Raw genomic sequence first — 288,358 nt, forward strand, 5'->3', positions numbered from 1 at the left:
CTCTCAAAACCATAGACACTCCAACACCAATAAGTACATACCCCCCTCACAGAGTCTTAGGTCTAAACACCCATCCACTCACTCACCCGTACAATCACTCATACTTATGGTCACTCAGTAAAGGACTATCATATGCACTCATACACCTATATAGACACTCACACACCGCTTCTCATCCATAGAGGTACTCACACACGTACTCAGTCATGCAAATAATAATTCACACTGCCATGTACTCACCTATACAGTTATTCACACACTAGCTCAATTACTCATACAAATACTAGCACATTCTTATGGTCTTATACAATCAATGATACAAGCACACACTCATCCATACACACATTCACACTATCACACACTCTCAGTTATAGTCATTTCTGTACTCCAACAGAATTCACATATGTAGTAAATTACACATGTACTAATGAAATATATATTCACTCACTAACACAACCATACACATATTCACCCACCCATACAGTCCATCACAGACCTAGGTGTCGATTCCGATCCGGTAAAACCCGGGTACGAACCGTCGGACGGAGCGTTTTCTCCGTCCGACTCGTACCCGGAAAAACCACCTTACAAACCCGCAAGTACGATTCGTACAGAAACACCATTTCCGTACGAATCGTAAAAAACACCGACCGGCTAAAATATACCCACAATTCCGATCCATGACACCGCGTACGCGACATTCGCACGGAGTCAGGCAGCGTTTTACGGACCAGCAAGTACGATTCGTACCCACAGCACTTCGCACGGCAATATTTTTACGGGACCCAAAAAGTGCCGGAAAAGCTAAGTACGCCACGATGCACGGCGAAAAGGGGGCCCGGTACGCACCGTACCCCCATCCCTACACGCCCGCACCGTACCCCCAGCCCCCCCTGTATGCACCATACCCCAGCACCCATACCTGTACGCACCGTACCCCCACCCCCCGTATGTACGGTGCGTACCCCCCGTATGTACGGTACGTACCCCCACCCCCATATGTACGGTGCGTACCCCCCGTATGTACGGTGCATACCCCACCCCCGTATGTACGGTGCATACCCCCTGTATGTACAGTACGTACCCCCACCCCCGTATGTACGGTGCGTGCCCCCACCCCCTGTATGTACGGTGCGTACCCCCACCCCCGTATGTACGGTGCGTACCCCCCGTATGTACGGTGCGTTCCCTCACCCCCGTATGTACGGTGCGTACCCCCACCCCCGTATGTATGGTGCGTACCCCCAATGCTACGCGCTGGGGGTTCGCACCGTACATACGGGGGTGGGGTACGCACCGTACATACGGGGGGTGGGGGTACACACCATACATACGGGGGTGGGGGTACGCACCGTACATACGGGGGTATGCACTGTACATACGGGGGGTGGGGTACGGTGCGTACAGCTATGGGTGCTGGGGTACGGTGCATACATGGGGGGCTGGGGGTACGGTGCGGATGTACGCAGGAGGGGTGGGATGCTGGGGGGGCGTACAACTCGTACCCCTCGCCCAGGTGTGCCCGGGGTAGGGGTGGTACACAGTTCGCTCCGTACGGGACGTTTTACATGCGGTTGTATATTCGGATGGAGCGTTTTACATGCGTTTGTATATTCGGACGGACGGTACGGATCGTACTTGTGCGCTCGGACTTCAGTTTTACGAATCGTACGTACAACTGTCCGGGGACGTGTCGTAGACTTTTCCCGATGTCATTCGTATGTATTTTCCACGTACGAATCGTACTTGCCCGTTTGTACGGGACTTGTACGATTCGTACATAAAAAAATACAGATACGATTCGTACTGGATTTTTTTTTACCGGATCGGAATCGGCACCTTAGTGTTGAAACCATGCAACAAGTGAATCACCCACTGACACATCTATGCACAGAGTCACACACATCCCACCCACACAAACACTCAGGCACCCATACAGATACTCAGACAACCAATCAATAACTTATATAGACACTCATGTACCTATTCACAAAACCATGCATCCACTTACACATCAACAGACAGATGCATACAGACATTCACACAGTTTAGTCACTAACCCATGCATTCAGTAAGATACGTTTAATCACTCATTTATACAGTAAGTCACGCACCTACTAAATCCTCCATACAGACACTTATACACCCACTCATTCCCCAATACAGCTTGGCATATATATAAAACAAAATTAAACTTTACAGAAACACACAGACACTGAATGATGTCATCAGTGATGTCATTTGAGATGTCATCAGTGATGTCATCAGTGATGTCACTGACCATGTCATGAGTGATGTAATATGTGACGTCATCAGCAGTGCATTGCGGGGGCGCGAGTTATAGTTAGGTGAACTAACTATAATGGGGGAATTTCAATGGTTTTGTACGAGGGAAATGTCCAACTAACTATAACGCCCCTGAAACCTATGGTTTTTTGAGTGAATTTCAAAGGTTTTTTAAATGCTAATTCCTAACTATAACGTGCTTGAAAACTATGTTTTTTTCAGTGAATTTTAAAGGTTTTTTAAATGCTAATTCCTAACTATAACATACCTGAAACCTATGTTTTTTTAAGTGAATATATATATATATATATATATATTGAACAACTAAAACTTTTTTTTTTAAGTAATTAGATTTAATATACATTTTAACAAATATTTTAAACTAAATTTAAAAATGTTAAACACATATTTAATAATTAATATATATATATATAATTTAAAACAATCAAACTGATAATTTTAAAGTGTTTTATAATTTTAAAATATATAACAATTTAACAAATATATATATATATATGTATATATATATATATATATATATATATATATATATATATATATATATATATTATATGTATATATATATATATCCACAACAAAAGTTACCCATTTGAGGAGGCCACAACGGAGGACAACATTCTATCCACGAGGGTTCCACTGAAAAGGCATGTCACCATCCATCAACAGTACGCGGCTCCACGCGTTTCGGGTTTCCCCTTGCCCACAAGCCTGTCAGCAAAAACACACGGCACCTTTAAATGGGAAACACCTGCTTTATTAAGTAGTTGCCGCCCGGTTGGGCGTGTCAAAGCACCGTACTCGGTGTATGCATAAAATTGCATTCTGGTCTCAGCAGTACTATCAGTTCATTAAACCCCAGTGGGTGGTGTAGGTGTTCATGTTCAAATAGTCACTATTAAAATCCCAGTGGATGATGTAACGTAAAAGGAACCAGAGCAGTGGAATTGTCACCCCTTCATTTAGAACACCTCTGCTCCTTCTGGCAAGCGAAGTCCTTTGCCTGGATCCGCAACAGGATATACGGCGGGCCATCCTCGTGACTGGGAAAGGCGGCTAATTCATCCACAACAAAAGTTACCCATTTGAGGAGGCCACAACGGAGAATAACCTTCTATCCACGAGGGTTCCACTGAAAAGGCCTGTCACCATCCATCTACAGTACTCTACGCGTTTCGGGTTTCCCCTTGCTCACGAGCCAGTCAGCAAAAACACACAGCACCTTTAGATGGGAAACACCTGCTTTATTAAGTAGTTGCCGCCCGGTTGGGCGTGTCAAAGCGCCGTACTCGGCGTATGCAAAAACATGCATTCTGGTCCAGCAGTCCCATCAGTTCATTAAACTCCAGTGGGTGGTGTAGGTGTTAATGTTCAAATAGTCGCTATTAAAATTAACCCTGGGCGTAGTTTACGAAGTAGCGCTACGCGTAGCTACACAAAGTGCACTTCGCACTATGCGAGCTACGCGTAGCTTCGCAAACTGCGTAGTGCACTGTGCAAGATGCTGTTCGCACTGATTGCACAGTGCAGGATGCTTCTCCGCACTGTGCAATCAGTGCAAACTGCATCTTGCACAGTGCAAGCGGTCGTTTTCTGCCGCTCCAGTAGATTTCTACTCGAGCAGCAACTTTCTCAACGCGGACTGGTAGTTTCTCATCGCGAGCGGTCGAGAGCATACACAACCACTCGCAATGAGAAACCTGACCGCGTTGAGAAGCTCGCCGGAAGGTGTATTTTCCACGCTTGCGATTGGCAACTTGATGTTGCTGATCGCGAACGAGGAAAAAGTCTTGCCGGGATGTCATTTTGCTTGCTCGCTGTCACCAACTTGACATTGAGGACCGCGAGCAAGCAAAAAATGACCGCTGCACTATGCTACGATACACTACGCGTGTTTGCACTGTGCTACGTGCAATTCGCATAGTGCGACATAGCGCAAACAACGCGAGCGTAGCGTAGTGCTTTGCCCAGGCTTAATTAAAATCCCAGTGGGTGATGTAAGGTAAAAGGAACCACAGCAGGGGAATTGTCACCCCTTCATTTAGAACACCTGTGCTCCTTTTGGCAAGCAAAGTCCTTTGCCTGGATCCGCAACAGGATATGCGGCGGCCATCCTTGCGACCGGAAAAAGGCCGCTAATTCATCCACAACAAAAGTTACCCATTTGAGGAGGCCACAATGGAGGATAACCTTCTATCCACGAGGGTTCCTCTGAAAAGGCCTAACTGGACCATTCCCGATTGAGAGAGGCGTTAGACAGGGCTGTGTGCTTCCCCCGTCCCTGTTTTCCCTCTTCCTCAACGGGCTTATCGAAGATCTCCTTGCCATAAACGACATTGACTCCCCCAAATTGGCTGCCCAAAGATTTCCCGCACTAATGTTTGCGGATGACACGCTGCTGCTTTCTAAATCCCCAATGGGGATGCAGCGGGTGTTGAACCAGTTTTCCAAATTCTGTATTAAAAGGAACCTGGTGGTCAATATAAATAAGACTAAGTACATAGTTTTTAATGCCAATATTGTTAACTGCCCCCATCCAATGATGGAAGGCAGACCCCTCGAAAGGGTTCCAACTTTTGACTATTTGGGTTTAACTTTGAATGACAAAATGGGGTGGGGTCCTCAACTGGCCAAGGCCAATTTAAGACTAACCCAAGCAGCTGGGGGTATCCTAAAAGTGCAGAAGAATTGTACCCACAAAATATTAAGCGCCCCCTTGAAATCTTTAGAGTTCAAGCCAGGGCATCGTCCCTTTATGGGGCGGAACTCTGGGGACATATACCAGTAAGCGACCTATCTATAACTGAAAATAATTTTATAAGGCAACTATTGGATTTGCCAAAAAGCACTCCCTTAGCCCCGCTCAGATTGGATTTGAATATTCGCCCAATTGCAGACGCTATTGCTGTTCGGCCCCTACTTTATTGGAAGCGCCTGTGGAGCATCCCAGAGCTGGTGAACTACAAGGAGGAGCTCAAAGTAGTCATGGCTTTATTAGGATCTGGTAGGATCCCTTGGTTAAGATTTGTAAGATAGCCACTTACATTGACTGGGCTCGAGGAACTCTGGCTAAACCCCGAGGTCTCCTGCCCAGCCATTTCTAAGAAAACCATGACATGTGTTGTAAAAGACTTTAATCTAAGCAATCTCTTTCGCTCAACAAAAACTTCAAGCTTAAATGACATCTTTTTGGACGTTAAGTCCTTTTATAGCTTTGAGCCGGAGATTGATGTAATACAACCAACTTTAGCGAAGAAGCTCTACTTGCAATTTAGATATGGCACTTTGCCTTTTTACTCTAATATTGATAGGTGGTAAGGGGGTCCGGCACGTCCTTGCCCAGGTTGTCAAACTGAGGAAGAAACTACTGTACATGTTATCCTTTTTTGTCCAGCATATGCTAACATTAGGAGGAAAGGGATAATTCAGTTGTGCAAAAATCTGGGTGTAAAGCAATATTTGGTTTTCTTTAGGATTCTAAAAACTGATACCAACGCAGTGATTGTGTCTGCAGTAGCCAGATATTTGCTCTCTATGTGGACAATTCGAAGGAACCTGATAAATAACATTGCTATATATCTGCACTAAGTCTACTGGATAATGAGAGAAAAGATTGCACTTTATTTTTATAACGATCATTATTTTAACAATTTTAGAATTCTGGATAGTATTTAAATTTTTTAACCTTTTAAGAATACGTTTATAACCATCTAAACAATTGTGATTATATGCATGAATTGAACTGACTGACCCACTGTATTGATTGTTTTATTTTTATGTGCTTTTATGGTAAACCAAACCGCAATAAAGCTTGATTGAATTGAATTGAAAAGGTCTGTCACCATCCATCAACAGTACTCTTCGCGTTTCGGGTTTCCCCTTGCTCACGAGCCAGTCAGCAAAAACACACGGCACCTTTAGATGGTAAACACCTGCTTTATTAAGTAGTTGCCGACCGGTTGGGCGTGTCAAAGCGCCGTACTCGGCGTATGCAAAAAAATGCATTCTGGTCTCAGCAGTCCCATCAGTTCATTAAACCCCAGTGGGTGGTGTAGTTGTTAATGTTCAAATAGTAGCTATTAAATATATATATATATATATATATATATATCTATATATATGACACCAAGTTACTCGTTGATAATGACAAAAAGGATGTTCCAGCCCAGTTCCATACACGCAAAAAGATGTATTCCATTATGTCATGTAGCAAGTCAAATGCGTTTGACTTGCTGCATGCCATAATGGAATAAATCTTTTTGCGTGTATGGAATTGGGCTGGAGCATCCTTTTTGTCATTATCGACGAGAAACTTGGTGTCATTGTTGAGGATTCGCCCCCTTGCTCCAGCCCGCCACCATTAGTGGCAGAGAGACTCGCGAAAAAGGTATTGATATATATATATCCACACAACCAAGGCCCAGGATACCTCAACAGCCGCCTCAACTTCTACGCTCCCACACGCCAGCTTCGATCGACCGGACACGCCCTCGCCGCCATCCCCCGCTTCCGAAGAGCCACCAGAGGGGGAAGGTCCTTCTCCAACCTGGCCGCCAAGACCTGAAACTCCCTCCCGACCCACCTCCGCCTGACCCAGGACCATCTCGCCTTCAGGAAGCAGCTCAAGACCTGGCTGTTTAAGCAGTAGCGGACCGCCCCCCTCCCCTAGCGCCTTGAGACCCTCCGGGTGAGTAGTGTGCTATATAAATGCTTGATTGATTGATATATATATATACACCAATAACATAAAATCTATTTAAGAAAAATCTTTATTATAAATTAAAACATTAAACTATTTAAACATCTTTAAACTTACATTTCCCACTCCAGTCAGTGCAACAGTATGGAAAGTGTTGGATAGTGGAGGGGTAAAAACTACTATTCCCACTCCAATGAGTGTAACAGTAATGAAAGTGTTGGATAGCGGAGGGGTAAAAATTACTATTCCCACTCCAGTGAGTGCAACAGTAGGGAAAATTGTTGGATAGCGGCAGGTTAAAATTACTATTCGCACTCCAATGAGTGCAACACTAGGGAAACTGTTGGATAGCAGAGGGATACATTTTACTATTCCCACTCCAGTCAGTGCAACAGTAGGGAAAGTGTTGGATAGCGGAGGGGTAAAAACTACTATTCCCACTCCAATGAGTGTAACAGTAATGAAAGTGTTGGATAGCGGAGGGGTAAAAACTACTATTCCCACTCCAGTGAGTGCAACAGTAGGGAAAATTGTTGGATAGCGGAAGGTTAAAATTACTATTCGCACTCCAATGAGTGCAACAGTAGGGAAAGTTTTGGATAGGGGAGGGGTTAAAACTACTATTCCCACTCCAGGGAGTGCAACAGTAGGGAAAGTGTTGGATAGCGCAGGGATAAAATGTACTATTCTCACTCCAATCAGTGCATCTATAGGGAAAGTGTTGGATTGCCGGGGGTTAAAATTTACTATTCTCACTCCAGTCAAAATTCAAAAGAAACAAAACATCTTCAACAGAATAAAAATAATTTTTAAAAGAAAATGTAAAAAGAAATATAAATATGGTAAAAACAATTACCCTAATTATTTATAAATTAATTAACTAATATTCATTATCAACTAATTATTAATTAATTAAAAATAAATTACTACCCACCCTGTACCCCTAAAAATCCCCACAACTAAAATTAATTACACAATTTCCATATTTAATTGTCAATTAATTGAGTAATATTTATTATCAACAAATCAATAATTAATTAAAAATAAATGACTTCCCAACCTTAACCCCTATAAACCCCACAACCCGCACCTAAAATTAATTACACAATTACCATAATGAATTGTCAATTAATTAAGTAATATTAATTAACAACTAATTATTAATTAATTACAAATGAATTACTCCACATCCTTTACCCCATAAACCCCACAACCTGCACCTAAAATTTACCCCAAAAAATTCAAAACACAATTAAGATGATAAGATCTCAATTAAATAAATATTAATAAATAAAAAATATTCATTCATTTATTATAATTAAATTACTTCCCACCCTATTCCCCTATAAACCCACAACCCGCTACGGAACTAAAAAATACAAAGTTTAATTAAAACAAAATGAATAACTACTACAAATTTAACACATATATTAAACAACATGAACAATACTCATACAAAAAAATACATCACATACATTTAGAATATATACTAAAATACATGCCACTAATCAAACAATTGATATTTTAAACAACTCTATTTTTGCAAACAATATTTCTTTTTAAAACAATTTTTATTAACATGAAATGGACACCTTTTAGCAATTTTGCAAACAATATTAATGACTTTTATATATTTAAAATCGATATTTCTTACCTTAAAGTCGATATTCTTGACCACAATAATATAAAACTCAATATTAGTGTCAGATGGCATTTCCAACTCGATATTTTGACGGAATACCTTGCAATTCATGATGCTTTGTACTAACATAATTTTTCTATTATCAATTCTGTAACCTGATTGATACTTGACTAATGAATGAAGAGTCAGAGATTCTTAAATATTGATTTGAAAATAAATCTCTTTAAAACTACTCACAACTCTCATTATTGACCAAAATGTTTATTTGCATTTGATTAATTGCCAATTTTTATGTAGGAGCTCCCTAGTCAAAACTCGGTGGCCAAGATCCATTAACTTGAGCGGAAACAAGGGTGATGGTAACCAAAGGTGATGGTGCAACATTTCTTACATTTTCCAAAGAGAGATTACTGTGGGATTTCCACTCCATCACCTTCAGCGAGGGAGAAAAGGCACATAAAAAAAGGACATTCACCAGCTCCTTCTTGCAGGCCCTGGGGCTCTGCTCTAATAACTCTGCCATCCATGGTCTCAGAATCCAGATGGCAGGAGTGAGGCGGCAGGCAGCCATGATGGGTGAAGCAACTTGGAGATGATGACCTAAGTCGGAGTGATTGATGAGGAGAGAGAGAGAGTGAGAGTGAGAGAGAGAGAGAGAGAGAGAGAGAGAGAGAGAGAGAGATTGGCACAACGAGGGAAGAGAAGTACACTGCACTGGCACTTAGGAAAGGAAGAGTGGACTTGGGGTTGTCTCTGACGAAAAAAACTAAAAAGATAAGAAGGCTGGTACAGCTTCTGAATTCTTGCTTGACAAAGCTGTATTTTACATTGCCTTAAGACGGCGCTGTATTTATTCACTGGTGCTGTATCTGACCCCTGAGTAAGGAGAAGATACAGCTCCTGTTTGTGAACCTAGGGTGAGGAGATACCGATGCTGCCTAAGTCCTAGGTAAAGAAGACACTAAGGGGCATATTTACAAATGAATGGTGAAGCGTGGTGTTAAGCAAACATTGCTAACGCAATGTTCTGCCATTCTGAAAATGCAGAGATGCTCCGTATTTACAATGGTAAGTAACATCCCTGCGTTTTCACTAGAGCTGCCGCTAAACTCACCTGCCTAGTGCTAACGTAGGCACTCTTGCACTATAGTGAAAGGGTGCCAGCATTGAGGGAATTATTGTTTATGTGCAGGAAGGTGACCCGTCCTGCACATAAACAAGCCAGAATTGCAAATTATAACTTCTGTGTGTGCTGCATTGTGCAGCACACATAGGGCCCGATTCTGATCCGATTAGGTAATCTTCACGATTGAATCAGTTTGGAAATGGTTTCCGACCCACTCGTATTGGGAGAGTCTGACCGACCGAGTACGATGCATCCAGATACTTCCAGATACGATTTGGTAGGACTCCCTTTGACTTCAATGAGAGCCTATGTTTTTAACTGCATCGGAATCGGGCCCTCGTTGGGAAGACACATTCCCGATCCGATTCGGAAGGAGCAAATGCCATTAGGAGGCCTTCTTAACTGCATTGTAATCAGGCCCTAGGTGGGAATGCTTTCCTAACCGCATCGGAATCAGGCCCTTAGAAGTTGTAAATCGTCATTTTTTAAATGATTGTGTATGTGCAGGTAGGGACAACTTCCTGCACATGAACAATCATTCATGGTGAATTGCCTTTTTGTCTTAGTAGCTACTTCATGCACTCTTTATCCTTTTTCTTCTTCCACGCTCTTTGTCCCTCTTACTTTCCCTTCTCTGCACTCTCCCTCTGCAGTCCCTCACTCCCGTCTTTACACCGAGTGGCAGAACGTATGTCTCCTCTCTGTACTGACACCTTTGGCTTTACCATTATCATCTCTCTCTTTGCACCCTGATATAACTGAGTTGTGCCCCTTTCCTCCGCAGTGACGCCACCACTTCACCCCGATATCGCAGAGCTGCTCTCACTGCCCCTGTGTTGTCCACTTGTCTTTGCTCGCTGATGCTCCAGATTCCACTCCTTCTTTGAAACCTATCTCTGCTCAGGCCCTTATGATGTAGAGTTCCCTCGTGTTTCCTGTGTTGGCGTCTATGCATGTTCTGCACTCTGATATTACACATCTGCCTCCTTTCTGGCACCTGTCCCTGCTATGTGGCCTCCTTGCAGAGCGTGCCGGGCAGTGGTCATGTATTTCAGTTGTATTTGTGATTCTGTGCAAAATAATGACAGCTAAAGTAAGCTAAAGTAAATGAAAATTCAGTGCTCGTCATACCAAAGTCATACCAAAGTTTTTCGCCCCACTACTTTTTATTGTCACCAGCTGCCACTGATTATGGCAGAAGGAAGCATTATATGTTCACCTCATGTAGCTGAAACCTAATGGGATTTTTCTGAGCGAAATTACTGCCTGGAAAAATCGTGTCCTGTGTTCCCATACTATGTTAAACCGAGGCCTAAGGCAGGCAGTATGTGGAATGCTCACACATGCTAAAGGAATTAGGCAATGAGAAAAGGGAAAATGTGATGCCTTGTACTTGTACATGCCTTTGTGAACTAACTGGCCTCTAAACCCAAAATTGTCCAACTTGCTATGAGTAGAAGTGCAAATATGACACAGTCCTTTCTATTTGTAGTAATGCTATGGATATGAATATTCCAGTCATGGCTGCCGCATATATACAGTGGCGGGGCGGCAGTGGGGGGCAGGGGGTCGGTATTAAGAAATAAAATAAAAGAGACTTACATGTTGCTGCCGGGCGCCTCGTGCCTCAGTGCTCCTCTGCTCTACTGCTGCTCCTGGCAGTCTCTGGGACACCATCACATCACAAACTCATGCTATGAGAGCAGATCCGGGATTGGCCTGAGAGGGCTGGTTTGATGCTCGCTGAGGCACGGGGGTCTATGCCGTTTCTCCACCCGGCTATGGAACACGGCTGGGTTGAAGAAACCCAAGTGCGGATAGTGGTTTGGTCATCCTAAGACAGCTTGCGAAACAGACATTGCCACTTACAGTGCCCACCACTCCTCCTCCCTGCCATGGCCCGACCATGCCCCTCTCTATACACGAATGGCCCAGCCATGACTTAAAAAAATAAAAGGATAACATTTTTTTTATAATTTTATTTTTCAACTGCTGGCTTTGAGCAGTGGGGCGATGCTCCTCTGCCATTACAGAGGAGCCGCCGCTGGAATATTCCCTGAATTTTCTGGTTTTAGGTGTTTTGGGCAATTCACACAGGCATTTATAAGTACTACTTCACATACTCATAAGTGCCTTTGTGAATTGGCCCCAAAATATCCACCACTCAATAAGCAAAAGTGCAGAGATAGGGTACAGTCCTTTCTATTTGTAATAATGATACATGAATTTTTTTTGAATAGTCCAATTTTAGATTTTTTGGGGCCAATTCACAAAGGCATTTAAGAGAGTGTGAAGTAGGAGCACATGAGTACTAGTTCACATATTCTAAAAAGCCTTTGTGAATTGGGTCCAATGCGTTAGACTGTGGGTAGAATAAGAAGGCCATAAACAAAATTTATAAAACTGTAGACACAATACGTGGGGCTTTGGACGTTTATAGAAAAAAATCAGTACGACCATAAAAAACCTTTACAATTATGGATACAATTAGGATGGCTTGGAAAAAATCACAGAGACAATTAACACTATTCATACGAAAATGGTGACAATCGGTAGGCCCTTGGAAGCAGTCGGTAGGATCATACACAGGATATATATGATCACATACACAAAGTAGAGGATCATGGGCAGTAGGACCACATATATAGATATAAATCACGTTGAGCATGAGGAGAGAGACCAGGAACATCAAGTCATTGATGGACTAATAAGGGAACACCAGCCATAGAAAGATGGGGCAAGAAAATCTCCTAGGGGCAGATTTACAAGCCCCTTGCGCTGCCAGTGCATCACGTTGCATGACGCACCGGTGGCGCAGCCTGCTGAGTGATATTTACAAGCACAGGTAAAGTCACCCTGCGTGACTTAACCCGTACTTGTAAATATCGCCCCTGTTCACGCAACACTTTGCGTGTTTGGGGCGTGACATGGGTGTTGCTGTGGGTGTTCCCACACAACACCCATGTCCACTGATGCATTTCCAGATTTACGAGAAATTGTAAATCTGGAAATGCGTCAGAATGCTACGTCACCCTAGGGGTGGTGTAGTGAGGTGCAACGAGGAGAAGTGTTTTCATTTCTCCTCATTTCTTCCTCTTTCAATGTGTGCTGCATTCTGCAGCACACATTGGACGAGGAAATCATGTCAATTGATTGTTTTTGTGCAGGAAGGTGCCCCTTCCTTCACTAAAACAATCTCCCCACGACGCAGGCATCCTTGCACCATGGTGCAACGGTACCTGCGCCGGTGCATGGCAGCAGTTTGTGTGCCAATGCAGGGGGAAGCACAGAGATGCGACATATTGTTGTAAATATGTCGCATCCCTATGCTTCAAAACTAATGCAGCGTGGCACAGCAAAATAGCTTGCAGCACGGTGCTGCATTAGTTCCTTGTAGATCTGCCCCCTAGACTTTAACTCAACGACTCCTTACGGCTAACAAACTGTGGTTCACTGGTTGACTCAAGTCAATCTTCTGATGGAAGCTTGCTCAACCTTGCTTTGTGAAGATGGCCAGAGAGAAGCTTTGTCTCATCTCTGGAAGCAGTGAATGATAGGCCTGAACAGAGACTATAGAGACAGTAGAGGAACACATTTTATTTTCAGAAGACCAACTCAATGAAAAACAGCGAGAGGACAATATTTTTAATTCTAACTTTTTTTTTTTACAAGTCGCAACTGTTTATTCGTTTTTCTTACAAGTTAAATATTACACATAGCTGTGGCAAGGTATACAGAAGGCAGGCGCTGTGAATGGAGAAGAGGGCAGCGGCGGCACAATACTTCCTCAAGCAAAAGTAAATCAAGTATTGTGATGCAGAGTGAGAAGAAGAGGCTCATGTCACTATGATCTCCTGGGGAATTGATGCAGCATGGAGGACAAGGGGATGCTCTGTTTATGCAACAGTCTGCTTGGCACAAACCTGCACTACATTTAGTGAATCCATCCCTCATCGCCCAACTGATCCTCCGGACCAATTACATACAGGCATCTCTCTGCTGCAGGGCTTTACCTGTGCTGTGTGTCTGATTGAAATAGAAGCTGCGCATGCCCGTTCATTTGCATGTAGATCTGGATGGCCATTTTTAAAATCCGGCGAGCTGAAATGCCTTGAATAGCACTATGAGTAATTATTATACCATTCAGATCATTAAAAACTACTGGATTTACAGACATTGAAAATGAAACAATCTACGCTCTGTCGTGGCCTGAATCGACAGAGTGGTGCATTGGCATGACATGTAAAGTAGCTTGCCCTGCTACTTTCGATCTGCTTACACAGCCTTAGAAGAGAACAGCTGGTTCCCCATGAGGACTCTCCCATTAGTCTGCAGTAAGGCATCCATTTTGGAATTGCCTGATGTTTGGGGTTTCTAGAAAAGCACCCTGAAGCATGGCTCACTGCCCTTGATTGAAGCTAAAACTTTACGTCTAAAAATACCATGTTTGGGGTTTCCTTGGGAACCTATTTTTGCAGTTTTTGAAACACAATATTGCGAGAAACGAACGTTCACGCGCAAACATAATGCTTAGAGTACCACTAATCACCTTATCCATGTTAAATCTGCCTGGTTTAAACCTCTTGACACCCTCCCCGAGGAAGGCAGGAAGAGCCGCATTCCACTGGCCCATTGAATGTTACATATTAAAACAATAAATACCTGCCTAGAGCTCAGATCTGTTGTTGGTACAAGAGAAACCAAGGTCAGCTTTGGCCACTGAATCTAACGCTGAGCCACTGAGGTTGCAGAATATAGGCTACATGTAAATATTGCTAAGAGCATGGAATTGTAAGTGGCCCAGGAAACATCAAGGACGAGGTCTATTACTGCCCAGGGGACCGACGCTTATCAACCTTGCAAGGTGCAGGGAAAGAAAGACCACATTGTAACATTGACATGGTATTTGGTCTGAGCAGAAGCCACCATATTGTACCAATGACTTTGCTGGCGAGATCAAGGTCAGATTGTACCACAATGAAACCTCTGAAGCATGTGTAGCATGTGTGTTGTGGGTGTCATCCAGGTCATATTTCACCACTGCCTAAAGCTCCTACCCATTGATGGTTCAGGGCTCTGCAGTTCCTAACTTTATCGGCCCTTGGTGGTGCAAAGTCATAGTTTATCACAACCAACATATTTTTTTCTTAGTATGTTTAAACGCATTTTCATTAGAAGTGAAGGTGAGCTGTCACCCTCTTAATGAATACAATGACTATTGACTTCATTCAATGATGCCTCTCAACACCTAATCCCTCTTTTATTTGGGGTTAGAGCAACAGATTTAGTGGCATGCACGTCTTATCGATTTCTTATATATTGTAGGCTGATTAAGCAAGGCTAGATCTATGTCTGCTTGAAGCAAGCTGTGACCCTCCAATGAACCCGAGGAATGTGTGAAAGTCTGTCCGCTGCCACACTAGCAGGGGTGCTGTGATGCAGAGCACTGGTATGATCAACCTGCATGCCACCCAAGAGCATCGCTGACTCCGCTATGGCAGAAAAGTAGATTTGGAAAGCCCCGCTACCTTCCAAGACAAATAACAATACGCCACTCAGGCAGTGCAAGTGGAGCAGATTCTACTGCCAGTGAGTAAGATCTCTGGTGTACCGTGTATCTACAAACAGAGGTAAGACCAATCATACTTCTGCCTCAGCAAACCTCAGAACTAGCCCCGGAGCAGTATATCAGACACGTTTGACACACATGTTTACCAGTTGGGATCACTAACTACCCGTCGGAGCAGTAGAATGCAATCACGTATTTATTGCTGAACAGAGATACTTTGGATGTCACACCTTGTGACAAAGGGTGAAACCACTGCCAGAGATATGCCCGCAATTGGTTCTTGATGTGCAAGGATGAGGGATAAAGAAGCTTAGCGCAAACTAAGAGTGCCAGCCAGGACAGGCATTTGTCACTGACCAGATGCCTGGGGCAGAGGTCTCCTTTCAGTGGTAACTTTCCCTTTTGCACAAAATCCAAAAATACTCTCATCTTTTACTGTGGATTAGGGGCATTACCATGCACTTGTTTACATTGATATACTACATACTTAAATTGTTTACATCTTTAAGAGTTGTCTTCTTCATCATGTTAACATTTTCGTTTGAAGAACATCAAGTCCAACTCCCAGAGATGGTTGGTGGTGCTCATTTATCTTAGAAGCTGCGGAAAGATTAACCGCTCTTGGTGAGAAACTGTGAAATGCCTGCTGACAGTGAATGGGTGTGACGGCGATGCCCAGTGACGTCATCACTGTGATGAAGGAGTGGGCACTGCTAGTGGAGGCTCAATGGGAAGAAGAAAAGCCCTCGCAACCCACGCCTTTTGACCTCAGTCTGTCCGTGTTTAAAGCCTTGGAGGTAGTGCTGTTGCTACTGTCAGCACAGCATCCTACTCTGCTCCCAGTCTCTCGCTCCACATGTGAGACTGCAGTGCTCTATCCCACCAGGCCCTTTTCAGTGGTGCCTTAGCTGAGTTTTAGGCTCTGTCTGCACGCCTCTCTGTTTCTCTCGGAAGAGAGATTCCGCGATCTATGCTGCAGGTTGCACTCACTCACTCACTTGCACTCATTCATTCACTCACAAATGACATCTTTTTTCTCTACTTTTATTCTTGTCGCACATGGAAATCTTGGGGCAGATTTATGAGCCCCTTGCGCCACTTTTGCGTCACTTTTAACATGGGAAAAGTGACGCAAAAGTGGCGCAAGGGGCTCATAAATCTACCCCCTTATGTTTAATGTCTGTTTATACTGGCTGTCTCTTTCTCCTCATTATTTCACTCTGTTTTCCTCATGCATCTAGTTCCCCATATAGTTTAATACACACTCTTCCCACTACCTAGCCCCATCTCTCTTTGACTTCTCCCTACAAATCTCTCTATTTCCCACGGTCAGAATATTTGCCTTGCATCTTAATAAAGGAGCCCTTCTAACCCGTCTTTTTATCCCTAGATATTATTCATGTCTCCAATACGCCCACACCATTGATCAAATAGTGTAACTTTCTAAACCCATTCCTATTTATGTCCTATATCCCCACTTCAGTTGTTTACCCCCTCTGTCTATATCTCTTTTCTTCGGGTCCAAATCCCGTTCCCACTTTTTCTGTCCCCAGCTCTTGATATCTCTTCCCATACACCATCATTTATTTTCTAACCGTTCGCCCTTTCTTTGCACATTTTGTATTTTTGGTAGAAAGTAATGGTGATGTAATCAATTGTCTATTTTCGGTCACATTGTGTCCCATTTTCATCTCTATCGTAAATGCTCTGACACTGTCACAAATGCATAGATGCATCTCTGTCATTTTCACAGTTACATACATACATTTTTTACATGTTCACAGTTAAATATACAGACATGTATTTCACATGACTGGTGTTTGTTAACATTGCAGATATGTATGCTTGTAAACGTGAATATTTTAACATGAATGCATTCAATACTTTCATACATAAATGTATTAAAATAGTCACATTTCGATACATACATGTCTATCATGATCACAGCTACATGCACACTTGCATGTGCGGAATAATCACAGCTTCACACATGCATACATGGCTGACATGACCACATCAACTTATAAATATGGTTGGCATTATCATAGATACATACACATACATGAATTGGTCTCAGATACATGTGTCTTACATCTATACTCACATATGTTCATGTGAGCCATGATCAGTTACACACATAAACGTCTGACACGGTTTTCCTCTTACATTCATGTGTATGAGACTTGCTGGTTTCAGCTATATACTTAAACATTTGTCTGGCATTCACACAGTTACGTGCATACATGATTGCCATAGTTATAGTTACATATATCAATGTCTGACATGTTCATATCTAAGTGCACACACTAATGCCTGAAAAGATCATAGTGACCTACATGCATACATGAATGACATATTTATACCTACGTATATTCATTTCTGACTTGCACAGTTAAATTAAGAGTAAGTTTACTTGCCAAATATATGTTTCACAGTGGTATAATTACAGTGATACACGGACCACATAACCATAGTAGCCTATATCTATGCACGCCTGACAAATGACATGTAAATATAAATAGAAACACACACAGACTAACACATATATGTGCGTGTTTGCTTTCATTCAAAGTATTTGTACACACACACACATACACACATATATCATACGTCATTCATGGTCACAGTTACATGCAAATCTTGCAATACAATCTTATTAAATCTATTACAATCTCTAAATAAATATATATAGGACTTACCTGGATATTGCAACATACATGCAAACATGTTTAATATAGTAACACAAAATACGTAAATGCTGGTAATACTGTGCAATGTCATACTCACATGCATAACATAGCCATAGTTATCATAAAACATGCATATGTGAGGTAACAACACCATACATGCAGACACACATCTGTGTCTTATGTGTGTCACAGTAACATATACCCATCTGGCATGGTCACAGTTATACATATAATGTCTGGAATGGTTATGACCCATACATACATTTCTGACATGGTCACAGTTACATTCATGTCTGAGTTGGTTACAGTTACATACATTCACTTCTAGCACTGTCAAAGTCACATACATGTAAGTCATGGTCACAGATTTAGACACTCATGTCTGGGATGGTCACAGTTATTCAAGCATGCCTGACTCTGTCACTGTTACATAGTCACATCTGATGGAGGGTCACATTTACACACACACATGGCATGGCCAGAATTACATACCTGGATGTATACATTTCTGACATGATCACAGTTACATGCATGCCTGATTTTGTTACAATTATATACATTTTCTCATGGCATGGTTTAAGTTACTTACATACTCGCATGTCTGACATTGTCAGAGTTGCATACACTCTTCTGAGGTGGATACAGTTACATAAATGGTAAACATGTTCATAGTGTCACATATACCTCTGACCTGATTAAATGTAAATGTGTGTGTCATATGGTTACCGTAATATACATTGATTCATGTCAGAGATGGGCCCAGTAACATACGTGTGTGATGGGGTCACCATTATACACATGCATATAAGTCTGATATGGTCATGTTTAACATACATTCTTTTGTGACATGGTCATTGTCCCACATAGGCACATCAGTGAGATTGCCACTGTTATGTACATACAGCTCTTATGTGGTGTCAGTTACATACGTACATGCAACTCACACACATGGATTACATGACCTCAATTATGTGCATGCATGTCCAACACAGACACTGATACACCTATGCAATTCTGAGTGAGTCATAGCTACATACATGTTTGTGGTTACAGTGAATACCAGCATAGATGTCTCACATGATAACAACAACTTATTTACATGCCTGACATTGTCACAGCTACATAGATACCTGGCTTGGTTGCAGGCTGACATGGGCACAGTTAAATACATACACACCTGACATGCTACAGACATTTTTATATGTCTGATTGTCACACTTACACTAACATGGGCAACGTCACATATATATGTATTCCATGGTGACAGTTACATTCATACATCTGTGACATGGTAAGATGCACAAACCTGTTCCAGCTACATACGTGCACTCACGTATATGTTCGTCATTGTCTCAGTTACAACCACACATCTGACATCAGTTCTTTTAAATACATTCATTCCTGATACCCTCACAGGTAATTACAGAAGCATTCTCAAGGCCTGCCTGTTATACAGAACAGAGTGTATCTTCCCATGTAACAAGCCCTACTCATTCCCTGCACTCATTGAATTTCTAGGTAAATCTCTGCAGACTCAGCCTGGTGTAATATCTCAGTTTGTACTGGTCTGTAGGCGGGTTCCACATCTCTCACCAAAGCAGCCTCTTTAGCCACTTACCCTTCTTCGTTCCAAAGACAATCACATGGGGGTACACACAGATGGCCAGTGGAGTATTCCACAGCTATTACACGTTTAACATTATTAGGCAATGTATTAGCACATCACTCAGGAAAGGTTTGTCGCCTTCCAAGTACAAATGAGTCCAAAGTGAACCCTGAAGAAGGCATTATGAACTCTTGGCCAAGTAACAGTAATGCCTGGCGGGCAATAAACAAGCCCGTGCCATCACTCAAAATTCAGACCGGGCTAAATAATGCTATGAGGCCTGTCTATAACACAGTACAGTGGTAATCTGTTACAGTCACTGGGGCAGAGACAGGTTATACATAAAGGATGTTGCTGCAAGGAGCGAAATGGAGGACACATCTTTGGTCAATCTCATCCAACACCCTCTATCTCTATCTGAAACGTTATAGGAGGGAACCAGGACATATGCTTTCTTCTTATCTGCAGGCCACACTCTGGCCCTCATGGAACCAGGGCCTGGGTGATTCTCTGTGGAGCCTTATTTCTCAGCTTAGTTTGTGCTGTCTCCTCCCACCACAGCCTTTGACCAGGTAAAAGGTGAAAGACGCCCATGCATGCCTCGAATTACAGCGAGTCCTCTTTCCCTCACTAGTGGCCCGTGAGGCAGTTATACATATTTTTATGAGTGGATTAAAATGCCAAGGATTGCACCAGCAACCAGAAAGTCTATAAAAACAGACATGCAGCCGGTTGTCCTTCCTACTGCAGACGACACAGGGTGATGCTATTCCATTTGGTTTTCCAAGGATCAGCACTTACCGCCCTGCTCTCCTCAGCCAGTTAGTAGATTAAATCGTCCTTTTTCCTGAAGTCTTTCTTCTATGGAGAAATGAGTCATGATTGTTCTGGCCCCTTCACATTCTTATGCTTTTTATGTTGATCTAGATGAGACCGACTCAGTGTGTACTTTCGATCCCCAGAATATTTTGTGGCAAGGGTCGGTCCTTTTGAAGAGGTGAACCCAACACACTGAAACACTCTGCAAATTAACATTCAAGAACCTACGACCGCTAACATTATCTTTCTTGCATGGTTGCATGGACAGGACCTCAGCTCTGTAATAATTGCAAAAGACGCAGTGATTTTTCCAGATGGTGTGAAAGGCAAAGAAATCCCAAGAAAAAAATAAATCTAGTCTATCACTTTCAGCCTAAATAAAGGACAGTCTGTCCTCAGGAAACTATCTGAACCGAGCCCAAAGTTTCATGGCCACCAGTAGCACGTTCAAAAAAGTCCAGAGTTGAGGGGCAAGAGTAGAGTGGAGGCAGCAAGGATTCTCTGGATCCCGGGTTTGGGTAGAGTCCATGGAGTGATGTTTGCAGGGGTTCTCAGCCACAGTGAGGAAGAATGTGATCAGTTTCCTCGGTATGTTTGGTGATATGTTGATGGGTGTCCTGGTACCCTCTCCCTCCCCGAGGAGTGTAAGAGCCATGGAAGAGAAGAGGGAAGTCTTGCTGGTTCCTTCAAGGCGACTGGTGTTGGGCCTTCAAGGAGGCAGTCCTACTCCAGATAGATGTCCTCTGTGGGACATGCATACTCCAGGTGCTCCTGGAAATATTCCTGGAAGGCTCGGCTGGGAAAGAAAACAATGGTGTTACTTTTATCAACGCAGTTATAGGGACAGTCATAAGTACAGCTAATATTTGGTAACATAGTTAGTAGTGTGCATTTGGTCTGTTGGCCTGCAGTGCTCAGTCACCCACATTGTGCTACCAATAAAGTATTACATGTATTGGTTCATTTTTTATTGTCATGATGCAAGCCATGATTGGTAAAGACCCAGAGGAAGGTAAAAAATACAATTAATTTAGTTCCATAAACAAAGACCTACACTGGCCCAAGCCAGAATTCACTTTAAGTTGTTTTGCATGGTACACAGACTTACTAAAGCAAAGTCTACATAACCTATCAAACCTCCTAACTATCTCCCAAACTTCAAGAGGTCTGAAAAGTAGTTATACACCCCTCATGGAAAATCCCAAGTTGAAGAACTCCTTAGGTCACAAACAATCTTTCTCAGGGGCTGGCACCTCAGCATGGAACTCTCTGCCACCGGAATTGAGAAAGATAACCTCTCACACCACCTTCAAAAAGCATCTCAAAACCCACCTTTTAAAACATTTCACTATCCTATTCAATTGAATCTGCTCTCTCTGAATTAATTGTTTAAGCCAATTTTCTAATACACCAGTTAACTCTCCATAAACCTTTGCTTTGGCACCAGGGAGTATTGAGAGTTTTATAAACTTTATTCCCTGATCTGTGTGCCCCTTATGTAATGTGGAATGTTTCGAATATAACTACTCAGTTATCCAAATAAAATGTAGAGCGTCCTAATACAATGTGGCTTCTATGACCTATAAAAACAATTCAAATAAAAAAATAAAAGGTATAACTAATGCGTGCATTGAGATTAAAGTAATCTTAACCCATTTAACCCATCAAGAGGTGTATGGTAAAGATAAGATAGCCGGTATTGGCACATAATAGCAAAGTACCAGATTTAAGTTCCAAGAGAGAACAAGACGTTTGGAAAACCTCTAAACTGAGTATTTAATTAAGTATCTAGTAGTTTTGACTAATTTCTTTTTTCATGGCCCATAACAGCACATTCATCATAGACCCTTTTTGAAAACTTCATGACAGAGTTTCCCATGGAAACTTACTAGTTGAATTAGCAACAGGAAATTCATCCATACAACAAAAAGTCCATGCTGGTGACGTCAATAATTATCAAAGTGTACAAGACTCCATAGATGTGTAAGAAGACGATGCTGTGTCCAATTAACATTCATGTGTGTTGTTGACTCTACCCCACACGTGTCTCATGTTTGATTGAAAGTTAATTGGTACACAGCATCATCTTCTTACACATCTATGGAGTCTTGTACTTTGATAATTATTGACGTCACCAGCATGCACTTTTTAGGTATTTCAGCTTCAGTTTTCCTCGTGTTTGCTATCATGTATGTTAAAATATATTACGCTGTATGTATTAAGAGATACATCTCATTGTTCACAAATTCCTCTGAAGATGGGCTATTGTTTTAAGCCAGAAATGCATTGGGCTGAACATTTACTTCATGCAAGAAATCTGATTGCTTCGTTCATTTAATAAATACACTTGACGAGCTACATGTGAAGTTTGGTCTGTTCCTCTTGAAGACTGGATCACTGTGAATATGGACATTTAATATCATGTCAAATGCTGTTAATCTTATTGTATTTTTGATCAAAGCGAGGATTATATTGTGTTTACGCTCTTTGAGCGATCTCTAGTAGTGCACCAGCAGGCCAGGACATTGTCCTATGTTTCTCTTTTTTCGTTTGAATAAGGAGGGTGGGGCGGTCCCTCCTCTGAGGGTGCACACAGCATATGTTATTGTGGTTTACGTTGTTTAATCAGTACAATTTGTAACACATACGAGTGCATTAGGCTGTTCTCATTTACACTTTTTAAAAGTGGCATTTTCAGAATTGTAATTTAAAATCCGACTCCACCATAAGTTAGGATTTTAAATTTGCATTTCATGAGACATCAAACATGTAGTGGTTAACTGTTACCATTAGGAAAAATACACTTATAGCATATAATAAGTTTTAAATACATTACAACATGCCCTCTAGGCTGTGCAGAGCCTATACTAGAGGTGACTTATCTGTATTAAGAAGGAAGGTTTGTGCCTGGCAAAAGGTTTACTTTGCCAGGTCAAAATGGCAGTTTAAAACTTAACACACACGGGCTTCAGTGGCAGGCCTGAGACATGTTTAAAGTGCTATTTAAATGGGTGGCACATTTAGTGCTGTAGGCCCACTAATCACATTTAATTTACAGGCCCTGGGCACAGGTAGTGCAACTTTACTAGGGACTTACAAGTAAACTCAATATGCCAATTGGGTATAAACCAATCTAACATGGTTTAAGGAGAGAGCACATGCACTTAAGTGCTGGTTAGCAGTAGTAATGTGTGCAGAGTCCTAAGGCCAGCAAAAATCAAGTTAGCAAAAACAGGATGTCTGAAGGCAAAACATTAGGGAAAACCATGCCAAGGATGATAGGTCTAATTGTAAATTGTAAATGTATTTATATAGCGCTTACGACCCCTGATGAGGCATTGAAGCGAGCACACTACTCCGGAACCCACAATTAGAAGTAAGTAGGTTAGTACAAATTTCATTGGTTTTTTTTTTCTATGTGTTAGTTGTGTTAGGTTTGTACTTATGATTTCATGTGTGTTTAGTTGAGTTTGAGGTAAGGATAGAATGATAGGAATGGATTTAAAAAAGGGAATTTGGATTAGAGATAGAATGATAGGAATGGATTTGAAAGGGGAAGTAGTACATTTTTTGTAAGTAGTGCTTATTAGTTGGATGGCATCGCTAGGAAGAAAGGGTAAAAGTTTGAGATGAATGTTTGTGAGTTCACAGTAATCAGAAAGGTTTGGGATGAGAGGTAGGAGGGATGGGAAATTATTCATTTTTTCATGTTTTAATGTATTTATTTATTTTAGATAGCAAAATGAAATAATTTATACATACAGATGTGGGTCATGGATTTGTCATCTATCTAGAAAGGTAAGTGGGCCACTGCCCTTGACACTGAGATCACTTTTTCTTATTTCCAATTTGCTTGACCTTTCATCTTTGGTGTGGTTACCCCAACTGTTTGCCTTCAATCCTTCTGTTTTTGCTGACTTCATTTTTGCTGTGCTTGGGACTCTGCGCACTTTACCCCTGCTAACCAGTGCCAAAGTGCTTATGTTCTTTCCCTAAAACATGGTAACATTGGCTTAGACCCAATTATCATATTTAATTTACGTGTAAGTCCCTACTAAAGTGGTATTGCCTGTACCCAGGGCCTGTAAATCAAATGCTGCTTGTGGGTCTGCAGCTCTTATTATGCCACCCACCTAATAAGCCTTTCAAACATGTCCCAGGTCTGCCATTGCAGCTTGTGTGCGCAGGTTTTAAACTGCCATTTCAACCTGACAAAGTAAACCTTTTGCCAGGCCTAAACCTTCCCCCTTAATACATCTAAGTCACTCCCAGGGTAGGCCCAACAAAGTCCAGATAGCAGGGTGCCATGTATTGAAAAGCAGGGCATGTACGTTTAAGTTTTACATGTCATGGTAGTTAAAACCCCTTAAATTCGTTTTTCACTACTGCAAGGCCTACCTCTCCCATAGGTCTACCAGTCCCCCACCAACCTGCGGACTTGTGGATGGATATTTCTGGGCCATGCCCCCTGTGGGACTGGTGTCACATAGACTGCCAGATATCTATGGTTTAAATCTTTTATTGTTTTGAAAAGAGAAGAATAACAATAGCCGCCACCTACATCCACCGGCCGGTGAGGATCAAATGCATTTTATATTATGAATATAGTGAAAGAATCAAGAGAAAGGAAAGTAGGAGGGGGAGACATGCCTACTATAATCGGGGTGTGAACTGTGGGTCAAGCAGATACTGTGTGGGCATTTGGGGTTTCTGGATGGATACTTTCATTTTTCCTTTTGGGGAGGAGCTGAAGCACCTGTAGATATCTCGGGCATGTGAGTTCTGTGATTTCCATGGATAAAAATTCTATTGTGGTACCCCACATTTTGTCGAACTTAGGGAGAGAGCATGTGAAACTAGCTGTGATCTTCTCTATCCCCAACGTCTCCCAAAGTTTATATAACCAATCCAATCGGGACGGTACCTCCTCAGAGCCCCACCTAGCCAACAATGCTTGTTTGGCGCCTCCCAATGCCAGGGTGATCGCTCTGCCTCAACAGGATCCGAGCGGGTACATCAAGGCGTTGGGGAGTCTTAGCAATATGAAGGAGGGAAGTTTGGGTAGATCTGTGTGGTATATGGTGTCTATATCTTGGAGGATTGCATCCCAGTAACCCTGTATCTTCGGGCAGGACCAAAGGATATGTGTGAGGGTGCCCGGCCACCCACACCGCCACCAGCATAGCCCATTCTCTCCCAGTTTCCACCTATTGAGCCTCGCAGGCGTATAGGACCAGTAATATTCAATTTTTAAAAACATTTCTTTGCCGGCGGTACTGCACAAGGAGGCTCTGGCTCTATGTCATGCCATTCTTTTGGGGAAAATTCATACTCCATTTCCGCTTTCCACCTCAATGCGCAGGAGATTTACTTTGCTTTTTAGGGGCATTTAGAAAGGTATAAATGTCCTACAGTTTATTGGAGGTCCGTGTGATATACCACAGCTCAAACTTGGTCAGGGGGCGACCCATATGGGGGCAGACTTGTGGCTGGGTTACCCAGTGGCGAAGAGCCAGATATTGCCAGTACGCCTTCTGGGGGATCCCGAATCCTGTGGTAGGGATAGCGAATTCCAATACACACCCTTCTCATCAAAGAGGTCGCCAATACGTTTGCAGGTGGCCTCTTGCCAATGCAGGTAACCATTACCCACGCTTGCCGGGGGAAGTACGGGTTTTCTATAAAGGGGGTCAGGGGAGACATAGGGGTTGAAATGCAGCACGACTCCCGAACCATGTCCCACACTCCCAGAGTAGCTCTCAAGACAGGTGACACATACACCACACTGGGTCGATGCCACCTTGGAAGCCACGGTACCTTCCAGATGTGCATTTCCGCTATAGAGCGGTCGATGACGCACCAATGCTTCTTCGACTCCAGCTTGTACCATTGAAGCATATTTCTAAGTTGTGCCGGATGCAAGACCCCAAGCCCCCCTTCTTCCTGCTTCAAATACGTCAGGTGTTGGGCCAATCTCGCCCTCTTCCCTCCCCAAACAAAGTTTTCTATGAGGCGTTGTATCTGTGCTAGCATCTTGGGTGCCGGTCGCAGCGGAAGTGTTTGCATCACATATAGGATGCGCGGGAGAATGGTAATTTTAATGGCTGCCAATCTTCCCAGCCAGAACACGGTGTTCCTCCTCCAATTAGAAAGATCTCCCCTAACCTCCGCCAGGAGAATGGAAAAGTTCACTTGGGCTATCTTATCGAGTGTGGGGAAAATCTGCACGCCCAAGTATGGGACACCATCGGAAGCCCGCGTATTCTTTCCGCAAACGGCTCCATATATAGAGCGAAGAGCAGGGGCGATAAAGGACATCCCTGTCCTGTCCTTCTAATACAAAATGGTCGGGAGGTCACCCCGTTTACTCTAATCCAAGACTGCGGGTCCCTATATATGCAGTCCACCCATCTCAAAAATCGGTCCCCGGCCTCGAATCTGCGCAAGACCCATTTCAAGTATGGCCAGTGGACCCGGTCGAATGCCTTCTCGGCGTCAATCGAGAGAAGCGCGGCGGGTCGCTGAGGACGTTGGGTCTTGTCCTGAAAGTGGCACATCCGCCTCATCCCGTCACTGCAGCCACGTTCCGGGATAAACCCCAACTTGTCAGGGTCGACCAAACCTTGCATATGGGGTGCCAGTCGAGCGGCCAGGATGCTCGTAAAGAGATTCAGGTCAACATTTAATAAAGAGATAGGGCAGTATGATGCGCATTCCAGCTGATCTTTGCCGGCTTAGGGAGCACAACTACTTCGGCCATAGTCATGGTCGAAGATAAACTACCGGTGTCGCTAAAGGAATTGAATAGGTGGACCAGTGTGGGGGCCATATCGTGAGCAACAGTCTTATAAAAGTCTGTTGAAAATCCGTCCTCCCCAGGCGCTTTCCTGGATGTGAGTTCACGAATGGCTCTAAGAACCTCGTCCAGGTGGACATCGGCATCTAACTTTGTCGCCTCCAGTGGGGGAAGGGACGCCACGGGACATCCTGTACATAGTCCCTGTCGGCACTGTACAAGTCTGTATAAAAGGACTCGAACATGCCTGCTATATCGCGGTCCAAGAATAAAATTTTGCCCTGGGTATTCCTAATCCCTGCAATACGATGTGCGTTTGTCCTGGCCCGGAGCAGGTTTGCTGGAGTTTTCCGGTTTTGCTGCTCCCGCATAATACCGTTGCTTGGTCCGCAGGAGTGAGTATTCTGCCCAATCGTAGTGTAGGGCTTTCAGCTGCTGTCTAGCTGCGTAGAGTTACCTTGACTGGCAGATATTTAAAGCCCTCCGAGATGACCTGAGGGTCCTTTGCTCAATTCAAATCCTGGAGGAACTCCCCAGGTGGAAACACTAATGATTTAGCTTTATTCATGGGGAGCCCAGACAATCCTCCAAATATCTGTAGTATCTGCAACACCCTCGGAATCAAACCCTCTGGATTACCCAGTAACACCAGCACATCATCGGCATACAGTGATATTCTGTCTGCTACTCCTGGTGCCCACTCTAATTCCCTGACCTGGGTATCAATGCGATTCCAATGAGCAAGCAGTTCAATTGCCAAGGCAAATAACAGGGGGCTACAGCGGGAACACTGTTGCATGCCCCGCCGCACCAGCAATTCATCTGAGGTCACCCTGCTTACCCTGACCAGCGCTCTCAGATATGTGTTTTATGTGTTTGAGGATGAGTCACCACTTGCGATCTCCCTGAAATAAAATATTTGATCCGATTTAGTGCTGTACCGGTGATACCTTCTGGTTCCAGCGGGTTAAGCAGGATTTTGTGGTCAATGGTATCAAAAGTGTCTGACAAGCCTAAGAGGACTGGTATGCCAGTTTCTGCTTTATCAATGGGTAGGTGAAGATCTTTTAATGGTCAGTGAGACTAGCTGGTTGCAATGAGCGGGGAAAAAAAACACTTATTCGTCCATTAGGTTGTTAGTTTTGGCAAAGTCCTGAAGCTGATGCATGGCAACTTCTACAGAAGTTTGCCTATGTAAGTTAGCAAAGAAATAGGTCATGTCTCAGGATGAACGTCTCTGGCAGAGGTCTCATTATGGCTGCCTTCTAATGGTCTGGGAAAATGTCACGCTTTAAAGAGCTGTTAAAGACGGTCAGGAGAATGTTACTTGCGGTTCAAAGAGTGGCTTTAGATGCTGTGCTGGACAGGATCATCTGGAGATCCTGAGGGGCAAATGTTAGTTATGATCTCCAAGATATATTTGAATGGTGAAGCGGGTAGAGTAGTTGAATCATTACGGATGGAGTCCTAGGTAGTAGAAATCTTCTCAGAGGAAAAAAAGAGCAATATTGTTCGAAAGGACTTGTGATGGTGCTATTGCGATTTTATGGCTGCGGGCTGCTGAAGTTCAGAAACAATGCAAAAAGGTACTTTATAAAGGCTGGTGGAATTACGATCCTTTCAGAGAAAAAGGACATTTCTGAACTTCTAGTTTAAGGAAAGTGACTGGGCATCGCACCTTTCCACGAATTTCAGTGAGTGAGTGAAGTGAGTGAGCTAGACTAGTCTCCATGCAAGACCATTTAGAACATAATGGGGTCAGATAATGCATTTTACAGCATAGTTTTCAAATAAACTCACTAAAAACCACAGGGTTTTTCAGGTTCACCAAAATGTGGTCATCATCACCTTAAGATCCTTTGTTATTCCTTCCTGTGCATCTACATGCCCTACCTCCTCATATACTTTACATTATGTTGAGTGGTGTATGAGTATTTTCTTTGTACCCCTCAATCTCCTGTGCCTATAAGTCCATTTCAGCCCATTTTCTACAGCCTCTTATCTCGGAGTATTCTCATGCCCCTTAACCCTTTGCATCTCTGAGTTACACCATGTAGTTCGTGTACCAGACTCCCCTCAGTTTCTTTTTTTTAAAGTATAGATTTTTATTGGCATTTAACATCAGCAAGACAACAAAGTATCGCAGGTCAGCATGATGACAGAAGAGAAACATAGCAATGTACATTCAGCAACAAAATGGATCCCCACCCACTCAGAGCCACACAACCCAGTCACACTACAGCATAATGGGATATCAGACATGCCAGTTTTCCGAAACCAAGCCTGTCCACATCTCCCCTCAGTTTCTTTACCAACTTCATGAGCCTCTTAATGCCTTCTGGTCCCAAGCCTTAAGCTCTTTTGGCACTTTCAACTCTCTTTGGCCATGGTCATACCCCAGTGCACCTTATGTTACCTGAAACTCACCAATGTGTAGGTTATCTATGGAGTCCCTGGTGTAGCCCCTAGACTTGCATTGCCATCCCACTTTCACTCACTCTCACTTTCTCGCTGTCACTCTACCTGAGTCACTATCTCTCATTGAGTCCCTATCCCTCTCAGTCATTCTATCACCCTCAATCACTCTCTCTATGATTATATCTCTCTCTCACTCTCCCCTCTCTTTGTCATAGTCTCACTCACTCAGTCACTCTTTCAGTCAATCACCCTCTCAGTCACGCTCTCATACTCTCTGTCACTCAGTCTTTCAGACACTCACTCTCATAGTCAAACCCTGTCCTCCCTCAGTCACTCACCCTTTCTCACTCCTCACTCGCTCAATGTCGCAGGCACAAAGTCTTTCAGTGGCTCACTCTAAGTCACTCACTCACTCTGCCAGTCACTCACTCTCCGTCACTTATGCTCTAAGACACTCATTCTCTCAGGCATGCACACATGCGCACTATTTGACACTCATTTGTTTTTCATTTTACATGCCCTGAGCTGCTTGTCAGTGTGTCGCCTCAGGTGCTCCTCAGCTGCTGAAACTGAGTTTCTGGCTCATGGACCTGCTCCCTCCCTGTGATGTTCCTCCTTGTGAGGCATCTAGTCACATGTTGACCCTGCACTGTCAGTCATACCGAAAGTGTGACTTTGGGCTTTGCAAATGCGTAGATCAACAAGAGGCAGCACTCCATTAGAAAGGAGTGAAGCCTGCTTGAAGGTCCACCTCCATTCAAACTGATGCCTACCAGTCCGCACTGGGAAGGCACAGACTGTGCATGGCAGCCTACAGAAGATCCCCTTGTCAGCAAAGACATGCAGGGTCTCTGTATTTTGTAACACTGTCGGTCCAAGAGTGTGAAGCAGTTTCACACTCTCACACTGACAGAAGAAAAAGCTTACAAAATATGCACGTCTTGGCGGCCAGCAAGCAATCATCCAGGCTGTCACGCACACTTTGTATATGCTTTTTGTACTGTCGCTCTGAGAGCCTGAAGATGTGGTGCACAGCTTGAGATGCTCATGCTGACAAGGGGTAAAAAGCTGGTGGGGTAGAGGCACCGCAGGAATGACCCAATAAGAGAAACACCAGTAGTCATAACTTGATTATTACAACATGGTCTTGGCTCGAGCTCGTAAAAAACATTTGCAAAATTGAAGTGCCTACGAAATCCGGAAATAAGACAAAATCTCGTGCTACACAGTTCCAAATGTTGGGATGCCTCACTTCAAAGAAATCAGACCACATCTATCTGGCCTTTAGTGCTTGCCCTTCGTGGTTGTCCGTGTTGCGAAAGAATCTAATTTACACTTCTGTGTTCCACTTTCACACCTTGGGAGAGACTGGTTGACAACTCCAGGACCTGTTCACCCTACAGAATGTAATATTAAACAAGGTAAACTTGATTTTTCAGACCAAATTTTAAAGTATGATGAGAGGAAGAAAATTGATTTCGTTGTTGGGTGTGCAAATTTGGATTGTGATCTGCCCTTACATCAAGAACCTAACAGTGTTGAGGAATGTGAAATCATGCCTGTTCAAAGAGGCTTTTCCATCTTGCCAGATGTTCTCTTTACTACCCTCAATCAAGAAGAGACAGGGCCCCAGAGAGTGCAATATGCCCCCTTTTGAAACCTGTTACTGAAACAAACATTATAACTAGCTGTTGCTATAGTCTCAGGATAGCAAGTTACAGAACTAAATAAATGAGTAGGAAACGCAAACTAAGCATCGTCTTGCCTTTCTCCAAACTTTCAAAAATGTCATGGTCAGTCGAATTGCCCTGGTCGCATGTGGAATATATATGTACATAACCTCCCTCTCAACCACCCAGTCATGAAACATAGTTTAGTAATTATACATTCGTAAAGTTGAACAGTATGAACATTTCACATTTCTTTGTGGTAAGGATTGCTGTGCATGTTGAGATAGCACAGTGATGTTTTTGTATGTTAGGTGATCTTGAAAAGCCCACAAAAGGCACTGACAAGCGTAATGGCACCACATAGACACCACTGGGTCAAATCAGCAGGAAGGCCTCAAATTTGATAACAAGTCCTCCATAACCAGCAATAAACTAGTGAAGCACAGAGGCTACTGCTGGTGGTTCACCTTTACAATGCCCTAGGCATGAGGAAGGATCCTCTGCTGCATTCTATACAGAATAAGAGCGTATAGAGGAAAGAAGATTCAGTGGAAAGAAATTAGAAACCGCCTTCGTTCCCACTACTTACCCGACACATTCAGCCACGTGCCGCATGGAATCCTGGGACACAAACACATGGCAAGCAAAGCGATTCAACACTGGATGCTTGGTGATAAACCCAAAGTAACTGTGGAATAAGGAGAAGAAGCTGGTTAAATGATAAGAAGCTGGATGCACATTTGGACAGTTAGAGCATTCAAATGCTGAGGCTTGATGATAACAAATGAAAGGCTGTTTACTGGGGGTCATTGGAAAGGGAGCTGGGTTTGTCACTCAAGGTAGCTTTATTCTGAGAATTGAACCTAAAAGCAGTGGTCGTTTCTAGTGCTCGGCACTTAATTGTCAACACTGGCAAATGCGAGCAGTCTACCACATGGTGGTGCTGTTTTTCTGATTCAGAGATGAGCACAACAACAGTTGTTTACTATAGCCCGCCGAAGTGGAATATACTGCCCATTGAAGGCCCACTCCAGCTTGAAAGGCCTGAATCAAAGGCGAGGACCTTTAACAAGGGAGTGGGCCTTTAATGGCTGGTATAGTCCGACTACGGCCGGCTATACAGATATTAGAACATTCCGCTGCTAGAGGGCATAATATTCTAACAAATAAAAGAAAGGCATCACTGAGCCAGAGGGGATTTAAATACCCTCTGACTCACTGAGATCTTTGTTCACAGCAAAACCTGTGAACTACAAACATTGGAATGTTGGAGCTCTGGGTCTTTACCGGCCATTGGTAGCTGGGAGCACTCCATTGTTTTCAATGGAGCTCTCAACATTCAAATATTGTGATAATTCATTATGCACTTAAAATGACTAATACCTGCATTTAAACAGGAACAGGGGTGGGAGCACACTGCTACACCTCCCAGCAAGGTTCGCCCCTAGCATTATGGTAAATGCAGTCTCATGTTGTTGGCTTTGCTAGAATATTTACGAGTGTTTTGCCAGAGTTGGCGCAGATGGTGCTGATCTCTAGAAACGTGTTTCTGGTTCTTTAACCATCATCAGTAGAGATTACAGGCTTCAAATTTGGGGTTTGCTGAGTAGGCTGCCAAACATCACATCAGGTCAGGTACCTCTCACTGGCGCGTAGGTGCTTCTTCCACGAGCTCGTCAGCTCAGTGACTCACGGGAGTGTTTTTAAACAGGGGTGGGAGCACACCGCTACACCTCCCAGCAAGGTTCGCCCCTGGCATTATGGTAAATGCAGTCTCATGTTGTTTGCTTTGCTAGAATATTTACAAGTGTTTCGCCAGAGTTGGAGCAGATGGTGCTGATCTGCTAAGGGGTGAACTGTGCTGGGAGGTAAAGCAGTGTGCTCCCACCCCTTCCTGTTTTGAAAAGGCTCCCTTGAGCCATTGAGCTGATGAGCTTGTGGAGATGCACCTGTGTGCCTGTGAGAGATATTGAGACCTGTAAGGATTGTGACAGCCTTCTCAGCAACCCCATATGCAATTTGTTTTTATCTCTACTGTTGACGGATGAAATCCAGAAACACGCGCCCAGAGATGTACAGCACTAACCTGCACCAACTTTGGTGGAACACTCCAGTAAAATCTAAAGTAAGCATGTACTAAGAATTGCATTTACCATAATGCTAAGGGGCGAACTGTGCTGGGAGGTGAAGCCGTGTGCTCCCACCCCTTCCTGTTTTGAAAAGGCTCCCTTGAGCCATTGAGCTGATGAGCTTGTGGAGATGCACCTGTGAGCCTGTGAGAGGTATTGAGACCTGTAAAGATTGTGGCAGCCTTCTCAGCAACCCCATATAAAATTCGTCTTTATCTCTACTGATGATGTATGAAATCCAGAAACATGTGTCTAGAGATGTACAGCACTAACCTGCACCAACTTTGGTGGAACCCTCCAGTAAAATCTAAAGTAAGCATGTACTAAGAACTGCAATTGCCATAATGCTAAGGGGCGAACTGTGCTGAGAGGTGAAGCAGTGTGCTCCCACCCCTTCCTGTTTTGACTAATACCTGCAGTTCAAGTTATTCCTATAGCTTTGGGGGACTGGACTAGTCTGGATTGTCACACTTCTAGGAGGGTGAGGGTTAGCAGTTGAATTGTCATTGGCAGCTTAGGCAGGTGGAATTAATGGTGCAATCTGCAGTGGCCTCATGAGGAGGTCCCCAGGCACTTATTTTTTTTACAAACTAAGCACTGCCTAAAAGGAACGGATTATCACCCAGATAGACCAGTCAGTGAGCAGGAGGCTAATTCTGAGGTCGGGCCCCATAGAAGGAGTAGGTTATCCCTAATTTTAGCTCCGGGCTGAATTCTCTGAGTCAAATCATTGTTGTGTTTAACTATTCATGAGAGATTGTGTGTTGGAATGGGGGCCCAGAGAGATGGCTTTATCCCTCGGATCAAGCTGGCTCTACTCAGCAGAAACAATTATTTACTGCAATGGATTTGTAAGAGGGCATAAACATTCAGAAAGGGAGGGCCAATTTGTTCTGAAGTCTGACCCCATGAAAGTGGATGTTATTCATATATAAGGTACGCATGGGTGCTTGTTAAATACATTCATAGTAAGGGATGACTGCAGATGGATGAATGAAGTGAGAACAGGAGAGAAAGGGAGCCTGACATTAGGAGGGGAACACCAGGCAAGAGTGGTGAAAATGGGGATGAATCAAGAAAGCTAGAGAGGTGGCAACATATAGACCAAGGAGAGATGAGGAGGTAGAAGGAAAGAAATATGGTATAAAGTACACAAGTGGGGATCCTTACCAGCTGTTTCTTGGGTGGCAACCACAGAAAGAAATGTTCTTCATCTGAAAGAAGTGACTGCATCTCTCAAACTGTAAGAGAGTAAAAGAATAAGGAAATGTTCACACACACACACACAAGTCATACGCACACATGCACCACATATCACACATATGTAGTTTGGCTATATTTGTCCATTCTGCACTCTATAATTATTGATTAGGCTGTATTTGTTTTAAGGTTTTCTTTTTGAGTGCCAACATGAACAACTGTATGTGGTAGGCTTTTGAAATTTCAAGTCTTTAAGACCTACTGCTAGTTTCTGTTTGGCTTTTCAGAGGCTCATTTGAGATTGTGGAACATAGTGTTGGAAATTGTTGGAGTACTTACCTGTGACTTCAACGGCTTCTTCCGTAGTTCTTCAAGGACTAAGACCAAATTATCTCCACAAGGGAAGGAAAACCAGAGATGAGAAAGGGAGATTCAAAAATCATACTTGAAGTAGAAGTTGTCTGTGGTGTTCTTAGAATACTTACTTACAAGGTACCACATAAAAGGCAGGAGTACCAATATTCTTATACGGTCAATTGCTGGTAGTTCCCCTTCTCTGATGGGTGTATCTTGCTTCATGCAATTAATACTCTTCTACCCTTGGCCATAAATGAGATTGCAGAGAAGGATATCAACTGCCAAAAAACGCTTAATACTTAACATCAATATACCTCATAAGAGAGTATTGCACCCATTATAAAATAATACAGTTATTACTGACTAGAATTTGGCCACCGTCAAGGAGGAGAGCCAATGTTAAGTGCAGTCGAAGAGATGAGCACAGCAATAGTATACTGAGCCAGAGGGTTGAATGTGTGACAGGCATCGGAGACATGTCCTGATGCTGACATCACTGCCTGGAGCCAAAGGCCTACAGTGTGTGTGTGCAACATCACATCTACATGTGTTGTCGGCGAGCACTATTATGTCATGACAGCGACACATCAGAAGAGTGTTATGACACCGAGTACCCCCACATTGCTGTGCAGCTGGAAAGCTTCTGAAAGCTTCTCGGAGCATCAACGATGCCCAGCTTACAATGGGCACGCTGCTTTTCGGATGCTGAGGAACAACAGCGTGATACATTGTTTGAGGATTTTTGCTGCACTCAGCCTCTTTAATTCCGGGTGGGTGAGCTACTGAGGTAATGCTTTTATAGAAAAAGTATTATAACTAAAAGTTATGCTGAGATATTGATTACTGTTATGAAACTTCAGTTTGAGAAAATCTGAATCTTAAACATGGTAGCATACATTATTAATCTCCGTGATATGAAGTCTATCGCAATAAAGTTGAACACTAAGGAATGAAAGGAGTTTTAGCATCAAGTTCATTTTTAGCTCTTCTGGAGGAGCCAAAAAACATGAAGTTGCAAGACAAGCTTTTATTGATTGACAGGATGACACTGGACAAGGCAATCAATGCTGATGAATGATTCGGAGTACTGGAATGCTTCCTAGTGTGCAAAGGGTAAATGGTCAAATAGATGTTAATGTTGCAAACAGTGTAATTAATGAACCCCAGGAATCAATTCCAAATTAAATGTATGTTGTTTTTTGTGTGGGTGAAAAGTCATGTCACTTTAAGCAAGAGTAGTCCAGTTAGGGGACACATGTGCCAGAAGTAAAACGGCATTGGACATGCGTGTGACTGTAATGAATGACAGGACACCTAAGACACAAGCTTAATTAAGAAAAGTATGTGATACTGCCGTGTCTTAGGAGTTTGTACTTCATGTATATGAAGTCTGCCAAAAAAAGAATCATGGTCCATATTTTCAATATCCTAATTGGAAAAAAAAGGATATAGTATGACGGATTGTTGTGTGAGATACACCTTGATGGGGAACATTTACTGCAAATGTTTTATGGCATGGAATTGAAACCACTTGATATCTAGTTGATGTGGTATGGTAAGCCCATTGATTTTAGGTTACATCAACACCACTTTATAATTCAAGGGCATGACCATTCATGTGAAAGTATACACTGCCAAAGATGGTTCCTGTTGATTAGGTGACCTCGGCAAAGGAATCTTATGATGAAGTTGGACCCTAACCACCCCAGTAAGGTAATTGGGCATGAGGATATCATGGCAGTGTCTGGGAATGAACAGGATGAGGCATCCATGGTGGAACATTTATTTCCAAAGGTATCTAAAAGCTTTCTGAGATTCCCTTTGATTATTGAAGGGTTTTGTTCTTTGAATAGTACAGAAAGAAACAATTGTACCAAGAGTGCACAATGTGAGTTATGTACCATTATCCATGAGGAAAGATTTAAAAAGAGAGATTGAACATTTGGTGTGAGAGAAAGTTATTGAAGAAGCAGAATCTTCCAAATGGTTGTCCCCTTTTATGGTTGTCCGTAAGGAAAATGGCAAGATAAGATTATGTGTAGATTTAATTAAATTAAATTAAATTAAATAGTAGTGTGTGTAGTTCTAGAAGGTTTTATTAAGGACTGGAGCTATGAAGTGTTGAAGGGCTATAATTGGTTTTGAAGATTCTTTCACTTTCTTTTCTGTGCTTGATCCTGACAGCAAATCATTCTTTTGGTTGCATATTATTGGACGATAAGTAATAGTAAGGGAATACTCCACAAAAAACAGAGATCATCTTAATTGTTGAGCAGTTAAAGTCTTTGCTGATTTGAGGTATTGCAAGTAAAGATTATCTTTAGAAACAACTGTATCAAGGAAAGTTGATCACCAACAGCTATCAAGTATTGGGGAGATCCTGCGACTTTGAAGTAAGCTGCAGTGTTCATCACTCTGGATGTGTTGTCTGCTCAGCTCGCTTTTCACAAAGATTCAAGACTTTAACATCTTTTATTACTCTAGAAGGGGAGATTAGGTACAAACGTATGCCTTTTAGTTTGGTGTCTGCTTCTGCAGTTTTCAAGCATGGATGTACCAACATTTCAAGGGCATGATCGATATGGCATATTTTCAATATGACATTGTGATTCATGGTATTTCTTGTGAAGAACATAATAAGTCTTTGTTTTAGGTGTTAATAGTACTGGAAGAGTATAGCTTCACCATTTATCAGGGGCAAGTATAAAATGGCAAACACAGCATGGTCTATTTGGGGCATTGAATCAGTTGGGAGGGGGTAGCACTTAACCAAAAAAGTGTATGTGCCATTGTTGATACTCCCAGTTCTAAGGAAAAGGACCAGTTAAGGTCATTTCTGAGACTTGCTGTGTATCATTCAAACTTCTAAGAGTAAATTCATTTACATATGTGCCTTAACGCTTGCTTATATGCTATGAAAAGGCCTTCATGTGTCTTAAGGAGTGCTGTTCCATTTTATGAATCAAATGTTAATTCCTTTCTGTGCCAGTTTGAATGCCACTAAAGTCAGTAGTATCGAACACTTACACATATGTTAAACAGGTCTTTATCTAGTTATGCTATGTTGAACACTGCACATTTCTGCTGAACCATTCTAGTTAGCATTGCCTAGTTCTGAAGTTGGCACATCAAAATTAGGATATTAGGAAGTAGTGGAGTAAGCTGTTGCTGGCGATACTTGTATCTTTTCCATCAAGCTCTTCTCGCATTCTTCCCACGAGAAGAACCTGGTTGCTGCCCATTAGGTAGGTTTCCATTTACCACCTGTTCTCATTGCCATTCACATGCATTAGGAGAACATGTATAAATGGAGCCTCAAAATGTATAGATTTCGCATAACATGCTCTAACTGATTGAGGGCAAAGCTCTAGTCCATTCATTAGGCAATTGTTTTGCTTATTTTGAATGTTTGCTGGGTATTTTTTTATTAAACACTATGCTATCCTGAGTGCTTGCGTTTTCTTTTACAATTCATTCCGAGGATTGCTGAAAGGATAATGCAGATGAGACACCTCATGACATTATTTTAACCTTTTGAGTGGGATAATGGATGTGAAGGGACATTTGTGCAACTTAAAAAATAATTGTGAGTGCATCTGCAATAGTGCTGTATAATAAGAGATGTGTTCCTGTAATTGTTACTAATGCGAGAAATGTGGGTTTTGGGATCTTGTTAATATAGATAATATAGAATTGGGTAGGTAATTTAGAAACAGTGGCACCTGCTTTACAACTATTCAGAGAGGTGAAAGTGAAATAGTAAGTAAGGGGTGTGAGCTATTTTAGAACATGTGGGGTGGGCGTACCTTTCACAGTACACGCTGATCACGCATCTGGTGGATTTGTTCACAATGAAGGGTTGCACCAAGGTAACTCCCCAAATAGTGAAGTGGCAGTATTGGCTGTTGAAGTTGAACTTTAAAATGGAATATAGCCTGGGTAGCAGCAATGTTTTGGCAGATTGCTTTTCCAGAACCAGAATGACCAGATGACATGAAAGTTATACTAAAGATGATAGTGAAGTTACAGTCTCGGTGTCATCTGTGTGTAAAGAGTCTAGAGGGGGAATTTGGAAAGAGGAATGGTGTGAAGCTGATGTGGAGGATATGGTGTTGTGTCTTGTTGGCGAGTACTCAAGAATAGGGTGGCCAGACAAAAGTAGCTAAGTGGCGAAGTCCTAGCATATTAGGGCTTGAGGACTCAATTGTCACAGATGGATGGAATAGTGTAAATTAGCAGATGTGCCAGAAGGACCTTGGAAGAAATAGTTGCCTGACAATTGGGGTCCATACAAAGTGCTTGGTGGAATGCCAAAGTATGCAGTAGGTGTTGTTGATCATTTCTGACAGTGGCCAGAGAACACATTTGTTTCTCAGGTTATTACAGCGGAGTTGAACAAGTTTTTGAGTGAAGTGTTTAAAATGGAAGGTCTGCCTGATGCGTTAGTAACCAACAATGGTTTTCAGTCGGGTTCTCATAAAATGGAATGCTTCTTGAAATACTATGGAATTAAAGTTTCTCTGACATCTTTTTACTATCATCAAAGTAATAGTATTGTGGAAAGATGAGACCATGTACTTGAGGAGAGTTTAGAGAGTTTAAAGCTAGCACTGTCTGAAGGGAAGGATTGGGAAGCGAATGTGGAAAACAAGATGTGGGTATCACACTATCGCTTGTTTTAAAAGATGTGTGAAAGGAAGGCACGGACTGTATTACAATTGATCTGGACAAGGAAAAAAGGTACAAGTGCTAATTAATATAAGGTGCAAAAAGAGTTCAACAAACAAGACTTTGAGGTTGGTGAGACGGTGAGACTCAAACTGGGTAGGAAGCCACAAAAAGCATACTCACAATTTTCAGGTTTGCTGAAGTCCATGAGAGTGGGTATACAAACAGTTAAGCTGTCTGACATCAATTTGTGGAACAAGAATACATTGGTAAGAGTACTTGAATCACTATGAGAAGAAACCATTCTATTTTCTTTTGATAAGGAGGGCAGTGGGTCAAGAGTACAGGTACAAGGCAAGATGAATGTGTGCCCTCCACATTGAATGCACAATTATGTAATGCACTGATTTTGCACTGATTTTGCATCAAGGAAATACCTACTCCTTATTAGAGTACCTGACTTTATTTATACTTTTATTCTTGCTATAAGTTTGCCATAGTATTGTGCAAAGGGGTTTGTGGTGTTCTTAGAATGCTTTTGATAAGGGTTTATACAGAAGATGGGAATGTCAGTGTGCTTATGTTGACAGTTTCTAGCGGTTCCACTTCTCTGATGGATGTATCTTGTTTCCTGCAATAAATAAATTTCTATCCTTGCTCTGTCTGTCGTTTACACCTCAGAGCACTAGCATTGAGCCCGAAGGCTTCCGTCTCACCCATCCACAACATGTAGAAGGTTTCAGATGTTAAAGGAGCAGTCTGAGACTATCTTCTCGATGTCCAAGAACCATGCAGTTCATGTCACAGCTTCTGAAGCATCTATGCCACCAGCAGACCCTTCCTGAGCAGCACCAATGTTCCATGGGAAGCAACTTCCCTGATCTGTAGCATCCAACTATGTCTATGGATCAACCAAAAATACAGTGGAACATTTTCATTGCATCCTTCAGTCCCTGAAGTATGAATGCAAGCATGTCATTTTTATGTATTCTAAACCAAGATCAAATCTTCCAGAACACAGCACACATGGAACCACCTTCCGGATCAGCACAGCCAGACAATGCATCACAAATGAACTTCCTATTGTGTGGTATCACTACTTTGTGATACGGTAGTCTTATATCCTAACAATGATCCAAAGCCTACACAGATGGTAATATAAAAGCCACTAAGGTCACCAGAAAGATGTCAAAGCAGGGCATATTACAAGGCTTTGTAGCCCTTCAATTTGTCATTGCTTCCCTCTTACAAATCCTTACTTTTTTCCTCGGTTAGTAGAAGCAACCGAAAATAAGCAGAGAGAGTGACCATCACCGTTAATGAAGGGTAGCTAGGCGGGAAGTTTTAATTACCTTGTCCAAAGCTGCATTAGAATATGATTGACAGCAGAATCTGGACCATCAGAGGCTTCTTAGCTAATTCTAACACAGACATGTAAACAATATTTTCCTTAGGTAAAATGTCACAGTACTGATATGGACATAAAGTAAGCTCTCTCCACTGGTACCTTAATTTCCATTCTTTGTCAACTGCTTCTCGAAGTGACATATGCAGGTGTTTCCTCCAGTCGGATTCTACAATGCAGCCTTGGTCAGTACGGCTCATGAGGAGACCTGTTATGAAATGATCTGCCCATATGCCTGATAGTTCAGATCTCCCTGTGAGCTACATTAAATCTCATTTCACAGCAAATACATGTGAATTAGTCTCTACAGAGATGATCACTACTGTTGGTTGGCCCTATTCACATTCATTGGATTGTCTTATCAGTACATCAGCTGATGGCCTTTAAATAGACTGGATGCTTTCCAGATAGAGAAATCCTTGGATTTTTGAGCTGTTACTTAGTTGTAAACCTTTAACCACAGGTGCCAAAAACAAACTGTTCCACAGTTTTTATTCAATGCTACAAAGTAACTAGAAGGGACACAAAATTCCCATGTAAATAAATAAACAAATTATGCTACTACACAGCAATAGAAGGGTTGTAAATCTTGTACTCCATCAATTTAAAACAGTTGATAAGTAAACAACAAGTGTTGTAGCTTTGAACAAATGGTAAATCGCCAACAAATTTTATGGCGACGCTATCCTGAGGTTTAGTAGGTATTGGCATTGGCATGATCAACCAATGAGGCTTTTGATTATCTGCTTTAATCAGCGTGCAGGTGACACACTGTGCAATGCAAACTTCTACATCTCTTGTTAAACTTTTTGTTTTTTTAAACTTTATTTGTCATTTTATTAACACTGTGCAGTAAATAAGGACACACTTATATGCACTTACATCATCTCGTCACATTACCATCAATACTTGTGTGGCACAATTAACTCTCTTGTTAAAGTTGACCACAAGAATTGCCACTCAACAATGTCAATAGTGTTTTGTGATTCCTAAATGGCAAGGCAAAGGATGATCCTGTCACCATGACAGTGCTATAGATTGTAATTCCTTGGTTTACAAGTAAATTAAAGCTTTCTCATACGTAATTCTATTTTGAAAACTTCCTGTTTTCTTCTTTGCAATCCAGTTCATGATTTCTGTGATAGAATTTAATTCTTTAAGGTTTTCTTTAAGGACTGGTGCTATGAAGTGTTGAGGGGCTATAACTGTTTTTGAAGATTCTTTGACTTTCTCTTCTGTGCCTTATCCTGAGAGCAAATCAGCCTTTTGGTTGCATATTCTTGGATGATAAGTTATAGTAAAAGGATATTCTGCAAAAACAGAGACCATCTTAATTGTTGAGCAGTTGAAGTCTTTGCTGATTTGAGGTTTTGCAAGTTAAGATTATCTTTAGAAACAACTGTATCATGAGAAGTCCCAAACAAATTGTGTCTCAGTTCTAGGAAGACTTCCAAATAGCAAATAACTCATTGTCAGCTACAGTGTTGTTCTTCTCATATGGCCTTAATTTTTGAGAATGTAAAGCTGCACGATGTAACTACATTGCTTTGGGATGCTGTTGAGACGAGATTGCCTGCGTGTCCTAATTGGAAGCATCTGCCTTCACCACAAAAAGTAATTCTAGCTGTGGAGGACGAAGATAGGCGGCATGGTGAACACTCCTTTCTGAATTGTACAGACATTGGCGGCCCGGGGAGTCCACTTAAATGAAACCTCTTTCCACAGAGATAGGCGCTTCAATAGATGACAAATGTTTGATGAAGCACTCATAAAGATTAGGAAAACCTAATAAGACCTGTATGTTCTTCACAGATCTTCGAGTTGACCAGTCTCCCATGGCGCAAATCTTTTTTGGATCTTCTGAACTTCTAAAGAAGTCATAACAAGTCCCAAGACCTCCTCAGAAATGATATTAAACTAATATTTCGTAAACTTCACAATTCTCATAATTTTTCCAAGCCCAATTTTAGATGATGTCCATGTTCTTTTTCTGAGTCAGAACAGACAAGAAGGTCATCAATGTAAATGATTACGAAAAAATCAAGATATTCTTGAAATACCTCATTAACAAAAGATTTGATGGCTACTGGTGCATTGCAGAAGCCAAAGTGTCTGACCAAATACTCTTACAAGCCATATTGTCTTAAACATGGTCTTCCAATCATCTGCATCCTCTATCCTGTTCAGATTTTCCACTCCACTCAGATCTAATTTTGAATAAATTGTTGCAGTTTTCACCTGAACAAATAATACAGAATTGAGTGGGAGCTGTTAATGGTTCTTAATAGTAGACTTGTTCAAGGACTCAACCAACCATTGCCTTCCGGGACAAAATATAAAGAAGAGGCCGCTGGAGAACTCAGGGGTTGAATAAACCTATTAGCAAGATTTTCCTCTAAGCATTTTTTGAGGTGCTCATTTTCTATTGAAGGTAAAGCATACACCCTACTGCTAGGAATTTGGCCATCAGGAATTAAATCAATCCAAAAATCAAATGGCCTGTGGTGAGGCAGGGTCTCATCGGTTTTTGGTCAAATACATCTGTGAATGAAGAGTAACCTGTCAGGTAAATGCACTACGGGTTGCTTTGTAGCAGTAACTATGGGGCATATTATCAAGAAAGGGCGTTAAAATTATCGCGATAATGGGCTTGATAATATGCCCTTGAGAATTCCCATAGAAGCCCTTGTTCTGGTGTCAACATGGGCTTCTATGGGAATTCTCAAGTGGGCTAGCTGTTGTGAATGTCCTCCGTCGCCGGGGTCCTCTGTTGTATACCCACCCCCTCTGCTAAGTCTACTGTGGGCAGAAAGAGGATGCCTCAGGAGCTACACTGTCATAGTGTATGCTCTAATGTCCCCCTGCTGAAGAAGCCATCTGCGGACCCGAAAGACCTTAAGAACTTCAGACCTATCTCCCTGCTACCCGTACCCAGACAAGGTAATCGGGAAGGCCATCAACACCAACCACGTCCTGGACATCTCCCAATCCAGCTTCGGAAGCAACCACAGCACCAAGACCGCCCTCCTCGCTGCCACCGATGGCATCCGCTTTCTCCTTGACCAGGGCGAAACAGCAATCCTCATCCTACACCGTCTCCCACCACACCCTCATCACGAGACTTCATGATGCCGGCATCCGCAACATAGCCCTGGACTGGATCCACTCATTCCTCACCGGTTGAACACAGTGAGTCAGACTACCACCGTTCCTCTCAGAACCCACAGATATCAGCTGCAGAATGCCCCTGGGCTCCTCCCTGAGTCCCTCCCTCTTCAACATCTACATGACCCGACTCGCAGCCATCGTCAGGAACCACAGACTCAACATAGTCTCCTATACTGATGACACCCATCTGATCCTCTCCCTCACAAACAAACCCACAGCTGCCACAGACAACTTCCACAATGGGATGAAGGCCGTCGCCACCTGGATGAGAGACAACTGCCTCAAACTCAACTCAGACAAGACTGAAGTCCTCATCCTGGGACCCACCCCATCAGCTTGGTACGACTCCTGGTGGCCCGCTGCACTAGGAAACACCCCATACGCCCACGGACCACGCACTAAACCTTGACATCATACTCGACTCCTCGCTTACAATGAACTACCAGATCAATGCTGTTTCCTCATCTGCTTCCACACACTTCGCCTGTTCCGCAAGACCTTCAGAGGAATTCCCACTGAATCCAGAAAGACGTTCACTCACACACTCATCAGCAGCAGACTCTACTTCCTGTTAAGGGCAATCCTACCTCTTTTCTTTCACAATAGGTCATTTTGAATCTTGGAGGGATGAGGTTGTTTAAAATCACAGGTGATCCATCTTCCATACCTATTAACTATAAATACACATACATCTCTGCTACATATATGTGCTCACATCCACTTGGCTAGATTATGAATGCACTTCCTGACTACTAGTAGAAGCATACTCAATATCTTACACACACTCAAACGAAAATACCCACATGCAATCCCCCTGCATTCACACTTAGTACTGCTACATGCAAAAGACAACCAGGCTTTGAGTCTAAAAACACACACTATTAAAAGCAAACCAGCTATAGGCGCTTATCAACATATTGAGACCGAGGTTGGGTGAAATTGGAAAGGCTATTTATTCGTCGTCCTACATTCAAGTGTTAGAGGCATTCCAGTTTTTTAGTGGTGCACCAGAAACTCCGTTGCTTTTGAAGAACATTTTTGATTTTGGGTGAGATTGTTTAAGACCAGGCCATCACTTGGGTGAGAGTAGACCTAAAGGTGGTACGTTTGAAATATTATTAAGCTTGGCAATCAATTCCATGGAATAAGTTATTGTTGTGATTTTGTCCTTAGCATATATTTGGTAGAGTGAATTTTCGATTTGGCTGGTCATTTGAAAGCCAGTTTAAATAAGAATTGGATGGATTCTTAGCAATAACTATTTTTTGAATCAATAAGGCAATGTTCTAATTATAGAGATTTGAAGTCGTTTTTTTAAAAAATTTATTTTATTGACTGTCTTAGAACATACAGCAGTGAGACTCAGCATACCTAGAAAACACTGCATTGTACACTCACTTAACAGACATGAGACCGTAGGCATCAATTGAAGACACACCAGGTATACGGAGGACACGATAAAGCGTTGAGCTTACCCAGTAGCAATTCGCCACCCATGCTTAGCCATCCGCAGCGTTTACATGTTATGACGGTAACCGGCAACAGTTTGGGAAGTCCACATTAGAGATTTGAAGTAGTTTTGATAAGAATCTTTAAGTGATTTGTTCTTTTCTACGTGCCCCTATATCCGTTTCTACTTGGTTATTCGTGCACTTTCGACATGCACATTTTGCATTATGCTGGATTTTACACACACACACATACTCGCGTGATTCTTTCTGCACATATGTTTACCTCATTACATACAGGAACAATTACACGCATTCCACAATACCTTTTTTCGAGTCACATGCACACAAACATGGCGGAGCTCAGCTATACTAATGGCAATCAAGCAACTTTCCTGGCACTAAATAAACTTCACATTCAGACGAAAAGTTAGGCATATGCATTGCATGCGCCGTGCAAAGAGTCACACTGGTGTAAGATACCCCATTGCTCTCTTCCACCGTCCTCAAGTGTGGCTGCTGTTGCCCCAAGCCTGCCCTCTTACCTCCTCGTCTCGGCTGTACTCATTAACATTCAGGATGAGTTTGATCCCCTGCAGGCTGATCTCCAAGTCGCAGGTTGAAGGGGGTCGCAGATGAACTGTGAGCTTTCTGGTGGTGGCAATCTGAAACAGAAAAACAAAACAAACAAGGAGGGTCAGAGGTTAAAAAATCGAGGGCAGTCCTTGCACCAAAACACATGCGGTTAGCACCGCACTCACAGAGGCTTAGTTCATGCCAGAGGCAGGGAAAGAGCGAGGCTGTCGCCGCACGCTTAAAGTATGTGAGGGAGATGAAAAGTGCACTCATTTTGGAGCTGAGTAAGCTTAGCTACCCAATAGCACATTTTTCCTGCCATGAGAATATTCCCTTGTACATCCAACTCTGAATAATCGATTTATAAATGGGAGTACAAGCCTCTGGGGCACAAAGTCGATGTTGCTGTGTTCTTGCTTCTGTGTACTGGGACACTGATAACCAGGCCCCACTGCATGTGGCCTGACCCCTACAACATGTGGAAATTGGTTACCACCTAATTGGCCTATTTAACTTTCTTATAAGGCTACAGTATATGGTGCCCAAAATACATCTCTAGCATGTAAAGTTAACTGTCACCTACGGAAGACAGCAGTAGTGTGCCATCCACTAGTGTAACCAGGCAAGCATGACCCAGGCCCACCACTCCACCCTGGCAGCTGCAGTTTAAAACCTGCAGTAGGTCCCCTTTTGAGAGGAGAAAACCTCCCTTTTAAAAATTAATAAGTACCCCTAAATAGGCCACAGCTGAAAAAGAAGTGTATGGTATTTAAAAGTAGAACATGTAAAAATGTAGAGTCAACATGTCCTTACAGTGACTAGCAACCAAAAGCTATTTTCACTGTAGAAAGGCTGGCTGGCCCGGTGAGAAACAATGGGAAGCAGGATTAAAGGTTAATTATGCTCTCTCTGGAAAAGGACCAGCTGGTAATGTGACTAAACCACTCTTTTTAATATATGTTGAAAACACAACTTAATGGTGAAATCGGATTAATAATTAAGAATGCTCGTTTAAAGGTGCACCTTATTAAATGTAAAGGTCAAGTACCTTTTAGAAAGTTACCCTTTTCCTGTCTGAAGCTCCTGGAGGCTAATTTGCAATAGCTCTCCAAAAGTATCCCAGCGATTTAATAGTCTCTGATGAGGCGTTATTTACTTTAAAGGAGCCTTCTCTGTCAAAAGGAAATGTTAGGTGATACCTGAAAAGGCCCCAGCTTTTGTCCTTTCAGTCAGGCAGGCACCAACCCAGTGGGGGAGGGCTACACCTAGTACTGGTTTGAAATGACCAAGGATAAGGGCACAGCTTATTACCCTGGCCACTCCTCTGGGTGAAAAATGCAAAAAGGGTGGGTACACAGGTTCCGCACATGGGGAGAAGGGTTTCTCCATCTTGGATTTTGAGAGTAAGAAGCACTGTGGGATTGTTTGTAGTAGGACAAAATGAAACTGCTTCAAAAGTGGGTATTGTTACCCCATGGGACATTTACCTCATTGGTTAGGGAGGGGCCAGGAGACACACCCTCACTCACTAGCTAGTGCCATGCAGAATTATTGCATCACCAGGCACCCTCTTCAGAAACCTTTCTAGACCTGCAGAATAACAGAAGAGGAATGGACCTGCTGTGTGACCTGAGAAGCATGAAGAATTGGACCTGCTCCCTCTTGTAAGGTGAGCACCCTGAATATCACTCCAGAATATCAATAAAACACAAAATCGAGGACAAAATCTAGAAAAAAATATAGACAGGTAAGTCTAGATTTTCTATACCTAACTCCACATTTGGCACATATATCTTCATGGTATGTAGATGTGGAGTTAGGAATAGCAAATGTATAGTTCCCTATATGTACTTATCTTTCGATATTTTGTCCCTCAATACTCCGTTCTCGATATTCTTTTACCACGGTATTCTAGAGGTTGATATTCAGTAGTACAATCCTCTTGTATCCAGGATAAAGAAGTGGACTTCAAGGGTCAGTTGAGTAACTTCCTGTCTGGGTACAGGGCTACAAAAAGTTGGCTGCAAGAGGCATTTTACCGGAAGTTCCCAGCTGCCCAGTACAAACTGGGCTGGACCTGAATCCTGCTGGTGGCCTCTGCTGGAGTGAGTCTTGACCCCTAAGTGCTGTTCCTGTGGTCGTGGGACCCTTGGCTGTGTCTAACGGGCCTACTCTTACCCCCCCTGAAACCATTATGACATTTGTTTTGGGCTTACAGATCTGTGAAGGACAGGGAGAAACCTCCCCGGCCTATCTGACCAGGGTGCGACCTTACTGGGCTAAGTAAACAGGTTTATCCCAATGGGAGTTTCTTCACAGCAGCAAATTCATCTCACTGGACCCTCAGTGAGAACTTATCTGGCCTCGTGGAGCTCCTTGTCAGACACAGCCTGCAGCCTTGCCCTGCTGAAGGATTCCAAGTTTAAAAAAAGAGGCTAAGTATAAATGTGAAAGTCTTGAACAGGCGAAGCTTTCCCGCCAAAACTAATGACTGCAATGGGACCTCGTTCAGTGACTATCCAACTTTATGAGAACGTCCTCGGATACAGCCTGGTGCCTTGCTCCGCTGAAGGATTTTGGCTTCCAAAAGAGACTAAGTCCCAAGGTACAACCTTTCCCGTCGAACCTGTTTGATGTATCTGACTTGTTTTCCCTCACAGACAGCCTGAAATCGCACGTAGGTACCAGTGTCCTGTGACCATTGACTACCATAGACACTTTGTGTTTTTAGGTGCTGTTTTTCCTTAAATCTTTCAAAATTCATATCGCTGGTTCCCCTTTTGGATTTTTGGTCATTTTGCTGTCATCTTGTGAATTAAATGTAACTCTATTTTATAAACTGGAGTGGGATTTTTATTGTGTTATGTTTTTGACGCTTTATTTAACTGTTTCAGTAACTTACGCAGGTCTGCTCTGTGCTATAACCAGAGCTTGAGGTTAAACTAAAAATATGGTATGCTGTGGGAACACATTTTACTTAAGTTAGTGCCACAGTACATTCTGTAAAAAGAATGGTAGGCCGTCGGCTTGCTGGTATAATGATCATTTGAAAATCTTAAAACTGACCTGCCGAAAGGCTGAACGGAAATGGAGGAAGTCCTATTTGGATGAGGACAGGGCTTCTTGGAAGGCCACTATGGCAGAATATAAGAAGGAAATTATTCTGGCAAAATCTAAATATTTTGCCAACATCATTCTAAACTCCAAGAATGACTCTAGAGCAATCTTTAAAATAGTGAAGGATATGACTGTCCCGGAGTGTACTCAATCCAAAATGATGCCAACTCAAGCTCTGTGTGATAGTCTAGCGACCTTCTTTATGGAGAAAATTAGCAACATCATCGATGGACTGAATAAGAATAATTTTTCCCAGAATGAAGGAACCACTCTCAAATGCAATGAGACACAAGACTTAGGGTGGGATATTAGGGTAGAATCAGGTCAACTGTCCTCCCTGAGTTCTTTTGAGCTTCCCTCGGAGGAAGTATTTAATAAAATTGCCATGAGTGTATCCTCAGGGTCTCCTTTAGATCCTCTTCCTTCCAAGATTTGGAAGGAGCTGGGCCCTGAGCTCTTTGCTATTCTGCGTCAGATTTGCAACCGCTCTTTAACCTCTGGTCTGGTGCCAGCATGTTGGAAACAGGCAGTGGTTACACCACTCTTAAAAGAAACGACTTTGGATCCGGCATGTACGGGGAATTACAGACCAATTTCTCTCTTACCATACCCGATTAAAATCATTGAACGGCTGGCCAGTAATTCTTTGTCTCAGTTCCTGGAATCTAATTCTAGACTGGATGATGTTCAGTTTGGCTTTCGACCTGGCCATGGAACTGAGACTGCCTTAGTGACCGTGTTAGACGGCCTTCGACTGCGGGCAGACAGGGGACAATCGGGCATTCTTGTTTTGCTCGACCTGTCTGCTGCATTCGACATGGTGGATCACTGTATTCTGCTGACCAGGTTGGAAGAAGCTGGGGTATCAGGGACAGTTCTGGAGTGGTTTCGTTCCTATCTCTCTGACAGAAGTCAGGCAGTTTCCCTTCCTCCGTACCAGTCTAAATTTTCCAACATCCACCATGTCGTTCCTCAGGGATCGGCTATTGGCCCTATTCTCTTTAACATCTATATGAGACCCTTGATAGGAATTATGAAGGCGCATGGTGTGAGAGTGGTAAACTATGCCGATGACACCCAGCTCTTCTTTTCTTTGGAAGGAGACCAGTCGATCTCCTTAGCATCCTTTCATGACTGCATGCAGGATACTGCCCAATGGTTAAGAAATAACTCACTCCAATTTAATTCAGATAAGACGGAAGTCTTATACTGTGCTGTGGGGAAGGTCCCCCCCCCTTTTCCGCACAGCTTTTGGCCTCCCCCAGCTACGTCTGTTCAAATACCAGTCGGAACAGTACGTAATTTGGGAGTGATGTTTGACGTGAATCTGACCATGGAAATGCAGGTAAATAAGGTGGTGGGAAATTGTTTTTCCCTGATTAAAGCACTAAGGAAGATTCTTCCGCTGCTGCCAAAAACGACTAGGGCGCTGGTCGTTGGTAGCATCATCCTCAGTAGACTTGACTACTGCAATGCCCTATTATTAGAGGCCCCTAAATTTCTGATTGAGTGCCACCAAAGAGTCCAAACTGTGGCAGCCAAGTTGGCATTGATGAAACCTCGCCGCTCGTCTGGGTCATTAGCACTTGCAGAGCTTCATTGGCTACCCATACTGCAGTGGGTTCAGTTTAAGTCTCTGTGTTTGGTCTTCAAGGCCCTCCATGGCCTGGGACCTAGACCTCTTCAGGGGATCTTAACATGGTATACTCCATCAAGGTGCCTCCGGTCTGCCACCGCCTGCTTGGTGAAAGTCCCGAAAACCCAAAGAGCTAGATCAGGAGGAAGAGCGTTTAGCTCGGCTGCGGCCAAACTCTGGAACAGCATCCCTCTGGAATGTAGACAGATGCATGATCTGCTACAGTTTAGGAAAAAGATTAAAACATGGCTGTTTCCCAGAGTTTGATGAACTCGGGAGCCGCTCTGTCAGTCTGTGCTATTTCTCCCCCCCCCACCGCTTGATGAGGATTTACTTACTAGCGCCAAGATACCCGTTGGGTGATAGCTGCGCTCTATAAGTTCCTTATACAATACAATACAATACAATACAGTGAATTAATCACTGGCATTTTCGTATAATTTAAAAAAATATGATTTCTTTTTCTCACTGAGCTGCGTTATACCCTTCACTCTTGGTACTGGTACCTGGAGTGTGCATTAAGAAACATTAAAGTAAACATACGTGACAAAAGAAGGAAAGCAATCGCCGAACTTGTGCATACAACAAAATGAATGTGGCATCTAGAATCTTGCTTCAGTCTTCCATTTGGTTTGAGCAATGTGGCTGTTCTCCTTATTTACTCCACAGTCCACATGGGAGGTAGTCCTTTGGGTGGTTTCAAATAGAGGACAATTCTATGCTCTGTTTTTTAGATGGGTGTCCATAGCATTACTTAATGTATTTAAGATTAGATGACTCCTCCAAAAGAAAGTGTCGACCCATTACTGTGAGCCTCCTCAGGACTTTGGAAGAAGGAAGTTCTTGCTTGGCAAACATGGGTCGTCCGCTTGGGCACGACCTAGTTACTTCCGGGGGGGAAACTGCAGAGTGCGCTTTGAGGGAAGAATAGATCAAGCTAGAGGAAGAAGCGAAGGTCTTCATCTGCTATGGGGGCATGGGTGTGGCTGTCAGGGTTCCGAGTGGTGTAAGCCTACATCCGCTAGTGCAGATTGCTTTGGTCTGGAAGAGAATGGGGAAGCTGCAGGGTGCGCTGACACACGTAGTCGGGACGCAACGGAAGCCTTCGTTTGTTACTCCTTTTGATCCCAAAAGTCTTCCGTGTGTTGGGGTCGGGTCAGACGGCATGTGCAGGTCTGCTCCAGAGTGCCTGACCCGTACATGCCGTCTGATCTGGCCCCGCCATTCATTTTGTTGTATACACAAATTTTGCTTTCCTTCTTTTGTTACGTATGTTTACTTTGATGTTTCTTGATGATGTTTCTTAATGCACACTCCAGGTACCAGCACCAACAGTGAACAGTATTACGCCACCCAATGAACAAAATAAATCATGTTTTTTGTAATTGTATGAAGATACCAGTGATTAATTTGAGTATTCACTGTGGCACTAACGTATGTAAAATCTGTTCCCACAACATACCATATTTTCTGTTTAGCCCCATTTTCATGCCTAGGTATTGTAGAATCACTAGGGAAAACCATTAGATGTCGATACATATAACCAGAGCTTGAGCCCAGGTATAAATTACTGACTGGACATAACAACTTAGTGGAGTACCATCCACTTCAACTAATCAACTAATTATTCATTTTCTCACACCTAGCTCCAGTAAATTTTACTTTAGTATTTAAATTGTATGCAGGAAAAATTAGCTGGCATACTGGTACTACAAAATTAGAAAAAAAAGCATTGGAAGTCAAAATGAATATACATTGTAAAACAACTGAATGTATTTAAGTTAACTATGGGCTGGTATCTTCATGTACATTTGATGGTGTAGTGCCATAGTTTCAAAATGCCAGGACGTGCTTCATTTGAGGCTTGGGGAAAATAGTGTCGCCTGAGCTCAATAGCTTTTGAAGGTCTAGAATTCATTACAAATATCTATGGCCATAAATATATATCTCCATGGGCTGTACCAGACTATTTTAGTCGCCTTAGTTATGAGTCATGCTCCTGTGAGGAACTTCCATTCATGTATGTGGTGGTGTCATCTCTTCCCTGCCCTACCCCTAATAGACTCACTACAATGGGTGAGGGACAAGTGTGGACTTTCAGGGCTTGTCTCTAGAATGCGCCTTGAGACTCCTTACGCAAAGAACGAAACCTTCTTACATTCAAGAATAATCTGTAAAATCTATGTACTACAGTAACGCTACAGGACGTTCAAACCCAGACCAGCGCTTTGAGGCTGGCTTCATTTTGTAGTGCAGTATATACATATTTTCACTACGGATTGATATGCATTGAAGGATTGCTCTGAAACCAATGAGATCCATCCAAAGGCACATTTTTCATAAATCCACCGAATACTGTCGCTTTGATATTCCGAGAAACATTATGCTTCATTCATCAAGTGGTTAATGCCCATCTTGGATGTCTGGGCCCTGAGTAGACAAAAACATGTTTTCTCACATATGCCAACTCAAAATTATGCCTTCCTCTATTCTTAAATATCAGGGACTCTAGCTTTGACTGTGTGGTAAACTCATGTGTTTTTTCTGCAAAAAAATCCTGTGCTCAAGATTATTTTAGGGTACGATGTCAGATTGTTACACCTACCTTCTTCAAGGTAACTTGTATGGGAGCTGTTAGGGTACAACACTTACCCTATCCATATTTTCCAAAGGACATCACCATAATGGTCTACAGGGCAGGAGGGAGGATAGCATGGCCACTTGCTTGTTTGTACACAGGATGCCACATTGACCTTCTACATATTGGCCCATATTCTGCGATGATTCCAAACGATCCTTCTCTATGAATGTACGCAAGATGACATATTCACCTGTCATTGTCACAGAGTGCCAACTGCGGTGTCAGAACCTGTACTCTCTGAACATCCGTCTAAAGTAATTAATAGACCAATTCTGAGCAAAACCCACTAAAACAAACAGAAAATTCAAGAAATTAGCAACACAGTTGTTTTCAAGTAATTTTTGAGAACTTCTTCCTTGAAAATCAGTAAAAAAAACTGCACAAGCAGAAGTGAGCCTGATTCAGGGCACTAATCCCTTCGCATGCCAACTGCACCACTCTTTTCACCTGTGCTGGATGTGCTCCCATACAAGAAAGTTCTCAACCTTCATTGGTGTGTTGTACTGAATTTCCTCCGGCCCTGAAGCTCTCTGACTGTTGGATTCTCCATCTCCAAGTTCATCAATCAGTGTTGTCCTGCGCCAGCCTCTCTCCTGAATTTTCAAGACTCTCTCTTCCTCCCAGAGTTCTTGCCTTTCTCTCACTACCTGCTTGCTCCATTCTCTACCTGACATCTCAGTTGCTTATTACATACATTTCCGTGCTTTTCTCTAGTGTCCCCTGGCTGACGCAGTCTACGATTTCAATAGTCCGCTAACTTCTTTGCCTGCTGTTACCACTCTCCTCTGGCCAAGTTGCTTACCTTCTTTACTGGGTTACCAGACAGGTCAGCCACAGTAATCCATCATCCAGTTTTGGCAGTCCTGTTTCAGCACTGTCCGCCATGGTCTAGAGGCTCAGTAAATCTGCCTGTTACCCTTCGGGGGTTCACTCAGTCCAGAAGTGAGGGTTGTCGCACTCACCCTCTTTAGTTCTTGTCACTCAGTTTCTTCGTGGCTGCACATGGGATGGCATGTTTAGTTGCATAGCTACACATAGGTGCCACCGTTCGGAATGGTATGATCTGTTGCATAGATGCACACAGGGTGCGAGATCACCTTGTGCATGGCTGCACAAAGGGCAACATGCTCACCTTTTGCATAGGAGAACACAGGATAGTACTTTCATCTGTCTGGCTACAAACAAAAGGCCGAACTGTCATTTTACATGGCTCAACTCAGAATGCCACGCTCATCTTCTGTGTGGCTGTCACGTGGGAGAGCATATAATGCCAACATGTTTCAGCTAACAAGATGCTACACATATCTTCAAGACGGGGACACAAAAATTGCCATGTGGACCGAGCATGGCAACACAGAATATGCTATACCCATTCTGCATGGCTACACACCACACACTCTTTATAGTGAAGGACGCAAGAAGTGGAGTCCCCTTCTAAATAGCTGCACTCAGGGTGCACTATTTGCATTCTATATTGTAGCACAACTCGTGACACACTCACATTATGCCTGGCATCTCACAACACAACACACTCATCTTTTGCATGACTGGATAAGGGGACCCCACTACCTTCTTCACAGTAGGACAGAGCATGCCAATCTCACTTTGGAATGGCTGCACATGGGATTCCACATTCACCTTCATAGTTGGACAAAGGAAACCTTACTTAACCTTCTACATGGCAAGTCAGAAGAAGCCATACTCATGCACTCACGCTTGGCCTCAAACAGGATGCTGCACTTACCTCAAAGGCTGCCTCCAGGAAGTCACACAGATGGTGGCATAGAAACGCGTTCTCCTTTTGAATTTGGTGCCCCAAGTGTACCTCAGAATCTACATGGCTGCACACAGGGTGCTATGCTAGCAGGCACACAAGAAGCCACACTTTCCTCCCGTCTGCATCTCTAAACATAGAATGCCATATTGCTCTTCTGCATGGCATAACTCGAGATGGCAGATTCACCTCCTGCATGGCTGAAGACATCAGACAAACTTACTTCATGGCTGCACACAGGATGCTACTATTACCGTGTGCACAGCTGGACATAGGGGGCCACACTAACCTTCTGATGATTACACAAAGGATACTACTTCAATCCTTTCCACTGCTGCATTAAGACTGACAATCTCACTTTCTGCATGATGGCTTATGTCATTCCATAAAAAAGAAAGGGTGCTTCTCTCAAGCTCTTCATTGCTTTACATGCGATGACACCGTGCCTGCAGCATGGCGACGCACCTGCGGCACACTCACCTTCTGCATGGCTGCACATAAGATGCCATTGCCTTGATGACACGGGACTTCCACAGACCCCAGGAACTGCACAGTGAACCTCTCCATCCAGCAAGTGTTCCTCTTGAGTCCTGAAATAGAAATTACACAGTGAAGGTGGCGGCTGGGCTCTCTGTGACGGGTTCTGGAGGTTTCACTTGGTCAAGAATGTAAATTGTACTCAAATCCCTCTTAAAATGTCATAGACGTATTACAGACTGTCCACTGGTAGTGCCCAACTAACAAGCCACCACTTCAATAGCAGACGTTTTAAAGAGCAGTATCTTCTGGGTGGTATATTTTTGCAATGTAATAAACTAATTGTTAGACACTTGGGAAACAATTCTCAGCCTTTCTGTGGTGGATCCACATTAGCTGGAAAGTCAATGGACAATGAAAAGACCTATCCTACAATAAGTCATAACATCATCGAACAAAGATGAGCAAATGAAGGAAACACATTAGCACGTAAGCACTTGTGCAGTGGGAAGTATGGCTCACTGAAGGAGTGATAAAGGGCATTTTCAGTGGCAGAAATGTATTCAGCAATGCGCCACCCGAATATGTGGCAGATCGGATGATACGCAACATCGAAAGACTTTGTGTGGCATAGTATGTGAGCATAGGCAAGAGATCTAGCCCATTTTGTCACATTGTCATCTAACATGTGTTTACTAGGGATGGCCAAAGTGAAACCATACATGCTCAAAATTGGGCACAGTGAGGAATTTGTATTTTTAACCTATGGAAAGAAGGGCATAGTTTTATTTCACGTGACCTGTTCCTATCAGATGGATGACCTGCCCAACGAGAGTGGGATTCAGGCCGAAGGGATTTGTGTTTTTCTGCTGATGATCCGGACTGCTCTAGCCCCAAAGAACAAATGGGAAATACAAATTCCTAGACTCGCAAGCCACATTTACTTCTCTGCTGACATAAATCCCAAAGTAGGACTTCTGGTAAATGAAATGAAAGGTAAACCACACCATCGACAAACAGGCGTAGGAAAGCAGATAATAAGTTCTATCTAGCAGAGTCTTTGCCAATGCAGAATGAATGATAGTCCTAAACTTGCTTTGAAATGGAACAATCTTTTATTTGAAGTTATTGTGCCTGTGGAAATTCTTGCCTCATTAGAGACGATATTGGGTTCAGTACACTCCATAAACTTAAGACTACAAAACTTTTAAACGTTGTATCTGTTATGCTATACCTCTGACAGAATAACAAGGTGAGCTAAGAATGATAGTGGTGAAAAGACTAAATGCCCTAAATGTGGATTAGTGGCCGCAAATATGCTGCATATGTTTGTTTCTTGCCCAAAATTGGGGGCGTTCTGGGAAAAAGTGAATCAGGTTATCAGAATATGTCTTGGCTTTGATTTACAGTTTACTCAAAAGGAGATTATGCTTTGGTATGGGGCTGAAACAGACCTAGGATTAAAACAATTCTTATCCATCACTTTTGTTTCGGCCAGGTTGTGTATAGCTGGGGCATGAATCTCTCCGTTGCCTCCTAGGACAGCAGATAAAGTGGCATCAGGCATTGAATTGTTAGGACAAGAAAATGTCAACTTTGTAAAAGTGGCCTTTTCAGAATTGTCACTTAAAACCCAACTTTGCCATTAAAGAGGGTTTTAAATTCCAATTCATTTGAGTCCAAACTTGACATCACTATCTGTTCGCAATCAAAAGTTAGTACTTAAGTAATATCAATCTCAAAACATGGAAAGGAGATGCCTCTTACCAATGACCTCCTTCACAGGGCTGACCACTTCATGGGCATAGAATGCTGGGAATATCCCCCGCTCCCCCGTTCGCATGTTGTATCCTCTGTACCAGTAATCATCTTCTTCAATCTCCACCAGTATTGGATCATCAACATCAAGCTCCAACTCATCTTCATGGCGGGGGATGAATCTGAAGGGTAAAAGAGACAGAGACCAATGAAAAGGAGAGAAGGAGATATACAGGAAAAAGAGACCAATAGGATGAGAGAAACAGATACAGAGGAAAAAGAGACCAATGAGAGCGGAGAAAGAGTGAGAGGGAAGAGGGACCATTGGGAGCAAAGAACGAGATGTACAGGAAATAGAGACCAATGAGAAGAAAGAAAGACTGTGAGAGGCAAGAGAGACTAATGAGAGAAGAAATAGAGATGTACAGGAAAAAGAGACAAGTAAGGGGAGAGCAGGACTGTGAGAGGGAATGGGATCCATTAACAAGGTCAAAAGGAGATTGAGTCAGCTATCAATGAGAAGGAGGGAAAGAGACTAATAGTGGAGAGAGGCTACAGAGGGAATGATACATTTAATCGAGAAAGGCTGACAAATGAAAGAATGAGAACATGAGAGAACGACTGGGATACAGAAGGTAGGGATGCGTGTGTGTTTGAGAGAGAGGGAGAGAGAGATTAAAATGGACAATGAAAATGAGAATGAGAGATGAAATGAAGGAGAAAAGGTCACAAACAGAAAAGGGAGACATAGATACTGGGGGTAAAATAGATCAATGGCATGTAGGAACAATATCAAAAGGGAAGACGAGGCCAATGCAAGTGATAAAAAGAGATAGAGATGAAAGTGTTGGGAAATCTGTCAGCCTCTGCAGCATCTTTGACCTGTGTTTTTTTGTTGTTAGTCTGAAATGTTCCGATGTACTAATGGAGCCCCCTCAACGGTCATATGGAATGAATGTCTTTAGTTTCTGCTCTACTTGAGAAACCATAGAAGGGAACCTGTCTAGCCTGCAGAGTGCTTTCTGGTGTTCCTGCTGAATATAATATGTGGCATCATTCAGTAAGCAGCCTTTTCCTTTTTAGCTGAACACTTGGTTTAGGCGTTTCATTCTTTCAGGATTTTTGATTGTACGTTTGAAGATAAAAGACCACTGAGTGGGTCTGCCATTATGGTTGACCACCTACATTCTTTTCACTTATCCTTATCAAATGATAGGAGACGGGTGAGAAACAGCTGAGTGACTGGGCCACCTATAAGTTCTAGGCTGGGATCAAGTGAGGCTAATGCAATTCTGCTGTTCCCTGAAGTGCCATTGCTCAATACTTCTGTGAATATTTTTAAACCACTTTATAATTTGTATCCATATTCAAAAGTGTCAGTTGTAGAGGCCTCCCCAGCCTGGGTACATATAAATGATCACGCCACACATGGAGCTCGGTCTTACATGTTTTTATTCTTCTTCAGTGTAACCATTTACTGTCTGTACTACAGCATTCATTTTCTTAACCAGACCCAATCACTTACGTTAGAGGGGTCCCACTATCTCTAACACACACAATACTACATCTCCCACTTTGTTAAACAAAAAGCACAAAACAAAATATATAATAACTCCTCAAATTAGTCTTTGAGGTGCTCGAATCAATCTTCCAGATCTCATGGTGTGAGGTTGAGGAGACACAGGAGACATAAGAGAAGCATCCGCGTCCGTCACAGGTGACACAGGCACAGGTGCAGTCTTTAGATTCTCCTGACTCCCAGATGGAAGGGTCTCACTCTGAACGTCTGGAGTCAATGACATTTGAAGCAGGTGTTTGAAATAAGAAGAATCTCTTGTGATTGACTTTCCAGGACAATGACCTGTCACCATGTGTCCTTTGCTAGTCACAACCCTCAGTGGGTCAGCATCAAAAGGAGCATCAGACTTGCGTTTCCATTTCTTCCTGACAATGGCTTGGTCTCCTCTTTTGAACACAGTACTCTGAGAACAGCGACATCTATCTGCGTTGATCTTCATTTTGCGTTTGTGAGACAAATCAGTAGTGCAAAATTTATCAACGTCAATAGATATTTCAGTGGTCCATTGTGGCAATTTGGTTCCTATGGCTTTCCCAAACATTGAAGTGGCAGTGCTTTCACCTGTGGTAGAATGGGGACTTGACCTATATGCATGAAGAGTAGAGTTAAGAACTGATCTGAGTTCAAGTTCTTTCAGCGCACAGCACTGAACGGTCTTCTTTCGGGTGCCCATAAATGGATCGACGACACCATTTGCCTAAGGCCAGAGAGGTGTTCTTTCCTGATGCTTGACATTTAGATGAGTGAGAAAATCTTTAAATTCCCAACTATGGAAAGGCGGGCCATTGTCATATTTCAAAATCGAAGGAACACCCCAGGTTGAAAAAATGCTTTTTAGTCTCTCATTGACTCTGTTGTGAGTGGTTGACGACAGATCTTCCACAAGGGGAAAATGGAAATATTCATCAACAGCTACTCAAAGATGATGACCATTGTCAAGGGGTGCAAAGAAACCAATTGCCATCTTCTCCCATGCATGCATTGAGAGATCAGACGTGTTTAAGGGATGCATGGTTGTTTTGGATGACAAGCAGTTGCACAAATGACATGCCCTTAATTTCTTTTCAACTCTTTCATCAAGACGAGGGAACCACACTCGATCCTGTAGAGGGCGTTTAGTACCAATAACTCCACAATGTCCTTCATGGGCCAGTTCAATGACTTGTTGTCTCAGGTTCTCAGGTATAACAATTCTCGATCCATGTAATATAGTGCCTTCCGGGGTAACTGAAAGTTCTACCTGCACATTTTTGAATTTCTTGTATTCAAGGTCATCATGAAGAGGTCAAGTATGTTTTCTCTAAGAATGATGTGTAATAATATCTTTGAGCATTAGCACTTCTCTGTCAGTGCTTGTGGCAAAAATGATTTGTTCCACTGATAAGGCAGCAGGGCTACTGTGTTTTACGATGAAGTTAACATAAGCATCATCCGCTTGAGAAGTGCAATGACACAGTATTGGTACACATGAGAAGTAGTCAACCAGGTTTTGATCTTTACCTGGACGATGCAAAATCATATAATCAATAAGAGGAGGACCCTTGGCTTTAGGAAGCAGAAAATGGTCAGTAATGCTTGGTGGTCAGTGACAAGTGTGAAGTGCTTTCCATACAAGAACACATGAAAATGTTCACAAGCCCAAACTGCAGCGAGGCTTTCTTTTTTTCAGGTTCTGAATAAGCATGTTCTGTCTGTGACAAACTCCTCATAGTATAAGCCGCAATGAGGAGGTCAATATTTCTTAGTGCATTAGACTGTCCATAGTGCTGGGCAAGTATGGCACCTAACCCCACTGGGCTGACATCAACAACAATCTCTGTTTGTATTTTCGGATCCAAGTATGTTATTTCAGTAGCATTCTCAATTGCATGTTTGATTTTCTTGAAGCTTTTTTCACATTCATGTGACCATCGAATGTAGCATTTAGTTTCGTTAAGTCTCTCACAAGGGCACTTACAGTGGCAAAGTCACGTATGTACCTTGAACAGTAACTGGCCATACCACGGAAGGATTGCAGCATAGTTACATCTTGTAAGGTAGAAGTGGATAACAAAGCATGTACTTAATTCGGACCAGGGTCATTCCCCCAACAGAAAATATATGACCAAAGAACTTTGTTTTATGAAACTAAACACTTTGCTGCATTTAAGAGTGAGACCTGCATCCACAAGTATACGACTCACTTGTGTCAGAGCTTTATCATGTTCCTTTCGTGTAGCCCCAAAAACCAGTATGTCATCAGCGTAAATGAAAGCATTTGTGACTGGCTGTATCATGAGGCGCATAACATTCTGAAAGAGTTCTGCAGCTGATGACACTCCGAAACGTAGTCTTTTATACCTAAATAAAGCAAGATGAGTCAAAGAGATAGTAATGTACCTGCAATGGAGCGCCCATTCTCTTTCAGTGTGATTTTAGGACAGTCTCCAAATGAATTTTGCACTTGCACTTGTTAATCTCTCTTCGACAGGCATTCTTCCTTACAAGACACTAATCCAAATGCACATGTTGGCCAGTGGTCGACATTGACATCACACACCCATCTTCCTCACTGTTGCTTGACAATGACAAACTTTTAGAGAAGGAATTTGATGACATCTGATGTTGCCGCTTGGCCTTGTGGGTGTGGTTGGAACGTCTCTGGAACTTTCTGGCATCCATTTTGTATTGTAAATGTAATGCACTTGATCTTTCCTTCACTTTTCAAATCGTTACAGAATGGTTCTCTTTCCCACTGCGTTCGCATATCTGTCCAAAGGCACGACACATACCTTTATGTGTATAGGAAAATCCAAATTGAAAACACAACTTCTTTTTCTTTGGAGACATTAATTTGTGGCCTTTTACCTTCTGTTTCGGCTTACTTTTCATACTCAGTGGTAATTCATTTTGGGCCATTCTGGCCTCCATATAAGTTGCTCGTTTGTCAGCTCTTTCTTCTCCTCTAGCAGCCATGAGTACTCACTCGAAACTGAGTGCCTCTTTCAGCATTTTTTGTCAGAAGGAATCGGAGAGACAACTATCAGTTATCCTGAGATGCATGGCCTCTTTATCATTGAACTTGCAATGCTTGATGAGCGAATTAAGTGTTTCTACAAGCTCATCCATCGTTTCACCATCTTATTGCCTTTCTTGACTGAAAATATACCTTTCATAGTCAACATTTGGCATTGCATTGAACTTGGTGTTTAACACCTCTTTGATTTGACAATACGTCACTTCCTCACCATGTGGTATTTTCTTTATCACTTTCTTTACTCCCTCACCTGCCAAATTCTTTACATATTTAAGGATCTTTTTGCCATTTGCTTCTTCCAGCACATCAATAAAATAATCTAAGGATTCAATCTGGGCAGTCAATCTGTCGCCAATATTCTGCCTTTTTGGTGGTATCCAAGGGAGGCGGTAATTTTAGAAATGCAGTAGCTTCATTACGTGTGGAACTTTCTGCTGTTGGGAGCTTCTGCTGCCCACTCCGACTGGCACCTTTGTTAAGCACTAGCGATGCGCTAACATTTGGGTCCCACGCTCCGGTTGTGACGCACCATCTTCTTTGGCGGTGAGTGGCAGCTTTGTTTCTTGTAAGGATCCTCCCCACTCTCACCTCTTTGCATTGTAGCCAGTTTCTACTGCTTTTAGCATTTCTAAGCGTCAGAAATGTTTCCACTTTTAGCGTTTCCTTGCACTCAGCCATGGCTGCCTTTAGCGCTTCTTTGTACGTGGTTGTAGCTGCCTTTAGTGTTGTCGTACTGTATTAATGACGGCTCTGTGTTAGGCTGTTGCACAGTATCCCTTGTCTCGACTTTACCAACAAATCTCTAGCCGACGACAAGCAAACTTTCTGTAAGACCTTCTCTTCCTTCACAGGCCTTGCACTGGCTGGGGAGGCGCTTTGACCCCACATAATCCAATGGTCAGTTTTTCACTTTGACTGAGGCACATGTGGCATGCACTAGCAGTTTGCTGGACTGCAGTAAACACCCCGGGAGAGCACTCTTGGTTTTGCGGGTTGCGGGGTGTACATAATCGCCTATCTCGTCGCCAGTTGCAGCATCTTCCTCAGCCCGGGTACATATAAATGATCACATCACACACAGAGCCCGGTACTACTCGTCTTTATTCTTCTGAGTGTAACTGTTAACTGCCTGTACTACATCATGAATTTTCTTAACCACACCCAATCACTTACATCACTCTTCTACAGAGTCCATCAGGGACTAGATGGGTCCTGCTATCTCTAACACACACAACACTACATCAGTGTTAGATTACATGGTGTGAACCACAGACAAAGACTATATAAATGTGAGAATTGGTGCCCTGGAGGTTAAATACTGATAACCAAGCAGGCTGTTTGCAATGAAGCAGCATCTGCTTCTGATGCTAGCTTATTTTTGTAGGGGTGACCAATAAGCAAAACCAATTTCTTCTAACCTGTCATCTGTAACCTCCTTTGGAGCAATAGTGGAACATTCTATGTGAACGTCTATTCATTTCCGAAACAGGCTTATTTTATCAACGATAGATAATCTCACTTTATTCTGGATGTCTGAAGGGGTAATCTCCAGCGTTTTATTCTGGATGTGTGTATAGGGTACTCTCCAGTGTTTTCTCCAGCTCTGTTCCACTTACCTTCCACTAAATATGATCGCCTAGGGGGTTTACTAAATGATAGCTCAGCAAATGCGTTAATTTCCCTTTTCTCTATAAAATCCTGAGTTTATGGCTGGACATGTTAATCTGTTGAATAGTGACTTTAAGGGGACCCTAAACTCTGTTCGAAGGTAATTTATCCTCGCCTTGATCTATCAAGGGATTTCCCAGGCAATTTATTTGCTAATGCTAAAGTTTGTGAAACATGGAATGCTAATGATCACATTATATACCGGGCAGGACACATCCACTAGCCCTTTGCACAACAGGGACTGGATGTTCATTGCTAAATAGTGTTTTGGATAAATCAACTACTACATTGGCCAGAAACGTACTACATGGACAACCAACACGGAAACCAAAATAGAGAGCTAGTAATGTGGTGGTAGAACCCCCTCAATCTAAGTGTTTTTAAATATTTTTTACTGTGCATATTCCAAAAATACAAAGGAACACAAGCTGTGACTATTCATGCCCAGTACAATACTTCTGAAGACAATCATTGTGCCGCAGCAAAATGAGTGGTCTTGTATGACGTGATCAGGATGACGGGCTGTTTAATAAAGCTCCCTGAACTTTACCAAACCAGCCAAGGTACATTTAAAGTCTGAAATCTCGAATAATCAGAAACAGGATGCTCAGTCAGGTGTCTGAAGGATTAATACAAGACCAGTTCAGCTTAGTGAGAATCTATGTTGCACTGTGATGTGCGCTGACCAGGCCTTCTCCCTGAATGGCGCGTGTGTAGTAACCACAAGATGAGTGTCTGAACTCCAAGCACTTGTGCTGCCCCTGCTCCTCACTGTCATGGTACACTTATGGACAAAGCAAACAAATGGCTCCTATCTCTGTCTCAGTAAACGAGATTGTAAATTTGGGCACAGCCAGGATTATTCAAATGTTTAGTGGTGCTCCTCACTCCCTCGCACTAATCACTTTCTTATACGTCTTGTTTCTTTAGTAGGAGTGTGTCAAATTTGGTAATTTTTCTGTGAAATATGCATAAAAATCGAGGAAAGATGCGTATTATCTGAAACTCGTTACACAAGTATCTCAGCTTATAACCGTGACCATTGCTAAGGGCTCTGGGCTGCTTGGCACTGCCTTCCCAATGTCATGAATGCTGCCTGTGACTCAGAAAAATGGAAATACTCCAGAAACCCTTTGGCTCATATTATTATAAACAAAACCAGCCGCTGGCACAAACCTTCCCAACTTTTCTGATGTTCATGTAGGACACAGTGTCAGTCAGTCAGTCAGTCAGTCAGAATATCTTTATTCGACTTATTACAAGTCATACAAAGAACAAAAAAAAAAATTACTTTGCAATGCAATGCCTACTATACATCTATTTACATTTCCCACACAAAAAAACCTAATAAACAAACAGAAAAAAAAAAAAAAAAATTTAGAAATGAATAAAATATTTCTATACAAATCTATCACGTAAACATGCTCAAACAACAAAAGAAGTTTTAAAGTAAGCTATGGCTAACAGGTTTCGCCCGCATTGCGGCTACCAGAAAGTTTGCCATACAAAAAGTAACATGTATGTTAGGTAGTAGTTGTAGAAAGAGCAGGGCTGGTCTTACTTGGACAAAACCAGCTTTTTTCAAAATAGGCAACAAATATTTCTTTCTCTGCTCATGGTATATACTACAAAACATAACAAAGTGCAGAGTATCCTGCACCGAAAAATTGTCGCAGCAGCACGGTGGGGCCTGCTCAGGCTTCTGCCAGGTCTTAAATGAACCTAGATAAAAATGTATCAAATTAAATCGGAACTTTGATAATAAAAACCTGTGATATGGGAATGTGACAAAGTTCAAGTAGGGGGCGAGTGAGGGTGTACAAACCAGGAGGTTATGTGCCCTTACTGCGGGTTTCAACACTTCGAGATCCTCCCTCCGTGCTTCCTGCCTATCCCTAAATAACTCTTTGATGGTTACTATGTCCTGTCTCCTAATATTTTCCGGAGATGAAAAAAGATCTGGGCGACCCAGATCTGCAAGGGTTTTAGCTACATATGCCAACCAAGGGATACTGGTGTATTTATCCAAGGATAAGACATCGTGCAAAATCTTGTGGTTCAGAGGTAGGTCATCATTTGTCCACAATTTCAGCCACAAGGTTAGCGGAGCAAGGCTCAGGGTATCAGACAGATAGGGCAGACCCACCTCCTTATGGATGGAATACGTTGGGGTGGATTGCGGGACTGAGAGCAAGGATCTAATGAATCTATTTTCTGCTCTCTGAATTGGATCCAGGTTTACGTAACCCCACAGTTGGGAACCATAGGCCGCTATGGCCACTGGTTTGCTCTTGTAGATTTTCAGAAGGGCTTGCATGGGCCTAGCCCCTAGCTTCCCAGCAAAGCCCAAAACCGCTGAGGAGGATCTTATTACCGCCAATCTTTTTGCTCTTATCTGAGGGCCCCAAGTTCCTTTCTGGTCAAATATTACCCCCAAATATGGAAATGTGGACACGTTGGTGACAGGGACTCCCCTGCAAAAAAATGTTTTGTGTCTTTTTTTGTTGCATTCACGCCCCATGAACATCGTGTGTGATTTAGAGGCATTGACCTTAAGGTCCAGCGTCTCCATGAAGCTACCAAAAGCGTCCAGGAGATGCTGTAGGCCTACCCCACTGCATCGTCCGCATACAGGAGCGCTGGAATTTTGACATCTCCTGCATGCGGAACGTCGGCTGCCTGTCCCTGCAGGTGACGGCCCAGCCTGTTGATGTAGATGGTGAATAATACAGGGGCTAGAATACAGCCTTGCCGCACCCCCTTAAGGGATTTAAACAGGGGGGTACGTCTGCCATCATTTGTGACTCGGACAGCTGCAAAAAGCTCCTGGTGCAGTTTAGCCATAAACACAACCAAAGACTCATCAATGCCCATCTCCAACAATAACTGCCACAATTTCGACCTATTCACCAGATCAAAGGCAGAGGAGAGGTCCATAAATGCAAGGAACATGGAGCCCTCCTTTGCCACTGTATATTTAGAAATTAATAGATGTAAGTTTATACATTGTTCGATCGTCCTCTTTTTTTCTCTGAATCCATATTGTAGTTCAGACAACCCTCCACGGCTCTCAACGTTGTCATTAAGTCTGGCTAGAAGAACTCTGCCTAATATTTTTACCGTTGAGTCCAAAAGAGATATGGGCCTATAGGAGGCGGGATCATCTCGCTGGCCTTTATTTTTATAGATAGGGACTATGGTGGATGTGGCCCAAGAACTGGGTACATGGTTGTTGGCTGCGTTAAACACTTTCGACAATACCGCCGACCACAATTTGGGAGAGTACATGAAAAAATCAGCGGGAACACCGTCAGGGCCGGGAGCTTTATGTCTTGTTGTAGCCATCAGGGCTTTTTTCTACTTCTTCGGGGTTGAAGACCAACGGGTCTGCCACTATAGCAGGTACTGAAACATCTGCACTTCCTTTGGACCCACCCTCATATACATTTTTGAAGTGGTTTAGCCATTTGTCGTCGGTGATCACACAGTCCATAAGAGCATTATTGTCTTCAGAAAATAACGGTTGTCTAATGATCTCCCAGAATCTTTTACTGTCCTTCAGTACTGCAGCTGAGAGGAGATTTTCCCATGCTTCGCGTTTAAGGGATTCTTTGCGGTTCTTAATGGCAACCTTGTAGCGTTTCCTTAATCTAACAATATCCTCCCCAGCCCTGGGAGAGGTTTTTAACGCTGTCAACAATGCTCTGTGCGCTTTTGAACAAGCAGAATCAAACCAACGTTTTGTTCCAGAAAATCCTTTTTTTGGCTTGACTAAAAGATCCTTAGCCACCTGGCCACAAATTTCCTCAAAAGCCTCTATAATTTCTTTACCTTGCGCCCCCGATTTTTGACAGATGGCCACTTTGTCCTTTATTTTTGGAAAATTTATTTCATAGAAATTATCCGGGATCACTTTGGCCCATTTCAGTCGTCTGTCTTGGTCGCAGGGTTTCAGGGGGTGTGCTGGTTTAAGTGCTTTTGGCGGTGCTCCCATCTGGCCACCCCAGGCCACTTCAAGTAGTACAGGGTTGTGGTCACTGTAGGGTATTATGACTGTACAATAGACCATAGACCGGTTTAAAATACCTTGTGAAACAAAGATGTAGTCTATCACTGAGCCATGGTGACTGCCAATGTAGGTTGGCGCCCTAACGCCCTTATCGGGTTCATAAAGGTCATGGTTTGCTAATAATTCTTCTAACTCAAGCCCCTCTGTAGAGTGTTCAAAGTGGGGGCCCCGAGGGGCCTCCTCGCCCCCCTCAGTTACATTGTCACCTCTTCCCATACAACCCAGATTACATAGATGAATATTAAAATCTCCTAATAGGATAAACTCATAAACTAAATAGATATTCTGAGACACTTTATTTAAGATATTATCTAGGTTAGCGACATTACTCCCACTGTGTTCGCTGTTCCTAGAGTTGTAAAAATTAATATATATCGTCCTGCAATTGTTACTAGTCGTCCTTTCAACCATTAGGATGTTTACGGAATCTGTATTTATCTGCCTATAGGTGCCCTTCAGATCTAGAGAAAACATAATGGCCAAACCTCCTTTAGCTCTGCCCATGCGGCTAGGGACTGCAGGGATAGAGAAGCAGGTGAATCCATCCCACCAGAAATTAGCCGATATGTCCCACGTTTCTTGCAGGGCATTTATATGTTGCTTAGAAATAAAGCTCACACATGCTTTGTCCTGTCGTTTTGCAGATGAGCCAGCTATGTTCCATGTTATAATTTTACAGGCGTTGTTAGGTAACCTCAGCTCTTTTTCCCCCAACAAACACCCCTCAGCTAAGCTTAAGGATCTGACCGCCTTGTTCTGAGCTACCTCAGGTGCGTTCTGTGTTGGAACGATGTTCAGGGTTGACGCTATGCAACCCTCCCCCTGGTATGATAGCCCAGGGTTGTCCAACGGGACATAACTCTCAAGTGTTTCATAAAATGTAAGCAGGCGGAAACCGTCATTGGTGTAACACTGGCTAAGGTTTATTTCGGGTCTAGTTATGGACTCACTTGCTCGGACATTGCAAGGTTTAAGTCAATCGCAGTTGTTTAGATCCGCTAAGGGAGCATACCTATTCCCCAATCCGCCCCCCCAATCAAAAGGGGTAGCTGCCTGACCTTGACCCATAGCTGCGATGTTCCACATAGGTAAAGGGGTATTTGGGCGTATCGGAAAGTAATCGTTTCTCGCCCATGGTACGAACCTATTGATTCGCCCAATGGGATCCTGGCCCATCCAACCCGGGCCCCAACCATTAACGGCAGGGTCTGGTGGCATGGGAGGCCACAAATTTGACTCATGCGCGTGGTTAGATCTTCCGTGCTCAAAGTTAAACATAGGCCCAGGGCGCTCGTTGGGGAATCTATGTCTAAAACCGCCTTCCCAGTTTGGGGCGTTATTCGCTCTCCTAACTCTAGTAGGGTTAGAAAAGGTAGGGAGCTGAGCCTCACTATAGAAGAATTTTAGGGTGAGCGGGACTATAGAGCCGCTTCGCCTTTGGGGTGGGAAGATGTTATTCAAAATTTTTGGGAGGACCTCTGTGTTGGCAAAGTTTATAATCACACAGTCCCCCTTAAATTTTTTGGGATTGGACCCAATCCAAGGTACCCTCCTGGTCATAACAATATCCCTTGCTAAACTATCCATCCCTTGGGGGGCCATGGTCATGTTTGTAGTAAGCCAATGAAGAGCTTTATCCTTCAAGTCCTGTTTCGATTCTATTTTGTTTTGTGCTAAGACTGGGACATTTGCTAGTACTAGCACAACTGGGGAGGCTTCCAAAATAAATTGGGCTGATATATCCTCATGTATTGTCCCAATTATGTCCCCTGATGATGATGTCGGCGCGGCTCCGCCTGCTAGGTCCTGACTGGGAGCCGTTAATAGAGTTGAAGCTACTGCTAAGGGCCCCTCTGGCAGTGTAGGCTGTGGGACACTCTCATTTGGTAGAGCCTCTACGGCTCCCGATGCCAATTTTGTGACAAGAGCAGATAGATTGGCCACCTCTACCACCAGATTACTTTGTGCACCCCCCGCCTTCTTAACCTCCGAAGTTAATTTATCCAGTTTACCAATCAAGGGCTTGATGATTGTCCTAATTTTTATATCAATCATATCTTGGATCCGATTAAAGAGTTCATCATCAACAATACGTCTGGATTCTGCATCGGCATCAAAGTCAATTTGTTGCCCTTCACGTCTTGGGGGTGGTGTAGCTGCCTTTCTCCTGCCTTGTTGTTTCCCCCCTCTCTTTGAGTGAGATTTTCTACAGGTTCTCACTGGCCGTGGAACGGGCTGCCCCGGTGACGGTACTTCCTCGATGGAAAATGACTGGTGATTATGCTCTGAGGTATTGCCGTTATTGGCCGACGAGTTAACCAAAACATGAGGATCTTCTGCATCGCTGGCCAAGTCTTGTGGGATATGAACTAGGCTATTCGACTGGGGAAGAACTGGCGGTGTGGTCAGTAACTCTGGAGCAGATGCCCTTGCGGGCGGGCTTTCTAACGGAAGAACTGGCGATTGGCTCAAGCCTAGCGATTGCCTCCTCTCATTGTTGATCTTATTGACTTTTTGAACCACATATGAGAGCATTGTGTTGAGGGGCTCCGTCGCAGCAGATGCGGGCTTTTTCCTTACCATAATGCCTACCTCTTACAAACGACCGAGCCAATTGACCAAGGTATGTGTCAGGATCCACAGGCAGATGGCAGAAGACCTGGGGGTAATGAGGGTTAATAGAGTTCTGTACCTTAGTAATCCCAGACGGCGAACCTTAGGGGGGTGGCCTCGCCTCGCTTTCTCGTGCCTCTGAGGGCCACAGAGGGCCCGCCCTTTGCCCGGGCTTAGCCCCGGGCACTCCCGCGCGCTCCCGCGCAGCGAGGCACGTCACTTCTTGTAGGCGTTGGTTAGGAGGAACATGAGGGGCGGGCGGTCAGGGAGAGCGGGCCAGGTGACTTGGCCTCGGGATCGCCGGGGCTCCTGGGAGAGTGAGTCCCGGTTCCCAGCGCTCGCAGCCCTGTCACTCGCGCACACACCCTGCAGGTAACAACACTCGGCTTGGCGACCTTGGCGATGCGGGATCCGCGAAGCGGGTTCCGCGAGGTGTTGACTGGGTCCTCCCTTCTGCAGCAGCGAATCCTCCTTCCAGGTAACAGCACAGCAAACTGTAGAACTGTAGAACTTCCCGGTTTCCCGCTTGGGCGGGCTCCTTTTCAGCTGATTTGCAGGGCGGGGCGGTCAGGGAGAGCGGGCCAGGTGACTTGGCCTCGGGATCGCCGGGGCTCCTGAGAGAGTGAGTCCCGGTTCCCAGCGCTCGCAGCCCTGTCACTCGCGCACACACCCTGCAGGTAACAACACTCGGCTTGGCGAACTTGGCGATGCGGGACCCGCGAAGCGGGTTCCGCGAGGTGTTGACTGGGTCCTCCCTTCTGCAGCAGCGAATCCTCCTTCCAGGTAACAGCACAGCAAACTGTAGAACTGTAGAACTTCCTGGTTTCCCGCTTGGGCGGGCTCCTTTTCAGCTGATTTGCAGGGCGGGGCGGTCAGGGAGAGCGGGCCAGGTGACTTGGCCTCGGGATCGCCGGGGCTCCTGGGAGAGTGAGTCCCGGTTCCCAGCGCTCGCAGCCCTGTCACTCGCGCACACACCCTGCAGGTAACAACACTCGGCTTGGCGACCTTGGCGATGCGGGCCCCTCGAAGCGGGTTCCGCGAGGTGTTGACTGGGTCCTCCCTTCTGCAGCAGCGAATCCTCCTTCCAGGTAACAGCACAGCAAACTGTAGAACTGTAGAACTTCCCGGTTTCCCGCTTGGGCGGGCTCCTTTTCAGCTGATTTGCAGGGCGGGGCGGTCAGGGAGAGCGGGCCAGGTGACTTGGCCTCGGGATCGCCGGGGCTCCTGGGAGAGTGAGTCCCGGTTCCCAGCGCTCGCAGCCCTGTCACTCGCGCACACACCCTGCAGGTAACAACACTCAGCTTGGCGACCCTGGCGATGCGGGACCCGCGAAGCGGGTTCCGCGAGGTGTTGACTGGGTCCTCCCTTCTGCAGCAGCGAATCCTCCTTCCAGGTAACAGCACAGCAAACTGTAGAACTGTAGAACTTCCCCAGTGTAAATAGTGTTGCAGGGTTCTATTATCCCTCTCTGAATCTGACCAGCAGACAGATAATACAAAGGGGAGGATTGCATTGCTGGCCAATGTCTTCCAGAACTTTGAAGTAAAGTTAGTGGCTCGATTGACGGTAAATCTAGATGATGTTAGATATTTTTTTTTTTTAAATGTACTTATTTCATTGTAAAAAGAACATATTCAAGTGCTAAAAAAAATGGGGAATCTTGGAAAAAACATCTTCTTTGACCACACCGCGACAAAAGCAGAGGCACCAGTTGTTAATAAAACTTCCACAAACAGTCTGGTTGCTGCAACTCAAAAGCATATTAGAATCGCTTCAATAATGACACTAAGTATTGGTAATTAACAACGAATTCATAAAACTTGGTAAGTCCCAGTAAACACTGCAAGTGCTGTACCCCTTTGGTTGGCAGCAAATTCTCAATAGCAGTTTTTCCAAATGTTCTTGGGTACAAACTACACGGTTGGGCATATGAATTTAAATATTTTAGATGTAACCAATAATTGATTGTCTTATTGCCATTGCAAACCTGATGTTGCTTATGGTTGCTCTTCCTATATATTTTGATAAGACTCAAGTACATAAAGGCGCATCATGAAGTGGTGACGCACATGTCCACCTGAAAATGACATCCATACATCATGTTCACCACCCTAGGTACTGTCTCAATACTGTCCAAGCCTGGATGTCAACAGCTTATGTCAAACTCTTCCCAATAAAACTGTCGTCAGCACAACTGCGACTAACAACAACAAAATAAAGACTTGTTCTTATCAAGGGAGTTAGTTGGCTGCACAGAAGCTGACCAGCAGTGCCAAGGAACTTTGCTTTCATGTTGACACAACTGCCAGCGTCAAAACCCACAACTCTAAGATGAAAGGAATTGCAAACACCCAATATCACTTATTTAGAAACTAAAGTACTTCCTTATGAAAGCAGATTGAGACCTCCTGTAGAAGCTCTGGTCCTCTCACACTGAACAGAGGCAACACCCGGCTCACAAAATTGCGGCAATCGCACCTCATCCTTCCCAAATGTGGTATTGCGAATTTTGGTAAGATCATGCATGCCCTCTCTCGGATAACTCCCCAGCTCCTCCTGAAAGAGTGCATTATTTTGAAGATGTGCAGTGTCATTTTCAATGCTCGCCACTCAAAGGCCCACATGTACTTGTCTTCCAAGAATCTCACTCCCTGCACCTGCAGGATGTGTCATTTCAAGGTGCAGGAATTTGACCTGATTACCTGCCCACTCGTAATGCCTTTGTCATTTATATGTTACTTTGTTTTATGTGTCCATTTGTATATGCATCCTGTTCTGCCCAGCATCGTCCTAATTCGCCCCTTTATTATTTCAAAGAGCTAATTGCGCTATTATAGAGATGTTTAGGCATTTAATTGCCTCCTTTGTGTTTTTCTTTAATTGTGAGGTGTAGTTGTTTTGTTTCTACATTACCATTCCGTTTTTTCTTTCACTGTTATGTGTTGTTGGTATTCGATTACCATTTTATTAAGTGAATTTGTTTAGACATCCATCCATTTATTTCTTCTGTTTGTATGACGGTATCAGAGGGAAGCCCAATCATCCGTCTCCTACCAGACAAAAAGCAACTGAATCCGTCTGATTTGGAAGGAGAGTTGGTGTGGTGTTAGCCTATGACTGTGCAGACCATACACTGTCTAAGGACTGACATAAATCCCACAGAACAGACACCAACGAGAGGGAGTGAATGAGAACGGGAGATATCTGAGACCAATCACGGGGAGAAGCGCAAAAGGAGAGAAGACGGGCCACTGGAGGCGAAATAGATAGAATGTGCAGCAAGAATGAGTTAAAAACATTGGAAAGAGAACCGTGGAGGAGACGAAGTGCCCTTTAGAAGGTGTAAAAAATCCAGGAGGAAAAAAAAGAAGGAAACAGAAGGAAGGAGAGGAGAGATACAAAGATGGTAATGAAGATCAAAGATAGTGACAGAAAGAGAACTAGGAGGAGACACAAACATGAAAGGGAGCAAAAATGATTAGGAGAGAAGATAGGTGAGTGAAAGCGAGGGAAGAGAAGGAGGACAAATAGAGGGTATTGATAGGGATATGAAAGGCAAACAGTGCAGGGATGATGTGATGGAGATGCGGAGCATAAGAGAAAACAGTGACGAGGACAGAAGGAGACAGGAAGAGAGACAGAGAAGGTAAAAGAGAGTAGGAGAGGTGATGGCAAAGGGAAAGCAGGAAAGCAGTCAAGGAAGAAAGTTGTAAAGATAGGGACTGGGAAACAAAGGAACTAAGGAAGGACTGAACAAGGGTTGACATGAGGCACGCAAGCAAGAAAACCACAGAGGAGAGCAGGGATAGGAGAACAGAATGATGCAAGGAATAGCGGAAATAAGAAGTGGGTGAGGAAAGGAAAGAAGGAAACAAACAAGCAATGATGGAGGAAAGCAAAGAATGGAAAGGGAGAAAGGAAGGAAAGTAATGAGACAAGAACTCTAACCTAAAATTTGTTCTGCATGTATGAGATCTGCATTGATTCCAAATGATTGACAATAAGGATGTTGATCAGTGTTTTATTTTTAGCATCTATAGTTGTGTATTGCAAGTGCTATTAGGATCAATACAGGGTAACTTGGCCACGATATGTTGTGTATGTTTACACTTTGCCATTGAGTACGAGTATCCCTGCCCATAAATATGGCTATCACAGGCTAATCCCCAAGGAATGGTGAACATCAGCGGGATTTCCCATTCCTTGGGATTAGCTTGTGATAGGCAAGGATACTCGACTTTTATTTCCACCCACACCTTCTCCCCACACATACATCTCCATTACTTGTACTCCGTGCCCACGCCGTCTGTGATGCGGGCTTTCAGTCAATTCCTCGTGAATGGAATAACAGTATCATCCTGTGTGTATTACAGTCATACATGATGTCAGTGCAAGCTAGGTATGTTGGCTTTGCCACTGCGGGTTTATTGCTTCCATCTTGCTGTCATTCACCCTCACACACACTGATAAAGAAGATACGTTGTCAACAGTGTATATGTGTGGTATGGGGAAATCCAAAGGACTTGTAGATAAATCCCCGAGCTCGAACACCTGTAAGTGCTTGTCTCTTTAGTGTCACATACTGGCCCTATTGTAATGTAAATCCATGGCGCGGCTTTGCATCCTTTCTTGAGTGTTCATTCTCTATATTACTGTACAGGTTCGCTTTGCAGTTTCATGTCTCTCCACGTGCCTGTCATTTTCTTCTTTTACCCTCAGTAACAGTAACTTGATGTGCAACCAGGAATGGGTGCGCGTATGTACCAGCCCGATGGGTTGTAGTGAAAGTACCAGTGAATGACTATTGAGTAAAGGCAGCTAATATCATAATGGAAAGCAGATAAAGGTGCAGCTCTGGCATGGCCCAGGGTGTGTGTGTGAGGAAAGAATGCACAGAGTCCCTATCAGTGGCTGGCAGTGCCCACCGTCTGCATGTGTAGGGCTTCTAACAAGGCTGGAGGAGATCTTCCTCTTTACCTGAAGACGGCTCTGTGAGTCTGGTCCCGCTCCTCGCCATTGACCATACAGGAGAAGAGCCCAAAAGACTCGGTACCTAAGAAGCAGACAAGAAGTCACTGCAGAAAAAACAACAGGGATCTCCATATGCATCATATACATACAATTTCCATACATACAGGCCACTGTACAGTATGCATGGAGAGAAATTAAGTCCTATATTGCTTCCTGTACATGGGACACACAAGTATAGCGTACAACACCTGTACAGAGCCCTATGATGTTAGCATACATTGTGCGACGTACAGCAGGTCTGTAATCAATATTAGAACATTGGAATGTTGGGAGCTCAATTGAAAACAATGGAGTGCTCCGGGCTTATAATGGCTGGTATAAGCCTGGAGTTCCAACATTCCAATGATTGTCTTTGTTCACAGCTCTGGCTGTGAACAAAGGCTTCAAGGAGCCTGAGGGGATTTCAATCCCCTCGCGCTCCCTGAAGTTTTTCTTTTATTTGTTAGAACATTCTGCCCTCTAGTGGCAGAATGCTCTAATAGCCTTATAGCCCTTTGTAGCAGGGCTATACCGGCTATTAAAGTCCAGCTGCTTTGTTAAAGTCCCTCGCCTTTGGCCTTTAATGATGCAGCGAGCCTTTAATAGCCGGTATAATATAGTACAGAACTAGTTCCATTCATGAGGAACGGAAAAAGCCTTCATCAAATCACCCCGATAAGGGCTTCAAGTAGTCATGTAGCACAGATCAGGTCTCTGTTTTATCATATTTATTTACCTATTTATGGTATATATTTATTTTAATAGCACACACATCCTGCAATTATGTTGTAAAGAGAAGGTCTTAACCAATGCATATAGAACACAACAGGAGGGATACACACAATCACAGCGACCTTTCATTAACAAAGAGCACAGAAGAGGTATAAGTCAATAATATATACAATGTATATAGACATGGGTTATAGTCCACGCCAATCGAAGTTCTTAATTACACACACAGACAACTTAAAAAATGTGTAATTCCACTGAGAGATCCTTGTCTATGTACAATCTCACTCTCTTTGTCAAAGTACATTTTTAAGTTCTTGACTGCTATAGAGTTCAGATGTGCGCAAGAACCATTGATTTTGGTGCTTTCAGTAGTACATATTTTATTTTGGCCACATTAAGAACTTGTCTACTCAGCCTCGTTCACCAACAAATATTCGTAGACAGTTCAGGATGAGAGTCTGTTACCGCCTCATGACCTATTTGCGCTCACAGCTGAATATGGTGAGAAAGTGCAATTTTTTGGGTGGTTACCACCATGTTTTTGTGGACTGATGCTGCTGGTTATTGAACACTGCATAACGGGGCATTGCTTTAAATTCCCAGGTATATGTGCTCTGACTTCTAAAACATGGAAAATTTGCCTACCTCCTAATTGGCATACTTAACGTTCCAGTGAGGCCATGTTATATAGTGTAGAAAAATACACCAATGGCATGCAAAATGAAATGTCACATGTGACTGTAGCACATATTGTGCCATCCACTAGGCTGCCAAAGAAAATATGGCTTCAGGCTTACCTGTGTTGCCTAACTCCTGCAGCTTTTAAATCTGCAGGTGAACCTGTGCAAATAAACCTATTCTTAAATATCAAACAAGTCATCCTTAAGTAAACCTTGCAGCCCACAATGTAGGGTGCTTGGTGTTTAAAAGTGGTACATGGAAGAAGTTAATGTTGGCATGTGCCCACAGTGACTAGCCCCGAAAAGTTATTTTCACTCTAGATGGGCAGCAGCTGTCTTATTAGAAAAATTAAATTCAAAATAAAATTGTAACGCTGTTATCTTTGGTTTGGGACAAGCTACTAGAATAATTCAAACACTATTTTTAATATTTATTAACAATCCAATTCAGTGGTGAAATCTGATTTAGATAAATATTTAGGAAAAGGCACTTTTTGAAAGTTAGACTTTGTCTGCCTGAGCCTCCAGTATTTGCATTAATCTTCCAGGAGGAGACCCTTGTCAGTACTTCCTGTTAGTGAGGTGTGGCAACTGCTCCCAGAGCAGAAACAATGCTTTGGACCTTCTGGGAGGAACACGTGGGTGTGAAGCTTGTGACTCCTATCAGTTCAGGAAGGGCAGCTGGGGAGGGCTCAGGAACTTCATTAACTTGAAAGGGTCCAGAGTGAGGCCTGCCCATTCACAGCTAAGACTAAAAGGAGAACAAGGGGAGAGAGCCTTTTGTTGCCTGGGTTCTTTGTAGCCAGCTTGATACCAGCCCGGCTTGAGGGGGAGTGTGGTCCCAGAAGCAGTTTGGTGTAGTTGAGGGTACTGCTTATTTCCACAAATATACCCCTGATTTGCATAGCCGGAGCCTCCGAAGGCAGAGGGGTGCTGCAATCTTAGACTTGCTTCAGAATAGTGCATTGTGGAATAGTTTGCAGTTAGGCAACCAGGATATGCTATAATACTAGGAAAGGTTCACCTTGGTAAAAATTGTCTTACTGGTTAGAGAGTGTCAAGGAGTTAACCCCCACCCCCAACCACTGGCTATTAAATCCTACAGAAGTGGCACCTCACTCACAGCTCATCAGAACACTCTCTGGACCTGTGGATAAACTAACAAATATTGTTCTGGCTGTTTGAGATCTATGTAGAGACCTGCAGGGCTAGACCTGCTCATACTTATACCCAGGACTGAGAAGTGGACTCCAGGGGTTAGTTATGTGACTTCTTGTGTGGCTACAGGGCCACAAGTTGTTGCTAAAGGCATGTTTCCTAAAGTGCCAAGCTGATCATTAGCAACTGGACCCTGCTGGTGGCCTCTGCTAGAGTCATTCCTGACCCCTTAAATACGGCTCTGAGGTCCTGGGAACCTTATAAGTGACCCAGAGGAGCTGTTCCAGAAAGTCTAAAAAGTTAAAAGTTAAGACTGAGACGGTTTTAGGTGTTCCAAGACCTCTCAAGCATTAGCGGGACCCTGCAGAAAAGTTGCCTTCTTTCAAGTGGACTTTATTGGATACAGCTTCTGGCTTGCTCTGCGGTTATTGAGCTCCATTAAAAACTAAGTCCGAAGGTAGAAATGGTGACCGGGCGAAGGTGGGGACAGTATCTACCCGATGAGAGGATTTCACTGGCTGATACATTTGAATTTTTCCCACTTTGAGGGTTTCCCACCAAAATGAATGACTTCAGCATGACCTCATCTAGTGGCTATCTTGCCATGCTGGAGGATTTCTACTTCAATTTCAGTTAATATGTCCGAAGGTAAACTCTTTGACGTTGGATGACCCTCTTGGTGTATACAAATCGTGCTCCATTGTAGTTGGTCTGAAATTGTGCGCACATTGACTTCTAATTGATGGTTTACTTTTTCTTGGTGTTTTTTTTGCTTTAAATCTTTGAAAATCTATATCTCCGCTTCCCCTTATTGGATTTTTGTTGTTTTGGTGTTATTCTGCTTATTAAAGTTTTCTCAATTTTAAGAAACTGGTTTTGGGGCCTTTATTGTGTTGTGCTTTGACCTTTTATTTTTTTTGGTGCTGCTAAATACTTTACACATTTTCTTAACCTAATCTTGTCTGCTCTGTCCCATAGCTACCAGGTAGTTGAGCCTAGATTAAACTGTGTTTTACATGACAAGAGTCTGGCCTTATTCTTTGTGGTTGACTCAATTCTGCACAAAATAATATCCCACTTTCTTACAAATATCAGCATAAATTTGAAATTCCAGGTGATGGGTTAATCTCAAATCAGGCAGTGGAGGCATACTGCCATTCAACAGAGGACACAGGACTGATCCACACAACCTTTCTAAAAATGTTATTATCCATTCCAGTTCCACACTTTCCAATCTATATCTCGTTCTTTCTGAAGGAACATCAGTAGAATTGCTGTGAAGTTTCCAATTAAGTTCCCGTTCTTAGCCTCTGAAGGAGCATGGGGAGACTGGCTGTGAAGTAAGAAACTTATCCAGTAGAAAAAGGCCAACCCACTATCTCTACCTCAGTGTATTGGAATCTGTTTTCCACCCGTGCATACACTGTTCCTAGAGAGCACAAAACTCTGAGTGACATCATCTGGTATTGCTTACTCGCTGTGTGATCACAGTTGAGCTGTCACTGTGCTTTCCTTGACTTTGCATTGTAAAGGCCCATCAACAAGACAAGAAAGTTGGCTAACACTTCCTAATAACTCCCCTCCAGCAGACCACAAATAAGTATTATTTGTTCATGAATTTTAGACTTGTGGGTATGGTACCTGAATATCAAGTCTCAAATATTGATACCCAAAAGGACTGTGACTAGAATATTGATGACAAGAGTATCGGCAAGTTGAACATATATATATATATCTTTCAAAATGGTCAGTGAGCAGCGCGCTCTTGATGTCAGTGCCCGGTTGAAGTCAGGCAGCTTCACTGGGTTTTTGTCACCAAAAAGAAGCAGCACTCCAAACTGGTCTTCCAACCTTTTTGACTGTTACACATAGTAGGTAACAAGCCAGCCAATGCATTTTGACTAATCCAGACTGTTTAGTCTAAATGTGTTGGCTGCTTTGTTACTTACCATGTGTAACAGCAAATAAATTCTTCAAAAACGCTTTAGAGTGGCACTTCTTTAAAAAAAAAAAAAAAAAAAAAAAATATATATATATATATATATATATATATCTCTTCAGGCAAGCGAAGCATTTTGGCGTAAATCCATGTCTGCAAATCTTTGTAGATAAGGATTTGCATCAAAACCCATGAGTGGATGCAAAGGAATGCCCAGGCACCACCCTTGCAACGCCTCCCTGACACAAAGTAGCGCAAACAGCTCATTGTGCTGATTTTGTTTACTTTGAGTTACAAACCAATGCAAATCTTGATTTGTGTTGGTTTGTACACCCCACTAGAAGATTTTGCATCCGGTTTGCATTAAAAAAGTAACACATACTCGATGCAAAGTTTTTGTAACTCTGGGCCACACATACTATGCAGGAATCTGCCAAGTATTCCCTATTCTGAAGGGTTTAAGTCTCCCATTTACCACCTGCTTTGAGCAAGTGCTATATGAAAGCAGTGGTTTCTCTGTGGGTGGGAATGAGGTGGAGTAAGGGAGGGAAAGAGAAGGACAGGGTTGCCGGGGAAGTATTGCATGCTATCCCTTTGTCAAAGGCTCGGCTGCTATTGTGCACAAATCCTCATGCAAATGTACCAGCTTGAATTTCCAGACTGTAAAATTAGGTTTAGTGTTCCTGTGCCTGGGAACACCCGGTTCCAGGAACATCAGGTCATTCTTGCTCATGCGAATCAGTGTCCCATCTAGGAATATCACTCCACCTGACTTGTAATCAGGTCCATTGTTAAAGAAAAATAGCCTCCGCATCGAGCTCTTGGAAGAAAGTAGAGAATAAAAAAAGTAACAAGTGGGATTAAGTCCAGGATGTGAAATAAGAGGCAAAATAGGACCTAAGAACAGATTCAGAAGGAGACATTTGGAGAGAGTCCTGAATGGTGAAATAGACAATTGAAAGAGAACACGGGATAGGAAAAGGAATGAGAACCTACAATATGGTGACAAAGACATGTTGAAAGTCTATAATGGCAAAGTAAATACAATGGGCAGAGAAAGAATCATGGGAAATAAGAGGCAGTGGAGAGAGAACCCTGGATAGTACACAGAGAAATGACTGAGAGGCTCTCAAGGTGGTAAAGGCATAATAAAAAGGAAAACCGAGGTCGACAGTATTGGCAACAGAGAAGGGGTCATGAATGAAGAATAAGAGGCAGCAGAGCAAGAAATCAAAGTGGGTTACGGAAAAACCATAGTGAGTGAAACCAGTATATGGTAAGACAATGATAACAAAGCACATGTTGAGGTGCAAACTGGAGACGATGAGAACACAGCAAAGGATGTGGTAAGGAGAGACTTTGGAAAGATGAATACAATGCACCATATAGGCATATCTCCCGTATTCTAAACGGACAACTTCCCTGTGTTACAATTTAAAATACATTGCAGACTTTTGTAAGATGCATCACATTGCAACAATGGATGTGACAATCTTTGTGCGGCCAAATTTGTAGTTATAGTTTGCATAAATAATAACAGTCTGCAACAGCCCCCACGTCCTTCTCTTCTCCAGACTAGCAAAACTTAGTATCTACCCTGGACTGGATAATGGAAAAGTGTCAATAAAAATAAACACTTACTGGATGAGCGTGAGGTGCTGTTCACAAATACGTTGAGGAACTTCTTGGAAAACTGCGTGTTGACTTCGGGTGATGAGGCCTCTGAAGAGGAGTGTCCATCTCGCCCAGTAACTCCATCGCCAAACTCATCCTCCTCATAGTCACAGCTGTCACAGGCTCGCAGGATCTCGCTGTCATCGCTCAACACGGAGGTGCACCTCTTCAGACTCACCAGCTCCAGTTGTGTGTTTTCGTCCACCACCAGTGTGTACTTGATGGAGTCATATGCCAGGGAATCATCCAGTTGCCTGGATTCATTTGTGACTGGTGGAGGCAGGTTATTCAAGTCATTTTCCAGTCTTGGCGTATCATCCAAGTAACTTTCAAAGGGAGAGTTTTGCAGGCTTCCAAAATAGGGGATATCATCTTCATCTGTGGAGTATGTCAAGTTGAAACATCTATTTGTTTTAGCTGTAGAGATATCTAGATTTAGTTGCGATTCGGCTTCTTCTCGGCCAAGCGGTTCTAACCTTATGTCATCTATGTATTCATTATCTTCAAGAATACCAGAGTCAAGGTCTTTGTCAATGGCCCATTCATCAATTTGCTCTTGTTGGTGTGTTGATTCACTGGAACCATTTTCTGAACTGTCTGTGCTTGGCGCTCTGTCAGTGTAATTGAAGGAAAAGCTTTTCACAGTTTCAGTACTACAACCATAGCTCTTTGGCCCTGTAGAGCTGCATGATCTATCAATCAGTTTGGACAGTGAAGTAAAAACTGGTGTGATGGTGTCATGTGTTGGGTTACTCATGTACAGGTGGGAGTCAGAATCATCAATTGGGTAAGCTGGTTGCCCCGTTGGTTCATTACTGGTAGGTCTAGGCTCAAAAGTCTGGAGAGCATTACGCAAGGTTTCCATGTCCACCAGCTCTATGCTCTTCTCTGGACATGACAATTTACCATTCCCTTGGGATGGAGGGACTGTTTTGTCCAAGCTTTGAGGTGAATATGCTAAATCTGTGTCTCTTTCTAATTCATCAGCAATAATGTCTTGCTCTAGATCAGAAGCAGGTGAAATTGTGTCACAGGCAGAGGTGGCCTGCTGAAAGCATTCATCAGGACATTTAATAGGATATGAACCTTCGGAAATCATTTTATTTACAAGGTTACTCAGCAGCCATGGTGAATCTGAGTCCTCACTCAGGTCTGGCTCAGATTCTGAATCAGAATCGAACTCACTGTTTCCATCATCATCAATGTCTGGCATTAGTTTGGGCCCAATAGGAAGGTAAAAGGACCTGCGAATACTCTCCAAGCTGTGATCTGGATCAATCTTCAGATCTAGTGGGCGAGAGACAGTCACATCTGTTTGGTCAATAGGAGCTGAAGTGTCGTCTTGGTTAATGCTGTTGTAATAATCCTCTATCTTTAACTCTGATAAGCTGTCTTTTTTTACCTCATTCATGTCACCAACACAAGTATCTGAAAGCTCGCCTTTTAGGCCTGTATTTTCATCATCCTTACACTTGGCCAGGAGAAGAGAGTCTTTGATTCCCATGACTCCCCCAGCTTCCAGCTCAGTCTCCAATTCTTGATCTGAAGTGGGTGAACTGGCCTCCTCAATGGAGTTGGTGAGGTGAGAGGACCTTCCACTGCTGCTGTCACTGCTGAGGTCCAGCTCAGTCTCTGAGATGGATGATATCATATTGCTCACTAAATGCCCACCACAGGAGAATGCAGCCTCAATTTCTCCTTCTATGTCTGAGTCAGAGCCAGGGGAGTGCAGGTGGTCACAGTGCCGAAGAGATGAAGAATATCGTTTGGAGTTTCGACTTGTGAGGTCCGCCTCAATGCCTGGATCAGAGGATGGAGAAGTTGTCTCATTTGAGGAATTTGATGGATGTCCCCGCATACTTGCTCCAACACTACTACGAGGTACCTCTCCTTCTGAACTCAAGTCATCGTTGAACCCATCCTGGCCAGAGTTACTCTCTTCTGCATTTACTTCTGTTGGAATTCCCATATTTGCAGGTCTGGCAGATTGTCCAGATCTTTTGTCTGGTTCTTCATCTGATCCAGGAGTTCCTGTGCAATTGCAAAGGTCAATGGGAGATGTACATTTGCTATTTAGATCACTAGTGAACTTTGAGGTCATTTCTTTATCCACTGCCTTTTCAGGGATTCTGAGGTTTGTCCTCATGTCTGCCTTTATTGTCTGCTGTAAAGCTTCTGTCCTGTAGCAGGTCTGCTCAGGGTTCAGTTCTTTAGAGTTGATTTCACCTTGATGTAACTCAGGAGTTTCAGAAGGTGGAGTGGGGTGCTGGATTTCTCTGGTTGCATCAAAACTGGAGGCCATATTGTGATGAACGAAAGACCCTGTTGGAAAGAGACAAGGTTTAGCAGGCATCTGACCAGGATGAGATGGCGAATGTGGTTGAGGTGGCGAGCATGGTGGCGAGATGATATTCATGTTATAGTCCTCCCCAGCTTTCTCAGGTTCTTGGTGACCATGCTCTAGGGGGCAATGCCTGTTGCTTTCCAAGTGAAAGAAGTTAGGTTTTAACGGTGCCTGGGTTTGCTCTGCTTCCTGCCCTTTGGCATATGACCCAGCATTCAGTGTCAGACCATTCTGACCTTCAGAACAGGTTCCATCTTGGATGCAAGAGTGTGTAAGGGAGACATGCCCTGAGAAACAGAAAACAAAGAGCATGGTTAGACTTCCTGTACCTGCCCCAGGGCATCGAAAGCCCAGTAGTTTCCCTTTCGACAAGAGCCACAAGTTCTGGGAGGGCCCCATCAGAATAGTGTGTAGTAAATATCTTCCTACAAAAATATCATAGCTAGAAAATTGATTTCCATAATATTGTGACTGTGAGTATATTTAGGTAAGTATAGACTCGCTGTTATTCTGTCTGTCTCTCTCTCTCTCTCTCTCTCTCTCTCTATGACTATATATATATATATATGTATATATACACACACACACGCATACATATATAAACATACACATATATATATATAAATATGTATATTTATACACACGCACACATATATATTTTTTTATATTATATTATATTATATTATATTATATTATATTATATTATATTATATTATATTATATTATATTATATTAAAGAAAACTAAGATTAAAGGGACATTGTGGTTAGGTGAAAGGAACATTGTGGTTAGGTGAAAGTGTTAGTTAAAAAATATTGTTTTAAACCAACAAAACTACTGAAATTCATCAGTTATAGCTATCTCAAGTAACCAAAAATCGTGCGCGGATGGCTAACTATATGTTACAATACTACGGATGTCGTGTTAAGTTAGGCAGGCCCACTGACTTTGTCAAAGGGTCAGAACACCAAAATATAAAAAGTGGGCCTATTAGCTTTATTAAGGGGTGAGCATATTAACATATATAAAGCAGACCTATTGCCTTAGTCAAAAAGTCACTAATAATTATAACCAAATGTATATTATATAAAGTCTCATGAATGTAATGTTTAATAAACATGATTGTCATTCAATTTTGTTTAACAAAGCCTCATTAAAAAAACATCATCCCTTTGAGTCTTCCGTTTAACATTTTTCAGGCCACAAAGTGCAACCATAGAACCCACCACAAGGGGTCCCTGCACTCCAGCTGATGAGCATGCATCTCTAACTAGGGTTACTTTGAAAAAATATGGTAAGCTCTCCTGGAGTCATGGATTTAATGACCCGGGAAACTTACTGGCTTTTTTTACGTTATAATGTTGCTGGGGCAGCTGCCCCCACAACATTAAAAAATGTGTGGTATTGCCTGAGCCCCATCTAGGGGCACCACCATGATCCAAAAATATAAACAAAAAGCCCTTGCTGGGAATTATTAGAAGCTCCTTGTCTGGAGCAGTGAATAAAAATGAGTGTACCTCCCTCCCCCCCTTTTTTCTCGACCCCCGCTTGACGTATCACTCTGAAACTTTCCAGGACAGTAACATCCATGCCAAGCTGGACAGTGACAAAGCCTTTTGCCATCTTTACAGAAAAGCCCTTAACCATAGTATTAGCAAGTGCCATCTGCCTGAAAAATGGCACAAGCCTTTTACCACTCCAGGCACAGTATTACAGACGTTAGAGCTTATCTGAGATGTATAGCTTTGTCCAGACACAAGGTAGCACCCAGTATAAGTCAACACAGTACCCTTTAAGGCTTTGACGGCATCATAAATAATGCAAAAAAAGAAGCAAGGAACTCTGGGTAGTTCCCAAGTTTCATTGGAGGGCAGCTCCTATATATACACACACACACACCATGACAATAACATATCTACGAGCTTCGAGGTACAAAGATGTGGAGTTAAGAATAGTAACTTCTTACTTACTAATTGATACTTACTGTCACAATATTGTAATCAATATTCTGGCTACAATATTTTAAAGTCAATATTTTTCGACATGATTTTCTACCATACAACCATTCTCGAAGGCAGATGTGTGATTTGGGATATGTGGTTTGTGTACAGTATACACAGGTGAATAAACTAAAGTTTCTCTCAAAAAGGTGGGCAGAAGTGGATGCTCTTCTAAGCTTATACTTGCAATTCTTTAGTTGTTTCAATGGCAACTTTCCCTGACCACGCTCAAGGTGACAGTATTTGGATAAACTGATGCAGAAACATGGATTCAAGATTTTAAAATGGTTAACCACCTACACAGATGTCACAGATTCCAGCATTGCAGTTATTGTTACAATTTTCCTCATTAAACAAGCAAATGCAATCATTTCACTAACTGTATATCCCATCAAATCATGGTCTGGCTGAAATGAATGGAACAACTGCCTCACTGGCGGTCAGTCATGTGACCATAATTTCTGATATATAGCAAATCACCTTGATTTATTTTACTGTTTCTTTATGGATCTCTGTTAATCTTCTGATTATGACCAAACAGTTCTTTGTACCACAAAGGTTGAAACGCGTCGACAGAAACTGGCAGACTTTTCCACTTAATTAAACTGTTTGTTTCAGATTTGAGTGTCCCGAGTTCCAGCTTCACCACTTGTACATATGATTTTTAACATTTTGTAAACTTTGTTTTCTTTTTGTATTGCAAATCACCTGCACTGGGCCCTGTGCCTTCTTAAGTTTTGCGCAATAGAATAGGGTGTCTATTTGTAGTAGGAATCTGAGAAATCGTTCAACTTCTTTATCATTCACCACGGAGCAAATTCTATTCTATCCACTTTTTTGACATTTGCAGGGGGAAAAAGGAAAACGCGAATACAGCATCTCCAAGTCAGTTGCCTACTGTTTTGTAAAAAAGTATGATGAAATGTTTGTATGATACTAATTGAAAAAGTAGTACGTGGTACACCTTAGTAGGGGGGATATATTGCATATGTGGATATGGTTACATTCTGGGTCAGGTGTGCACATTAAATTTGTGATTGTGCTTAATATGGCAGATGAGACATCATACTGGTGAATGAGTATTATGAAACTTGTGAATGAGATTTAAATAAAAGTAAAAAAGTCAACTGAGTGTGATGAATCTGGTTAAAATCAAAATCAGATTAGTGCATGACGGTCAGAAGGAGTTTGACTTTCATTGTGTATAAGTACATTGCACTGCAAAATGAGGTTCATTGTGTCATTTGTGGAAATGCTCTTCATGGTAGGTGGTGGTACTATTGGGTGGGGTGCACCTTTGGTGGGGCGGATCCTAAAAGGTGGCCTAAAATCTTAGTAGAAAGCAAACAGAAGTAAACCTCTTCCTCAGATATGAGTAACACTTGTTCATAGGTCTGAGATTTTCATTAGATGCTGTGAGGTTAAGATCTTGAGATTTAGCATAGCACTGGTAGATGGAGGGGCGGTACAATCTTCAAAAGAGGTCTGAGTACTGCTGGATGGGATAGGATTTGATGATGATGGATGGGTTGACGGTGCCCGAGGTGAGCATGGCACTCATGGGTGAGGCGATGATGATTATGAGATGGGGCATGGTGCTGCTACACCTAGTTTACAGGATTATCAAGAGATTGGGTATGATATTGGTGGATGGGGTTATGTTCATGTGAGTTTGGTATGGTGCTAGCAGGTGGGTTTCTGATGTTCATGAGATCTATAGTACTGTTAAATAGAGTTTTAAGGTTAAGAAGATGGAGACAGGGTGCCAGTAAATAGGGTTAAAATGTTCACGATATGTGTTGTGTACAATGAATGGGATTAGTTAATGCTGTTTTGGGAATGGAATGCTAGACATTGGTGGTTCTATGCAGATGCTTTGAGTGTTTAGACATGATATAATTAGGTGTCTGTCTGACCCCGCTCGAGGGGCCCCTGGACAGAGAGGGATTAGTGGGTCTCAACCGAGGTGGCTGATGTTTTTAGAAAATGGTGTTGTGGGATCCGTCCTACTGCAGCTCTGCAAATTGGGATAAGTGTAACCATGTATGCACTTGACTTGGTACTAAGGACAAGGAGTCACAGGCTTCTTGGAGATGTTGTAAGGGGAGGCAAGAGCTCAGAACTCAACACTCAACCAGCTGACACAACAGATTAAAGACTAGCACAGTGCTTGACTTTTAGAAAGAGGAAGAACTTCAACAGAACTAAAAGCGACACAATTCAATGTATGTTAAGCAAATGGAGGGTTGTAATCCATGATTGCATTTTATAGAAGGCACTACACCCTGCCACTCTATTACATTCCCCCTACTCTGGTAACCCTAGGAACTACAGTTCTCATATCTGATGACAAAGGCATGAACTAGGAAAGGTGCAGACTTTCACTGTTATCCCCGTGGAGTTTACAGTGCAAAGGTACAAATCTTCACACCCAACTCTGTAGGAGAGCACATCTCAGTCCCTTTACTCATGTAGTGGTCAAGCCTTGCGATGCCAGCATACCAGTTTTTACAGTTTGGATAGTGAGGTGGAATAGCCTGTCCTTTCTGTCTTTTCTTTCTTCTTTTGCCTCTATTTAGTGCCAACATCATTGGTTTAAGACAGCATAGTCTGTCAGGGACCACAGCATGGAACCTCCAGCATTGGTGGACTCCAAGTCCGATCAGGCTAACAGCAGTGAGGTACAGTTTTGGCTTTTCAGACTGATCATGCTCAACGAGGCGAGGTACAGTTGCGGCCTCCCAGGATGATCATACTCACAGTGGCAAGATGCCATCCTGATCTTCTGGCTTCTGCGGTGGTGGCACTAGTTTACAGCCTCCCGTGGTTGACAACCATGCTTCGTGTGGTGCAGTCTTTAGGGCAATTCTCAGGTAGGCATCGTGCAGAGAGACTAGGGGACCTAATTGCAATATGAGTCATTCCACGCTTCAGTCTCTGGTACTGGCCGCTTTTTAGGGTGCACCACGCACTTTAAGCATGCTGGGCGTTTCCTCCTTGACACTATCTATTCTTGTAGGGTAAGACTTACTTGTTCCCTTTTGCAACAGACAGGTAGGCTTCTAGACACCAGACAGACCCTCCAGCAGAAAATGTTGTCCCCTCACGTTTTGGAGGCTGAATGTCAGGCAGATATCTGCCCTGGTTACACAGCGGCTCTTGGAGTACTTTGCAAAGCATGCTGGTCAAGAAGAACTTGGGGCTGGAACAAAGTGCAGTTAAAAGTGGATACCACTTTTATACACATTTTTCAGAAAGGCGATGTGAATCCTCTATGTCAATCTACAAGACCGGTTTGGTTGTTTCTCCTTTCAAGTGTCCTTCTCAGACTGCTCTGCAGACACAGCTTTTGTGTAAAGTGATTCTTCTCGCACCAGCTAGCACTGGGGCTGTCCCATATCAGGAGCACCCACCACATTAATTCAATGAAGTGTGAGCTAACTGCACCTGGCAGTCATCAGCCTTTTTTAAGGCTGTAATAGGAGGCAAACAAAAGGTCAGACCAGGCCAAGAAACTTCATTACCTTGAACAACAGGAACTCCAGACCACCTTTCAAGGCCTACCACAAACCAAAAGGCTGTGCTCATGAAGAACTAATCAGCAGCCTCTTGCTAACAAAGAGTTCATGGAACTTCTAAATATAGCCTGTCTCCATCGCTGGTTCTCCAACCTTCAGACATAGGAATGGAGGCAATACACGCTTCCACTGTCTGGGGAGCTGTTCTCGAACTCCATCTTTCGCCACACTAAACGAGGGGCATCACACATGGATCCCACTGGCTTCAGTACTCAGACTCATACACCCATAGAACCTTACTAGCACACATGTACTACACACGTACTATGCATGCACAGGCATTTGAAATACACCCAGGATGTCAGAGCAAGAGTCTGTACTTTACATAACAGCGGGTTTTCAAAAGAGGGGGAAGTGGACTACACTCTAACTGACACAGTAAAAAGGTCTAGTCATACTAAGGAGTCACAAAACATGGCATGCTTCTGCCCCCACTTTATGTGCGCTTAGAGACCATTGGTGATTTTGGCGCTACACAAATGGAAATTAACATAACATAACATGTGCTACACTGAGGACAGGAACAGTCCACGCTAGCTGCACCCCTCCAGGTCACAGGGCAGTTTCTGGAGCTCGCATTGTCAGGGAAATGCCTAGGCCTCTGAAGTCATGCTAGATAAGCGTGATGCCAGAGCAAAATAAAAGACAAAATTCTGAGCAGTCAGGCACTCAAGGAGACATCCCTGTGTACCATGTAAGGAACATTTCTTTTCTTTTTTTCAGAACGGGGAAAGCTTTATTCGAACATTATAAAAGCAGACACATTACAAATCACACAGAACATTAAAAGCATAAAAACATTAGATAAAATCACAGTGTAAAAATACATTGAGGGCCTAAGGTCCATTTCATCCTTGGTTCAAAAAGTCATATGAGTCCTGGCACGGATAAAATCACAGTGTAAAAATACATTGAGGGCCTAAGGCCCAGTTCATCCTTGGATCAAAAAGTCATATGATTCCTGGCACGGAGGGCATTTTACAGAAAGGAGCTATTGCTAGAACAAATCAATGGTGAGTTCTGCGTCTGCAGATACAATAAGACTGGTCTATAATTGGTCAAACCCAGGCCCCTCAAGACTGGAATAAAAAAGGGCATTGTATGAAGGGAACATTTCTCCTCTCAACTTTGGTGCTTTTGTCTGATTTGAGAAGAGCATTCTTAAAATATCCTAGTATGGTAACCTTTTGAGATATGCACTGTTTTTCGTGTTCAGTTTATTTGAATTGGTTTCTTATCTGTATACATTGTTTCATTGTTTAATATCTATTATCAGTGGATAGAAAAACATCAAATGTATTAGAGATAGAAAAAATGTAGAGGGAATGGGGTGGATTTCTGTGCCCTTGCCAATTGTATTTCTCTTGCTCTCATTATTTTTGTTCCATGCCGTCTATTTCTCCATGTGTTTTGTTTATTTCTTTGGACTGTTCCTAAATCTTTTCATGTCGGTTTTGCATTCCTCCTTCCATGCTAGATATTATTTTCTTTGGTTACTCGGCCCCCAACTTAGGTACTGTGATAGGCTAACCCTGAAAGTAACTGTGTGTGCCTAGAAATCGGGACTTCTTCCGTAGTGACCAAGCAACCAATCATGAGACAGACAAATGAGTGACAGGTAAAAATGAAGGAAAAAAATATTTGAATGGCACGTGGATATCCAGTCAGATGGGACTCTGTGCCGACAGCCCTCATATTTTGATATGAGACTCTTGGTTCCAACTAAAGGTGGGGGATTCAATTTGCGCCTCATATGGCTTTTAACTGATTAAGCATTCGTAAACTATATTGAAATCTATGTAACAAATGGATTGATTGTGGGCCCATTCTGATAGTTTATCCTGCATATAAGATGCTGCCCCATTTTTTCTCAGCCAGTGCCACTTTGCAGGCCTCCCCCAGAGCTTTTTGGAAAGAGTTCTTCCAAGTTGTTGAGGAAACTGGGATGGAAAATCACAGTTTGATCGGTTCCCATCTTTGTGCAAAAGACATTTTTCTTCAAACTTAAGGTGGATCTAGTTATTCTGTCCTAATCGCAGTGGCGGCTCCTCCATTATGTGTCCAAGGCTTGCGCTGTTACAGTGCGATAGCAGGGGGTGGGGCTAATCAGTGCGAATGCACTGCTAATGCAGATTGGCCGACCAATCTGACCTGCATACGTCAGAGCCTGCAATCCCAAGGCTGAGAAACAGCCGAGGGATTGCAGCTGCAGGCCCCCTGCCTCAAAATGAGCGTTGGGTTAGCCTGCTCCAGCCAATCCTAGAGCCGCAGCGCAGCTCCATGATTGGCTGATTTCGCATTGTCTTAGGGCAGAAGTCCTTCCCTTTCCGCCAAGCCAGCTCAGAAGCGCGCCGGGAGGAAGGAGTGGGAGACCGCATCCAGAGCCTGCCAGGACATGGAAATGAGCGTCGTTCGGCAGATCAGTTCTTTGTATATTTTTCTAATGTTTATGTGTATTGTCTGTTTTCCTCCCTTGCCCCCACCACCTCCTCCCGCCCGCCATTCCGCCCCCACACCAGCCGCTACTGCCTAATAGTCTATGCCAGGGGCCTGGTAGCAGATCTGACTCAGCATTCTTTGGACCCCTGGCAGATCCCTACTCTGCTGGATAGGTCTTCCCCACACCCCTGTTTCTGGGCAACCTTAAGTCTTACTTTTTGCATGCGTGCCAGGTGAGATGTTAGCCACACTAGCCTTCCCCGTTGGTGAATCACAGCACTTTCGAGGTCAATCCGGAGTGTGTCTGTTTCTAGGAAGCGCTGAAGGAGGGTAATGGGGGTGATTTCTCCACCATTGGCATTTGTCTGCACCGAAGCTCCCTGGCAAGCATGGTGGTCACTACCTTTGAAATCCTGCTTAACTGCAATGTAATGAGGCCTGGGACAACACCTTGGCCAGCCGGCGCCTCTGGTGCCAACGGTCTTGAGTTTTATGTGGGGCCAGAAGCATTAATAGAGATCACTAGGAATAATCTTTTGATCTGAGTACAAAACTCCACACTAGGTGTGAGCAGAATGCTAGCCCCACCCCTTTCTAGGTGTCGCTCTTAATGCCTGTGATGTGAGACCAAGTAGAATGTGCAAAGTCTTTATGTGGTGCGAAAACACCATAGATAAGTGCTTGAGGTACTGCAGAACTCCAGCCTAACAGCGAAAGCAGAGAAGTCCAGGCTTGTTCGGGGTGGTTTAGACTTGGACAAGTTGAAGAATTTGTCAAGATGAAGCCCTGAAAGCCTCAGCTGACCCAGACTGTAGATCAAACTTGAGAGAGGGAGTTCATGGCAAGGGCCTGCTCTGACTGCAAGTGTGCCCAGAATTGTCGTGTACCAGCAGCTGACATCTTGGACCTGTCAAGGAAAAAGAAGCCAGTGCCAGCTTTCTGGACATAGTCTGACTTCAAGCCCCTGAAAGAGAGGACGTGTACTGCTCAGTTGCTAAGAGGCCTAGCCCAGGGGATCTCTTTTTATTAAGAGATAGCTTTACAGAGGAGGAGGCAGCAACCATACCAGTGGTGAATAGCTTCCCAGGACGGGGGCTGTGAAGAGGAGTGGTCCAGCATCACATCACTCTTGACAAGCAGATTCCTCCGTAGCGGTCTTGAGGTGAAGGCAGGCGAGTAGGGTTTCGAAAAGGAGTGTTCTCGCTTTTATTTTGATTATTGCCATTCATGTTCTTCCCTCTACAACCCCCATAAAGTTCAGGTTTATGGGTGGCCACTCAGTCAGAGTGATGGGCAGAGGCAGGCTCTCTGTTGTGGTGTACTTTCATGTAGGCCACGTGGATCCTCGGTGCATTGTTAGGCGATCAGGGACGTTGCAGGCTCATCTGCCTAACAGAGTCTGAAGATGTGTTTATGTATCTTTGTGGAGCAGTCAGGTGTGGCCTATTTACCACCAGGGACTTACTTTTTGCTAAAGATATGATATACTGCCCTACAGATGTGAATGCGTTAATAATTTGGTAGAGTACAATAAATTAATCTCAGTTAGCTTCACAACATACTTGCTGCCACAACATAAAGGTGTCTTCAAGTAAGCAATCTCCTAGGTCCACAATATAGGCAAACGTGTAATATGTATATTTTTCAGTTAATATGGCTCATTGTAATCCCCTGTGTAAATAACATTTCATTTCAAGTATACGAGTATGCTGTAGTTGTTACTTAGTGAGTACTCTTGATTCCAGTGGTACCTGTCGTGCCTTGGGAATGAAACAAAGAAGGTGAGTTTGGGAGGAGTCTCTGTGATGCCTCAAAGGAGAGCCTCACCTCTCCTTTGTCACTGCTCAGAGTTTTTCGATCCGCTGTCTTGGAGATGGCGGGTGTGCAGGTGAGTCTGTCTCCTTGGGTGACCCGTCAGGTAGAGACCCAAATAGAAACAAGCTGAAATGGATACTGGTGCAGAGTGGCGGCGAGCGGACACTTGGATGCATGGTAAGACATCTCAAGCAGTTCCTAATACCTGTTCGCATGGGTGAATCTGCTCAAGTATTAATGAGCTGAAATGGAGCTTCAAAGAGCTTCCTGGAGTCGTAATTTAGTGCCCAGAACAAGACACTATGAACAGTATTACAACCTCAGTGAATCATGAGCCATGAAGGGACAATCCAGAAAGACTGGGCTTTTCTCTCAAGGACCTGAAAATGTAGATGTGGTCTGTCTACTACTGGGTCCCTAACCATAGTACATAGGAGTATATCTCTTCCTGCTAAACTCTAAGACATTAATGTTGTTTCTCGCACTCCGATACTGAACTATACAAAGCATAGGGGTGTGTCCTTAAGAAGCCCGAAAACTCAGTCAATAGTTGTCTGTCTCTTACTCTCCCCCTAAACAAAATGAACAATAATGTATCTCTGACTCCAAAGCCGACTTGTTGATGAGTATGGCTCTTACTGCGGCCCTAACTCCACAGAGGGATGTTTGTCTTCCTGTGACCAGAAATGCAGTCAATAGTTGCCTTTCTTCAAATCATGTAGATAGAGACAGATCTCTGTGGCCCAATAAGCGCAGTTTATATGGCCATTTGCCTTGCTGTAACCCTAAACACAAGGTTGAATGATGGAACAATGTAGGTAAAAACATTGCGTGCTTTTACAACGCATTTTTAACTCACATTTTTATTGCACGCATATACATTTACCTCGTGCCCCATTACCATGCATTATTAGTCTAACTAAGGTAAGTATTAGTAAGGTAAGATTAAAAAAATATATATATTCACTGAAAAAACCATAGGTTTCAGGCACGTTATAGTTAGAAATTAGTATTTAAAAAACCTTAGAAATTCACTGAAAAAAACCATATGTTTCAGGGGCGTTATAGTTAGTTGGACATTTCACTCGTACAAAACCATAGAAATTCCCTCGTTATAGTTAGTTCAGCTAACTATAACTCGTGCCCCCGCAATGCACTGCTGATGACGTCACATATTACATCACTCATGACATGGTCAGTGACATCACTTATGACATCACTGATGACATCTCAAATGACATCACTGATGACATCACTGATGACATCATCCAGTGAATGTGTGTTTTTGTGAAATTTAAATATGTTTTATATATGTATATGTCGAGGTCGATGGAAGAATAAGTGGGTATATAAATGTGTAAATGGATGATTTTGTTTGTGTGAAACTGATTGTATAACTGACTGATTAAGTGTATCTTAGTGAATACATGGGTTAGTGAGTAATCTTTAATTGTGTAAAAATCTGTATCAGACTCTCACTTTGTGTATAAGTGGCAGCATGGGTTGGTGAGTAGCTACATGAGTGTCATATGGGTTATTAGTTGTTTTTTTAGTATCTGTATGAGTGTCTCGGTGTCTGGGTGGTTCGTTGGGGTATTACTTTGTGCATAGATGCATGAATGAGTGAGTCACTGTTTATATGTTTTGAAGACAGCATGTGTGCAGGACTGTATGGGTGGATGAGTGCGTGTATGGGTGTGTTGGTGAGTGAATGATTGTCTCAGTAGTGTCTTTATGAGTAACTACATATGTTTTAAACTAGTATATGTGAATATTGGTGTATGTAAGTGAGTATATGTGAAAGTGAGAGATTGGAAGAGTACCTGTATAAATGAGTATGTGTTTCTATAAGTGATTGTTTAAGAGAGTAAGTATGTGTTAGTTTCTGTAGAAGTAAGTGCGGTGGTGTGTATAAGTGTATATGCCAGTAAATGGATGTTTGATACTTTCTTTGCATGTGTGACTATGTGTGTGAGTAACTCTATGGATGAATGGTGGTGTGTAAGTGTATGTATAGCTGTATGAGTACATATGATGAGTGAGTGCATGTATGAGTGACTGTATAGGACTTTTGGTGAGTGAGTGGATGTGTGTGTAGATCTTGGAATTAGTGAATGGGTATGTTGTAACTGGTATTGGTTTGTCCATTGTTTTGAAAATGGTATTTTGTATTTTAGAGTGTGTGTATCAAAGGATTATATTAGGGTGAGAGGAGGTCTGCCACTCTATCGCAAGGATGATGTCATCAGTGATGTCATTAATGATGTCATTTGAGATGTCATCAGTGATGTCATGAGTGATGTCACTGACCATGTCATGAGTGATGTAATATGTAACGTCATCAGCAGTGCATTGCGGGGGCGTGAGTTATAGTTAGCTGAACTAACTATAACAGGGGAATTTCTATGGTTTTGTACAAGTGAAATGTCTAACTGACTATAACGCCCCTGAAACCTATGTTTTTTCAGTGAATTTCTAAGGTTTTTTAAATGCAAATTTCTAACTATAACGTGCCTGAAACCTAAGGTTTTTTCAGTGAATTTCAAAGCTTTTTAAATGCTAATTTCTAACTATAACGTGCCTGAAACCTATGTTTTTTTCAGTGAATTTCAAAGGTTTTTTAAATGCTAGTTTTTAATTATGCCTACAGAGGTAGGACATGTGAAGAAAGAAGAAAAAACGCACAGAAAGAAGCAAAAGTAATTGAAAAAGAAGCAACAGACGTCCACAAAGACGAAGAAAAGTGCAGGAAGAAGCAAGACATGTGCAGAAAGAACCAACAGCGGAGCAGAAAGAGGCCTTGTTGCAAAATCATCCTGTGCCCACAACTTTTTCTGACGGGTACTGGATCATAACTGACTCTGACTAATCAGGCCTAGAGCCAGTGCTATGCTAAAAGACACTTAGAATACAGTGAAAACACCTACATACACTAGCGAACACTATGCGTTGGGGTACCCCTGTGATTAGCATGACCGCCTCTGTAAGCCCCTAGTACATAATAGGGCCGGGGGATTAAAATTACCTCTAAATCAGAGGAGCAGAAATATGCTAATTTAACTAGTAGTTGCGTTTGAGTGGTGGAGAAAGGGTGCTGGGTGTCCAACCAATGCTCAGGAATTCCGCTGCGTAGGACTTATAGGAGGTACCAGGAGGGATTCTTGGCCCCCAAACTCCCTCAGGACTAAATTGGACTTCATCCCCCATCCCGCAGTCTGCCACGAGGCACGTTTGCAGAGTGGTAGAGAAAGGGGGCCATGGCCTCCGAAGACGTCTTAGCAAACCCACTGTGTGGGACTTACTGTAGATAACAAGAGGGGTTGTTGGCCCCCATCCGTGGGGGCCAACTTCCCAAACTATTACCTCCAGTCAGTCACCCGCAGAAGCATTGTTAAGTACTCGTACCAGGCCATGTCCACTTTGCCCACCACTCTACAAACGCAGTCCCTGGCACGCTCTTGGATGTGGATTGAAGTCCCCTTCACTGCTGGGGGTACTTTTGGGGTCAACTAGCCTACCTTTTACCTCCAGTAAGCCCCACACAGTGGGATTGGTGAGAGGTAGACAAAGGCCATGCCCCTTTCTCCACCACTCTGCAAACACGCCCCCTGGCATGTTGTAACTTGGGGGATTAAGTCCCCTTGAATCCTGAGGGTCCCTGGGGTCCAACTAGCCCTCCAGGTACCTCCAGTAAGCGCCACAGAGCTGCGCTGCAGAGAGGTGTAAAAAGGGGCGTGGTCTGGGCCCCCTCTCTGCAACAAAGACCTGTGGCGGTTACTGGAGGTACCTGGTTGGCTAGTTGGCCCCCAGGGCCCTTCAGGATTAAAGGGGAATTAATTTCCCAACTTAAAATGCGCCACAGGGCGTGTATGCACACGTCACCTCAGGCCCTGCCCCCTCCCTTCACCACAGTGTGAACACGCCCCGTGGCACGTTTTCAGTTGAGGGAATAAGTCCCCTTGAATCCTGAGAGTCCCTGGGGTCCAACTAGCCCACCAGGCACATCCAGTAAGCGCCACAGAGCTGTGTTGCAGAGAGGTGTAAAAAGGGGCTTTGCCTGGACCTCCTCTCTGCAACGCAGGTCTGTGGCGCTTACTGGAGGTACCTGGTGGGCTAGTTGGCTCCCAGGGGCCCTCAAGATTGAAGGGGAAATAATTCCCCAACTTAAAACGCGCCACGGGACGTGTTTGCACACGTCACCTCAGGCCCCGCCCCCTCCCTTTACCACTGTGCAAACGTGTCCTGTGGTGCGTTTTAAGTTGGGGGATTAAGTCCCCTTGAATCTTCAGGGTCCCCGGGGTCCAACTAGCCCACCAGGAACCTCCAGTAAGCGCCACTGAGCTGCATTGCAGAGAGATGTAAAAAGGGGTGTGGCCTGGGCCACCTCTCTGCAACGCAGTGTAGTGGCGCTTACTGGAGGTACCTGGTGGGCTAGTTGGCCCCCAGGGCCCCCAGGGACTCTCAGGATTGAAGAGGAATTTATTTCCCAACTTAAAACACGCAACATAGCGTGTTTGCACACGTCGCCTCAGGCCCCGCCCCCTCCCTTTACCACTGTTCAAACGTGCCCCGTGGCGGGTTTTAAGTTGGGGGATTAGGTCCCCTTGAATCCTGTGGGTCCCTGGGGTCCAATGAAATGAAATGAAATGAAATGAAATGAAATGAAAAAAGTATTTAATAAAGCGCACTGTGGCCAAGCGGCTTCCTGGCGCTGGGGACCTGGTCAGAGCTCACAGAAGGGATCCGGGGACTTATGAAGAAAAGGCCTGGGTGAAAAGAAAAGTTTTAAGGGCTTTTCGAAAGTGGGAATAAATGGGGATGGAGCGAATATGAAGTGGAAGGGTGTTCCAGAACTGGGGGGCCAAAACGGAGAGGCGAGTGCCACCAGTTCTGAGTTTACGAAAACGGGGGATGTGCAGAAGAGAAAGAGAAGAAGAGCGGAGGGTTCGACTAGTGACGTGGGATGTAATAAGGGAGGTGATGTAGGGAGGGGCAGAGCGGGAGTGGGCTCGAAAAGCGAAGCAAGCTAATTTGAAAAGAGATCTAAAACGGATAGGGAGCCAGTGAAGAGATTTAAGGACAGAAGTAATGTGAGAGAATTTGGGAAGGGAGAAAATAAGGCGGGCAGCTTGATTTTGAATGGCCTGTAAACGTCGAGACTCGTAGGCAGGAATGCCCACGTACAGGCCATTCCCATAGTCGAGGCGAGAGATGACTAAAGCCAGGACTATGGTTTTAAGTGCCTCCGTAGTGAAAAAACGAGAGATTTTCCTGATGAGACGAAGGGAAAGAAAGCAGGAAGACACAACAGAGCTAATCTGACTATGCATTGTTAAGTCAGAACTGACTTTGATGCCAAGGGTGCGAACAGAGGGAGAGGGCGTGGGAGGGGGACCGAAGGAAAGGGGCCAATGTGCTGGGGACCAGGGGTTAGATAAACCGCCCGTGAGAACAAGTTCCGTCTTATCGGGGTTGAGCTTAAGATGGTTAGCGCTCATCCACTCGGAAATGAAGATTAAGGTGGAACTGAATTTAGGAAGAGAGTCAGGGGAGGGGGAAAGATCGAAGACGAGCTGGAGGTCATCTGCGTAGTTATACACAGAGACCCCCAGCTCAAGAAGAGAAGTGACAAGGGGACAGATATAAAGATTAAAGAGAAGAGGGGAGAGAGAAGAACCCTGGGGAACACCACAAGTGACCGGACGGGGGGGGGGAGAGAAGCCGGAAAGATGAACCGCCTGGTACCTATCCCGAAGGAAGGATGCCAGCCAGGAGAAGGCCGCACCCCGAATGCCCGCTGCGCTGACACGGGCAAGAAGAATGGAATGATCAACCGTGTCAAACGCAGCGGACAGATCGAGAAGGACCAGGGCTTGGGGGAGGTTGGAATCAGCCTTCCCCTTGAGTTCATCCAGAACCGCGAGAACCACTGCCTCCGTTGAATGACCTGAGCGAAACCCCGCCTGATGGGAAGCGAGAAGGCCATTATCCTCGATATACGCGGAGAGGCAAGAGGTGACATGGGTCTCGAGGATTTTAGCTAAATAGGGAAGAAGGGAAATGGGTCGGAAATGAGCAGGGAGGGAGGGATCCAGACCAGGTTTTTTTAGAATGGGGAGAACGACGGCAGATTTAAATGATAAAGGAACAGACCCAGAGGCCAAAGAAGAATTAAGTAGAGTGAGTGAGGGAACAGGAGAATCATTAAAAAGAGTTTTAAGGATACGCGCCGGGGCGCAATCTGTCGGGGAACCAGATTTAACCTTGAGCAGGTAGTTATGGAATAGCTCAAGAGAAATAGGAGGGAAAGTGGTGAGGGAAGAAAGCGGGGAAGTAGCAGGGCACATGGGGGTGGGTTGAGGTACAATAGGAATGTTAGCTTTGATCTTCACAATCTTGTCTATGAAAAAGTCATTGAGTGACAAACAGAGGGACTGAGAGGGGACCAAACCGAGGGAAGAACGATCAGAAGTGGCAAGATTGTGAACCAGAGAAAAGATTTCACGGGATTTGTTTGCTGAGAGAGCTACTCTCTCAGTGAAATAGGAGGTTTTGGCCACAAGGATAGCTTGTTTGTAGTCAGTAAGGAGAGATTTGTATTTAGCACGCAAAGGGGGAGAATACTGCCGTCTCCAGAGACGTTCCGACCGCCTGAGCTCGAGTTTTAAAGCTTTGAGCTCAGGAGAAAACCATTTGTGCGCATCGTAAGGGCGGACCGCCTTGATTTTTTTTAGCGGGGCCACTCGATCGCACGAGGAGGAGAGCCATGTACTGATGGCGTTAGCCTGGGACTCAAGGGGGGGGTTAGTGAGATCAGGAGCAGAGGAAACCAAAGAAAGTGAAAGAGAATCAAGGTCGGTCTGATTCCAGTTACGGGCAAGAAGATTCTTGGGAAAAGAGGGCTTATCAACCACACCCAAGTGAATAGAAAAATAAATAATATAGTGATCCGACCAAACACAAGGAGAAACAGAAGGAGGTGAAGCAAGGGGACGAGAAGACCAGATTTGGTCAAGGATATGACCTTGTACATGGGTAGAGGCTGTGACATGGGAGGAGAGATTCAAACAGTGGAGAGTGGCTGAAAAGTCTTTGGAGAGGAGATCTTCCTTAGGATCTCCTGGCCAGAAGTTGAAATCTCCGAGAAATAGAATGGAGGAGTTGTTAACCACCAAGGTGGCTAGAAGATCCTGAATAGATGCTACGAAAGAAGGCATCGATTGGGGGGGGACGGTAAACAAGAACAACAGTAAGAGGGGAGGGCAGATTAAGGGAGCGGGCCACAAGGTAGTCCACGTTGGGTATGAGGGGGTGAGAGAGAAGTTGAAATTTAAGTGACGACCGGACGATCATCGCCACCCCTCCACCGGCCCTACCATCCGAGCGATCCGCTCGGAGGGCATAGTAGGTGTCGGGGAGGATGGCTAAAAGATCAGGGAGAGAGTCAGCAGTGAACCAGGTTTCAGTCAGAAATAAAAAATCAGGAGAGTCAGTAGTCCAAAGATGAAAGAGTGCTGTCTGGTGTTTGACTGCAGACCGGGTATTAAGTAAATAGGCAGAAGCTACAGTGGGAACAGGGGGGGGACGGGAAACGGGAGATGATGTAGTGGGGCAAAAGGAGGAGTTGAGAGAGGTTGGTAGCGAGTGAGGCAAGGAGGAGGAGAGAATACCAAGTGAGTGTAAATGATGTAAGGGAATAGGGGGAGAAGAAGGAAAGGCAGATAGTGCTATCAGTTGAGCAGGGGAATAAACCAAGTGAGGAGCAGGGTGTGTGGCCCCTGGTCCCGGCCCGTCGCGGACGGGCGCAGACGGGCTTAACTTAGGCGCAACTTCGGCGCGCCTTCGTCGCGCCCGCTGCGCTCGTCCGCTGCGCTGCCGGAAGGCAGGAGCCGTTATATAGGGACGACACATGGGAATGGAGGGTCAAGGGGGCGTGGCAGGGGGTGGAGGAGCCAAAGAGCTGCAGCGCCGAGGCCAGACCCGCCCAAGATGGAGGAGCCGCCCGTCCCTCTCCGAGCGTCAGGCGAGGAGGGGGCGATCAGCGGAGGCGGTCTGGTCGCGTGCAGGAGAGAGGGCAGCCAGGAAGGATCAGGGCGACGGATCCGAGGCGCCTTGAAGACGTGCAGGTAGGCGGCAAGTAAAAGGACTGAAGTCCAGAGTCAGGAGCTCTTATTAAAAATCACGTTGCTCCCGGAGAAGCCTCGGGAGATCTGGCGACAGGTCAGATAGTGAGAGCAAGTGTGCGCCTTAAGTGTCAGCCAGGGGGGGAGGAGCCAAAGAGCTGCAGCGCCGAGGCCAGACCCGCCCAAGATGGAGGAGCCGCCCGTCCCTCTCCGAGTGTCAGGCGAGGAGGGGGCGATCAGCGGAGGCGGTCTGGTCGCGTGCAGGAGAGAGGGCAGCCAGGAAGGATCAGGGCGACGGATCCGAGGCGCCTTGAAGACGTGCAGGTAGGCGGCAAGTAAAAGGACTGAAGTCCAGAGTCAGGAGCTCTTATTAAAAATCACGTTGCTCCCGGAGAAGCCTCGGGAGATCTGGCGACAACTAGCCCACCAGGTACCTCCAGTATGCGCCAAGGAGCTGCGTTGCAGAGAGGTGTAAAAAGGGGCATGGCCTGGACCACCACTCTGCAACGCAGCCCTGTGGCGCTTACTGGAGGTACCTGGTGGGCTAGTTGGCCCCCAGGGACCCCCAGTATTGAAGGGGAATTAATTTCCCAACTTAAAACGCGCCACAGGGCGCGTTTGCAGTGTTGCTGGAGGGGGCGGGCGTGTAAATTTATTTTTTTCTTTTTTAAGAAGGGGGGCTGTATGGCCCCCCTTCCTTTTCTATTTTATGGGCCCTGGGGACCCCATCCCCCAGGGCCTGACCCCTATTTTTGAAAAAAATTTAATGGAAGGGGGCCCCTCCCGTGGCTATATTTGGCCCCGGGGACCACATCCCCCAGGGCATGGCAAGTGTTTTTTGTTTTTTTTATAATTTGGAAGGGGGCTGCGTGGCTCCCGCCCTGCCATAGCAAACAGCAGTGTCCTGGGGTGGGCACCCCGGGACACTGCAGGAGCCGGCCCTGGGGGGGGTGGCGGTCCCCCGGGCCATCACTGCTGTTTGCCATCACATTGACAAATCCCCGGGGGGTGGTGGTCCCCGGGGCTCGGGGGTCCGTTACAGACCCCCACATTTAAATATTAGTGCCCCGGGGAGGTGGCGGTCCCCAAGGCGTGCGAGCACCCCCACACAGGTGTTTTAATTTTTTTTAAAACGCCCCAGGAGGTGGCGGTCCCCAAGGCAGGTGGGGGCCCTGTGCCCCCGCTAATTAATTAATTAAAGCCCCGGGGGTGCCGGTCCCCGGGGCTCAGGGGGCCTCCAAGACCCCCCACAGATTAAAAAACAAGCCCCCGGGGTGGCGGTCCCCGGGGCTGTGAGGGGCCGTGAACCCCCCGCAAATATTTTTGAAAGGCCCCGGGGGTGGTAGTCACCAGGGCAGTGTGGGGGGGATTGGGGCCCCCCCACACATTTTTTAACTGCCCCCGGGACCTGGCCCACCCGGGGGCTCCAATTAAACGAAGCGCGGGAGCCTGCGCTTCGTTTCTTTTTTATTTTCTCGGCCGGATTCGTGCACCCAGCACAAATTCGGACTATTTTTTTTATTTTTATGCTTTTTTGGGCCCTGGGGGTCCTTGTAGGAACCCCTGAAAAGGCCTAGGGGGTCAGGGTGTTTCTACCCTGCCCCCTTTTCTTGTTTTGCGCGTTTCTTTTTCTCTTTTCTTGTGCCTCAGCATCCGGGATGGCCGCTATCCCGGATGCTGACCCCCTGAGCAGCACGGCGCATTCATCGACTATTGGTCATTACGCCGTCCGAGCACATGCCTGTGGCTCCACTCCCGTGAATCCCGCTAGCTCTTGACTTGAGGCCATCGCGCTGCCATCGCGAAGTCGTATTACACACAGCCCCTCCTGAAGTGCTCTCTGAAGTGCCCCTTGATCCTCGACCTGCCAGTACCGCATATCTGCAACGGCCGGAGCCCCTTCCGAACCCGGACGTTCCCGCATCCGGTGTTGTCACACCCACAGTCTCGTGGCAGGCCCCTCGGAATCCCCCAATTATCTTAGGCACTTATATACAGGCATGCTAATATATGAAGATGATCCACGCATTGCTCACTTGGATCGAAACTTCGTCAACACCATAAAACGCCTCATGCACTAAATGTGATGTCATTATTAACTGTGTAGAGACGTTACTTGCGATTTGTTTCGTAAAATTTATACTACTTGTCAAAACAAACCGTAAGCGTTGCCTGAGCCTCGCTTAAATGTTCTCACTATTTTATGTTTGTAAGTTTGTGTAGTAGGATGCAGGCTTGTGTCCCATTTTTCAGTATCTGTGTTTGTTTATAGCCAAGAAACTTGCTGATAAATTAAATATTGAACTTCTGTCCGGCTGGATAAGTTAACCAATACAGCACTGATTGGGTCTGTATTTATTTGTTACTTCCTATCCCTACCTCCCTAGGGACCATTGTAGCACAAAATAATGGATTCCCGAGGTCCCTGGCTGACTTTACTTGGGTCCCCTTGTTGTTTGAAAAGTTCATGGGCTATCCTGGCAGGAAGGGAGGGAGGAGATGGACACAGGCTCACTTACACCTGAATAGGTTGTGTCGTATCCACACACAAAGGGCTGCATACACCCATGTAGTGAGTCTGGAGTCAGGGCAGGAAGGGAGGACATCTGTATACTTCAAATACATCTCTTTGAAGTCTCCCTCACCTCAAAGGTGCCACTGGGTGTGAGTACTGGACCTCAGACACCACCACTTCAGTACACTTCTGGACCTGTGGATACTATGCCAGGAAGAAGGACTGCTGTGCTGCTACTCTGTTGGACTTCTTTGCTCACTGACCTGCTGCCATCTTGCCTGGGTGAGAAGGACTGGACCTGCATCTCTGAACCCAGAGTGACTGCAAGGGCTAGTTGGCGGGCCTCCTGATCTGAAGCATCAGGGACATAACCGGTTTCCAACAACCTTGCAACTGCACCTGTACTCTGCCATCTGTGAGTCTACCCTTCCAAGTATTGCCACCGCAGTCCTGGACACTTAGAAGAAGGCCTAATGTGCTTACCAGTGAAACCAACGCATCTCCTCGGCTGAGCAGTGCATCCTCGAGCAGAACCGACGCATCACTGCTGCTGTGTTGATTAGGCCCGGGGCAGAAAGTACACATCAACCGTGTCTCGTATCTTCAGAACCGATGCATCGCTGATGGCGAAGCACATCTACGACTCACTTCCTTGCATCTCTTGTCTACGGCAGCTCGACGATAACGAAGGCCTCTCAGCTCCTCGGAACCTGCGCATCTCCTCAGCTGCATGCCGCATCCTTGACCCCTGGAATTCGCATCGCAAGCCCTGTCAATGGGATTCTTGGCGATGATGGACAGGACCTCACACGACAGCCTCACCGCATCTTAGATCCGATGCATTGCTTTGACTAGGTGATGCTTTTTGCCACAGATCCACGCAACGCTCCGCAACCACGATTTAGGGTACTTTTTTCAGGGGGCCGATCTTCGTCCATATGGCCAGCCCACTCTCCATTGTGGTCAGCCTGAACTTGGGACTTTGTCCCAGTCCGGTGCGACCAGATATCCCTTGTTCGTGCTTTTTGGGGCTATTTTATCTTAAAACTTTCGAAATCAATATCTCTTGTTCTACTAAGTGGATTTTTGCTGTTTTGGTCTTGTTTTATTTATTCCAATATGCTCTATTTTTCTAAACCTGGTGTGTGATCTATCTGTGTGGTGTTTTTACTGTTTGCAGTGTTACACAAATACATTACACATTGCATTCAAGTTAAACCTGACTGATTGTGCCAAGCTACCAGACAGTGAGTGCAGGTTAATTTGGGGTTTGCTAGTGCCTCACCCTGACTAAGATTGTAGTTACTGCTTGATGAGGTGTCACACCACAGTCAACCAGAAACCCATTTTCTAACACTCTCTCACTAAAACTTTGGGCCTCATTTACAAGAAACTGACGCATCGCTGCGTTACAGCAGCGATGCAACAGTTTTCTTGCGCCTGCAGGAGAAACTCTTGCGCCACCATTGATGCGCCATATTTACAATACGGCGCACCATGACCCAGGATTTTTTGGCGCATTGCTGGCATTGGCATGAAACTGATGCAACTCCAGCAATGCGTCAAAATTAGAGGAAATGCATCCGTTTTAACTGACGCATCGACTTCTGAATGGGGACGAATATATTGGAGCGTAAAAAGGTGATAGAGTCACCTTGCGCTCAAACATATTGGTCCTGGATGTGACGCATACGAGTGGGCAGAGTGCTCACTTGTATGTGTGACATCAGCAAGTAATGTCACAAATGTTGACATTACGTGCATATACTTACCTAAGGTGGCCCACTTACCTCGTGACTTGATTGCATTGTGAAATCAAGTCACTACAGCTGGTGTGATCCCTTGGACACAGCCAATGCGTCATCCCTACGCCTGGGTTTGGCAGGCGTAGGGACTGTGACACATTGGCAGCGCAGCTAAAGGCTGCGCCCCAAAAAAAGTTGTAAATTCCATTGCGGCATTTTCAAGGTAGGTGTTTCCGATGGAACGTCTACCTTGCATAAATTAAAATCTAAGGCAGTGCAGGCGATTTTCAAGCAGTTGAAAACAGACTCAGCCTGTAACAGTGATGCATCTGCATCCATGTAAGTATGGAGCAAGTGCGACGATGCCGTTATGTCAAAAAAAGTGAAGCAATGGCGGTGCAAGAAGGCGCTAGGGGCATGTAAATCTACCCCTTTGTTTTTTGGCACTGGCTGACAGCATCATGTAAATGCGCAGTCAGATTTATACTCTGTTTTGTCACCTAATCCTATCCAAGTGTATGTTGTGCATGTTTGTGGCCTTTGTAGTATATGCATCATACATATAAGCGAAGCAGAGTGATGGAGGCTTGTGGGTTCCATTTTGAAAGCCCGTGGCCTGTTCCTACTCACAAGATTTGGTAGTGATGTAGAAAGTGGAGAGATGCAGGAGTGAGGAGGAGACCTGGACTGTGAAGTGAGGGCAAAGGAGACACGACTCCTATAGGAACTCAATTGGGCCCTTTTGCTGAGAGGGGCTCCTGACTAGTCTTCTTGTGGCACTACCACGTGGTGGGCGGTGGGAGTGAAAGAGGCTGCAGTCTCTGTTATTGTCAGTGGGTTTTTTTAGGTAAGGAGGTGCGTTTTTATGTGTTTCCAGGACTAGCTGACACCTCTATTAAAACATATTTAACAAAATAACTTGAATGCATCAGAATTTTTAAAAAATCTGAAACAGACCTGGAAGACACACTGAACCATGGCCAATAATGATAATAGCTTCTCACGCTCCCGGTGCCAAATAATTCTAACTTGTGATCCGAAATAGGCACACTTCTTGGCGTTGGATAACGCTGAATAAGAGACAGTTTTGTCACTAGACGGTGCGATTTGTTAACGTTGGGCCCCACAATATATTATCTCTACTTTGTTACATTAAAAGGTGCATATATTTTGTGAAAATGCGTGCCTTGTAAGGAAACATTTTGTAATTGCATTTGCAATCAGACAGTAGCAGATAGTGATACTCACAACAGGGACTGCACCAGCGGTTGGTCTGCAGGGCCTCGGCCAGCAGCCGGACCCACTCCAGGCTATCACCAGCAGCTTGAGCTGGCCCAGGGAGTGTGACTCGGCCAGGGTGCGGCACGCGCTCCCGAGGTCACGGTCTGAGAGGCTGCGGGCGCAGCGAGAACAGACGCATTTCCCCCGCAGGCTCGCGGCCATGTCCTTCACCAGGGCGCTGGACATGCTTTTCCAGAAGATGTGGATGGAGCCCAGTAGCATCTTTTTTTTAATTTTTTCATGCAGATTTATATAACGCAAACCCGTAGGTATTGGAGCGCTTTACTAAGCACGGGTTACATTACACGAGGACACATTCAGGCACGGGGAGATTAAGTGATTTGCCCAGAATCACAGGATGTGGACGTGACCCCGAGGCTCAAACCTTGGTTTCCAGAACCAAAGTCTGCAATCTAGCCGGCGGACCACATCCTCTCCTCCATCTTTAGGAAGGGGGGTTCAGGTACCTGCTGCGGAGATCCGTGTGCAGCCTGCAGGTCACAGGCAGTGGAGTTACATAACCTGGTTTGGTGGCGCTTTCCCACACTACACCAAGAGAACATACCCTGCTCCTCTCTTCGGCGGGTGACATTCGCACAGACTTCATCTGTAGGGATTACTTTGACACCAAATCACCACTAATCCTTTATGGCTTCCGGAGTAGCGTGCAACTCGCCGAAAAAGCGATTTTACGCCTCATCAGGGGTAGCAAGCGCTATATAAATGCAATTACAATAAAATACAACTGGGCTCCCAATTTTATGGGTGAGATTCACACTGAACAGATCTCTTCCTTTAGAGGCATTACAGAGTCATTGACAGAAGCCCGGACGCTTTTTCATTCACATTGTCTCGACCCCTTTCTGTAGAGGTCACAATGCCACTTGCCTCTTTCAGCAGAGGTCACAGTGGAAGAGACCCGACCTCTTTATGGACAGACACATTGACCCACATTGTCACGGCCCCCACCCCTTTCTTTAGCGGTCACGTTGACGCAGGCGTGCCTCGCAGGCTTGAGCACTCTCCAGACAGACAGATTGACCCACATAGACACGGGCCACACCCCCTTCTGTAGAGGTCACAATGACGCAGTCGTGCCTCGCAGGCTTGGGCAGTGTCCAGACAGACACATTGACCCACATTGGCACGGGCCCCACCCCTTTCTTAAGAGGTCACATTGACGCAGGCGTGCCTCACAGGCTTGGGCAGTCTACGGACAGACAGATTGACCCACATTGGCACGGGCCCCACCCCTTTCTTTAGAGGTCACGTTGACGCAGGTGTGCCTCACAGGCTTGCACAGTGTCTGGACAGACAGTTTGACCCACATTGGCACGGGCCCCACCCCTTTCTTTAGCGGTCACGTTGACGCAGGCGTGCCTCGCAGGCTTGGGCAGTCTCCGGACAGACAGATTGACCCACATTGGCACGGGCCCCACCTCTTTCTTTAGAGGTCACGTTGACGCAGGTGTGCCTCACAGGCTTGGGCAGTGTCTGGACAGACAGATTGACCCACATTGGCACGGCCTCGAGCCCTTTCTGTAGAGGTCACGTTGACGCAGGCGTGCCTCAGGCTGGTGCAGGTTCCGGACAGACAAATTGCTTCAGTGGCGTGTTTGTTCCATTTTGTGATGTTATTTATAGCCGCTCCTCTGCAGGCAGAGGATTAATGCTCCCGAAGCTCTTTCATGCCCTAATTCAGCGCATACATATTTAATCGGAATTATCTCTGCCCAATGAGGAGGTATTGAGGGAATTGGGCGGGCTCTTCGGAGCGCGGGATCTGACCAGGCGCGTCCTCTGTCTGTCTGACCAGAGAGTGCCCCTCCCTCATGTATTGGCCAGGGCCGTGCATACACTCACTCACTGCTGCATATGATATGTGGTTCTCGGTGCTGCACAAGATGGACTCTGTGCCGAGTGCTGTGTATGCACAGTACTCGCATTGTTTGTTCACTCAGCTCATGATGGGGACGGGCTCAGTGCTTTGCCTTCACTCAGTGCAGCACACGCCCTCGGCGATGTGTATATGTCAGTGATGTATGGGGACGTGTGCGCAGTCCTTGGTGCTCGGCCTGCACGACCGACTCGGTGCTGCGCTTTAACTTCGAAATGCACAGCATCCCAGAGCTCAGTGCTGGGCGCTCAGTGTTTCCCGTGTGTACCCGCCTCCATGCTGAGACTTCCCCCGGTGCCGGAGAGGTGCTCAGTGCTGTCCGTCTTTTCATAGGTGTGTCAGTGCTCAATGTGTACTTACTGCTGTATATGCACTCAGTGCTGTACTATTGGTGGACCTGATGCTACGCCTTTAAGATGTGTACCCCGTGATGTATGTGTACTCCTAGCACACATACGTACTTGCTGCTGTACACAGGCCCGGCAGCCCCCGCGGTGCGGGGGGCCCCCAAGCTCCAGGGGGTCCCCTCAGCACAGCACTCTGGCCGGAGAGCTCCTGATTGAGCCCCTCCACGTACCTTGCAGGGAGGCCCCCCTCAATTTTCGTTGCGCCAAAAGAACTGACCACAAGATAACTCAGTGCCTTATCCACATCCCCCAAAAAGCAAGGAGGGTTCTGGCTCAAGTAGCAGCACGGCCAAACCAAAGCTAATATAAAGAACAAAACAAGTGCCAATACTGTATGTGTTTTCACCTCGAGTTTACGTAGTGAACTGAATTAAACAAGAACACTAGCCACAACTTTGTCGTTGAATTTAATCAAAAAAGTGTTTGCTATTTTATAAACACTGCATTTTTTGTTTTTTGTTAAGGTTAAATAAAGTACGCTCATTACAATACAAAAATACATTACAACATTAATGACAATACTGACAATACAAATACATTTGTTACAATTTAGACACCTGTGCACAAAAAAGAAGAGATTTGTTCTACCTAACATACAAACAAACAACACATTCAAATCACATTATATACAATCTATATACAGGCCATCAGTATATCGCAGTTGACATAGTCATGAATTAATTCACTGTTTATTTTAAACAAAGATTGGCCCGAAGCGGAGAGAGGTCTACGCGTTTCGAATCCCACTGAGTGCTGGGATTCTCATCAGGACCAACATGTGGCTGTGAACCAAAAAACAGAAAGAGTTTTAAATAATAGTGACCCAACTCTAGTGTGTCAAAGCTGCATGAGTTTGTTAAAAAGGCTCTTACCTAACAGTAAGGAAAGCCAACTTATTCTCTAAGGTGTTGCGTCTTCAAACAGAAACCTAAATGGAATCAAGACCAAAGGCGAGTCAATTTCTATATCTATATTGCTACAACCAAACACAGAAGGAGCCCAACAGACAGAGAAAACACACTTTGTTTAAAATGTTGTAATGAGCCGAGGATCTGGGCCAGAACGATTCTTTTGTCTTTATAATTTGTATATGACTCGACAGCCGCTCCAACACGACAAGCGCGTTATCTGAAAAGCCGAAAACGCTGAGTGTAAGTACGCGCAGCATGGTCTTAAATGAAAACAATCATTACTTGAAGCTCATCTGCTTACCTCGGTGCAGAGCGCGAGCAGCCAAGCAATTTCCGTAGTATAGCGGAGGGACGAATCAATCGCGGCGTCCGTTTTACTCTGTGAAGACAGACGAATACAGTGGTCTTTTAGACATCGGTCCGCGAGTGAAGCGTAGGTTTAGCAGGCAGTTGTTGTAGGGAGGTCAACGACCTATTTACCTGCGGGAGCGTCGGTGTTCGTGTTCTAATTTTGCGGTGGCTGGCCTCAGAGTTGCTGCAAGCTGGAAGTGGCCATTGCCAACAGCCGTATTTACGCATTTCCTTCTCACGTGAACAGGACTCTAGGTGACATGGGAGTTGTAGTTTTTTGGACACGATCGGGTTAGCAGTGGTTGTTTCTTTTTTGGTGATGCGACCTGGTGGATGATTTGTTGGAGTATTCAAAGGGTCCTGAAAAAGTTTTTCAATTCCACGCGGCGGGTAAAATGCAAATGAGATAGCATGTGTAGGTGTTCATTGCAGTTGGACCCAGTCAATCCGTCCTTTATTCTTGTGTGGAAAAAGCCTTAGTTCATAATTTGTAAATTTCCGAGAGTTCATTTAACCCATCAATGGACGTATTGAATTTAATTATCAACATTGCTTCTCTCTTCAATAGTTTGGCGTCCAAGTCGCCGCCTCGTAGGTCACGCTCCACTTTGGAAATAACTGTCCATTTTAGTTCCTGTTCTGTGTGATTGTTCAAATGCCAGTGGTTCACCAATGGCGCATTTTGTACTTTTTTACGGATCCTTGATTTATGTTGTTGGATGCGAATCCGTACTTCCTGATTGGTCTTGCCGATATAGAGTTTGTCACATGGACAACGGATGCCATATACTACAAATTTTGATTTGCAGTTTGAAAAGGTCTCGTGTTTCCAGTGTTGGCCTTTGTGGGAAAACAAATTGCTTTCCATAGTGGAGTCACAACAGACACATGTTCCACATTTACGATGTCCTTGTATTGGTGGGAGGCATAGCATACTTCGTAAGTCAGACTCTTTAGTTCTTGGTAATGCTGCCCGTATTATCTGATTGGCGATACTTTTGTCCTTTTTAAAGGCAAATAAGGGAACTTCATTTAATGTTGTGTCCAAGTGTTTTACTAAATGCCAATTCTGTTTTATGGTCTTTTTGAACCAATTTGACGTTGGACAAAATGTGGAAACACATACTATTCTGTCGGACGTCGGTTTCTTGCGTCTCTCAAGTAAAGTTTCACGAGGTGTCCACCATGCTCGTTTAATAGCTCTTTTCAAGAGCTTTTTTGGATATCCTCTAGCTAAAAGATTTTCTTTCAGTCTTTCTGCATGGGAGAAATATTCATCTTTGAATGAACAATTTCTTCGTATGCGTAAAAATTGCCCATAGGGCAAATTTTCTCGTAAACTGCGCGGGTGGTTGCTTGAAAAATGCAACGCTTTGTTTCGGTCTGTCTCTTTTTTGTACAATGTGGTCATGAGGCGTCCATTTGTTGGATATACTTCAACGTCCAGAAATGCCATTTTGGTTTTAGAGGAATTCATACTGAATTGTATGTCTGGTGTTCTATTGTTGAGCCAATTGAAAAATGCTTCTAGCTGTTTTTCATCTCCGGTCCAGATCATAAAAATATCATCAATGTACCGGAACCAGCTATTGATGGAATCTGCAAATGGATTATTGTTGTAAACAAATTGATCTTCATATTTGGACATGAAAAGAACAGCTAGTTCCGGGGCGAATGGACAGCCCATAGCCACGCCTTTGACTTGGTAGAAAAAATCATTTTGGAAACAGAAGTAGTTGTTCTTAAGAGCGAAAGTGGCTAAATCCATAATGAATTTGGTGGGAATTTTCTCGGGTTTTGGTCTGCTGTCCAGGAATGCTTGGATCACCGCTAGTCCCTCGTCTTGCGGAATTTCAGTGTAGAGCGATGTGACGTCTAAAGTCACAAGAAGCTGTGTCCCTTCATCGAATCCCATTGTCTCAAGCTTGTTCAAAAAGTCGGTGGTGTCTTTTAGATACGATTTCACTTCACTCATAAAAGGTTTTAGGAAAAAATCAACGAATTTCGAGATGGGTTCTAATAAAGATTCGCACCCGGAGACTATTGGTCTACCCGGCGGGTTGTGTTGGTCCTTATGAACTTTGGGTAGTACATAAAAGATGGGAATTCGAGGGTGTGTATTCTTTAAATATTCGTATTCTTTTTTTCCCAGAAATCCTTGATCAAACCATTTTTGGAGCATATGAAATAATTTGCCTTGGAGTTCACCTGTGGGGTCTTTAGATATCTTCCTGTAACACAGCTCATTTGAAAGTTGTCTGTTGACTTCTATGATGTAGTTCTCCTTTGCCCAAATAACAATCGATCCGCCCTTGTCGGCTTGTTTAATTATTACCGATGTGTCATTTTTCAGGTTGAGGAGTGCCTCCCTTTGAAGTTTAGTCATATTGGGTCTTATGTATTTCTTTTTTTGTTTCTCTGTTTCAGTTATGGCTGATAGAATCACCTTTTCGAAGATTAAGACCTCTTTGGGGACTTTAATAGAAAGCGGGCAGAACCCTGATTTTTTCTTAAGTCCTGTTGTCTCCATGTTGTCTTTGGGTGGATTTTCAGAAAAAAATGTTTTCAACCGAATTTTGCGGCAGAACTCTATGAATTCTGTTTTGAGTTGAACAAAGTTAGTCACCTTGGTGGGGACGAAGGATAATCCTTTCTCGAGTACGCTAGACTCCGCTTCCGATAAGACTTTATCCGATAGATTGAAAATTGGTGATGTTTTTAGTTTTTGTAGTTGTGTTGTCTGGTGGTCATTTCCCACGGCTGGTTTATATACCTGGACCTCCCTCGAGGTTTCCGTTGGCCTCTTCCTAAAAAAGGCGATGGCTGTTGGTGATTTTGTTGGTAGTTGCCTCTCCTATTGAAATCTGGACCGTTGGTGGATTTATCTATATCACTTCCGTTTGATGAAGATGTCGATTCCGAGAAAGAAATGAATTTTTGTCTTGATCTGCCTTGATATTCCGACAGAAATTTGCGTGAATCTGGTCTTGAATAAAAATCAATCTGTAGATAAGGGTATGCTTTCTCTAATGAGAAGTTCCTTTTGTCGTTCTCGAATTTGTTGCTTTTTTGATTGATTGAGTAGTCCTTGAATTCAGCAATTATTTTGTCAACTTTGTCTAATAATGCCTTTGCATCTGTAATTAGTTGGTTTGATTTGATCTCACTTTCCAAAATGGCAATTTCCTCAAGTTGTTGTTTGGACAACCTTTGGGCCGTCTCCACTGTGAGTACCATGAGGTCCCTACTGCATTTGGTTTCGATTGAGCTATATCCTTTTTTATAGATAGGATCGTCAGTAAAGATGACCGGTACGTTACGGATCTGCAGGCCTCCTGGGATAGTACCCGCTCTTAAGTGTTCTATTAGAAAATGTCCGTGCAAGTCCGTCCTTATTTGTTTTTTCTTTAATCGAATAAGTTTGTCGGATTCGTTATTGATTTTCGCTGTAGAGCTTAGCGCAGCCGACGCAAATAGGGGTGGGTCACTGAGTAATTTCAGAATATGCTCTTCACTGTATGCGAAGGTGTCATGGTCTGACATAATTTGTATAAACTACACACAGCAACTTACAATCACCTTTCTCATAGACAACAATATACAAAATACAAACAATCTTTTACCCTATGATTGAAAGATGAGTCCACAACAAGTGGCCACCCATCTAGCAGTGGAATCTAAACGAAAAACGAAGGAATAACTCCTGGGCAACAACCTCGCGGGCAAGCGCCCGCCAAGTAACCTCAAAAAGCAAGGAGGGTTCTGGCTCAAGTAGCAGCACGGCCAAACCAAAGCTAATATAAAGAACAAAACAAGTGCCAATACTGTATGTGTTTTCACCTCGAGTTTACGTAGTGAACTGAATTAAACAAGAACACTAGCCACAACTTTGTCGTTGAATTTAATCAAAAAAGTGTTTGCTATTTTATAAACACTGCATTTTTTGTTTTTTGTTAAGGTTAAATAAAGTACGCTCATTACAATACAAAAATACATTACAACATTAATGACAATACTGACAATACAAATACATTTGTTACAATTTAGACACCTGTGCACAAAAAAGAAGAGATTTGTTCTACCTAACATACAAACAAACAACACATTCAAATCACATTATATACAATCTATATACAGGCCATCAGTATATCGCAGTTGACATAGTCATGAATTAATTCACTGTTTATTTTAAACAAAGATTGGCCCGAAGCGGAGAGAGGTCTACGCGTTTCGAATCCCACTGAGTGCTGGGATTCTCATCAGGACCAACATGTGGCTGTGAACCAAAAAACAGAAAGAGTTTTAAATAATAGTGACCCAACTCTAGTGTGTCAAAGCTGCATGAGTTTGTTAAAAAGGCTCTTACCTAACAGTAAGGAAAGCCAACTTATACTCTAAGGTGTTGCGTCTTCAAACAGAAACCTAAATGGAATCAAGACCAAAGGCGAGTCAATTTCTATATCTATATTGCTACAACCAAACACAGAAGGAGCCCAACAGACAGAGAAAACACACCTTGTTTAAAATGTTGTAATGAGCCGAGGATCTGGGCCAGAACGATTCTTTTGTCTTTATAATTTGTATATGACTCGACAGCCGCTCCAACACGACAAGCGCGTTATCTGAAAAGCCGAAAACGCTGAGTGTAAGTACGCGCAGCATGGTCTTAAATGAAAACAATCATTACTTGAAGCTCATCTGCTTACCTCGGTGCAGAGCGCGAGCAGCCAAGCAATTTCCGTAGTATAGCGGAGGGACGAATCAATCGCGGCGTCCGTTTTACTCTGTGAAGACAGACGAATACAGTGGTCTTTTAGACATCGGTCCGCGAGTGAAGCGTAGGTTTAGCAGGCAGTTGTTGTAGGGAGGTCAACGACCTATTTACCTGCGGGAGCGTCGGTGTTCGTGTTCTAATTTTGCGGTGGCTGGCCTCAGAGTTGCTGCAAGCTGGAAGTGGCCATTGCCAACAGCCGTATTTACGCATTTCCTTCTCACGTGAACAGGACTCTAGGTGACATGGGAGTTGTAGTTTTTTGGACACGATCGGGTTAGCAGTGGTTGTTTCTTTTTTGGTGATGCGACCTGGTGGATGATTTGTTGGAGTATTCAAAGGGTCCTGAAAAAGTTTTTCAATTCCACGCGGCGGGTAAAATGCAAATGAGATAGCATGTGTAGGTGTTCATTGCAGTTGGACCCAGTCAATCCGTCCTTTATTCTTGTGTGGAAAAAGCCTTAGTTCATAATTTGTAAATTTCCGAGAGTTCATTTAACCCATCAATGGACGTATTGAATTTAATTATCAACATTGCTTCTCTCTTCAATAGTTTGGCGTCCAAGTCGCTGCCTCGTAGGTCACGCTCCACTTTGGAAATAACTGTCCATTTTAGTTCCTGTTCTGTGTGATTGTTCAAATGCCAGTGGTTCACCAATGGCGCATTTTGTACTTTTTTACGGATCCTTGATTTATGTTGTTGGATGCGAATCCGTACTTCCTGATTGGTCTTGCCGATATAGAGTTTGTCACATGGACAACGGATGCCATATACTACAAATTTTGATTTGCAGCCACATGTTGGTCCTGATGAGAATCCCAGCACTCAGTGGGATTCGAAACGCGTAGACCTCTCTCCGCTTCGGGCCAATCTTTGTTTAAAATAAACAGTGAATTAATTCATGACTATGTCAACTGCGATATACTGATGGCCTGTATATAGATTGTATATAATGTGATTTGAATGTGTTGTTTGTTTGTATGTTAGGTAGAACAAATCTCTTCTTTTTTGTGCACAGGTGTCTAAATTGTAACAAATGTATTTGTATTGTCAGTATTGTCATTAATGTTGTAATGTATTTTTGTATTGTAATGAGCGTACTTTATTTAACCTTAACAAAAAACAAAAAATGCAGTGTTTATAAAATAGCAAACACTTTTTTGATTAAATTCAACGACAAAGTTGTGGCTAGTGTTCTTGTTTAATTCAGTTCACTACGTAAACTCGAGGTGAAAACACATACAGTATTGGCACTTGTTTTGTTCTTTATATTAGCTTTGGTTTGGCCGTGCTGCTACTTGAGCCAGAACCCTCCTTGCTTTTTGAGGTTACTTGGCGGGCGCTTGCCCGCGAGGTTGTTGCCCAGGAGTTATTCCTTCGTTTTTCGTTTAGATTCCACTGCTAGATGGGTGGCCACTTGTTGTGGACTCATCTTTCAATCATAGGGTAAAAGATTGTTTGTATTTTGTATATTGTTGTCTATGAGAAAGGTGATTGTAAGTTGTTGTGTGTAGTTTATACAAATTATGTCAGACCATGACACCTTCGCATACAGTGAAGAGCATATTCTGAAATTACTCAGTGACCCACCCCTATTTGCGTCGGCTGCGCTAAGCTCTACAGCGAAAATCAATAACGAATCCGACAAACTTATTCGATTAAAGAAAAAACAAATAAGGACGGACTTGCACGGACATTTTCTAATAGAACACTTAAGAGCGGGTACTATCCCAGGAGGCCTGCAGATCCGTAACGTACCGGTCATCTTTACTGACGATCCTATCTATAAAAAAGGATATAGCTCAATCGAAACCAAATGCAGTAGGGACCTCATGGTACTCACAGTGGAGACGGCCCAAAGGTTGTCCAAACAACAACTTGAGGAAATTGCCATTTTGGAAAGTGAGATCAAATCAAACCAACTAATTACAGATGCAAAGGCATTATTAGACAAAGTTGACAAAATAATTGCTGAATTCAAGGACTACTCAATCAATCAAAAAAGCAACAAATTCGAGAACGACAAAAGGAACTTCTCATTAGAGAAAGCATACCCTTATCTACAGATTGATTTTTATTCAAGACCAGATTCACGCAAATTTCTGTCGGAATATCAAGGCAGATCAAGACAAAAATTCATTTCTTTCTCGGAATCGACATCTTCATCAAACGGAAGTGATATAGATAAATCCACCAACGGTCCAGATTTCAATAGGAGAGGCAACTACCAACAAAATTACCAACAGCCATCGCCTTTTTTAGGAAGAGGCCAACGGAAACCTCGAGGGAGGTCCAGGTATATAAACCAGCCGTGGGAAATGACCACCAGACAACACAACTACAAAAACTAAAAACATCACCAATTTTCAATCTATCGGATAAAGTCTTATCGGAAGCGGAGTCTAGCGTACTCGAGAAAGGATTATCCTTCGTCCCCACCAAGGTGACTAACTTTGTTCAACTCAAAACAGAATTCATAGAGTTCTGCCGCAAAATTCGGTTGAAAACATTTTTTTCTGAAAATCCACCCAAAGACAACATGGAGACAACAGGACTTAAGAAAAAATCAGGGTTCTGCCCGCTTTCTATTAAAGTCCCCAAAGAGGTCTTAATCTTCGAAAAGGTGATTCTATCAGCCATAACTGAAACAGAGAAACAAAAAAAGAAATACATAAGACCCAATATGACTAAACTTCAAAGGGAGGCACTCCTCAACCTGAAAAATTACACATCGGTAATAATTAAACAAGCCGACAAGGGCGGATCGATTGTTATTTGGGCAAAGGAGAACTACATCATAGAAGTCAACAGACAACTTTCAAATGAGCTGTGTTACAGGAAGATATCTAAAGACCCCACAGGTGAACTCCAAGGCAAATTATTTCATATGCTCCAAAAATGGTTTGATCAAGGATTTCTGGGAAAAAAAGAATACGAATATTTAAAGAATACACACCCTCGAATTCCCATCTTTTATGTACTACCCAAAGTTCATAAGGACCAACACAACCCGCCGGGTAGACCAATAGTCTCCGGGTGCGAATCTTTATTAGAACCCATCTCGAAATTCGTTGATTTTTTCCTAAAACCTTTTATGAGTGAAGTGAAATCGTATCTAAAAGACACCACCGACTTTTTGAACAAGCTTGAGACAATGGGATTCGATGAAGGGACACAGCTTCTTGTGACTTTAGACGTCACATCGCTCTACACTGAAATTCCGCAAGACGAGGGACTAGCGGTGATCCAAGCATTCCTGGACAGCAGACCAAAACCCGAGAAAATTCCCACCAAATTCATTATGGATTTAGCCACTTTCGCTCTTAAGAACAACTACTTCTGTTTCCAAAATGATTTTTTCTACCAAGTCAAAGGCGTGGCTATGGGCTGTCCATTCGCCCCGGAACTAGCTGTTCTTTTCATGTCCAAATATGAAGATCAATTTGTTTACAACAATAATCCATTTGCAGATTCCATCAATAGCTGGTTCCGGTACATTGATGATATTTTTATGATCTGGACCGGAGATGAAAAACAGCTAGAAGCATTTTTCAATTGGCTCAACAATAGAACACCAGACATACAATTCAGTATGAATTCCTCTAAAACCAAAATGGCATTTCTGGACGTTGAAGTATATCCAACAAATGGACGCCTCATGACCACATTGTACAAAAAAGAGACAGACCGAAACAAAGCGTTGCATTTTTCAAGCAACCACCCGCGCAGTTTACGAGTAAATTTGCCCTATGGGCAATTTTTACGCATACGAAGAAATTGTTCATTCAAAGATGAATATTTCTCCCATGCAGAAAGACTGAAAGAAAATCTTTTAGCTAGAGGATATCCAAAAAAGCTCTTGAAAAGAGCTATTAAACGAGCATGGTGGACACCTCGTGAAACTTTACTTGAGAGACGCAAGAAACCGACGTCCGACAGAATAGTATGTGTTTCCACATTTTGTCCAACGTCAAATTGGTTCAAAAAGACCATAAAACAGAATTGGCATTTAGTAAAACACTTGGACACAACATTAAATGAAGTTCCCTTATTTGCCTTTAAAAAGGACAAAAGTATCGCCAATCAGATAATACGGGCAGCATTACCAAGAACTAAAGAGTCTGACTTACGAAGTATGCTATGCCTCCCACCAATACAAGGACATCGTAAATGTGGAACATGTGTCTGTTGTGACTCCACTATGGAAAGCAATTTGTTTTCCCACAAAGGCCAACACTGGAAACACGAGACCTTTTCAAACTGCAAATCAAAATTTGTAGTATATGGCATCCGTTGTCCATGTGACAAACTCTATATCGGCAAGACCAATCAGGAAGTACGGATTCGCATCCAACAACATAAATCAAGGATCCGTAAAAAAGTACAAAATGCGCCATTGGTGAACCACTGGCATTTGAACAATCACACAGAACAGGAACTAAAATGGACAGTTATTTCCAAAGTGGAGCGTGACCTACGAGGCGGCGACTTGGACGCCAAACTATTGAAGAGAGAAGCAATGTTGATAATTAAATTCAATACGTCCATTGATGGGTTAAATGAACTCTCGGAAATTTACAAATTATGAACTAAGGCTTTTTCCACACAAGAATAAAGGACGGATTGACTGGGTCCAACTGCAATGAACACCTACACATGCTATCTCATTTGCATTTTACCCGCCGCGTGGAATTGAAAAACTTTTTCAGGACCCTTTGAATACTCCAACAAATCATCCACCAGGTCGCATCACCAAAAAAGAAACAACCACTGCTAACCCGATCGTGTCCAAAAAACTACAACTCCCATGTCACCTAGAGTCCTGTTCACGTGAGAAGGAAATGCGTAAATACGGCTGTTGGCAATGGCCACTTCCAGCTTGCAGCAACTCTGAGGCCAGCCACCGCAAAATTAGAACACGAACACCGACGCTCCCGCAGGTAAATAGGTCGTTGACCTCCCTACAACAACTGCCTGCTAAACCTACGCTTCACTCGCGGACCGATGTCTAAAAGACCACTGTATTCGTCTGTCTTCACAGAGTAAAACGGACGCCGCGATTGATTCGTCCCTCCGCTATACTACGGAAATTGCTTGGCTGCTCGCGCTCTGCACCGAGGTAAGCAGATGAGCTTCAAGTAATGATTGTTTTCATTTAAGACCATGCTGCGCGTACTTACACTCAGCGTTTTCGGCTTTTCAGATAACGCGCTTGTCGTGTTGGAGCGGCTGTCGAGTCATATACAAATTATAAAGACAAAAGAATCGTTCTGGCCCAGATCCTCGGCTCATTACAACATTTTAAACAAGGTGTGTTTTCTCTGTCTGTTGGGCTCCTTCTGTGTTTGGTTGTAGCAATATAGATATAGAAATTGACTCGCCTTTGGTCTTGATTCCATTTAGGTTTCTGTTTGAAGACGCAACACCTTAGAGAATAAGTTGGCTTTCCTTACTGTTAGGTAAGAGCCTTTTTAACAAACTCATGCAGCTTTGACACACTAGAGTTGGGTCACTATTATTTAAAACTCTTTCTGTTTTTTGGTTCACAGCCACATGTTGGTCCTGATGAGAATCCCAGCACTCAGTGGGATTCGAAACGCGTAGACCTCTCTCCGCTTCGGGCCAATCTTTGTTTAAAATAAACAGTGAATTAATTCATGACTATGTCAACTGCGATATACTGATGGCCTGTATATAGATTGTATAAAATGTGATTTGAATGTGTTGTTTGTTTGTATGTTAGGTAGAACAAATCTCTTCTTTTTTGTGCACAGGTGTCTAAATTGTAACAAATGTATTTGTATTGTCAGTATTGTCATTAATGTTGTAATGTATTTTTGTATTGTAATGAGCGTACTTTATTTAACCTTAACAAAAAACAAAAAATGCAGTGTTTATAAAATAGCAAACACTTTTTTGATTAAATTCAACGACAAAGTTGTGGCTAGTGTTCTTGTTTAATTCAGTTCACTACGTAAACTCGAGGTGAAAACACATACAGTATTGGCACTTGTTTTGTTTCTTTATATTATCCACATCCCCAGCCGTGGTGTGTCCTTTACTATTCCGACCACGTACTCTAGTTTATTTGCACTGCCCTTGGCACCGTGAGTCTGTTTTTATTGTTCTTGGCCCTTTATAAATAATACAGTACAAAAGAAAGGGTACTTATCATTATATAATACTATGTTATGCATGTCAGTCACCTAATGAATGCCATTACGTATTCAGTCCTGCAGATTTGCTCTGCGCTGTTAATGTACATACGCATAGGCTCTTGTCGGTCATGTGAGTACAAACCCCTAAACAGAAACGAGAAGTCTATCTCAAAGTGAACCCCGAAGAGAAGAGAGGCATCTGTCTCAATATGAGTCCCAACGTGGAGAAGAAAAAGCTCTGTGGCAATATTATTTTGAGCATCCCAACCCGTCTTTTTCACAGACTTCAAACCATCCGAAAGGCCGCCCCCAGGCTCGTCCTGGAACTCCCGCCCTGAACCCAGACCATTTCTCAGAGACCTCCACTGGCTCCTCGTCCAGAAGCGCTGCCAGTTCAAACTTCTCACACACGCATTCAAGTCACTACACAATACGGGACCCAAGTCACTACACAATACGGGACCCAAGTCACTACACAATACGGGACCCACATACCTCAATCATCGGTCTTACTTTCCCCAACCCACCAGACAGTTTTGCTCAGCATCACTCTCAATCGCACACACACACACCACATCTACAGAAGCAGGACGGGAGGTCGATCATTCTCCTACTACCGCCAAATCCTGGAATGACCTCCCCCAACACGCCAGGGCCTCCTCCTGACTTCTTGAATTTCGCAAAAAGCTGTAGACCTGGCTTTTCAATTAGTCTTTTTGTGGGGCCATCGAGACTGCCTGTACTCATGCCCAGCCTCACCACACGCCTACTCTCACCTACTCAGTGCCTGAATACCCTCACGGGAGACGAGAAGCACTCTACAATCCCCTGTGCCACTTAACCATCAACACTGGCGCTTTTCATAAGCACCAGTTAAGGACACGTTCCTTTATGGTAGGCACGGGGAAATTACGGGATTTGTCCAGCATCACAGGAAATTGAGCCGAAACCGAGATCTGAAGTTGGCAGTTCTGGCCATTATGTCACATCCTCTCCCCACTTTCATGCTTATTAGTTGGCTCTGTTTTAGGTGGCACTAACCGGAGAAATGGGCTGAGGCAAGATGCCTATTGACGAGAGCCCAGGCACTTCTTTTTTTCCAAATAAACCACTGAGAAAACCACCTTACATTTCATTACAAACAGAGTAGACGGGTCTACCTTGTTTTGTGCACCACACACATGAATTCAACAGTCGCGGTTTATTGTAAATTTCTTTCATATAGAAGTGAACACAATCGAGTGACTGGGATCTACGCTCGGTAAAACTACAACGTGTAGGGCGTCCCGTTAATAAAACACTTCGCAAGGAAATAGAAGAGGTGTTAGCCAGCTGAGGCCTTTCACTGCCTGGCAGTGCCTTGGATGCCTGCTCCATCATGCGGCAAGTGCCCTTTAGGCAGTAGTCACCCCAGCCCAAGCCACTAGTGGGACTTTGGCTCTGTACAGGCACATGCTGTCTGACTGGATACCCTAGGGCCATTGTTTCCCCCCACGCAGCATTTCTGTGGTCTCCAGTCTCTCTTCCTCCGCTCTGTACTAAGTACGACTCGGCCCCTCGCGCTCTCTAGACACCTATGTCAGTTGTCCTTCCTCTCTTTCACCTAGAAGGACGGAGAGGGGGCAGCGCGAGAGAGGGGGGAATAACAACGAAATAAAGAACAAGCGAGAGAGAGTCCGAGAGAGAGTGCGAGAGAGACGAAAGAATGAGGGGATAGAGAGGAGCCGAAGAGAGGGGAACAGAGGAGGCACTGGGAGGGGCAGAAAGGAAAGAGAGAAAGAGAAGGTGAGGGATTGAGAGACGGGAGAAAGTGATGGGCAACTAGAGAGGAGGAAAGATAGGAGAGAGAGTGAGAAAGGGAGGACAGAATGAGAAGGAAATATATAGAGAGAAATAGAGAGGGAGACACAGGAAGAGACAGCGAGAAACAACAGAGTGAGGGGGCATCGCGAGACTCGGGAGAGATATAGGTAGGCCATAGATAGGGAAAGCAAGAGAAACAGAGGGATGGGGCTAACAGAGGGGGCAGAGACAGAAAAACAGGGGGCATGGGGAGGGGCAGAAGAGAGGAAAGAGAAAGAAGGTTAGGAATAGAGAGAGGATAGAGCAGTGAAACTCAAAGTACGGCCCAAAGGGGTGCTTGCGGCCCTCTTGACCTTTACATGCGCCCCCCCCCTGTTTAGTTGCTGAGCACTACTATTCAGATTTTTTTTATAAAATAAAATAAATGGGTAAGGATTTATTAACCTGAAAATAAATGCTTCCCCGTTTATTTAACATGTTTTTATACCTCCTTATGCAATCCCTGACCAACCCAGACCCTCTACCGCCACCCTGATGGCATCAGTGCGGGCCTCGGTCACACCATAAACCGTATTTTGTGGCCCCTGGGCAAATGTTTGTGAGTACCCATGGGATAGAGGCAAGAGTCAGTGAATAGGGAGGAAGGAGAGCGGGACAGAGAGGACAGAATGAGAGGGCTTTGAAGAGAGGGAGATAGAAAGAGGGGGCGCAGGGAGAGACAGAGATTTAGAGCGAATGAAAGAGAGATAGAGCAAGAGAGGAGAAAGAAAAACCTATTACAAGATGGCTGGCAATGTGCAAGCATACACTGCATCTGTGCGCCTGTGTTATAAACGAAAGAGCAAACAAGTCAATTGATGCATGAGAAAGCAAGGATGCTGCCAAACAGTGCTTTTCAGCATTCAGGCCATGGTAGAAAAAATAATAACAAAAAATATTAATATAATAATATGGCCTTATAACCGCTGCCAAGGGCTCTACCAGTTGTTAAAGGTCATAAACCTTAGTTGAAGGAGAGTACATTTACCAACCAGGATATCCCGAGGCAGCGGGGCTATAAACCTATTCGAACATTCCACCCACTAAGGTTAGAATGTTCTAACTTAAAAATGGAGAAATATAAAGACAAACATTGGAATGTTGGAGCAGAAGGCTTATACCTGCCATTAGAAGCCTGGAACTACTCCTTTTTCGTCAGTCGAGCCCCTAACATTCCAATGTTCTAATAACAAACAAAAGAGGAGAGATGTGGGCATCATCAGGAAGCTTGCGAGGATAGAGATGAATGTAGCCCACAAACATGGGAAAAAGGAGGGGGAATGGGAGAGTCAGAAGGGATGTGGGAAGTACAATAGGCGGTAGAGAGAAGAGAAACGTACACACTTACATGGAATGTTGGATACAAAAGAAAAACAAGAGTTCCATCATGTATGGAGTGGAAAGTGGAAGGATACAACTCAAGTGTATATATAAGAGTCAAGAGAGCTCAAAGTGTGTAGAAAAGTAAAGGGCATATATTTACAAGACTGTACAAAACTGATAATCAATAAACAGTTAGATGCAACCTGGCCACATGCAAATTATTCATTTGAATTTGTAAGGAGAGTTTCCTTCAGGCTGTAAACCGGAGTAAGGGGGAAGGGGAAATAGGTCCTTTACTTTTCTACACACTTTGAGCTCTCTTGACTCCTATATATACACTTGAACACTTGAGCACTCCTTCTTACACATTCCCTAGAACATTTTCCTACCTTCTTGACCCTCTAATGATTGTTCCTTTAAATGACTAAATAAATATATTATAATAATACTTAGTGTTTTTTTCTGTACATTTATTTTCACGATTTACAGACGTTTGGGAGCTGATTAATGTAAGCTCAAATAAATTGTTAATTCTGTTAATCTAACTCTTCCTTGAATAATTGGTCCAGGACCAATGTTCAGATGCCGCCAGCGGCCCAGTGGGGGCATGAGCGACCTTTCCGGAGGCAGGTGTGCCTTCATTAGCTTTCTTTTAATAACGGGGCAGAAGTGTCATTCCCACTCTCTTGCTGGGCCGGCCCAATAATGCATCCAGATTGAGCAGGTAGGGGCAGGGGGCCTGAGTAGAAGTGGCCTCACTTATATTCAGGTGTAGTTCAACATTGTGAAGTAATCAGTGCACAAATAGTCCTAGCAACATTTGCATTTTTTTTGTTATCTCAGTGAAGTTAAGAAAACATGCCTGTTTTAGAGAAACACCCCTCATCTTTTAATAACACTTAAAAGATTGAAGCAGTGTTTTGAAAAAAGGCACAATCTGCAAATGCGGGCCACATTGTTTAGGGTGCCCGGCCCTATTTTTGCTCCCAGTCCAACCATACCCCATTCCCTTGCTAATTCTTCATTTCAGAGGGTATCCTCAGGGCACAACTCAGAATCCCATCTCACCTCCCCACCCCAGTATCAGTTACTCTGGGTGGGGGTGTACCCTGGGCCATTTTACAGCGCACTTGCAATAAGACCCCAAAAGCAATACTAAGGCTGCAGTACCACTGTACCATCTGGAATTTCTGACACAGCTTACATATTGGAATAAGCATATGTTACAGATCTTACTATCCAACCACAATGTTCTTTACTGTATGTTTTCAGTGGATTCTTTGTTTCTGCAATAATATTATTCATGAAGCTAATTATATTTGGCCGTGGCCTGTTAATATTTCCTCTTAAGAATCCATCTTGTAAGTATGGATATTAATATAAGAAAGGTATTGCTCTAAATGTTGATACAAATGTACACAAAACCTTTGTGATGAATAGATCCACACTATCAAATTTGAACTCTCTGCTTCTTTGTGTTATACTATTGTGTTTCCATTTGTTCCTATAACCATCAATGCCAATTTCAGAGTTTTTAAAGTTTTTATATAGTTACCTACCATTTTTAAATGTAAATATTTTTTGTTAATTTGGGATGAGCGTTAAGATGTAGTCTTGCCAAACAATTTAATTTTCTTTTTCAACTTAATTTTTGCCTCTCTTTTTCTAAATATTTAATTTATTGTTGAATTTTGTTTTGAGAACAAGCCTTGGTGCACAGAATCAGTTGAGAACCATCACTCATTCTCAGAGTTTCACAGAGTAACACAGACCTTGATACTGGACTCGGTTTCTCAAATATAATGTTGTTTTCCTGTTTTTTTGGACGGATAAGGTGTTTTTGGGGGAGTGGGTGCAGGAATGTGCCTACTTTACCATTACATTGTTTCCCATTTTTTTCAGTGGACACAATGATCAGTAGTAAGAGTTTCAAAATGAATTGTGTGTGCATAAAGAGTTGTCAAGAAAATCTCCATAACTGTAATGCTTACATTTTGGGACGTTGAATACATATACACAAGATCACAAAAAACCCACAGAAGGCTCTGTACTCTGTCTATATGACCGGTTTGGTGTTAATCTGTCCAGCATTTGTTTCTGTAGCCTTGGTTAACACGCCTGTCTGAGAACCAAAATGGACAAACTACATTTTGGGATAACCACATAGTTTTTCTTTTGTTGACTGTTAGGTCTGACAGCGGAGGGTGGTCTTCCCCCTACCTTTTGCCTACCTCCCTCCTTTTTTCTGACCTCGTTTTGCTGGTTTTAGAACTCTGTGCACTTTACCACTGCTAACCAGTACTAAAGACCTTCATTGACTAAGCTGCATGAAACATTCCGAGTTCCACCAGACGTGAGTACCATATTTTATGCCACGTGCAGATTCAGAAAACTGTCCCAAAGTTATTATCAAATTAAAAACTACTATCCTTGTTTAACTCTTTTGTTCAAAAGCACAAAGTTCCTCCTACCGACTTTCTGAGTGTGGGTTGTGTAGCCTTTCCAGTTTTCCCTTTCTTCCCCCTCCATGTTTCTTTACCACCTTCTCTTCACTTCTCTTTCCCTAATATGTATTTACCAGTGGCGGCCAGCATGGTTCATGGTTGGCGGGGCAGGCGGGAAGTGGGCATGAGGGTTGCGGGGAAAAGGTGGTCGAGCGAGGGTGCGCGTAATAATAATTAAAAAATATTAACTTACCTTCCCGCCATGTCCCGTGTCTCTGCTCCTGCTCTCCTCACAGAACAAGAAGCACAGCCAGGCTCCACTGACCAATCACAATGCTGCAATGCAGCGTTTTGCTTGGTAGGCACCCAGGCTCCCCAGACCAATCACAATGCAGTAATGCAGTGTTGTGATCGGTTTTGAGCATCCGGGTTTGATGCTCAACCAGGGAATGGGGGCCTGGGCGCGTTCTTCATGAAGGCTGTAATGCAGCCTGCATGGAGAACGGGGAAAGTGTGCATGACTGGTTTGGGCGGCCCGAGAGGGCTGACCAAACAGTCATTGCGCTCTGAGGAGTGGGCAAACCACTCCTCCCCTGCCCTGCTCCGTAAGCAGAGCAGCCCAGCTCACCCGCCCGCAAAGCAGCACAAACTTAAAATGCTAATAACTGAAAGTTATTATCATTTTATGTTTCTACTTCTCGTCTTGCACTGCTTGAAAGCAGTGGGGCGATTCTCCTCCGCCACAGCGGGGGAGTCACCACTAGTATTTACCCAAATAATCCTTCTCTATATCTCCACTTTCTTCATATTCCACCTCCCTTCTTGTCCTTCTCTCCTAAAGGTCATTTTTGATGTTACCTTGCCTTCGTTTACACTGCATGATTACCGGTGTGCACACTCACCCTTATGTGAAGAGGCAGATGAGGAGGAAGAGGTATGAAGCAGTGTGTCCTGCCAGGTTGCCTTTTGAGGGGCTGAATCTCCATTGTTGTTCAGTGAATCCTTTGAAAAAAAGAAATAACCATAATTAAAATAGTGAATGTCGAAATGCACAAGAAGCATTCAAATGACCGACACATGCAATAACAATTTTATCAGAACTGAGGCTCTTTTGTGTGAAATAAATGTAAAGCGTGTAGTGAATGCAGCACATGCAAGGTCTGAGTGAATAAGAGTAGTGGCGGCAAGTGGAATCCATTTTGGATATACCGACCAGGCTTAGCACAAGATGAGGGATGAGGACTATAGTCACTGCCACTTTTTTTGTCCCCCTGTTTTGGGTACTTCAGGAGGGAGACAGCCCTAGGGCTACCAGCGAAAAGAAGGATTACTGTAAACCAAGGCTGTGTCTGGGGAACAGCCTGGAAAAAACACTTTAAAGGAGTATAACCGCAAACTGGTTCGACAGTTTGAGACAGTGATGTTACATCCTCTATCTAGAAGTTTTGGGTAAAAGTGGGACCCAAACCACTTCACTATGTTCCAGTTCCAAATACTTTAAAACTGAGGAGGTAAGTTTTACGCAGCATACCCAAAAGACTGTTGTGCAAACAGGGCTGGTGTCTGCCTGACAACTGTTCTCCAAATGGTGAAGGGACATCACTTGAAGTCTGGATTTTCTACTAGAGAAGCCGTGGGGCTGCCCTCAAGCCCCAAGAAGCCTGCCTGCCTGCCTGCTAAGAGATAGGAAAGGTGTCTGCTTGGCCTTGCAGGAGGAGAGTCTAGGAGGAGCGAGGGCGAGCCCATCCTCAGTGGCTGTGGAACTCCAAGAATCAGCAAACAGCTCAAGAGTGATCTAGAGGTGACCATAGTGCATGTGGGTCTCCCTAAACTCCCACTCCGGCTCTTGTAGGGGAACTGTGACAGCATGCTCCTCATCAGCCCCGCTGTGGCTTCTACTGCATGATTGTCGTGGCCTACCAAGGGCTGCACCTACCTTTGGTCCAGCTGGTCCCACAACTTTCCAAGACTGCCAACTGCGCGACTAACAGACTTTATAACATTCCAGTGGAGTTGCATCACTGAAAACTGAGTTGGCCGGGACCATGCCTGCACCTGCATGTGACCCAGTGACATGACCACAACGCCAGAGGCTGGGAGGGCGCGCTCCAGATGCAGCGCTTGCATGGCTTAGACATGCACTGAAAGACTTTATGGCTCATCACAGCTACTTCTGAGTGTGCGGGAGGGCTGCAAAAGTACAAGACACCACCAGAAAGACTCAGCCTCATTTATGAGGAATTGGTGTAGGGCAGTGCCACAAGTCTTCTTGCTGTGTTGCCCTACACAAATGTGAAGGGTCAGGTATGCACCGTGTTTCCGAAATACGGTGCATTCCTGTGCTTTCCGCCTGTGCTGGTTCACAATTAGCTGAGTAGCGCCAATGTAGGCACCCTTGTCCCATGGTGCAATGGTGCCTCCATTGGAGGGAGGATTGTTTTTTGCAGGTAGGAGTACCTTCTGGACCAAAGCAATCCTGAGAGGCATTTTCCTCTTTCTGTGTGTGCAGCAGAATGCAGTACACATAGAAAGAGGAAACAATTAGGAGAAATAAAAATATTTGTCCTCGTTATGCCTGCTCTGGGTAGGCGTAAGGTTTGGTGCTACCCCTGGTTTACGTGATTAAGTAAATCTGGGGCATTGTCAAAATCCATGGGTGCTGCGTGGTAAAACCCACTGCAACGCCCATGGAATGCCTCCTTGATGCAGAGTAAGGCAAGGAAGTGACTTGTGCTGCTTTGTCTTACTCCATATCTAAGAGGCCATGGAAAGCCACGCAGAGTGGCTTTGTGTTGCCTCATGTATATGATTGAGAGGCCTACGCCACCAGAACACCCAAAAAAGTGATGCTCCGGCAGCGCACGCCTCTCATAAATAAGCCCTTTAGTGCTTTTCTGAAAAAGGGGTAAAAAAAAAATACTGAGTGCATTTTGAACTGTGTGCACCCAACAACTGCTCCTGAGCCTGATTCACAACACTACTGACTTGCCAGTAAGAAGAGAAACGTAGACCCAGCAGGAGTACGCAGAAAGGGAGCAGAGAGGGAGTGGGGCAGGTGTTAAGCCTACCATGAATTACACTCTTGAAGTGTGCAAGATTTGTAACAACCATGTGATTAAAGTCCTTTTTTTCTTTTAGAGACACACACTGGGCCCAACATTAAGATTATTGTGTCTGTTGGTTAATTGTTCAGTGCTGAGTGAGCTTGTACACCCTCACACTACCTGCATGGGAGCCTGTGAGTGCTCGTCTCCACTACCCTGAGAGTCAAGTGCAGTAGGGATTGTGGTTGTCGCAGTTTCCAGAGTCATAGTAGGGCTGAGACATCAGTGGCAAGCAACCTCAATCCCAACAATTGGGGCCCTGTAGTCCCTGTCTGCCCTGTGGCCGCCCAAACAGGCTCTGATACCACTAAGCATAACTGGTGGTGCATATGGAGTGGTAGGGGGAGTCCGTGATTGGCGAGTGTGGCGGGGGAGGTGTTGGTGCTCAGCAGCAGCAAACTACTAATCATGTGGCAAGTATTCTTGAAAGTAAATAGATAGACTTCCTAGGTTATTAATGCCTCTATCTACCATTCTCTGAGTGGCAATCATGCTATTGAGGCCCACAAGAAGAGAAAGAAGCCTTCGCTGCAGCTTTGTTTCAAACCTAAGACTGTCCACTGTTAAATAAACAATTACAACTATTAAATAAATAGTGTGTTTTCAGCCATTGTTTCAATGGAAACAAAAGAGAACTTTTAAAGTTTTTTTGGTTGAATAGCAAAATGCCCTAGATATCGACAGCACTCGCACACCCTTCTTAGACTAGACGTCACACCACACTAGATGCTCTCTAGCCCCCCAGACAGAATACCAATCACACACCGCTGGAGGAATCGTTTCATTCCTTATGTATGATCAGTCTCACATTACTAAGAGCACCGCCAGGCCCATCAGAGTAGCAGCTGCACCCTACAAGAGGCACTCTCAGATGCCTCACAGACTAGTAGACATACACTGCTGATATCTCTCACACCACTTACAGAACAGCAGTCTCAAACAACCTAGCGGACAGTCACATACCTCACAAACTAACCATCACATATTGCCATTGCCGGAAACACCCTCACGCCCCCCCAAAAGCTAGCAGCAAAACCAATAGATCTGGCTGATGACATCATTTGATGACTTGATATGTGTGTGTAGTGTTGTGAATGGGCGAGGAGGTGAATGCAGGAATGGGTCAATGGGTGGATGGATAGAGGCATGTGTGCACTGATGAGTGCATGGATAATGAGTGATTGCGTGCAATGATGGATGGATGAGCTACTGTTTGTATTAAAGCATCCAGGCACTCTCAGTTATAAGCCAAACCTTTTGGCATTGCCAATGATTGTTTCACTTATATTCCCCATTGTACTGCACCTTTTATTTAGCTACAGTTTCCCTTTTAACTGCAGTGTCACACGCTGCATTGTTTTTGATTTCTCTGTAACTTTTCTGATACCTTATTCTTTTTTTTTGCATGCATGCATGATGGCCATCTTGTAATGATTTTTCTCGAACTGAAAGAAAACCCATTTCAAGATGTCTGACGTGCATCTGTGCATACATATAGCGACCAAGGCGGGCAAAAAATCAAGAATTGACAAAGCCCATAGGTGTTGTAGGTGATATATACTGGCATTGCCAGTGTTTGTCAACCAAAAGCTTCTTGTTTCAAATTAGCCTTTCTGATTTTGCAAACACTGTCACCCATTCCGTTAGGACTGTTGTCTTGTTCCTGTAATTTGATCATTACTGCAACTTTATTACACTGAACCATTTCCTATTTGATACAAATGTATTTTGTAAACTCCAGAAAGAACACATTTTTTGTAAACCCCCACCCAACATGAAAGAAATTCATTTTTAAACACTATCACTAATACCATTGTTTGCTGCCCTCGATATTTTTATGCAACGAAACCCGCTTCGTTTCATGTTCCAGAACAGTTCATAAATCTCACCTCCACAGGCACCTACACATACATTTCTCTTTCTTTGGCTAGCTTTCTGGCTTTCTTTTTCTGTCTCCGTTACACACACGCACTCGCACACGCACACACACTTATCTCATACACATACGCTCTTTCTCCCTGTGTCCGTCTCATGTACAGAATAGCTCCCACTGAGGGGTGAAGCATTTACATTCATGGTTGATTGTCAGTGGTGTTGCCACCTTTCCAAAACATTTGTTGTTGTTTTGAGAGTGTGCTAAGGCCTGGAGGCGAGACTAGACACGACTTTAAACAAATACCCGTGTATTAATTTGTAAAGTAACTTTTCTGTCTTTATTTACTTTTATCACTAGTCATGGTTAGTTAACGCAGCCCTAGAACACATTGCGGGCTAGGACGAAGGAGCTACGTGACGGTTTCTGGGGTGTTTCGGTGGTCTTCATTCACTGCTCAACAGAAACTGAAGATTCTTAAGTCCAAGTCATGGACTTTGTGCACTTCCAGTGGGATGTGAGCTGTAATACTGGGATACGCCTTCCAGGCCCACTTACTCCCTCTAGCACATCTATGCTGAGCTGATCCATCCTTTCCTCCTCCACCGCGCCTGGCTAACCTGCTCCCTACATTTCATCATTTCCGGTATCCAACTATTGAACTGCACCCTGTATGCTCTTGAGAGTGGCATAAAGGTGACTAAAGGTCATCAAAAGTTGAGATAGCCAGCAAATACATTGCTTCATAATATCCTGAGGCTTTTCTGATCCCAGTCCTAGAATCCATAGGAACAAGTGTGTGTTAAAAGATTTTATGTAAACTAGGTATATATGCTTTATGCATGCACACAGGCAAGGGAGTAACTACTTGATAACAAAAATATGTTCCCACCAACTTTTTTGACCAAACACTACACTATTAGTCTTACCTGCTCTCCATGTCTCTAAATAACACTGCGGGGCCATCTTCAACACTAATCACCGCACTGCAAGCCCTACCTGTGATCCTGGTGCCATTAGATTTAGGGTTGTTGGACGGATCTTCCGCATGTCCTCAGTGGAGGGTGATGGGATTGGAGAGACCGAGGGTGATGGTGGAGCATCCATGTCATTTCCATCTTCATCGTCCTCCTCGTCTTCATCATCATCGTCAATCATTTCAAATTCTTGAAAATCATCTTGGAAGGTGCAGATTGGGTGAATCTGCTCACACCGTTCCAGCACCAAACAGTCCTGCATTGAAGAGAAACCAAAGGGTTAACAAAAACAGAGCAATAGTTCCACCAGGGAGGACAAACACCTGGGCATGTAATGCACATCGGGTTAGGTTAATATGGGTGTTAGTACATCCATGCTGTACCGGAAAACCCTAAAAATCTAGCGCTAACACAATGAATATACTGGGAGAAATGGACCAGCAGCAGGGCAACCAGCACATATCCAATAGGATACATCTAAAAATCAGGGATGGAGCAATTTGGGTGTCAGGATAAATATTCAACCGGCATACAGCTGTCGATCCCCAATAATTGTATAAATGCTGGGTATCAAAGATGGAGATGTAGGCATGTTCACAAAAATGTATACCCACAAAGACACACATGCACAGCCAGCAGGGGAACAGCCGTGTACCCCCAAAAAAGCTTTATACTAGCAGTGAGGAGTAAGGAAAGTGGGGGAGTGCACTTTACCAACGTGAGACCTTCACGGAGTCATAAACATATGATATACACCGGGAAACAGGGAAGGGCAGATAGGGGTGTCAAGTCGAACATCCACCAGGGAACATCATCTCCATGGATTGTATTCATGGAGAAGAAATAGGCAGTAACCTCTCACATCCGCAGGTGATACCTTCAGTGAGTTCTCACTCTATTTTAGATGTCATGTCTTATGAAGTGGGAATTAAGGTGTAAAGAGGAACATGAGTGTGGGCATAAAGAATGGCCCAACTCGAACCTTTGAAAGACACTGTGGGCACATGGGGTTCAAAGCGCAACGGGGAGGGGGCACATGGCAGTGGCTGTTCAAGGTAAGAGGTTTCCTCTGAAGAACTTCTTTGTGACCATGAACTTGAAATCTCAGGATAAAATGACTGTTAAAATAGTGTGGTTACTTGTTGTGCTCTACTGAACATGCTAAATATATATGTACAAGCGGTCTGAAATGCGATCTGAGTACGGCTTGGTAGGATCCATCGGAATCTAGAAGCATATTAAAAAAAAGTTTTCTCTCAAGATTAAATGCATTTTCTTTGGAACCTGATAGGGCACTTCCGAGCGAATTATGCCAGGCACTCTATTTTACTTACACATTATCTACCCACAACAATATTTGGCTGCGCTTTTGAAGCCATGCGGTCAAGACTTTTTCGCAGAATAAGTTTCATTAAAGCTCCAATAAAGTAGGGTTTGGTCTGGAACCTAAGAGACAAGGCAGCTGTAGGCTTGGAGGTTTACATGAAGAATCGTGCAAACACTTTCTATGTAAATGCCCAACATTTGAAAGATTGCACATGATTAAACTGAAACTCAGTTAACTGTAGGACTGCTCTAAAAGGTGAAAAACTGTTATTATGGTTCCACGAACATGTTAATTTTAATTTGTCAGTTTTATAAATCCCGTATTTAAATATGTTATGGGTTTGGAAGGTTATTAACTGTTTTTATTATCTGTTTTAGGTCTCTTTTCGGAGGAGTGCTTTTAAAAGCATATTGGTGTATTCCGCTTGCTAATAAAGAACCTAAATTGGTTTTGATGAAAGGAAGAACAGAAATGTGCAAATAAGTTCCTACAAAAAGGCAGGAAGTCCTCATCCTCGTTGCAGAGCAGATAGATAAAAATGAAATCCAGCTGTCTCGGACCTACAAGGTAGTCAAGAAAGAGCTAGCCACCAACTAGGCTGTGCATCACGTGTTCAACCCCTGGGCTTACAGCACATTTGCACTTGGATGTACCTTGCTTACCTTAGAGCTCAGTGGTTGACAATGTGTCGTTCTAACCAAGCCTCGCCTGCTCTCCACTGAAGGAACTGAAAAGACCTTCACCAACCAGTGTTACATTATGAAGTCGCCGCGGCACACGGGTAGTTGGGAGCAAGCACAGACTCCTACTTGTTTACTCTTGCAGCCATATCTACTGGTATTCATTGTTAAGTTGCTGAGATGTTGAACATGAGGGTGATCGCCAAATCCTTTGGATTGTGGACTAGCTATCGGTTTTAGTCCCTAAAACAACTGGAGTGATTTGGTTCTATGAAGACATGGGGAGGATGAACAAGGCGACCTAGGTGGGTGCTCAAACAATGCCCAGGGCAGAGGAACTCCTAGAAGCCGATGCCTCTTGCATACGGCTCCATGATGGATCTCGAGGAGAGGTGCTGTAAAGTTGCCGGACCATTCACTGGTAAAGACAGTCCAAGCCCGATACTGGTTGAAGCTAGAAGGCGCTATTTTAAATTAATACAATTTAGATATAACAGCGCATTTTTGCAGAGTCTGATCTTGCTTATTAACTCTCCCCCAGACGAATTCGTATGTCACAACTTGTTTACATTTTTAAAAACTTTTTTAAATGTGTATTGAATGTTTTATGTGTATAGTTATAACAATTGCTTTGTATGAAATTTGTTGTTCTCAGCAGGGAACTAAATCAAATAAATTAAACTAACTAAACTGGTAAAGACAGTCATAATATATCTCAGAGACTCTTTTCGATCCATGTCATCCCATATGGCACTTTATGAACAAGGGGTTGACTGGTTTTGAGCCGCTTAAACTGAGATAGCTCAGTGATATAGTTGTTTTTATGTCAGACTGGGCTCGTCACCTTGAACACGTCATGCTGGAACTAGGCTGAATCAGTCCTGTCAGCTCCGGCAGTCAAAGCTGAGAATTTCCAGTTTTCCCTTGGCAGGAAATGTACCCTACCCAAGTCATTACTATTGCTTGTGTGCGCCAAGGTCAAGGCCTTGTGCAGTCTGGCCTGTCCACAAGACCCGTGAGCAGAGAAGTGGTTTCCCTTGCACCGTGGGGCACTATGTCAAGTTGCTGTTGACTCACGTCAATGGGCCATCCCTGACAGAGTTACTCTTGAAGATGTGCAAGCAAATATTCTAGAACCCACCGCTGTAGGTTTTAGTACCTGCTCCAAAGTGCCATAGCTGAGGCTACATGTTCAGACACAAGTAGTGATCTTATGGCCAGAACAACTTCTCTGCTGGCAGGGAGGAGCCACAGCTCAGCTAACTCATTTAACCAGCAATGAAGCTGAGGGAACCATAGCGTACACTCAATCTACTGCACAGGAACGAAAATATGCAGTTAATTTGTGTTTATTTTGCCTATTACCAGGTAAAATATTTCTAGTCACAGCAGTAAAACATAGAAAAAATATATACAAATAAAAAATATAACTAGATAATAAAAGCTCATAGATGAAGATGTAAAAGAGAGCAAGTACAAATCCAGAAAACTCGAAAACCGGCAGGTGTCCAGCAACTTTCTGAGGTGGATTTGTGAGTAGCATTTCTGACACTGCCTCGTGGGCTCTGCCCAGATACAAGGGCAACATACAGTGGTTGGTTGAATGCAAATGATTTCTAGAGAGTTGGGTCTTTAATTAGGTAAAGTACTACCCATGTGCCCACTTTGTCAGTGGTCGAAATGGATCTTATTCGTCCTGACTTCCTGATACATTTGGGTAGATCCTGCTACAGGCTTAATGTATAATCTATTGACCTAATGGGTACTAGGCCAAGACCCAACAAATTTCACGTCAGAGGGCCCTTAGTGAGGCAGCACAGCGTGGATATCCCAGTCTTGGTAGGGGCTGCATCACAGTGACACTGCTCTTTTTGAGTCCTTTTATGTTAGACCTCTTTCGTGTGTCTGCAGCATTCCCTTTGCTCTCTGCCATGTTTTTTTTAGGTTTTAATGTTTCTTGAATTAAATGCGTCTGATTGAATGTTCTCATGCGACTCAAGTATTTTGTGCTCCTTTAATGATGTGGAGTGACCATTAGGGGTATTTTTACTTGCCGGACTCAGATACAGCGAGCAGGTGTGCACCTTGGTATATATATGAATAAACATACGCTGAACTGAATTTGAGTGGCAGCTCTGTAGTCCTTTGACCCAGGACATTGGTATTGGGTGCGATTACAGTTCTTTGTTGGATATGTGAGGCTTGCTACCTCGTTGCACAGCCTCACATCAAGAGGCTGGAGCAGACGCAACTTTTGTGGGTGGATATATATATATATATGTGATCAAGGCCTCCGTGTTGAGGCCGAAACGCGTCATGGTGGTACGTGGTGCACTTATGGATTAAAAAATCATCCCGCACTGAATTGCTTTGGGTCCGTGTTCGTCCTTCCAGTGTATGTGGCAGCAGTGGCGAAGTTCTTTATATATATATATATATATATATATATATATATATATATATATATATATATATATATATATATATATAATACACCAATATTGCCCGCAAGCTATACACATATACACTACATATACACTCACATATACATGTGTATGACAAAGACATATTTTCAGTCACTCTTTGCAGTGTTCACTGCCCTTAACCTTCCCACCAGGGAACATTCCAGAACTTTTCTAGGCTGTACTGAAAAGCACATTGATATATGAGATTATTGCGTCTAGGTGTCAGCTGAATAGTCATCGACAAAAGGGTGGTTGAAATGAGATTTACGACCCCTTCCTTAAACCTGATACCTTGACACTGACAGGCTATGTCCTTCACAGGATTTACTTCAATTACTGTACATACTGGAAACCCTACTCATTTTGGTTACTCTGAAGACAGTTTACCCCTTCTGCACCATACTCTATTGCAGGTCGCTCCAGAAATTAGATGTCAGTGGCTCAGAATCCTGGCACAAAGGTCTAGATCTCAGTGTATGAGGGTCCTCAAACCTAGACTTCGGTGTGGTAGAAGGGTCCCCTAAGGCAATCTGATCCAGGTATCACTCACAGTCAGTAGAGGGGACTTGTATAGCATTCACAATAACATGCCACCTACCGTATATAATGCATACAGTGGATAATCAATTAATCAATCAGTCAATCTTTAGTGCAACTACTCACCCGTGAGGGTCTCAATGAGCTGGAGGGGGCAGGGAGCTGCAGGTCCTACAGGGCGCTGAGGTTCAGTCAAAGAGCCAGGTCTTGAGATCCTTCCTGAATTGGGTCAGCGACGGGGATAGCCTGATGTGGAGAGGTAGGGTGTTTCAGGTTTTGGCGGCAGGGCAGGAAAAGGATCTTCCTCCGGTCCTGGTCTTGTGGATCCGAGGGACGGTGGCAAGGGCCAGTTTGGCGGAGCGGAGGTGTCGTGTGGGTACATGGAATGAGAGGCAGTGGTCCAGGTATGCTCGTCTGGCATTGTGGAGGGCATTGTATGCATGTGTGAGGAGCTTGTATGTGACTATTTTGTTGACTTGGAGCCAATAGAGTTCTTGTAGGTGGCTGCAGTGGGGGATGTTGAGGACAGTCTGCTTGCAGTATTCTGAACTTTCTGTAGTTTCCTGAGGAGTTTCGGGGCAATGCCTTCACAAAATGCGTTGCTGTAGTCGAGTCTCCTTCTGATGAGCGCGCGGGTGACTGTCTTTCTGGCCTCAGTGGCGATCCATCTGAAGGTCTTTCGAAGCAGGCGAAGAGTGTGGAAGCATGATGAGGAGATGGCGTTGATCTGGAAGTTCATCATGGGCGAGGAGTCCAGTATGATGCCAAGGTTTGGTGTGTGGTCCGTGTGTGTGGGGGGAGTTCCAAATGTGGCGGGCCACCAGTAGTATTCCCAAAGAGAGGTGTTGGGCCCCATGATGAGGACTTCGGTCTTGTCTGAGTTGAGCTTGAGGCACAGTAAGAGCGCGTGCAACTGTATTTACAATCTGTGATAGCTGACATAGGACATACTAGGGATATACCCACACTAAGGGGACCTATATTGTGCACACTGAATATACTCAGATGGTACTCACATTCATAAGGCGTGTACAGCTTATAAGGCATAGAGTGGATATTCCATATTTACTGTCAGGAAGTACAATACACCATAACATGGATTAGGTGACAGTGAGAAGGCACAGGTGCAGCAAAACTTAATATACACAAAGGGTGCATACACTGCAAACAACATGGACTCAGAAGACGCTTATTCAGCATATACGATTGATATACTTACAGCCAAGGAGTGCTTACACATGATTCCAGGTCAATTTGCCATGAGGCATTCACGCTGCACACTCCCTACCGGTGAATGCCCAGTATAGAACAAGAGTGTTTGTGCCTTTCTGATTGTGCATGGATCACATGGTGGGGACTCTCCAGCGCCTTCCCCTGCCTTTGAGCATCTGCATCGGCTGTCTTCTTTATGCAATTATGTCTGGCACTGATCAATGTTGTGCGAGGGATGTGTCCCAATGCAGTGTCTGTGGGGATGTAACCTGGGCAGACCAATCATCTGTGAATTCACTGCACAACATCATATGTAACATGGAACACACTGTATTGTGCACACACTGTGGTTATTCCCACAGCCGCGGTGCACTTACACAGTACATACTGACCATATACAGTTAGAGTGTGCAAACTTAGGACGTACTTTAGATATAATTAAAGTGAGGGGCTCCAGAACAACACTTACTGTTCATATACTTAGGGGGGATTACCCTGCACAAACTACACATTCTCACAGTGCAAGAATAATTATTTAATGCTATGCTAAACACTCCACTACACAAGCAACATTCTGGAGAGAGAAGCCAAGTTCATAGGTGTGTGCAACAACACTAGTTATTCCCCGACTGCCGCTCCAGTTTCAGGCCCGAAGAGTAAAGGACACTGCATCATCAGTCATGTAAATGGAAGCGATCTTCATCCTGGATGAAGGGCAGCTTCGATTCCACTGGACTGCTCCATTAGCTACGGTGGTGTGGGTTGAAGACTGTACAAAAGGGTGGAAATCTCACAGCCTGCATCTGAGTGGATTCAATCATTCTCATTCAGCTGCAGTGGACTGGCTAGGATTCAATTTGAGCCTATCACCTACAGCTGGTAAATGACACGGCAGAGCTGCACGTCAATTTGCTGCACTGCCCAGTGTCTCACGCTGTGCTGGCACACAAATGGCTGCCTAACTCCAATGCAGGCACCCTTGCACCATGGCCCAATGGTGCCTGCATTCAATCAGGTTGTTTTTGTGCAGGACAGCTTCCTGTACAAGAAAAACCTTATGCCACCCCTGGGGAAGCATAGGCATTTGACACATTCCCAGGTTTACAGCATGTTGCAATTCAGGGAACGTGTCAAATGCCTTTGGTATTATGTAGGAACACACACCGTAACGCTCATGGCACACCTCCCTATTGCAGTGTAAGGCAGTGTAGTGACTTGCGCTGCGTTGCCTTACACCATAACTATGAGGCATGGTGGCTTTCCGTGGCCTTGTAGATATGATTGAGAGGCCTGCGGAGCACAACTTTTAGTCTTGTAAATGAGGCCCTGAGCCTTTAACAAGTCACTGACCCACCATTAGGCGGCCCATTAGAGAACCAAAGGAGGGCAGCTATGCCCTCGGCCAATTGCTGCAGAAGTCACTTTGTTCCACTGCTGATTGTTTTGGTTATTTTCTTTGTGCTTGTAATAAAATGGCACATGTTACCTGGACTGACGTCGCCACTATTTCCCAATAGCAGGTGTGGGTAGTTGTTCTCATTAGACCATCTCATAAGCCTGCTAGGATGAAGGTTTGTAACTCCGATGGGTCTCGGCTGGTGGCTGTTGCATCTAGTGGTGACAGACCTGCACCTTTAGAGGCGCATGCCACTGCCAAAGCCGCACATTCACTTTGGCATAGGAGACAGCTCCCAATAGAGAAACACGGGTGATCAGAAATAAAGGTGTGTGTTTGGGAGCTCAGTGGGTCTGTGGGCCAGACAGTGATGTCAATGTTCATACTCCTGAGGCTATATGGGGTTTGCCTCTGTGAAAGGCAGAACAGGGACCCACTTCACTAAAGAGATGAGCCTTTATCCTCTTCTTGCCTACTCATAGTGGTTATTTGAAACACTTCAAACACTTGTCCCAATTATAGGAGAAGTGCAGCCCTTCAAGGAGTAATCTATTCCGGAAGGGACTCTGTCGCCTTTACCTTCTAGCTATCCTTCCTCAGGGGTCACTACAATATGCAAAGCATAGGTTGTGTGCTTGGCCATTCCCAAGTAAGGATGGGCTTCAACCCTCTTCTAACCTTCTGATCCTTTGGAACCTCCCTCCTAATCTCATATTCCAGCCAGCATGCAGGCCTCTGTCCTTCCTTTATGCAGTTCAACAAAGGCCCTTCATTACTCCCCCAAGTGCATAGAATGCATCAGAGACAGGGTTGGGCCTCTCTCCACCACTTACCTTCTCATAGTGGTCCGAGTCATAGTTGAGGCCTATCCCACAGTCATCAGTGATTTCCGACAGGTCCTCATCATCAAATTCTTCAAGACTGATATCTTGAGAGGGCCTGTAGGGGAGGCAAGAACAATCCATGTCATTGATCCTTCCCAGCCAAGGCCAAGGTTCTCCCCCCAATGTTGTGCATTGAGAAAGTACAGGTAGGAGTAATGCATACAATGCCATGGTCGCTATTTACCCATATCACCAAAATCACCTCTAGCCTGTACTTTTTTGCTAAGAGTTTCCTAAAGGCTTGGGATTGTAAAATACATAATGAGAAAGGCATAACTACAAATCCCCGAGTACTGTTGACAAAAACACAAGACTGGCTAATGGTGATCCTGGCGACTTGCTGTTGGGAAGCAACAGGAAATACTTTAATGCGCACACAGGTCAGAATGTGGGCACCCGAGTTCGTACTGTTAATCACTCATATTCATACAGGATGATATTTTTTAACAAGCCATTATTAGTGTGTAAATAAAGATGTATTGTTTTTCTTCATATGCTCACATAGAAGTTGTTTGGAGCGCCTCCTTCCAAAATCACAGATGTTATTCTTTTCAGAGACAGCCAGCATGTGTTTCACCCAGCACTGACTCACAGGTCTGTGGCTTTCTCAAGGCTGAGCGTGTGCTATGAGAGCAGCCATTTGGAATATGTTATGAAGAAAGCCATTGAAATATGCAAAATAAAGTGATAATATACTTGGACAATTTTAGTCCATGCCTATTTATGTGAATCACACTGGTAAGACATTATACATATGATGTACACAGGAAGAGAAAATAAGTGCTCTTGTGTCACACCTGTGTCATATTCTGTATCCTATAAATCAACAAATCATGATGCAGGACAAGAACAAAGTGAGCAATATTTATATATCTTTCTCCAATTTGGTTCTCAAATTGCTCTTTGGGCTATACAAAAAAGATGAAAGTGAAACCAAGTTGGAGTTTGGAAGGGGAAATATATACCGGCAGAGGTTAACTATATCTCTCGAAGAGAAAGCTCACTGTGGTCTCATGGCTCAATGTGGGTGGGAGGAAGAGAGGGGATTATGGTCCATGTAGTGTACGTGACAATAGATGCATGGCATAGAGGGAAAAAAGAGGTCAGAGAGCTAACCTCCAGTCTTTTGTTCGAATAAACTTGTCAGGTCGGGAGGACGCTGTATTTATGTTAAAAACAGTATGAGGGTCAGAGCTTATCACCAGGCACCCCCTGCAAATAGCAATAGGGCACCCTTAGTCACCCCACGGGCTGTAGCCGAAGCAGGAAGTCAGTGATGTCATCTAGGGGTGCCTGGAGTGGCAACCTATAAAGCTTCGAGAGGCTAGAGATCAGCCTCTTTTTTCTCTCCACCGCACACCGCCAACATACCATTTTCGGCTATACTTGCATTAGATCTTGCGGGGCACCCCTTCTAGAGTCCCTATCAGTTCCTCTATTATTGACTTCTATGGGCATGGTACATGTCAACGAATTTTGTGGACCTCATGTAGAGCGTGGTCTATGCCAACAATATTTAGGTGCCAGCCAGCGACAGGCTTGACCACAGGGGTTTCCTGGGATTTTCATAAATTCAGGTAGTGTACTGAATTTAACCAGTTCAGGCCCTGACATCCCCTCAGCACCAACACAGTATGCCTGCAAGTACCTATAGAGTCCACCATGTTACATAAGATCACATAAGGCAACCATGTTCCCAGAATGCCACAGTTTGTGGCACATCCCATGCTGCCCTCAGGTTAGCTGTTGAGTATGTTGATCTAAAGTAAGTCCAGGTAAAACCTCCTGCAGCTATATCCCCAAGAGAAAGTGACTGCAGTAAGTGCCGAAAACCATAACTAATTCCCACAAGGCCTGGCGCTCTAGGGATAATCAAATCCTCTGGTGGTCACTGTTATTTACGGTATGTTCAGTCCCAATCTTCCCACCAGTGGCGATGATGACTATTTGTTCCAAAGGGCAGGAAGATGTAGATAGCACAGTAAGCCATAATTGTTTCACACAGGGCCAGGCTCTCGAGCAATAATCCTCTTATAAGCAACCAGTTGTCAATTTTGTTGCATCCTAGTTATCCAGAAGCATTATGCTCTATCCAGTCCTGGGAACACCTACTTGTATCACTTACACATCATGGTTTGTGTTTAACCACGGTAAGGGGGGTGGCAGGGAGAGTTGCTAGATTATGGCAGGGAGAGAGAGTCTCTTTTGGTTCTCACGGTCCTATGAATACAGTAAAGTCTGCAGAGCAGTGCAGGATGCACTGAAGCCTCTTGTTATGCAAAAGACACACAATTGATGGACGGAATTCAGAACCAATCAAAACATTCACCCCGGTCAAGAGATCTGGGTTAAATCCATCATTCTTTTGCTCACCATGCCACCCCAGTTTAGAGCTGGCCATATGCAAATCAGTCTTGGCCCTGTGCCTCATGGGAACAGTCCAGCCTGAACTGCCAAGCCAGGTCCTCCCTGGACCGGAAACAAGCATCCTAGGACCGGTTTCGGGGTTTCACCCCTCTTCAGCCAGGATAGCTTGAATCCAGTGGCACATGTGAGCCTGGACCCATGTCTGAGCATACCCGGAGCACTTAGGGTGAGAAAGCAAAAGACACACAATTGATGGACGGAATGCAGAACCAATCAAAACATTCATCTCCAGTCATTTGTTCTTATTGCAATAGTCACCTCTTGTTGTTAAGACTGGTAGGGTGTAGGCAGAGACAGTCACTTATCTGGGGCTGCTGACTGTACGGGGGAAGACCAAATTAGGTAGCAGGGTTGACTAATTATGCATGCAAAAAGGGGCCAAATTATGCAGGTAGGGTGCTCACAATGAGTAACTTAGGAAGCACGTGTAAGCGGGAGTTGTTTGCACTGTTTACATATTTTAATATGCCAAGTGGGCTGGGAGGACAGTCTCCAGTTTGGTCACACTCATCTACTTAACAAGATGTGGGGGAGGGGTTAGAGCCTGTATTTCATTTTTAAGGACCAGGAATTAGGATAGGGTAGGTAGGGGGTAATATACGTAGATAACGGACTGGGGGTCTGCAGACCCCCTCGCATTAGATAATCACATAGTGGACAAAGTGGATGACTTAAAAAGGCCCACGCTGACTCATCTAGTCTTGAACATGATTACTGGATGTGTCATTATAAGTTTTAGGTTGGACAGGTGGTCCAGCCTCTAAGGAGTGGTAGAGGCAGCGGCGAGGTACAATATACAGGCTGCATCTCAGGTGCTGGATATTTTAGGTAACCTGCACTACATTATCATATTGGGGGTCAGGCATTTCTATAGCCTGGAGGGACCTCTGGTCATGAATCTTGCATCTGGAAGGGCAAAAGCTCCACCTCCCACATAAAGAGTTGCCTCTGTCAAGTTGCGAGGCTGTCTATTTTCTGTAAACCCAGAATGTCGGGGACTCTTTATAACCTGAGCAGGAGTTCTCGCCGCTCCAGGTGGGATTAATATTCCTGTTCTGGGGAGGAGCCTAGCGCGCAACCAAGATGGCCGCGTAGGTGCGAAGCTCCCGAGGACCTCCGCGACCTCCTGAATTAATCCTGATTATATCCTGTCTTTGACGAGGGGACTGTGTCTGTGTACCCGAGCTGAGGCGGCACCCGTTTTCCGTTTTCGAATCGGACCCCGGACACTGGTGGGAGCACCGATCGAAGATTGCGGCCTTCTCCGCGCCGGCCCCCCGGATTGGAGTTGTGGGGCGATCCGGGGACAAAGCGAACAACAACGGCGGGCAGGGCTGGGCGACTCGCGTACCCCGCGCTTTCACTTTCGCTTTTGCGCCCTCCTTGCCCTCAAGCGAGGTAGGGTTGCGGAGCGGGGTGCGGTGGTGTGGCCTTGCCCCTGTGCCCGGCTGACCCGCCGGCTGTGAGTTGTCCTGCGGTGCAGTGGTCAACCCCCCCCCCCGGAACCTGTGAACTGGTTTATCGGCCCTTTCGAGGAGATTGGCACGACTTCGGGAGTGCGACATGTCCACAAAGCAAGATGGCGACCGGGCCAAGGTGAAATCGACCCGCCGCGGCCCGGCACCTCAGTCAAACAGTATGGACCGCTACACCCTCCAGAAGGGATCCCCAGAGGCACAGCGTACATCCCCCGCGGGCCCGGCTGAGGCGTCTGCTCAACCCGCGGATCTGACCCTCCGGGACGTCATGGGCGCCATTGCCGAAATGAAGGCCTCGGTGGACCAGCGCTTTGATACTCTGGCGCAGAAGATAGACTCGGCCCTGGTGGAGGTGGGCCTGGTGAGAGCCGACTTGTCTAAAACAAATGACCGGGTCGATTCCCTGGCCCACACCACCTTAAGTCTCACTACAGACGTGGCGGCCCTTCAAAAGGAGGTGCACCGGCTTGGCCAGGCGAGCGCCATGATGGACCGTCGATTGGAGGACGCCGAGGGTCGGGCCCGGAGGAACAACGTTCGTATTGTCGGGGTGCCGGAGGGACGGGAGGAGGAGGCGGCAGATTTGTTTGTGGAAGACCTGATCCTCGCCCATCTCCAGCCCCGGGGGCTGAGTAAACTTTTTGCGGTGGAACGTGCTCACAGGGTCCCCGGAGGAAGACCTAAGGTCGGAGCTCCGCCGCGGCCTCTCATTGCCCGGATTTTTAACTTTCGGGACAGAGACGCTATCTTGCAGACTTCCAGGCTACAGGGACCGGTCAAGCTTGATAATATGGACGTGAATTTTTACCCTGACTTTACTCCGACGGTCCAAAAGCAGAGACTGAGTTTTCTCGGAGTTAAACGTCGCCTACGGGACATGAACCTTAAGTACTCAATGCTTTTTCCAGCTAAGCTGAGGGTAGAGGTGGATGGTCGCACGCATTTTTTTGACCGTCCCGAGGCGGCTGGGGACTGGTTGGATACTCTGCCTGGGGATCGGGGCCGGGGGGGTGGGAGGGGTGCGGTTGGCGGGGAGGGCGCACCGGATCAGAACTGAGGGGTGAAAAGTAGGCCTTGCTCTGGACAACATTTTGGTTACTATTCACTGATCGTGTATGTTCCCCTCCTATGGAGGTCGTACGGGGTCCGTTGGGGGCTTTCCCTCCTCCTCTGGGGGACTAGTTAGTTTTTCATCTATGGGGCGACAGGCACACTGCACTTTGGGGGGGCTGTCTGGGCTCATGCAGGGGTGCAGGGAGGGGGGAGTTCTGTTGGGATGGGTGGGTGGGGGTGGAGTGTTGTTTGTTTGCACCGCAAGGCGAACCCTTTACTGTATTGTTGTTTTTGAGATGCTCTTTGGGGGACGATTGATGGCTTCCATGTATGATGGGGGGTAGGGACCTGACTGTGTTATCATGGAACGTTAACGGACTGGGGGATAGGATTAAGCGTGGTGTGGTCCTGCAGTATCTGAAACGAATTTCACCAGATGTGATCTTCCTGCAGGAGACACACCTTATAGGTAATTCCTTTCATGCCATGAATCGGAGAGGCTATCGCTTGGTGGCCCATTCGGGCTTCACCTCGGGCTCGCGGGGGTGGGCATCATGATTAAGAACTCGCTCCCATTGGAGATTGATGAGGTGCGCCATGATGAGAGGGGACGTTACACTGTCTTGGTGGGTAGAATGGAGGGCAGAGTGGTCGTTTTTGTATCAGTGTACGTTCCGCCGGGGTTGCAATCTACCACGTTTGCGGACCTGGGGCGCCTCCTCCTTGACCTCCCGGATGGGCTTCTGGTAGTTGGGGGGGACTTCAATGCGGTGGCTTCAGGGTCTATGGATCGTCATCCCCCCAGGGACCTCCCCCGGGCACAGGCGTGGCTGTCCGGCCTCTTAGATACACTAGGATTGGTGGATTGCTGGCGACTAAAGCATCCCGCTCAGCTGCAATACACCTTCCACTCGGGCGCCCATGGTAGCCTCTCGCGGCTTGATTATATCCTTGTTCCTGCGGCCTCTGCTGGGAGGGTGGGAGAGGTGCGCCATTTGGCGCGGGGTATTTCAGATCACTCCCCACTACTGCTGCATCTGGATGTCTTCCCGAGGGGGGAGGGCAGGGTGGCCCCAATTAATGCCTGGTACCTGCGCGACCCCACTATTCGAGCCGAATTGATCAAATCCTTGCAGCGGTACTTTGAGGAGAATGTGGGGTCTGTCCCTTCTGCCATCTCCCTTTGGGAGGCTTTTAAGGTAGTTCTTAGGGGGGAGGCCCTCTCCTTTATCTCCCATGCCCGGAGGCGCGAGCGGGAGGAGGTAACCCGGGTGGAGGCCGAAATTACTGAACTAGAGGGTGACCTGGGGAGCGGGGTGACGGATGCCACATTGCATGTTCTGCACCTCAAGCAGGCGGCCTATAGGGCCCTCGTCACGGAGGCGGCCAGGGGCCTCAGTAGAGAGCAACAGGGGCGACTGTATGATGTGGGTGATAAGGCTGGTAAATTGATAGCGTGGTTGGATAAAAAGGAGAGAGCGAGTCGTGTGGTTCCGTTGATCGAGAGGATGGATGGTGTATGTGTCACCGAGCCGGACGCCATTGTCTCCTGCTTCGCGGATTATTTCCGCGAGGTATATTCCCCGGTTTCTCCCTGCTCGGAGGAGGATTCCCATGCCCTGCTTCGGGACATCGCGCTGCCCTCCCTTTCGGTGGAGGACAGGGATTCGCTGGACGCTCCTCCCACCTCGGACGAAATTGCCCTTGCTATCCGCTCGGTCGCATCTGGCAAGGCCATGGGCCCCAATGGCATTCCTATCGAGCTGTACAAGCTGCGACCGGATGTGCTGGCGCCCCACCTGCGCGCGATGTTCCTGGCGGCCTGCTCGCGGGGTTCCCTTCCGCCGGACCAGCGTCTGGCCACGATCGTGGTGATCCACAAGGAGGGGAGGCCCCGTGAGCGGGTCACATCCTATAGGCCTATCTCGCTCTTGAATGCGGAGCCCAAAATCCTCGCCAAGGTGCTGGCCAACCGGCTGGTCGGCGTGGTGGGCGACTTGGTCCACCAAGACCAGTCCGGCTTCATACCCCATCGTAACACGGCCCTTAATCTGCGACGCTTGCACGGGGTGCTCGCGCGTGTTCCGTTCGTGCGGGAACCGGCCATCTTGGCGTCCTTGGATGCCACCATGGCGTTTGATACGCTTGAGTGGCCATACATTTGGGCGATGCTGGCGAAGTTTGGCTTCGGACCGGGCTTCATCAGCTGGGTCAAATTGTTGTATTCCGGCCCATTGGCGCAGGTTGTGGTGAATGGACGAGTTTCGGCCCCATTCGCACTGGGACGGGGTACGCGACAGGGCTGCCCCCTGTCGCCTCTCCTGTTTGCACTAGCCCTGGAGCCCCTGGCGGAGTGGCTGCGGTGGCACCCTTCCATCCGTGGTCTCCGTTGGACCCCCGAGCATGAGGACCGTGTGTCCCTCTACGCTGATGATATCCTTCTATATCTTGCCTCCCCGCGTAAATCACTGATCGTCCTAGTTGATGTTTTGCGCTCATTCGGTCGCAACTCAGGCCTCGTCATCAACTGGGCGAAATCCTGTGTATATGTGCTTGCCGGGGAGGCTCCGGTCCTACCACGGGACTGTCCGATCCAGATCGCCTCCCAGGGGTTTCGGTACCTGGGTATATATATTACTCTGGACCCGGAGGCCCGCTACGAGCGGAATTTGCTGCCCCCCCTCCAGCGCTTGAAGGAGGACGTGGTGCGTTGGCGGCGTCTGCCGCTTTCGCCGCTTGGCCGAGCGGCCTTGTTTAAAATGATGTCGTTGCCGCGCTTTCTGTACGCTCTCCAGAACACTATGGATTTGGTTCCGGCGCGCTACTTCCGAGAGGTGGAGAGTTTGCAGCGTCGCCTGTTCTGGGACGGGAGGCCACGTATCGCCTTGGCTAAATTGACGCTCCCGTGGTACGATGGGGGGGTTGCCCTCCCGGATATTAAACGGTATTACTGGGCCTCCCAGCTAGCTGCGATTAATCATGGCCTTTACGGGCCCGCCCTGAACCCGGTATTTGAAATGGACAAGATGCTCCTGCCCGGTGGCGACTACAATCGGGCGCTTTACTCTGGCGCGCCGGACCCTCGCCTGACGGGACCGACGCATGTCATGGTGCGTGTATGGCACGCGGCTAACGCAGCTATGGGGTGGAAGGACCGTTTGACCCGGGCGTCACCGCTATATGCATCGGCGAGGTTGGGCTCCTTGTGGACCTCGAAGGGCTTCGAGAAATGGGATACGATCGGCATCAGCACAGTGGGAGATCTCTGGACGAGGGGGGGATTCAAAACTTTCGAGATGCTGCAGACGGAGTTTCAGTTGCAAGGCAGTGAGTACTTCCGGTACTTACAAGTCCGCCACGCGCTGGGCTCCGTCTTCCCGGATGTCGCGTCCATTCCGGAGTCTTCCCCCCTGGAGGACAGAGTGCTGGATGGCCATGTCCCAGACAGCACGATCTCCCTCATATACAAAAAACTGATTAACGACCGATCGGGCCTGCTGACTGGCCTCCGCGAGGCCTGGGTTGCCGATGGGCTGGAGTTGGACGACGAGGACTGGATGTCCGCGGTGGCTTCTCCGAAGGAGGTGGCCATCCCGGCTCGCCTTCGCTTCGTCCAGCTTAAGATCCTCCACCGGGTCTATGTGACGGGGCCAAGGCTACTACGTATGGGCTTAGCTGAGGATGGACTGTGTAAGCGTGGCTGTGGTGCTTTGGCAACTTTCTTGCATATTCTGTGGGAATGCCCAAAGGTGGAGCGATTCTGGCGTGGTGTGCATGAGGTCCTGTGAGTGGTTACGCGTGTCGTGCTGTTGCCTGAAGCGAGGAGATGCTTGCTGAATGTGTGGGAGCCAACTGACTACTCGGTTCCGCAGACGCGGTGGGTGACTCTGGGATACATGATCGCTAAGCGTGACATTGCTCAATTGTGGGGATCCCAGAGGCCTCCGGCGGTGTCGGCCTGGAAAGAACACATGGATTGGTGTATGTTTCGTGAAAAGGTGGTGTATGTTGCGAGGGGTAAGCCTGGGGCGTGGGTGAAAATCTGGGGCCCCTGGAACGCCTATCGCGGGGGTATTTGCGAGCCCCCGCTGCTGCCGGCTGCTTCACCAGCTCCGTCCCCCTAGCCGACCCCCTCCCCCAGCCATGGGCACGTGGTTCCCCAGTCCCTGATCTGTTCTCATTCCCCTCTTCAGAGTTTGGCGATTGGTTGGGGTCCCCCACTTAAGGAGCGCGTGCTGTCACTTGGGATTGCGGGTTGCCTTGCGGGTGTGGTTGTTTTTGTGTTGTTGTGTTTTGACAAAAGGAAACCGTATTGTTGGTTCGGAGTTATGTGGCCTGCACTACTGATATCTCCTGATTTACTCTTTTCGCACCGCCAAGAGATTTTTCTGTATGTATGTCATATGCTACTGCTACTCTAGCGGCCGGCCAGAAGGTTGTAGGCCCATACTTGTAACTATTTGAGATTGTAATAAACGGTTTCAAAAAAAAAAAACAAAAAAAAAATATTCCTGTTCTGACAATTCTCAAGGAGTAGACGGCGACACCGGGCAAGTCAGGTCGGATTAAGGATGCATTGGCAGTCGCACTACCTTAGGGGCTATTACTGAGGCCCTCCTGCGGTGGCTAGGGGGAGGGCAAGTACGCCAGTGACCTCATCGCCCTGTGGTGGGATTTCTTGCAGCTGAAAAAAGGGGTTACCAAAAATTTGGACTTAACTTGCCCCTTGGAGGGATGTTGTTTTGTGCGGTCCCTGGGCAAGCAGGAGGGGGGACTGAGCTGCTGGTGGTCCTGGACCTTTCTGCCCTACCCTGGGATGCCTGGAGTTGAACATTTTGGGGGGTTTTGCCTGGTGACAGGTGCCCCGGCAGGGACAGAGCACTATGTGCTGCCTTGGTGTATGTGGAAATGTGGGTTTTGCCCATCCCTCTGAGTGATGGAGGGGAAGTTGCCACTAAGTTATGCCCTGAATGCCCTTGGTTGAGGGCATGGGCAATGGATATGGAAAAGGGGCCTGCTGCCACTTTTACATTCCTAAGTGTTGCTAACTGTTTTATTGCTTGTGTTGTTTCTAACACAAACCTGGAGGTAAGCTCCCTGGTTTCTTTTGTCCCTCCAGAGGGAACAAGAAAGTAAGCGGGGTTTGAGGTACTCTAACACTGGTCCCTGATAGGCAGAGAAGTCCTAGCAGGGGCGTAACACAGGCCCCCGCGTTGCGGGGGGGCCCCGTGCTCCGGGGGGCCCCCTCACTCAGCTTGGGCGGGTGGCTGCTTGATTTAATTCATGAGGAGGCCGTGCACCATTTAATTTATAAAGAAGCTTGCTTGCTCCAAGCAAGCCTCTTCATAATTGAAATGGTGCACGGCCTCCTCATGAATTAAATGGTGTGCGCCAGGGCCAGAGTATTTTGTCAGAAAAGGTGATCGATTCCTGCCGCGGTGCGGTTGACGTCACATCCTGCTGCCGGTTGTGGGAGGCTGGCTAGAGGTATTTGCGGCATGGCGCTCGCAGCAGAGCTGCCTGCTTCCACCGTCCCGCTGCATCATGCTCAGCTATCAGAAGAGCTGCAATTAAAATAGGGTGACCAACCGGCCGTCTGTCCGTTGTCCGTGAAGGATTCTTTAACGGACGCCATTTGTCCCTAATTTAAACCGGGCACCGGTCGCAGCACCCTAAGCCGGCACAGCTTCCACCCACCTCCCTTCTTGACTCCGATGCTGTTGATTGAGGTCGGGTGTAACAGACTCCGATGCAGTACCAAACCTCAGATTCCCAGCAGCATTGGAGAGGCACAGCGGGATAGCAACCCTCACACATTCAGCCCTTGATGAGCTGTTAAGAGGTGCTTGAAGGTGACTGAGAGGGAGGGGCTGCACCTTCAGGAGCAGGGGCATCTATTCAGATGCAAACAGCCCTGAATGCGTCATGTCTCTGCAATTTAGAGGGGCCTCACACATTCCCTTTCTGCCCAGGGCCCCAAACATCCTAGAACCGGGCCCTGATTACACCAAGGCAGCAGGTGGTTCTCTTCACAGAGCTTAATTACTGTCACTAAATTGTAAGCAAACCTCAGTTCTTCAAGCATGCAGTCTATAATGTAATAAAAAAAAAAAAAAGAAGTGGCACAATCGCACCCACACTGATTAACAAAGTATGGAGGACAATCAGTTAAATCAGTTCTCTTGGAGTATCTCCTTTAAGTACTGTACATCACAGTGGGGGATGACAAAACTAACATTTTGGAAAGAGAGCCTGTCTTCTCGATGTCCTGTCCAGGAGGGGGTGAGGAGCCCTACCCCACCCTGGAAGAGACCAAGATGATACTAGAATACTGCATGCCCACCCCTGTGCCCAACCTGGAGGATCCTGTTCACTCTCCTGTGATGGCTCCTGCCCCCCAGTGATGGCTCCAGTCCCCCCATGTGGTGGTTCCTGTCCCCCCCTGTGGTGGATCCCGTCTCCGCCCTGGGTGGCTTCTGTCCCAGTCCTGGGATGGCTCCTGCAGCGAGGGTGAAGTTCTTGATGGGCCTCTTCTCAAAAAGGCTCAGCTCAAAATGAATATGAAAAGTTGGGCGAGTGAGTAAGTGAAGGGATGGCTGGATGGCTGGATGAATTAGTGAAAGGGTGAATGGATGAATGAAAGATTGAATAGATGGATATGAGAGAGGATGGATGGATTGATGAGTGAGTGGAGGGATGGATGAGAGAAAAGGTAAATAGCTGAATGTATGGGTGGAAGGGTAGCTGGATGGGTAAAAGGGTGGATGGATGAGTGAAAGGATGGATGAGTGAAAGGATGGATGAGTGAAAGGATGGATGAGTGAAAAGGTGGATGATGAGTGCGTAAGTGGGTGGATGGATGAGTTAAATGATGGATGGATTGATGAATTGATAAGTGCAAGGGTGAATGAATGGACGGATGAGTGAAAGGGTGGATGTAAGGATGGATGAGTGAGTGAAAGGGAGGGTAGATGGACAAAAGGATGAATAGATGAGTGAAGGAGTGAAAGGATAGATGGATGAGAGAAAGGATGGATGTGTGATAGGGTCAATGGATGGATTCATGAGTGGATGAGTAGATGGATGGGTGGGTGGATGAATGGAAGGAAGGGTGGCTAAGTGAAAGGGTCGATGGAGAGAGAAAGGGAGGATGGTTGGATGACTGAAAGGGTGGATGGGTGGAAGGATGAGTGACTGGGTGGATGGATGAGTTAATGGATGGATGGGCAGAAGAGTGGATGGATGAGTGTACAGATGGATAGGGTGAAAGGGTGGCTGGATGGATGATGGATTGATGAGGGAAAGAATGGATGAAAGGATGGATGAGTGAAATGATAGACGGAAGGATACATGATGGATAGGTTTGCAAATGGTTGAATATGTTTGGATATGGCTGGGCTTACTTATATACTATTGCGCGACCTCCTCTGATGTGTCTGTAAAACTTACCTATTGTCCTGACGTTTTGCCCTGAATTTTGACCTCCTGTCCTGAATTTGTGTCCTGAGTTTTGACCCTTTGTCCTGTATTTTTACACTCAAAGTCCTGAATTTGCACCAATGCCAGTTGGTCACCCTAAATTAAAATCAAGCAGCCCCCCCCCCCATGCCCTTCTCGTGCCACGGAAAATTAATTTGCTGAGAGACCGTCCTCGCCACAGAGAGGCGAGCCAGGCTGGTAATCTTTCTTCATTTCTCAATCCCCTGAACAAGTTGGTTCCACCGCCCGATTCATGCCATGTCTGTTCCAGTGCCAAAGACAATGATCTGTCTCCTGAGGAATTACCTTAGGCTTCACGACAATGAGGTAACGTGCGTCAATTTATTTTAGTGTAATAGAGTTGGTTTACGCTTATCTCACCCCAAAAGTAAGTGCTAATGGGCTCCAGCTTGTGCGCACCGTAAACACGGGCATCCGCAATGTCCTTAAAAAGTTACTAGTAGAGAAACACTTAAGAAAAGAGTGATCAGCGGTCCACTGCAGGTCTCAGGTTTGTTCCCCTCGCTCACTGCTGAATATATAGTGTTAAGAGGTGTGCTTTCCTGAATTGAGTTCGAATGACATTTATAGACATTTTATTTCAGCAATACTGAAAGCGGGGACGGGATTACCTGTATTTATTGGCAGCCAGTTGCTTTTCGAACAGATTAAAAGTACTGAGGCTGCTGGCCTCAGATATATGGAAATACAGCAGCATATTAATTTCAAGTAACTGTGTGCCTAGGGTTAATTATAAAGCCCACTGATACCCCATAGGGTCTTGTTCGCGCTATAGAAAATGGCAAAGTAAAATAAACATGTACTTGGAGACTGAACCTCACAATGCTAAACTTAAGCACCACGAGGCCTGCTTCACTGGATAGCCAGAGGCCTGCTGAGCAGCAAAAGCCTTAAACTGGAGCGAACAGTCAGAGACAGGGGTCTTGTGCACACAGAGTCAGAGCGCACTGTATGCAGTCTGAAGCTTGCTGCACACAGACATCCAGCCGCATGTAGGCAGAGTCTGAGAGATGCGGCCTGAGGCATGATCTCTACGGTCTGCTGCACCCAGTTATACCTTACACACAGACGCAAGCCTCCTGCACCCATACATCATAGCACACAGTTCACTGTGCACACAGACGCAAGCCTCCTGCATGCACACAGCAACATGCACAGCTACACTGTGCACACATACACAAGCCTCCTGCATGCACATGGCACCGTGCACAGCTAGAGCGTGTACACAGATGCAGGCCTCCTGCACCCATACAGCATAGCGCACAGCTACACTGTGCACACAGACGCTAGCCTACTGCATCCATACAGCATAGTGCACAGCTACACTGGGCACACAGTTGTAAGCCTCCTGCATGCACATAGCATCGTGCACAGCTACACTGTGCACACCGATGCAAGTCACCTGCACGCAAACAGCATCACACAGCTGCACACTCTGTGGTGCCCACTGCTACACACAGAATGAATCTGCAGTCTATTATACATAGAAAACCTGTTGCGAAAAGGGGCAGTGCAATAAATGCTGGACTGTTTGAGGGCTTCTGCACATGGGGCCAAGACCTGATGCGTCCAGTGCTCCGAGTCATACAGAGATCGAGGGCACACCAAACTCAGCAGTCACTTGTCTGTCTGCAAAGTTGTGCCACTCATTTAATTTACTTTATTAAGAGCGCGTGGGTTCTGCTGTTTGTTTCCCTTGCCTTCATTGCTTGATTTTGCTTGTGAGAAAGTGTCACTCATAGTTGTTGAATGTCACTCGTAATTACATTGAAATTATGAAAATGTCACACATGGCAATCTGAAACCTTGGCAGCTATACAGCTGTCTCCGTGTCTGCACGTCTTCAGGGTGGGGCATAGGGTGGGGCTGGTGACCAATGCCATACAGTCATGCGCATTGCGCAGCAGCGCAATTAAAAGTGCGTGTGACGAGTGAGGTGAGGCATCCCAGGACCCAGCCAGACTACTCAGAAAGGCCGTCACCGTGAGGTGCCCTCAGCCATAATTGAATTATTACTAGCCCCTGCCTGGCTGGCCTTGCCTTTGCCCTCTTCTGCTGCATGCTTGCGCCTGCCACTGAAGCTGCAGGCCAGGCCTCAGGTGAGTCTGTCTGAGCCGAGGCAGGAGTGATCCGTGGTAGCAAGGAGTCTCAGTGGGTGGGTGGGGTGGGAATGAAGCCATCCGCAGCTTCTTCCTCCCGAGCCCCTGCACGCCTACTCTTTCTACCTCTTCAAATCTCCATCTCCTTAAACCCTTTATCCCTGTAGCCCCACTCGCTTTAAAAAAAATGTCACCCCCTTAAGTCCTCCATTCCCTCGGTAGTCTCTGCAGCCTCACCCCCACCTCATACAATGATGGCCTTAGATCAGTGTGTAACGCACTGTCGCCACATGCCTAGTAACTAGATACTTTGGTGGTGAATGAGGAGGAGATAGGTAAAAGTCCAGAGCAAGGGTGTGTGCAGTGAAAGTCGTCCCATGTACAGTACCTCCGTACAACGAAACTAGGACTTGGACTTTTAGCCATCCAGGAACTGAAGAACCCTGCCACTGCACCCGTGTCTCCCCCCTTCTCCCCCACTATGGATGCCAAAGCAAAGTGCTAAATACTCATGTATTAAGGGAGGTACAGGGCGCTACCACAGGGGCAAACACATTGGGGCAATCAGGGGGGGGGGGGCTCATTGTGCTTTGCAGGGGGGCCCCCTAAGGTTTCGTTACACCACTGAGTCCTAGACCTGACCTCGCTATCTTCAACTGTGTCATCGCATGCTGTACTCCAAAGTCCTGACCTGAAGTGCTAGACCTGAGCTCTCTTCTTCAAGTGCGTCATCATGTGCTGTTCTGTACTCCTAACCCGAATCTTTACTGTACTTCTCACCTGTGCTGTACTCCGAACACTAACTCCTCCTAACCCTTTGCTGTACCCGAACCTGTGCTGTACTCCTAACCCTACACATGAGCTCTCTTCCTTCAAGTGCGTCATCACGTGCTGTACTCCTAACCTGAATCGTGTGTTTTCCTTTATCATCATCTATTATCCCCCAGGGTGTAACTATTAATTTTGGGGGGGGGGGGGACTACTGTCCTAACACGTAGACTGCCCAGTAAAAAAAAAACGCTTCAGGCCTAATTGAGAATGTTCTATCCTTAAACGTTTCACAAATGGTGCCCTAGTTACACGGCGATTGACAACCAGAGCTCTACTGTCACTCACAGCATCGAGTCCCGATCGTTATCTCTGAAGCCCCAGTTCTGGCCGGGCTAATTTTTTTTAATTCATTTTTATTGAAGATTACAGAGAACAGAGTTTTTTTTTTTTTTAAACAAACAAGATCTTTATTGTTATCGTTGGCCATACAACTCATCCACTGCCTACATCCCATCGGGCCAGCAGGGCCAAAGTACCAGTGCTAGGTGGTATGTGGGGGGAGGTAGAATACACAGCAAGCCGCCTACAACCTACAGAGAACAGAGTTGCAGCTCCCACAGTAGTAACACATTACAATCAAGTGTCTTCGCTGTGTACAACGAACATCGATACCTAGAGTACTTTGTTAAACTGCTAGAACGTGCTCTTGAAGCTTGATGTCTGGGAGACCCTCCGTTTACCCTAAAACCCTTGTCCCTTCACCCAAACAACATATCCCGCTTCAACAGGTTTACACCGCTAGAAGTGCCTTTCAGGACGAATAAACTCTCACAAGCGGACACCAGAACCAGCGGCTTTTCATGCATTCTGTTTATCCCTTTGAGGGTGTCCATGAGGGGCCGCCCATAGGTCCTGTCTCGTGCATAAGCTGCAGTCGGTTCTTTCAGTCAGTATGCCGGTAGCGGCCCCCAAATATCCTTGGGCTGTAGCTCTGTGTAAATTTCCATTTGCTCCTTGCAGTAAAGAAGATCAGAGACCCATGGCGACTTGGCCGGTACTTTACACCTACCCCAGTGTTTATACACCTGACGCTTGGCTAGAAATCAGGCGAGTGCCATCCTAGTATACTCGCTTTACTGACCTCATGCGCCCAACGCTAAAAATCCACCATGGGGTCCAACCTGAGGTCCTCCTCAACAATTTCTTACAGGGTGACACCAACCTCACTCCAATACCCATTTACATGTGGACATTGCCAGGCGAGAAGCACTATATCCGCATCAGGCGCATCACATCTAAAACAGTTCGGATGCATGCAGAGCCCTGTTTCTCAGAGACTGAGTGGAGTATGATACACCATATACAAATAACACAGATGAATCATTCAAAGTTTACTGCTCGGCTGTGAACAGCAATACTACCAATCCTTAGTCGATATCACTATATACAGGGCACCTTCCCATGTACTTTTGGAGCTAACGACACGCACAGGGGCATCCTGTTGGACAGAGGTGTAAAACGGTACAACTAACTTTTTGGGTGTGTAAAGTGCTCCAGTGGTATGCAACTGGGTACACAATGGGGTGATTCTTGTGGTAAGTATGTCGTAAAGGCGCAAGACGTGACCCTCAACCTAAAATATAAGAACGTATCTAACAGGTGTACTCAGCTCCCTCTGTGAATGTGTTAATGTCCATAAAAATACCATTGCGATTCAGATCACCCCATTTATGAATGCGTAGTCTGTTAAGTTGTGAAACTGCGTTGGGTTCGGCGGCAATTCCAGGATGCCCCATCAAAGGAATAGATGGTGAGTATAACTAAACCAAACCGTTCCTGTCGCTCAATCTGTGCCAGGCCTATGCCATACTATATACAGTATTGATCTTGTTCGAGCGGGTACATTTCATCACACATATGTGTCCGTGCATGGGAATAGGACATGCATTGCCTGCTTCTATCAATGCAATGCGACTGGCCTTAGACAGACGTTACAACAAACAAATGATGGACGGAATGCTGACAATGCATACATTCTCCCCCAGTCAAGAGATCTGGGTTAAATCCGAAACCGGTCCTAGGATGCTTGTTTCCAGTTCAGGGAGGACCTGGCTTGGCAGTTCGGGCTGGACTGTTCCCATGGGGCACAGGGTCAAGACTGATTTGCATATGGCTGGGTTCAAACTGGAATGGCATGGTGAGCAAAAAAACGATGGATTTAGGCCCAGATCTCTGTACTGGGGTGAATGTATGACATTGTTCTGCATTCTGTCCATCAATTGTTGTTTTTGCATTTGTCACCCCGAGTGGGAAGGGTATGCTCAGACGTGAGTCCCGTGCTCTCCATGCCACTGGAATCAAGCTATCCTGGCTGACGAGGGCTGAAAGCCCGAAACCGGTCCTAGGATGCTTGTTTCCAGTTCAGGGAGGACCTGGCTTGGCAGTTCGGGCTGGACTGTTCCCATGGGGCACAGGGTCAAGACTGATTTGCATATGGCTGGGTTCAAACTGGAATGGCATGGTGAGCAAAAAAACGATGGATTTAGGCCCAGATCTCTGTACTGGGGTGAATGTATGACATTGTTCTGCATTCTGTCCATCAATTGTTGTTTTTGCATTTGTCACCCCGAGTGGGAAGGGTATGCTCAGACGTGAGTCCCGTGCTCTCCATGCCACTGGAATCAAGCTATCCTGGCTGACGAGGGCTGAAAGCCCGAAACCGGTCCTAGGATGCTTGTTTCCAGTTCAGGGAGGACCTGGCTTGGCAGTTCGGGCTGGACTGTTCCCATGGGGCACAGGGTCAAGACTGATTTGCATATGGCTGGGTTCAAACTGGAATGGCATGGTGAGCAAAAAAACGATGGATTTAGGCCCAGATCTCTGTACTGGGGTGAATGTATGACATTGTTCTGCATTCTGTCCATCAATTGTTGTTTTTGCATTTGTCACCCCGAGTGGGAAGGGTATGCTCAGACGTGAGTCCCGTGCTCTCCATGCCACTGGAATCAAGCTATCCTGGCTGACGAGGGCTGAAAGCCCGAAACCGGTCCTAGGATGCTTGTTTCCAGTTCAGGGAGGACCTGGCTTGGCAGTTCGGGCTGGACTGTTCCCATGGGGCACAGGGTCAAGACTGATTTGCATATGGCTGGGTTCAAACTGGAATGGCATGGTGAGCAAAAAAACGATGGATTTAGGCCCAGATCTCTGTACTGGGGTGAATGTATGACATTGTTCTGCATTCTGTCCATCAATTGTTGTTTTTGCATTTGTCACCCCGAGTGGGAAGGGTATGCTCAGACGTGAGTCCCGTGCTCTCCATGCCACTGGAATCAAGCTATCCTGGCTGACGAGGGCTGAAAGCCCGAAACCGGTCCTAGGATGCTTGTTTCCAGTTCAGGGAGGACCTGGCTTGGCAGTTCGGGCTGGACTGTTCCCATGGGGCACAGGGTCAAGACTGATTTGCATATGGCTGGGTTCAAACTGGAATGGCATGGTGAGCAAAAAAACGATGGATTTAGGCCCAGATCTCTGTACTGGGGTGAATGTATGACATTGTTCTGCATTCTGTCCATCAATTGTTGTTTTTGCATTTGTCACCCCGAGTGGGAAGGGTATGCTCAGACGTGAGTCCCGTGCTCTCCATGCCACTGGAATCAAGCTATCCTGGCTGACGAGGGCTGAAAGCCCGAAACCGGTCCTAGGATGCTTGTTTCCAGTTCAGGGAGGACCTGGCTTGGCAGTTCGGGCTGGACTGTTCCCATGGGGCACAGGGTCAAGACTGATTTGCATATGGCTGGGTTCAAACTGGAATGGCATGGTGAGCAAAAAAACGATGGATTTAGGCCCAGATCTCTGTACTGGGGTGAATGTATGACATTGTTCTGCATTCTGTCCATCAATTGTTGTTTTTGCATTTGTCACCCCGAGTGGGAAGGGTATGCTCAGACGTGAGTCCCGTGCTCTCCATGCCACTGGAATCAAGCTATCCTGGCTGACGAGGGCTGAAAGCCCGAAACCGGTCCTAGGATGCTTGTTTCCAGTTCAGGGAGGACCTGGCTTGGCAGTTCGGGCTGGACTGTTCCCATGGGGCACAGGGTCAAGACTGATTTGCATATGGCTGGGTTCAAACTGGAATGGCATGGTGAGCAAAAAAACGATGGATTTAGGCCCAGATCTCTGTACTGGGGTGAATGTATGACATTGTTCTGCATTCTGTCCATCAATTGTTGTTTTTGCATTTGTCACCCCGAGTGGGAAGGGTATGCTCAGACGTGAGTCCCGTGCTCTCCATGCCACTGGAATCAAGCTATCCTGGCTGACGAGGGCTGAAAGCCCGAAACCGGTCCTAGGATGCTTGTTTCCAGTTCAGGGAGGACCTGGCTTGGCAGTTCGGGCTGGACTGTTCCCATGGGGCACAGGGTCAAGACTGATTTGCATATGGCTGGGTTCAAACTGGAATGGCATGGTGAGCAAAAAAACGATGGATTTAGGCCCAGATCTCTGTACTGGGGTGAATGTATGACATTGTTCTGCATTCTGTCCATCAATTGTTGTTTTTGCATTGGCCTTAGACAGAGGCAGCTTTATCCAGTGATAAGTTTTGTCTTCTAGTCTGAGGACTGTTTTACCATAGTTTTCTTTAATAATAATGTCTATGTCTCTATGAATCCATATACCCAGATATTTCACCCGATCCTCACACCTTTCGAATGGATACTCCTGATGAAACTTGTCAGTGCGGCTGGTGAGGGGAAACCACAGACTTAGACCAGTTAACAGTGATACCAGTCAGCCGGCCGAACCTAATGATTTGTGGTGTATGGGGTTGAGACTGATCTCCAAATCTTAGATATAGAGGGTCATATTGTCCACATACAAAGAGACCAGCACCACGCGCTGATGGTGGCTCAGGGCATATTAGGTATAATGTTGCCTCTGCTTAGCCACCAGCAGTTCCACCATGAGGACAAACAGCAGTGGCGATAACAGGCAGCCCTGTCGGGTAATTCTTTTGATTTGCATGGGATCTGAAACTAAGCCATTTATTCACAGCAAGGTGATCGGTTCTGTGTAAAAATGTTTACCCAGTGTATTAAGAAGTGAGGGGAGCCCATACGCTTCAAGATGTCGAACATGTTTGGCTACTCGGCTGAGCTGAACGCCTTTGTGGTATCCAGAAATATGGCCTCGGCACACGTCACAAAGTCTGTGCAAATAGTACTAGCTGACCTCCTGGGTCTTTAACACGCTCTTCATCACCAACCTCAGACACCAGCCTTGCACTTGTACCATGTTGGAGACAACGCTGATCGCAATCAGGTACTGAATAAATTAATGGGTGACTTCAACAAACGTTAGATATCAGGAAACCTAAAGTGTCTATTATCTGTGATCCAGAGTCCTTGATATCTTCCTCCGAGACAAGGTAAGGGTTATACTTGACAAGCTGGCATACGTACGCGATTAGAAAACAAAAGCCTAAGATCAAACCCACCCTAGTCTATAACAGTGCTCGGGCTGAAACGGAAAGGAAATGCTTAAAAGTAGAGTGTAAATTTGGACCCTCAGACAATCTCAGCGGCATTACTGAAAGAACCAAATGCAAGACGCCACTAAAGAACACAAAAGTCCACATTTTCGAAGGCATCACCGAGAACCCAAGCAGGGCAAAGGAGATTCTAAACATTCTACTCCTTTTGCAAACAGTCATGTGTGAGGTCCTTCAAGGATCCTCGGTGTTCCCCAGTCTACTTATGCCCTCTTGCCAATATCATCGGACCATACGGGGCGAGGGTAGTCTCTGACACCAATAACACCAGGCTAATTCTGAGACTCAATGTACCTGCCTTCCAGATTCAGGACAGCGTAGATAACTGTCTTTCTGCCATCTGATGCTGGATGGATGGACATTTCCTGAAGAGAAGAGCAGCCAAAACAGAGCTCTTTATGGGCCTCTTCTCTGTGGCCCACTAATATTGCAGAAGCTCCTGCATGTGTTCCTAATGAAAAAAGCCTTTTCTTTATTATTGATAAAAATGTCATTCTTTCTCAACAGATCAGTAAATTAGTGTCTTCCTACAACCTACAGATAAGGCTCATGATGACAATCTTTCCATTTTTTTCCCTGCATCTAAGAGCCTTTGTCATGGATACAGGAATTATTTCCTGGCTCGATTGTGCAAATGCTTGTTTTTTGTGTCTTCCTGCCCATTGTGTTAAGAATTTTAAATGAGTTCTGCATATGGCTGTGCATCTTGGCCACAATTTTAGGAAACCCAACAAGGTTGCTGAAGCATGCATGAAGCTTCAATGGTTTCCGGTTCCCAGCGTAATCCTTTCAGGTGCTCTGTTTTACCTGTAGACCCTTTCATGGGACTGGTTCTAACATCTTTTGGACCACATTGGATAGACGTATCCTGAATCACCTCCTTCGCTTCAGTTCTTTGCTCCCATTTGCCATTCTACAATTCAGATCAGCTTGTGGGAAGGTTGTTTGTTTTTCTGTTATCACACATTTCCTCTCGAACGAACCTCCCCGCCAACTACACTAAATGAATAACTAAAGCACCTTTCAGAGGGCACAGAACACCCACTCGCTCCTTTGAGTTATTGTACTCTCACTGTGTGGATTCATAATGCCTCCGGGTGAACAATTGGTTTTCATAAGCATATAGATAATTCATTTATTAATTTGTTATTGTTCAAGTAATACACAACCCAACGGCTGAAAAATGCCACCCTGAATATCCGTTGGACCTCGTTGAGAATACTATCTTTTTCTTCTTTCAAGTCAGCCCCCTGTTACAAGAGGAAGTGATATAAGTGGCCAAAAGAAGTTCACAAACTTCAATGGAACCCTGCTCAGAAGCATTCGTGAACAGGCATCCCATCTGAAGCCGCTGATCTCACAAGCCTGATTAAAGCCGCTGTCTTAAATGGCACTGTGCCTGGCCCTTACAACTCTCAATCAACACCCTTCTCTTAAGAAAGCTACGGCAAGGGAAGTCAACAGACGACTGCAAGAGTATGTGGAGCAGAACCTCATACTAAACAATCGCCTTTCTCATTCCGACCTTGCTGAGAGACAAACACAACAGAAGACCTTTGTGGTATCCTGGTCTGGTATGGTTAAGATGTGCCAGTGGAATGCTGACAGTGTGATGCTGGATGGAATGTTGGGAGTGGGAATGGACAGTTGGAGAAGGGCTGAGCACCTGGAAGGCTGCTCCTGGTGGGGCTAAACTCTGGCTTAACTGGCTGATTACTGGCTAATGATTGCTGTATTTCTGATCTTGTAACCAACCTCAATAAATCTACATGAAACTACTTTCTGGATCCTGGCTTGATTACTACAATTTTATTGGCGACGAGTTGAACCAAAGAACCTGCGTCTGCTACCTCTGTAATCTTCAATTTCAAGTCTACTTCAAGTCTGGAGTACCTACTATCAAGCTAAAGCAACTCAAGCAACTACAGCTGCGATTATTCAACTAACTGGCACACCATTGCCCCACCAGTGACCTCTACAACGGTCGCCCTCTACGCTACGGTGCCAGTTCCTGTCTTAACTACAGCTCAAATCTCTGTTTGCTGTCAAGAGAGGGTAAGCCTCTGCTGTGCCCTCAAGAGAGGGTAAGCCCAACGCCTTTGTCAAGTGTGGTGCTCTCTGCTGTGCCCTCAAGAAAGGGTAAGCCCAACGCCTTTGTCAAGTGCTGTGCCCTCAAGAAGGGGTAAGCCTGTGCTGTGCCCTCAGGAGAGGGTAAGCTTGACACTTTACTACGTCTTGTTCCTGTGCTGTGCCCTCAGGAGAGGGTAAGCCTGTTCTGTGCTGTGCCCTCAAGAGAGAGTAAGCCTATGCTGTGCCCTCAGGAGAGGGTAAGCCTGACTTTCTATAACGTTTTTTTTATGATCTGTGCTTTCAAGAGACCACAAAATAAGGATTTTGCTTAAGAAGTATAAGGCACTGCATCTGTGTTATTTTTATATGACCCAGCGTCATGTTTTGTGGTTTTGTAACAGTCTATGGCATTTTTAAAAATTCAAGAACTGTTCCTGTTGCCTTTACAACAAGTGCCTAGTGACAGTTTCTAATTAACCTATGGTTTTCAAATGTGCATTCTGAAAAAGAAGCTGTCGTCCTTCATACAAGCTTCCCCTCGCTACTGCCTTCCCACACATGATTTTTATGTACATTTCAAAGGGGTTGGAAGTAAAGGAGAAATGAGGCATCGGTTGGAATAAGACATGGGGAGTCCCTTCTATCTCTAATCAGCATGCGTCCGCAGGTAATGCTGCCTTCCACGATATCATTTGGGACAAGTCTTTTTCTGCCACTAGTTCAGCACACCTTGATGTCGCTGCGCAGAGTGTATAGCTTTAACTATATGCCTGTCAACTTTGTTACATCTAATCTTCATTACTATGATGGTCAGGTTACAAGACGTGTCTCAGCTGGAGAAGGAGAGGTGAGACATTAATGGTATATATTTATTTTGCCTTTGTTTCACTGTTTTTGGCCCTTACAACTCTCAATCAACACCCTTCTCTTAAGAAAGCTATGGCAAGGGAAGTCAACAGACGACTGCAAGAGTATGTGGAGCAGAACCTCATACTAAACAATCGCCTTTCTCATTCCGACCTTGCTGAGAGACAAACACAACAGAAGACCTTTGTGGTATCCTGGTCTGGTATGGTTAAGATGTGCCAGTGGAATGCTGACAGTGTGATGCTGGATGGAATGTTGGGAGTGGGAATGGACAGTTGGAGAAGGGCTGAGCACCTGGAAGGCTGCTCCTGGTGGGGCTAAACTCTGGCTTAACTGGCTGATTACTGGCTAATGATTGCTGTATTTCTGATCTTGTAACCAACCTCAATAAATCTACATGAAACTACTTTCTGGATCCTGGCTTGATTACCACAATTTTATTGGCGACGAGTTGAACCAAAGAACCTGCGTCTGCTACCTCTGTAATCTTCAATTTCAAGTCTACTTCAAGTCTGGAGTACCTACTATCAAGCTAAAGCAACTCAAGCAACTACAGCTGCGATTATTCAACTAACTGGCACACCATTGCCCCACCAGTGACCTCTACAACGGTCGCCCTCTACGCTACGGTGCCAGTTCCTGTCTTAACTACAGCTCAAATCTCTGTTTGCTGTCAAGAGAGGGTAAGCCTCTGCTGTGCCCTCAAGAGAGGGTAAGCCCAACGCCTTTGTCAAGTGTGGTGCTCTCTGCTGTGCCCTCAAGAAAGGGTAAGCCCAACGCCTTTGTCAAGTGCTGTGCCCTCAAGAAGGTGTAAGCCTGTGCTGTGCCCTCAGGAGAGGGTAAGCTTGACACTTTACTACGTCTTGTTCCTGTGCTGTGCCCTCAGGAGAGGGTAAGCCTGTTCTGTGCTGTGCCCTCAAGAGAGAGTAAGCCTATGCTGTGCCCTCAGGAGAGGGTAAGCCTGACTTTCTATAACGTTTTTTTTATGATCTGTGCTTTCAAGAGACCACAAAATAAGGATTTTGCTTAAGAAGTATAAGGCACTGCATCTGTGTTATTTTTATATGACCCAGCGTCATGTTTTGTGGTTTTGTAACAGTCTATGGCATTTTTAAAAATTGAAGAACTGTTCCTGTTGCCTTTACAACAAGTGCCTAGTGACAGTTTCTAATTAACCTATGGTTTTCAAATGTGCATTCTGAAAAAGAAGCTGTCGTCCTTCATACAAGCTTCCCCTCGCTACTGCCTTCCCACACATGATTTTTATGTACATTTCAAAGGGGTTGGAAGTAAAGGAGAAATGAGGCATCGGTTGGAATAAGACATGGGGAGTCCCTTCTATCTCTAATCAGCATGCGTCCGCAGGTAATGCTGCCTTCCACGATATCATTTGGGACAAGTCTTTTTCTGCCACTAGTTCAGCACACCTTGATGTCGCTGCGCAGAGTGTATAGCTTTAACTATATGCCTGTCAACTTTGTTACATCTAATCTTCATTACTATGATGGTCAGGTTACAAGACGTGTCTCAGCTGGAGAAGGAGAGGTGAGACATTAATGGTATATATTTATTTTGCCTTTGTTTCACTGTTTTTTTAAACATTGCGTGTGGGGGATTTTTCAACAAAAACTGTTGGTCGCTTCAGAGACGGCAACAGTTTAACAGCCTCGTGCCATTTTGAAATGCTTGCGCGAGCATTTTTCAGCGTGCGCACTTACCTAACTAATGCTGCCTTCCACGGAGCCCTTGTGACGTGTTATCTTCCTGGAGAGATGTTTGGGAGCACCTGCATGCCGGGAGCCACCCGGTACAACGTGAAAAAACGTGCCGCCATCTTGGAATTTGAGATTGTCTACAAGATTTCCTCCTGCACGGAGTGTCATTTTGCCAACCACGTTTGTCAACCACGTTTTAAATAAAGTTATTTCAATCACAATGTCAGCGGAGCCGTCGTGGGAGCATCATTTTTACGCTGCCTTTGTTTTGTTTCTGCTCATGGATTTTCACTAAACTGCAACACGAAGGTTACGAGCACAGGTGACTTTCATTTGACAACAAGGATTTGTTTAAATTGGAGGTGTAATTCATTCATTTAGAGCGGTGTACATATGTTTTTAAAAAAAAATTGTGAAAACTTGTTTTCGTATATTTTCCACTGCCTTGGCTTACGGTCATCATTCAATGTGTGGTCAATAACATTAGTCTAAATGCATTTCTGTTAAAATGTTTAGTTTTATTTACGGATTGCAATGTTTTAACCCTATTTCTTATTATGCACAATGTTCGCTGTCCTCTCCGTGAGGTGTTTCTATTGGTTTATTTTGTGCATACACATTGTTCCCCAGTAGAGGTGCAATTTCCTAAGTTTTTTTATAGGGTTCATGATTATATTTGGACTACTGTCCCTCTCGCACATGCTGATCTAAGGACCTCTCCGTGAGGTGTGTTAGGGTTATGTCCCTAGTTCATGTGCATATTAGTTGACCTCTAGTAGAGGTGCGTCGCGTGGACGTGTGTCCCGTGTTTTCTATGCACAATTTATTGACCTCTCCGGAGGTGTGTTGTGGGGCTTTTCCCCGTCACTCGGTGCATATCAATTGTTACCTCCAGTCGAGGTGCTTCCGTAGGTGGACGTCACATTATTTGTCAATTGCCTCCGCGGCAGTGCACACTTTACCTTTCTTAGTTGTCTAAGGTTGGACATGTTTTTTTTTCCAAAAGTGCACATATCTATACCTCCACTCGAGGTTGCCCATGCATAAGCTAATGTCTTTACCCTACGTGGGTGTGCGCTTTAAGTTGCCATAGTGCATGGGTTATGTTACTCTGGGCGTTTCAAATGTCTTAGTTTTGTTTTGCACGCTGAAGCCCAGTTGTATTCTATTTATTGTAATTTCTTTTTCTTGCTGTCGTCAGGGAAGAGTGAGCTTTCGGTTTCCGCTTTTTCTCTGTCGTCTTGTTTTCTCCTGATGTGAGCTGTTTTCTTGTATTTCTACCTGGCCAGTGGTTATGCAGAGGACAGTCATTAATGGATGTTTCCTTCTTTTATTCTTTGGAATGGATGTTTCCTTCTTTTATTCTTTGGAATGGATGTTTTCTTCTTTTATTCTTTGGAAGGGAAGATGGGTGTTTTACGTCTTTTCATTTTATCTTATCCCTATCTCTCTCTGGTGTTTTTGTTAGGTTGCTATCCTTGGAAGGGAAGATGGGTTTTGGTTTGTGTTATTCTCGCTCTCCTCTATTTTCTCGTGCTTTCCGGTCTTCTCGTTTCTGTGTCTAGCTTCTGTTCTCTTTCTCTCTTGTCATCCTAGATTTTGGCGTTTCTTTTTGTTTTTGTTGGATCAAAGGAGGATATGTGGTATCCTGGTCTGGTATGGTTAAGATGTGCCAGTGGAATGCTGACAGTGTGATGCTGGATGGAATGTTGGGAGTGGGAATGGACAGTTGGAGAAGGGCTGAGCACCTGGAAGGCTGCTCCTGGTGGGGCTAAACTCTGGCTTAACTGGCTGATTACTGGCTAATGATTGCTGTATTTCTGATCTTGTAACCAACCTCAATAAATCTACATGAAACTACTTTCTGGATCCTGGCTTGATTACTACAACCTTGTCACACGAAATGGAGCCAGCTGCCTTCATCCTCCCTGATGTCAATGCTGCCTCATGTCACAATTGACTACAGAATTCTAATGAGCAGGCTCCAAGAATTGATGGAAACCTCAGGACCGCATTTACTGAAGCAGAAGTGGAGGACGTTTCTGCTCCCACATCGCAGCAAATACCAGGAACAGCCTCCCCACGCACCTCCGGACCATCACCCCACTTCCCGAGTTCCGAATGGCACTCAAGACGTGGCTGTTGGAATAAGCCTCTGGGGCCTGCATACGCCTGGATACCCTATTGGGTGATTAGCTGTGCTTTATAAATCCTGATTGATTGAGGAATGCATTTGCTTGTCTTGCCAAATCATGTTCAACAAATGTGTTTAGGGTTTTATATTTCATCATCCTATGGTGCATCTCTCTCTCTCACTCATGCATTTTGTGACAAAACAGGGCAGGTTCCATCCAGGTCACTGCATTCGTCATCAACCTCCTATGTCAAACAACACCCTTAATAGACTAATATAGCGAAGAAGATACTTGGGGGTTTATGGCCTGAAATTAAGTAAGACACTTGGCAACCACCTCTGAATGGAATCCTGCTACCTTTAGACGATTATTTCAAACCAAAGATTTCAATCAATCTTCACTAAGTCCCACATCTGCATGGGAGAAACCGAAAAATGTGTGAGCTAGGTTCATGCTATCTATAGGACTAGACTTTATTTTTCAAGTTTTCAGAAGTTCATGGACTTATTTTACAGTCAGTGCACGAAAGTGACATAAGTGATGAATACTGCTTAGTAAACCTACTCAATAAATAAATAACCGGATTCTAGAGGGAGCTCGGCAGCACAGTGTTTGTGTTCGCATTGACCACTGCATGGTACTAGAGTCCCGCACTAGCGCCATAAGAGACAGTATAGCAGTACTGTCAGACAAACGCAGTCACACAATAAGATGTAGTACACCGACATCATGAGGGGCTGAGAGAAGAGAAATGAGTACACGTTACAGACAGTCAACAGGGCTCTAAACCCCTATTGGTTTCCTGTTCCCTCCACTGCCTTCATGACTCTTGAGACCAGGTTGAGCCAGGGTAGTGGCCTGGGTAGTAAAGGTCGATTCAGTGGTAGCAGCTGATACCCCTGACTTCCACCAATTGACGTTGATAATAGACAATGACAATGTGTGCAGATTAACAACAATCATGTGAGCACATAAACTGCCCAGTGTCAATGTAAAGAACAACCCTGAGTGCACAGAACAGTTACCACGAGTGTCATCACCAACACACCTTTCAGAGATTAAATCAGCGACCATGTACACCTAACAGTTATTGTATGTAGACATAAACAATGGCCCTGTGGATACATAAAAAGAGTTCCTGAGTCTGGAAAAACAATGAGTCATTGTGCAAATAAAATCCTATGTAGACATAAAAAACGGACCTCTGTATTCATATATTATGACACCCATAAACTATATGTGTACAATTAAACAAGGAGCCATTTTGCACATAAACGATGATTCTGTGTGTAGATGGTGGCACAACATGTACAAAAACAGTAACCACTGTACGCATTATAGTCTCCCTGCGTACATCAGCAGGCTCACATCTCATCTAGCCTAGAACCGAAGGACTAGGTTAGCGTGAGCATTTCTTGTTGCTCGCACTTCTGTCTTTCTTTAGCGCCGGGACACCTCTGCTTGGGGTAGCTGTTCACGCTTTTTATTAATGCCGTTATTATTATTATCTACCAAACTTTGAGGAACAAATAGATCAAGATCACACTAAATACGACCAACCAAGACGCTGAGTATGTGTGACTTACTTTGTAATACTCCTGAATTTCCAGAGTAAGAGAGGAGTATTCCTGGCTTACTCCTGGGATTCAGATGTAAATCGGGGTTAATACTAAAGTAAGTTACTGTCAATCTGTGTAAAACTGGCCAAAAGCAAATAACTATCAGCTTCACTACTTAATATAGTACATATGTTACCCAATGCCCATGCTAAAATCATACATTCTTAGCACTATTCTTACTCTGAAAACAAGAATCGAGGAACAACTGTGGGCAACAGATACAAAGATACAGTATACTGTTATGAAAGAATTACACTGGCAGCCATAAGGTGGCCACAAGGCTCAGGTTCAGCCGAATACATCATAAAAATACAGTGACGAGAAAAGATATTAAAAGAACAGCTATTAATGAAATTCTTTTGATCGCTGGCTCTTCGGATTTTGAGCAGGCGAACTTGGGCATGACAAAGAAATGTACACTTCAATTGTGAAAATGTATACATCAAAAAAGTCTACTCCAAGTATCTAGGCAGCCTTAATTTTCTAGAGCACGCTCAATGACCTGTTTTCCTAGCAAGGGTTGCTCCAATGTGAAACTGTCATTTAAAAACTGTAAACCCTAATATTAGTGAAAGGTAGCACCAACACTGCACCACCCCTCGTGGAATACATACCAGGGCTAGAATATAAGTGTAAATGTTCTTGCAATACTAGGCTAGGCCACACCATTCTAGCCACCAAAATAGGAAACAAATACACAAATGAATGCAACGTCCTCTATACCTGCGGTCCAATCTTCCAGATATCAATCAATCAGGATTTGTAAAGCGCAACTGCTTCACCCTGAGGGTCTCGAGGCGCTGTGGGATCATGCTGCCTGTGCCTATTGGCTGAACATCCAGGTCTTGAAGATATCAGAATAGCATGAGAGTAATCTTGGGCAGGAGTCTACTAAAGTCCATACACACACACATTAATGTTCTAAATGATTTATTTAAAGAGACACTGGTCAATGATTTATTTAAGAAATCGAGTTTGGTGCTGAGCGCTGAAGTATTTCTACAATTACAGTCTGATTGGACTCACGTGCAAGCTCTACATATATACAAACCAACACTCTTAACTGTTGACAAAGGCTGCAGGGAAAACGTGTCCTGGATTCAAGCTGCTGAGATTTTTGTCAACAAAGTAAAGGACAACTTGCGACCCGAGTGCAGATTGTCTCTTTTATTTGGAGGAATATTGTGAATCTCTCTCTCTCTCTCTCTCTCTCTCTCTCTCTCTCTCTCTCTCTCTCTATCTATATATATATATATATATATATATATATATTACCTACTGGCGGTCGCCAGTAGGTAGTTATAGTTAGGACCACGTTTCCATAGGAAAACCTCAACATTCTATTTTGAATAACTTTGGCGCCGGTCGACGAATCCTCACGAATTTCTCAAAATAGGTGGGGCGCTACGCTCCGCTCCTACCCTGAAAGTCTCGGGGGGATCCGTCAAGCGGGGGCTGAGATAAAAGGGGGGTCCCAAAACGCGTTTTTCCCATGCATTTTTCCATAGGACCTTTAGAACGAGCTACAGCCCGAACGGCTGAACAGAATTACTCAAAATTTGGCAGAGAGGTAGTCCCTAGGTCAAGGAAGTGCCTTTTGTAGGTTTGGTGTAAATCTGTTCAGTAGATTCTGAGAAAATAGCCTTTAAATCAATATATATATCTGAGCCCGCTTACGGTACGCTTACCGTACGCTTACGGTAAGCGTACGGTGGCGTGCGCGAGCGCGATTCTGATTGGCTCTTAGCTCTTAGTAAACATTCGAATCGGCCGAAACCAGGAAGCGGCGGCCGCCATTTTGTGTATTTCACTCTGAAAAAAAAGAGTGAAAACAAGGAAAGGGGGCAATGAGGAGAGTTACAGACCCCCTAACATTTGTGAGGGGGTCAAAGAAGGACTGTAAAGTACAAAGAAAACATTTATTGATTTTAAAAAAAATCACGGGGTACGCGTACGGTAAGCTTACGGTAAGCGTACGGTAGAAAAAATAAAAATAAATAAATGAAAAGCAGATTTAAGAGTTTAGATATTAGGGAGCTCTAAAAAGAGCCGTTGTGTTTATGAAATGATTTTTTAGTGGTACCTACAAGTAAGTACCGATGCAGAGTCTAAGGTTCAAGAGGAAGACTCTGTTCCCTTCATCATTGAAGTGCACACCATCTCCTCTATAAATGTCTTGCATGTCATAACGCAAGTTGTTGTGGTAAATGGCACCCATACCATAGTCACGGAGGAAAGCAGAAACAGATTTGTTGACGTGCTTTCTTGCTTTGTCATCGCACCGCGTGCCCACCGTGCGTGCACGGCACTAACTGCGTAAAGTGGGCGCACGGTGCGCGAAGCGCACCGTGCGCGCACGGAACGCGCACGGAACGAACTGCGTTAAGTGGGCGCGCACGCCACGAATGGCGTAAAGTAACTTAGCATTTAAAAAACCGTACAAATTCACTGAAAAAACCATAGGTTTCACACACGTTATAGTTAGGAATTAGCATTTAAAAAACCTTGCAAATTCACTGAAAAAACCATAGGTTTCACACATGTTATAGTTAGCGGAAATTTTACTGATAAAAAACCAATGAAATTCCCCCGTTATAGTTAGTGCAGGCAACTATAACTCACGCGACCGCAATCTTCTGCTGATGACATATGTGTCTTTATGAAAAAAAAATATTTGTAATATATGTATAGCTAAAAATGTATGGAAGAAGACATGGGCAAATAAGTGTCTAAATACAGTATTAGCATCAGCAGAGGATTGCGGTCGCGTGAGTTATAGTTGCCTGCACTAACTATAACGGGGGAATTTCATTGGTTTTTTATCAGTAAAATTTCCGCTAACTATAACATGTGTGAAACCTATGGTTTTTTCAGTGAATATATATATATATATATATATATATATATATATATATATATATATATATATATATATATATATATATATATATTGTGCCTAAAAAGAATGCAGCACCTTTTTTTTTACTGATTGTAACATGCTTCGATGTGCTTGCTCTGCAGTTAAATGACTGTGGCTTCCATGCATTCATGAATGTTTGTCTATTTGGACGGCTATCCTCTTAGTTCTCATTGAATAGCTTGGGCATAAAGTGAAAAACGTCTTAGAAAATGCTCCTTATAGTATCTGCTCTCAGTACTTTGCAATTTTAGCCTCAACTTTCTACTATAGAAATATGAGTACATTATGCATATTCACAAGCTGACAGGTTATTGTAAATATTCTACTATAAGCAATGGGTCTCAATGTGATTGAACAGATACAGTAGGCTGTTTCAAAGCATCAAATGTGTTCAGTGCGTCAAATGCATTAAGTGTAAGGTACACATTTCAAATACCGATTCTCCTTTCAAAATAACAAAGGTAAAACAAAATGGTCAAATATTTTATACCAGAGAGGAGGAGCCTAGCGCGCAACCAAGATGGCCGCGTAGGTGCGAGGCTCCCGAGGACCTCCGCGACCTCCTACGTTTATCCTGTCTTCATCCTGCATCGGTTAAGGGGACTGTGTCGGTGAGCCTGAGCCGAGGTGGTACCCGTTTTCCGTTTTTGAATCGGACCCCGGGTGCCGGGGTGAGCACCGACTGAAGTTTGCGGCCTACTTCCCTCCTGACCCCGGATTCGAGTTTGGGGGTAACCCAGTGGCGAAGTGAACAACAACGGCGGGCTGGGCCTGGCGAGTCGCGTACCCCGCACTTTCACTTTCGCTTTTGACTCCCCTTGCCGTCATCGCAAGTGGGATTACGGCGTTTCTTTGTGTTGGGGTGGCCTCGCTGGGAGACCCTGCCTGCCTGCCTGCGTTGGCCCGCTCTGCCGTCCTGGGGTGACCCCCGGGGCTCTCGGCCTTGATTGATTGCTTGCTCTCCACTGCGTACCTGGTGAGGTCGCGAGCCACACGACGATGGCCACGAAGCAGGAAGGGGATCGGTTGAAGGCCAAGTCTACCCGGCGTGGCACCGCGCATCAGGCCAACATTATGGACCGCTACACCCTCCCGAAGGGGTCTCCCGGCGGATCGCACAAGTCCTCCGAGTGCCCCTCGGATGCCCCGGATTTGCCTGCAGATCTGACTTTGCAGGATGTTATGGGCGCCATTGCTGAGATGAAGACCTCAGTGGGCCAGCAATTCGACACCTTGGCACATAAACTCGACGCGGTCCTCATCGATGTCACCCTTGTTAGAGTCGATCTCTCTAAGACAAATGACCGGGTCGACTCTTTGGCCCACACCGCGTCGGGCCTCACGACTGAGGTAGCGGCCCTTCAGACGGAGGTGCATCGGCTCCGTCAGGCAAGTGCGCTCCTGGATCGGCGCCTGGAGGACTCCGGAAGCAGGGCCCGGAGGAATAATATCCGCATTATTGGAGTGCCCGAGGGACGGGAGGAGTCGGCGGCGGATCTCTTTGTGGAGGACCTGATCTCTACCCATCTCCAGCCTAAGGGGCTGAGTAAATTCTTTGCGGTGGAGAGGGCCCATAGAGTTCCCGGAGGCAGGCCGAAGGTCGGAGCCCCTCCGCGGCCTCTTATTGCCCGTATTTTTAACTTTCGGGACAGGGATGCGATTCTGCAAGCTTCCAGACTGCAAGGGCCGATTAAGCTGGAAAACATGGAGGTGAACTTTTATCCTGACTTTACGCAGGCGTCCAGAAGCAGAGATTGAGTTTCCTGGGTGTCAAGCGGCGGCTTCGGGACATGAACCTAAAATATGCCATGCTCTTCCCGGCCAGGCTGCGGGTGGAGGCGGATGGTCGCACTCACTTTTTTGACCGTCCTGACATGGCCGGGGACTGGTTGGACACTTTGACTGGGGGACATGGTCGGGATGGGGGGGGGGGCGACGGGAGGTGAGCGCTCACCGGACCGGGTCTGAGGTACTAACACCGTGGCTCACCCCGGATGATGCCACTTTTGGCCATGCTTAGGGTCTTTTGCCTATTGTGCCTTGTTTCCCCTCCATGGGAGGTTGTGCTGGGTCTCGAGGGGGTTCTCCCTCCTCCTCTAGGGGGTCTTAGTAGTTCCATTTACATAGGGGCGACAGGCACACTGCAAGTTGGGGGGGCTGTTTGGGCTCATGCAGGGGTGCAGGGAGGGGGGAGTTTTGTTGGGGCTGTTGGGTTGGGGTTGGGTATTGTTTATTTGTACCACAAGGCAGATGTATTGTTGTGCTACTTCTACAGTGCTCCCTGGGGGGAGATGGCTCGATTTCGGCTATGATGGGGGGTAGGGGACTGAGTCTTTTGTCCTGGAATGTCAATGGACTGGGGGACAGGATAAAACGGGGTGTGGTCCTGCAGTTTTTAAAACGTATTTCTCCCGATATAGTATTTCTGCAGGAAACGCACCTCATTGGAAACTCCTTTCGTGCTATGAATAGATGGGGCTATCGCCTTATAGCCCACTCGGGCTTCACCTCTGGTTCGAGGGGCGTGGGAATTATGGTTAAAACTTCGCTCCCGTTTGAAATGGATGAGGTGTTCCACGATGACAGGGGAAGATACACGGCTCTGGTGGGTAGATTGGAGGGTAGAGTGACTGTTTTAGTTTCTGTTTATGTACCGCCAGGGTTGCAAACAACTACTTTCGCTGATCTGGGACGCCTCCTCCTTGGTCTTCCGGAGGAGATTCTAGTGGTTGGGGGAGATTTTAACGCTGTAGTTTCCGGTACTGAGGACCGTCACCCTCCTAGGGATCTCCCCCGTGCCCAAGCGTGGCTCTCCGGCCTCTTGGATACATTGGGGCTGGTGGATTGTTGGCGGCTGAAACACCCTACGCAGATACAGTACACCTTTCATTCCGGGGCTCATGGCAGTCTTTCAAGGCTTGATTATGTTTTGATGCCAGCGGCACAGGCGGGGAGGGTTGGGGAGGTACGACATTTGGCGCGGGGTATTTCGGACCACTCCCCGCTCCTGCTGCACTTCGACATTGTCCCGAGGGGGGAGGGGAGGGTGGTCCCGGTTAATCCCTGGTATCTGCGTGACCCCACAATTCGCGCAGATTTGGTTAAATCTCTGGAGCGGTATTTTGAAGATAATGTGGGGTCTGTATCGTCTGCGGTCTCTCTGTGGGAGGCGTTTAAGACGGTAATCCGGGGGGAGGCCCTGTCCCTCATTTCCCATTCCCGGAGGCGTGGGCGGGAGGAGGTGACCCGTATTGAAACTGAGATAACTGAATTGGAGGGTGATCTGGAATGTGGGGTGACGGATGGCAAACTACATGCTCTCCGACTCAAGCAAGCGGATTATAAGGCCCTCGTCACGGAGGCAGCCAGGGGCCTCAGTAGAGAGCAGCATGGGAGACTGTATGATGTGGGTGATAAGGCTGGTAAATTGCTTGCGTGGCTGGATAAAAAAGAGAGAGCGAGTCGAGTTGTCCCGTCGATTGAGAAATTGGATGGTGTGTGTGTCACTGATCCGGGTGAAATTGTTGATTGCTTCGCAGACTATTTCCGTGGGGTGTATTCCCCGGTATCTTCCCGCTCGGAAGATGATTCCCATGCCCTGCTCAGGGACATTGCGCTGCCTTCCCTTTCGGAAGAGGATAAAGTGTTGTTGGATGCCGCCCCTACATCTGAGGAGATTGCCCTCGCCATACGTTCGTTCGCTTCCGGCAAGGCCCTGGGTCCTAATGGCCTTCCCATCGAATTGTACAAGCATCTCCGCGCTATGTTCCTCGCGGCCCGTTCGGCGGGCTCCCTCCCGCTGGGCCAGCGTCTGGCCACTATCGTGGTTATTCATAAGGAGGGGAGGCCGCGGGATCGGGTCACGTCCTACAGGCCCATTTCTCTGTTGAATGCGGAGCCCAAAATTCTCGCCAAGGTGCTGGCTAATCGGCTGGTTAGCGTGGTGTGCGATCTGATTCACCAGGACCAGTCCGGCTTTATCCCTCATCGCAACACCGCGCTTAATCTGCGGCGTCTGCACGGGGTGCTCGCGCGGGTCCCGTTCATACGAGAGCCAGCCATTTTGGCGTCCTTGGACGCCACTATGGCGTTCGACACGCTTGAGTGGCCATATATTTGGGCGATGCTGGCGAAGTTTGGTTTTGGCCCGGGATTCATTGGCTGGGTGAAACTGTTATACTCCGGACCTCTGGCGCAGGTGGTGGTGAACGGTAGAGTGTCGGCTCCGTTTGAGCTGGGCAGGGGTACGCGGCAGGGCTGCCCGCTGTCGCCGCTCCTCTTCGCGCTTGCCTTGGAGCCCCTGGCGGAGTGGCTGCGGTGGGAGCCTTCCATTCGTGGTCTCCGTTGGACCCATGAGTATGAGGATCGCGTATCTCTTTACGCAGATGATATCCTTTTATACCTTGCTTCCCCGCGTAAATCGCTGATTGTATTAGTGGATGTTTTGCATTCCTTTGGCAGTAATCCTGGCCTAGTCATCAACTGGGCTAAATCCTGTGTGTATGTCCTCTCCGGGGAGACTCCTATCCTACCGCGGGGCTGCCCTATCCAGGTCGCCTCGCAGGGATTTAAGTACCTGGGTATCTTTATTACCCTGGATGCTGAGGCCCGATATAAACAAAATTTGCTCCCCCCCCTCCAGCGCCTGAAGGAGGACGTGGCGCGTTGGAGGCGCCTGCCGCTCTCGTCGCTTGGCCGTGCGGCATTGTTTAAGATGATGTCGCTGCCACGTTTCCTATATGCTTTACAGAACACGATGGATGTTGTCCCGGCGCGCTACTTGCGCGAGGTAGAGAGTTTGCAGCGCCAACTATTCTGGGATGGGAGGACGCGTATCGCCCTTGCGAAGCTGACACTCCCGTGGTATGACGGGGGGGTCGCCCTCCCAGACATCAAACGGTACTACTGGGCCTCCCAGCTGGCCGCGATAAACCACGGCCTTTACGGGCCTGCTCTAAACCCGGCCTTTGAGATGGATAAACTATTACTGCCGGGTGGTGACTACAATCGGGCGCTTTATTCTCGATCGCTCGACGCGCGTCTGACGGGCCCTACGCGGGTCATGGTACGGGTGTGGCACGCGGCAAACTTGGCGATGGGGTGGAAGGATCGATTGACCCGGGCGACGCCACTGTATGCCTCTGAGCGGCTGGGCTCCCTGTGGACCTCGAAGGGCTTTGAGAAGTGGGACATGATAGGCATCAGCAGGGTGGGCGATCTCTGGACGAGGGGGGGATTCAAAACATTCGATGTGCTGCAGACGGAATTCCAGTTGCAGGACAGGGAGTACTTTCGATATCTACAGGTCCGTCATGCGCTGGTCTCCGTGTTCCCGGATGTTGCCTCCATCCCGGAGTACTCCCCTCTGGAAGATAGAGTGCTAGATGGGCATGTGCCGGATGGCACGATTTCCTTGATTTACAAAAAGCTCATCAACGATCGCTCGGGACTGTTGACTAGCCTTCGTGAGGCGTGGGTCGCCGATGGATTGGAGCTGGACGACGAGGACTGGGTGTCTGCGGTGGCCTCCCCGAAAGAGGTGGCCATACCGGCCCGCCTTCGCTTCGTCCAGCTCAAAATACTCCATAGGGTCTATGTTACGGGGCCGGGTCTGATGCGTATGGGATATTCCGTGGATGGGTTGTGTAAGCGTGGGTGTGGTTCATTGGGGACCTTCGTCCATATTTTGTGGGAATGTCCGGAGGTGGCGCGATTCTGGCGTGGTGTGCATGCGGTGTTGCGGGCGGTCACACATGTGCCGCTGCTTCCTGAGGCGAGGAGGTGTCTGTTAAATGTGTGGGAGCCAACTGATTACTCAGTGCCGCAGACGTGGTGGGTGACTCTGGGCTATATGGTGGCAAAGCGTGACATAGCGCAACTGTGGGGCTCCCAGAGGTCGCCAACGATCTCGGCATGGAAGGACAACATGGATTGGTGTATGTTTCGGGAAAAAGTGGTGTATGTCGTGAGAGGTAAGCCTGGGAAATGGGTGAAAGTGTGGGGCCCCTGGAACTCCTACCGTGGCGGAATTTGTACCCCGCCGCTGACGCCTGAACTGGCACTGGCCCCGTCTCCCTAGTCTCCTTGTCTCCTTGGTTCTGGGTACGGAGTCCACTTTGTCTCCGCTCTGGCCTGTCCCCCCCCCCGCTTTTCCTGTGTACCGGTAGGGTCCTCCCCGGGGGAGCGCATACTGCTGCTTCGATTTCTTGCTGCCTTGTGGATTTGTTTGTTATTTCTTACATAAAAATGGAACCGCCATCGGGGGGGTCCGGACGGTGTGGCCGCCAATGTTTTTTCTTTCCAACTCCTGTGATCTCTCTCACGCTGCAGCGTGTGTTTCCCACTTGTATTCTATGCTCTTATCGTTTGCTAGCGGCCGGCCCGAAGGTTGTAGGCCCATTTTTGTAACTCTTTTGACTTCTGTAATAAAGGTTTAAAAAAAAATAAAAAAAAAATATATATTTTATACCATATATATATATATATATATATATATATATATATATATATATATATATATATATATATATATATATATATAGCGCGATAAATGTAAGTAGTAACAGAATAGGGGTTTGTATTTTTAAAAGTGAAAACGCCTGGTATTTTCAGGTATAAGTACACATCATTTAATTACTACCTTTGTCACACTTACATTTAAATGAATTATATGGTTTCAAGCTTATTTGGAAATGCAGCAGAAGACAATGCAAGTGTAAAAACCAACATTTTTCCTAATCAATGCTGTAAATCAATGAAATAACCTGATGAAACTATTCAAATATAATAACTGGCTGAAATATGTTGATTGGTTTCTAGAAGTGGTTTTAATTTGCGTATAGTGCCACAACGTTCCTTCAATGGGCAATTCAGATGAAAACTACTCTGAAATGCACGAGGGACTATTTTACATCTGATAATGAAACTCAATTATCACAATCTTTGCCACATTCAATGCTATATGGTTTATGTGCATTCTATAAAGAAAGCAATCCTCTTTTGCAAATCTTTCCCCCCAGCACTGACAATGTCATCAAGGCACGTTTGAATGGGATCAGAAGCCTGTGTGCATGCAGTGTATGTAAACAGCATTCCTGGATGGCTGCGTTTAAATCCCAGAATGATTGGCTTTGCAATGGCTTGTTACTGAGAGGCACTTCAAAAAACCTGACACTGATTAGTTCTTCATTGTTAAATAAGAAATGACTTATCTTTTATTTAGCAGCTGCGACATAAAATCACATATTAACTAGGATAATCTAACAGATGGAAATTTGCTTTTATCATATTAAATATGCAGAATATTGGAAAATGCTAACTTGTATAATAAATATGCATGAAGTGCTTAACGTGCAGGTAGTCTAGTTGGGGTGTGATACACCCTCCAAAAGAAGAAGCGCACCAGAAAAGCTATGATGAGGAGGGGTAGGGTGAGAAGGGGGGAGAAAGGAATGCAACATGAATGGATGGGTAGGAAAAAGGAGAAAATGACAGAATGTACTACATGCTGAGAAAGAATGAGAGGGACAGCCTCGAATGCTTAGAGAACCTAGAGGTGAGGGAGAGCATTGATGAGAGTTTGTGGTGAAAGGAACAACAAGTGAGGTAAGAGGCGAGAAAAAGCGTTCTGACACAAGGAGGGACGTAATAACGATCAACATGACATTCATAGACTTATTTTTAATGACCCACATGCCTCCAAAGTGGCATCCAAGGAAGGTCTGGCTTGAAGAGGCCAGGGACTCTGAATCTAAACATAGTACTAAAGGAAGAGTGAGCCTGTCAATCCTTTCCATTTTGCTGAATATGGCTGTCCCATATGCTCAGTGCAGGAAAAAGAGAGTTCTGACACTTGGATGGAAATGCTAAACAAACTTAGTTGCCTCAAGCGGTCATCCAGAAATGAAGTACAAAGCAGGGTCCAATACGCAAATGGAGCTATTGGGAAAATAATGGTGAAACTTAGACTTCTGATAAGCATGGTCATTGCGGCAAAGCGCTGTGCCTTGAAACACAACCCTTTTCACCCTGAGGCTTATTAATCATCAACGACCTCGCGCTTCACACCCTACCTCACCACTCCCAATCAGGTTTACGAAGCACGTCAGCACGGAAGTAGCACTCATTGCAGTCACAGACAAGATACTGGACTGGGGAAAACCCTCTGCGCTCGTCATGCACGACCTCTCAGCTGCTTTTGATACAGTATCACACTTCACCCTCATCAGAAGGGTGCACAACAAAGGCATCCAAGGACCGGCCTTCGACTGGATTTGATCCTTCCTCACAGGGAGAACACAGAGAGTCAGACTACCACCCTACACATCCGAACCTAAGAACTTGATCTATGGAGTCCCCAAGGGTGCATCACTCAGCCCAACCCTGTTCAACATTTAAATGACTCCGCTCACCAACATCATCAGAGCACATGGCATTTCCATCATTTCCGATGTTGACGGCACCCAACTCATCTTATTAACGTCTGACAAGTCCACCACCACCAGAAACAACTTTGTCAAATGCATGATCAAGGTAGCAGAGTGGATGAAAGCCAATTGTGTGAAACTCAACTCTGGCAAGATGGAAGTGTTGATCTTCAGGACCAGGAATCTCCCCAAGACTCCAGGTGGGGGCCTTCAGAGCTTGGACCCACACCAACCAACCACGCAAGAAAACTGGGAAATCATCCTCAATGACAAATTCAACATAGCAGCACAGGTCAATGGAGTCAGCTCCTCCTGCTTCCATATGCTCCTCCTGCTTTGCAAAATCTTCATGTGGATTCCCAGGAATACCAGACGCACCATCACACAAGCCCATTTGACAAGCAAACTAGACTACGGCTATGCACTCTACCTCGGAATGTCCAACCACCTCCTCCGCCAAGTCCATACCATCCAGAACGCCACAGCAAGACTCATTCTGACCTCCCATGACGCACCCACATCACACCTCATCCCAGAGAGCTCCACTGACTGACTATACATAAACGGTGATAAATTCAAAGTCCTCATGCACGCACACAAGGCACTGCACAACATAGGACCAACATACCTTACCAACCACCATCACTTCCACCAACCCACCAGACACCTGCTCTCAGCCTTAGTCCCACACTCGCACATACACCTAAAATCGGCAAAAGCATAACAGGAGGTTTGGCATTCTCCCACATTGCACCCAAAACCTGGAATGACCATCCTCTATACAGCAGAGCCTCCTCCTCTCTTCCTGAATTCCACAAGAAGCTGAAGACCTGGCTCTTCGATTAAGTCTCGGAGGCTGGTTCACTCTCAACACCATCTGACACTGCCTGTAAACCTGCTCCATCGCCTGGATATCCTACCGGGTAATAAGCCGTGTTCTAGGAATCCAATTACCTCATTTAGTGGGGTGATAAATAAATGTATGTATGTATTTATGAATGACTATGTATGAAATATCAATTTGGCGTCAAGCTACCCAAAGGCAGAGAAGGGCTGTACAGGTTCAAAGGCAAAAATACAGTCGACAAGTGATTTGAGAGGTACTTGGTTTGTGGACTGTTACTGCAGCATGACATTTTATTTAAAGAGGTGTGTTCAAATCTTTCCTAAATTGGCACAGGGTCAGAGCATTCTAATTTACACAGGGATGCTGTTCTATGTTGTCACCAGTCGGCTAGTGTCTGGCTACGGGTACGCTGTTAGACACCAGAGATGGAGAACCTGTCAGCCAGATAGGCGGAGGTGCAGGTTGTGATGGCTTTCTAAAAGATGTAGCTGGCTTTGAAGCTGGTGTGAGGTGGCAAGCAGGGCCAGTGGAGTTTCGTTAGGATGGGGTTAATGTGATCATATTTCTTCAGGCCCTGAAGAAATGCTGCTTATAGGATGCCCTTAATGGGGGGCCACTGCGGAGTCTGGGAGGCCATGAAGCAGGGTGTTTCCACCATCCAGATACAAGAGTATGACAGCTTGAACAATCGCTTTCTGGGAGGATAGTATTACTTTCTTCAGTAGAGAGAGTTGGTACCAGGATGCAAACTATTCTCTTGGTCTCGAGTTCTATTTTATTTATTGTGTTGATTTTTTAATTTAGTGATGCTGCACCATAAACTATTCATGGAATGTACAGAGAATATGGTATTAAAAATGTATTGGAGTAAAGAACTAGACTGTACATATCAAGAGATAACTGGTTAAATGCAACAGAATGTCATAGCTAAGTTCAGCTCGAGTCAGAAAATGAGAGCTTGTAATTGGTTCCCTACAGAGAGGTGAGGTTGAGTTCTTAAATTATCCAGGAGAGTGTTCCATACTGATGTTGTCACATCTGTGATGATTTGATTCTGTGTTTGGAAAGCTCTGAATCTTAGTGCTTCCAGGCAAAGGAGATGGATGTCTGCCTTCTCCAGAGTCTCACCAACTGGTGCATGAGTGACACTCCATTGTGACTAGGCAAAAGAGACAACACTTAATCGATGAAGTAATTGTGCTGACACATCGCATACATAACTGAAAGAGGCAATGTGAGAAGAAACAAGGTAACAGCGATAGAGAGGGAGAGAGACAAACCCTATGATGAGTGAATGGCCAAGAGGAGGAGACAAAAACCTTGCGAAGAATGAGAGTGACAAGAGTGACAAGGGGCCCTAGTGACTGGATGGACAGTTAAAGAAGGAAATGCCAGGCATAGATCATGTAATATATGGCAGGGTATAGAAGGAAGGAAAGGAGAGATAGAGAACATGTGATGAATGGGGGCTGGGAGATTGTAGGAGTGACTAAAAGCCTGAGATGCATGGGGATGATAGGTAAGGAGAAGCAGATAACCTAGAATGAATGAGTTGCATGGAGATAAAGAGAGAGGAGACTGACAGTCTGTGATGAATGAAGGGCCAGGAAGAGTATTGGGGGGAAAGAAAACCTGTGATGATTGGAGATTATAGGAGAGACTCAGAGACAGTGGTGAATGGAGGTAAAGGAGCAGTAGAGGAATGACAGAACCTGTGATGACTGAATGGCCAAGAAGAGGGGACAACAACCTCGCGAAGAATGAGAGTGAGAGGAGTGACAACTGGCCCTAGTGACTGGATGGACAGTTAAAAAAGGAAATGACAGGCATAGATCATGTGATATATGGCAGGATTTAGAAGGAAGGAAAGGATAGATAGAGAACAGTGATGAATGGGGGCTGGGAGATTGTAGGAGAGACTGAAAGCCTGAGATGCAGATGCTTCGGGACGGAAGGCAAGGAGAAGAAGATGAATGGAGATTATAGGAGAGACTCAGAGACTGAGGTGAATGGAGGTAAAGGAGCAGTAGAGGAATGACAGAACCTGTGATGAATGGAGGGAGAGGGACAGGAGGAGAGGTAGAGAACCTGTGATAAGTCCTGAGGCTGTGGAACCAGAATAGTTTGGTCTAAATATTGTCAGATAAGAATACTGTATGCAAAATATTAACAAAAATAGCGCCCTATTAGAGTTAATAATAGAAAATATACTCCCAATGGGTCGATGTTTTATGAACGCTATGTAGGCCATGACATATAAGGCAGACAATATATTTTGCTATTGATACTCTGACATACAACTGAATGGAGGAACGAGAGCATATGGAAAGAAGAGAGGAGAACTAGCAGCCTACTAGAAAAGGAGTGACGGGGTAGACTAAAATCAACTAAACTTTACTATGCATATGTTCTTTCTCTCCTACACCACAGTGAACTTTACCTGGATGAAAAACGAAGATAGGCAATGCTAAATAAAGGCCTTATTAGGATGTTGGGCGGAAGGCCATCTGACAGCTCGTCTGTGTCCACCCGACATCTGAGGCATAAGTCCGACTCCCATATTATGATACAGGCAGTCCAACCGACGCACGCGGAGGGAATCCGCTGTGCCTCTGACATACTCAAGGAGCCTATCTGGGAGGCGGGCGGATCGTAATCCCCAAAAGGGAGGCAGTGCCTGCTCAGGCACTGAGGAGAATACAATGCACCTTTACAAAAGCCTTTTCATGTCGGTTCTTCCGCCAAGCAAAGGCTGGTGTAAGGGGTCTTTTGGGGCACCTAGCAGGATCCCTGTCCCCTGTGGCCCTCAGCTACGGGCCCTGTGCCCCCCTAAATATCCAAGCATTGTGCGGTGCCTTCCACAAGGTGCATGGATGTTTAAACAGTGTTTTTTTCCTTTTGTAAGTGTGCTGTTACCCAAAGCATAATCCGCAATAGGGTAAATACACTTTCCAACCGCCATGAAGGCGGTCGCATCGTAATTTGGAAAGCGGGACCGCCAACTCCTTGTCAAGTGGTCCTGTTTCAGACACGATGCCTGTCAGATGCTCGTCTGACTGGCATCATAATGAGGCCCTAAGTGTTTGCATTTCTCAGATTTTATGAGGAATGATAACGCAAAATGGATGGTTTATATTTTGTGATATTAAGTGATGTCTGATGAGAAGTCTTGTGCAAAAAATATTTACATTGAAAATGTATGTGTGGTTTTACAAAGGTCCGATGTTTCTAGTTCTTATAGGTTTCTATGCATATTGTACTCTTTGGTAAAGTGTATTTTTGTATATATCACAAGTTTCTTGGTGCTGCACCTTTGTGTATATGTTATATTTCTTTACAGCGAATGTGCTTATATATTTTTTGTTTCGGCGTGTTCTGGGCTGTATTTGTGCAACGGAAATTGTAGTTTTCTTTAAGCTGTGCATTTCTACATGTTGTTACATTGGTAGCATGTTTAAACATGTTTTGTGCAGTATTAGGCACATTTGGCCAATGGCGTCCACCAGCCTGGTAGACGTTCATCCTCCGTATCTTTAATTCCCTTACATTACATCAGGGAATTTTCACAATATGTATTTCTATTTGGTATTTGTTGAGCGCATATATCACCCGTAGGTCTCATAGCGCTAGCTTATACTCAAGAACCAGAAAGAACAGGAGGGAGAGAGCTAAAATAGCCAGGTTTTGAGGGATCTGCAGAATTTCTTGCGATCGGTTTCCAGATGGAGATGTAGAGGCAATGTGTTCCATATCACAGGAGCAGTTCTAGAAAAGGATCTACCACCGTTCTGACTGTGCGGACCTTAGGTACAGTTAGGAATTGTCTACTGGTGGAGCGAAAGGTTCTTACTGGTTGATATTTGATCAGTTTCTTGGCTAGATATTGCGGTCCTTTACTGTTGAGGGTTTTGTGTACCAGACAGCAAAGTTTAAAGTTGATTCGCTTTCTGATGGGAAGCCAGTGGAGGGTCTTCAGACTGTGAGCCGATGGTGCGCGGGTGGGGATGTTTAGGGCCAGCCTGGCCGCAGTGTTCTGCAGGACCTGAAGCTTTGTTAGATGTTCTTCATTTATGGGTGCTAGTAATGCGTTTCTGTAGTCCAAGCGGCTTATGATTAGTCCCTGTACTAAGGACATGCGAGAGGATGAAGGAATCCATTTAAAGATTTTTCTAAGACTACGCATTAGACCATAGCTAGAGCGAGCCACATAGTTAATGTGGTCCGACATGGAGAGTTTGTTGTCTATTATCACTCCAAGATTGCGGACTGCCGTCTTGGGTGCCGGGCGGGGTCCAAGAGAGGGGGGCCACCAGTCTTTGGTCCATAGTTTATGGGCATCACCAAAGAGCACTATTTCTGTTTTACTAGCGTTCAGTAGAAGATGAGTGCTAGTCATCCAGTCATTTACGGCCATCATGCATTGCTTGAATCTGTATTTAGTGTCAGTCAGGTTGGGTCCAAGGGTAATTAGCAATTGCGTGTCGTCGGCGTAGGACACTGTTTCAAAGCCGTAGGCTTTGATTATCTTGGCTAAGGGAGACACATACAGATTGAAGAGCATAGGGCTTAGGATGGATCCCTGTGGGACCCCCTTGTCAATGGGCTGGCTGCTGGAGGTAAAGGCTCCTATTTGGACCTTGGATGATCGGTCCGTCAGGTAGCTCTTGAGCCAGCTTAGTGCGGGGCCCTCGACACCAAGCTCCCATAGGCGCTCCAAGAGGATGCCATGGGAGATGGTGTCGAAAGCTGCCGATACATCAAGTATGACCAGGATGACAGGATGACAGTAGGAGCACCTACCGACATGGAGTGAGCACTTTCAGTGAAATACAACCAGGGGTGTAGCTTCGGGGGGGTAGTTGGGTACAGGTGCTTTCAGTCAGGTATTGTGAGATTCCAGTCGGATTTCACCAGTGATTTTTACTTACACGCAGAAAACAATACTCACACTCTCTCCCTCTCTGTTTTGAAAGTCCTCAAAAATATTGGTTATTTCACAAAATATTGTTTTTTCTCTCTTAGTGCTCCTACTAATTTGCATTCCTCTCCCTTTCCACTGCCCCTTAGGGCCCTCGCATGTACTCTGCATGTCATATAATGTATTTAAACATTATATGCCAGCCTGATTGTCGGAAAATCTGATGCTCACACCCCCTCCCAATCTTACTGGCCAAGTTACAACCCTGCCTCCAATAGCAGGCTTCAAAGCATTGTTTTTTGTTTCCCAAAAACAAACTCACAAACAAAATAGCAAGCCCTGATGCACTTGTTGTTTTTCCCTGGTGCCTGGGGATCATTATTGATTTTTCGGGTGGCCATGTTTTTTATTGCGGACCTTAGCAAAAAAAAACTCAACGACTATAAGGACAGTCTTCCAGTGGGCATTTCGATGTGCTCAAGCTATTAGCCCTGTGGCAGAAGGGCCCTGGGCTTCTGGTGAGTTGTTTTGATGGGAGAGCCACGTACAGATTCACTGAGAAAAATAAGGATGTCCAATTTCTCCACGAAATGAGACGAAACCACCAGTGTGACTCAGGGGAGCAACCATTGGTGTAATGCAAACGCCCTGCATCCACTACACTGTCGATGATGCATTTTGTGTCGTATGTGTTTTTATCCTATTATTTTCTACAATTGTAGGTTCAATGGTGGTGGACTTAGGTTGAAGCAGAGCTACTTGGGTGAAGAAATGGAGGTAGGGTGGGTGTAACTCAGTAACTCACACCCAAGTAACTTTGCCAGCTTAGACATTGATCTTTTGACAAGATCTGAGTTTGGAGGTGGACGGCCAAACTCTGTTTATGCACATATGTATGGATTTATGTATTTAGTAGCACCAGAGGGGTCTATCATGGGTGTGACAGAGCCCTGTGTAGCCCCTGCAGCGCGAGATGGGGGCAACCCTCCAGTGGGCCCTAAATCTTTCCAGTGGGGTCCATTGAGACCAAGTTCAATGAATGTCTGTGAGTTATAGGAGTCTTGGATGCCCCTTGTTACATTCTGCAGAGGGGCTCCATCATTTTGCGTTATGGCACTGAGCACTGCTGGCTTTGGTTTGTTTCACAGCACTAAACATGACCCCTTATTCCATGAAACTTGGTGAGTGTGGAAGGACTTTACCATTTTTCCTGTGATCTAACTAGAGCATATGGAATGGTTTTAAGGCACATTCGATACAATATTACTTTTTTAATGTAAATTCAATATATAGCTGCCTGAATTTGTACTGTATCCAACTTTCTAAATGCTTTTTGAAGGCCTATGTAGCTGCAGACCAGTAAAGTCTTGAAGAATTGTGACAATGGAATACCATCCATCCACCCGCCTTGGGTACCTTCCAAGATGGCTGACCCTCATGGTAGAAAGTGGTGCTCAATTTTTTTTAAATTGATTACCTCATTGGTGTTTTCCTCTACTTTATATAGGATGGAATGCTTCAAACAGAGGAATGGGAACGAACACGTTAAGGCACTATTGTTGTATTTTTAGTTCATTTTAGTACTTTGCCTGCATTAAAACCTTCCTTTTAATTGATTTTAGCTGACTGGCCACTGTTTACTTAATTTCTTTACTGTGCTGTATTGTATTGCTTGTTTTTTTGTGACTGCCCATCAATTTCCAGAAGATGCTTCTTATTGTCCACATAGCGAAAGGATGACTTCTATAGCGGGCTTCCTTCGCGCCAACTTGCGTTGGCGCGAGTTTTAGTGCCTGGCTCATTTAAGTCTCTGCAAACCCTCTCACTCATAAGAAGGTCGGCAAACTCCTCAAATGTTTATACGTTACATATCTCTATATGCCGTGGGGTTCTACATGCTATAGGCGACTTTAAGAAACGTACTAGACATGAGGTTGTTTTTCATTGGTTTTTCAACAGTATTGTTCTCGCTCAAGCTCTTGTATAGACTCGAGGAAACGACGGTGATCACGTTACTGGTGGAAAGCAGCTCTTGTATCCCGTTTCACTCAAATAAATGGGAGATGATTGCCATCAACAATATCACTGTAGGTTTTTGCGCCTTTCTTGCACGGTGCTGGCATTAGCTTTTTCCTGGTGTTGACAGGGCACAGTACTTACGTGCTTTGATTCTTTTTTATGAAAAACTGAGAAAATAAGCAGTCAGGAAAAATGTAGTAGCTGTACCGCACATTTTTATGTTAACATAAATCTCTGAGGGGTCACTGACATGCACTATTCATTAGTATGTGAGATTTGCTTCTCTAGTTGTAGGATTTTATTGGTGGTATGTTTGTTTCTAATATATATATACATTGCAGTGTTCTGCACAGTACAGTTGATATTTGTAGTATATTTCCATGCGGGGTTGGTTTCTATTCTATTCGTGCTACTCTCTGGTGTTTGTTCCTGTATGTTTTTAAATTGTTCATAGTTCTATATTGTGTGGGTTTCCGTATATGATAAGCATGTTTATGTACTAGGGTTTCATATATTGTGTTTTTCTTGGTGTCAAGGGCTTCTCTCTGCCATAGGTTCAAATTGTTGTTAGTTTAACACGTAAATTATACATGTAGACTGCGATACGTTTCCTTCAGCCACCAAATGAGTTGTCCTAGCGCTGCGTTTGTTCGCAGAGACCCTCTAGGCGCACAGATGGTGCGGCTGATGCGTGCCCTCCCAGGGGCGAGACTTGTCACAGACAGCCAGGCCCTGGGAGGGTAGCGCGGCAAGCGCCTCGAGGTCCCTGGTAATTACACTTCATGCAGGCGCTGCCACCAGGCCGTGGGGACCATGAGATCGGGTTCAGAGGCGTGGATAATAGGATCAGCCGTGCTCGCCGGGTGCTACCCCTGACCTACCAGCACCAGCAGGGCGGGAACGCCCCCAGCAGCGGAGCAGCCACTCTCAGCTCACCCACCCCTGACACTGGCAATCCTGGGCAGAGTGCGACAGATACTTCCGAGCCTGAGTAGACTGATTTGTGCACTACGGAGCTGGGGCAGGATTCCCCCACATTCCCGAGCTATGGCAGGGTATTCCTCACACTCTAGAGCCTGGTGAGAATATTTCAGATACCCCAGATCATGGGCAGAGTATTCTTCATACCCCAGAGCCTGGTGAGAGTATTCCAGATACCCCAGATCATGGGCAGGGTATTCCTCATACTCTAGAGCCTGGTGAGAATATTTCAGATACCCCAGATCATGGGCAGAGTATTCCTCATACTCCAGAGCCTGGGGAGAGCATTCCAGATACTCCAGATCATGGGCAGAGTATTCTTCATACCCCAGAGCCTGGTGAGAGTATTCCAGATACCCCAGATCATGGGCAGAGTATTCTTCATACCCCAGAGCCTGGTGAGAATATTTCAGATACCCCAGATCATGGGCAGAGTATTCCTCATACTCCAGAGCCTGGGGAGAGCATTCCAGATACTCCAGATCATGGGCAGAGTATTCTTCATACCCCAGAGCCTGGTGAGAGTATTCCAGATACCCCAGATCATGGGCAGGGTATTCCTCATACTCTAGAGCCTGGTGAGAATATTTCAGATACCCCAGATCATGGGCAGAGTATTCCTCATACTCCAGAGCCTGGGGAGAGCATTCCAGATACTCCAGATCATGGGCAGAGTATTCTTCATACCCCAGAGCCTGGTGAGAGTATTCCAGATACCCCAGATCATGGGCAGAGTATTCTTCATACCCCAGAGCCTGGTGAGAGTATTCCAGATACTCCAGATCATGGGCAGAATATTCTTCATACCCCAGAGCCTGGTGAGAGTATTCCAGATACCCCAGATCATGGGCAGGGTATTCCTCATACTCTAGAGCCTGGTGAGAATATTTCAGATACTCCAGATCATGGGCAGAATATTCTTTATATCCCAGAGCCTGGTGATAGTATTCCAGATACTCCCGATCATGGGCAGAGTATTCTTCATACTCCAGAGCCTGGTGAGAGTATTCCAGATACTCCAGATCATGGGCAGAGTATTCCTCATACTCTAGAGCCTGGTGAGAATATTTCAGATACCCCAGATCATGGTCAGAGTATTCCTCATACTCCAGAGCCTGGGGAGAGCATTCCAGATACTCCAGATCATGGGCAGAGTATTCTTCATACCCCAGAGCCTGGTGAGAGTATTCCAGATACCCCAGATCATGGGCAGAATATTCTTCATACCCCAGAGCCTGGTGAGAGTATTCCAGATACCCCAGATCATGGGCAGGGTATTCTTCATACCCCAGAGCCTGGTGAGAGTATTCCAGATACCCCAGATCATGGGCAGGGTATTCCTCATACTCTAGAGCCTGGTGAGAATATTTCAGATACTCCAGATCATGGGCAGAGTATTCTTCATACCCCAGAGCCTGGTGAGAGTATTCCAGATACCCCAGATCATGGGCAGAGTATTCTTCATACCCCAGAGCCTGGTGAGAGTATTTCAGATGCCCCAGATCATGGGCAGAGTATTCTTCATACCCCAGAGCCTGGTGATAGTATTCCAGATACCCCAGATCATGGGCAGGGTATTCTTCATACCCCAGAGCCTGGTGAGAGTATTCCAGATACCCCAGATCATGGGCAGGGTATTCCTCATACTCTAGAGCCTGGTGAGAGTATTCCAGATACCCCAGATCATGGGCAGAGTATTCTTCATACCCCAGAGCCTGGTGAGAGTATTCCAGATACTCCCGATCATGGGCAGAGTATTCTTCATACTCCAGAACCTGGTGAGAGTATTCCAGATACTCCAGATCATAGGCAGAGGATTCTTCATATTCCAGAGCCCGGTGAGAGTATTCCAGATACCCCAGATCATGGGCAGAGTATTCTTCATACCCCAGAGCCTGGTGAGAGTATTTCAGATGCCCCAGATCATGGGCAGAGTAGTCTTCATACCCCAGAGCCTGGTGATAGTATTCCAGATACCCCAGATCATGGGCAGGGTATTCTTCATACCCCAGAGCCTGGTGAGAGTATTCCAGATACCCCAGATCATGGGCAGGGTATTCCTCATACTCTAGAGCCTGGTGAGAGTATTCCAGATACCCCAGATCATGGGCAGAGTATTCTTCATACCCCAGAGTGTGGTGAGAGTATTCCAGATACTCCCGATCATGGGCAGAGTATTCTTCATACTCCAGAACCTGGTGAGAGTATTTCAGATACTCCAGATCATAGGCAGAGTATTCTTCATACCCCAGAGCCTGGTGAGAGTATTCCAGACACCCCAGATCACGGGCAGAGTATTCTTCATACTCCAGAGCCTGGTGAGAGTATTCTAGATACTCCAGATCATGGGCAGAGTATTCTTCATACTCCAGAGCCTGGGGATAGTATTCAAGATACTCCAGATCATGGGCAGAGTATTCTTCATACTCCAGAGCCTGGTGAGAGTATTCTAGATACTCCAGATCATGGGCAGAGTATTCTTCATACTCCAGAGCCTGGTGAGAGTATTCTACATACTCTAGATCATGGGCAGAGTATTCTTCAGACTCCAGAGCCTGGTGAGAGTATTCCAGATACTCCTGATCCTCGGCAGAGTTGTGTTCACTCTCCATGGCCTGGGGAGAGTATTCAATATACTCCTGAGCTGGAGAAGAGTGTTCTGGAAACGCCTGTGCCCAGGCAGAGTGTCCTTCAGACACTAGAGCCTTGGGGAAGTATTAGAGGTGCTCCTGAGCCCAGGAAGAGTATTGTGTGCACCCCCAGAGCCTGGTGAGTGTATTCCAGATACTCCAGATCATGGGCAGAATATTCTTCATACCCCAGAGCCCGGTGAGAGTATTCCAGACACCCCAGATCATGGGCAGAGTATTCTTCATACTCCAGAGCCTGCTGAGAGTATTCTAGATACTCCAGATCATGGGCAGAGTATTCTTCATACTCCAGAGCCTGGTGAGAGTATTCTAGATACTCCAGATCATGGGCAGAGTATTCTCCACACTCCAGAGCCTGGTGAGAGTATTCCAGATACTCCAGATCATGGGCAGAGCATTCTTCATACTCTAGAGCCTGGTGAGAGTATTCTAGATACCCCAGATCATGGGCAGAGTATTCTTCATACTCCAGAGCCTGGGGATAGTATTCAAGATACTCCAGATCATGGGCAGAATATTCTTCATACCCCAGAGCCTGGTGAGAGTATTCCAGATACCGCAGATCATGGTCAGAGTATTCTTCATACTCCAGAGCCTGGTGAGAGTATTCCAGATACCCCAGATCATGGGCAGAGTATTCTTCATACTCCAGAGCCCGGTGAGAGTATTCTAGATACTCCAGATCATGGGCAGAGTATTCTTCATACTCCAGAGCCTGGTGAGAGTATTCTACATACTCTAGATCATGGGCAGAGTATTCTTCAGACTCCAGAGCCTGGTGAGAGTATTCCAGATACTCCTGATCCTCGGCAGAGTTGTGTTCACTCTCCAGTGCCTGGGGAGAGTATTCAATATACTCCTGAGCTGGACAAGAGTGTTCTGGAAACGCCTGTGCCCTGGCAGAGTGTCCTTCAGACACTAGAGCCTTGGGGAAGTATTAGAGGTGTTCCTGAGGCCAGGAAGAGTATTGTGTGCACCCCCAGAGCCTGGTGAGTGTATTCCAGATACTCCAGATCATGGGCAGAATATTCTTCATACCCCAGAGCCTGGTGAGAGTATTCCAGATACTCCAGATCATGGGCAGATTATTCTTCATACCCCAGAGCCTAGGGAGAGTATGCCAGATACCCCAGATCATGGGCAGAGTATTCTTCATACTCCAGAGCCTGGTGAGAGTATTCCAGATACCCCAGATCATGGGCAGAGTATTCTTCATACTCCAGAGCCTGGTGAGAGTATTCTAGATACTCCAGATTATGGGCAGAGTATTCCCCATACTCCAGAGCCCGGTGAGAGTATGCCAGATACCCCAGATCATGGGCAGAGTATTCTTCATACTCCAGAGCCTGGGGATAGTATTCCAGATACTCCAGATCATGGGCAGAATATTCTTCATACCCCAGAGCCTGGTGAGAGTATTCCAGATACTCCAGATCATGGACATATTATTCTTCATACCCCAGAGCCTAGGGAGAGTATGCCAGATACCCCAGATCATGGGCAGAGTATTCTTCATACTCCAGAGCCTGGTGGGAGTTTTCCAGATACCCCAGATCATGGGCAGAGTATTTTTCATACTCCAGAGCCTGGTGAGAGTATTCTAGATACTCCAGATCATGGGCAGAGTATTCTCCATACTCCAGAGCCTGGTGAGAGTATACTAGATACTCCAGATCATGGGCAGAGCATTCTTCATACTCTAGAGCCTGGTGAGAGTATTCTAGATACCCCAGATCATGGGCAGAGTATTCTTCATACTCCAGAGCCTGGGGATAGTATTCAAGATACTCCAGATCATGGGCAGAATATTCTTCATACCCCAGAGCCTGTTGAGAGTATTCCAGATACCCCAGATCATGGGCAGAGTATTCTTCATACTCCAGAGCCTGGTGAGAGTATTCCAGATACCCCAGATCATGGGCAGAGTATTCTTCATACTCCAGAGCCTGGTGAGAGTATTCTAGATACTCCAGATCATGGGAAGAGTATTCTTCATACTCCAGAGCCTGCTGAGAGTATTCTAGATACTCCAGATCATGGGCAGAGTATTCTTCATACTCCAGAGCCTGGTGAGAGTATTCTAGATACTCCAGATCATGGGCAGAGTATTCTCCATACTCCAGAGCCTGGTGAGAGTATTCCAGATACTCCAGATCATGGGCAGAGCATTCTTCATACTCTAGAGCCTGGTGAGAGTATTCTAGATACCCCAGATCATGGGCAGAGTATTCTTCATACTCCAGAGCCTGGGGATAGTATTCAAGATACTCCAGATCATGGGCAGAATATTCTTCATACCCCAGAGCCTGGTGAGAGTATTCCAGATACCGCAGATCATGGTCAGAGTATTCTTCATACTCCAGAGCCTGGTGAGTGTATTCCAGATACTCCAGATCATGGGCAGAATATTCTTCATACCCCAGAGCCTGGTGAGAGTATTCCAGATACTCCAGATCATGGGCAGATTATTCTTCATACCCCAGAGCCTAGGGAGAGTATGCCAGATACCCCAGATCATGGGCAGAGTATTCTTCATACTCCAGAGCCTGGTGAGAGTATTCCAGATACCCCAGATCATGGGCAGAGTATTCTTCATACTCCAGAGCCTGGTGAGAGTATTCTAGATACTCCAGATTATGGGCAGAGTATTCCCCATACTCCAGAGCCCGGTGAGAGTATACCAGATACCCCAGATCATGGGCAGATTATTCTTCATACCCCAGAGCCTAGGGAGAGTATGCCAGATACCCCAGATCATGGGCAGAGTATTCTTCATACTCCAGAGCCTGGGGATAGTATTCCAGATACTCCAGATCATGGGCAGAATATTCTTCATACCCCAGAGCCTGGTGAGAGTATTCCAGATACTCCAGATCATGGACATATTATTCTTCATACCCCAGAGCCTAGGGAGAGTATGCCAGATACCCCAGATCATGGGCAGAGTATTCTTCATACTCCAGAGCCTGGTGGGAGTTTTCCAGATACCCCAGATCATGGGCAGAGTATTTTTCATACTCCAGAGCCCGGTGAGAGTATTCTAGATACTCCAGATCATGGGCAGAGTATTCTCCATACTCCAGAGCCTGGTGAGAGTATACCAGATACTCCAGATCATGGGCAGAGCATTCTTCATACTCTAGAGCCTGGTGAGAGTATTCTAGATACCCCAGATCATGGGCAGAGTATTCTTCATACTCCAGAGCCTGGGGATAGTATTCAAGATACTCCAGATCATGGGCAGAATATTCTTCATACCCCAGAGCCTGTTGAGAGTATTCCAGATACCCCAGATCATGGGCAGAGTATTCTTCATACTCCAGAGCCTGGTGAGAGTATTCCAGATACCCCAGATCATGGGCAGAGTATTCTTCATACTCCAGAGCCTGGTGAGAGTATTCTAGATACTCCAGATCATGGGAAGAGTATTCTTCATACTCCAGAGCCTGGTGAGAGTATTCTAGATACTCTAGATCATGGGCAGAGTATTCTTCAGACTCCAGAGCCTGGTGAGACTATTCCAGATACTCCTGATCCTCGGCAGAGTTGTGTTCACTCTCCAGTGCCTGGGGAGAGTATTCAATATACTCCTGAGCTGGAGAAGAGTGTTCTGGAAACGCCTGTGCCCTGGCAGAGTGTCCTTCAGACACTAGAGCCTTGGGGGAGTATTAGAGGTGCTCCTGAGCCCAGGAAGAGTATTGTGTGCACGCCCTGAGCTTGGGCAGAGTTCACCCATAGTCCTGAGCCAGAGCTGAGTGTTGTGCGGACTCTGTAACCAATGGAGAATAGTCCAGATACTCATGCTCAGAATGAGCTTCATACTCCTGAGAATGGAGAGGGTGTTCCCCCTACTCTCTGGATTCTCTTGATTCGGGACAGAGTGCTCTTCTTCCTCTGTGGCCCAGGGAAAGTACTCCTGATACTCCTGAGCAGAATGCCTTTCATACTCTTGAGTTTGGGGAGTGTTCCTGACACTACTGAGTCTCAGCCAAGTTTTACCCATACACCCGTAACCAGTCTGTGCAGCGTACCTCACATACGTCTGAGCCTGGAATAAGTATTCCTGCTGCTTCTGGGACTTAACAGCGTTTACCTACACTAAGAGTTTCCCTAGGAAGGACAGAGGACACTGGCCAATGTGACAAGCTTCATCATTAGGCCCTTTCCTCACAGTGGTGACATCCAGTTATGCATGGTGGGCTCCCCTGCAGCTCTTTGAGGGAAGGAAAATATTTTTCTTGGTTATGCCTTACGTGGCAGAAGGAGGACTAGCTGCAAAATGTGTAAGGAAGTGGAGAATGAAAGAAGAGAAGAGTTGGTAGACGGTCTACCTACTCTGCAGGAAGGCTAAAATCCTCCCTCATGTAGGAAAGGACAAGATCTAATCCTTCCTTTTGCAACAACGGCCCACTAATTTCTGGCAAAGCAGAGTTGTCATAATCCACCCCAGGACCATGTGATGACCGGGATGATGGAGGGAAAACGGGAGACCCCCAGCAAAACCTGCTTTGACGTGTTAAATGCCGCAGTCATCAAGGAGCATAAATAGGTGTTTAGAAAACCCATCAAACCCCACCTGACTTTCAGCTGTCGCGTCTCTGTTGGGCAATGCTTCTCATGCTTTCTTCGAGGGGCGTTTACCCTCCATAGTAGAGTGATTGACTGTTCAGCTCAGAACGTGACCACCAGCGAAACTGATAAAACTCGTGACTTTCCTGGTGGTGAGGCTCTTCCTGTAAAGGTTGTATAATGGCCAATGCGTCTAGGCCCTATTCAAAATGGCCCCATGCATGGCAAATTAGAAGGAGGCGACACGTATCTACCTCCTGCATTTGAGTCCACCATGGGGGACGATCGCTCCAGTCAGCACCCATCCTAGGGCAGAACAATAAACAACCTGCCTCCAACCACAAGCCCGGCTGGGAATCAGGTGTGGACTGCTAGTGGCACCCACCCGAACTTATGGAACTTACTCACCACAAGGCCACTCACACTACCAGGCCACCAAGGGAAAGGGACCCAGTGAACGCTTCATGAAAACTAAAAGGTCTACAGGGAAGACAAACCGGGATGGTTGTTGGGTAATGAGTCCTATATAAGGTACAATTGGAAGTTTAAGGTTTTTGATTTAAGGATATTGCCTTAAAGGTGACTGCAGCGAGGCAGCGCTTCCCACTTGGAAGACGTGAAATGAGAAAGGGGAATGAGGAGGTAATGGCTTCCATCCACTAAGAGGAGTTCCTTCAGTCTAGCTTCCTACTCATTATCCCAGAAGTCCCCTTTCTTCTTTCATCAGGAGAATCCTGTGAATAAACAGATCCAAGCAGACCCTTTCAGGGCCATAGCACCATATGCAGCATTTACACATGCTGTAGCATTAGCTGCTCTTTGTTAAATGAAGATTCCAGAAAGCCATTGTTAAAAAAACATAAAACTGCAAAATAAATCACATGCTTTTAAAACACTACTTAAAAATAGAAAAGAACCTCCTCAGTAACAATAAAACATAAACCACTTATTTTGGAATAAAATAAATAAATGTGCTCCTGCTTGTTCCATCGACGGACACCGTGTATGCCATGCTAATCTACTTCCTGCTTTCAATGATTAATTAGACACCATTGTGAATTAAAGTGACGTGATTAATCACCACAAGTCAGATCTGCTTGGACTCTCAGCAGACACTGCACATTCAGTCTACGCCCTGCATTGTACACACAGCTTCTTATCAGTGCCATCCTGCAGCACATTAAATATTCAGGCACATCCTGCTCCTCTCTTATTCACCAGCCTCAGCTGCTCCTTTCCCGCCTGGCTTGTCCTTGCTGTGGGCTGGAGCCCTACAGGGAAAAGGAGGGCGAGGCTCTATCAAGTGGAAATTCATGGTAGAGTGTCTCGGTTCACAACTGCTACCGTCAAAAAGAGAACTGGATTTATGTATTTTTGGACAGAATATTTGCTGTCAGGCTTGTATTGGTCGAACATTGATTGAATTGCACTCAAGCAGTGATTTTACAGCCTCAAATATTCAAAGAGTAAGTACTGTTAATCGGCTATACAAAAACACCACTGTAGTCTCTTTTTAGCTCTATTTCCATGGTGGACTGTCAAGGAAAAGCCTTAATTTTGCACTTCTGTCTGGGTGTGGTGGGGGACTCCCATACCTCTATCCTATCTTCTTTCTCCTTACCTGTTCCTTATTATTACATTAAATTAAATAGTTTTTCTTTCCTCCATAAATGTGCCTTTCTTCCCTCACCGCACTCAGCCCTGAAAGTGTGCTTCCTCTGTGGTCCATGGCATGGGAATATAAGGTGAGGCTACACAATCAATAACAGTATCAGTTGCCGCCTGCCAAAGTACTTACTTGCTCAGGGTTCTCAGGGGTATATTCACAAGAACGTGTGATAACTACCGCAAGAGTAGCTTAACACAACTCTCAACATCGCAGCCCATCGCGGGAATATAACCCCGTGTCAACGTGGAAGTCACAACAAGGTGGTACCATGCGATAGGCTGCCGAAACCACGGACAATGTCCGCGACACAACCACATCGATGGAGATAAAAGCACAAACCACAAACCACAACACCAAAAAACCTGCGATGGGCCAAAGCGCGATGAGGAAATCAGTGATAAGCAGCGCCAGGCCTGCAACACACACCTGGCCGGCGGGAAAAATCTCCATAAAAGTAGAAAAAAACACCCAAACACAAACTGACCAACACCCAAGCACCATGGAGGCAGCCGGAGCAGGCGCAGAGGATGAGCGCAACCCCACAAGCACCCCAGACGACCTCGGGGACAGGGAAGGGCAAGGACAAGAAGAAGAGGAAGACAAGGTTCAGTCCGCAGGCGAACAGGATCCTAGTCACGGAGGTGATGGAACACCATCAACAACTGTTCGTCACCTCCAATGTGTCATTGGGAACCAAAACTGGAGTATGGCAGGACATCGTGGACAAGGTGAATGCCGTCGGAGAGCACAAGAGGACAATGGACGAGGTCAAGAGGCGATGAAATGACATCAAGCGGAAGACCAAGGAGAAACTCGCAGCCAACCAGAAGGCAGCAATGCAGACTGGAGGTGTGGGCGCAGCGCCACAGCTCGAGCTGGATGACATGGAGGAGCTGGTGTCGACAGTCATCAGTGTGGATACTGTGGCCGGAGTTGGGGGACAGGACACTGCTCGACAGGATACAACACAACCGCAACAGGGTGAGTGACCACCAGGTACTGGGGGGACGGGTGGAGATGGCCATGACGGCACACATGCACAATCAAGCACAGCACAGTGCACACCCTCAATGACTCTTGGTCATCGCCTAGATCCATAGACTGTCACAATGTACAATGCCATGCTGTCTGAATGTCAACATGTACCATGCGACTACATACATGTAGACACATTGCAATATATCATCTACCCTACACATTGCAGGGCCACCGTCAACACCCCCTGCAGAGCAGTCCCAGCCACTCTTCACTGATGACCAGGAGGACAACGCCAGCATTGACACCCAAGCCCTCCTAGACATCATTGACATCATCTGCGACTTACCTCCAGGATCAGGGCTGACCAGCTGCATCGAGTTGACCCCACCTACCACCCAAACCACCCGCAGGAGGCCCCCACAGCCCGCCAGTCTCACAAGACCCCCAGGAACAACACATGGCCTTCCAACGCCGTGTGCCGGAGGCCCAGAGGGAGACGGCTGAGCAGGTGCCGTGGGGTTCGACCTCATGGCTAACAAACTGGACGCCATCCATGGGTGTCTAGGCCCGCTCCATGGCCTCCAACGAGCCCTGACTGGCATCGCTGGAGTCCTGCTGTGGAGAGAAGAACACCTGTCTGCTCAGAGGGGCTCCAGCGATAGCAGCCGTGAGCTGGTACACATGCGGAGGCTCATGGAGGACATGGTGCGGATGGAGGCGGAAAGGATGGCAGCCACCGCTGTGCATCAGCGAAATGTAGCTGGGATCTACCATGCCCTGCAGACCATTATCATGGCATTGCTGCCACAAGGCGTGGTGCTGATGAATGCTGCTGACCCCACACCATCCACATCTCCGCCCCCTGGTGTGTCAGTGCCCCACAGTGCGGCAGGCGTATCCACTCCGGCACCTGATGTGTCACTGCCACACAGTGCGGCCGACAACCCTCCTCCGGCCCCTGATGTGTCAGTGGCACACAGTGCCCCAGCCGGTACTGCAACACCCACAGGTGGGGCAGAGCACACATCCGGGGACGAGGACGTGGATGGGTTTGTGATCAGGAGGCACTAGCATTCATTTCCGCCACCTGGCCTGTTCCTGCTTGGTGCCGCACATGGCCCCATGACCTACCACTGACCCCGATACACTCCAATGCACTCACCTTGGACAGCAACATGGACTGCCATATCCTGTTTGATGACCGATGACACGGCGACCACACTGCGGACTGTACCCTAACTCTTCCGCAGGACTTGTCATCCCCGGATGACAAGTCATCCCCGGATGGCTGGCCCTCCAATGGCCCATATTGTGTAGTGTGCTTGGCATTGCCCTGTACCGCTCCAGCTGCAGGACTGCACTGGATGTGCAATAAACATCCAGTGACGCACTGCTGTGTTATGTCGTTCATCATCCATGTATGAATGTGTGGGTGAATGTAGGGACAGTGATGCCCTTGCGTCAATGATGCTCATCCTGTGGGATGCCATTCAGAGGGCTCTACATAGCATATTGTGTACTGGGTCCCGTGAACACTACAACAGGGACACACCCATCAGTCACTTTCATGTCCGGACATGGACTGAACCACGCCCAGATCCCACGTGTCATTGTTGCAAGCCCTGCGCTGGTCCGGCTTACGGCAGGCCAGACCACTCCTCTTACGCTCCGAGGGGGGGCCCTCATTGCTACCCGTTGCAGGCGAACTCGCTGGTGGTGTGCAGGTCACTGATCTAGTTGTCAGCATGTCACAGGCACTCCCTGAGGGCAGGTTTGCACGCACACCACACCCATCCGGCACAGGCGTCACAGGCCATGTGACTCCACCAACATAAGGGGCTGACGACGTCACATTCCCCTCTGCCGGTGGTGACTGGATGACGGATGCTCCACTGTTCTCAATCATAAAGGGCCCATAAGTTGTTGCACATAGGGTTAGTGGCACCCGAGGCCTTGCGTCTGTCACGGGCCTGCCACCACGTGGTGCTGACTGGGCTTGCACAGGGTTAGTGCCACTCGAGGCCTTGCGTCCGTCACGGGCCTGCCACCACGTGGCGCTGACTGGGCTTGCACAGGGTTAGTGGCACCTGGAGCATTGCGGCCGGCACAGGCACCCCGCCACGGGACGGTGACTTTGGGTGCACTGAGTCAGTGGCACCGTAAGCTGCTGAGCGGGTGTGCAGCCTGCGATAATGCCCCATCCCGGCGGTCCGGACAGCTCAGGTTTTGTGTGCCCTGCTGGACCGCAGTGTAGGCCAGAGCCAGCGGACAGTGTGGGCCTACCGCCACGTGGCGTTGCTTCCGGGATCACAGAGTTGATGGCACCTATTAGGCTGAGCGGGTGTGCAGCCTGCGATGAGGCCGCCCTGGTATGTCCTCTGCCATGGAGTAATCAAGACCCAGCACCAAACGTGAGACCTGGTGGCCTGCGGAGGAGGGCGGCATGGTATGGAGTGTGCCATGTCCGCGGGCCCCGGGCTTGTGGTCTGCAGCGGAATGTAGTGGGACCTACTGTCTGCACGCCGGTGGCATAAGGTGAGCAGTGCGGCCTGGTTGTGCATGGGCGGGCATGCTCCAATGGGCGGCTGGAGGGGCTGGGGTGCCTCTGTCTGGGTGTGCATGGGCGGGCAGGCGATGTTGTCTTGTGTGATTGTGTGTACTGTGCCAAACATGTATCTGGACTCTGTTTCAGATGACGGGTCTGTCTCAGATGTGTGACCTAATGGACTGCACTACATGCCGGCAAGTGGTTGGAAACACACCGGTGGCAGCAGGTGAGCAGTGTGGCCTGGGTGCGCAGTGGCGGCGCTCTCTCTCTCTCTCCCCCTCTCTTCTTCTTCTCTCTCTCTCTCCCCCTCTTCCTTTCTCTCTCTCTCCCATTCTCTTCTTCTCTCTCTCTCTCCCCCTCTTCCTCTCTCTCTCTCCCACTCTCTTCTTCTCTCTCTTTCTCTCTCCCCCTCTTCCTCAAATTCTCTCTCCCACTCTCTTCCTCTCTCTCTCTCTCCCACTATCTTCTTCTCTCTCTCTCCCCCCCTCTTCCTCTCTCTCTCTCCCACTCTCTTATTCGCTCTCTCTCTCTCTCCCCCTCTTCCTCTCTCTCTCCCCCACGCTCTTCCTCTCTCTCTCTCTCTCTCTCTCCCACTCTCTTCTTCTCTCTCTTTCTCTCCCTCTCTTCCGCTCTCTCTCCTTTGCTCTCTCTCTGTCCTTTGAAGTGCGCATGACACACCTTCTCATCATGATTTTTGTCCTGCAGGCTGTGACCTATGGATTGGCCCGAGGAGAGCCGCAATGTGTCTTCATTTCATTTCTGTGTTCATTTTAATAAAGTTTGATTTGTTGTTTCGGAAATGAATGTGTGATGCTCATTTTTGTGACGACACATGCATGTCACCAGTTGTGATTCTGTGACATCATGCAGATAATTTTGTACGTGATTGGGTGAAGCTGATGTGGTGTGTCTTTGGTCGGGGGAGGGCCAGGGAAGGGGGGGTCCAGGGGGTGGTTGTGGCGAGTGTTGTTTCCCTTTCGGCCCTCTGGGCTGCATGTTCAGTTGCCCGGCTGCATCTGTTGTTCTTGAGGCGTGGCTGTGGGCTGCGCTACCTTCTGTGGTGCAGGCTGTGGACCGACTTAACACCAGGTCAGAGCAGGTGTTATTTTCCTGCTGCTAACGCGCCGTATCGCCTGTTTCGTGTTCTTATCGCAGTTCTGTCTGGTCATTGTGAATGTTGTGGAGTGGTGTTGTCGCGGCTTTTGGCACGGGAACGCCTACTCTGCATCTCATTAGCGATAGTTGCGGGGGTCTTCTGTGGCGATGTTTTTTGCAGCTGCTATCGCAGGTAAACTGGTGCTGTGGGCTGTTAACACCAGCTTGTGAATGGGGCAATAGATTTATCGGAACTTTGGCTGTGATAAAGTGCCGTTAACTTGGCGATCGTTACTTGTGAATATGCCCCTCACTCTTTCGAATGTTCACATACACATCAAAGTAATTTCTGTTTTCTCTCTCTTTCCTTTTTTCTAATGATACCACTGCAAATGTTATGCCCTTTTTGGAACAAATGTTGTTAATAACATTTTTAGAACAAGGTATTCGTTCTCTTCTGCAAATAGCAATAATTAGACCCTGAATTTTATCATCCCTTTTATTCTATCTTGTCATTTTCTATTCATCGTGAGCCATCACAATAAAACACACACTCATGGGAAATGAATATCAAAATATGTGTAGAGTAAACCGTGGTCAACAGGAGCCTTAACCAGTCATTATTTAAATATGCAAGACTTGGAACCGTGTGGTGGCCAAAGTTTACAATATAGGTGAGTCTTAACTTGCTTAGTACAGTTTAATCACTAACCTTCATTTGCCCTTGCAGTCGAAGGAAGAGGGATGTAGGTACCTTAATTTTACTAACTCTGAATATTGTTTTTTAAAATATAGGCTTTTTAAAAAGTAGGCAACAAGGATGAACCCTTTGCATAATTGCCAACAAGTGAGAAATCTTCAATGCTTTGTGTTTGTAGGATGGTTTGTAGCCAAATGCACAGAGAAATACCCATAAAATCAAAAAGAAACTAATTGTCAATGATGAAAGTGTTTGACGCCTTAATTACAATTTACTCTGGATAAGATTTAAATCACAAACTTCGTGTAAAGCTGCTTAAACAGGAAACGGGTTAAGTAATCCTGCAGATGTAAACAGTGCAAGATGGCCCACATTATAAGTCTAATTCACAGCTCTGACTTTTTTGCGGTGTGTCGTTTGGGGGAGCCCTAAACACAAGAACATCTAGTGACATCATATATGTCATGAACAGGACATCTGGTGAACCTAGAGGTGCCCCTTGTATTGATCCTGCACGTCTGCCTACCGCCCATCCCATACTAGCTGTAGCATTTTTTTTTTAAAAAATGCAGATCTGAAAACCCAGAAAAAAGTCAATCCTTCAGCAACTGTCATATGTGGCTACTGTCCCAGGATTTCCCTGTGAAATCAAGGCTTTGTGAGAAGCTTGCCATAGGTCCCGTATTAAGAGGTATCCAGGCGCGCAGCCATTGCAGATTAGCTTTTCATGGCACATTCTCTTGTCACGTTGGCCACTGGGCATGACAGCTGGTTACACCAGGCAGGACTCTGCAGCAGGCATTAACTCACTGAGCTATGTTATCAGATTAGGCTAAATCAAAAAGACGAAAACAGCCTATAAACGAGACTGTGCATGATGTTTCCATGTAATCACAGATCCCCGACGAAGATGCACTAGTCCGCCGATAGGCTATACTGAGGACAGTGGAGGTGCAACTGAAATGAGTCATCTGAATTGGTAACTAATAGCAAAAGCCCCTTGAGCAAAGCATACAATAGTAACAGCCCTCTGTAGGGGGAAAAGAGGTCCCATTGACCCCCGACATCTCCTGGTGGTGGCTGAAGTCACTCACTGCACCCGCATGCAAGGGGATCTCTTATCCCTCTAAAGAGGGCCGGCGGGTTGCCGCCAGCACTATAAACACGGAGCCGCTCTACTTTTCACATGAATGCGCAGCCCTGGGGGTAGCGCATTCATCCTAATACTGTGCATTTTCCTTGTTTGCGCCGGGCGCACCTTTTAAAAGGTATTTGCACTGCCAGTGGTTGTTAGCTTTACAAAAATAAATGAGTAACAACAAGGATTTTGTTGTAAATACCATTAAAAATGTTTCAATTCTGAAATGTTGAGACTGTGAATTAAACATTACAGATGTCTGTGGAAGATGTAGTGGGCTAAAAAGTGGCCACCGTTCCTGTTTTTCCTTTCCTCCCACAAAATCCACGGCAGTCTACATTAGACATGTGCACCCTGTTTCTCGTCACATCTTTCTGAAATCCTCCATCTGCATATTTCACACTTCCTCTCTTTCCCCTTCAGCACAAACCTTTTACTCTCACTTGTACTTCTGCGCATCTCCTTCATTTTACCACTCACTCACACAACGTGCCCACTCACCTCTAAGCACTGTATTTTCTATTACATAAGCCTTGTCAATAATGTGGCTGCTCTTTGTTCCCTTCACCCACATTTGCACAGAATAACAGTTGCAGCTGGCATTCATGTCGATTGCTCTGTGCGCTCGGCAGAAATGCCGAAATGCCAAGGATTGGGTGACCATAGACTCTGTCCACATTTTTGACCCAGTGGCAGCCACTGTGAGGAACTTGTACTTCCTTCAGCCACATCTTCAGAACTCTCAATTATGGTAGTCCATTATAAAAACACGGATCCAACTCATTTCCAAATATGCACTATACAAGCGTCACATGCTTCACAAAAAAACTACCGAAACACAACATCCAAGAAATAATGCACACTCTTATGGAAGGAAGATTAAGTAAAACATATTGAATCTAAACAGGTCCCACATCGTTGACTTGGATTGCCGCAACATTGTTTACATTCACTGTTCAGAAATCGAGCAGTGTTTTGTCTGTAAAATTAAGAACATGATTATAGGCTCCTATGCGACTCGTTTCAATGTTAACTTTTAGTCACTACTGGGTCTGAGACCCGGGAGGGACCCGGCCCACATAAAGCCCTGCCTGGGAGTGCGAGTGCCAGTTGTTTACCTTCTCTGTGACCATAGTGAAGCCTAAGAATTGACCTCCTGACGTCTGGTGCAGGCTTGAACTCTCGTCACAGTAGGTGGGTGACTGCATATGCGCACACCCCCAGACCATCAGGCTCTCAGTCACAGACTGTAGCACTAGCCCTGGACACAGGAGCTATGTTTTAAACGTATCAGCGCGACTCACTGAGAGCTATCAGTGGGTAAAGGTCACACATGTATGTGCCCTCTCTTCTTATCCTTTCCATGTGACCTTGCACTGTGGCACACAATGATGGAGGAGTGTGGCTCAATGGTTAGAGCGGCAGACCCTGAACCAGAGTTCTGGCCAGGGACCAGGGTTCGATTCCCGCCTCGGTGGGGCTCGGGCTCAATTTCCTCGGACCTGTCTATTCTCGCCTCGGTGCCTATTCTAATCACGGGCCCAACGCTGCAACTCTGGGCAATAGCTTGCTTAGCCTCCACACCGGCCCCAACAGCACTAAGGATGCCTGGCTTCACCCTGGGGGTGCCCAAGAGTGGACACTTCACAGGGAAAGCCAGGAGGGGTGCCACAGCGGTATGAGTATCAGCGCCAGGAAACCGCAAAGGCGACACCGCAAGGTGGCCGTCTGGTGACAGTGCGCTCTATAAGTACCTTGACATTTTACATTTACAATGATGACGTCGCCTCTTAGTGGTCAGCATTCCTGGCTGTCCGGCTCATTTTACACATGTGGCTTGTTACCACAGTCCTTATATCGGTGCTAGCTAAAATGGCTGCGGGGGATTTCAGTGCGGAATCAATGCACTGGAGCTACTGGAACCTCAGCTTCTCCCCTTGTCCGATGTACAGCAATGGAGTCTTCCCACATAGGCACAAATGGGCTCACATGTGAAATATCAAAAAGAGCAGGAAGCTATGGGGATAAGTCAAGCCCTATGGAATTTATCTCACAATGAAACCCATTTAGCATTGTTTGTCTGAATGTCTCAGTATACCCATCAGTGAATCATCATTTATTTATGGCGCCTAACGTAAAGGAACATATTATATTTTCTCCAGACTTTAGGTCTCAGGACAATTGACATACATTACATTACATATATGTACATATATATATACCATATACGGTAAACAGTGTTTAGTTCACGTGCTAAACAATGCATGCCATAACAACGCGGTCGTTACAACGACCGCGTTGTTATTTCGCAAACCGTTACAACGCAAGTCCGAACAATGACCTGCGTTAGGGGCAGAAGGTGTTGGATTTCAAATCCAACACCTTCCCAAGTGTCCGCAAATACTGGAGTTGGAATAGTAAATTAAACTATTCCAACATCCAGCGCCCCCTAAAAGCAAGTCGTTGTTCCGACTTGCATTGTAATGGTATGTGAAATAACAACGCGGTCGTTGTAACAACCGCGCTGTTATGGCATGCGTTGTAAACGCATGCGAAAAAACTTCATATATTCACAATGTACAGCATAGAAAATGTATAGATTTTATTTTGTTCCTTGTTCCTCGTTGTACATCTTTGAGTGTGTAGCTTTTTATCTCATTATTTGGTTCATAATCCACTCACCGATAAGCAGGGCAGGAAGAGAGCCATGCGGGAATATATGACCTTGTCTTTCTTTGGTCCTGAGCAGGCCACGATTTAATATTGATAAAATGTGTGGACCTTTATCATTTGGAGGAGTCTTTGTGGATAAAATGGACTTTGAACGCATTCATTGAGACTGCAAGGAGCAGGTAATGAACGGAGGGCTCTTCGCCTGACTCCCTGCTATTTTAGACAACCTCAGGGTAGATGTTTTCTTTTGTCAGTGCTAATCATCATCTGCAATATCGAGTTTTCCACCTTTGCTGAAAGTATTGGCAAAGCCAACAGATTTACAATGGTGAAGCTAAAAGGCCATACATATTGTCTTTACCAGTGCTTGTTTATTTTTTTATTATTGTTCAATGTAATTATCTTTCGGATGAATAGGTTTTAGAACTAATTGATTTGAACTAACTGTATTTTTGTCAATTTGATTTAAATGAACCACCTTTTAAAACCAACAAAGTCCTGTGTGACCGCCAGGCTGGAGGTACTGTGTTGTCTAGAGGGCGAGAATCCCAGCGATAAATCCCTGCAGAGACATCCTAGTTATTCAAGGTTAGAGAGACAGCATTAGCACATGGCTGAAAGGTGAATGGCACACATCCCTGCAGAGCCCAAATGTCCATGTACCTTACAAGATGTGTGGGAAGCAAAGTCAATGGATTCCAGAATTGTGGAGGGAATTTCAGGTGCTCCTCGAGCAGCACTTTACGATGCACTCATCCTAGCAATCAAAAATTCATGAAGTATAATTTTAAGTGGTACGTGCTTTTGGGGGGGGCAGAAGAGTAGAAATGATCCACAAGTGCAATAAACAATGGATTAAAAGCCAGAAAGTGTTACATCTCCCTAAGGATCTTTTCAGCATTGCCTCACTTGTGAGAGCAAAGTGTCACATATGGAAGAAGTTTTGTCCTGGTTGGCCAAGTAAATTTAGCACATAGGGCCTTATTTAGGGTTTGTAGGACAGGACACTCTGTTAAAACATGGCTGATTTCCCGGCTGCCATTTTTAGAGTGTCATTGACTATGATGCACTTGTAATAAGCAGGATGGGTCATCTGTCAGGTTTTTGATGAAGTGCCCTCTTCACCAAACTATGAATGAGGCCCTTAGTAATTTTAAAGGAAAAATTCCCAACATCTCACCCGAGTATGGCTCCTCAGGGTCAGGTACACTGATCTGGTAACTTCAGAGACAGACGAAGAAGTAAACCTAAAGGCCGACAAACAGCTTCTCGAGGGATGATGCTGGAAGCAAAGTCTGAGGAAACGTGGATTGCTTAACTCGGTCATTTCGTCTTTAAAGCGCTGCGGGAGATGTAGCCTGACCACCAAGCAGGCAGGGTTACATGTGACTGTATGAGTATGACGATGGACGATGGCACGCGCGGTATAACGTTCAGAAGTGCAGCAGACAAAGGTAAGAAAGGTTATGTTGTTCTAAAACTTAATCCTAGTCTTTCAATGGGTCTCAGAAACAGGTCTGTATTTTCGGGTGCTAAAAAGGTGATCCTGAGCATAACAAATGAATGACTCAAATCAAACAGGAACCATCAGGCAACCTTGAAAGAATTTGTCCATGCCAGCTCAAGTCACACTTCAAACACCGCTTACATTCCCAGAATTGTCTCCACTTCTTGGTACAGCCTTTCTTCCTCTTTCTCTCTATGCCTATTTAAAACGTTTTAAGCATACCCAGAGAGTCCAGAAGGTATTTTTGGGGACAGATGCGTAGAAACCCTTTTTGAGATGCACTGTTACTAAAAAAGTATCCTCATGTACACACCACTGGGCCTAGCACTCGTACAGACCAGGCACGTATTCGAGTGTGCAACTGCTTCTTAGAAACAGACCAACTGGAGTAAAAAATACAGACCCCAATCTACAGTGGAGGCAAAAGTGTAGGTGCAGAAAGAGTAAAAATTGAGAAATAGAAACTCGTGCAGCTACAGTCCAAGATTTTGTAGTCCGGGGAAAGGTTTTTCCCTGTGATAGAGTAGTAATGTGCCACTTACTATGTTTTATACGAATCTTCATACAACTTCTTTACTCTCCATATCACCCACAACCCACGGAATTGGTTGTACGCTCTCGGTCTCTCAAAGACTGTCAGTCATCATCCAGGGGCACTAAAGGATGTTACACACCAGGAAATACCACTCCAGATGTCTTTCTGGGGTGTCAGTTTGTAACCCTGGCAACACACAGGATCTAGTCGCGCATCCTTTCTTGTGGTGTCTGTGACAGGGGTCTGTGGCAATGAATGAGCATCTTTTGGATCCACCAGAACTTTATTTTCTCATGCCAGGTCCCTTTAAGCCCACACCTTTTGTTCGTATTTCTCTCCATACTGTTGCTGAAGAATGGCATAGAAGGTGGAATGCGGTACCTGGATCTGGCTGACCTGCAACTAAATATTTGTGTTGAGCTATTTCCTCTTACTGACAATGGAGGTTGATTAGTGGGTTTGTGCTGAGAGCTAGAGAGGGAACCAGGATGCGAGCATAATCATATATATTTACCTTTTGAATGCTTGATGCCACATTGTGTATAAAGACTGAGTTGAAAGATTGAATTTCTAAGTAGGTTTAATAGGAATGTGAGGGAAGTGTCCAAGAGATGCTTAGTATCTCATTGAGACAGACAGACAGACAGACAGACAGACAGACAGATAGATAGATAGATAGATAGATAGATAGATAGATAGATAGATAGATAGATAGATAGATAGATAGATAGATAGATAGATAGATAGATAGATAGATAGATAGATAGATAGATAGATTGGTTGATTGATTGATTTGTGGTGTATAGAGCAAGTCTGCAGACTCGATTTCAGAGATCTTTATAACATGGTAATATAAAGTTGTCTTTCTGTGCTACACAACAATATGTTCATAAAGCGGCCAAAAACCAATAAGAGCTACTATGCACTGAAGCTAGCTAGGAAGAACAGACTTACCCAAGCAGATTGTTTGTGAAGCTTTCATAAATGATATAAGCTAATGTTTATGTGTTAGATCTTCTGGCGGGGCATCTCACAGCAAGATGTACTTCCAGCCTTTATCCTAATGCTCATGGGTAAGTAAAGTGGCAAATCTGCTCAGCTGAAAGCTCTCTATGGGCATTACGGAGGATGCCAATTAGACCTCAGTAGGTCGCCCACCATCAGAGGGGAATGCTTTTGCCCCACTGGAAGCCCAGTGGCGGACATGTCCGATGGCAGAGCCAGTTAAGGCTGCTTTGGTGGAAACCCTATGGTTCCCCTGCCACTGAATGTGGTGGGAGGATCGCAAGGTTGATGGACTGGGAACCTGTCATTTTTTGCCATATGTCCAGCATACGAAAACTTTAACATGACCCACAAAATCATAATTTGTTTCAGATATTCAGGGCCTTTGCTAAACAATTATGTGTGTGTATGTAATAGTAGGTAGCTTAAATATGCTTCCAAAACCCACCAGAGTCAGTGTAGTTCTTGTCAGGGAGCAGGGATGCGAACCATCTTTGATAGATTGTAAAGTGCCCTCATTGCAGAGGCCTGAAGGGCCTGTAACTTGTTGACATTGGCTGTAGAAGCCCTGCCTAATAAAGCATTGCCATCATTGATCTCTGAAATGATAATTGTTCCTGTAATGATTGACCTGCCTTCTGAAAACTGAAGAATGTGTGTTTTTCAGACCAGTTTATGGTGATCTTTAGGTAACTGTATAACCTTTGATCAACCATTAAAAGGCACTCATTGAAGCAAACCCCAAAGTTTTTTTTATGTTTTTCATAATCTGGATATCAGCATTGACCACCCCAGAGCTATGATTCTGCAGCCAATGATTGGTCCACTTAGCAAGAACTCTGCATTTGAAGCGTTCAAGATCAGCCGACTTCAATTCATCCAATCCAGGATTGTAGCAAACACTTCAGGTGCCCTCATTGTGTCTGCTAGTACATCATTGGTTAGCTGCCACACTATGTCAGTGTCATCAGCATAGTTCTGAAAGTGGACACTCAGATGAGCCAGTGCTGATTTATGGATTAAACATGGATATTAGAAAGGGAAGGGAACAGGCAGGAACCTTGCGGCACACTGCATTTGGCTGTCGTAGTTTTAGTTGATGCCTGTCCCAAGTGTAACGCTGGCTCTACATTCAGAAAAGGAAGGACTCCAACCAATTTAGTGACACCCCTGACATATCTGTAGTCTTTGCCAGTCTATCCAACAGCTTAGAGTTGCCAAGGGTTTCAAATGCTGCTGGTAGGACCAATAGCATGGCACTGGGCCTCCTGAGTGTACAATGTTCAAAATTATGGAATCAGTCTGGCCAGAGTCTATTCCTCTAAGGCGATGGAACACTGATAGTTTATCCCAAACTATACCAGTTAGCTTAACATGCTCTTGAAATTGTATTGTGTCTACCATCTCCAGTCACATAAGGAGGCAGGGAATGTTTGAGATAGGACTGTCGTTTTTCAGCTCTGTCACCACAAGGCCAGATTTTTTCAGAACTCTTTATATTTGCTGGGATAACTCATTCCCTGAAGGAGCTACTCATAATTTCTCTGATATTCGGGGCCAAAAAGATCTGGGTCGGCTTGAATGTAATGATTATGGAAACATGTCAACAGGAAGCATCTGGACTGAATCTTATATTTGCTATTGCAGAGTAATGTATCATTGTAAACCTGACTCTGCTGGTAGGGGGATAGGCGTGCTGGTCTGCTGCTTCATTACAGTTAACCCAACTGAACACATAGTTATAAGTCTTTATTTGATTAACACGGAGTCAGCATGTATCCTTCTCATTTATGGCTACCAAAGAATTCAGTAGAGTCTGACAGGGAGACATCGTTTACAACGCATGCATTATAAAGTGTGCATTACAACGCAATTTTTACAATGCAAAATCCATCACAACACATGCCATTACAATGCATGCCATTACAATGCATTCCCCAAAGTAACGCTGCAGCGGAGTTAGAATAGTAATTTCTTTGTCATGGACTATGCTTTGTAATGGCTTGCATTGTAATGACATTCGTTGTAATGGATTTTGTGTTGTAAAAATGCGTTGTAATGGCACGCGTTGTAAATGCGTGTGTTGTAACAGGTCCTATTCGTCTGACAATGCCCTACTAAATGCTTGTTTTCCCTTTGCTTTACCAAATTCAAAATTGGAGACTTTAGGCAATTTTAATATACGATACGGCGATCCCTTGGATAAGATTGCTCTAAATCTTGTGATGATCATTGATGCTCAAGAAGCTCTGCAGCTGCTTCTTGGTAGGCTTTCAGAGCATGTCCTCCACTTGTTAGCTCCTGGCCCTGGGCTAAACCTCGTCCCTGCAGCTGACTACAACCTCATCTGCCCTTACGGATCCACACTTACTCTTCTGCCATCTTTGTTATGGTTGATTACAATCCTCTTCCAACACTCCACCATTCCTGTTCTTAGTATCACGTTCACTGCACCTCTGACATCATTTCCTGCCTGGTATGTCACTCCTACCTCTTTCAGTAGGGCATCCACTTAAGGGCGTCACCAGACTTTGGTTCATGCTCTTGTACCACACATCTCCGACAGAAAGTGACCAAATGCATCAACTCTTTACAGCAGTGGATGGTACTGCACTTCCTTAAGTTGAACTCTGCCATAACAGAAACCATGCACATTCAATAATCATCAGCACTTGGCGAGGGCAGAATTTCAAACATGCCGGAGTAATTTCAGCAAATCCGTGTTACTTTTTTTTTTTTTTTTTTTTGAAAAACCTTTATTGACATTTCGATCATTGACAAGTATGGGCCTACAACCTCCCAGGGCCGGCCGCTAAGCAATCAGAGCAATAAGGTCAAATATAAGCACATGCGGCACCTCAGTAGCAAAATCTTCATACTAGGATAGTTCGGCCCGGGAGCCGCGCAGGTAGGACACCAGGAGAAAAGGGGTTTTTCATTTTATAATGAAACAAAACAGTAGGATCAGGTGCCATACAATTTCCCAACAGCGATAAAGGGCAGGCCGCATGATAGACGTTAGCAATAAACAGCAATCAATTGAATCCATGGCGCAAACACAGGAAATGATGGGGAAGAATATCAAAAACAGTTGCGCCTGCAGGCCCCCATACCTAACGCCCAGAGAACCCCCGGAAACTGTGGCACACACGGAGAGGCAACGGTTCACAGCAAAAGAAGCGTACCACGCTGATCCCAGAAAAGAAACAAAAAGAAACGGAGAAGAAAAAGGAGGCCATGGAAAAGGAGAGGAAGACTAAGAAAGAAAAGAGTCCCCCCCCAACCCCCCACCCTGCACCTCTGCAAATGAGTATGGCCCCTCCCCCCAGCAGTGTGCCTGTCGCCCTGGAACTAGACCCGAAATATAGAAGAAGCAGGGAAAAAGGAATAAGAAAGAACCCCACCAGGCGGGGGGGTGGAGAAAATATAATAGACTGGAGGAGGGCCTTCAGAACATACCCCCGGCTTCTCCCTCCCGCACCGTAAGGTATCCCAGCAGCAAACAATAAGTAGCACCAAATCGACCATAACAAAAAAGGGGAAATGGGGAGCATTGCGCACCGAATATGCTAGTAGCTATGTCCTGGGAATACACAACCATGAGTCCGCCCGTCCACCAGATGACCACCCCGAGGGATCAGCATCATCCCTGACCACTCCTGGCGATGCTGCCCATGCCTACCCCTCGACCCAGCGCCATGTCCGATGTTCCAAGGTGAAGGGATGTCCCAAAACAACCGGGAAGCGACGCACACCGGTGGGGTGGAGGTCTCAGAACGCCAACACAGTCCGCATCTCGGAGGGACGTCTTTCCCAGTGCTGCCCCAGGATCTGTACTGCACACAAGGTCCGGGGAGGCTAAATCATCCAAAGTAGACAGACATTGCTGGTAAAGTCCCTGGGTCACCGGAGGTCGTACACGGGACGAGGCCACCACCTTCCACTCGGAACCACTACCTCCGGAACAGATCAAACCCTCAGTCAGCCGATCATACGGTAGCATACTGTCCGGAGCGTCCGGCTGCGCACTAATCGCAGGGATGGCCGCAACATTATCCTCCTGTGTGCAGTGTAGGAAGTCCCTGTGCAACTGTGGACTAGCATGCCGCCATTGTCCCAACGCTGATGCCACACCGTCGATCTTACTCCCCAAGACCTCGATGCCACGAGCCAAGGAAAAATGAAGGGCACCAAGGGCCTCAAGGAGGTCGCCGTACCCCAGCACTGCTCCCCGCGGTCGCTCCGCCACACTCCCAAAAGTCACGCACTCCCAATCCTGCTGCGACCCGGTGGACAGGATAGTAGGCCGCATCGCAACAAGATGGCCGCCGGGGGAGGCCCGGCTCGTATGGGGGCCGGGACCCAGGGACAAGCAACTCGGGGTCCACGTCGCTGGAGACAGGGGTCCGGGGGCAGGTGCAAATTCAGCCGTTGCGTGGACTCGGGCAACAGTCGTCTCCACCAAGGACCAGCGGCCGCGAAAATCCGGGAGCAGTCTGCAAGGGTCAGGGCGAGCTAGGGGCGGTGTCCGGGCAGCTCACCGTCAAAGGCAGGGGCAAACACCGAAGAGTCTGAGAGCTGCACCCCCGGGCATGCCCTCGATCCACTACGCGTCAGCAACGGGAGCGGCCGTGGCGAAATGCAGGCCGGGGGGCAGCACCGCTCCGGTGGACCGACTCCACCCAGTCACCACAAGCCGTTGTTGTTAAACTGCCACCCGGCCAAGGCGTCCACTCGAGGTCCCGGCTCCGGGGCCGCACGGGCCGCAAAGTTCATCCGCGAATTTCTCAGGCGGTACAGTAGCCAGAAACCCCGGAGACACACGATCGGTTGCCACTCTCCTTCACAAACACGATCCCATGGCGCAAGCTGAGGATCTAGTACAGGATATCCGTGCGGGATGCGGAGGTTCACGGAGCCGGGAATCTACGCTGCCGTCTCGGTCGCCATCTTGGCTCCTCCCCCCGTGTTACTTTTTGATGCAGAATTACCTATAATAACGCGTTACTCCTCATGTAATTAAGAGTCATTTGGAGGAATAAAACATACCCTGAGAGCACATTTAACAAGAGTAAGCAGCCGCTCGCACTCGCTATTCATGTTCTGCTGCATTTAGCGCTATTTCTTAGCACAAAATGCATCCCCGCTTCCATTCTGGATGCAAGAGTGTATTATACACTAAGAAAATAGCGCTAAGTGCTGGGAGTAAGGTGGGGGGAAATCCTACCGCAAGAGCACATTTATTGCTATTTCTTAGTGCAAAATGCATTCTCACTTCCTTTTTTGACGCAAGAATGTATTGTGCACTAAGACAATAATGCTAAAAGCTGGAAATAAGCTGGGGGGAATCCTACCCCAAGAGCACATTTTGGGCTATTTTGTAGAGCACAATGCATTCTTGCACCCATTTTAGACATGAGGGGCATTTTTGTGCAAAGAAATAGCGTTAAATGCACAATTACTCTTAGGAATTCTTAGGCAATTCTGTATAATCACACTACACTGAATTAAACGAGTAACGCCCACCGCTAATCAGTACGTGAAAGCATTCTCAAAGCCATGCTTTTATCTCCTTGGTAGCCTAACACAACACAGGAGCCCAAGTCTAAATTCTCAACATCTGAAAGATCTGCCCGCATCTCATATTTAATTCTTCCAAAACCCTGTTTGGTACTGTAACCTCAGCCAGCTGGCCTACCATAATGTTCTTCGTGAATGTCTCCCTCACTCCTCATTCTTGCCCCTTGGCAAAGTTCTCAATTTTACTCTAGGGCCCCTTACACGTTCACAGATCCTCTCCTAATGCATCTTTGTAACCAGTGCTTAACTTAAAAAAAAAAAAAGTGCCAGGGCCCTCACCAGGACAGCACCACACATTGCCCCAGCCATCCTGCCAATGACAGTACCTCCACAACTACTAACCATCACACGGCCACAGGTGTGACATTTCAGACTGTTCGAGGCTCCCCAAGCTATAAGAATGGTTTGGGCAGCGGTATTAGTTGTTTTTAATGTATATTGAATTAATAAACAACTGTTGTTCTGCTTATCTTTCATTGCAAAAAGTGTCACCATATGGCAGCTGTTATAAGTACCGGTGTTGACGATTAAGTGCCAGTGCCGAGCACCGGAAACCACCGGCTCAAATTAAGCACTGCTTGTAACACATGGCAAATGGTCAAGAGGGCACTTCAAACAATGTCTCATTTTAAATGTTTCTTCGGCCTAATTCTCATCTTCTCACCTAGCTCAAATATTCTGACTCTACTTATAACCTCTCCCCTTCACTCTTAGGACAATGTAACCCAAAATCCACTGACCTCCTTCACATAAAAGTGTCCTTAAAGAAACTAACTTGCCAACCCATAAAGGTTTAGCAGCGCTTATGTTGGCACTACTACAAACCATGGATGATGTATATGGACTTTAATGGACCAATAGATGTTTGCTCACTTGCTTGTACAGTTCCACTTAATTATCATTGTATACAAGTTCCATGCATCCATGGCTTATATCACCTCCCCAATATTTTGTTAACCATTCTCTTCATATCCTATTTAAAGCATTTCTGTCCGAAATATTCAGGAATTCAGCAAGTAAAGATAAAATACAATTGCAAGAAAAACTCTTTGCTGCATTTTTGGGAACTATTGGTGGGGACTAAATAAAATATACTTTCTACTTTGATCTCTTCCTCAGTACCTTTGTGGTGGCACAGTTCCTGTACACCTCTTACCACTCTCCAAGTTCCATTGATTGCCCAATGTTCATTCAATCTAAAAAGGCAACAACGTTCCTGGCACTTAAAGAGCTCCATTTAAAGCCACGGCCATTCCTATAAAACCCCGTCAGAGCATTGGCTCTGCTGTTCTCTATAACTGGGCTGGTCCTTATTTTCCTGCTCATCAACTCAGGTTGAGTCAATTGTGCTTGCTTTGAGGGTTTCCTCTTACTCCACTGAGATCTGCCCACCATTCGTTTTCATTCTTGGTTCTTAAGTTCTGGACTTATCTTCCTGTTTCTGTTCACGTTTTACTGGCTTTCATTTTGTTTTAAGTACCAGGCACATTGATTGGCTTTAGAGAGCTCTATGAAAAACGAAATGTTCCAATTTGTGGATTGCTTATTTTGTTCTGGTGTCTTTTATGTATTTAAAACCACCTATGTATGTTTCTCATTATTTGGGGGGTTGGGAGACAATCTAGAAGACTGTGGAGTATATTTACAAGCCCTTATCACCAAAGGAACGTAACTTTTTATGTCATTCCTGTGGTGATCGGGGCTTTGCCCTATTTACAAGGCGCAGTTAATCCACTTAACGTGGCTTGATGCCGCCTTGTAAATAACGCACCCTTACATGCTATACTTAGCGTGAAAGGGGTGAGCAATGGGTGTTGCAGTGGTGTTTTGGTGCAACACCCATTGATTTTGACGCTGCCCCATATTTACAAGGGTGGCGTAAATATGGGGCAGCACCAAAATTAAGACCAGGGAAAGCCTGGACTTACCATGGCGAAACGAGGAGAAATTATTAATTTATCCTTGTTTTTGCTGTTTCTATGTATGCTGCATTGTGCAGCACACATCGAAACAGCAAAACGCCATGAATTATTGTTTATGTGCAAGAAGGTGTCCCTTCCTGCACATAAGCAATCATTAAAAAAATGACGATTTTCAACTACTATGTGTGCTGCAGAATTCAACACCCCTGGGAGCCACAAATCGCCTTTTGTGATTGTTTATGTGCAGGAAGGGACACCTTCCTGCACATAAACAATCATTTCCCTCAACGCAGGCACTCTTGCTTAGTGCAAGGGTGCCTGCATTGGCGCAAGGCAGCTTAATTTAGTGCCAGCGTTAGGGGAAACATAGGGGTGCGCCGTATCTTTGAAAATACGGTGCATCCCTGCGTTTTCAGAAAGGCGGAGCATTGCGTTAGCAAGTTGTGCTTATTGCCACTCAATGTTATTCTGTTGTACATATGTCCCCGTGTTCATTGTGGAAGGATTGCTGAAATTATTTTTTTATTTGTCAGGCACAGGGAGATTAAGTGATTTGCCGAGAATAACACAATGTTGAGAATAGCACCGAAGCTGGGATGTAAACCTGGATGCCCAGGTTCCAAAGTCAGCAGCTCTAGCCACTAGGCCCCCAATTCCTAACATTGGAGGTAGAGGTGGCTTGAACAAACTCTTTCTACCACTTCTCGATGCTAAGAGCACATATTTCGCAAGGGAAACATCAGTTACATCGCGGTCTTCACACCACAATACCTTTATAACGCGGGCATTACAACGCAAGTCATTACAATGACTTGCGCTGGATGGCACTCTAACCTTAGGAATAGTATGATTTACTATTCCAACACCTTTCCTACTGTAACGTACGCTGGAGTCGGAATAGTAAATCATACTATTCCTAAGTCCAGCGCCCTCCAGCGCAAGTCGTTGTAACGACTTGCGTTGTAAGGCCTGCGTTGTAATGGTATCGCGGTGTGAACACCGCGATGTAACATCGTATATTCATTTCGCAACCATCACCTAATCATCTAATTGCTACAGCATCATCCAACGTCTCATATATATCAATACCTTATTGTCCCCATGCCCATTTATCACGCACTACATACTCTCAGCCACAGATTTTACATCATATATTTTGTCCATTATTACCTCTATCAGGGGCACCCTCACTACTTCCGTTACTTACCCTCTTACCCATCCTTAACTCCTATCACCCACCCCATCCTCACTCCACTACTTTCGCACATCTCGACTACTTCACCCACATAACATCTTCATTCTCAAATCGGCTCATCCCTCATTTGCACAACCCAAACTCTTAAAACCTCAAACTATAATTCAGCTCTTTCTATCCAATGTACCGTTCCGCTTAACTACACTATTCACTGAACCTCCTATTCTTGTCTGCCAAGACCTTCCTGCAGTAGAAAGAAAGTCTCCTCCCTTTGTTGGAATATTTTTACTTTGAAAGTCTTATGTTTATATCAATCGATTTAAAAAAATCACAAATTGTGGATAGTGCCAGATCGTTCCCATTTGTCTCTACTGATCCAGAACATCAATGGGTATCTTTCACCGCTGTTTGTAAAATCGGGGTCGCCAGATGATATGTGACAACTTCCAATATTTCAGCTTCAATCACACCATGTCTTACAAATATGTCCAACTGCTCATTTGCCACAGGGGCGCTGTGCTCACAGCCAAGTATGGCAGTATCTGCCCCTTCTTAAAAACTAATCTTTAGACAGCTCAATGGTGGAACGTTATCACCGCATTAATCTTCTATTTTCGGCTAAAAATGTAAAACGATAATTGCCAGACAATTGCCATATTATCCTCAAGCTCCAAGACCACTGGTAGCTGGGTTTGTGGCCAGAAAGAGGCACAGAGACTCTAGCATTGTATCAGGAGGAACATTGTGGATCAAAGAGAAAGAGTTGGCTGGTATCATTAGACCTATCTGCTGCTTTGATACAGTGACCGTGGTATCCTTAAAACAGGCCAGGGAAGGAGAAGTGGTGGGAAGAAGGCTTCAATCCGCCTAGATCACTGCTCACAACTTCCAAGCCAATCATCCTTCAGGTCCAATAGTTCTACGGTGTACAGAGTGAGAGTATGCTGGGATCCTCACTCTTGCCTGTTATGTTTAATATCTATGTGAGTCTCCTAGTTCAATTGATCAGACCCTTTATTTGCCAAGTTCTGTCTTATACTTACTGATACTAAACTTTTTACTTGCATCAAAATGCCCCTGCTTCACATACAAATTTCAACATTCTGAAGTTTAATGGCAATAAAACAGCTAATATTTACTGGCAAAAACCAACAATGCTGGCAAGAATCCAATCTGCAGGTGGACCTTACAACCCCTATCAGTGCCAATCGATGGGTTGAAGTCCCTTGGAGTTCAACTGGTAGAAATGGGGGTCTCTCAATGGCAATGGTTTGCACCTTTGTCCAAGTAGGGACCCTTCTTCCTAGTCAGGGTAAAGGGGATACACTTCTAAAATAACCCCAGCTCACTCCTTTGGTAGATTGGCACGAGCAGACAGGTTTATCTCAGAGGCAGTGTGTAAAGCATTTAAGCACGCATACAGTATTACACTACAAATGGACACCACACCAATTTAGAACAAAAGGTAATCTTTATCTAAACCAAACAAGACCAAAATGACGAAAATCCACAATACAGTAATCAAAATATGACTTTTAAAAGATAGAAATAGTTCTGTTCATCGAAAATGGTGGATGCAACACTTTCAACACAAAGTACTTTGGAAGCGTCAAAAACACAAGCAAAAAGGGTCGCAGGGAAGGTGATGTGTCTGTTCCTTGCACACAGGGAAGGTGATGCATTTGTTCCTTGCACAGGGGGAGATGATGCGTCGGTTACTTACTGCTGCACAGGGGAGGTGATGTGTCGGTTCCTTACCGGAGACGGGACGATGCGATGAGTAAAGATGCGGGATGCGTTGCGACGATACCAGCCGCGTCCAATCGATGCGTCGGTTCTTACACAGCAAGGCCTGCATCAGAGTAGGTGCGATGATCTCGGACGTTGGAGATCGTTACACAGGACTCACCGCATGGCAGACACTTCAGCCGCGGGCAGGCGCTGTGTCGATTCTTTGGCTGCGGCGATGCGTCAGAAATACTTCTCGCACCGCTGCGATGCGTCAGAACCAGGCGATGTGTCAATTTACACCGTTCTTTTGTCCTTTGCATTTCCCAGCCCCAGAAACAACCTCCAAAGGCCCAGAACTCTGATTGGCACCTCTTGGCAGGTCGGAACTCGCAGCAAGGAGTTCATGGTGAAGTCTTTGTGTCCCTGAGACTTCAGAACAGGAGGCAAGCCCTAATTCAAGCCCTTGGAGATCTTTCTTAAGCAAGGGACACAGCACACAGCAAAGTCCTTGTCCTTTCCTTGGCAGAAACAGCCACTGCAGGCCAACCCCAGAAACAGCAAAGGGGCAGTACTTCTCCTCAATTTCTCCATCTCTTATCCTAGGCAAAGGTTCCTCTTGAATTCCAGAAGTAATCTAAAAGTTTGGGGTCTGGGCCCCACTTTTTATAGCACAAATTCCTTTGTTCTCTGGTGGCAGAGAAGCCCTTTACCCAGCCAAAACCAATTCTGTCCTCTCTGGTGCAGCTTCCTGGCAGGAGGCGGAGACAGCTTTGTCCAAGGTAGGCCAGGCCCATTCAGGTGTGAATGCAATCTCCTCCCCCCTCTCTGAATGCAGTCCAGGTCTATTCAGCCCAGCCCTGGCTCACCCTGGAAAGGCAGGACACCCCCCCAAGTGACTATCTGAACAGAATACACATCCCCAGCCACTGCCACTCCAAATCAAGACAGTCAATACACAAACCAGCAGAGGCACCCAGGATGGCTAAGCAAGAACATTCCTACTTTCTAAAAGTGGTATTTTCAAACCCAGAATGTAAAATTCATTCTTACTAAAAGATTTATCTTTAGATTCTAAGTTCAGGCATACTAAACGTTATCTTTCTATATTTTCCCAATGGAAAGTTATATTTATAAGATAATATAAATGAACTCCCATTCAATCCTATAGGACAGATAGCCTTTCAATAGTGGAAAACAAAATTGCCTGTATTTCACTATCAGGACATGCTACACACATCAGGATATGGCCTACCTTTCACATACGCTGCACCCTGTCCACAGGGGTACCTTGGGCCTACCTGAGGGGTGACTCACATGTAAGAAAAGTGAATGTTAGGGCCTGGCACGTGGATGCACTTGCCAGGTCGACGTGGCAGTACAGACTGCACACAGACACTGCAAAATCAGGGCTGAGACCCCTCTTGTAAGGCTGCTTGGGTGGGTGGCACAATCAGTGCTGCAAGCCCACTAACAGCATTTGGTTTACAGGCCCTGGGCACACACAGTTCACTGTACTAGGAACTTAATAGTAAACCAAATAGGCCAATTATGGAAACACTAATCCATGACAACAATTTACAGAGGGAGCACTTGCACTTTGGCACTGAACAGCAATGACAAAGGGGCATATGTAGGTAAATTATATTTACCGATTCTTAAATACCGAATTTTACCGATTCGATATTTATGAATCGGTAAATAGAATGTAGGTAACCATTCGGTAATTATTACCGAATCAGTAATATTCGGTATTTAAGAATCGGTAATTACCGATTCGGTAATAATGCATCCCTTCCCATTCATTCCTATGGGCTTGGAGGCCCATAGGAATGAATGGGAAGCCATTCACTATTACCGATTCGGTAAATAGCGAATCGGTAATAGGGGGAGCATATTCATGGGTGGCAGGGTGTCACATTGACACCCTGTTGCACCCCTGAATCATGCATGTGTGCACATGTGGCGCACATACATGCCCTAAGGGCATGTATGTCTGCCACATGGCACATTCCAAAAAGCACAAAATTGCTTTTTCAAAGGTATTTGTCATTTACCATCAACTTGTAGTTGGTGGAAAATAACGAATCCAGAAACAGAAATGCACTCACTTGAGTGCCCCCTACATAGCATTTCAGGATTCGGTAATTTACCGAATCTGTATTTTACCGATTTCTTAAAATTCCGATTCGGTAAATTACCGAATCCTGAAAATCAGCCACCTACATCTCAAGTGCCTAAATACCGGTCGGTAACGGGATATTTACCGATTTTCGGCCGTTACCGACCGGTATTTAGGTACCTACATGTGGCCCAAAGTGTCCAAAGCATCTAGACCAGCAAAAACAAAGTCGAAAACACAGTAATAATACAAGAGGCAAAGGCAAAAATACAGGGGAAACCCACACCAAGGGTGCAAGGTCTAAAATCAACTATATGGAGACTTAACTCTCAATGCGCAGACCAATGCATACTTTTCCTCATGTTCCTATGCTCCTGAACAATTGGTAATTCTTTTTTGCTGAAATCCGCTTGTGCTCAATTTACCTCAGCCTGCATGCTCTCTAAGGTGGACTATTGTAATCACATTTTAGTAGGCTTACCTAAAGTTAGCGTAACTAAACTCCAGCAGGTTAAGAACTTTGCATTGAAGAAGGCAGCTGGCCAAAGGAAATAGGATCATGCTTCACAAGCAAAGACAAAGGATGCATTGACTTCACATTAAACAATATGTACAGTTGTAAGTTGCATGTCAAATGCACAGAACGGTAAACATTGTTTACCACGCATACGATACAACGCATGCCATTACAACGCGGTCATTAAACGACCGAGTTGTTACATAGCATACTTTACAATGCAAGTTGTTACAACGACTTGCTGTAGGGGGCAGAAGGTGATAGATTTAAAATACAACATCTTCCCTACTGTTGCACAGACTGGAGTTGGAATAGTAAATTATACTATTTCAAAATCTAGCGCCCCCGACAGCAAGTCGTAGTAATGATCACGTTGTAATGGCATGCGTTGTAAATGCATGCGATGTAACATGGCCTATTCCACAGAACATGTCATGACTTGGAACAATATTGTTTCAAGGATAGATTTTCGAAACATTGCACTTGGTGGTCTCTCTGTTCAGACCCAGGCTCACTACTGTGTGTCCTTCAAATATGACTCGCTTACACCAGTGCATATCTATCAGATACCTAAGACCCAAGCTGTCAAATAATTTGAAGATTCAGTTATGGAGAATTCCGAACCACAATTTTTTTAGGAAAGCACTTAAGACTCTTGTCTCAAATTAATTTTTCCGGAGTGGGCTTTTTTAGTCTCATGTATTATCAGTGTCTTCCTCCTCAGTGCCATAATGCACTTTGGGTGACCATGCCCTTAATAAATGGTAAATTAATTTAAATGAAAACAAAGTGAGGTTCTCAAATTGGACTCTTTCCTGAGAAAGATCTCTCTCTGTTGAGCTTGGATCTGCTACATGCCAGTATACTGTCATCCTGGGAATTACCCTCTCTTGAGGGTGGGACAGCAATGTTTTTTTCTGGATCAGGTACTCACCCCACAGCTTCCCACGATGCTGCCACTTACCTTCCTCATTTGAGGTTCAGGAAAGACACACAGAGTACCTTTTTGGGGAAGCTGCTGTGGCCACTATGTTGATTGACACCTATTCTCCATTTTTTGTTAGGGAGAAGGATGGGGTTTAAATGTAAAGAAGACCGAAGTAGCACTTCTACAAAATTCTCCAATCAATACGAAACTAAATGGCAACCTCCCAGAGGAGCTAGTATTCCAAGCAGCAGCTCATTAGAAAGGGAGGACACAAAAAGTAGGTGATTGAAGGAGGCATACGATACATAATTAACTTCATATAATCAGCCAGCATGATTCTGCTGGGCCAACAGGACAGAGGTGTATTTATTGAGACTTTCTGTTTGCCACAGGCAAATGTAGCTAGAGACACCGCGATGGGGGCAACAGGGAAGGGAGAGAAGCTGGTGGAGCGAAAGAAAGCGTGCTTATCTAGTCCTTCTCTTTTCCACTATTTGGATGTGAGCAGGCAACTGAGTGAGAAAGAGGGGAGCTCCTCTTGACCCAAATTCGACTTTGAGAGACAAGCATTAGGTCTATACTATGAGAAACGACTGAAATGGTGTATCCTAATTCGTGAACATAGAGTAATGTTCAGACTGACAAATAAGAGAATTGACATAAAAGGCATCTGTATAGCTGACGATTTGTCCTGACATCCTTAGGGAACCTCCATAAAATAAAAAGTGCCTCGAGGATCAGCTCTAGGTCTTCTCCTATTCTGTCTCTACGTGACCTTACTTGGGAACATTAGCTATGACTTCCTCACTGCTTTTTGACACTGGATGGTCCTGAAGTCACTCATGCTGAGCTCTTCAAAAACAGTGGTCATCCACTTTCCCTCCTCCTCTGCTCTATCCCTTTAACCAACTTGAACCACTTCCTTTCTGACCTTTGCTTCCTTGGATAGGAACCTTTGGTTACTTTTAAACCTTTCAAAGCATCTGGGAGCATTCATTGCTACAACTGCTACAACGGCAATGGCAGCAAGATACCAAGTAATGACCGTACGAAAAATATAATTCATCTAGATCATCGCTAAGTCACTAATTACTGGGGCGTAGCTAGATGTACTGCCACCCGGGGTGGCCCCTAAATTTGCCGCCCGGGTGCAGGTAAGAGCGGAGGGGGAAACGGCTGACAGACGACTTGTTCTGGAGGACAGGGGAGGTGGCGGCTGATGTATGACTTGGTCTCGGGCCGGGGAGGATGGTGGGAGTCGACAGACACGACTCCTGACACCCCCAAATTCAGTGCGGCCCAGGGCGGACCGCCCACCCGCTCCCCTAGCTATGCCACTGACTATTTAATCACTAGTACTGCACAAATTAGATTTTTACAATAGTCTACTTGTGAGCCTCCCACAATATCCCTTCTTCCCTCTGGACAAGGAGTTTAACTTTGCTTTGGTACCTTTTTCAAATTTCCCTGACTCACTCTCACAGCTCTCTTTCTCCACGAAGCAAATAAACACGGCCCTTTATAGGCGGTTGCCAATTGTTTTCAAAGTGTTATGGAATTTCCCAACACTACCTCCTAAAAACCCATCTGGGCTGTGCAATCTGCCTCCTAGGACTTCCTGACCAAACCGACCCCACTCTGTGTAGCATTCAGCTTCTTATCCTTCTGTCTTCTAGGATCCCATAACTGGAACGTGATGCCTTCTGATATCCAAACATGCCCCACACTCAAAGAGTTTAAATCCAGTCTAAAGATTTACCAAATTTAACACTTATACTAATACCTTTTTTAACTAGTACACATGAAAAACTACTATAGCATAAACCATATGTGCAGACGTGCAGAGTATGATATTCTTTTTATTATCTTGGAAAATCCATTTTTTTCAAATTGTCACTAACAGTTTGCAAAGACTGCAACTAGGATATTTAGGATTACCTTTCATGAATAGTTAGTTGATAAAACAATGGATAATTGTTATAATCTACTTGTTGGTTAATGCATCCTCCCTATTGTTGTTCTCTGCCTTGCTGCTCAGCCAATGGTGAGGTCATTGGAATGTTCAGAGTGTTTGTGCTTGAGGAGGAATCAGTTGGAGTGTTTGGGCTGAGCAGCACAGAGGCTGCTCCTGGTGGGGCATTACATGGATCTTACCATCATCCTGTAAACTGTAACTGAAGAAGTAACCTGATGAATAAATCCATAACCTTTATCTACAAGACCTGTCTACGTGGAATACTTCATTTTAACAATAAGGTTGAGAGCCAATTGATTGATTTTATTCTGTAACTGCAGTGTTTAGCACCTAATTATAGATTTACTGCACTTGGCACAAAATTTGCTGCATAATTTGCAGAATTTTAAGGTTTCACAAATAAATATTGCTTCTAGCTAAAATGGAAGAAACTAATTCTACCAAAGGATGTGCTGAATAATTTGCATTTTCTGCTGCATAATTAAGAAAATCTTGCTCCATAATTTGACCCTTATTACCAGATAATCCTAGTAGCCCAGAAAAAGGTAAAGCTCTGTAGAGTGGCTGCCATTATGATGATGAAAGTTGTATTTAACAGGGAAAATATTTAATGCTTTACTATGAAATATATGGTTTATACCACTGCATTCTATATATATATATATTATTTATTTATTTATTTCACTGAAACAATCAAAGGTAAAAGTTTGGTGTTGAAATTAGTTTTAAAAAAAGTTTAAAAACCAAGAAAAAACACTGAAATTCCCCAGTTATAGTTCAGTGAGCTAACTATAATTTATGCCCCTGTCATGCACTGGTTGTGACCTCATATATTAAATCACTCATGACAAGTTAAATGACATCATTCATGGCATCAATTATGACAGAATCCAATGAATGTAAGAGTTTACTATGCACTTTTCATACTGGAAAGTATTCACTGAGCTACACCTAGACCCAATTTTGTATCACCTTAGTAGTGCTAATGAGCGTAACCTTTTGCAACATGCTGGACATTAAACAAATCACCCACGGTTTATGGGTATTATGCTCTTGTTACTGGTATCGATGTGCAAAAAAAATACAATATCTCCATAGATGTTAATGTGATCATCAATTTATGTAAGAATAAATTAACATGTGTAAATTACTCACAAATGTAAGTTACCTTTGTGAATTACACCTGTAAGGACCCTATAGACATTAAACTCGATCAGCATTTATTAAACCTTGAATACTGTTCAAGAGTGTTTGGTCATTATTTACCTTAGTGACATGTACCTGTTAAATACCTCATCTGACACAGAATTTGAAGTCAATGGTATCACATCTATGCATTAACCAGTGATAAGGCATGCAGGTCCTATTCACAATCATCTGTAGTGTCTAAAAATACCTTGCACATATTAATGAACTGAGCAAAATGGCACACACCATTAGAACAACACTTACAAGTTTGCTCTGACTCGGACCATTTGTAATTGAGTCACCCATACATTGTAAAATCTCCAACAGTGTATATTGTGGGAGACTTTTTAAATGAACTTCTGGAAATACATATCTGCACATTAACAATCTTCCGTTTAAATAGAAATTAATGATAGCACTCCAAGACAACTTTTAAATGTCAGCATGTGCACAGAAATCCATGAATTAATAATGTAAGGATAGGTTTTGCTTTCTCAAATATTTTGGCAACAGAACTTTGACTTAAGCCACAATCTATTTTTAACATAAGTATGAAACTCACTCTAGTTGCACTCAGCCTCTACCTTGTTTAAATAAAATGCTGTTTGCACATACAACTTTACTGGTAGTTGAACTTTGCACTACATTACTTTTCAGAGACTTGTTTCAAGGACTACACTATTTCTATTTCGTAAATGCACTCATGTAGATACATCCAATGTATGCTGTATATGTTTGTGGTCCCTTTACTACCTACTTTGTTTTCCAAAATGATTTCACGGTTTGTAGAGTAATTTAAAGAGCAGTAGCTTGGATGACGTCATGAGTGATGTCATCCATTTGGTCGTCAGTGACATCATTAATGATGTCATTTAACATGTCTTGAGTGATATAATACATAAGCTCATAAAAAGTGCATGGTGGGGGCAGTTATAGTTAGCTCCCTAAAAGATAACTGCCGAATATCAGTTTTTTTTAAAAACATTTGTTTTTAACTAATTTCAACTCCTAACTATACTGTCACTTTAACCCTTGTTTTTTACAGTAAATTTCTGTGTTTTGTTAACGTAAGGTAAGATCATATTAACATACTTAACTATAAAGTCTATTTTACCTTTGTTTTTACAGTGAATTTCTGTTTTTGTAATATTCAGCCAGCACCTCCAATGCCTGAGGCCTAAGGCCATGTACTGTGGGGGACAGGCCCAGGCCTATCCCCTCCTTAGGGGGACCAACCAACCGCAGCCTGCACTCCATCATCAGCTTTCTGCCCCTGTACTGCCACTGCTCTCTGTTGCTGTGCCTGCCCCCTCCTCCTACCCTCACCTCAGTGTGTGTACCCCACCCCCTCCCTCCTATGTCCCAAACAGGAAAGAAGGCATCTCCGGGGCCCGAATCACCTTCTTTGGGCCTTCCGTCGAGGGAGGACATGCCTGGGCCCGATCCACTCCCCGCGGCCTACAGATGTGTAAGGCATTGATCTGGGGCCTGATCCACTCTCTTTAGGCTTGCAGTCATGGGAGGCCGCAATCCCGGGCTAGGGAAACTATGGCCCCCTAAGCACGAGGGGCCTCTTGAGGCTTGTCGCCTCCAGGAAACAGCGGCAGCCCCAGCCAGCGGAGCCCTGCAAAAATGACCTCAGTAAGGTGGACCCAGGCAGGACGACGGCGTAAGACACCAAGAACTACGCCGGACCCAGGCAAGCCTCTGGTCCGATGGCAGAGGGCACCGGGTGATGAAAGGCCTACCCGGTGGTCGGTCAGCTTCCTGGTCCTATTGTCGTCAGTGACGTCGCTCCGTGCCTGCCTAAGGGAGGGCAGCCTCGGGGATCCCTGGTGAAGAGGCAGTCCGCCGGCCCACGTTCGGAAGTCGAGAGGTCTGGGAACGCTGCAGTGTGACCGGTGAGGGGGGTCGCAGCTCAAGCTTCTCCGTGTTGTGAGTCCAGTGAATCCAGGATGCAGCTAAAGAATAATCTAATTTACCATTTTGAACAAGTAGCTTGGTTTGTTTGTTTGGCTCCATGGGCTGGGTTTTCCAGGGATTTACGCCGATGGCGATCCAAAACCTCAGGAGCCGCAGGAAGAGCTCCTTCACAGTCACAGATATAAATTCACTTAAAAAGCCATAGGTTTCAGGCACGTTATAGTTAGAAATTAGCATTTAAAAAAACCTTAGGTTCTAGGGAAAGTTATAGTTAGTTTGACATTTCACTCGTACAAAACCTGAGAAATTCCCCAGTTATAGCTAGTTCAGCTAACTATAACTTGCGCCCCCGCAATGCACTGCTGATAATGTCACATATTACATCACTCATGACATGGTCAATGAAATCACTGATGACATCACTGATGACATCATCCATGTGATAATTTGATGCATCTTCTCACACCCTTATATAACCTTTGATACACCCTCTCTAAATTACAGACTGCCATTCTCAAAACCATAGACACTCCAACACCAATAACTACATACCCACTCACTGATTCTTAGGTTTACACACACATCCACTCACTCACCCGTACAGTCACTCATACTTATGGTCACTCAGTACAGGACTATCATATGCACTCAAACACCTATATAGACACTCACACTACCTTACTTGTTGTAGGTATGATGTTACTTGTTGTTTCATATATCTGGATGAAATGACAGAAACAGCAAAATACAAGTTGGATGGCAAACCATGCTAAGCACAGATTTTTAGCTTATGTGTTTTTAAGTCACACCCTTAATTACATTGGACACGCCCCCAGCTTTTTCATACCACTGAAACCCTGGTAGCAATACACTACTATACAGATCTCTGTTAACATAACTATAAGATAAACAAAGACATAGCGGCATGTCCAGCCCCAGAGGCGGAGAAGCAGTTTATAGGCTAACCCTGCTCTGGGATCTCCAGCCTGGTGAAACACGGGATGAGCACAGAAAGGGCGCGCCTGTCCTTCATGTGTGTTGTGTAAAATGTCTGGCGTGATTCAGTCTTGGGGTGTGGGGAGAGGCGGAGTGGACAGACTGAATGAGTCAATCAGAGAGCGTCTCTGTGAATCACAGTTAAATCATTCCTTGAATCGCTTCAAAGAGAGGCCGCTGGAAGGGCCGCAAACACTAGCCACGTGAGCCGCGGGGCTGGATTGGTTAACGTGGAAGGTGCAGCGTGCAAGACGTGGCCTGAATGCGTCAGCGTGCCACGTGCACCTCACAGGAGTCGGCGTTGAATGAACCGACAAGCTCATGGTAGGGCGTGAGACTGAAGGCGCGGACAGGGCGCCCAGACACCCACTGCCTCACTGCAGCCACACCCAGGCTCCACCATGTGGAGTGGAGCACGTCCAAGTGCTCCACCCGCCCCTACTCTTTATTGTTCACATTCACCCTGTCCCAGGTCACAGAGGCACCGTTATCGGTCCCTTAATCCATACAACAGACACGTCCTCACATTATAGGTGCATCCACTTCTGTAGCGCACACAGCGCCGCCTTTTCATTCATACTAAAGACGCCCTCGCGTCATTAGTCACCTCTTTACCCATAGCACGAGACAGCCTCACTGTCATGCCACATTTCCACGTCTCCATCCATCTTTCCACGTCTCCCCCATTCATCCACGCTTTTCTAAATTAATTCATTCAAGAGTCCGTCCCTCCAGCTGCCCCCGCCCCCCACCCCGTGCCCCCTACCCCCTATGTACTCAGGCCAACCACCCTTGCACCTTTTGTGTACCCGTCTATACTGAGAGGTATATTTGCTTCGGTAATACCTCACACCACCGTCCCTCCCTTCTCATCAAGAGTAAGACCAGCAGCCCTTCTGAATGGTATTTCCCAAGCCCAGTGGGGCAGAAAAGAGGAAATGCAGATTCCGCGAGCACACACAGCAGAAGACATATGAGAACCGAGGTCAAGGAAAAATAAAACAACAGAGTGGGAGCAGTGCCAGGGCGCTTGCAGCCAGGAAGAAGCGCAGAGCGCATCTCCGGAGCATCCCTAATGCTGCTAGCCGTGGTGCTGATGCTGTGGGCAGACGATTAGTTCAGGGCCCCGCTAAATACACTCCGGCCCCGCCTCCTCCACACCGCCTCTACCAGGGAATGGGTCGCGCGACGCCCACGGAGGATTATCAGTGCACCACAGGCCAGGAGTGTTCCAGCTCTGCTGTCAGTGGTGCTGAACGTAAAGGCAGCGTCTGTTCTGGGCATTGTAGGAGACACTCCAATACTCCTCTCCCCCAACGCCTCTCCCGGGGAAAGGATCTTCTGACGCTTCTCAGGACGTCCAATGCTGACGTCTCTGGGGCTAATTTTGCAGACAGAGATCCAGTCCACTGTACTGCTGGATACACCCACCGCAGTCCTGCAGATACACCGCCTCTCCCCGAAGCCGGTCCTTTGAATCTCGAGACAAACGTGTAGACCTCCACAACCGGCGGTGCTGCTGTCTGTGGTGCTGAACCGGAAGCCAGCCTTGTAAATTGTAAAAGACGTCTTCAGGAAGATGCGCTCTATCTTTCTCCTTGGGAAGGTGCTGGAAAATACCAAAGGGTGTCCGACTCGGCACAGACCTTCATAGGAGACCACAACCCTGCAGGAACACCCAAACCTCCCAGGCCTTCTACGCATAAAACTCCTTGAGATACCCACGGCATGCATGTCACGTGAGACGCCAGAACCTATGTCTAGCACGAGGGGTTCCTAGCCATTACATAATCATGTGAGGCGTTGTGTGAGGACCTGTTATCACATAAGTAGTAAAGAATCCTACATGATCACGTGCAAGGCTCAACGCCTATGTACAATTACAGAAGGAGTTTGAGACCATACAGGAGTAATTCAGAGCCCATGTATAATCATATATGGGATTTAGAGCCTCTATATAATCATAGGAAGGTTGAGAGCAATATATACTAATGAGAGGGGTTCAGGCTCCATATATAATCAAAAGAGTGGATCAGTGTCGATATATAACCACATGAGGTTCAAAGCCTCCTATATATATTCATGTGTGCGTTCTAGAGCACATATATAATTGCATGAGTAGTTCAGCGGCCTTGTAATCCCGTGATGTTTCACAGTCCATAGCGAATCAGAGAACGGTTTTAGAGCCTCATTTGAACAACAACATTTATATCAGCCCATACGAATTTTGGAGTATGTGTAATCAAATGAGGTACTCAGAAATTCTAATTATTCGCTTAGATATTGGGAGCTATACAAATGCTATGCCAGTGAAAATAAATGTGACCCGATTAAATATGTTATTTGGAACACGTGTGTCAATAAACACACTTTCACACATTTTTTGCCACAGTGAGAAAGTCAATGTCTACGTCATTAATACACCAGCAAAGCCTGACTTTATAAAGAACAGATAACTGTTTCATGGGTTCCCTGTTACAGTCAATTGAGTGTAAGGCACAAATGTCACAAACATATTATAAATATCCCTCCATCTAGTGTAGATTTTCTGTCAACTCCAATAGGCTGCTATGTTTGCAAATCACATTTAAGATACTATATTAAGGTCACGATATTACAGTACCATACATCACAATCACATTTTGAAAAAAACACCCAGCATAGACCTACAAGGCCTGTCTAATGAGGCATTACATCTATGTATGGATTTAACACAATAAGCTCTGCTTCTATTACAGCACCCTTGTTTGAAACTTCAACTGTTGCTATTTCTTACTATCGTTGACACAGGGGAGGATCACCCTGACCCACAAGAGCCTTCGCCTCTTAGACTCTCTCCACCCTTGATAATTATAATAAATAGTATATTACACTCTGCGCATCGAGACATATACTATTTATTTGTATATCCTATATATGGAATATATATGTGATGGTCAGTTTGTTGGTACATTTACTCCCAATAACAGGTAATGCTGAGACTCACATATTTCTATGAGCATGAAATAAACATATGTTTGTGTGCCTATACCTGTGTGATGTGAGTGGGTCAGAGGAAATATAACATGAACGTTAAGTGCTTGTTCAATGCAACCTGAGGTTTTCAAATCCTGTCTCTATCATCATATGGGGAACAGAAGAAACACATCATGAACAAGAAATGAGAGCCTAAATATGGATATCACAGCTTGTATCGTCCCTCGAAATTGTACCATTATGACATGAAGTTGTATTACCAGCAATATGCTGGGCACGCCCCTTTATGACACGAGCCTTTATAACAACAAGTAAGCCTGGATATCGTCTATTGCCCCAACACCCTAACCTATATATATATATATATCCAGCTCATAAAGTAGAATTTAAATCACAGGTATATATTTCCATCACATGCATGTACCTCTAGTAATGGGTGTAAAGCACCATGACATGAATCTATATTTCAATCACGTCTGTTTCTCCATCACACGATCCTGTATTTCCATTGCATGAGCATGTATGCCCGTCATGATTCTGTATCTTTAACACATAAACTGGCACCTCAATCACATTAGACTATATCTCCCTCATATAGGGTGACCTGTTCACTCCAGGCCACTACGGACACTCTCTTCTGTCCTGAACTTTTGATCTGCAAATCATGGTTTTCAGGCGTGAATCTAATTTGTTCGATAGAAGCAAGACTTCATCACCCAGAATGCATTAAGTGATCACACAAAAGTTCAGGATGAGAAATAGTTCCCTCGCCCTCATAGAAGCAAATGTCTTTATCATGAAACTTGCAATCAAAGCTCACAATCCCATACCCGAACATTGTAAGTCTGTTGCATGCGCCTGTATCCTCATCACATGAGCTTTTGTCACCTAAGGCGGTATCTCATTAGCATGTATCCCAATCACCTAACTATGCCCTCCCATCATATGTGCCTGAATCCCCATCACGTTTGTATGTCTATCTCAAGAGATTGTCCTCATATAAGCTTGTATTCCCAACACCAGAACCTGTGAAGCCACTGCATAAACATGCATCCCCATCACCTTAGTCAATACCCTATCACATGATTCTGTACGAATGAAAGTGTATCCCATCAAACGCACACCGGTATAGTCACTGCAGGAGGCCGTTTCTCCATCACACGAACACAGAGCTCCATGACACGAGCCTGGTTCTGCATCACAGCAGTCCAAATATATATCTGTAATTAGCATATGTCTCTGTCTGTCTCTTGAACCCGTATCTTCAGAGCGAGTCTACATGTCCATTTCCTTGGCACATATCTCAGTCACATTAGAGTCAATATTATAAGATCAGCCAGAATCTCCATCACACCGGTGCTGTATCTACATCACCTGGGCCTATGTCTCCATATAATGAGCTCACGTCTGTCACATGCACCTATGCTACAATCAGAGGAGCCCGTTCCTTCGTGACGGGAGCCTCTGCCTCAGTTACTGGTGCCTGTGTTTGCGTCACATGGCCGAGTTTCTCCTCCACACCAGCAGTCGCCGGCGCTGCTGTCCGTGGTGCTGAATGTGACTGCAGAGGAGGAGCCGAGGCCCTCTTAAAAACACCACTCTTGTTCACACGCTCGCATCGTTTCCTGGGGAAGGAGACACCAGTCTACACATAGGGTGCCCTGGTACCTCAGAAAGCCGAGGGCACCCCACGCAGGAGAGGTCGGAAGTGCTCTTACTGCCCATGCGTCTTTACTGCAGAGGGCGAGGCCCCTCCCGGGCAGCATCACCCCTCCCTCGCCCAGCATCAGATGCCGGCCCCAAAACAGGATCAGACCACAAAAGGGGATTGGGCTTCCAGCAGAGTGCGGTAGCCGGGATGCCAGCGCTGGAGTTCTCTTACCTGCATCCTGGGGGAGACAGAGAATGAAAGGTGGAGAGCGAAAACATCTCTGCCCGATCCGCCATCTTCTCATCAAAGCCGTCCACTGACTGCAGGGATAATCCGACAACAGCACATGCAGAAGAGGGGGCGGCACGAGGGGGGGCAGATATAGAGTGACACAGGGAGGTGGGGAGAGGAGAGACAGAGAGGCGCAGCGACACACCAGGAGACCTAACGTTTGAGCATCGCAAGAAAGCGAGGCAGTGTCTGCAAGGTAGACGAGCGATGGAGAGAGGGCTGACGAGATGTCAGTGAGAAGGATGGATAGAGACTCAGGTGCTGTGGGAGAGCCGTGGTAACAGCATCACGAGCAGGAGAGACAGGTGGAGGAGGAGAGTCGGAAAGGGGTAACAGAGAGGGGCGCAGGTGTGCGTGTGTGTGTGAGTGAGGGGGACGCGCTGCATCGAGAGGCAAGGCAGAGCATCACACAGGACGGGGCGGGGTGATGCAGGAGGAGTGATGGAGGGAGGGGCGGAGCAGGGATGCAGCAGTAGAGCTGGACCAAAGAGAACGGGAGGGAGAGGCGCGCTCTGTTGCAAGGGAGACAGGTAGAGATGGCGATAAAGACAGAGAGAGGACTGGGCGGCAGGAATGGCGAGTGAGATTAAAGTGGAAGCGGTGAGGGACAGAGAGTGGGGAGCAAAGTGTGTACTGAAAGAGTTGAGAGGGAGAGTGGTGAGCGAGCTGACAGGGAGAATGTTCTACAATAATACTGGAGTTTTAACAATTACCTGCCCTTATATTGACTCCGCAATATAAATTTCAACATATCATCAGGTAAGCAAATGTGGAGTAAAGAATAAAAAATGTATACATACGCTAATCCTGAAGCTATGGTGGTAGTCAATATTCTGGAGTTTATTTATATATATATACAATTGACCTTCATATTGGGACATGCAGCTGTGATGGGAGAGGTGAAAACGAAAAGAGAGACACACATAGATACATAGAGTTTAATGAAAGAGGTGGAAGAAATAGCAGACTAAAGAGTAGAGAGGGAGAGAGTGATGTGCAAGATGACAGAGAGGAAATAAAGATGACAGAATTGAGAGAGAGAGAGCGAGCGAAGAGACAAAGAGTGTTAAGCTAGTGAGACACATAGATAGGGTTACTTAGGTGGACATTATTGCATGAGGTAGAGGAGCCAACTGACTGAGATGAGAGTTGTACTTAATTTTAGCCGGTGGTTGCAGGTGGGGACCTTCAGCAGTCTATTTTGGGTACCAGGACATATTTGTTTTTGTTACCGGGCTTTGACCCAGAACAAGAGAAATAGGGGCAGCACGTGAGAAAGAAGGAGGAAGAGAAGAATTAAATACAGTGACAAAGTGAGAAGGCAGGATGGAAAAGAGCATGCAAGCGAGAGATAAAGGGGCAGGAAGGCAGGGTGGTGGATAAAAGAGGCATCAGATGGAATCAAGACTAGACCGCCTTGTAATTTAGCAACCCTAAACTTCAGCTGCAGCAGTGGGAGGCTTCTGAGAAAAACTTTGAGCCCCAGCACTTATTCTTTTACAAATGAAGCACTGGGTGAGATGTAGAAATGAGTTGAGTGAGAGGCGATAAAAAGTGCCCAAAGTAAGAGGGTGAGTGTTAGTAGGTGGGAGGATTGGAGAAGAGGAGAATGTTTGCTAAGATAGGTACTTGAGAGAGTTAGTGCGGCGAGCCAGCCCTATGCTCTGAAGCCCATCACTGTGTTTCTGAATAACTGACCTGCTACCTCCATGTCACAGACTGTTCGCCGACTCCAGAGTGAAAGGCCCACAGTCTCAGCCTAAGGAGTGGGACATGACACTAATACCAGCAAAGATCCTTTTCAGCGATCCACTAGAGAATATTTGTCGCTCTATCCACAAAGTCCGCTTCTACTAAATACACAGTCACAGACACCAAAACACCTCTTGCCAGAGATCCAACCACAAATGCCTTTGCTGAACTTGTGCCAGATGTTCATTCCCAGCGGCCCCTAAATAACACATCCATCTGTGGACTCTGGACACCTCGATCCAGATATCCATCCCAAAACTCCCTTTACTAGTAAAGCTCGAGGTGGGCAAAGATTTAAATATCACCTGTGAAGCCAGATGAAGTTGGGAAACTTCACTCTCCGCCAAGGTGAGCAATGTTTCCAAACCATGCCCAATATGCCCCACGGCAGACTTTAGTCTACCACAGGAATACCACAGGTAGTGAGTTTTTGCAGACAGATTTCACAACTCCAACTCTTTTTACATACAGTGCACTATCACTTTAGCAGCTGATCTGCAATGCCCGGCACACTTAGATGGGGTTTCATCCCTTTCCATAGGATAACCAGATGTCCCGAAATTTCCTGGACATTTGGAGTTTCGAGAAGTCTATCCCAGAATCCCAATTCTTTTGACAATTTTAAAGAGGTTTCGATTTCCAGGAAGGAGGTCCAGTAAGCATGCACACTTGCATTGAGAAGTTTAGTAGACTTAACTTTTCGAGGGCGACCCTCTAGTCTGAAAACAGTTAATTAACTAATGCCTTTGTAAACACCGCGGTGCTGCATCAGCCTCAGCCAGGCAGTGCAACAGGAGCTCAGCTGGACCCTCAGTTCATGCTCCTACGGAGAGCAGAAGAGGACTGAGGGACAGGAATCCGGTCATTTTGCCATAGCTAAATGTGACAGCCGCAGCCAGCTGATACTGTGACCTTTGATCTTTTTGTAAATGAAGAATTCTTGTACATCAAGAATTCAAAGAACAAGGGTGTTAATCTTACAGGGCATGCCAGTGTTGGGCAGCGTTATACTGGATAAACTAGTGTCATAAGACGTCACTTTTCAAATGTACTGTGTTGGAACCAGCAGTGTCTGGTTGGCTGAAGGGATGCCCCCAGCCAGGCAGAACTACCACTGCTATCAAGGGCAGTTGACTACACTCGCTGTATAACCCATGCTTGGGTAGCTGGGCACTGAGCAGTCAGGCTTACGGCAGAGGCAATGTATAAAGCAAAGGCACAGCAGCCACTCTCGATAGATACACTGAGCATCACAAAAGAGACTACACACAGGATGTATGTAAACAAGTTTATATTCAACACACATATTCAATCATTATAACTTGACCATCATATACTTTTGGGTATAAAGCAATTATGGAACCATTACTAGCAGTGCTAGGCCCACTCGTATTGTTATGATATCAATATGATGCACACCGTGGACAACTCCTAACCTAACCCCACCAATTGAAAGAGAGAGCACCCTTATGAAGGTGCAAACCCAATGTCAAAAGGTGTTGTGCTTTTGGCAACAATCAACTAATAATGCGGCACCGCCAGCCAGTGTAGTGAATCATAGGGGGTCAACAACGTGAACACTCCCACACACTCACTCCACACCCCTATGGGGTGTGACAGGTATCAGCCAGTCCATAAGGCATGCTCTTACACACACATATGTACTGAGCACCCAAATGTGGTACCACTGGTACCCAGCAGGTCAATGGTTCACCCTCTGCAGACTCCATGGCCTAAGCCTCCCTCCACCCTCCAGTTAACCCCGATTGCCTATACCCCCGGATGGAAGAGAACCAACCCAGCCTCCCGGACACTGGGCACATGCGGCCAAAGTTGCACTTAGTCTGGGTCCTCGGGAAACAGGCGGGAATATGTAGCAGTTTTAATTGGGAGGTAGATGTAAACAAGGGAGAGATGAGCAGCCACTCAGGAAGTTCACCCACAGGTCTCAAAACACAAATGAGTCATGCAGTCCCTTGACCCGCTTCCAAAGTGCCTCAGAAGCTTTTCTTCAACCCAGTCATTCTCTCTCGCTACTACCTGGTGCCAAGATGTCTTCACGAGGGGCCAGTTGTGGAGAGGGCCACTGCCAGTTGTTGAGTTGGTCTACCGCAGAGTAAACAAGGGTACAACTGATGAATGGGTAGTAACACAGGGGAGCCACTTGATAGGATGAGGGCTCAACCGGTACACACATTTTTGGGCCATGCCCAAGCAATTGGAGCACAGCACCTGGTGGGTATTGTTACGACAAAACAAATGCCAACGTGCACACGATTATAAGGTATAGAATCAAATTGTGAACAGTTTATCAGTTGTGCTGCAAACGCCAAGGTGCCTGTCCAGTGGCGACTTACGGTAAACAGCCAAACTATGGTGCAAAAAGGAAGTGTTCCTTTTGCTGGCGTGAGCACTATTGCGATGGGCTATTCAAAAGCCATTATCAATTTTAATCCGGTTTCATGTGAAGACATATAAGCCAATAGTCATTATGTTATCGAATCTTTTTTATTCTCGATAATGATTGTATTCAAGAACTTCAAGTGAAATGGTTTCCTTGTCAAGCTGGGAGGGGTTATCCAACTCGTTAACAATCCAACATTTCAACATTATAACAGTGTACCCAATGCATTTCGGGTCACCGGAGGACCCTTCATCAGGGGTATTCTTTCAAGCTGAAAAGAAAAAAAAGGCAATTCAATCACTAGTCCTCGTAATCAAATCGTAATACTAATACATCAAAAATTGAACAAATCTATGCAAATACGGTCATAACTGAAAAATTCGAAATTGTGATTCTGACATCAAGTCATAACAACTATTTGAATGGTCGGTTTGCATTTTAATCCTATCAAGCGTCAATGCGAACTATTAAACAATAAATAAACACGTTCAGGTGATGCAAATAAACAAATAGACATCAGTGTTTAAACAAAGTAACTCCCGAATCTGTAACAGAAAAACGACTTAGGAGTTTACACAGTTGATGCAATGCGAACTACGCATGAGATAACGTGATTGTTATGTTAACAGCGAAAGGTGATAGTTAGAAATAAAGAAACAGTTAAAAGATTTTAAAGGTCAAAATGACACTCAGATGGAAAGCAAAGTGAACAATCCGCTGAGGAGATTTAACGCGAAGGACGCGTCTAGGCTTACCCGGTGAGTGAAAGTGATTGTGTCCGGCGGAATCACATCAGGAGGTTAGTGGCGTGCTTGCATCGGACGGGGGGTGGCTTAAATAGTGAAAAGTGATAACGGATCTTGGCAATTAGTGAGAACCAATAGACATAGAAAGAGTCTGTTTAGCGGAGAGTTGTGAGTAGAAAACATAGAAGAAAGAGATGATACATATCGCTAAAGCTGCTCAGGTTTAACTTTTACATCATGAATGAAATTACAAAAGACAATTAAATTAAATGCGGTCATTGAGCCCCAGGGGTTGAAGCAATTGCAACTTCTTAGTCCAATTAAATTCTGCGCGTGCAAGTGTTTTCTGAAGATCAACATCAGACCTTGACCTTGATGTCAGAATCACAATTTCGAATTTTTCAGTTATGACCGTATTTGCATAGATTTGTTCAATTTTTGATGTATTAGTATTACGACGATTTGATTACGAGGACTAGTGATCGAATTGCCTTTTTGTTCTTTTCAGCTTGAAAGAATACCCCTGATGAAGGGTCCTCACGTAACCGAAATGCATTGGGTACACTGTTATAATGTTGAAATGTTGGATTGTTAACGAGTTGGATAACCCCTCCCAGCTTGACAAGGAAACCATTTCACTTGAAGTTCTTGAATACAATCATTATCGAGAATAAAAAAGATTCGATAACATAATGACTATTGGTTTATATGTCTTCACATGAAACCGGATTAAAATTGATAATGGCTTTTGAATAGCCCATCGCAATAGTGCTCACGCCAGCAAAAGGAACACTTCCTTTTTGCACCATAGTTTGGGTATTGTTATGAGCCACACCAGGCACTTCAGATTTCAAATATAAGGTGTTGCAAATTCCACGCCTCCTGGGCAATGAGACCTAGTGACCGGTGCATGTTGAGATGGGTTGCACCAGGCAGTTCTGGTCAGACATGGGGAAGAGATGCTATTCTGTACCACCCTGGAAAGGAGGTACTGCGTCCGGTGCACAATGATACAGGGTGCACCAGACCAGTCGGGTCACACACACAGGTGAAAGTTCAGCAGAGCCACATGCAGTAGAATGAGGCACTACTCCGGTTACACCCCTACCTCCGGGGGTCGCACCCTGTGAATTGGGCACCGCACGCAATGAGTATGCAGTCAGCATGTCGCATGAGAGAGATGCAGCATATTTGATGAAACGGTCCACATGGGGTCCTGCAACCAGTAAATCGGCTCACCACCAACAAGATGCTTATGAGTGTCGAGGTCCCCACAGTACAGGAACCACCTGTCTTAGATATGGTAAAGATTTCTGGGGCTCCATACTAGACAATCTTGTCTCCAGAGACAAGTCTTAGTTCCACGCTCGCACCACGCCACCAGTTAGGATTGAGTAGCCGAGTTGGGCATTTGAGAGGGCACCGCTCTCCAGATGCAACAGGTAGATGGTGTAAGTTCCTCGTGAAATATCTTTGATGTCCCTGAGATCTCTGAGAGAACAGGAGGCCCACGGTCAGGCCCTTGGAGAGCACACTTCAGGGCGCCACACTTTAGTAGGTCCTCGGCCTAGGTCAGCCTCTATTTGGACAATTATCCTCCATGTGCACATGTGAGTCATCTGACAATGTGCACCATGGAGTCTAGGTTCTCCAGTCCCATGTCCCTGCAAGCGTAGCTCACCTCTTGCTGAAGGATGGCACTCGTAGTTATAGTGTTGTGTGCCTTTGAAGTTTGGGTGGTTTAGGGGTTTTCCCTTTGAACCACAGATGCCGCCCCTAAATTTCAGGCCTGTCTGCCATGAGGTTGTGGAATGAAGAATCTTAATCTTTGGTGGGGCCATAATTCGGCCCCTAGAGGCTAAGTGTTACAACCTCTATCTTCAATCTATCCCATTCTGCCCTCAAATGGCAGAGGCCTGCCGTTCCCGTTGGATGCCCATAGTTTACGACTGACAATTGGGGAATGCACAGATGTGCTCCCCTCAATCCCTGGTGTCCAATGGAGCCAGACACCAAGATCCCTGACACTAAATGGCATTTTTAAGCGAGATAAGTGGCATTTCTAAGCAAGTTATGCCAAAAAACCCTTTACCGATGGAAAGGGTTTGGCACTGCAAATCCATTGATATGAAACATCATGAGGCTGCTCCACTGCAATCCACTTTTATAGCCTGAAGTAACATCAATCACTTCCCCATATTAACCTATGGGAAGAGCAGGCCTCATAAGTAGTGAAAAAACTCATAGATATTCCTCACTACCTGGGCGCACATGCGCTATTGCGCACACCTACGTGCAATGGCAGGAGTGACACATAGTTCCCAGCACCAGTGATGCAAGTGCGCTAGCCTGAGTCTGCAGAGCAGACTTGCTGGTTTAACTGATACGTGTGTCTGTGCGCACGTACAAACCTGTGTTGGCAGGCGGCAAACGCAATCACGGGCACCATAGATGCAGTTGCGCACTCACAGCGGCCTACAATATCAAGCTGCTCATGAGTTTACTCACGATAGATGCCAGTGCACACCCACCAGTCTGCAATGACAGATCGGACCGTGTTTCAGAACATTGAATCAGTGCCACTACCCAAAACGGATAGGAAGGGCACGTGCACTTTCATGCAGCAAGGACAGGCTGGGCACATGGTGTCAACACCCTCCGCATCCTTCACAAACCCTTCAAATGGATCCCCAGTGAATCTACAAAGACTGTCACCCATGCACTCATAGCAGACTGGACTATAGAAACACCCTCTATGCCAGAATCAACAAATCCCTGCTACGCAAACTCCAGACCATCCAGAACACTGCGGCCAGATTCGTGCTTGGCATCCCACAACATGGACACATCACCCAAAACCTCGAGACCTCCACTGGCTCCCCGTCGAGAAGAGAGTAACCTTTAAGCTACTCACCCATGTCTACAAATCCCTCCACAACACCGGACCCAAATACCTGAACAAAAGAGTCTCCTTCCACGTACCCAAGAGAAACCTCCGCTCTGCTGACCTCACCCTTGCCGAAACCCCCTCATGGAAGAGCCTTCTCCTACATCGCAGCAAAGACCTGGAACAAGCTCTTGATCAACATAAGATGCTCCCCCACTCGGCACACTTTCAGGAAGAGCCTCAAGATCTGGCTCTTCAGCTGACTCAGAGCTGCAGCCTCTCTTCTCCCCAGCCCCTTGAGGCCCTCACGTGTGAGTAGCGTGCTTCACAATTCCCTGATTGATTGAATGATTGATTGATTGAGAGTAAATATCCAAAACAACATCAGGGCTGGTGTGCACACCGGGTCTGTGCTGGCAGATCAGCCCAAGTTCTGGAACCGCATGTCAACGCCTCTTCCTAATCTGCGTCGGAAGGCATGCACACTTCCACACAGCCTTGACAGTAGAGACATGCACAGGGCTCTGAGGGCACTCCAGAAAATCTGAACACGCCAGGAGTATCCATGGAAAGAGCCAAACTCTAAGGCAGGGAAATCCCCATTTGGCGGGGTTCCTCACTACCTGGGCAGGGAACATCAATATATGCTTGCACGCCCTTGAGCCTACTACCCCCTTTGGCGCCTGTCAGGGCTTCTCTGGTTTGGTGCCCTCGTGGTATGGGATGACCCACTCAGGGTTGACTTAAGTGTACGTGATGCCAACTTAGGCAGGGGGGCCATGGCACCCCACAAGCTTGTCCTGGAAGAACCGATATAGGGTTGAGTGCTCAGTACTCCTAGCCAGTACCGTACCCACCCCAGGTATGTGGTGTACCGGTATACAGGGCGCACAAAGGTATGACACCCAGAACCCACTGCATACATACCCCCAGCCCAATGCGGTCCAGACGGGCATACGCACCTTCCCTCTGCTGTACAGGGTGAAGGTGCCCAGATTCCTAAGGTCATGCAGAGAGAGTCAGCAAAAACTAGGAGGGAAACGTGAAAGGTTTTGGGGTAATTTCCCCTAAGGAGGCCATGTCCAACATACTGTCTAAGGGAAAACAGGTTAAATATGGTCTCACGCATCTGTAAAAGTGGCAGCACTTTAGTCTGCAAAATTGAGTTTGAACTACAAAATTCAGAGCAGTGTTTTGAAATTACTGCACTGGGTGTGTGTGTGCATGTATATACAAATATTCACAGAAAAAAAATCAAATGTTAAAGTAACGTTATAATTAGGTGAAATGTTCAGTAATAACATAATGTCTTAATTTCTAAACAATACAGAAATTCACCAGTCATAGTTATAGTTATCCCAAGTAACTATAAAATGTCATAGATGATGTCATGAATGATGTAAAATGTGGGGTAATAAGCAGTACATGGCAAGGCTGCGAGCTATAGTTTATTTTTATAGTTATATATAATTTCTAGAGTATTTTTAACATAAAGTAATATTTTATTACCATATATAAATCTAACCCTGCACCACACATGGCATTAGGTGATGCACGGCAGGGGGTCGGCTGTAGGCCCTGGCCTGGGGGCCAGGCACTGTGCCCATCCCCCAGTTTGCAGCCAACCCCACACTGTGCAGGGCGTTCAGTCCTGGGCGGTAGGGGGGGTTGACCCTGTGGCCAACCGCCCCAGTCACGGCCGTCTACGGTGAGGGGTTGAGCCATTGCCATGTGGTGTAGGATTGGCCTTTGGGCCCAGGGGATCCCATCCCCCAGAGCCAAATACAATTAAACTGAGGAGGGGGAGGGCAACCTCATTCCCAAGCCTTATTATGCCCTGGGGATCCCATCTTCTAGGACCCTATGTACTTTAAAGGGGAGAGAGGCCACATGACACACCTCCCCAAGCCTCATCAGGCCTTGGGGAACCCACCCCCCAGAGCCGTATTTCTCTAAAAGGGGAGAGGGGGCTCGTGTCCCTCTAAGCCTTATTAGGCCCTGGGAACCCCATTCCCTAGGGCCCTGTGTATTATCAAGGGGAGGGGGAGAGTGGCTTCCCTACTTGAGCCTGTGGACCCCATGCCCCAGAGCCGATTTCTTTTTTTAAAAGGGACCACCTTCCCAAGCCTATTTTGGGCCCGGGGACCCTAATGTGATCTTTAAGGGAATCAGGACTGAACGCCCCCCATTCCTGAGCCATAAAAAGGCCTTGGAGACCCCATCTCCTAGGGCCACTTTTTGTTTTAAAAGGGAGGGAGCTGTGGCTCTCCTCCCCAAGCCTTTTTTGGCCCTGGGGTTGCTCCTTATCATAGGTATGGTCTTTGTGCCCACCGTGGGCACCTGCTATACACACATTAAGGGCTGTAGGGGAGCACCAGGGTCCCTGTAGCCTCAGCCGGCTACAATCATGCTGCGGTAGTCGGCATTGCTCCCGCCTAGAGGAAGCAGCTATTTATGCTGCTCCCTTCGGGCAGGAGAAATATATTGATATGGTTCCCTGTTCTCATCAATGCGGGAAGGGAAACAGATCTCAAGTCTGCTCCCAGCTGACAGGCGCATTTGTAAAGCACCCAACCAGTGGGAGCAGACTTTGTGTTTGCTCCCATTTGGTGGGAGTTTTAAAAATGCTCCTGGCAGACAGGAGCAAACACAAGTTTCCCTGCCTGCGCAAGTGGGGGCAGGCAAATGACTGTGTCCCGGGGTTGGGCCCCCTAGGATATATTATGGGAGCCGGCCCGGGGGATGGAGTCCCTGGGTCCATTAATGGCTCAAAGAGGGGGGTCACATAGCCTCCCTCCCTTTTTATTGAGTAACAACCTCGGAGGATGGGGTCCCCAGAGGCTTTAAAGGCTCCCCTTAAACATAGACTTTGGGCCAAGGGAGATGGGATCCCTGGGGCCAAATACAGCCTAGAGAGGGGGTTCACGAGCCCTGTCCCCTAATTGATTCAATTTTTCCTCGGGGAATGGGATCCCTGAGCGGCTCGTGAAAGGGGGCTATGTGTCCCCTCCACTTAAAACATATTACGGGGCCCAGGCAGGATGGTGCCCCTGGTTCCGAAAATGGCCTGGGGAGGGAGGCAACGAGCCTCCCTCTTCTTAAAAAATACTTCAGGCTCTGGGGAAACTTTCCATTTAATCAATGATGAAAGGTTTCTCCCTTCATGCAATCATTCTAATTTTATCCCTACATCTGTGGAAAACATGGGTACAAACGATCAGTTTTCTTTGCCACAGCAGGTGTTGACTGATATGCTCTGAGGAGAAGAGTAAGCTGTTTCTTCACTAAGACACACGCATGAATGATGTCAAGTTTGGCGATAACGTGGGATAACCCTGTATCAGATGTGTACCTATGCCAGGGCTTGAGGTCATGACTGGGCTCAGTTTTAACTGCAAGGCATCCTCTTATCGTTCCCCTTCCTGCACAAAAACAATTGTGCCTGTAACGCAGGCACCCTTGCACCATGGTGTAATGGTGCCTGCGTTGGCGCTAGGTTTCACACAGTGCGCCATCGCATGGAGAGAGAAGAAATGCTGCACATCTTTGTAAATATGGAGCATTTCTGCTCTCTCCCTTTCACGCAATGCAGTGCAGCAACTTTGCTTGCCTCCATGCGTTGCATGACAATCTAGTAAATGTGTCCCCTGAAATCTGCATTTCCGGATCCGAAATGTGCATTCAACGACTGCCTTTGTACACTTGTGTACAACGCTGTCCTTTATGTCATTGGAGGTCACAGCAGGAATGTATGACATACGCGCTGCCACCTGAAGCGTTCACAAAACACTTGTTACTGACACACACTGTGGGATTGTCATCACATATATGTGACTTACCTAATAACAAGCCTTCTCCAAACTCTTGGCCAGACAGGTGTAGAGCCCACACTGCCTGAACATGGAGTAATCATGAGTACTCCCAAGGTATGTTGCCATAAGGCATTCTACGTCGCAGACAACTTGTGTGTTGAGTGAGTGCTGTTTTTTGTGTGTGCAGTACAGACATCCAGTGTCACAGGGTGGAGAGATCCAGACATGTCACATCCACACTACCCATCAGCTGTGGACAATGTCCTACTCTAGAACTCTCACTGGGAATGTCGTGCTATTCTTTAGGAGTTTGGGGGAAAGCCATGTATATGTTAATCCTAGACAGCATGGAATTAATGAGGTTGTGAAAAAAACCTGGACAGGGAACTCTGCGATACCCTACCTGCTGTCATTATTAAGCTCTGTTTACTGCCTGAAGCCAGGAGAGGCAGAGCGCAGAGGGCATGCAGACTTGTGGGGATATTGGAGTTCCTACTTAGCAAAAGGTCCTACTCACCTATGTGATACATACAACAGGGTTCAGCACTATTGAAAAAGAGTCTGTTGCAATTAAAGGAATGTCCAAGGCGTAAAACTGATTTTCAAACAAATTCCTTTCTTTATTTGGTTTTTTTCATAGGCATAGAATATCATAGCCTTGATAACATGAGAAAGCCATAGCCAACGCGTTTCGTCTCCTACAGGGAGACTTCTTCAGGGCTAAAGAAAAAATACAGAATATAATTTAATACCTAAATTTCCAACAAAATATATACATACAAAAACAAGACATTCTAAAAAGTTACATTTATACAGCAGTTGTTACAACCTGTACGTCATATTTGATGGTGTGCCATCAAAATAATATATTCACATTTAGAAGAAAGGGAAAGGAAGAGGAAAAAAGAAGAAAGAGGGCCTATATGACAAAAAACTTTATACTAATAACTCCAAAATTTCATTAACATGTTTATGCAAATGCAACATTCTCATGACCTCAAAACGTGGACAAAATGTCTCATTGCTAATTCATGTCATAACATAAAACACAAAAGATCACAAAATCAATATCGATTTAAATGAATGTAGTCATAACCACATACATTCCAGTAATCAAAAATTATAAAAAACTGTTAACACAAAATAAAATCAGAACCTGTAAACAAACATGTTGTAGGCTATATTTCAATTATTAGTACATTCATAAACTTTGTTGGATTAAACTATTGTTGCTGATCCCTAAGGTTGTTTTCACTAACCATTTTGCTCATGTAATACGCAAATGTATTATAGAATATATTTCAATTATTAGGGCATTTCTAAGCTTTATTGGATTAAACCATTGTTGCTAATCCCTAAGAATGTTTTCACTAACCATTTTTTTCATGTAATACTCAAATACTTTCAGTGTCATAGAACCCGAACAACAAGCAGAATATATGACTTATTGTTTTCAGTGTGTACCTGATATGTAAGAGTACAGATTTAGGATGGGTTCATCTCAGATGGCTTAGAGATGCATCCAATAGGAAAAAAAATGGTCATATTTGGACTTACCAAACAATTAATTGATAGAATTTCCTCAGTTCAAGGATAAAAGCCTTTATCCGGATGAAGGCAAATGTAAGCCTCCGTTCAACAACGTTCAATACCTATCAGAAAATATATGTAGAGGCCAGTGTTTAGATACTCGCAAAAGACTAATCCAATATGCATTGCAGAAAATGTCCTTCATTATTCCAAAAACTAGTATTTAACTTATTTGGTAAACCGAAAGTATTAAGCCGCACCGCAGAAATAAGACAAGAACACGGTATAAAAAATTCTTTTTAAAAAGGCTAAAGACGTATCGGAAATGTTATGCACAGACCAGGTGATACTCAAAAACTCCAGTACTGACGAACATTCGAAATTAGAATGTAAAACCGAGAAAAAATAAAATATATATGTAGACGAAATATAACAAAATATGTATTATATTATTGTGGCTTTAGTACACTCACCCGATGAAACTCAACACTCTAGGAAGTTTTCCCTTGTCGCAGACTTGGATAAGTTTAATTCTCCAGAAAAAGCTTCTTTAAATCTCCCGCTCCACAATATGCAGTATCTAACAAATGATGAAAAATAAGAAGCGGCGACCTTAAAATTACGGCGGCCATCTTACGGTGACAAACTATTAGCTGGTATCAATGGGTAGCTATTATGATAATCAGGTTAAACGTAAATATATCAATATAATCTGAGCGAAAAAACGTTAGACATAAAATGCAGGCTTCAGAAATCATGAATCTTTAAAAATTAACGTGTTCCCAAGAACCTGCTTTATATTAAATAAACCCTACGCAATGAGCACCTAATCTGTACCGAAATGTTACGTCTAAAAAATCCTTACCTTAGCGGCGTGGTAGCCCGTAGCCTCGTCTAAGCGGTCTCGACTGTCTAGCAAAGCACCAAAATGTACGCGTATTTAAACCCTCCCATTACCGTAATGAGAAACACCGGACAAGTAAAAAAATGGAAGACGGCCGCAAACACCAAGGAAACGCTGAGTTACGCGGGGGCCATCTTAAAACAGCAGGAAATGTATTACTAAAATGTAGCTGTGTACCATAAAGATACGATTCAGATCAAAACATTTTAAAACATCTATAGTGTTTGATTAAAAGACAAACAATATCTAATCCAAAATGTTTGTCAAAATAAATACAAAAAATGACAGCGAACGCTCACATAATGAGAAAACACCCGTGCGTTAGCACATGAATAAAAACCTAGTATTCCATACTAGATAGGACTTGATGGGCAAATGACATGAACGCTTAGGTACACAAAAGGAGAAAGAAAAAGGAAAGAGAACAACGGTGGCCATCTTTAAGACGACGTGCCCGTTTGTAAATCCTAAAATAGATACGACACCAAAGAACCCAATGATACATTATATCAGTGAAAAAGTAGATAACAAAATCACAATATGTAAGAGTAATGGCTCGAATTGCTCATCATTAATATCTTAGGGTTTCTGAACGTGTGATATAGATGTTCCAGTGACATCTACAAGGATGAATTATAGTACGACCAATCATGCTATAAAGCAAATAGGATGTCTCCTAGTCAAGTGGCAATTTATAGGGAATACACCCACTCACAATGGATAATGCATGCAAAAATCATTCATAAACGCACAGATGGTGTAAAGAAAAAAGGACATGAAGTATCCATATAAGATGAAACATCAGGGTGGTAGTTACAAAATTGCAAATCATTCATAGAGCAGTGTACAACATATCCAATAGTGAGTTACAAACCAATCCCACAAGGCGTGATACAATCTATATATCATTCATCAGTACTAAGACATCAGCATCATATTGAAGGCTCAATTGTTTCAGAGGAAATGGTGTAATTCATCATTAGCATTGAGACCAAACTTATTTGACCTCAGACGGCAAATCCAGGAAGCCTCACGCTGCCTGAGTAGCAATTCTCTATTTCCTCCTCTCTCTGGCATTTTAACATGATCAATGCCACAGAAGGTGATGTTCTTGTCATTAGGATGGTCATGATGTATGTGTAAAGCAATGGGATATTTAGAGTCACAATTTCTTATTGCTCGTACATGTTCCTGAATTCGCAGTTTCAAGTTGCGAATACTGCTGCCAACGTAAACCTTATCACAGGAACAAGTAATCATATATACTGTGAATGTCGTATTGCAATTGATAAAGCAGTTTATTGTGAACTCTCTCGATTGTCCACTCCTGAAGTTTTTTAAGTTTGTTTATACCATATTTGCATATGGAGCAGCTTTCACATGTGTAAAAACCATGAGGTTTTTTCGGCAACCATGTGCAAATGGTTTGTGTATCCTTGATGTAACTAGGACTAAGTATATCTTTAAGGGTTCTATTCCTGCGATACACTACTCTGGGTTTGTTCGATACTACTTTGGCTGGAAACTTGTCAGCCTTCAACAAATTCCAATTTTTTCTTAGGATGTTATAAATATGATTACTAAAGATGTTGTATTCAGTAATAAATAAAACCTCAGAGGGTTGTTTTTTGGCACATTGTCTACTCTTATTGCAGGTCATAAGCATCTCCTTTCTATTCAGAGACAGAACACGCTTTTCTGCATTGTTTAGACATGACTGATCATAACCTCTCTTAGCGAAATTATTTTTGATTTGAATGATATTCCTACTAAAATCTTTATCCATGCTACAGTTCCGTCTTTCACTCTCCAGAGAGGATATCGAGGTGTTACTGGAGCTAAGGCTGACAGGTTTTTCACATTCCTTTTCTTTTTCTTGAGGTTTTGTGACTAGGTCATCGTACTTCCGCGCAAATGTAAAAATGCGTCCTCTTCTATAGTCACCCTCATCTCTCAGTATCTTTTTCTGTTTCTTATCCTTGAGATAAAGTTGGTAACTATTCAATTCTTTTTTCAAAATCTCCATGTTTTTTGATATTGCATCCTTTAGACTACTCTCATTAATTTCTTTTTCCAACAATTTAATCTCTTCTTTAATTTTGGATACCTTTCTTTCTGAATTGTTAATGAGTGTACCCATCATTTTATAGGAAGCTTCATATAGGCCATCCTCCCATTCCTTGAGAAGGTCTGGATCTAAATCTTCAAAGTTTGGGAAGATGAGGATCCTAAGACCTCTTGGGATGCGTCTATTCTCAATGTATTTTCTAAGAGTTGCTCCATCCCACCATTTGCTTAGTTCAGATTTTTTTAATTTCTCTAAGCGCATAAATTTACTTTTAAGGCCCTCATTCTTATTTAGACTTGGAAGTGAATTTACTGTGTTACATTGTGTCTTATCATTAAAGAGATCACCTAACAATTCTTCTCTTTTGTCATCATAATCCATGATCTTGGTTCTTCAAAACAAAGTTTTCTGGAAATATCTTCAACCACAAATGACAGTGCTGGTAGCCCAAAACAAGATTTTTTAGACAAATGAGAGAGGGTGAAGGCTATATTACCGCACCTGTCAAGTGAATAGTGTCGGTATAGTGTACTTTTATAGTGCAAAGAACCGAGGAGCACTCCCCTCTGAGCTCCTCAATCAGGAACAAGCCCTATCAAAATCATACATACAACAGGGTTCAGCACTATTGAAAAAGAGTCCGTTGCAATTAAAGGAATGTCCAAGGCGTAAAACTGATTTTCAAACAAATTCCTTTCTTTATTTGGTTTTTTCATAGGCATAGAATATCATAGCCTTGATAACATGAGAAAGCCATAGCCAACGCGTTTCGTCTCCTACAGGGAGACTTCTTCAGGGCTAAAGAAAAAATACAGAATATAATTTAATACCTAAATTTCCAACAAAATATATACATACAAAAACAAGACATTCTAAAAAGTTACATTTATACAGCAGTTGTTACAACCTGTACGTCATATTTGATGGTGTGCCATCAAAATAATATATTCACATTTAGAAGAAAGGGAAAGGAAGAGGAAAAAAGAAGAAAGAGGGCCTATATGACAAAAAACTTTATACTAATAACTCCAAAATTTCATTAACATGTTTATGCAAATGCAACATTCTCATGACCTCAAAACGTGGACAAAATGTCTCATTGCTAATTTATGTCATAACATAAAACACAAAAGATCACAAAATCAATATCGATTTAAATGAATGTAGTCATAACCACATACATTCCAGTAATCAAAAATTATAAAAAACTGTTAACACAAAACAAAATCAGAACCTGTAAACAAACATGTTGTAGGCTATATTTCAATTATTAGTACATTCATAAACTTTGTTGGATTAAACCATTGTTGCTGATCCCTAAGGTTGTTTTCACTAACCATTTTGCTCATGTAATACGCAAATGTATTATAGAATATATTTCAATTATTAGGGCATTTCTAAGCTTTATTGGATTAAACCATTGTTGCTAATCCCTAAGAATGTTTTCACTAACCATTTTTTTCATGTAATACTCAAATACTTTCAGTGTCATAGAACCCGAACAACAAGCAGAATATATGACTTATTGTTTTCAGTGTGTACCTGATATGTAAGAGTACAGATTTAGGATGGGTTCATGTCAGATGGCTACTCACCTATGTGGTCTAATGTCACCAAACTGCTCAGCATGAACTTCCCATATATATCATGCTCAGTTTTGTCAAAGATTTTGACAAGTTCACAACCCTGAATATTCTTTCATCTCCTTCTCTGTTGCCACATTCCTGTTTCGCCTCATGAATTTATACCACACTTCCATTTGGGGAAAATGCATTCTGGACCTCATTTTTAGGTCTCGCCTGATCCAGCGCATGCGCTGGTCTGGCGAGACTTTTTGAGAGGGCTCCAAAAAGTGCTACCAGGCCAGCCTAGAGCTACAGTGCACGTGAGCGGGCGCGCGCGCCGCGCTTCACCGCATTACTTTCACTTTCGCGGGCGCACGGCCGCTGTGATCGTGATCACTTTCGCTTGTTGTTCCTGCTTTGCCTCACTTGCTCTCTCGTTGCATCCTTAACAACCAGCCACCCGGGTGCCTTAAGTCTGAATGCCATATGGCGGATCCAAACACCCCGGCGAAGATCATTATCTCCTCATCCCGTCGCTCTTTTCTCTTCTTTCTTGTCCCTTCTTTACCTTAACCTTATCTCTTCTGCTTTGTCTGTATGTCAAGGCAGCCTTAGGGTGGCAAAGAATGCTGTAGTATATTGTGTACTATTTTAATATGTGTATAGCGCTTAGTACGTCTCAGTGTCATAGCCAGTGTTTCAGGTTCCCTTGTGCAAGGAAGGACATTTCCCCCTGGCTGCTGTTTCAATGACAAAATACATCAATAATCAGGGATCAGTGGTCTGAAGATTTCCCTGCCCTGGTGTCACTGCACCTGCCGCACCAATGGAAGCTACGCCCTGCTACCCATGTGTGGGGTGCTAAAATGTACGTAAAAAAATATTAAGAGATAATGTTCAACGCATTTCAGGGTTACGCTTTTAGCAACATATCTCTGGATGATAAGTTCACTCATAGCCAAAGCGGAATATTATTTCTGAACAGCAGGAAGTCTAGGTAGACATGTATGGATGGAGAAAGACCTAGTCAAATGGAAACAAATCATTAAGACAGAATTTTGTTGCTGAAGAATCAGACTTGGAAAACGTGCATTAAAATCGTAAAGTTTTCTTTTCACGAAAAAAGATTAATTGATATTTGGAGTAACATTTTATTAACTTCTCTTTGATAATGGAAAGGTTTTTGTTATTGTTGTTATCATTATCGCTCTGTATATTTCTTTGTGAATTGTACGTACATTACTTATTATTGTGCAGAGAAAAGCTAATGTTCTTCTCTTGATCCTGCCTTCTTGTCTCTTCAGAGGTTAATCATCCTGCGCAGCCCACGTTAGCTTCTTTCATTTTTCCCAAACTGGTTTACTCTCGCGCATTCTTTTCCTAATTAATTCCGTAATATGCGGATTAATTGTTTTAAAAAATGTTTATGTAAAGCTTACTTTTACTTCTTTTTTTGTAGCCCAGAGAACGTGGTTCGACGAGAGTACACACCCTAAATAATGTAAACAGGGTACTTCAGGTTCTACATCACAACAATGTGAGTGTGCATTATTTCATATGGACTATTTGTAATAAGTGGCTGTATATGAGAAATGTAAACAGTTTTGTTTTCATCATTCCTGATGTTCTGTTATACTTCCCCAAATTCCTGAGTTTCATGCACATATCCGCATGTGCCTACCAGGTCAAAATGTAGCGTCAGGTAAGTGGCCAGGAAGTCCGCTTCTTCAAAATAGCTCATCTAGTCAACATGTCCACAAGTCACAACTCCGCAAGTTAACTGGCAAAAACATCATAAGGTCTGTTGGCGTACACATGTTGCGCATTTAACATACCCTTTATGTTGAAACTAGAAACTTCAAAAGGCTATAAAACAGCAGCAATCATTGTAACGATTTGCTCCCAAAATCTGAAACTACTTATAAATCTCGGTGCAGCTGACCTAACTCACATTAGGGAAAAAAATCCCCATGATATGTTTATCAGGAAGTGTTCTTGTAAATAAGTGGATAATTTAACATAATTAATACAGTTTGGCCGACATTGCATGTACCTGCTCACCAGTTTCTCTTTAATGACATGAATTAATATGCCCTTAGGTAAGGGTGAATTTCCAGGTTGATCTTGTGTAAGTTATTTGGATAGGAATGGTTCCAAGTCTTACTCACCAGTAAATATCCAATGACGCAGACACTCTTCTGAGGGCCTAACGAACAAGTTTACTTCTGTGAATGCTGCTCATGAGCAGTGGGTTTAAAATGTCTAAACCCTCTGTGCAAGCAGGGAGTACCAGTGAAATGACTCTGCTGGGACTTGGAAAACAATTTTTTATTAGGTACAAGTAGCCTTAAGCTTGGTAGACAAGTAAGCTGCTGTAAAATTGTGTTAAGCGTTTCTCAAGAACTTGGTTCTTTGGACAAATTTGCATGTTTATCAATAAAGTGTATTCGGATTTCCATACCAAGCAGGATAGCAAACTCCGAAGTTTTTAGGTTTGGGTTTTGACAGCACAGCTGTTAAATAAACCTATTGCTAACAATTTACATGGATTGGTCTTTGGATCTAATCCTTTCAACCATTGGCTTTCTTTTACCAGCCATTGTCAATTACGCCTTAGCTCAGTCCTGTTGAGTATTCTTCTGTTACGTGAAGCTATTGGTTGTCTGTCGTCCTCTCCTTGAATGCTTGCATTGACCTGCATGTGTGGCTAATTTACAGCTATAGCCTCTCTGTCCTTTCCTACATGTGTGTCTCCTCCTCGCTAAATGCACAATAAACTCAGACATTTTGGCTTTGATAGTATTTGTTTTCCTTGACTCCGTGCTCATATGATACTGCAGATAAACGTCATCCCTTGGCCTTCAGAAGCACTCTGTAAAGGAAAAGAGATAAAAAGAGTAATAATAATATACTACTATGGCATTAGTCACTGGGCTTATGGAACACTGACTATTTTGATGCAGTGGGTCAGGCGCACATGTTTCACTATGCTGATTCCACTGACAGACTCTAACAAAAGGTTCTCTTTACCATGGTGTCCATTATTGGGTGTGGAATGGAAAAAGTTGAAACACCTGACCAAACTAATAAAACAAGACAGGGCTTTTTTGTAAAGTATGGTTGGAGCAGGCGGGTTGGTGATGGGAGTAAGGAAAAGGCGCAGAGTTACCCAGAAGACACAATTGAAGGACCTGAGGTTTGTGATTTGAGGAATGAACAGGCATCAGTTGAGCACAAAAAAAGGTTGAAACATGGGGCAGCAACATTAAAAGCTGGTGGAAAACAGTGGGCATGAGGGTGGTACCAGTGTGAACCATTGTGTGAAATAGGTTGTATGACAGAAGCACGCATGGCTAAACCACACTTGCCTCTGCAGCGCTGCTCCAACAACGAATGTGTCTTAACAACGCATTCCTTTACCATGCATATCTTTACCATGCAATTTCGTGATTAAGACGTAATTGGTAAAGGATATGCGTGGTAAAAATCACACCCCAGCCTTCCTGCACTGAGCCCTAAAACTCAACCCCACGTATTTAAAACTTCCCCGTTCCCAGACCTTGATCCCTGCTACTGCCCCAGCCCTGAAAACTGTCCCCCCAGCACCAACCCCTAAAACTGGCTTTCACGTCCTAAAAACTTCCCTAACCCAGTCCCCTGAGCCCTAAAACTGCCCGAGCCCTGAAACTGCCCATTCCCTCTGTCGAGCCCTAAATCTGAGCTCCAGGTTCTAAAAACTACCCTGACCCCAACCCCCCACCCTGATCCCTAAAGACTGACCCCTATGCCTGAAAACTTCCTCAACCCCTCCTTGAGCCCTGAAACCTGGCCCCTGCCCTTAAAACAACCCTGACCCCTAAAATCTACCCCTACTTCTAACAAGCATTGGCATAGCCAATAGGTCTCGCTTTTGGGACCTTATAAGTGTTTACCCATGCAACAGATGATGTTGTTGCACCAAGGATATTGTGCTGCATAACTAAATACTTATAAGGTCCCAAAAGCGAGACTTATTGGCTATGCCAATGCTTGTTATAGTTTGCACCTTGTTACCAGCTGCTTTCACATGATGGTAATTTGAGAGTGAAAAATACACTTTTTGCAACTATTCACTAACTGCAACTGTTTCGTACACTGCAGCTGTAAATTTCAATTTAGTAACAACAATTAGGTAATTGCAATTTCATGCAAATCGCAAAGTACCTGGTTTGCGCACATTTTGTCAACCACTACGTGGCAGATTTATAAGCCCTCTGCGTCACTTTTGCGCCGCCGTTGTGTCACTTTTGTGACGCAGCGGCGGCGCAAAGCCAGCGCCATGCTGCGGCAGATTTACAACGTGACGCATCTAGGGAGATGCGTCACGTTGTAAAGCTTGCGCCACATGAGGGCGTACCTTCACAGGGGGGGCGTTCCGGCGCAGGAACGTCTCCGAAAAGTGGCTGAGTGAAATCTACAACTTTTCCGGCCATGCTGCGTCAAATCCCTGCGCCTGCTTGAAGCAGGCGTAAGGATTGACGCAGCATTGTACCGATAGGGCACCCCCGAGCCTTGCTGGAGCTGCACCGCGCTTGCGACGCAACTCTAGCAATGCGCCGCCCTTCCGCCTTCAGATGCGTCACGCATCTGTTCATCCTTGCGCCACGATGCGCTGCATTGTAAATGCGGCGCATCTATTGTGGCGCAAGGGTAAACTTGCGTGACGCATCTTACCTGGCGCATCCATGCTGATTTGCAGGGATGCACCAGGGAACATAAATCTGCCCCTACATTTTTTGTCATTTGTACAATGCATTTCTAGTATTTGGCATTCGCTAACCAATTGATAACTGACTTGCAATTCGCTACACTAGTGTACTACGAGACATCAATGGACAGAGCTGGTTTGGGTTAACATGGAGAATCATGGACACACGCGCTCAGACACACAGACTCATCCACCCACTAATACACGCTCAAACACATACACTGGGACACACAGATACACGGAGGCGCGCACGAAACACACGAAGACATACCCACACGGACATACATACATCCAGGCACATCATCCCACTATCTCGGACTCACACACATTCACACAAACTTCAGACCCTGAGGGAAACTCTCACCTACTGTCAGACAGACGATGCAACAGCGATGCAAACAAATGTATTCGGATAATTACACAAATCCACATGCATGTGTGTAAAGACCCGAGACACAGTCCATACAGAACACACCCTAAGACGCGCACTGAAAGAAATGTGCAGGCAATCCTGACAGTGACGGAATCTAGCTCTGCCGGGGACAGGGCTCAGATGGTTAATTCTCCAGCTGTCAACCACCCCTGCTGCATGCCAGAGGTCATCGGTTCGAATCCCCAGAGGCTGACCTCACTCTTTTCTCCTTCCAAGGTCGATAATGCGCGCATACATTTCTGCTGGATAACAATGAGTGAACGTACAAGTTGTCATTTGAAGCAGCATTACTGTCTGCAAGTTGGGCGCGGTTTTTGGATTCCATTTTAAGACCGGAAATGTGTCCTGTGTGAGGCGCTCGAGTGAAGGGGAGCGTGAACAAAGTGGTTAACTGGATAACAAAGTATTGTAATGACAACGGAGTAACAATAACAGTCATCAGAAATATGTTCCCTTTGGTAGTGTGGTGCTGTGAGAGAGGCGCTCCGCCCGCTCACCTGCCCTGACGCGTTCCCCGGGACCAACTGAGGAGAAGAAACGAAAATTACACCTGCCCTGACAACGCGTTCCCCCGGGACCAACTGAGGAGAAGAAACGAAAAATACAGCGTAGGAAAGAACCAACAGCCCCACAGAGGAAAGACTGCAGCCTCCGCTCGCGCCAAGAGCTCTGAAAGCTCACAGTGGAAGCGCCGAGTTCCCCCTGAAAGCATGGCCTGCTTTGAGAGCTCACAGTAGGCGCGCTCAGAGCTCACCTGAAGAGCGCTGGTGGGTTATCCTCACAGACTGAGCGCACACTCAGGGAGCACAGGGAGAGCACACTCAGCAGCTCTTACAGGACACCTTGAGAAGAGCATATTTGTATCCGAGTCAGAACCCTAAGAGTGACGCACATTGAACGAAACCCCCTGAGAGCGCTCACAGCTTACACAGAGAGCTCAGACTGAGAACGGACAGCTCACACGGGACATTCCGCAGGAGCTCGTCCTGGGAATGTCAAAAGCTTGCCACGAGAACAAACATCTCACGGAGAGCTCTTCCTGAGAGCATCAGGTATCCTGAGCATACCGAGGGGCAGATTTACGAGTTCTGGCGCATCTCTGCAAATCAACAGGGATGCGCCAGAAAAGATGCGACATGCAATTCCCTCCCTGCGCCACCACAAATGTGCCGCATTTACAATGCGGTGCACCGTGGCGCAAGGATAGGGTGATGCATGTCGCATCTGATGGCGTAAGAGCGGCGCATTGTTGGAGTCGTGTCGCAAGCGCGACGCAACTCTAGCAATGCTCGGGGGCGCCCTATGCCTAACGTGCTGCGTCACTCCTTACGCCTGCTTCAAGCAGGCACAGGGTTTTGACGCAGCAAAACCCTGCGCAGGAATGCCCACATGAAACCTAACGCAGGTTTCATGTGGCGCAGCGCTTTACAATGTGACACATCTCCCTAGATGCATCACGTTGTAAATAAAGCGCAACGTGGTGCATGGTTTTCGCCGCTGCTGCGTCACAGAAGTGACACAACGGGGGCGTAAAATTGTTGCAAGGGGCTTGTAAATCTGCCCCTAAGAGCTTACTCCAAGAACACTGGCAGTTCACCTGGTACACACGAGAACGCATCCTGCGAGCACTGACCAGTCACACTGAGAACATCCAGACCGGCCCCTGAGAACTATCTGTGAGCACGTCACTCACTCCGGCAGCGCTGGGAGACAGGGCCATGAGCGCTCGCTCTGTGAAGACCAAGGGCCAGATTTAGAGTGGGAGGATGGAACTCCGTCAGAAGCCTGATGGATATCCCATCCTACTTATCGCGAGTCCCAAAGGATACAATGCACTTGTAATAAGGCGGGCAGGATGCCCATCACAATTGTGACGAGTGCCCGCCTGCCTAACTCTACACCAGGCCCTGAGAGGTGAGATGTCACTGTGCCTACTCACTCTAACACAACACATGACGTGCATGGGCGTTGGCTGTGCACTGCATGCTGGGTGCGGGGGATCTCTTCCTCCTCCAAAGCTGCAGTGCACCGCCTTCTTCCTCATTGCTATCCGCGCTCAGGGCTGTGGCCCAGGACCAGGGCTTGTGCATACATCCTTTGTCCCCAGAGCCGCCTGGGCATTGCCTTTGGCTCTGCCCAAGCCTTGGTGTGCACACCATCATTTAGACACAAGGAGCGACCTCAGAACACAGCCTTCCACCTCTGCCCATGCCCTGTGCTCACTCTCCTCGAACCCCACCCCCACTATCTATGACCATTCATGTAACCAGTGGGTTCTGGACACAGACCCTGGTCTTCAGTCGCACTCTGGGCCCAGTACCCCTTTCTCCACCGCGCACAGCCAGCTGCAGTGTCTTGTGGGTAATATTTACAAGGCAGAACCTTTATACTACATCTCATGCTTAGTAGCCCCATTTATAGAACTACTTCTGCGCAGATTGTGGCCTTCTGCCATTCTCTGTACCCAGTACACCTCCCCACACTGCCTTGTGGGCATGGATTTTGGTTAGCAGTTCTGACAATCTCAATTCTGAAAAATCCCCTATGGCAGTTTCAATAGAAATTGTTAATTTCGGGACCCTTGAGATCTTCGTCTGCTTGGCCAACTTAAATACACATTTTCTTGCATGAACGTAGATGAGCATATTTGTGTTTGGAAAAATTCCTGCGGGTCTGTCACAGTTATAAGTGCTTTGTTTAGGAGGGACGGAAACTCTGGCAGGCACTGCACAGACCAATGGGTACCAAGCATGCATTACTCACAAAGCCCAAACTTCATTTCAAATATAGTGTTTGACATGCACAGGGTGACAGGCCTTATGCAGATCAATCACTCGAGGTACCTGGCTTAGATGTGGATTATATTCTTGCTGCACAGTCTGTAACAGTTCGCTCCTGGCCGTGAAGCAGGGGACTTTGTGTGTCCAATGAACATTAAGGCCAACGGCTCGCCCAGGCATGCCCGGAGATGCTCAATCTCTTCTTTTTTTTTTTGGTTTTCTTATACTCCACCAACAAGTGTACAATTCAGCATCTGGCCTACAACTCCGTCAGGGCCGGCTATGCGACATTACAAATGTGCAGTTCACATATTGCCAAGGGTAAGGGGAATACACAGCATGTCGCCTACAACCCCTACGGGCCGGCCGCGTTGGGAGGAACTGTAACCTGTCAGCACGCTATTAGCGTTGTACACACGGAGCATTGAACAATTTTCAACTACATCACAGCTCGCATTCGGCTCCACTGATGCACCCCCCCCCCATCAATGTGTAAGGCGTCTGAGAGGATGTTATGACCTATTAAACGTGTATCTGTGTATTGTTATGGGTAGTGTCAGCCAGTCGGCAATGTGCATGGCTAGGCTAAGTGGCTGCATCCTGAGAAATTATTCCTCTTCTAGGGGTGTCCGTGGTGATGTCAGTGTTATCAATGCTCAATCTCTTCTTAAGTGAGGGTGTAGTTCCAGCTACAAGGGATCTGGGTATCAGGATGAAAGCCACTCGAAGGCTCTATTCATGGGCCAGGTATTGGCTTTTGCTGTGCCAAAGACAGTGGCACAGCGATTACTCGTACAGTAGGTTCAGTGGAACTGAACCCAATAGCCTAAAGATCCCTTTAAACCCTGGCTTTCGCTTGCTTGCCCTCAGGCCCATGGCATTTTTGTTATGCTACTGATCAAAACACCCCTCAGGTTCCTGTGCTGCATGAGTGGGCTGTGTAGAGTTTCTACAAACCAGTTCATGGGCTCTGCACCAGCTGCTGCGGTCTGTGCAGGTAACAGCGGTGGGGCGGTGAGGCTGGGTAAGGGGGGATTTCGAGGGACGATGCAGAGGGAAAGTTAACTATTTAATAATTTTCCCTCGGCATCATCGCTCACAATCCCCCTTTACCTGGTTTGGGTTGTGCAGTTATAGCCATGGCATGTGTGATGTCAATGAGATCAAAGCTTATCACTTCCTGGTGTGTGTCTTGTATAGTTATAGTCACTGGGAATGTGTGTGGTTATGGGCCTAGATAACAACTCACTTTCATCAATGGTTCTTGTAGCGGAGCCCCTAGGATGTAATGCATTCAATTGAGGCCTAGCACTGATACACTAAATAAAGCGACACTCTACACAGTTTGCTGGTTACATGCAGTGACCTCGAGCGGTGCTTGCACCTTTATTTATCCTCTCCGGACCGAGCCCGGTTCCGAGGGTGTAATGCGCAACACAATATGGTAGTAGCTGGATGGCTCACTACATCCCTCATAACCTTTAATAACAATGATAACAATAATAGTGAAATGACCGCACCAAATACAGAATACGAAGTGTACCAAAAACAGTTCTTGTAATGTCTGTGGTCCTCCGCACACAAAGTTTTTCAGCTCTGGCTTGGCCTAGTATTTTCTCTTAATTGATATGGATATCCTCTCTGGGTTGCAGACACTCCTCCTGTTCTGGGTGCACTGACTGAGAGACTAGGAGGGCTTGCTTCAGCTTCCACTAGAAACTCCTCATTCACACAGTCTTCCCCTTGGCTAGGCAACACCAGCTCTTCCTTGCCAAGACATCTTTCCATTGTAGTTATCAGATTCCCAGTGCGATTACCAGAATCGTGAGAAGATGTAATCTTTTTGAACCAGGAAGCAATCCTGAATAGCAAGCGCTCACCTCTTTTGGCAGTAATCATAGTGTTTTTCACTTCAACCCCTTCCCATGGCTCGGGCTCAAACGGTGTTCTACATTTCCATCCCAGGTGCCTGTTATTGATTACCACCTGGTCTCCTGGGCAGATTCCTATATCTCGAGCATTCTTCTTCCTGCCAGCCATGTCATTGTTTCTTTTCCTCTTGGCCTGTGCAGCCGAACTATCCAATTCTCCTGGTACCCACTTGTCGCTCACCGGAACAAGATCAAGTATGACGTACGGGCCTCCTCATAATCAGCTCACACAGTGATCAACCAGCGGTACTATGTGGCATTTGTCTGTATGCCCTCAAAAATTGATGAAGTCACCCTTGCATCTCCATACCCTGATCAACTCCAATCCGGTGTACTTTGTTGAGTGTTTTCATGAATCTTTCATCCTTCCCTTTGGTTTGTGTCCACTAGGGGGCGCCACTCACCGGTGTTTAGCATTTAGATGATGAAGGTAGTCCCTAAATTCCGACCATAAAAAAGGCGGACCATTGTCCGTCTTGATCCCATCCGGCAAACCTAACATGGAAAACATTTTGTACAGCGCTGGCTTAACACACTCAAAAGCAGTGGAGTGGACTGGTTCCACAGCTGGAAACTTGGAGTGACTGTCAATCGTGACTAATGTTAGGCGACCATCCGGGAAGCTCCCGAAGTCCATACTGATGGACGACCATGGTTAGGTGCTGGGAATTTCTGTGATTAGCGGCATCTTTGGGGGCTCACTCCCTAGTTATTAGACAGGAGTGGCACCCACGCACAAATTCTTCAAACATCCAGTCCACACCTGGGAACCACACCTTGGCCCTTAACCTCGCTTTTGTTTGTCCAGACCCTGACTCTTAGGTCTCACAGCTTGTTGGCATCCTAGTACCAGCCCTTCCATGCTTTCGCTGACCTCATCCCAACACCTCCATAGGCTTGTTCTGGCCTCTCTTTCTTCATCTGTCATGCAACCTACTCCTTTCAGAAAAGTCTTTCAGCGATGTTCCCTCATAGCTTCTTTCACTTTACATAGACACTCATCCTCCTTGGTGGATTTGACTAGTTCTTCGAGTCACTGTGCTTGTAGACATGATAGTTCAAGGATCAATTTCACGAAACCCTCAACACTTCTGTTGATGTCATGCTGTGTCCAGGTCTCTACTGCCAGAGGGTAATGCAACAGATAATCTACTGGGTTATTGATTCCTGGACGGTACAGCGCTTCCAAGTCATACTGCTGGAGCTGTACCGCCCACTGTTCAATTCAGGGACCTTATTCATATGCAGTGCTGACTCATTAGATGAAAACCAAGCATAAATATCCTCCCCCTTCTGGAAATTCTGCACTAGGTCTTTGGGAATGTATACCTTACCCCCTTGCACTGGCTGTACACTGTCACCATTTGCAATGGACTCCACCTGTTTGGCCTTGATGTCCAGCTCTCTCATGCTCAATTCATGTGCCAAAAGGAATTTCTTTTCTTTCAAAGCACAAGCTTTCTTGCTCTCCTCTGCCTTTGCCTGGAGTCTCATGACCTCCAACTCATGATCCCTGGCCCTTTGCCTTTCGTCTGTTTGCTCTGGAGCCAAATTCCTGGAAGAATTATTGCTGCCAGCCACAGAGGCTTCACTCCCAACAGGTAAATCCTAGGATCTGAAGCTACCCTCTACCACACCCCACCCACATCTGAATTATCTGCCTCCCCAGCCTCTCTGGCTTTCCACCAGGCACTCAAGGCCTTCTGAAGCTCCTCTTTTCCAGAGGTGCTTTTAATGGGGCATCCAAAGTTTTTGTAAAATTGCTTGAGCTGATCTACTTTGTAGGTATGCAACATTTCAATGCTAAACTCCGATTCTGCTTCCTCAACTGGTTTACCAATTAGATACATGGTGCGTGGATACTTCAAGGGTCAGATCAAAAATAGAACCAAAAACGCAGTATGTGGTTGCGTAGTGGTCAGCACTAAACTAGTGATGTACACTAATCACTGTGGGTCAAGTACAAATACAAGTTCAATCCTCACTGCTGACCACCAATGTTAGAACTGAGGGTCTCAAGTTGGTAGAGGTATGCACCTTTGTCCAAGTAGGGACCCTTGCTTCTAGTCAGGGTAAGGGTGATGCACACGCTAGATGACCCCTGCTCACCACCTTAGTAGCTTGGAATGAGCAGACAGTCTTATCCCAAAGGCAATGTGTAAAGTACTTGTACTCAAGACACACAGTAATATAGTGAAAACAGCACAAATGGACACCTCACCCGTTTATCAAAATAAAGTATCTTTATCTAAACTTAACAAGATCAAAACAACAAAAAATCCAACATACATATAGTAAAACAGCACTTAAAAAGAGTCACTTCCAAAATAAAGCTTGTAGAAAACAAGTAGCTCCACCTGGGGCTAATACGACGTTCTGACAGCAATAATCCCAAAGTAAGGCGCCGACCGTGAGGTGCATGGCGTCCGGCACAGAGTCACATGGACCTCCAAACAAACAGTACCTTGGAAAACGAAGTCTATGAAGATGCACGGCGTAATGGAGGTGAGGCGATCGATGGTGAAACATCAACTCGAGAATTCTGCGCCTTACTAGCCGCCTCTATACCCTCTGGCCAGACGGCCTCCCCTCACACTCAGGCAGAAAATATTAATGCTTGGCTAGAATCTGCCAGAGATAGCATTGCCCCCTTGAAGAAAATTAAAAAGAAGAGGCCCCATGACGCACACCGTTGGTTCTCTGATAACTTGAAGGCGAAGAAACTGGCCTTCCGACAAACCAAACAAAAGTGGAGACAGGACTATTGCCCTCACAAAAAGACTATCTTTATTGCAGCACTTAAAGAATACAAAAGCGCATTCCTTAGGATCAAATCTGAATACTTTTTCTCTAAAATCCACCAATAAAGCCAAGGACATCTTCTCCATAGTAGATGAACTTGTTAAACCTGATGGTGTCACAGCGAAACCCACCCCGTCGCAGTCCTTATGCGACTCCCTCAACAGTTACTTTATTGAAAAAATCACCACCATCAAATCTAGTATCCCCAAGTCCTCCGCATTACCAGACCCTTGCTGCTCATACACCAATCCTCATCACCTTGACCAAATCCCCCTTATCACCCAAGATGCCTTTTTTCCTTACTTAAAAAGGTCTGCTCCGGATCCCCTATGGACAGCTGCCCCCCCCCCCCACATCCTTTGGGAAGTATTCCTCCACTGTCCTGAACCCCCAATGTCGCTCCTTAACAACTCCCTTACTAAAGGAATCGTCCCCAATCTATTTAAGAGCACAGAAGTCGAACCAATTCTAAAAAAAAGCTGGCACCGACCCCTCAACACCCAGTAACTTCTGTCATATTTCACTGCTGCCCTTCCTGGGCAAAATCATAGAAGCCCACGTTGCCAGCTGCATCAGCACTTTTGTAGAGCAATCTCACTATCTAGACTCACACCAAGTGGGCTTTAGACTCAAACACTCCACCGAGTCCGTCATCTGAGCAGCTCTCGACGAATTAAGAAGGGGGGCTGACCAGAATACCACGCAGGCACTGGTGCTCCTGGATCTCTCGGACTCTTTCGACACGATTGACCATCATCTGCTGGATTGACCGGGTCGGATGCGCCGGGATCCAGAGTCTCTCACTGAAGTGGATCTCCGCCTTCCTCAGTGATCGCTTTCAAGCAGTCCGCCTCGCCCATTTTTTGGCTGTAAAAAGAAGAGTGACTTGTGGGGTACCACAGGGCTCATCCCTTCCCCCTCCTCTGCAATTTGTATATCTTTCCCTTGATTCTGGCCCTCCGAAAGAGAGAGGTTGTAACCTTTAACTATGCTGATGACCTCCAGCTAGTTTTTAATGTCAACTTATCCCCTTCATCAATGGTGAGCTTCCAGTCTACTATGAAATTCATCAGCAACTGGATGAACACTAATCATCTTAAACTAAATCCCAATAAAACCGAGCTGATCCTAACCGGTGGCCCAGCAAATCCCTGGAACTCCAACTTTTGGCCACAATCCTTGGGGCGCCCCCCTCCTCCAGTCAGCTCGGTCAAAAGTCTGGGAATCGTGATTAGCAACGATCTCGTTATGAAGGCCCAGATAAGCTCTGTGGTCTCCGCTTGTTTTTTTCATCTTCGGAGAATTCGGAAAATAAGCAGAAATGTAACCACTGAGGCCCGAATCCAAGTTATTCTCGCCCTGGTTATGTCGCGTAATGATTACGCTAACTCCCTGTACAACGGCATCCCAGCCTACCAACTTCGCCGGCACCAACTGGTGCAGAATCAACCCGCTAGGCTTGTTTAAGGTCTACCTAAGTCCCACCATGTGAAACCTCTGTTAAAAAGCCTACACTGGCTTCCCTGTGACTCAAAGCTGCCTTTTCATACTAGGCTGCACAATCTACAAAGCCCTCTCGGATCATGGTCCGGCCTTTATCGCTTACAAAATACAGCGCTATGTTCCTCCCCCCCCACGATTTACGTTCCTCAAACATGAAGCTGCTGACCCCTTGCCCATTTAAACGCAAAAAACATGGCGGTCTAAGATTCTCGACCTTGGCACCTAAATTCTGGAACTCCCTCCCCCCCCCGAATTGCGACTGGCCACCTCGTACGCTCAATTCAGGAAATCCCTCAAAACATGGTTATTCGCCCAGGCCTACAATTAATCCCTCTGTCACTGTCCCTGCAACCGACCCCGCCAAGCGCCAAGAAACCGTCTGGTGAACGTGCGCTCTACAAATGATTTTTAACATAACAGGCTTCGGTGCCAAAGTCAAGACCGGCTCCCTGGCTGCCACGAGGTAGGTGGGCGTCGTGTCCGCGAGGAGGCAACGTGTCAAATCCAGAAAAGGGAAAATCGGTTGCATCGGCAGTGATGCATTGGTTCCGGTAAGGCGATGTGAAGTCGGCGAGTTCGTGGAGTCACCCTCTGCAGTTAGCAGCGCCACCATAACTGGATGCAGGCGTTGGCGGTGATGGAGTCGGTGCGGGCACTGGTGTTGGGAAGGCCAATAACTGCAGCCATCGAAGTGTGTCAGAGCTGCGGTGAAGGCAGAGCTGTGAGTCGTCAATTCACGAGCAGTGCCCCTGTCCTCGGTGCAGGTCACAGCATCACGGCGGCGGCGCTGACAGCGTCATAGATTGCTTTTCTTACTTCTCTTAGCTTTCTTCCAGCTCCCAACAGCAGGAACAACCTCTGGAGGACCAAAACAGGAATAGGCACCTCCTGGCAGGTCAGAACTCCCAGTGATGGAATTCAGGTGAGCTGGTGGTGAAGTCTTTGTGTCCCTGAGACTTTGGGACAGGAGACCAGCACACAGAAGCTCTTGCAGATTGTTCTTCAAGCAGGCTTCTCAACAAAGTTCCAGTCTTTGTCCTTCCCTTGGCAGAAGCAGCAACTGCAAGCAAACCTCACACAGCACATTGCAAAGGGGCAGTGCTCCTTCTCACTGCTCTCCAGCTCTTCTCCTTGGCAAAGGTTTCTCTTGAGTCCAGAAGTGATCTAAAGTTCTGGGGTTTAAGGCCCACTACTTATACTCCATTTTGTCTTTGTTCTTATTTGTGCAAGGGTCTCTGAGGGCAGCCCAAACCAGTCCTGTTCTCACTGGTGCAGAATGACCACATGGGGTGGAGTCAGCATGGTGCAAGGGAGATGGGCCCTATTCAGGTGCAAGTAAAACTCCTCACACTACTCTAAATGCAGCCAATGTCTATTCAGCTCAGCTCTGAGTCATCCAGGAATGGCCAGGCACACTTCAACCCCCCCCCCCCAGTGGCTGTCTACAGTGAATGCACATCCCCAGCACCTGTCACTCCAAAACCAGACAATCAATCCACAAACAGGCAGAGGCGCACAGAATGGTTAAACAAGAAAATGCCTACTTTCTAAAAGTGCCATTTTCAAACATACCATTTAAAAACCATCTTTACTAAAATAGGTTATTAAATTCTGAGTGCAGAGGGCCTAAACGTTATTCCTCTATCTGGTCCCAACTAGAAGTTATACTTGTAAGATGTTACAAAGTATCTCCCATGTTATCCTATGGGACAGATAGCCTTTCAATAGTGAAAAACGAAATACACGATATTTCACTATCAGGACATGCCACACACACCGGCAAATGTCCTATCTTTCAGATACACTGCACTCTGCCAATGGGGGTACCTCGAGCCTACCTGAGTGGTGTCTTACATTGAAGAAAAGGGATCGTTAGGGCCTGGTAAGTGGGTGTACTTGCCAGGTCGATATGGCAGGTCAAAACTGTGCGCAGACACTGCAGTGGCAAGTCTCAGTTACATTTGCAGGGCTACTTAGGTCGGTGGCACAATCATTGCTGCAGGCCCACTAGTAGCATTTGATTTACAGGCCATGGCACACTTCATGCCCTTTACAATGGACTTACCAGTAAATCAAATATGCCAATCAGGGAGAACCAATTGTAACAGTAATTTATACAGGGAGCACTTGCACTTTGACACTAATCAGCAGTAACAAAGTGCCCAAAGCATCTAAGCCAGAAAAAATAAAATCCAGTACAACATCAAAAATACAGGCAGTAGAGGCAAAAAGTCAGGCGAAACCATGCCAAAGATGCCAAGTCTAACAGTACCCATTCCCTTTGAAGGCCTTGCTGAAGTAACACCTTCCCTAGCCCTATGGGGCTAACATCTACTATGAGTTCTGTAGGACTCCCTGGACTAAAGCAAGCTACTGTGGCTCCTTTTAACAGTGCACCTTTCACCTCCTGAACGCATGAGAAGCTGCACTTGACAATTGCCATGGGGTGACCTTTTTCGTGAAAGCCCTCAGAGGTTCAGAGATGGTTGTCAGATGAGGGATAAACCTCCCACAATAGTTCACCATCCCCAAGAAACTGCGCATCTCTGTGGGGTTTTGGGGAATGGCAGCAGCCGTGATGCCTCAACTTTCAGGGGATCCAGCTGCAGTCCCTCCTGTGAGATTAAATACCCAAAGAATTCCACCTTATTTGTGTAGAGGCACACTTGTCTTTATGTAGGGTCAACCCTTGCTCGGCAAGTCTCTACATGGTCGCACTGAATCGCACATGGTGCTCCTCCAGATTCTGTGAAAATATTAAAACATTGTTAGACCTGTCAGCCCTTTGGGTGGTCCCTCCTCATCATTATTTATTTTGTCCCACTTTTGCCTCAAACCCTGTTTGAATTTTTCCTTTTTGGGAACCACCAGACTTTTTAGTGTTGCTGCAGATTCAGGGAGCCATTTTATCTACCCCTGAAACTTCTGTCTGAGGGCCTGGAGCACAAAATGGTGGCCACCTGTGACATCACCAGCATCCACTGGAACCTGCTAGCACCTTCCAGAACATTCCAGAACCCTGTGACAGTTGGAGGCGGTTTAGAATGTTGGGAAGCTAAGACAGAGAGTTGGCAGTTGGAGCTGGCAGTTGGCACCTGACTGGTGAAGAGTGAGCAGCAGAAACTTGAAGGAGGAAGGAGTGAAGCAGCAGGGGTGGAAACTTGTGCCTGGAGTGGGGTCCATAAACCCACCCTTGATACTAGTCCCTACTGACTGAGCCCAGCCTGGAGCCCTGTGTGGGAAGAAGCCAGAAAAACCATCCTAAGGACCTGGACAGCAGGAACAGGCCTTGGAAACAGAGAACAGCAAGATCCTGACCTGGAAACTGGTTTCCCTGGAGTCCGACGTCGAGTAGCCTGAGACCGGGAGCCCGAGGTGGAGAAGCGGCGCCGACTGGAAAGCGGACGTCGTACCCGGAGCCGCCAGAGGTCGAGAGAGGGCGCCGTCAGAGGTCGTGAGGAATACCAGAGGTCGAGGAGGAAGTCACCCGAGGTCGAGTGAGCGGCGTCATCGGAGGAGTGAAGTCCGCCCTCCGGAGTCGTTGGAGACCGAGGTGAAGTGTACCGGAGGTCGGGAGTGAGGATCGCACTCCGGAGTCGCCGGAACCTGAGAGAATCGTGCCGGAGGTCGGGAGTGGAGGTCGCACTCCGGAGTCGCCGGAAACCTAAGGAGAGGGACACCGGAGGTCGGGAGTGAGGATCGCACTTCGGAGCCGCCGGAAATCGACAGCGAGGCAAGACCGGCCGACGTCATCGAATCCGAGGTCGCCATCGGACCGGAGCCGCCCGAAGTCGACATCGAGTAAAGACTGCCCGACGCCATCGAATCGGAGGTCGAGATCGAACCGAGGCCACCGACATCGAACCCGGAACCGCCTACCGGCGTCGTCAGGAACTGACATTGTGCCGAGGCCGCCGACATCGAACCGGAACCGCCTCACGGCATCGACACGACTCCAGCGGCGTCGGAGCATCAGAAAAAGGGCAGTAAGTGGAGTAGAGGGCGCCTAAGGCCCTGTGGAGACCTGAGAGACTGCTCTAAGGGGCTAGGGAGGTGCTGGAACCAACCTGACTGTGCCAGGGGTGAGCTGGGACTAATCTAGAGAGGTTGTGTGGAGAGAGAGAGCCAGGTCTCTGGTATTCCCCCCTTGATCTACCTCAGTTTAGGCCTCAGCCTTGTCCAAGCCAGGGAGTAGACACCCCCAAGCCTTCCACAACCCCACAAGCTGTGCCTGGGCCAAATCAGCCCTTAGGAATTCAAAAGTGATCTGATTCCATGAGTGTCACTGTCAGCTTTTAAGTATTTATTAGGGGCACTGTATTTATTGTATTTAACCTATTTATTGTTCCACTGTATTTATTGGTCCACAGTATTTATTGATGCACAATATTTATTGGTTTACAGTATTTATTGCCTCAGAATATTTAATTGCCTGTATGTATTGCACTTATATTTATGCCTTCTTTATTTATGATCACCCCTATTTATTGAATCATTAAGCCAGTATTTATTTGACCTGCACTATCTAAAAAGTTTGTATATTGTGATTGTTATTCATTTATCCAATCAGCAACTGAGAGAAAAAGAAGATAAAGAAAGATATTTTCATAATTTTTACGGTGTAGAGTCGTTTTTGGAACGGATGCACGCATGGTTATTGTTTGGGTATGTCGTATGCTTAGCACGGAGCCTGATTCCTGACCACTCGAGCCAAGCTACCACAGTGTGTCCGGAAGACCACCACCACCCCTTCTAGTGTGGGAGTGGTTTTCCAACATAAATTGGTGTTCAGTGGTGGGATAGAGCTGTGCCTACGTATACTCAACAATAACTGTGGGTAGTCCATAGGCCTACACCGGGAGTTTTCTCAAAGCGGCCTTCCTAATTGTGGGTTTTTGTTTTTTCCAAATTTACTCTGGTGGTGGGAGGAGGTATTATTAAAGGTACCCCCCTGCATAGTTACTGCACAAAACCTGTCCTCTAACCTGAGTGGGCGAGATGGAGTTTGTACTAGAAAATCTAGAAACGTACACTGTGGCCCAACTCAGGGAGTTTTGCCAGCGGGAGGGGGTGTACTGTCCCCCAGGAGCAAAGAAGGGTGCACTCCAAACCAGCTTAAGGGCTTGGGGGGAGGCACGACGGGAAAGCAAGGCTGAGGAGGAAGACAGGGATGGAGAGCCTGACCCCGAGGGGGCTGAGATGTACCAACCTGAGGTGGGGAACCTGTCAGCAGGGCCCAGAACCATTTCTAGGAAGGGCAGCAGTGCCTCTAGCGGTGGCTTGTCTGAAGTGGAGTTAACAGACCGGAGGGAGAAAAGACAGCTCACATGGGACTTAGCAAGGCTGGAGAAGGAGAAGGAGGAGCAGAGGATGGCCCATGAATTACGACTGAAAGAAATAGATCTTCAGATCTTGAGAATCGGGGCACAACCTGTTCCTAATGGTGGCAGCCAAACCCAAGAGATCACCAGGGAACCTAAACCATACCTGCCAAAGGACATAGTAGCTAGCTATGGGGCGGGTGACAATATCGCCAAGTGGCTAGCGGCCTATGAGGTCTCGTTGAGGGCCCATGGGGTTCCAGAGAAGTACTGGGGAGGGGGATTGTACAAGTACATGCCTCCAGCTGGTAGGGATGCATTATTGGCCCTCGAGGAGGATGAGCAGACCCACTACCCCACCATGAAACTGGCGCTCATCAGAAAGTTTGGACTAACACCTGAAAAGTACAGACAGAAGTTCAGGGGTAGTCACAAACTGGGCACGCAGAATTGGGTGGACTTCCTGGACTATGCAAAGAAGGCAATGGAAGGTTGGATTCAGGGCAGTGAAGTGAGGAACTACGAGGGGTTGTTTGACCTGGTACTGAAGGAACACCTGCTCGAGAAATGTTTCCCTGAACTGCGGCAACACCTGGTGGATAGCAAGCTGACCAGTCCCCGGAAGCTTGCTGAGGAGGCGGACATTTGGGCTAGTACCCGGGTGTCCACAAGGGGGACTGGAGGGGATACTCAAAAGGCCGGACAGGGCGCCCCCCAGAAGAAAGAGGGAGGGGAAAAGAAAAAGGAGTTCCCCAAAGGCCCCCAAAATAACTTCCAAGGGAAGGGAACAGGATTCACCCCTAGGGCTAACCCACCCAGAAACCCTAATCCTGGCCAGAGTCAGCAGCCAAGGGTTGTCCATTGCTATGAGTGCGGTGGCGTTGGACACTATAAAGGAGATCCGAAGTGCTTGAAACGACCACCCCCTCCCATTGGAGGAAAGACCCCCGGAGTAGCTAGTGTAGTGCTCGGGGAGGAGATGCCCTTAACTAAGGGAAGGAAGTGGGCGGGTGTCACTTTAGTGTCCCTGGGAGAACGGGAGATGGTTCCTAAGATCCAGGTGCCCGCAAATACCGCAAAGTATGGGCAGTGGGTCACCATCAACGGCCAAAGAGGGGAGGCTCTGAGAGACACAGGAGCCAGTATGACTATGGTGCGTAGCCAACTGGTGTCTCCAGAGCAGGTAATTCCCGATGTACTCCACCCAGCCGCGATGGCTGACGGCAGAACAGGCCACTATCCAGTGGCCGAGGTTCCCTTTGAATGGGGGGGGGTTGCAGGTTCACTTTGAGTTGCCGTAAGCCCTGCCGTGCCAGTCGATTGTCTGCTGGGGAATGACATGGAGCACAACGCTTGGAAGGAGGTGGAATACCGGACTCACACCGAGATGCTGGGTACACCTGACTGGGCCTGTGTTAGCACAAGGTCCGCGACTACCCGCAGAGGGAGTTCGTTTCGGCTGGAGCCTGGAACAAAGGCCCAGCCAGCTGCCAGTCAAGGGAAGAACCGAGGACAGGAGGAGCCTGCCTCGGCGTCCCCACCCCGTAGGACGGATAGGCCACCGGAGGTGGTGGACCAGGAGTCTGCGGTGGGGGACGTTACCAACCTGGAGGACCTACCCATCCCGGCCGAGTGGCACATGGAGGGAGGCCCGTCCAGGGAGGAATTCTGCCAGGGCCAGAGGGAGTGCCCTACCCTTGAGGGGCTGAGGCGACAGGCCGAAGCCCAGGCAGCAGGGAACGTTGAAGGGAACTACAGTGTTTACTGGGAGGATGGCCTCCTCTACAGTGAACCCAAGGCACCCCTACATGGATCGTCACGAGCCTTGGTAGTCCCTCAACGTTATCGAGCCTTCCTTCTGGAGTTGGCTCACGAGATACCATTGGCAGGACACCTGGGGCAAGACAAGACCTTCGCCCGTCTTGTCCCACACTTTTATTGGCCTCAGATGAAAGTGTCGTCCGATACCTACTGCCGGACATGTGTGTCTTGCCAAGCCAGTGGGAAAACAGGTGTGAAGCTGAAAGCTCCCCTGGAACCACTTCCTGTCGTTAGCACCCCCTTTGAAAGGGTGGGCATCGACATTGTGGGTCCATTAGATCCGCCGACTACAGCTGGTCACAGGTTTATCCTGGTTCTGGTGGATCATGCCACACGGTACCCAGAGGCAATACCTCTGAGGACCATAACAGCACCTGTTGTGGCAAGGGCCCTGATGGGAATCTTTACCCGAGTGGGTTTTCCCAAGGAAGTTGTGTCCGACAGGGGGACCAACTTCATGTCAGCGTACATGCGGGCCATGTGGAAGGAGTGTGGAGTGACATACCGGTTCACCACTCCTTACCACCCCCAGACAAATGGTCTGGTGGAGAGGTTTAACAAAACCTTGAAGGGCATGATCAGAAGTCTGCCTGAAAGCCTGCGGAGGAAATGGGACGTCCTCCTACCCTGTTTACTTTTTTCCTACAGGGAAGTGCCACAGAAGGGAGTGGGCTTCAGCCCCTTCGAGCTTCTGTATGGGCACCCTGTACGTGGACCTCTCAACCTGGTGAGAGACGGATGGGAAAGAACTCCCAGAAAGCTTCCCCAGGATGTGGTGAGCTACATGCTGGCCTTCCGGAGCCAAATGGCTAAGTTGTGGAAGCAAGCTTCTGACAACTTGGAAGCCAGCCAAGCAGTGATGAAGGCGTGGTATGACCACAATGCTCACCCGGTGGAGTTGGAGCCTGGCCAGAAGGTGTGGGTGATCGAACCGGGAGAGCTTAGTGCCCTCCAGGATCGCTGGTCAGGACCCTTTGAGGTGTTGGAGAAGAAGGGTAAGGCTACCTACTTGGTGGACCTGAAGACCCCTCGTCAGCCCCTGCGGGTGCTGAATGCCAACCGCCTCAAACCCCACCACGAGAGGCCCGAAGTCATCTTGATGATGGTGACTGACGGAGGAGAGGACGTGGAAAGCGAGCCTCTCCCTGATCTGTTTGCGTCTCAAGAGAAGGATGGGTCGGTGGAGGGAGTGATTCTCTCCCCATCTCTAACTCCTGAACAGCAGGAGGACTGTCGCCAGGTCCTGGGGCAGTACTCTTCGTTGTTCTCCCTTGTCCCGGGTAGGACTCACCTGTGCGTCCATGACGTGGACACAGGAGACAGCCCACCTGTGAAGTCCAAGATCTACCGGATGTCAGACAGGGTGAAGGCCAGCATTCACAGTGAAGTCACTAAGATGCTGGAGCTAGGAGTGATCGAACCTTCTAGCAGCCCCTGGTCCAGTCCGGTGGTGTTAGTACCAAAAGCTGCACCACCGGGTGCCCAACCAGAACTGAGGTTCTGTGTGGACTATCGGGGACTGAATTCAGTGACCAAAACTGATGCTCATCCGATCCCTAGGGCGGATGAATTGATTGACCGGCTGGGAGCTGCCCAATATCTAAGTACCTTTGACCTTACTTCAGGGTACTGGCAGATCTCTTTGACTGATGGAGCAAGGGAAAGGTCAGCCTTCTCCACGCCCAATGGCCACTACCAGTTCTGTGTGATGCCCTTTGGGCTCAAGAACGCACCTGCCACGTTTCAGCGCCTGGTAAACCAGATCCTCACCGGAATGGAGAGTTTCTCTGCTGCTTATCTGGATGACATAGCCGTCTTCAGTAACAGCTGGGAGGATCACTTGCGTCACCTGCAAGCTGTTCTCCAGGCCCTGAGACAAGCTGGATTGACGATCAAGGCCAGCAAGTGCCAGATCGGGCAGGGGTCGGTAGTGTACCTTGGACACTTGGTGGGTAGGGGAGCGGTGCAACCCCTCCAGGCGAAGATCGAGGCCATCATGGCCTGGGAATCCCCCAAGACTCAGACTGAGGTCTGAGCATTTTTGGGCCTCACGGGATACTACCGCCGCTTCGTGAAGGGGTACGGTACCATCGTAGCCCCCCTCACGGAGCTCACGTCCAAGAAACAACCTCGACGGGTAGTCTGGACGGAGGCTTGTCAGCAAGCCTTTGAGAAATTGAAGAAAGCCATGTGCGAGGCCCCGGTCTTAAGGGCCCCAGACTTTTCCAAGGAGTTCATTGTCCAGACGGATGCATCAGAACATGGCATTGGGGCAGTGTTATCGCAACTCAACGAAGAGGGTCTGGATCAACCCGTGGTCTTCCTATCCCGGAGACTACTTCCCAGGGAACAGAAGTGGAGTGCAATAGAGCGTGAAGCCTTTGCAGTGGTATGGGCTCTGAAGAAGTTGCGGCCATACCTGTTTGGCTCGCACTTCCTAGTTCAGACCGACCACAGACCCCTTCGTTGGCTGATGCAAATGAAGGGGGAGAATCCCAAGTTGTTGAGGTGGTCTATTTCCCTACAGGGAATGGACTTTCAGGTGGAACATCGGCCTGGAGTGGACCACGCCAATGCAGACGGTCTCTCAAGGTATTTCCGCCTTAGTGATGAGAACTCCCAAGGGGTTGGGGAGCTCTCCCCACTTTCAGCTGGGGGGGACGCGTGTTAGACCTGTCAGCCCTTTGGGTGGTCCCTCCTCATCATTATTTATTTTGTCCCACTTTTGCCTCAAACCCTGTTTGAAATTTTCCTTTTTGGGAACCACCAGACTTTTTAGTGTTGCTGCAGATTCAGGGAGCCATTTTATCTACCCCTGAAACTTCTGTCTGAGGGCCTGGAGCACAAAATGGTGGCCACCTGTGACATCACCAGCATCCACTGGAACCTGCTAGCACCTTCCAGAACATTCCAGAACCCTGTGACAGTTGGAGGCGGTTTAGAATGTTGGGAAGCTAAGACAGAGAGTTGGCAGTTGGAGCTGGCAGTTGGCACCTGACTGGTGAAGAGTGAGCAGCAGAAACTTGAAGGAGGAAGGAGTGAAGCAGCAGGGGTGGAAACTTGTGCCTGGAGTGGGGTCCATAAACCCACCCTTGATACTAGTCCCTACTGACTGAGCCCAGCCTGGAGCCCTGTGTGGGAAGAAGCCAGAAAAACCATCCTAAGGACCTGGACAGCAGGAACAGGCCTTGGAAACAGAGAACAGCAAGATCCTGACCTGGAAACTGGTTTCCCTGGAGTCCGACGTCGAGTAGCCTGAGACCGGGAGCCCGAGGTGGAGAAGCGGCGCCGACTGGAAAGCGGACGTCGTACCCGGAGCCGCCAGAGGTCGAGAGAGGGCGCCGTCAGAGGTCGTGAGGAATACCAGAGGTCGAGGAGGAAGTCACCCGAGGTCGAGTGAGCGGCGTCATCGGAGGAGTGAAGTCCGCCCTCCGGAGTCGTCGGAGACCGAGGTGAAGTGTACCGGAGGTCGGGAGTAAGGATCGCACTCCGGAGTCGCCGGAACCTGAGAGAATCGTGCCGGAGGTCGGGAGTGGAGGTCGCACTCCGGAGTCGCCGGAAACCTAAGGAGAGGGACACCGGAGGTCGGGAGTGAGGATCGCACTTCGGAGCCGCCGGAAATCGACAGCGAGGCAAGACCGTCCGACGTCATCGAATCCGAGGTCGCCATCGGACCGGAGCCGCCCGAAGTCGACATCGAGTAAAGACTGCCCGACGCCATCGAATCGGAGGTCGAGATCGAACCGAGGCCGCCGACATCGAACCCGGAACCGCCTACCGGCGTCGTCAGGAACTGACATTGTGCCGAGGCCGCCGACATCGAACCGGAACCGCCTCACGGCATCGACACGACTCCAGCGGCGTCGGAGCATCAGAAAAAGGGCAGTAAGTGGAGTAGAGGGCGCCTAAGGCCCTGTGGAGACCTGAGAGACTGCTCTAATGGGCTAGGGAGGTGCTGGAACCAACCTGACTGTGCCAGGGGTGAGCTGGGACTAATCTAGAGAGGTTGTGTGGAGAGAGAGAGCCAGGTCTCTGGTATTCCCCCCTTGATCTACCTCAGTTTAGGCCTCAGCCTTGTCCAAGCCAGGGAGTAGACACCCCCAAGCCTTCCACAACCCCACAAGCTGTGCCTGGGCCAAATCAGCCCTTAGGAATTCAAAAGTGATCTGATTCCATGAGTGTCACTGTCAGCTTTTAAGTATTTATTAGGGGCACTGTATTTATTGTATTTAACCTATTTATTGTTCCACTGTATTTATTGGTCCACAGTATTTATTGATGCACAATATTTATTGGTTTACAGTATTTATTGCCTCAGAATATTTAATTGCCTGTATGTATTGCACTTATATTTATGCCTTCTTTATTTATGATCACCCCTATTTATTGAATCATTAAACCAGTATTTATTTGACCTGCACTATCTAAAAAGTTTGTATATTGTGATTGTTATTCATTTATCCAATCAGCAACTGAGAGAAAAAGAAGATAAAGAAAGATATTTTCATAATTTTTACGGTGTAGAGTCGTTTTTGGAACGGATGCACGCATGGTTATTGTTTGGGTATGTCGTATGCTTAGCACGGAGCCTGATTCCTGACCACTCGAGCCAAGCTACCACAGTGTGTCCGGAAGACCACCACCACCCCTTCTAGTGTGGGAGTGGTTTTCCAACAAACATCATCGCTGACAATTATGACTTTGACCAGTCCCGACTTCTCTCATGGTATCCTGGAATACCTCCTCTGCCAAGGACGCTCAAAACTAAGCCGTTTGAAACAGCTCATCCGCACATGCATTGAGAAGGTTGTTATATATCGACTTGAGTCATCCAAAATGTGTTGGTGGTAGCCAGAGTTATGGTCTGCCTTTGAAAACCTGTTCGCCCCATTAATGTCAGCAACAATTTCATCAATCATGAGGGTAATATGCCTTTCTCTGTGTATTGCTTTATTCAGTAACCACATATCCACACACAACCTAATCACTGCAGGCTGCTTTGGTTTGGGAGCAATCACCAAAGGGGACACCCAGGGGGTGGGCCCGAACACTTTTTCAATTACCCCCGCCTTTTCCAGCTTCTCCAACTTAGCCTCTACAAGGAGCCGCAGATGAAAAGGTACCTTTCTATGTCATAGGGCCACAGATTTGACCATTTGGTCAATGTGTAGTTTCACCTTGACGTCCTTCAAACATCCGAGTACCTCGTACAGCTCAGGGAATTCCAACATGATTTTTTCAGCATGCGATTGGTGGACTTGTCATGCAAACAGCACCACTCCAAGTCCTCAGCCATGTGACTGTCCAGCAGTGGGCCTGAGCTGTCCTGGGAAACATCGTTTACATCGCGGTGATTACACCGCAATGCATTTAGGACGCTGCCATTACAACGCAAGCGTTACATCGACTTGCACTGGAGGGCGCTATAACCTAAGGAATAGTAAGATTTACTATTCCAACACCTTCCCTACTGTACGTAGACTGGTGTTGGAATAGTAAATCTTACTACTCCTAAATCCAGCGCCCTCCAACGCAAGTCATTGTAACGACTTGCATTGTAAAAACTGCGATGTTACATACAACAATCATTTTGATCGCGTTGTAGCATCATATATTCGCTGTCCTGGGTGACATGAAATCTGGTTTGAGAGGTTACTTTGCCATGTGTGACCTCCACTTCGATGACTCCTTGCAGGAGAATGGGTGTGTTGCCCCCTTATGTGAATATTTTTGCTTTGGTGGTCATCAGTTTTGGATGAGGCTCTAATTGGCTATAATGTTCCACATCAAGGATGTTTACAAATGCTACTGTGTCTATGAGAGCGGTTACTTGATTCCCACCAATGTTAATTCTGTACATGGGCAGCGGCCTTTTCTTCTGATTGTTCGTACTGTAAAAGAGATGGTGAATACTTCTTCTCTTCCTCCTCCTTTTCCAATAGATGCATTTGTTGGCACAGTACTTGTCTGTGATCTGCTCTCTCCCCTTCCGCAGAGACTTGCTTGACATGACCAAACTTCTTGGCCTTTTCTCCTATATTGACTGTACGAGCAGCAACTGACACACTTTCACAAAATGTCCTATTTTTCCACACTTCAGACAGGAATTTCTGATGGCCGGGGAGCCCCTTGGCGGGTGACTGTCCATTCCGCAGTTACTACACGCTCTCTCCCCAGGACGTGCGCTGGCATTTCCTCGCCCCCTTCCAATCCACTTCCTAATAGCTTCCACCCTTTCCTCCTTGATTTTGGCTTGGTCTCCCGGGGGCGACAAAGAGGCTCTACGTGCTAACACTGATTCCATTTCTTGGGCTCTGGCATCATCTAGTTCATGTGACCCGCCCAGTATGTCATTCAGTGATATGCCAGGCTGTCTTAAAATAAGCTTCAGCAGTTCAGAAGATCTACAGCCCTGAATCAACTGTGCCCTAATTTTAAATTGTTTGTCAATCCCCGTACAGGAACTTGCCAACTTGCGTAATCTTGCCAAGAACATGTTGATAGTCTCCCCTTCTTGCTGATGTGCTTGTCTTAACTTGAAATGTTCATAATCAGGATTTAGTTGGGAGTCAAAATACCTGTTGAGGGCTCTTACCCCTGCATCATAGTCAATCACATCTCCTGTGTTGGGTAAGTCCTGAAAGAATTCACACAATGTATTTCCCTCATGTGTCACATTGTGGAACTCTTGACGGCACCCTCAGTCTCACATGTGACGCAAAGTAGTTTTCCAGCCACCCAATCCATTTCCGCCATCTTGGTGCTGCAGAGGCTGATCTGCCAGTTGATTGAATGGGGGTAGTTTGCAAGCTTGGAGTGTGAGCAGTCTTCTGGTGCTCCCACTGCCTCATCCTTTGCTTGCATTGACATGGAGACTTGCTCCTTCGTGGAAATAGCTGTTCACTGCAACCTTAACAGTCTGACAGGCAACCTCACCAAAGACTCCCACACTCTTTCAGCCTTCGCAGTGTGACCGCTATGCGCTCACTTGCATGTCTCCCATAGGCTCACTCTTCGCCACACCTCTACATTGGTCACAGGCCCGTGGATAAGGATATGGCAGTATGAGTAGAGTTTGGGTGCTTTTCATTCCTGTGCATTGCTTTCCATGCCCTTTTTTTATACTGTCCCTTTTATTTATAGGTGTTGCTTGTCGTGCTAAGATTAGGCCTCCAGGGGGCAGCACCACTGCACTCACTTTGTTAGGCCTCCTGCTGCCTGTACTCCACGTCGGCTCCAGCCCCTCCTTCACCGGTCGAACCACACCTGCCACCACACCAGCCTGTATGCAGCCACGCCCACAGCCGAAATCCAGGACTCAGCTCAATGGCAGACACCTGTAGTATCTTAATAATGCCGCAGACAGCTTCGTTGGTAAATGCGATGTTTATTCCTTCTTACAAGATAGGTCTTATCACTTCAAGCCCCAGGTTGAATCTGCCGTTCAGATTCCACCCGGTTACATAGAATTCAGAACATAGAATATACAGTGCAAGTTCTAACATTAACGTAACTAACACGCTACAATTAAAGGTATACTTACTACATTACTACACATCCTTCCCCTTCAAAAATTAAAAAAACAGAAAACAAAGAAATTAATCACAAACAAAATCACTCAAATGCGCAGGTTTCTTAACAACTCTACCATGCGCAGTTCTTACAGTATCAGATGTAACACACCCCTCTGTTGTTAAAGAGGTTCCAATGCACTCATGTTGAGTCAAATTATTAGAATCAACATGACCATTAGAAGAAACCTCCCCAAACGAAGAAGGTTGAGATACATTCGGAGTGAAATTATCAACAACTGAATCATTAAAATTTTGCAAAGAATCATCCACCATGACAGTTTGAGGACAAGAGGTTGAACAAGAATCACAATCCAACATCCACCAAAATAACCTCTGATCTGGTATGACCTCAAACTCATTAGTTGAATTTTTACTCACAGCTAAACGATTCATATGCCAAATTTCATTGTTGTCAAGAACAACTGTATTATTGTTAATTTTAACAATTTGATGTGGTCGGCTAAACTTACTACTTCCCTTAGGAGTTTTTTTAGCAAGTTTAACACGTACCCACTGGCCAACACAAAGATTACACGGTTTACACCCATGCTTAGAATCAAAATAAGACTTATTTTTACGTTGAGACACTTCAATATGTTGTTTGATATCATCCCAATCTAAATGAATACATGAATTCCTATTCATCCAACTTGGATTTTCCTTAGAAAATGGAATTCTACTCCTCATAATGGAAAAAGGACTACACCCAATTGAAGGATGACTAGTAACTCTATAGGACCATAACATTTTCTTTAACTCACTTTCCCAAGATAAGTTAGATTTGTTAGACAACTGAATAATACCTTTAATTACTCTGTTAATCCTCTCCACCACACTATTTCCGGTAGGATTATATAGTGCAGCAAATTTTTGTTCGATTCCAGAAGCACGCAAATACTGCTTCATTTCATCAGATTTAAATTGTACACCATTATCCGTTAAAATACAGGCAGGAAAACCTTCTCTAATGAACACAGAATCCAAAAATGTAATTACAGACTTTGAGTTTATGCGATCTACCAAAGTTAACTCAAACCACTTAGAAAATATATCCACAAGTACAATTACATATTTAGTGGAACCATCATGCCAAGAAATAGGCCCCATAAAATCCAAACTAAGTTCTTGCCAAGGAGCCTTTGGACAATGTACAGGAAAAGAAGGAGGATTAAGTGTTTTATGAGTTTTGTCTGCAACTTCACAATGTACACAGTCTCTAACCAAACGTTCAACAGCAACGTCCACACCAGGCCACCAATACAAAGCTTTAACTCTCTGTTTAGTTCTAGTGATACCAGAGTGACCTTCATGGCACAATTTGATAATCTTTTCTCTTAACGATGAAGGAGGCACAACTTTATCTCCTCTCAACAAAAATGCATCATTAATACTCAACTCATTCCTGACTTCCCAGAATCCTCTGATTTCATTAGTAATATTCTTTTTGTCAACAGTGTGCCAACCCGCAACAACTTTGGCTTTGATTTCTTGAATAATGGTATCTTCATTCTCAGCCGCTGACCAATCCGACTGTTCAATACATCCCTGAAAAATATCTACAAACGAAACACTGGCTACTGAAAATTCATTCCAAGGATTGCTATCCAGTTCAGTTAAAGGTAGAGACATTCTACTTAGAAAATCAGCAGTTCTATTTTGAACACCAGGAAGATACTTAATAGTATACGAGAAATCTTGTAACCTCATAGAGAGTCTGGCAATCCTAGCAGTAGCTCTAGATAACCCTTCCGTAGTAAGAAGTTTGGTCAAGGGCTTATGGTCAGATCTTAATGTAAAACTCCTACCCCACAAGAATTTTCTAAAGTGTTCTAAAGCCCAAACACATGCAAGTGTTTCCCTCTCAATAACGGAATACTTTTCTTCCGATGGGGACAAAGACCTAGAGGCGAAAGCAATGACTACCTCTTTGTTGTTTTCAGAAATCTGGGTAAGTACAGCACCCAACCCCTTGGCGCTTGCATCGGTGGTGACTATTGTATCCGCTGAAGGATCAAAACCCTGCAAACACGGAGCTTTGCCAATTGCTTCCTTAATGGACAAAAATGCCCTCTGACACTCAGGTGACCACTCAAAACTAACTTTGTTTTTCAACAAGAGTCTCATAGGATGTGTTTTTTCTGAAAAATTTTGGACAAACTTAGAATAAAACTCAGCTAACCCTAAAAATGACCTTAAGTCATCCTTAGAGTTAGGAGCAGGGGCATCAATAATAGCACTGATAAGTTTGGCTTTAGGTTTAATTCCCTGATCACTTACTTCATGACCTAAGTACGTTACACTTCTTTCAGCGAATTTACATTTAGAAATTTCACCCGTCAAACCTTTTGACATTAAAACTTTTAAAACAGATCTTAATCTCTCATCATGTTCAGTTTTGTTTCTGCCCATAATAAGAATATCATCTTGAAAAAAGGTAATGCCAGACATATCACCAAATAATTGATTCATTAATCTCTGAAAGACAGCGGCTGCAGAAGCCAAACCAAATGGCATTCTGCAAAATTGGAAACACCCAAAGGGAGTAGCAAACAAAGTAAGACTTCTGCACGAAGAATGAAGCTCAATTTGGTGATACGCTGCAGAAAGATCGATCGTGGAAAACCACTTGGAACCCCTTGTTAATGAAAGCATTTCATCAATTCTTGGTAATGGAAACTGATCTACAATAATATTCTCATTTAAGTTCCTTAGGTCAACACACAAACGAATTTTTCCATTGGCACGCCTGGCAACTACCAATGGAGAAACCCATTCAGAAGCTTCTATAGGTTCAATAATTCCAGCGCTAAGTAACTTGTTCAATTCAAGCTTAACTTCTTCCCTAACAATTAAGGGTATGTTACGTGCCTTAAAAATTTTAGGAACAGCAGAGGGTTTTAATCTGATAAGGTGTGTAAACCCCTCAAGCTTGCCAATTTTCCCATTAAAGACCTCATCGAATTCATTAATCACCCAAGATTTAGTGTCTGAACTATCACCAGCCACCAACACTTGTTCTGGACTATTGGGATTAAGGATAATACTAAGTGCTTTTTGGTCCTTCCAACCTAAGACTGAAGGACCATCAAATGCAATGTACAGTTTGCAAACTGCGTGTCTTCCTTTGAATTGAAATTTAAGTTTTCTGAAACCTATTATATTTATTTTCTCCCCTGTAAAACTTTCAGGAGAAATGTCAGGAGGTTCTAAATGTGGACCCAGAACATTAATAAACTTCTCCTCCCAAATAGGTTTAGCTATAATTGTGAACGGGGAACCTGAGTCAGCAGCCACCTGCAAAGGTATACCCCCAAAGTTAATAACACACAAAGGTTTACTCTTATCGGAGCTTGTAATGTTAATAACAATAGTTTTCTTTTGACTAGTAGAAGAATTATGAGAACATTGATCCTCATCAGCATCACTATCTGAAGAATCTGAATTTTCTGTAAGGCAAGCAATTTGACTAGATTTCTTAATAACTTTCTTTCTATTACAAACTTTGGCTAAATGACCCATGATTCCACAATTTAAGCATTTAGAAGACCTAGCATAGCACTTTTCAGAACTAGCATTATGTTTAGAGCTACCACATCTATAACAAGCAAAATTCCCTTGGTATTTAGAAGTACTCTTGTTAGAAGGCTTGTGGTTTACAGAATGTTTTTCATAAGAATTGCTCTTCTCCTTTTGCTTTGAAGAAATCAAGTTAACAGCGGGTTTTTCCGTACTTTCAGTAATTGCCTTTGCACTTCTCTCTGACAACTCTGCTTTTTTAATTAAAGTAGTAATATCCTTCAAACTGGAGTCTCCTTCAATCCATAGTTTATCTTGAATACTCTTATTCTTTTGACAGACAACCAATTGATCTCTAATCATGTCATCATGAAGAATGCCGAATTTGCATGGAATCGCCAAAATTTTAAGTGAAGAAATGTAATCCTCAATGGTTTCGTTTTGTTGTTGTTTCTTTTTATAGAATGTACGTCTGGAGATTGCAACACAAACAATAGGTGCAAAGTAATTATCTAAATCCAGAATTGCACATTTAAAAGTATCAACATCTCCAGCCCTTTCCGCTTTTTGCATCTGATT

General features: G+C 45.5%; 1 protein-coding gene across 2 annotated transcripts; it reads right to left on the reverse strand.

The window, feature by feature from the left end:
• Positions 1 to 13,354: 13,354 nt before the first annotated feature.
• MAPK8IP2 (mitogen-activated protein kinase 8 interacting protein 2) lies at positions 13,355 to 238,086 on the reverse strand. 2 transcript variants are annotated; one of them, XM_085653776.1, is made up of 12 exons: positions 237,624 to 238,086; positions 142,180 to 142,285; positions 133,752 to 133,985; positions 128,678 to 128,777; positions 81,799 to 84,153; positions 75,616 to 75,691; positions 57,703 to 57,875; positions 55,939 to 56,048; positions 46,260 to 46,379; positions 34,639 to 34,709; positions 31,929 to 32,027; positions 13,355 to 21,251 (listed from the first exon to the last, which is right to left on the reverse strand). In XM_085653776.1, exons 1-12 carry the CDS (start codon positions 237,686 to 237,688, stop codon positions 21,179 to 21,181), a joined length of 3,582 nt encoding a protein of 1,193 aa, XP_085509902.1. In that variant the 5' UTR covers positions 237,689 to 238,086; the 3' UTR covers positions 13,355 to 21,178. The 2 variants fall into 2 exon arrangements, with proteins under 2 accessions (XP_085509902.1, XP_085509901.1); XM_085653775.1 differs by having other exon boundaries at positions 81,799 to 84,462.
• Between the last annotated feature and the right edge of the window lie 50,272 nt (positions 238,087 to 288,358).

This window comes from Triturus cristatus, chromosome 4_1 (genome assembly GCF_964204655.1).
Source record: "Triturus cristatus chromosome 4_1, aTriCri1.1, whole genome shotgun sequence".
Taxonomy (NCBI): Eukaryota; Metazoa; Chordata; class Amphibia; order Caudata; family Salamandridae; genus Triturus; species Triturus cristatus.

What these genes read in the sequence shown, in the direction of transcription:
- MAPK8IP2 (XM_085653775.1), bottom strand. Translation starts at nt 237,688, where the DNA reads ATGGCGGATCGGGCAGAGATGTTTTCGCTCTCCACCTTTCATTCTCTG. An exon ending in CTGTCTCCCCCAGGATGCAG is followed by an intron (nt 142,286 to 237,623) that starts GTAAGAGAACTC and finishes CCTCCCCTACAG; the next exon opens with GCCCTCTCAAGATATCAGTC. An exon ending in ATCTGCCTCTTCACATAAGG is followed by an intron (nt 84,463 to 128,677) that starts GTGAGTGTGCAC and finishes TCTGTTTCTCAG; the next exon opens with GGCATGTCTCCCTTACACAC.